General features: G+C 45.7%; 6 protein-coding genes, 2 long non-coding RNA genes, 1 other non-coding gene and 1 pseudogene across 13 annotated transcripts; 4 read left to right on the top strand and 6 right to left on the bottom strand.

The window, feature by feature from the left end:
• Nucleotides 1–53638: 53638 nt before the first annotated feature.
• Nucleotides 53639–57126, top strand: LOC103160946. Its single transcript, XR_003481393.2, has 2 exons — nucleotides 53639–53987; nucleotides 55196–57126. It is a non-coding gene; the product is annotated as an uncharacterized LOC103160946 (long non-coding RNA).
• A 2923-nt stretch (nucleotides 57127–60049) lies between these two features.
• On the bottom strand, nucleotides 60050–74496 carry Ribc2 (RIB43A domain with coiled-coils 2). Its single transcript, XM_027396173.2, has 7 exons — nucleotides 74377–74496; nucleotides 73763–73844; nucleotides 71474–71818; nucleotides 68882–69000; nucleotides 64026–64253; nucleotides 60986–61152; nucleotides 60050–60128 (listed from the first exon to the last, which is right to left on the bottom strand). The coding sequence occupies exons 1-7, from the start codon at nucleotides 74488–74490 to the stop codon at nucleotides 60050–60052; spliced, it is 1134 nt and encodes a 377-aa protein (XP_027251974.1). The 5' UTR covers nucleotides 74491–74496.
• Nucleotides 74497–74807: 311 nt separating this feature from the next.
• On the top strand, nucleotides 74808–132566 carry Smc1b (structural maintenance of chromosomes 1B). 2 transcript variants are annotated; one of them, XM_027396004.2, is made up of 25 exons: nucleotides 74808–74916; nucleotides 78767–78955; nucleotides 80332–80444; nucleotides 80529–80732; nucleotides 83085–83323; nucleotides 85384–85642; nucleotides 86476–86616; nucleotides 90424–90506; nucleotides 91327–91534; nucleotides 93084–93269; nucleotides 95497–95676; nucleotides 99166–99312; nucleotides 109485–109622; nucleotides 110049–110165; nucleotides 110927–111033; nucleotides 116295–116436; nucleotides 117325–117470; nucleotides 118639–118792; nucleotides 122032–122127; nucleotides 126450–126606; nucleotides 127308–127462; nucleotides 128645–128796; nucleotides 130326–130395; nucleotides 131466–131576; nucleotides 132296–132566. In XM_027396004.2, the coding sequence occupies exons 1-25, from the start codon at nucleotides 74808–74810 to the stop codon at nucleotides 132428–132430; spliced, it is 3738 nt and encodes a 1245-aa protein (XP_027251805.1). In that variant the 3' UTR covers nucleotides 132431–132566. The 2 variants fall into 2 exon arrangements, with proteins under 2 accessions (XP_027251805.1, XP_027251806.1); XM_027396005.2 differs by lacking the exons at nucleotides 128645–128796; nucleotides 130326–130395.
• A 2009-nt stretch (nucleotides 132567–134575) lies between these two features.
• On the bottom strand, nucleotides 134576–160889 carry Fam118a (family with sequence similarity 118 member A). 3 transcript variants are annotated; one of them, XM_027396168.2, is made up of 10 exons: nucleotides 160754–160889; nucleotides 152784–152959; nucleotides 150512–150567; nucleotides 149737–149989; nucleotides 147041–147262; nucleotides 144945–145073; nucleotides 142514–142799; nucleotides 140873–140905; nucleotides 137470–137553; nucleotides 134576–135876 (listed from the first exon to the last, which is right to left on the bottom strand). In XM_027396168.2, the coding sequence occupies exons 2-10, from the start codon at nucleotides 152901–152903 to the stop codon at nucleotides 135857–135859; spliced, it is 1203 nt and encodes a 400-aa protein (XP_027251969.1). In that variant the 5' UTR covers nucleotides 152904–152959; nucleotides 160754–160889; the 3' UTR covers nucleotides 134576–135856. The 3 variants fall into 3 exon arrangements, with proteins under 3 accessions (XP_027251969.1, XP_027251972.1, XP_027251973.1); XM_027396171.2 differs by lacking the exon at nucleotides 140873–140905; XM_027396172.2 differs by lacking the exon at nucleotides 152784–152959 and having other exon boundaries at nucleotides 160754–160888.
• Nucleotides 160890–174709: 13820 nt separating this feature from the next.
• On the bottom strand, nucleotides 174710–181225 carry LOC113833532 (uroplakin-3a). 2 transcript variants are annotated; one of them, XM_027396003.2, is made up of 6 exons: nucleotides 181174–181225; nucleotides 180236–180391; nucleotides 179019–179298; nucleotides 177957–178039; nucleotides 176261–176393; nucleotides 174710–174869 (listed from the first exon to the last, which is right to left on the bottom strand). In XM_027396003.2, exons 1-6 carry the CDS (start codon nucleotides 181223–181225, stop codon nucleotides 174710–174712), a joined length of 864 nt encoding a protein of 287 aa, XP_027251804.1. The 2 variants fall into 2 exon arrangements, with proteins under 2 accessions (XP_027251804.1, XP_035295086.1); XM_035439195.1 differs by lacking the exons at nucleotides 177957–178039; nucleotides 179019–179298.
• A 17701-nt stretch (nucleotides 181226–198926) lies between these two features.
• Nucleotides 198927–205143, bottom strand: LOC118237808. Its single transcript, XR_004768621.1, has 2 exons — nucleotides 202608–205143; nucleotides 198927–199167 (listed from the first exon to the last, which is right to left on the bottom strand). It is a non-coding gene; the product is annotated as an uncharacterized LOC118237808 (long non-coding RNA).
• A 197-nt stretch (nucleotides 205144–205340) lies between these two features.
• Nucleotides 205341–251976, top strand: Kiaa0930 (KIAA0930 ortholog). Its single transcript, XM_027396167.2, has 10 exons — nucleotides 205341–205737; nucleotides 234684–234835; nucleotides 239386–239508; nucleotides 239587–239664; nucleotides 239883–239984; nucleotides 241500–241640; nucleotides 242265–242459; nucleotides 244893–245055; nucleotides 246070–246228; nucleotides 246530–251976. Exons 1-10 carry the CDS (start codon nucleotides 205533–205535, stop codon nucleotides 246568–246570), a joined length of 1359 nt encoding a protein of 452 aa, XP_027251968.2. The 5' UTR covers nucleotides 205341–205532; the 3' UTR covers nucleotides 246571–251976.
• Mir1249 (microRNA mir-1249) lies at nucleotides 244024–244121 on the top strand. The gene has a single exon (NR_162750.1). It is a non-coding gene; the product is annotated as a microRNA mir-1249 (primary transcript).
• Nucleotides 251977–252941: 965 nt separating the features above from the next.
• On the bottom strand, nucleotides 252942–275561 carry Nup50 (nucleoporin 50). The gene is made up of 8 exons (XM_027396166.2): nucleotides 275424–275561; nucleotides 271614–271692; nucleotides 269008–269091; nucleotides 264046–264235; nucleotides 262284–262940; nucleotides 259265–259352; nucleotides 257460–257578; nucleotides 252942–256182 (listed from the first exon to the last, which is right to left on the bottom strand). The coding sequence occupies exons 2-8, from the start codon at nucleotides 271680–271682 to the stop codon at nucleotides 255980–255982; spliced, it is 1410 nt and encodes a 469-aa protein (XP_027251967.1). The 5' UTR covers nucleotides 271683–271692; nucleotides 275424–275561; the 3' UTR covers nucleotides 252942–255979.
• Nucleotides 275562–280317: 4756 nt separating this feature from the next.
• Nucleotides 280318–280983, bottom strand: LOC100759472 (annotated as a pseudogene).
• Between the last annotated feature and the right edge of the window lie 229 nt (nucleotides 280984–281212).

The raw sequence follows: 281212 nt of genomic DNA, 5'->3' as shown, positions 1-281212 counted from the left end.
CCAGCACAGGAAAATTTGGAGGACACTGCAGAGCCCCCGTTGAGGGCCCTATCCTGCCTGGGGAGCGGTGGGTGGATGGGGTGGGGGGTAGGTTGGGGGTAGGGGAAGAGGGATGGGGGTGAGGGGAGGGAGAGGGAGAAGGGACTTACATGTGAAACAAGCTTGTTCCCTAACTTGAATTAATACATAAATTTTTTTTTTTTAAAAAAGAAGAAGACTGGAGGGATGCCTGCTGTCACCTTCGAGAGGGGAGCCTCTGCAAGTCTTGGGTGTAGAATTCCCTTAGCGTGCATTGCCTTCTAAGTGGACTCATGGGTGGGAACTTTCTAATGTGTTTTGCCTGTTAGAGGACCTTGGACACTCTGAACCTTGTGCTCAGCAAGACAATCAGACATTAAAACTTCAGGCAGTCTGGAAACTTGGAATGTCCCTGGAATGTGGCTCACATGTTTTTGAGCAGAGTGTCCCAGACATGATACCTGCAGAGTAGAGTGGTCTGAAGGCTGTCAGGGTGGAGTGGGGGCTCCCCTGAAACTGCACAGGGTCAGCTCACCCTTCTTGGACTTGAGGTGTCTTGTAAGCCAGACAGCAGTGCCTGCATACCCATTAGACCGGAAAGAGCCAGGCAGGGACCACAGCCCAGCTGAATGATGACCAGAGGCGGTGAATTAGTATTCCTGCTGCAACAAACAATGCTGGGCTGAAGGCCTTTGCAAACAAGGTCCCAAGCAGTCCTGTCCCCTCAAGCTCTGAGCATCACACTGCCATCTCAAATCCAGCACATAGTGACAGAACTGAGAAGCTACAACCACTTCCTGTCCTGTTTGCCCTTCCAGGGATACATTACTTCTAAAACACAGAGCAGCTATTTGGGTAGGATGCTTGGTCTTTAAAAGTGGTGTTATCCTGATTCATCTCAGGGTGGAGGGAGAGACAAGAGGGAAGGTTCCTAGGCTGGGGCTGACCACAGCAAAGGGCAAGGCTGGTTAGAAGTTCAGCAAGAGCCAGAGAGTCTAGAATCACCCCTCTGAGTCCTGAAGATGGGCCTTACTTTCTTTGGTGGGTTCAGCACTAGCCGTCCCCTATCCATTAAAGGAAGCCTGAGTGGTAAGGAAGAGGGAAGGCTAGAGAAATGGGGAGGTATTTGGGGACACCCTGGTGTCACAGTTCAAGATGCCATCAAGGGCACCTTCTATAGAAGACTGGTCTTTAAAAGAAGTGTATGTCCCAGGCAAGACAGGCTCTGTAGGGCAGAGCCAGGCTGGTTGAAGCACATGAGACACACACACACACACACACACACACACACACACACACACACACACACACACACACACCCCTCCCCTCCAACACACTCTCATCCTAGTTAGAAAAGTAGATTGCTGCATTCACATTCATCCCTTTTTAGGTAAACCAGCTATACCCCCCTTATTAAAAACAAATAAAATCAGGGGATTGGGTTTGGTGCTCAAGACAAGGGTATGTATATAGGAGGTTCCCCAAAAGTTACATTCATGGACAAGGCCAGCAGACGATTCAGCGTAAAGGAGACTGCTGCCAAGCCTGAAGACCCAAGTTTAATCCCTGAGATTCACATGATTGAAGGAAAGACCAGACTCTTGCAAGTTGTTCTTGGACCTTCACACATGTGCCATTGCACAGGCCACCCATACGTTTTTAAAATGTAAATATATATATATTAATAAGTAGGTGCTTGCCAGGGGCTGGGGGATGGAGTGGGGAATTACAATTTAATAGGTATGTCATTTCTGTCTACGAAGATGAGAACCTCCTGGCGATAATGGTAGTGACATTGGCACAGCAGCATGAATTCTCTTTTGGGAATCTGTGGAGTACACACCTGATAGTTAAGAGGATGAGTTTAATGTGATATACATTTTTACCACAATGAAAACATTCATTTAAAAAAATTAGTGTTTAGGGGTTGGAAGGATGGCTCAGCAGTTAAGAGCCCTTACTGCTTTCACAGAGTAGGTTTGGTCCCTAGCACCCACATGACAGCTCACAACTGTCTGTAACTCCAATTCAAGACCTCCTTGGGCACTTCATTCATGAGATGCACATACATACATTCAGGCAAAACGTTCGTACACATAAATATAATTAAATCTTTAACAAATTTAGTGTTTTCACCAAGCATGGTGGTGGCACACACCTTTAGTGCCAGTATTCAGGATGTAGAGGCCAAGTGGATCTCTGAGCTCCAGGCAGGTTAGCCAGGGTTACAGAGTAAGAATGTCTCCAAAAAGGAAAAAAAAAAAAGTGTTTAGTCAGGCATAGTGGCACATTCCTATAAACCCCAGCTACTGTTTGGGAAGTTGAGGTAGCCAGATCTCAAGCTTGGACTTCATAGTGAGGTCCTGCCTGCCCAAATTAAAATAAAACAGAATAGGTTTTGTGAGCCATTCTGCCTTCTCTGTCATCAGGAAAGGAACTGGATGTTTTGCCCATGAATTTGTTTGTCTTTTTCAGCCAGTGCTGGTTTGAATACCACGAAGAGATTAATCTGGTCAACTCATTTTAGAATGTTCTTGAAGAGAAGCAGGATAGGCAATGAGATGGTTTGCATGCTGAGCAGTAAGATTCCAAATGGGAACAGTTAAACTGTGTAGTAACAAATAAAAACAACTCAAATAATTTATTTTCAAAAACCTCCCTGGAGAGCATATTCCCCCAAGCATCTCTGAGGCTGTTATGGGGGGTGGTGTTAGGTCCAAAGCAGACCCCCAAAATGGCAGTGCTGCTGACAAAGTCCTAAATAGAAGGACTCTGACTTAGTGGGTAAAGAGAAACCTAAACTCAGCATTCCTCAGAGATCCGGTAAGGTAGTTTTCTCTTTACCAGGAAAACCACTACCTCCATTATCTGGCCCAAAGGCCAACTACATCAGGCAAGGGCATCCAGTTCCTGGTCAATCTGAACAAACTGTATCAGCTCAAACTTGCTGACTGCCATATAAAATCCACTTGCTTTCCTACAAGACAGCCTGGCAACTTGATTTCCTACATAAACTTTTCTTTCTGCCCACAGATGGTCCAGTTGGGTGGTTTCACCGCACCCTCACTTCCAGCAGGACAGTGAGGAAAGGCTTGACCGCCACACTTGCTCAACTGTGGCCTCTTCCTTATGTGGGTGCAGTCCCTGCTGGCTCACCTGGAGATGGAGGATCAAGTCACCATTCACAGTGCCATTATCTGAATACTGGCATCTTGTGTCTTATTGTCCCACCACAAAATCTAGGGACTCCCCGAGGCCCACAGAGGTACCTGTTCTTCCTCTACCACATGGCTCATTCACATCATACCCAGGGCAACTTCTCAGCGTCTACCAATGTGTCAGAGAGGGACATCCCACCCAAGTCCACACTTCACAGGTACCAAGAGCGTGCCATAGCAGCTGGCCCACAGCTGGTTGGTCACAGGCTCACTGGCAATACCTTCAGAGAGGTGAACATCAAGCACCCAGACCTGCACATAGACCTTCAGTACTGAGCAGCATCCCTGCTGCATCAGAAGACCTGGAGCATACAAGAAGCTCAGCATTGGGAGGCGGGGGGGGGGGGGGGGGGGGGGCAGAAGGCACAGCTCCCCACTGTTGCCTGCAGCATTTAGAGACCTCTGCTGGGGCCAGAATGTCAAGACTGGCCAGAATTGGGGGTCAATAAGAGGTTTTGTTTTGTTTTTTAATACAAACTTTGTATGAGGATTAAGAGAAAGAGAAGTACTCAGATAGAAAGATAAGACACACCCAAGCACTTGGGTATAGGCTTCTCAAAGGTCACTTTCAGAACAGAAAACATGCCCAAGTGAGGGTGTGGACCCTGGAGGGAGAGTGGGAGCTAGCTGATTTCTGACAGTCACATATATCATCTTTGTAGGTTTTGAAGTTACTCTCTTCAAAGGCTTGCTATGAATCCTAAATGATCACCTGAGGGGCACCTGACAGGATCACGACTGTTATATAAGGTAGAAAAGTCTAGCCCATGGGGCTGTGGGAAAACAAGAAGACTACACTGTAAACAACCCTATTTTACTTAAGATTCCCAGGCTCAGCCTGCAGGGAGGAATGAAACCCTACCCAATGCCATATTGCTAGGCCTTAAGCCTGGCTCATCTCACTTTAATATAAAGTCTCTATAAATGAAAGTATTAATGGCATGTCCTGGAATTCTTGCTTCTCGGCTGACAAGAGGCTTCAGTCAAACTCCAGGCTATGGGTCTCCTCTCTTTGCCGTGTCCCCACAAATTCTGTCTTTCTATTCTGCTTCCAGGCCATCACTGCTGCTTCTGTGCAGCCAGCCTCCAGCAACACCTCCTCCAAAGTCTGTCAATTAATTTACCCACACTCCCTGAGCTTCAGTGTCCCTTCACTGAGCAGGGCCCTCCAGCCAATCCAGAACCTTCTCTCACTTCATGCTTGTTGTTTGCCTTTTTTGAGAAAAAATACCACCTACCTACTAGTTTTAACTTCTAACTCTGTCATCTGGCTGTGTGACAAGCCCACATACAACTAATAGTAAAAACCAAGAATAAACTCTCTTGCCAAATATGGCTGACTTTCAGTCAAATGGTCCAAAAGCAAACAACACTGAGTTAAGTGCCATCCATCCTCAGTGGGGCTGGAGAGATGGCTCAGTAGTTAAGAGCACTGGCTGTTCTTACAGAGGACTGGATTTTGAGTTCCAGCACCCTGATGACTTAGAATAATCTGTACCCATCCAGGAAATGGGTACCAGTTTTGGCAACATAGTGAGACGCCATCTAAAAGCAAGGTAACACTACATAGCCTCAAACAAGCTGCCGTACCTCTCTAACCTCTGTGGCCTCAGTTCCTCAACCTGTTGTGCAGGCATGGGGAGGTGAGGGAGGTAATCCTGGGGATGTGACCAAAGAACAAGACAGAATCTCAAAATCAAATAGGGCAGCTATTCTCATAGGAACTGCATATTCCTCACCACCTGGCCCAGAACCCTACAGCACTGACCCACAGAACTGCTGTAGCAGTGAGCAGAAGGGCTTGGCTCCTGAGCATCGGGCTAACTTTCTTTCAGGTGAGTTAACACTCCCAAGGGGCTGGGAGATGCTTAGTCAGTGAAGTGCTTTACATGCAAGCATGTGGACCTGAGCTTGAGCCCCAGAATTCACTTAAAAGGTGGAACATGGTGCCATGCATTTGTAATCCAGGTATTGGCGAGCGTCTTAGTGACTGTTTCTATTGCTGCCATGAAACACCATGACCATAAAGCAAGTTGGGGAGCAAAGGGTTTATTTAGCTTACACTTCAGCATTGCTTTTCACCATTGAAGGAAGTCAGAACAGTAACTCAAATAGGGCAGGATCCTGGCAGCAGGAGCTGATGCAGAGGCCATGGAGGGGTGCTGCTTACTGGCTTGCTTCCCCTAGCTTGCTCAGCCTGCCTTCTTATAGAATCCAGGACTAGCAGCCCAGGGTGGTACCACCCACCATGGGCCAGGCCCTCCCCCATTGATTACTAGTTTAGAAAATGCTTTATAGCTGGATCTCATGGGGGCATTTCCTTAACTGAGGCTCCTTCCTCTAATGACTCTAGCTTGTGTCAAGCTGACACACAAAACCAGCCAGTACAGGGAGGCAGAGGCAGGAGGACCACAGGAATTTGCTGGCCAGCCAGCTTAGCCTAACAATGGTGAGCCTCAGGTCCCAGTGAATGACCTTGTCTCAAAAGTAGGGAAGACTGGAGAGATGACCCAGTAGTGAAGAGCACTTGCTGCCCTTCCAGGGGACCTGAGTTCAGTTGCCAGCACCCAGGCTGAGCAACTCTCAACCCTGTGTAACTCCAGTTTCAGGGGATCCCACACCCTCTTTTGGCCTCTGAGGGCACCTGTATATGCATGGCATACACACACACACACACACACACACACACACACACACACACACACACACAAATAAATAATAAAAATTAAATTACATTCATTAAATTAAAAACCAAGGTGGACTGCTCCTAAGGAGCAACAACACTACAGGTTAATCTCTGACACATGGACACCTGCACACACTCAATATAAGTAAACCTCACAAAGCTGACAGGTGTCAACAACACACTACATGTGTTCCTGCACACAGATGCTCATGGCTTATATGGAAACAGCAGATCCCGCCTTTGATGTGTACCATCAAGGCTGCCTGGTCCTCCCATGACAGCACCTATACTGGGCTTGGGATTACAGGGGTCTCTACTACTCTTCAGGAAGAGGCTTCCAGAGTATCAGCCCACTAGCAATGAATGTTGCAGAGGCCTTGCCTTAGTGTGTTTCCCAGTGGCCTGGGAGTCACTGAGACTTAAACTTCAAGGTTTCTCAGAGTGTCATATGGATCCAACATAGAGAGTTTTCTCACTGGAGCAGCCTTGGGTCTCAGTTTCTCCAACTGTATGCTATATGGAAAACTTGCAGCCTCCCCACCATGTGTGGCCCGCAGGCAGCTAGAATCATAGGGAAAACAATGGCGCTTCCCAAAGAGCCATCCTATGGAAACCATTTTTCTTCTAAGACTGTCCTTCCAAAAATCAGGTCATCAAATGTCCTCTAGTTCTACAAAGTAGGATGGGGTGGGTGTGGATCCAGATAACAGTTTATTAGGTTTCTCTGAAAGAGGAGGTATGGGAAGGACCAATAGTGAGGCTAGCCTCGATTGACTCCCTGGGGTTCTGATCCAGCTCAGACCCTCAGAGATTGCTGAGGGCCCTGGTGTTCCACAAAGGCTGGAACCCTGGGCCTTGCTCCCTGGAGCCTCCATAGTTCACACCTAGAAAGAATCCTGCCCATTGGTCCATCCCCTGCCTTCTCTAAAGCTACAGCAGAAGTGGGGGAGCCTACAGCTGCCTGGGGCCAAGAATAAAAGACAATAGAACTTCGGGTGGTGGTGGTACATGCCTTTAGTCCCAGCACTCAGGAAGCAGAGGCCAGCCTAGTCTACAGAGTGAGTTCCAGGACAGCCAGAACGGTTTCACAGAGAAACCCTATGCTGAAAAAAAATTTAAAAATAACAAAATGAATAAAATAAAATAAAAATGGTGCAGGAGAGATGGCTCAACAGTTAAGAGCACTGGCTGCTCTTTTCTAGAGGACCCGGGTTCAACTTCCAGCACCCACATGTCTGTTACCTGTCTGTAACTCCAGTTCCATTGTTTCTGACACCCTTACATCAACATCATGCAGACAAAGTACCAATGAACATAAGATAAAAGTAAATTAAAAAAAAAAAAAAAGCCAGAGAATTGCAGTGAGATGCTACTTTCAGAGACCCTGACAAGAAAGCAGAATACACTTTCCCAGCAAGTGTCACAGACAGCAAAGGGTCTAAGGCAGAGAAGCAGCCAGGAGGCAGCAAAAGAGAAGGGGTATTTGCAGTGCACAGCTGGGAAGACGAATTATCTTCTCCCTGAAGCTCCCTGGAGCAGCTCCAGCCCAGGCAGCCATCTCGTGTGCCAAACCCAGCACACACTCAACCATCCTCGCCTCTGGCACCTTAGTAGCATCCGACCCAGCCCCGAGGGTCTCTTAAGCTTCCAGGACCCATCTCCCCTTGGTTTTCTTCATCTCTCTGGCCACCTGTCATGTGTCCTCAAACCTGGCCTTTAGAAGTTGCAGCCGGGTGGTCCTGGGCCAATGCATTCCCGCCAACAGCCCTTCCTTCAGGGACTCCTAACCACCCTCGACTAGCTGGGACATGCAGGCTCATAGCAGATCTGTTTCCTGCTTTGCATAGTCTCTTTGTTCTTTTAAATTCCCAGCACTTAGCACAAATGATTATACTTGAACTTAACACCTGGAGGGTGGGGGAGCAGGCTGTGTTTCAGTCTGTACTTTGTCCCCTTGCTTTGCCACAGCCACCACTTGGTGTTTGTGAATAAAGAAAAATGATCTCATGAGATCCTAGCAACTCTTTACAGACCTAAAGAGATTCAGGAAGAAAAAGGAGAGGTTGACTGGACCTCACCCCCGCTCAGCTTCTAAAGTGCCATATATAAATCCACTCACTGGAAGAGCCCAGGGGAAGCCCCGTCCTCTCACTGAAGCTGGAATTCAGAAAATGGAGAGTTAACTGGAGAAAAGTGAGGCCACTGAGCATCCTTGTTAGGACTGAAATGCGAGGCCAGGCTGCCTGGAATACTTAGTCTCTGTGTACCTCTGTGTCCCCTGTACAATGAGGACAATGACAGTCTTCTCTGTGAGGAGGCATGTGATGTGCAACAAGGGCCTATAGGTGACGTGGGGCCCAGGGCTAGTGACAAGAATCCATGCTGTCAAGAGAAAATAGTGTTGCACGGCCACTCTCAGCCAGACTATAGGCAGTACTGACTCTTAGTAATGAAATTCTCCCAAGAGAATTTTAAGCCAAAAGGAAAGGCAAGACATGTGGCCAAACTCAGTCTATCTTAACTCCAGTAGGTGACAAGACTGGAAAGGAAAAAGAGGCCCAGGAAAAATACTGGGCCATCTACCTTATAGGGCTATCAAGCTTACATCACCATCTGGATAGAAGCCACTTCAGCTAGCCTAATAGACCGGAACAGCATTAGCCAGAGTGAAGGAGACTGACTCAGAGAAATACAGGTTTGGGTGACCCACCATCTTGAGCCACTTTCAGAACTGAGGCTAGCTATCTCCTACTTCTACTGGGGTTGGATCCCCAGTAGGTCTGTATACAAATCCTGGAGACATACAGACCACTGGAGTAACATGTACCAGCTCCACCCCTGACCCAGCCTTACTTAGGACCAGCCTAGGGTGGAAAGAGGTAAGGCTTGTCCTGAGTAGGGCAGATGCCTTACCCATAAGTTGAAAATGGCTCTTTTCTTCCCACTCTATACACAGCCATAGCTGAGATCATTTCAAAGAAATTGGAGCCACATGAGGTACATCAAAGCAGCTATTGATCAAATTGTTATGAACTGACATTTCACAAAAGAAAAATCTTTCATTGGATAAAATGCACTGAGAAGTGATGAATGGGAGAGGCTAGAAAGATGACTTAGAGCTTAAAAGCACTGGCTGTTCTTGCCCAGGACAGGAGTTCAGGTCCCAGCACCCATATGGCAGCTCACAACTATCTATAACACCAGTTCCAGGGGATCTGATGCCCTCTTCTGGCCTCCTCAGGCACTGCACACACATGGTGCACATACATGCAGGCAAAGTACTCACACACATAAAATGTAAAAATAAACAAACTTAAAAGATTAAAGTGCTTTGATTAAAAGAATAAAGTGCTTTGAGAACTGTTTTCCCAAAGTGTTATCTGCAGAGCTGACTGTCTACTGTGTCCTTTGCTTAGGCTGCTGGGCCTTCAGGGAGCTGCAAGCAGGGGGCTTCCCAGGGCAGAGCTCCTGTAAGTTCCTGGGTATCTCCTTGTGGTGATTTGAAAGAGAATGGCCCCCATAGGCTCATATATTTGACTACTTAGCCCTCAGTTGGTGGAAGTTTGGAAAGGATTAGGAGGTACGACCTTATTAGAGATGTGCCACTAAGGGTGGGCTCTGAGGTTTCAAAATCCCACACCATTCCAAGTTAGCCTGTGCTCCCCCCTCCCATGCTTGTGGGTCAGATGTAAATTCTCGGCTACTGCTCTAGCACCATGCTTGCCTGCTGCATGCTCCCACCATGATGACTGTGGATTCCAGCCCTCCAAAACCATGATCCCAAATCCCCTGGTTAGTGTTTTGTCATGACATTTGTCAAGTTTTCTTTTTCCAGCGGCAGGACTTTGCTCAGGCTCTTCCTTCTTCTGGGAAATGCACACTTTCCTTCTAGTGAATGGTGAGACCTACTCTTTTCCGAAGTTGCACACTGCCTCCTCCAGAAAGTCTCCCCTGACTCTGCCAGTAGGGCTTGGCCTATTTATCTGGATCTCCTGAAAGCTATGAACCACATGAAGGGAAAGGCTGAGTTTGTCTCATCCCCTGCCACATCCGGGAAACCTCAGTGTCTGGCGCTGAGCTGTCCCTCAGCAGTTATTTAGTGAATGCCTCTGCCTGACCTTCACCACCAGGACTGGCTGTGAAGGATGCAGTCTGGGGCTTTGTTGGGCCTCCTTCAGAGGGTCTGAAGTTCAACATTAGCAGAACTTTCGAAGCATGAACAAGAATGACACAATGGCAATTCTGATGCTACTTAGTCCTGGGTTCTCTTCCTTAACCCTTAAGGCAAGTAGTAGTCTGTTATCTGGTTTTGCCAACAGGGAACCACCCAGCCATCCCACTGGATTCTTCTGTAGATAGGAAAACTGGTTTCCAAAGCAATAGGTACCCAGGTACCCTGATGAGTGAGCCGAGTAACTGGGTTCCCTGATTCCTGCCCTCCACAGTACAATTGGCAGGGGAGTGAGCATGGAGGTCTTAGTGCTGCCCCGGGGGTCCCCCCAACCCCCAGTCTCATCTTCCTGCCTCCAGTCTCCACCTCCTGACTGGGAAACTTCCAGGAGCTCAGCTCACAGCCACATGTTTCTGCCAACTGCTCTCTGCCTTTGTTCTCCCTCCCAACAGGACTTTCTTTTAATCAGTCGGAAACTGCAGGCTAGAGCCAGAGGCCAAGAAAGCCTTGGAGAAAACACAACTGTTTCTCCCAACACCTCCCCCTCCCCACACCCTCAGCCGGCCCTGGAGCAGCCAAGCCCAACAGGACAGATCACTCACAGGACAACCATGCACTGACTCGCTGACTCTGTCTGACTCTGTCCATTGGCAAGAAAGACCAGGAACTTTCTGCATATAGGTGTCCACATAGCCCATTGACGGTCAAAAGAATGGCAGTAATTAGCAACAGGGTACACTGTCTCTGTCTGTCTTCTCCAATATTCTTATTAGATAGCAGCTTTCTTGCCAACCTCGCAGCTCTCTGGGGTCTGAGATCAGGGTCACCTGACCTTACAGGGCTACAAGCTGCAGGAAGGAGCCAAGACCACACCAAACCCAACCAACCAAACTCAAGGCAGTCCCCTCTCCCCCCAACAAAACGGGTCCCAGGATGCTCTATCATGGCTGGCTTCAGGTCAAAGCTTTCCTATGAAGAATGATGCTTGCAGCACTGACAGACTCCAGGTTAGCAAGTATGAGTGCTCACACACAACCATGAGGGTGTGAGCACTGGCAGGTAAAAACACTTTCCCAGCAGTAGGCAGGAAAGAGCTGCCTCAGAGGCCTTGGGCCCCATATCCTTCCACCTGTTTCCTCATCTGCACAATTATGCCGGTATCAGAGGTCCCTGCCACTTCCAACACTGTGCCCCCACCCCCACTCCAAAACTCAAAATCCTTTCTGGTTTTCACTCTCCCTGGCAGTGACTCAAATGCCTTCTCTAGCCCACACCCACCTCACCATCTCTGGTCCAAGAGCAACCTCTTCCAAAAACCCCCATAAGCTCTGAGGGGCTGCAAAGCTCTTGGCACTAACAGTGGGCTATGAGCCTACCCACCCTGTCTCCTACACTGAGAAGTGACCCAAGATGTGCCAAGGCTGCAGCCAGTGCCCAGAACAGCCAGGGTCCAGAACCAGCCAGTCCCTTCTCCCTCCCCTCTGCCTCTCCCTAAAACTCCTGCCAGCAGTTATCTATAGCCCATGACCTTTTGACCAGGAAGGTTGCTATCAGAGAATTCAAAAGAAGATAAGCTAACCCAGGGATAAAGAATAGAGATTGTAAGGGTGGTTTAGACCTGGGCCCCTGCAGAAACAAAGACCACCAGGCTTGGCTGATGGCCCCGGAGTCAGAGAGGTTAAAGGTACAGATTTACAGCTGCACAGCTTTTCTGATGTACTGGTGAAGTGCCTGACCCCGGGCTCTGGACTCTAGTCCATTCTAAGGTTCCTGGATTGGGGAAGTGGTTCTGGGCCCCCCAATGCTAGTGGGCACTCCTGTGGCCCAGCAGGGAGGAGGTAGCCAAACCTTCCGGAAGATCCTTATTTTATTTTTTCTTTCTGCCCCCATCCCCGGTCAATTTACTGCTCCTGACCTCCTGTCTCAGTTTGTTCCGGAGCAAGATGGGTGCAGCAGCCCCCCTCCCGGGCCCCCATCCGAGGGGAGGGCTGGAGGCGGTGGGAAAAAAACCCGCTAAAACAGCTTCCAGTACAGTGTGTTTCCCACCCCACGGCCCAAGGAGCGGTCTTCGAGGTGTCTCCACCAGCAGAGAATGTGGCTGCGAGAGCCCGCTGGAGGATCTGTTTGGAAGATGAAGGAATTTAAAACAAGTCCCCCTTGTTTTAGAGGAGGGCATTAGAGCCGAGCCGGAAGTGTGGTTAGGGAGAGGAGGTCGCCGGCCTGGATTCCACGCAGCTCTGGAGACCATGCGATGATCCCCCGGGAGCAGCGCACGCGCTCCGGAGTACCGGCAGCTGCAAACTTGCAGCGAGAGCGGGGCGGGGTTGGGGACCTAGAGTGGGGCCGTGGGCCCGGGGCGCCCCTACCTCGGGCCGCCAGCAGCGAGAAGCTGCTGAGCAGCAGCAGCGGCAGCGGGACGGGGCGCGACGGCGCGGGGCGCTCCATGGGGCCGGCGGGCTCGGGCGGCGGACAAAGGCAAGGCGGGCAGCGTATCACGCTCTGGCCGGGCCTGGGCAGCCAACGCGAGGCTCCTGCGCGCCGCGTTCAATTATCCCGCCCGGAGGAGGCGCGGCGGGGGCGGGGCCCGCGGGGACCCTCCCTCCGGCACTGCGCAGCGGGGGTGCGCCGCCACCCAGACTCTCCTGCGGGGACGCACGCGGGGCACCTCCCAGTGCCCCGCCGCCCACCCAGCGCGGTGGCCCACACTCGATCCACATCCCATCCTCCCCAGGGATTCCCCTTTGCCAACCCCCGTACCCTGCAAAGGTTCGGTTCTCGCTGCACGAAACCCCCGGGACTCGGCAAGTCTGCGGTTGGCACCAGCGATCGGACTGTCTGGCCAGTACTGCCAGTTAGGCCAAACAGATCTCAACACCAGGGGTATATTCTAGGCTCCCCACAGCGCGGAAGGGCTCGTGGAAAAGTTTGACCTGACAGGTCAGGAGGGCAAGTAGTCATAGACTGGACCAGCAGAAGCCAGTTTGTGTAGAATGCATGGCAGCCTCCAGCCAGTTTAGAGGATTCACAGATAGATTTATTTTTTAATAATAAAAAAGAAGCTGGGGCGATGGCCCAGTGAGAAAGGGCACTTGCTGTGAAGAATGAGGACCTGAGTTCGAATTTCCAGCACTCAGATAAAATAAATAAAAACAATGCAAAAAAAATTTAGACTTTTAGCCGTGTGTGGGGCACTTGAGAGGCAGAGGCAGGTAGATCTCTGAGCCTAGGCTACAATCTGAGTTCCACGACAGTCAAGGCTACACAGACAAACCCTGTGTCAAAAAAAAAAAAAAAATGAACAAAAAGATTTAAAAAGAACAGAGCAAGTAAATTCAGAAGCCCTTAGGACACCATTTAGCTGATTGTACGGGTCCAGCGATTCAGTCTGAGGGATTAGTCTCTGCAGGAATAAATGTGCCTGTCTGCACACAGAGACATCAGCTAGATAGTGTTCAATGGGAGCCACCCAACATCATCCACAGTGAGTGAATAGGTGAGGGAGTAGTCACACACTAGGACATTCAACTCTGACATTGCAGAGTGAGACCAGCTACAGATGAACTTTTACTATATAGTTCTGTTTGTAGGAAGGTCAGGGGAGCAGTTAGGAGACTAGTGCTCCTGGGGTGGGCAGTGTCTGGAGGCAGCCACTGAGGAGTGGCTTCTGTAATATAGTCAGTGCATGAAAACTTACCAGGCCATTCAATTAATAAAATACACCCTTCTGTTTGATTTTGAAAAGGGAGTGTTGTGCTATGTTGCCCAGGCTAGCCTTGACCTCCTGGGCTCCAGTGACCCTCCTTCCTCAGTCTCCTAAGTAGCTAAGGTCTATATATGTGCACCACTGTATCTAGCTGACACTGTGCCTAGCTGTCTGTGGATGAAACCTCATCTCAAATGATGTCTAATGCTGGAAGTTTGGAGAGAGACCAGATAAGGGCCTGCCAACTGACCCTTGGTTTAGGTGGACTCCCACAAGTGAGTCAGAGCTCAAGTGTAGCCCAGGTGGTAGGCAGAATGCTTGCCTAGTATGCACAAAACCCTGGGTTTGATCCCCAACAGTGAACATGAAGCAGATATACTGGTACACACTATATCCCTGCAGTTAGGAGGTATAATCGGGAGAATCAGATATTCAAGGTCACCCCCCCTAACTACATTGTGAGGTAAAGGACAGAGTCGAATGTGTGATACCACCCCATAACAAGAAAGAAATGGAAAAAGGGAGGGGGGAGGGCATAGGGAATAGCCTCTTTGAAGGCTCCGAGGCTTTGGTGCCAGAGAAGATGGTGGGGTGTTTTTCTGCTGATGGTTCAGGAGGCCTGAACATGTGCAGGTACTAGAGAGGAGGGGGCCCCTGAGCTGTGAGCAGATTGGAGACTCGATGGTACTTTGTTATGAATTTGATTATTGCTGCAGAGTTTAGAAAGTGGGTGGGGGAGGCAGGAGACCCGGGGTCTGTGTTCAGCCCTTACCAGGCTCTACCAGTTCATTCTCATCTTCTCTCACTCTTTAGCTACTTGCCCCAAGTCTGTCCCCACAGCTTTTCCAGATCTTGTCACATGCCTAGTGGCTTGGAAAACCAGTCAGTTGATGTCAGGGAAACAGGTGCCAGTCTGAAGCCCCCAGGATGAGCTAGAGGTGGTGACGGAGAATGAGGGGAATGGATGGCTCTGAGACTAGAGCACCAAGACCACTTCTTGACTCTGTGACCCTGTATGAATCACTTATCCATTTGGTGCATTGTGTCCTCTGTTGTGCAATATTCCTTTACACTGTGTGAAGATATGTTGCTGTGATTGGTTTAATAAAAAGCTAAATGGTCAATAGCTAGGCAGGATTTGGGGGCAGGGCAGAGAGGACGCTGGGAAGAAGAAGGCAGAGACTCCAGGAGATGCAAAGCAAGCAAGATAGACAATCCGGAGATGAGGTAATAAAGCCACAAGGCAGGAAGTAAATTAATAGAATGGGTTAAGTTATAAGAGCTAGTTAGAAACAAGCCTAAAGTATCAGCCCAGCTTTCATAACTAATAATAAGTCTCCTTGTCATTTTTGGGGAGCCAATAGTCCAGATGAAAAATCCACCTACAGTCCCTCATCTGTTAAATGTGGTGATAGGACTTGAATCGGTTGAGAAGGATACAAAACTCTGGTGACAGGGTCCCCACAAGAATACTGTGGTTTACTTGCTGTCAGCCATGGGACAGTGGCAGCAACAAAGGCCCCTCACAGCAGACCCATACAGTGTCAGTCCCCATCTCCTCTCCACTGTCCTACTCCTGCCCAGCCCTACCCCTAGCCCCAGACTCAATATTCATATTTGCAAAATGAACTGGATCAGATTAGTGTCAGGAAAACTGCAGCTCCCAAATCCTGTGTGACTTCGGGTTCCTTATCCCATTCTAGGTAGACCCCAGTTCTCAGATGTCCATGGAAAGACCGAAGGCCTGAGCTTTTTGTAGATGGTGACAGGGGCTGTCTATCCAAAGCCTCAGGTATTCCTACACAGTTTGCACAAAATGCAAAGCATTGGCTATCTTGTGTCCATACCTCAGTGTTGGTCCATCGAAAGCAACTTTGGGGATGGCGCACACATGTGATAGCAGGGTTTTGGAGGCAAATGCAGGAAGGTTGTGCATGTGAGGCCAGCCTGGAAGACACAGTGAGGTGCTACCTCAAAAAAGAAAGAAAGAAAGAAAGAAAGAAAGAAAGAAAGAAAGAAAGAAAGGAAGGAAGGAAGGAAGGAAGGAAGAAAGGAAGAAAGGAAGGACAAAATGGAATATGAAGAAAAGAAGGAAGAGGAGGAAGGGGAATAGGAAGAGGAAGGGGAACAAAAGAAAGAAGAGGAGGAAGAAGCTGTCAGATCCACATGGAGTCACTCCTGTCAGGCCCTGATAACAAGAATCATTCAATAGGAGGGGCTTTCAACATACTTGCCCAGTAACAGGAACTATCAATCCTAGGAGACTCTGCCAAAACCTCAGCCTGGCACACAAGCCATCCCAGCCTTGACCAGAAAAAATTCTTTGAGGATGTCTCTAACAATGGCCTGTGCAGCGTTGGACTGACACCACCCTTGGGATTGATCTTTGTGGCCAAAGATTACTGTTGCAGAGAACTTTATGTAATCCCGCTCTCTTCCTCTTAAACGTTCCCTAGCCCCCAACTCCTTGAACAGGATGGCAGTCACCGCCCCATCACACTGCCACCCTCAGTACATGCTGTCACTGGAGAGTGCTTTCCATCATTTAGAACAGCATTTCAAGTTTTCTGAGTTTATGAAGGCACGCAGCACTAGCCCTTGACCTCAGCCCATTGGGGTGTGGGAGCCTCAAGAAGCAGCTTTGTCCTGCAGCTGGCTGCTCTCTCATCTCTGATAGCACTCTCTCATCTCTGGTGAGTGGCACTACTGGGATGGGACCCCATGTCCTCTGACTCCTGGTGCCAGTTCTACTTGGCATCTGGGCATCTGTTTCCTACCAAACACCAGTGCAGAAATGTGTCTCCATCTGTGTAAGATGCTTTGTTGTACCCCTAGTGAACACACTGTGTGAATATTATGGGTGCAACTAGTGGCCACTCTCTGTCATGAGATGCTCAGATTCTGCCCAGTTAGAAACTACAACAGTGTGAGACCTGTGCTCTAGGCTGGACTGTCTCTGTAGTTCCTGGCAAGGGTGCTCTGGAAGTCAAAGTGAGAAATTCACATTCAGGCAAAGGGTCCCAAAGTGGAGTCTCTCTGTCTCCTAGCCACTGTGGGCTAGCATTTCTTTATGCAGGCTATTTTTACCAGCAAAAACAAAAACAAAAACCCAGCCTAATTTCCATGTTCAGAAGGGACCAAACATTTCTCATGTGTTGTGAGCCATTTGTATTCCTCTGTGTGACTTATTTCCTTTTATTCAGTTATTGCAATGGAAGAATTATTTATAACCCCCAAAATCTAGAAAAATGCAATGTCCATCAATGGCCTACTTGTGGTATGCATAGTTGGAATGAACTAACAATTATGCCAGAAACCTAGTGAGATATAATTATTGCACCTCAACTTGACCCTGAGTTTCTTGGCAACCAAAAGAAAAAAATTAAATTGTGGTGGTTTCTGTGGTTCTTGTTTTTAGCCTAAAGAAGGACCCCATGTTACTGGGAAACACAAGTATTTATGTGAGAGTCAACAAAACTTCACAAGTTACATGCTGGGCTGTACTTCACAAAAAAGAAAAGAAATTAAAAAAAAAAAGAATTACAAAAACAAAGCTGAGCTGACCCATAGTGCCAAATACCTTTAATCCCAGTACTCAGGAGACAGAGGCAGGTAGATCTCTGTATTCAAGGCCAGCCTAGTCTACAGAGTGAGTTCTAAGACAGCCAGGACTATAGGGAGAAACAAGAAAGGAGGAGGAGGAGGAGGAGGAAGAGAAGGAGGAGGAGGAGGAGGAGGAGGAGGAGGAGGAGGAGGAGGAGAGAAGTTCCATGTAGAGAGTGAGAGCAGAGACCTCTCTGACCTTGGGTCCTAGGCAAGATGACACAATACCCATACCATCATACAATCCACTCCTAGCAGGAAGCCATTCATTATGGCCCGAGTGACAGTCCAGCTTTGTCTCATCTCCAGAGTCAGATTAACAGATGGCTTTCCTGATAACAAACAGCTCTTCATCTGTTTGAGAGATCATAGCTGGCGCTGGTAGACTGTCCTGCCCTCCCCCTCCCTGCCCAGCCTCTGGAGCACAGCTGCCTGGGATTTCTGTACTTCATATTTCCCCCTCATGGTTTTCTGAAAGCAGAGGCTAACCCTGACTTCTGTCCACCCCACCACGGCACATCTCAGCCTCACATTCCTCACACCCCTTGGCATCCCATGGCCTTTGCACAGCTCCCAGAGCACCAAATGCTTGCCCTTGCTTTCTGCCTCTGTACAGCAGAAGCAGACAGAAGCCCTTCCAGGCAGGGAGCCGTGGATGCAATTCAACCATTAGCTTCTGTCTGATGCCTAAGCCTGCTTCAAAGGCTTCATGGCCTTACATTTAAGTAGATGGCTTCTTCCTGTCCTTCATGTCTCAGCCAAGATGCACCTTTGAAAAGCATTCCTGCTGGCCACATTTGGGTCTGGATGTCCCCTGCCCTGCACTGACTCCTCCCCAACCGCAAGACTCCAATCCCCTTCATGTTCCCTTATTTCTCCCTTAGCAGGTTGACTTCTGTGCCCACTAGCCCATGGGTTCCTGGAGTCAGGGACTGTCTGCCTCTTCTGCTGTGCTCAGAAGTCTTTGTGGAGGCTTGAATAGAAAGAACTTCTCTCTCTTCCCTGGTGCTGCCACAAGCTAAAGAGAACTTGTCCTTCAATGGGAGCCCTGGGTGACACTACACCCACTGCCAAAACCAGCATTCTATTCTGCCCTTTACACAAGGCATTGAGAGACTGCAGCCACCCATGACTGCTGCCTGGCCACTGCTGCCCTGAAGGCTGGGAGTAGGCCTGGGGAAATGATATGGTCCCTCACTGCCCTTTTAGTCTTTCCTTCTTTAGGGACCTTCTCTTCTTGGGATGGTCATTGGTAGCCATGGGCCTAGGGTGAGAAATGCAGAGAGAATCGGGTGGCCTTGAGTGGGCATCAGAAAGTAATAAATGACACCCTATATGCAAAATATGAATAGTATCAGCAGATGCCCCTGCCACAAAGCCCACCCTGGCACCTGTGCCTCTTCACATAGCAGCCTCATCCAAGGCTCTCCCAAGGGCCACATTTCTTATTATGGTAAGAAGGCCTGGAGTACAAGTGGTGATGAGGGTTGGGGAGTTCTGGAGTCACTGCTCTCAGTGGGTTGCTGTACAACACAAGCACACTCCTTGCTTTCATGTGCTTCTCTACATGACAGCAAGGGACAACCCTAGGCCATTGGGCAGACTGTGGGAGGCGGGGGTGGCTGAGGAAGTGTGAAGTAATCAGAGAAGGCTTCTTGGAGGAGGTGACACACCACTGGCCCTGGCATGGGCAGAGATGAACAAGTTGGTGGTGGGGGGTGTCAGAGGAAAAGGCCCCAGAGAAAAGAGCACAGCTCAGATATCGAGTAGCAGACTATATTCAGGCTTGGTGTGAGAGTATTGCGTATAAATAGTGGGTGAAAACTTCAGCATGGGATGGTGACCAGAGTCAGGGGGCTCCACACAAAGCATGACCATGAGCCACTTGACTTAGCCTGGGACAGGCATTGGGATTTGACAATGCTATCTGAATGACTAGCTCCCTGCCTGGCCCATCTTACACATCTGTCTGAGGAGTCCATGTTTCCAGGCTCAGCATAGACCAGGCCTTTGATCCCACTTTACTTACACAGCAGCCCAGGAGGAGGGCTCCTGCTGGATCGCACAGGGCAGGAGGCAGGATTCCCACAGTGGCTGCTAGCTCCACAGACGGGGGTTCACAGGAACCCCTGGCAGGGCCGGACTTGTGTTCTCATCTCCCATAGGACTCACCCAGAATAGTACCATGTGAGCATTGAGGGTGGAGGGCTGGGATGTGCCTCCCTAAATTCACACACTGACATCCTAGTGACATCAGGTGATTGTGTAGGAGACGAGGCCATAAGAGGTGGCTGTATAACAGTAGTTCCCTTGTATTCAAACTAAGGTCTTTACAAGAAGAGGCATAGAAGGACTGGGGAGCACTCGGTTGGTAAAGCACTTGCCGTGTAAACATGAAGATCTGAGTTCAGATCCCAGAACCCATGTAAAAAGCCAGGCACAGCCTCACGTCTGCAATCCCAACTCTGAGGAGGCAGAGCCATGTGGAGTTCTGGAGCTCACTGATCAGCAAGAGCCCTAGCAGGTCCCGGACTCGCTTAGTCATAAGAGGACTAGAGAGTCAGAGTGGCAAAAGAAAGAGGCAAATTTTGTGAACTTGCAAAGTCGGGCACCAGCCTAGAACAACGGATATGCTGAGAGTCCAAAGAACAGTTCCCTAGCCCTGCTTCGTGACCCTTACTCCCTCCTTCATGCCTCCTAGGCCTTAGCTTTCCCTCTAACACTTGTATTTGTCTTTTTCTCAATACAAACCATGTGTAGGTTCATCTCCATATTTTGTTTTACATTTTGTCTATTTTAGAAACATATTAGGTAGGTAGATACTTGTCCAAACTCTCTAGGACTGCCAGTTTTCCTAAGGGTCCTGTCCACCAGATTGACATGCCCATTTGAATTGACTTTTTCTTGCTTTGTTTTGGGGTTTTGTTTTGTTTTTCAAGACAGGGTTTTTCTGTGTGGCCCTGGTTGTCCTAGAACTTACTCTATAGACCAGGCTCTCTCTTTAGAGAGATCTGCCTGCTTCTGCCTCTCAAGTGCTGAGATTAAAGGCATACACTAACACACTAGCTTGAATTGACCCTTATGGGAGGTTCATATATATCTTTTTCTGGTTTTTTGAAAGCCTTCAGCCATAGAGTTTAGTTAATGGTTCCTGGCAAGCCAGGATGTCACATGTCCTTCCATGGTCAGAAATAATATGACTTAAGCCCTATTCTCCAGATCTTTATTTTGCTGACTGTTGATAACAATGGAAGGGCCCATTCCTCTAAGTCTGCTAATATCTAACTAGCTACTTGATAGTAAAAATGTCTAAAATCTCCTTTCTAGGAAAATGTCCACTATAGAGAGCTCTGAACCTATTAATCCTGAGTCTACAGCTTGGAAACCTTTGCTCTAACTCCCCTCACTTCCTCCCCTGCTCCCTGGGCCTGGTAAATATCATTCATTCTGTTCATAAGTGTTCAGAAATTTTAAAATGACTTACAAGATACAAAGTATTTTTCTTTCCTATGGTGTTTTATTTCACTGAGTGTAATGTCCTCCAGGTTCCTCTGTGTGTGGGAACTTCATCACAAGCACTACCACTATCACCACCATCACCAATCACCACCACCATCACCACCACCATCACCACCACCATCACCACCACCATCACCACCATCATCACCACCATCACCTTGCTCACACAGGCACTAGGGATTGAACCAGGGCCCTGTGCATGCTAAGCATGTACTCAACTGTGGCTCTGAACTCACACCTCCATTCTCACTACTTTAGTCCTTAGAATTTTATAATTAATTGCCATTCTGAGTGGAATGTTTTTCCATGGTTTCTAATTTGTTGTTGCTGAAAACACATACAGCAAATCTGTATGATTTTTACATGTCTATTGTGGGCAATGACAGGAACTTTATGCACAGACATTTATCACCATGAGACTTACCATAGAAACATAATCACAAAAAGGAATATAAGAAGATATGTGACATAAGGACAGTCACATAAATACAACATACCCCACTTGAAATGAGGTAAAACTCTTCACAATTGTAAACAGGAATGCTGTTGAAATGAACTATTGTAGCACCAATAGGTCTTACTAATAAAAACTCTGAGTCAGCTGTCAGGGGGTGAAAGCTGAAGGATCAGAGATGCAGAGCCAACCACTAGAGTTCTTATCTCTACCAATGCTCAGACCAAAGGGCAAACCTGTCCTCAGACTGCATCCTCAGACTGCATCCTCAGACAGACTGCTTCACACTGACTGCTGCTCAGACTGCACTGAGCTCCTGTCTCCTCCCACCTTATACTCTCCTCTACCCAGCCATATCACTCTTGTCTCCACCTCCCTAGTGTTGGGATTAAAAGAGTGTTATTCCAAGTGCTAGGATCACCTTTGTGTGAGCTCTGTTTCTCTTTTAGACTGGATCAATTTCATGTAGCCCAGGGTGGCCTTGAACTAACAGAGATCTGTCTGCCTCTGTCTCCAGATTGCTGGGATTAAAGGTGTGTGCCATCACTGCCTGGGCTCTATTGCTAACTAGTGTGGCTAGCTCTGCACTCTGATCTCAAGGCAAGCTTTATTTGTTATAGCATAAACAAACTATTACCACAAACTATTATCTAAATAAAATAAAATTCAAAGCAGAAGTTAAGATTGTTCATACACTGCCCTTGCTAAAGTAAATATGAATATTGGAGCTCGGGAGATGACTCAGGCTGTAAAGTGCTTGCCAGGCAAACATGAGAACCCAAAGCACCCACATAAAAGCTGGGTGAAGTGTGGGCCCAGCACGGGGTGTGGGCAGAGGCAGAAGCAGGATTCCTGGAGCTTGCTAGAGGTCCAGCCAAGTGACAAGCTCCCAGGCTCATCATGAAAGGCCTGGTCTCAAAAGATAAAGTGGAGAGTGATGGAGGAAAACACCCAACATCAGTCTTGACTACAAACACACACACACACACACACACACACACACACACACACACACACACACACACACACACACACACAGAGAGAGGCAGGAATGTGGTGAGGGGGAGGTTGAGCCTGGAAGAAAACACAGCTAGGGTAGAAAGGTGGCATTAGTGGATCTTTCTTCCCTGAATATTTTTCCCCTGAACATATCCTGCTTATTAACATCAGCCGGAGGGTTTCCATTGTCTGCAGAAAGAAAAAGAAATCAAAAGCAGTTCAGAGATTCTACAGAAACTGTTTTTCACTCTCTCTCTCTCTCTCTCTCTCTCTCTCTCTCTCCCTCCCTCCCTCTCTCTCTCTCTCTCTCTCTCTCTCTCTCTCTCTCTCTCTCTCTTTCTCCCTCCCTCCCTCCCCCCTTCTTTGCTTTTAATTGCTTTTTATTTGCAATATACTTTTAACCAGAACCACATTGCAGAAAATTGGGGAAATGGAAACACAGATTTCCCACAATGCCTCCCTCTTGACATAGCAGGAGCTGCAGTGCGCTCTTTCTAGTATTTGATGTGCATGGCTTCCATAGCTCATCACAGGATACATAGTTTTGAACTTGAACTCTTCCCTCAACTCTCCTATGTTGCCATGGAGCCTCCTGGCCACTCCCACTCGGGGCATCAACCAACCACACAGGTGGAGCAGCATCCCTTTGTTCCCCTGGCTGCCCTTTCTCCTGCTGTCATAAGAAATACTGCAAGGAGCCTTATCTGTTCACAAGCCTTCCCATATTTGGAGTTATTTCTTTAGGACTGATTCCCAGAAGTCAGATGAATAGGTCAAAGGACACATACTGTTCTGATGCTCACCTTTCTCCATTGGCCCAGCCACCTGCTGTTTGATGGAAGAACACATGGTTCCAATTAAAGGCCTGGAGTTTTCTCATAGATTCCAGCTGAAGAAATGGAGGAACCCCTGAGGCGCACACAATGAAGTGAACTTGCTCAGTTGCACTGCCAGTGGGGGGCAGGGGGTTCTGTTAGACTATCCTCTGAAGGAACTCCATGACCTTTCTTTTTATATTGGCTTATGCTTCAGGAGACCCTGTGTTCATCGTGGCTCTAAACACGGACACTTGGCAGAGCAAGGGGCAGGTCCAAAGCCCTCATCACTGGACCTGGGCTTGAAGCATCTCACAGCTAACTACAAAATTAATTGGTCTTTTCATCTTTCATTGCTTCATTGCCTCAGTTCTATGGATGAGAAAAAACAGATGTTCAAAAAGGTGAAGGAACTGGGCTGGGAACATAACTAATTAAGTCACCAAGTCAGTTCTCATTCTAATCCCCCTACTCCCAGGTCCACTTCCAGATCACTTTGCACTGGATTCACTCATTAGACAAATATGAGCACACACACACACACACACACACACACACACACACACACACACACACACACACACACCAGCTCTGTGCTGGGCCCTGGAGAGCAGGAGGAGATGGTACTAGAGAGAATTGTTGGGATCTTAAGAAGTGCACCCTGCAGGAAGTGAGGGTTCCTTGGAGGACCCTGAAAAAGTTTGACATGTGATGGTCAGAAAGATGACTCAGCAGTTAAGATGCTTGCTGTGCAAGCCTGACAACCTGAACTTGATCCCTGGAACCCATGATGGGAAGGAGAATACTGTTTCCTGAAAGTTGTCCTTTGACCTCCACACATACATGCTCTGGTATGCGTGCACCCACACTCAGGCACATACATCATACACACATAGTCATGACAATAAAAATAAATCAATAAAAAGGTTGTCTTCTGGCCTCCTGGGTAGTATCCTAAAAGCCAAGGATCAGGAGTGAGTGGCTAGAGACTGTATGGGGGGCCATGGCCACTTTCTCTTGGCTGTCGTGTGTTATGGTGGTTAAGAGCAAGCTTAGCTCTTGCAGGCCTGCACTTGGATGCAGCCCACTGTCTGAATTACTGTGCAAGGCACTTGCTTTCCCCAAGCTGCAGTGACCTTTTCATTAAAAAGAACAATGGCATCATCTGCCTGCTAGTGTTGAGAGGGTTCCAGAGGACAACGTGTGTGAAGTTTTTAACTGGGCTCTTGGGACCTGATTGCTAGGAGTTGGCTATGATGATGGTGGAGGAGGAGGAGATGGATCGAGAGCTTGGAAATCTTCCCGATGATTATGAACCTTGAAAGAGAAGGATATGAAAAGATCCACAGGCAAAGGTAGATGAGCAAGGCAGAAAGATACCAACATCTTGGAGAGAGGCCTCAGCGTCTCAGCCTTCTAAAAAACAAAACAAAACAAAAATCCCTATTATTTTATTTTATATGCATGGGTATTATCCCTGCATGTATGTCTGTGTACTACATGCACCCCTGGTGACTCAGAAACAAGAAGAGGGTATAGGACCCCATGGAACTGGAGTTATGACCAGTTGTGAGTCTCCATGTGTGTGCTGGGAACTGATTCTGGATCCTATTTGAGAGCACTGCTCTTAACCCCTGAGCCATTTCTCAATCTGCCCCCACCCCTCCCACACACCTTATTTATTTGTTTATTTTTTGAGACAGGGTCTCTCATTGAGCCAGATGGTAGCTGACTTGGCTAGGTAACTGATTAGCAAGTTCCAGGGATTGATTTCCTGTCCTCACCTCCTTGGGCTGATATTATAGACACATACCACTGTGACTAGCTTGTACATGGAAATAGGACTCGGGTCTTCTTGCAGCCAGCATTTTACCAGCTGGGTTATCTCAGCCCCTCTACCATAGGTTTTAGCTGTTATGCCTCTATAAGCCCTGATGGGGAGGGGGACAGGCTCCTCACTGTCTGTTGGCACTTGATCAACTCATTGTTCTCATTAAACCTCTTACCCTCCTGCCAGCATCACACAGTGATGCCTGCCCCAGCACTCTGCATCTGGGCATGTGCCCCACCCATGGAGGGCTCCTCTAGACTTCACAGCTTGGGCTTCATCCTCACTTCCTCCAGGCTTGACTTGGCCTTGTTTTGTCTCCAACTTCCTTGGAGTCAGGCAGGGCCTGTGGGTGTGGCCATGAGAAGCACCTTAGGCGCACCCTTGCTGCCCAGTCACAGGATCCAGCTGGAGATCTGTCCTGAGGACCAAGATGCTTCTAGCTGCAGCCTTACTTACATCCTCCCTTCCTGTCTTGGTGCTTGGGGCAGTTGGACAAGAGGAAAGGGATCTTGCTATGTCCCTGCTGATTTCTCCCTGTCTGTGGGGCTAGGTCTAGGACCACAGACTGCCATGCCCAGTCCTTGGGATCCTTCTGTCTGCTCTTTTCTCTTTTCTCTTCGGCCTCTGTACACAGAGTAAACAGCTCATTCATTCTCCCATATACCAAGTGCTTCACTGAGCACTTACTATGTGCCAGGTGCTGTGCTCTGTCCAGGCAGGGTCTCACTATATATTCCTGGCTGACCTCAAACTCATTATCCTCCTGTCTCAGCCTCCTAGGTGCTGGGATAACAGGCAACAGACACTGAGTCTAGCTCCAATCATTATTCCAGACACAGAAGTGAACTTCACTAAACCTTGGTTTCCATGAAATAGCACTGTGAGGGTCACAATTTCCACTGAGGTGGCTAGAGGGATGGTTCAGTGGTTAAATATGTGCACTATCCTTGTAAGGGACCTGAGTTTGGCTCCCAGAATCCAGATCCAATGGCTCACAGTCATCTATAACTCCAGCTCTGGTACCTACTCACATGTACTTACCTACAAGCAGACATACATGAGTACACATAATTAAAAATAATAAAGCCAGGCGGTGGTGGTCCACGCCTTTAATCCCAGCACTCAGAAGGCAGAGGCAGGCAGATCTCTGAGTTCGAGGCCAGCCTTAGCTACAAAGCGAGTTCCAGGACAGACTCCAAAGCTACACAGAGAAATCCTGTCTCAAAAAACAAACAAATAAAATATTTGAGGCTAGAGGATGGCTCAGTAGTTAAGCATAGTTGCTGCCCTTGCAGAGGACCTAGGTTCAGTTCCCAGTACCCACGACAGAAAACTCTAATCCCCTGTCACTCCAGCTCATGCGTTTATGTATAAATGCAAATATTCTTCCCATTACCCTCTCCTTACATAACGCTAATGCTCCCCACCTGGCACCCCCTACTCCCTCTACCCTGCCAAACTCATTCTCACTCTTCAAAGAATCCTGCAGGACTCCTTCAGGAGCCATGTGACATGAGGGCTGGGATAGGTTGGCTTTCCTGCCATTCCCCTGTCCTGACCACAAACAAGTTTGCAGGCCTGAGAGACCCACTTGATGCAGGGAGGTGCTTCCTGGTATAGAACGGTTCTGGGGGATCTTCTTGTGTCTCTGGTTTTGCTTTTCTTGTTGATCTGAGATGAGCAGGAAAAACTCTGCCTGTGCCTTGGGTTTCAGTTTACAAGGCTGAATTCCTTTGCATGCATGTGGTTTTGTTTGTTTCAGACCACCAAATGCCTTCAGTACCTGAGGGGGCATCATGTTTCATAGCATGGCATGCACCCATGTATAAATGTGGGGAATGATCTGGGTAGCTGGCTGGGTCATGGAGGCACAAGCCCCTTGCCCCTTCACCCTCCTTTGGTTCTCCTTGGGGGCTTTTCTTATGGTTCTAGGAATACATCAGCCCATGCTGGTGTGGCCAGTATGTCATCTCTCCACAAGTGAGGCTGTCCTTGGTTCATGTCAAGATCCCCAGCTCTGGGATGGCCTCATGAAAGTTCACAGCTGTCCACTGGGCCTCCACAGCTACCATCTGCTCACACTTGTGAGCCAAGGAAGGCTCAGGTCAGCCGGGTTACAAGGTTTAACTGGTTTGTATTTTATTTGTCAATATTCTGTGTATGTATGATGTGTATGAGTGTGACTGTGAACATATATGTGCCACAGCATGCATGTGGAAGTCAGAAGGCAATCCTTCTACCATGGGAATGGAGAATCAAGCTCAGGTTATCAGATTTGCACTGGAAGTGGCCTGCAGAGTAAGTTCCAGGACAGCCAGAGCCACATAGAGAAACACTATCTCAAAAAACCAAAAAAAGATAAGAAAAGAATAAGAAAGAAAGAAAAGTGCTTTTACCTGCTGAACTGTGTCACCGGCCCATGTTCCCATACCTTATACAACAAGGCCCTAGAGAAGGCATTGTACCTTGCCCTCTTTACAGATGGGGAAACTGAGGCTCAGCAGAAACCAAGATCAATAACTTCCCATGCACCATGCAGCCAGATGAGAAGTCAAGTCTGTTGCTCTAGTTCCCCTAGGTCTAGCTCCAGAGCCCATATCACCAAAGCAGCAGAGAAGGAACAGGAGGCTGCTCCTCCACACACTCCCACCCCCACCCCTAACCTCCCACCCCCCCACCCCATGGTCAGTGTAGGCCCTCCCTCCTAAACCTAATCCTGTCACAAGTCCTGATGGGGTGGAAAGCAGAGGTCAGGGGAGCTCTGGGGATTCTTCAAAAGGGCACAGAGTCACCTGGAGTGACTCTAAACAGGTTGGGGCAGGGCAATAGCCCATTTACAGGACCCTAATGTGTGGTTTTGCAGGCATACATCAAGTAGATCCACAAAAACCAAGCTTGAGATTCCCAAATCTTTGGAAAATTCTGTGAAACACATTTCAATCTTATTAAAAGAAATTTTAAAAACACTGAGGAAAACTAACATGAAAAGGCTTTCTTTCTCCCTGTCTATCACAGGCTGTTAGTGGCTTGCATCAAGGCTCTCTGAGGCTACCGTGAAGCAGATGCTGTTGAGTGTTTGGTGTTGTCTTTTGTTTGTTTCAAGACAGGGTTTCTCTGTGTAGTACTGACTATCCTGGAACTCACACTATAGACCAGGCTGGCCTCAAAGTTAGAAATCTGCCCACCTAAGTACTGGGATTAAAGGCATGCACCACCATTGCCAGGCTTGTTTGGTGCTGTTTTTAAAGCATGGTTCTATTCTAAAAAGTAAAAATGTGAACAGGCTATGCAGAGATATCCTTTCTTTATGTTTCAAATTCAGCAAGTAGATGACCACAGGCTCATGTAACAACTTGAAGAAGCAGGTTAAATCACAAAATCTGAGCTGGTGCAGAGGAGCTGAAGAGATGGCTCAGTGGTTAAGAGCACTGACTGCTCTTCCAGAGGACCTGAGTTTGTTTCCCAGCATAGTGGCTCATAACCATCTGTAACTCCAGTTCCAGGGGGATCCAATGCCCTCTTCGGGCATCTATAGACATGTGGTAGACAGACATACCAGGCAAAACACCCATACACATAAAATTAAAAAGAAATACTAAAAAAATATGCCTGGGGAGACAGATGACTTGCTGGGTAAAATACTTGCTATGCAAGTGTGAGAATTGGGATCCCCAGTACCCCTGTAAAACCAGGGCTTGGTGGCATACACTTACAACTTTGGTGACTCATCTGTCTTTGTGCGCCCCCCCCCCCAGTGCTGGACTGTAGACATGTCCTCCCATACATGGCTTTTATTGAGTGCTGGAAATCTAAATTTAAGACCTGATGTTTGAGTCACCTCCCAGCCCTCCTCTAGTCTTCTTTTTGGGGCCAAGGATGGGGCTTCTCCCAGCTTCCTACAGGTGGAGAAGAATGCAGCGAACACTTGAGAAATCACAAGGTGAGGGCACCAGGAGTCCCAGAGGGGCCTGGGGTGACCAGCCTCTTTGCTTTGATGGCACATCTGTGGAGTTCAGCCTGTGTGCATCAAAGAGAACTGAGCAGCAAGGAGTCTTCAAGGACAGAGGAAACAAAGATCCACCAAGTTCTCAATGATAAGACCCAGTCGGGTGGTAGCAGTGCACGCCTCTAATCCCAGCACTCGGGAGGCAGAGGCAGGCGGATCTCTGAGTTTGAGGCCAGCCTGGTCTACAGAGTGAGTTCTAGGACATCAGGACTACATGTTGAGATCTTGTCTCAAAAAAACAAAACAAAATGAAAACAAAAACCAAAAAAAAAAAAAAAAACAACCCAAAACTGTGAGGGCACAACTGGGCTTTTCCCATAGTCCTCTTTATCTAGAAAGGGCAGTTTTATATTTAGCTTCTGCCTTTTGATCATAAACATGTTTAGGAGAGGAGGAAGAGCCATCCCTGGAGAGAGTAACATTGCCCAGAACCTCTTTGCTTTTGATATATAACGTCCAGGACTCCATTAAAATTATTGGACATGAAAAGAGCTAGAAAGTCTGGCACACAGTGAAGGGAAGAGGCCAGCAAGAGGTAGAGAAACTGAACGATACAGATGTGGACATTAGGGCACAAGGAAATATATGCAAAGTTACAATGAGAAATTGAAATTGCAATCTTTGAAGAAAAGGGAACAAAATAACATTCTACAACTCAAAAATTAAAAACTTCATGGATGAGTCTACTAATAGGTTGGGCACAGGAAACGGGAACTCAGAGAAAGCCAGCAGGAAATACTTAACAGGGGGAAGAGGAGGAGAAAAGGGACAGGGAAGAGGAGGAGGAGGAGGGAGAGAAGGAGGAGAGAAAACTGACAACTCTAGCCTTCTCAAGCTGGAGGTGGGATCCCTAGCAAGACAAGCCATTATCAGTGAGCTCTGGGTTTGATGAAGAGACCCTACCTCAATGAGTTAGGCAGCTGAGTGATGGAGGAAGACTCCCAGCATGCACCTGGGGCTTCCACTTGTGTTTACACACACAAGTTTCAAAGAAGACAGGGTAACTATGATGAGATCAGTCTACAGCAAAAGGATGCATGGGGACAAGAAAACTCAGAGAATGGAATACAGATAACTCCAGTTTGGGACCCTGTAGGCCTTCCAGAGAGGGTGAATATGGCTGTGGTCCGTAAAAGAAAGAGATGTTCCAGGCAGCTACCACCAGTGGTCCTCTCTGCACTCTATAGCTGAGTAGATCCTTTCTTCAGGGGAATACAGAGTGGGCACAGGCCCTGTTCAGGAACTTCTCAGCACTGGAGCCCTCTCTCTTCTTCTCAGAAGCCTCTCACTCCAGCCTAAGCAGCTGCCTTAATTTTAAGGCAATGTCTCAACCAAGTTTCTAAATTCTATTTTGTAGGAAGGAAGGGGAAAAAAATGAGGACAAGGATGTAGCTAAGTTGGCAGAGAGTTTGCCTGGCATGCACAAAGCCCTGGATTCAGTTCCTAAACACCTAGCATAGCCTAAAACCAGGCTGGGGTGACAGAAGTTTGTGATCCCAGCACTCAAGAAGAGGAGGTAAAAGGGACCAGAAGTTTAAGGCCATCTTCGGCTTCGTGCTGAGTTCAAGGCCAGTTAGTCTACTTAAATCAGTCTCAAAGAAAAAGGAGGGAGAGAAAGGAAAGAAATAAGGAAGACAGAGGGAGAGAAGGAGAGAGAGAGGAGAAAGGGAGGGAAGGAGGGAGGGAGGGAGAGAGAGAGAGAGAGAGAGAGAGAGAGAGAGAGAGAGAGAGAGATCTCCTTTGCCCTGAAGCATGGTTTCTGCTTCTAGGGACCTGCCCACATAACACATCTCTTGGAAACAAACATGTTCAAATAATCCCCTGTTGGGCCTGAGCTAGGGACTCAAAATGAAGGAATGAGCAAGACCCAGGACCTATCCTGGGGAAGCAAAATTCTTCACTTGAAATGTCTGAAAGTCGACAATTGGGTGAATTGCCTTAGAGCCAATGTTCTGGAAAACGCTGTCTCCTTCTTTCTGCCCCCCCTGCCCCACCCCCGTCATGGGATTAGTTAAAAGTCCGTGTCTCTCTCAGTTTCCAAACGCACCCTGCATCCCAGCACATGTTCACTGTTGGCACAAAAGCATGTTGGAACCGAGAGTGAACAAAATGTGTGAAACAAATTGGAAGTTTGCACCACCTTGTAGTCTCATGGCTAATCCCAAACGCCAGCTTCCAAGGTTTAAATTTGGGCAAATTGGAGTCACAATAGGAATTTAAGACAAGCATACAAAACCCGAACCCAAACTGCAAAACAGAAAAGAAAATTATCTATATATTAAAGATATCATTATCATCACCCAGCCAAGATTGAACCCTGCATTCAAAACAGAGACATTCCCCAGGGAGCGTGTGTGTTTTTTTTTATGACAAGCTTCATTTGTGCCTAATCTCCCTCTACACAGCAAAATCACTTTAATAAAACATCCCTTGACACACACGCAGATTCTAGAAAGGGACCATCTGTTGACGATTCTGAGGTCTTATGACTTCATTCTAAAATCAAAATATACTGTTCAAAGCTTCATGGAAAATGAAACAGACCATAAAGCAATGAGGTCTACTTTAGTGGAACAAGAAAGAATTGAGTCATAGTTACATAGAATTCAGAATATATTGGTTCTCATCCAGGAATGATCCCTTCCAACACTGAAGTCACCTGCAGACTCTTACCGCCTGTGTGCCCCCACACTTCACAAACAGAAGGGTGCTTGCTAGCACTCCACACTCCTTGGTTATATGTTTTGTGAAGTAGCAGGTCCCCATGAGCACACAGGGTCTCATGTAGCCCAGTCTGACTTCAAACTTCTGATCCTCTGTTTCCATCTCCCAAGTGCTAAGACTGTAGGTATATTCCACCAAGCCTGGTTTTATGCTGTACATGGGGTTTGAACCAGGAGTTTGTGTATGCCAGGCAAGCACTTTTCCCAGACTCTTGTTTTTGCTTTTTGAGACAAGATCTTACTTTACAGGCCTGGCAGGGCTAGAACTCACTGCATAGACCAGACTGATTTCAAACTCTCCCAGTGATCTATACTTGCCTCTGCCTCTGATTGCTGCCACGCCCATCTACCTTTGCTGTTTTTTATTTTGTCACTTTAGGATGGAAAGATTTCCAGGTGATATTTCCTTGCCTTGCATTCAAAAGTAGAGCATTGGAGTCAGTCTACTGGAAATGGTGAACTCTGGGTTCTGTGAGAGATCCTTTCTCACAAAAATAAGATAAAGGTGGGAGACACTGGATGGTGACCCATACCCTCATGAGCATATATATACACACATATATAGTTTTTTTAATTTCTAAAATCTGTTGGACTGGGATTGTTACCCTGGTATGACAGGACACGCCTGCAACCACAGCACTAGTAAGGTTGAGACAAGGGGTGGGTTCAAGTATAGTCTGGGCAACCAGTGAGATCCTGTCTCAAATAAACAATGGTGGGGTCTGTTGGAGAAGTGGGCCCACTTTGCCCAGTGCACAGAATGTCAGTCACTGGAAGGATTGTGAAACCACAAGAAAAATTGTTTATTCATGAGGCAGCCATCTCTGGAGATGGGAGAGCAAGTCTCAAATTCACCACCCCAAGAATTCGGTTAAGTGGTTTTTGTTTGTGGCAGTCTGGGGAAGGGAATGGAAGGTTAGGGAGTTGTCTGTGGTCTGCACACATGTAACCAGCTTCATCAATTGTCACTTGTGACACATAGAAGGGATGTTATCTATACTCTGGAAACTGGTGGTTGTGGGCATGAGGCTGGGGCTGGAACCCAGGGCCTTGTACATGCCAGGCCAGCACTCTGCCGCCGAGTGCTAAGTTCCAGTTCTAAGATGGGGGGGGGGTTAGAGATAGGTAGGTGTTTATGTGTTTGAAACAGGGCCTCATAAGTTTTCCCTGGTTGGTCTTGAGCTTGTAGGTTCAAGCAGTTCTGCTACCCACCCTTCCGAGCAGCTGGGGCCACAGGTTTGGGCCACTGCTTGCTATGCATGCCACAGCCCACTATACACTCTACCACCTGCCCCTGCTAAATGATCCATTGCTAACTGATGAGTTTCACAGTCAATTGACCTTAAAGCAAGTAGCTCCACACAGGTGTAATGGAATAGTCTACAGAGTTTAGACCAGCTTGTCTCTGTTTTGGGTTCATCATGTCCTCTATCGCCTTCTCTTTGTCCTAGCCTAGTGTGGAACCAGGATTGTCCCCAGGGATGGCACAGCAAAGGGCTGCAGCAGAAACCACAGAACTTTTGAGAAGTTTGAATATGCCTGCCACCTCAGCCACAGCTCCATTCACACTCTAGACCATTGACCGGCCTACACGCAGCCTGGAAACCAGTCAGATTTGTGGCACTTGCCTCTGCATTCCACATACAGTCAAACAATGCAGGAAACAACCAAACCCATAAAATTTAAGAAACTTAAAAAAAAAAAAAGTTCCATTGTTTGGCTACCTTCCTGATATTCTGAGATTTATTTTATCGTTTCTTTTCTCTTTCTTTCCTTTCTTCTTTCTCTCTCTCTTCCTCTCTTTCTTTCTTTCTTTCTACCTTCTTTTTATTTTTCTTTTGAAACAAGGTCTTCCTATGTAGCCTTGGCAGGCCTGGAGCAGGTTGTAGAGCAGGTTGGCCTCAAACTCACAGAGATCCACTTGCCTCTGCTTCCCTAGTGCTGGGATTACAGGGGTGTGTTAGCACAACAGGCTCCTTTCCTTTTTTCTAATATTTATTTACTTTATTTTGTGTGTGTGTGTGTGTGTGTGTGTGTGTGAGAGAGAGAGAGAGAGAGAGAGAGAGAGAGAGAATATGCAAATACATACAGGAGCCCATGGAGGCCAGAAGCATCAGATCACTTGGAGCTGGAGTTACTGCTTGTCTTGAGCTGTTAGATATGGGTGCCTGGAATGGAATCCCGGTCCTGTAAGAGCAGTGTGTACTCTTAACCGCTGAACTGTCCTTCCGACTCTCTGTCTTTTTGTCCTTAATGAGTATTTTCACTGGGGTACATGCTGACTTTTTCCTCTCAGTCTTGTGGAATGTCAAGAGCCTGCCTTTTGACCCTGCAGCCAGGATGAGGACTCTGCAGTAACTATTGCTTCCCCACAGGAAACAGCACACTGCTTTCAAGTATCCCCCTTGTTTACAGTTTGGGGCAGCTTGATGTGGGGCTGGCTTGGTGGTGTCAGTTTAGGAGTTAACTAAGCTTCTCAGAAGTCTGTGCCCTCACCCGGGGGTGGGCCTAGGCCCTATCCCAAAGGAAATGATAGACTCTGACGACACCCTATGGAAGGCCTCACCATCCAGGGGGAGCAGAAAGGATATGTGATAGGTAGAGTTTTAGTTGGGGGGGGGGTAGGGAAGGACGGGAGGGAGAAGGGAACTGGGATTGTCATGTAAAACAATCTTGTTTCTAATTCAAATAAAAAAATCGAAAGACAAAAAAAAAAAAAAAAAAAAAAGAGACGTCTGTGCCTTCCCTAATTTGGGGGGTTTTAAATTATTTCGTCTCTACCCACCTTTCTTCTAACAGAATCCCATTAACAACCCTCCCCAGGGTTCTACTGGGATTTTCTTTTAGTATTTCTTCTATTGTTCTTACTGGACAATTTCTATTTTTCTATATTTCTGTTTGTAGAAATTGTTTCTTTAATGATTATTTGTAGAATCTCTGTTTTTCATTTTTCTTTTCTTCCAGACGTAATTGCCTGCTGGAACATTTTTATCATTGCGGCCTCAAGATCTTGGCCTGATCATCTATCATGCCTGCCATTCCACAGTTCTATTTCTTGTCGTCTTTCACTCCAGTTGTGATCTTTCTGGCAGTTGATATGACCAGTGATTTTTATCCGTTGAAACCTGAACATGCTCACATTTCATCAGAGACTCTGGACCTTGTTTAAGTGTCCTGCTGCAGCTGGCTTTTCCTTGTGCATCTCTGGCAGGGGGAGGGGATACTGCTCTGTTTCCTCAGTGGAGAGAGAAGACCAACTTCCCCACTCAGCCTTCCTTGATAACCGGAGTGGTAGAGATCTGCTCCTTGTCACTGCTGAGGGGAAATGACAGTTCCAGCTCTCCACCAGCCTCCAGCAATACCCGCCTGGAGGCACGGAGCTGATGGAGGAGCATCTCTGACACGAGGGGGCATGATGAGAGTCTTGACCCCCAGTGGAAATGAGAAAGGTGCCTTGCTATCATAGTTAAGAGTAGTCTCTACTCACACCATGGCAAAGAACTTGATACCTCTGACAGAAATGAAGGTCTTGCTCTCTGACCTGCAATGCCAATTGGCAGGGTGTTTGGACACTTAGTGGGGCTTGGTGTGTGTGTGGTAGTCATCCCCCACTGTAGTGCTCAGTGGAAGCATACCACTTATTCTGTCTTGGTAGGCTGCAGTGTCCTAGCTCTGTGGGGCTGAACTTAGTCTGTGTCTGTTAGTGGTTCTCGATGGCAGTCTCCTGAGCTCCTAAGATCTGGAGGTCCCTCATTGGCCCCCACCTGTCTGTCAGTCTCTCTGTGTCCAGGGTTTTCAGTTACATTTGGTGGGTGGAATGGAGAGAGTACATTTGTCTGTCTGCCCAGAAACAGACGTTTCTCTGTGCTGTTTTCATAACTTTCTGTGAATTTTTAATTTTTTTCCAAAATACTAAGTTAAAAGGAGGGATGTAGAAATTGCTCACTGGATAAAACGTTTGCCGCACAAATCACCAAAACCCATGTGAAAACTAGGCCAATGAATTGGCCACCTGCAACCCCAGCGTGTGGGAGGGCATCCCTGGGGCCAGCTGGCTAGTTACATTAGTAAAATTGGTGAGCTTTGCGGTTCAGTGAGATACCCTGCCTCAATAAATAAGGTGAAAAACAATCAAGGAAGACAAGACATTAACTTCCAGCTTCCTCATGCAGACGCATATGTACCTGCATCTGTATAAATGTACACCCACATACAAGCGCATCCACAGACAGATAGACAGACATGTCTGTACACATGCACATGAACGAAGGTAAAAATAACTCCTAATATCGGGGTCTAATTTATTGAAATATCAAAATATAAGACAGATATTTACAGCTGGGCAGTGGTGGCTCACGCCTTTAATCCCAGCACTGAGGAGGCAAAGGCGGGCAGATCTCTGTTAGTTCAAGGCCAGCCTGGTCTATGGAGCTAGTTCCAGGACAGCCAGGGATACACAAAGAATCCCTGTCTGAAAATAAAAAAGAAAAGAAAGAAGGAAGGGAGGGAGGGAGGGAGGGAGGGAAAGAGAGAGGGAGGGAGGGATAATATTGATATTTACTCTAAGATGAGAAAGATACCCATTCTAATCAGCATATAGCAAATGCCAAGGATGGAATAGGTATAGCTCAACAGTTTGGAGGTCCTGTCACCAGGAACAAACCCATTCAAGCATCAGGATACCCATGACACCAGCAGAAGGAGAGAAGAGGGGCTGCATAGACAGGCCTGGGAGGGTCTGAGGGTCACCAAACCCTTTTCAAATGAAAAGTAGGAGTCCTCCTATGGTTGCCTTTCATGCTGGGGCCTGGTAAGTCAATGAGGCCCAACAAAGTGAACCTTAGAATTGAAGGGTCTGCAGGGAATCCTGCTTGGCCTGATCTGCTTACTGTAAGAGGCAAGGCCACAGGCACAGCTGCAGTGGGTGTGTGAGAAGCTGGGCTGGGAAAGTCCATCTGGCTGTGGACAGCCAGACCAAGGGTGGGGGCTCAGTTGGCCAGCCAGACTCCTGGCTGGAGAAGATTGGAAGCATCTGGAAGGCATCAGTCCCTTCAACCAATGGATGCTGAGAGACCAAACAAGGCTGCAGTAAGTTCGGGCTGGGTGGATGTCTCCACCTCCTTTTAACCTTCAAAGTAGAATACCCATTTGGATGTGCCATTTAATTTCATTGTCTCCCGGGGAAGATATGAGTGTCTTAAGATCAAAAGACATAGTGATTTGCCCTTCCTGCATAGTGGGCTGATTTCACCGTAGAAAACCATACCCGCCAGATGGATACAATGTTTTGCATTTTAATTTTTATTCTCTTTCCAAACCACAGTCCTGGGGTGATGAAACTCAGCTGCTGCTCTTAACTGTGTTGCATCTTGTAGAAAGCAAGAGAACTGAGAACCAGGTATGAAGAAGCCCCAGAGCTATGGCATATGTGTGTGGCATAATACTGAAAAATTGGATCCATGGAGGACACTCCTTAACACAGTGTTTCTCAACTTTAATGCTGTATCACCTCATGTTGTGGTGACCTGCCCACCATAAAATTATTTTTGTTGTTACTTCATAACTGGAATTTTGCTACTGTTATGAATCATAATGTAAATATTTTTGGAGACAGAGGTTGAGAACCACTGCCTTAAAGTAATTCCTTGCTTGAGAACTTCTAGGATTCTGCCTATTCCTGGGTCTTCTGATTCACTGGCTACAGCTTCCATATGCACTTTATTTATTTATTTATTTATTTATTTTGTATACAACATTCTGCTTCCGTGCATATCTGCACACCAGAAGAGGGCACCAGATCTCATAATGGATGGTTGTGAGCCACCATTTGGTTGCTGGGAATTCAACTCAGGACCTCTGGAAGAGCAGTCGGCACTCTTAACCTCTGAGCCATCTCTCCAGCCCGTTTTTTTTTTTTTTATTTACCATATGCACTTTCACCCATGGGTCCTAGACCCTGGTCTTCTGTCCTCTTCCCTCCCTCCCTTTTCAGTGTTGATACAGTTGTTCCTTGATTCTCTCTCTCTCTCTCTCTCTCTCTCTCTCTCTCTCTCTCTCTCTCTCTCTCTCTCTCTCTCCAGAGTTTCTCTGTAGCTGTGTACCCTGTCCTGGAACTCACTTTGTACACCAAGATGGCCTTGAACTCACAGAGATCCACTTGCCTCTGCCAACCAAGTGCTGGGATTAAAGGCGTGCAGCACCAACACCCAGCAATCCCTGTCATTCTTTACCCCTGTATTCACATCCCCAGCCAAGCTGTCCTCCAAATTCAGATACACACCCCATCATTGTGTCTTGGATGCTTGTCTGTTTCCCAGAACTCAGCCTAATTTAAACTGTGTATGTACTATAATGGCTGAAACGTGACTCCCACCCCCAAATCCATATGCTAATGTCCTACACCCCAGGATCTCAGCTCCTGACATCCTTGGAGTCAGTAGAGCACTTAGGTTGATTGAGGTCATTATGGTGTGTCCTAATCCAATATGGCACTGAACTTACAAGGAGATGGAAATATAGAAATTCACAAAGGAATAACCACACAAGTATACAGGGAGAAGACAGATGTCTGCAAATAGCCAAAGAGAGGACTCAGAAGAAACCAGCCCCCAAAACATCTTGAATTTTCTGTTTCTAGAAATGCAAGATGCCTCACCCTACACTGAATGGTCCTGGAAACTTGACTGGGCAAAAGCAATGAAGAAAGGACAGACACACAGAAACTCATACAGAAAAGCTGGGATTGAGTGGGCTATGCTTGGAGGGATGCTATGCCCTCTGATGGAGGGCACCAAGTGCCCAGAAGCTCAGCCCATTTATTTTATACATCTCAAAGGAGGAGACAGGTTTGTTTCATACAACTAAATAAGGAGGCAGGTTTAGCTGCACTATGTAGGAGGTCCTTGTAGAGGAACAGTCTCAGGCTGCAGACATCCCCAGGAGGAAGCTACGCTTGATAGTTTTTGCACACCTGTCAATCATTCATAAACATATGTACTTGGACCAGAGAAGGCAGTGACAACCCTCCCTCCCCCCAGTTTAACTGGGAAAAGGCTTTGCCATTCGCATGGGTCTGAGGCATTGGTGTTCAGAAATGGCTGTGCTCATGTCAACAACACACATTCACTAGGACTTCATCTACTCCTTACACATTCACTCAGGGCTTCCCCTACTCCCCATAGCAAGAAAACTCACTTCTGAAGTTTAATTCCCCTGGACCATGGTGGCGTGTTATTATAGCAGCCATTGAAAATTTTTACATGATCCTCACACCAAAGTCAGCTATCTTCTGTGACTGATACCAACATCTGGCCAGTTGCTAGAACAAAGCAAGAAGCTTGGGGCTTTCCTGCTTCTCCTCTGGGTTCCACCCCTCCATTGAAGCCTCCTGAACAGCTTTCCAGTGTGCTCACATCTTTCTATACCCGCAACCCCTGCTTCAGTTCAAAGACCACCCAACAGCTGCCAGCTAAGATTTCAGGACCTGTAAACCCAGCACACAATCCCCGATGACTTCAGGGGCCAGAACACAGATCCTGTCTAGACAGAGATTACTACATAACCAGGGTACTATGGCCCCACTGGCAGCGTGCACAATAATGAGAAACTTGCCATGAAATCCAGGCAGAGCCACACAAGGCAGAGTGAGGACTTGGGGACTCTGTACTTAGATTCCTCTCACCTTGGAAATACCTCATCTCAGACCAACGGAACCTGATTTGCCTCCCCTGAGAAAATGGGCACTGAGAGCTTGTGCTCATCTCATAGTCCATGTGGTTCTTAGGTGCTTCATAGCCTCAGAGTTGCCAGGTGGTGGTGGCACACACTTTTAATCCTGGTGCTCAGGAGGCAGAGGCTGAGGCAGGCAGATCTCTGAGTTCGAGGCCAGCCTGGTCTACCAGGACACAGACAGAGAAACTCTGTATTGAAAAAATAACAAAACGAAACAAAAAGTCTCATAGCCTCAAGGTTTTCAGGAGTGAGGAGTGACCCCTGAAACACATGTGTGTCATCATACTTTGTGTTCGCCAGCCTTTTATCACAGTGACAAAAGACCTGGCATAAACTTAAAAGGAGGATTGGAGAGATGGCTTAGTTTGTTAAGGAGCACTTTGCTCTTGCAGAGGGCCTGGGCTCACTTCCCAGCACCCCAGCATCCCAGGGTCCACATGGCAGCTTACAACTGCTTGTAACCCCAGCACTGAGGGATCTTACATCCTTACCTGGACTCTGAGGGCACGTCACACACATGGTGCACAGACATACAGGTAGGTCAAATAGCCATGCACATAAAAATAAAATAAGTAAATCTTCAAAAAAATTAAAAGGAGAAAAGATTTACTTTGTTCGGGGTTTCAGAGGGCTCAATGTAAGTTCAGCTGGATCCATTTCTATGGACCTGAGACAAGACAAAATACCACAGCAGCAGGAACATGTGGTGGGGGAGGATGTTTACCTTACAGCAATAAGCAATTGGAAAAACACAGAAGAAAAGGCCAGCAAAAAGATGTATGTACCTTTCAAAGACACCACCAGTCTCTCACTTTATACAATCAGGTCCCACTTTCTCCAGTCTCTGCTAGCCTGCTATAGTCTAGTTAACTATTAATCCCTTGATAGATTAGCCTATTGTTGAAGTCAGATCCATCCATTGTCTGGAAATTAAGCCTTAAGAACCAGTCCCAGGGGGCTGGAGAGATGGTTCAGCGGTTAAGACTACTGGCTGCTCTTCCAGAGGACCGGGGTTCAATTCCCAGCGCCTTCATGGCAGCTAATAACTGTCTCTAACTCCGGTTCCAGGGGATCTGACACCTTCACACCAATGCACATAAAAATAAAAGTTAAATAAATTAAAAAAAGACCCAGTCCCTTTGATGAACACTTGGTCCAAACCACAACATGTTTCTGCTCATGCACAGGATACCAGCAAAGTCAGTTCACAGACCCATGAGGAAAGAGCACACTAGAGGAAACCATGCAGAATTTTGCCATCATCAGAGCTAGAAAGACACTAAGGTTCTAAGCTGAAGGTTTGAATTACCAGTGAGAAGACTAACTGGAGTGGAATGGGTACCAAAGAAAAGCAGAGGTCTAAAAGAAGAGTGGCTAGGGTAGTGCTAAGGCACTGACTGGATCCTGTGCAAACTCACTAGTCAGTGTGGGCAAGCCTGGGAATGATTTGAAGACACATACACTTCCGTGCCACTGTTCATCACCAAAGGAAGTCAGGACAGGAACTCAAACAGGGCAGGAACCTAGAGGTGGGAGCTGATACACAGGCCATGGAGGGGTGCTGCATACTAACCTGTTTCATTTGGCTTGCTCAGCCTGTTTTCTTATAGAACCCAGAACCACCAGCCCAGTGGTGCCACCACCCAGGATGGGCTGTGCCCTCCCCATCCATCACTAATCAAGAAAATGTCATACTTAACTTTCCTATAGTTAGATCTTTTTCTTGTTTTTGGTTTTTGTTTTTCGAGACAGAGTTTCTCTGTTTATCAGCCCTGGCGGTCCTGTAACTCACTCTGTAGACCAGGATGGCCTCAAACTCACAGAGATCTGCCTGCCTCTGCCTCCAGAGTGCTGGGATTAAAGGTGAATGCCACCACCTCCTGGCTATAGTTACATCTTATGGAGGCATTTTCTTAATTGGAGTTCCTCCTCTCAAATGACTTTAGCTTGTGTTGTCAACGTAAAACTATCCAGCATATCACCTTTCCTCTCAGGTCCTACTGGGAAGTAGACAAAGGACTGTCAGAGATGCCCATGAGAGAGGCATGTGTAGTAGGCATGGGAGAATTTAGAAGTGGGAAGAAAACTGCTGGGACAGAGCCCTGAAATACCCAAACCAACTGAGGGAGGAAGAAGTGGAGTTTGCCAGGTACACTGATGGGACGGCAATGCAGGTGATGATTCGTGCAAAGCTCTTGGGTATAGTTGATTCTAGAAAAGCTAAGACTGGACTAGCAGGCAAGACCATTACTGACAGGGCTTTAAAGCCATTGTCCACGCCTTTGAGGTTAGACTTGGCAGGGGTAGGGGTGGAGTGAGGGTGGAGGTGGGGGTGAATCCATTGGGTTTGTGAGTGATGGGGTCAGGATTGTTCCTTGGAAGAATCTGGCTCCAAGGTCCTCAAATATCTTCACAAAGATCTTCACTGCTTTAAAGGCTAGGGATATAGCTCAGTTGGTGGAATGTTTGTCTACTCTGCCTGAAACACAGAATATGAATTCCAGCATTACAAAAACTGGGTGTGGAGGTGCAGACCTATAATCCCAGCACTTGGGAGGTGGAGGAGGCAGGAGGATCAGAAGCTCAAGGTCAACCTCAATTACTTAGCAGTTGTATGGTGAGGTCAGCCTGGGCTACAAGAAACCCCTTTGCAAATCAAACAAACAAAATGTTAGTTTTAGTTTAGTTTCTTTCTCTATTGGGTGGAGGTGATAATCCCACATGTCATGTGGCCTGTGTCACTGCTGAATGTCCAGTTTTCTGGGCCAGCAGGGAATGGCAGTTTCAGGAGAATATAGCCCTTACTGTTATAGCTGGTCTTCCCAGAAGGAGGTCGGAAACCACACAGCAAGGAAGCTGTTGTCTGCTCTCAGGAGCTAGGTCTAAACCCAGACAGTAGCATGGATAATGGTCAGTAAGTTGACCAGACCAGGAGTCTGAGCTAAGTGCCACACCCATCAGATATCTAATCTTTGAGGCAAGGCTAGTTTAGGGGGGCTCCTCTGTTTCACAACTGTAGTGCTAGAGCCCCGGGATCAGTAAAGGGAATGTCAACGTCACACTCTTTGGAGGAGGGCTAGAGGCGAAGAACAGACCATGAGAGTATAGTTGAGGTTGGGGAACCACTATACTAGGAAGGGGGGCTGCCATCACCCCCTTCCATGTCAGAGCCCTTCCTCAGAGCAAACTTCCAGATTCCTATGGGATTCCATGTACAAATAAAATCTGGACCCTCAGAAGTCAGTGTCCCTAATCTGCCTCTTCCAGCACTGAGTGACATATAGAAGGGATGAGGGGACACTAGCCCACTCCAGCATGTGGCTCTGGAGGGCCTTGCCCTTCTCCCCAGTTTCCTCTACTTTCCAAAAAAACATTAGATTACATTCCTAAAGCTAACCCCCAAGGTCAATTCCTGTATTTGGCTGCTTTCTCCTCCTGAGCCTGACTACCAAGATCCAGCTATTAAAGTATTGAAGTCCAGCAATCAAAAGCTCCCTTTGGTTCACCTAATTAATATTTCCAATTAAACACCTCTTCCTAACATGGGGTTTCCCATTTTACCTTTATAAACTGCTGTGCCAACCTACAGGATGTCAACATGGGGCAAGAGAGTCAGGGATAGGGAATGGAGACAAGAGACGCAGAAAGAACGACCACGATACAGGATTCTGATCAAGTGGAAAACTTTACTTTTCTCAGGCTAGCTTATATAGTCAGCAGAGCAGGATATGGGGAGCGGCAGAATGGGTTGTTTGTGCACCAGGTGTTAGTGTAAGCAGGATATTAGGAAGCCACAAAGAAGATGTTTGGCAGGGTAAAGAGTTCATGAGTAAGAGGTCCAGGAAGGGTTGCCTAGGCGACTGAGCCTGTGGGTGGAGGACTGGATCCAGTTGTTTCTTTTCTTGAGCTGAGGTTCTAAGAAGCTGCTATGTAAAGGTTAATATACAACTATGTGGCCGGCCAAGAATGGCCTAGGATCTCATGCCAAGCCCTGAGAGTTGGCTCCCAACAAACTGCCATTTACCTATGGACCATGTCTGTTTCCTCTCTACAAGACAGTCCTTTGTCCTTCCAGGATAAATACCCCTGCCCCCTTTCTCTTGTCCTCTTCCCCTTCTTCTCCATCCCCTATCTAGGGATGGAGGCCTCATCCTAGCCTATTCTAACACAGACCTCCCTTTTTTTCTCTTCTCTTCTTCTTCTTCTTTTTTTTTTTTTTGTCTTGGGTTTTTCTGTGTAGCTTTGGAGCCTGTCCTGGCACTCGCTCTGGAGACCAGGCTGGCCTCAAACTCACAGAGATCTGCCTGCCTCTGCCTCCCAAGTGCTGGGATTAAAGGTGTGCGCAACGCCTGGCTCTTTTTTCTCTTCTTAAAAATGACTCCTACAAGGTCATTTGTGCTGCTGTTTGCTGCCTGAGTCAGAAAGCAGACAATTAACTTTTCTTCCCCACTTGGTAAAGGATCTCTCCATGAAAACAGGTGTTTGGCTGTGGTTTGTGCCTAATCCAGGGTCCAGGAGGAAGCCCCCATTGTTCAGGGGTCTCCTTCAAGAGAGGCTTAGGGTCATGTTGTGTAGCAATTTCCTCTGAGATAAAATATTCTGCCTTGGAGGGAAGTTCACTAAGAGACAGGATGTTCTCAAAGGAAAATATTTTATCCTTGGGGAAGCTGGTCAAGGCACAGGATGTTAAAGGTGGAGGGAAACTGTCCTTTCTATATGGAAGTTCCTTAAGACTCAAGATGTTCTACAGGGAGGTGAAATGCTCCATCATGTACATAGGCTTCTTAAGCTCAGGAAGGAAACAACTCAAAGGCTTCAGGAAGTCTCTGAAACTGACCAGATTGACTAGGCTTCTCCAGCCTGCTGCTTACATGGGCAGTAAAAATGGCTGAGGGGAGCTCTCAGATGTCTGAGCTGCCTGGAGCAAATCAAGATGCCTGGGTGGAGCAGTGACCATCTGAGCTGTCTGGAAGAGGCTGAGACCTGCTGAACTACCTGGAAAGGACACTCTCCAACATGTTGAGCCTCCTGCAGGTTTTGTATGAGCTCCAGGTTTCCAGCTTTCATGAGCTGTCACCCATGCTGGGGAGAGCTTTTTTTGATATAGCTGCCTTTGAGTAATTTCTGGTCCTGCAAGTAACCCTTCATCCATTCTCCTGTAAGTAACCCAAATAAAACTCACTGACTCACCAAAGTGGACTTTGGTGTTATCCACACCTTGGTCTGACCTTGGTTCCCTATCTGGGGTAATGTAAATGTTTGCTTACATCTGTCCAGGAAGAGTGTCAAACCACACAAATCAGTCCCGGACAGTCAAGAAAAGCCTTGCATCCTGCTCCCTGAGGCTATGGGGATGGGGACCAGTGGCTGCACCTCCCTAGTGTGCCTTCTTGTCTCTAACCTGGTATGATGGTGACTCGTGGTTCCCACAACTCACAGGGGACAAGAGCCTGAAGTAAGCAAACTTGTATATAGCAGAGAGCAGGGCCTGGCACAGGGCAGGTACCTCATAAACACTAGCAGGGAGTCATGGGGGTGGGGACACATGCCAATATTTTCCTCTGACACCCGAATCCCATTTGAAGGTTGTAATTTGGCCAGGGGTTTGTTTTAATTAGCGAGCTGCAGGAAGAGTGAATTCGGGGGACTTGAATGCTTGATGATTTCTCCAGGTGGCAGGAAAAAATATTAAATGATAAAAACAGCCAGAGAAACATTCTCAGCAGCAGGGCCTGTGAGCATGGCCTAAATATAGCAAATGGTATTTTTGTAGATGGCAAAATGGTGCCCAAGACTTGGAAGAAAACAGCATCTCTCCCCAAGTTTCCATCCAGCTCCCTCATGAATCAAGGTGACCAGCATCAGCTGGAAACATCCAACTGCTTGCATGTCAGCCCCACAACCTGGCTCTGGGCACTGCCTGGTGCAGCAGGGCAAGAGTGAGCAGTATTCCAACCCTGCCCGACTGTAGGACCCGGCTCAGCCATATTGCCAAGGCTTCTGCAAATCTGCATTTTGAAAAGGAAGCAAGGCTCCAAGGAGGCAGAATTCAGTCAAAGAGCTTCAAAACAAGCTCAAGGGCCCAAAGTCCCACAACCCCCTAATTGAGACCAGGTTAGCAAATCCACAGCAGGGGCTCAGCCATGTGGTGTCTGACAAAAGCCTTTCCCCAGCGGCTTCTTTTCTGATTTTTTGACATAAGCCATAACAAACACCATACAGAACCAATTACCGAGCGCCCCACAAAAGAGGCTGTGCTGTGGCTGGGGTGGCTGGCAGTGGACCCCCTCTTAGGATACCTCCTCTGTGCAGGGGCCACCCCCCTGCCAGTTCTGTGACCCTGCTGGTTCCAGAGCCACACCTGTCAGCCCCGGAAAAACCACAGAGTGATTGATGGTGAATTTGGAAACGTGGGATGTGTGGTGACTTCCACTCAGAAAAGATGGGTTCATGGATATTAAGTGAATGGATAAAGGCTGCCCATGGGGCTTTTAATGTCACAATCCAAAAGGGGGGCTCACACTGGGGATGGGGTGAGGTGTTGCTGGGGATGTGATTAAGACACCTATGTGCTCTGTGGGCAAACCTCTACTGAGTACTTTGTTCAAAGCTGTGTGCCACGTGGTTCCCTTAGAACTTGTGTCCCAGTTGTTCATGGCCTTATGAGCAGAGAGTCAGAGGATGTGGAACAGGATGACGCAAGATTGTCAAGCATGCTTTCAGGAGCGAGGTGTCCGAGTTCCAGTCCTCACTACCTATTTGACTTGGTTGCAAAGGCCTTGGAGTTCTCATCTGAAGCCAGGAGCCATCTGAGAGTGGCACTCACATAGACTTCGTGTTTGTTTCTTTTTTGTTGTTGTTTTTGTTTGTTTTTTCGAGGCAGGGTCTCTCTGTGTAGCTTTAGTTGTCCTGGAACTTGCTCTGTAGACCAGGCTGGCCTTGAACTCACAGAGATCCACCTACCTCTGCCTCCAGAGTGCTGGGGTTAAAGGTGTATGCTCACCACCACCAGGTGAGGGTGGCACTCTCAAGTGGCGTTCAGCAGAACATGGGGGAGCCCAAGCAAAAGACTTGGTACAGAGAAGGGCTCACAGAATGAGTTGTGATTTCCTTTCTGCTGGAGGCCCTGTGAAGCTAAAAGAGCCCCGCACTGAACTCTCTGGGACTTGACACTTTGGGCATGTCGGGGGCAGCCTGTCAGGAAAGGATGTTTGAGGGAAAAGAGCTACTTCATTTGCCCAACATAAGTTTATTTCATGGCTGCCTTCTAAAAGCAAAGCAAACAAACACACTCAAATCTGTTATTAATCAGAAGCCCCTTAGCAGCAGGAGGCAGGCCTACCTACACCATGGAGATGCTGGCCCAGGCCCGAGGAGTTAACTCCAGGTGAATGGTGGGTCCGTGTGGGCCTCCATATAGAGTCTCTGTGGCAAAGCCCTTGTGAAAGGCAGGAGACTTAAAAGGAAGTCACAGAGCACTTGCAACCTTTAGACTTTTCTTTCAGGAGTCGGCCATTGACGTCCACTAACACATTGCGGGACTCCAGGGACTGACCTAGTCTTTGGTCTACCTTTAGCATCTCCTCTGGTACCCTCTGACACTCTCAGGACCCTCCTTTGCCAACTTTCCTTTCAATCATTCCTGACTTTGCAGCCCAGAGCCCCTCATGGCAGGGTGCTTCATTGGGGGGGGGGCGGGTTGCTGAAAGAGACTGATAGGACACCAGCAAACACAAGAAACAATTACATCCAAACCAATTTGTTTATTGGAGTTAAGTTACAGAAGCATGGATGAGGGGAGTGGGTGAGTCAAAAAGCAGTTGCATCATCAAAAAGTGTACCCCAGCACAGGTGACCCCAACACAGGTGATGATTCATGATAGCTACGCCACTGGATCACTCTTCCACCACCTCCTTTGTGTTCTAGTACATCAAGATAGAGGGCACCCGAGGGTGCTGGAGGGGATGGAGGGAAGGAGTGGTTGGAATCTTAAGCAAGCTTCGTCATCCTCCCACCACTACTTCTGTGAGGGATTATTAATAGGCCCGATCCTCTGAGGGCCCCTTGCTGGTTACCTCAGTTGTTTTGCTTTCAAGACAGCAGTGATGTGTCATACCTGGGGACAGAGGTCCACTAGATGGGACTTCATCAGGCCCTGCTCTGTATAGGACTAAGTCCCTCCCTCTGCCCACAGGCCCCACTGAGCTGGACATGGTGAAGAGCAGGAGGGATGGATGCAGCCTGTACCCCGAGTGTCAAGGGATAAGGGCAGTTTCTAAAAGGTCTTCCAGGGCATATCCTAGGTACAAGTTTATATTGATGCCATTTACAATTTTCCCTTGAAGGTGGAGTTCAAATTGAGAATACTGATGGAGTCAGACCCTAATTCAGGCTTTGGGTTTTTGTTTTTTCATATATGTATAGGTGCATTTGTGGTTCCTCAGTAATCATTAAAATTTTTTTTAATTGTATATGTTTAGTCTATAGTATATGTGAGTACCGGGTATGTGTAGGCCTCAGACCAATGTACAGCATCTCTATCCTTCTCCACACTTGTGTTTGAGCCTCACTGGTTGGCTAAGCTGGGTAAGGCCAGTCTTAGCCCTGCTGTTGTTAGGGTTATATATGCATGCCGTAGCACCTGACTTTTTATGTGGATTCTGAGAACCCAAATTCAACGATTTGTGACTGCATGGTAGTTGCTTTCTGACTAAGCTATCTTCTTACTTCATTTTTTGAGAGAGGGTTTCTCATTGGAACAGTTTACCGATCCATCCAGTCTGGTTAGCCAGTGAGCCCCAGAGCTTCTGCTTCCCCTGGCACTGGGACTACAAATGTGTATCACAGAGCTGGGCTTTTTACATGGGTGTTGGGGACTTAACTCAAGTCCTCATGCTTGCATAGCAAGCACTTAACTGACTGAACTGTCTCCCCAGCCCCACCTTCAGTTTTGGTTATGGCTAAATAGGATCTGCCCCCCCCCACTCCCCTTCAAAAAAAAAAAAAAGATCATTTTGGCCAGAGGTGGGTATGGAAAAAAAAGAGGCACTATTGGGGCCTGGCAAAGGAGACTCCTGCAAGGTTCAGTGTCTGGAGGGAGACTGGATGCCAGGACAGGGGCCAAGTATGTGGATAAGGGAGTGACATCAGAGTGAGACAGGCCATTGGCTGGTAGGGGCAGCATGAGGAGGGGTCAGGAGTGATTTCCAGGTTTCTCTTGTATGACCAAGATTGGCTTTCATCAGCATGGTATTTAGTGATAGAAAAACAAACCAGGTTGGGAGAAAATGGTAGGTTTTAGTTTTGACACTCCTGTGGGATGTCTAAGCAGAAGCTGCTACATGTAGCCAAGGAAGGAACTCAGAGGAGAGGACTGGAGATCTGACTGGAGCTGTGGGATATCTACAGCAGCCAGCAGAAGCCTCCACAAGGCTATACAGCCCCAGGCCACCCATGCCTGGAGCCCCCAGGGTTTCGACATCTCTAGGTGATTTGTAGGAAAGACATCTTCTGTGTTTGTTTCTCAGCGGGCCTTCCAGAGGGAATCTAAAAGCTCACATTCTGATCCTCAGTGTAATTTCCAGTCACTTCCACCAACAACATTTGGTTCTTATTATCAAAAGATACTCACACAGATGCTGCATTAAAACCTTGGCTTCCACGGATAAAGAAAACAAGATAATCTGAAGTATTGCAGCAGCTCTCAGACATTTACAATTCCAAGAAATGCTTGTTGGCTAACTCTCCAGAAGATCCATTTCCAGTGTTTCTGGGTGGAAGAAGGCCAGCTGCTCAAGGCTGTCATCTGAACTTTCAGCCTGGAAGGCCGATGGGAGGAGGCATGGGCATTTCCCTCAACCTCCAGCCTCACACTCAGGGGGGCCCCCAGACAGGGCTAATCAGGGCTTGTTTACTGAGAAAAGAAACAGACCCACGCCACAAGTCATCACATGAGACGTGTTCTCATTTGATGTTCCTTACCAACAGTTCCAGAGGCTTGTTATTGGGAGGGGTGACTTTTCTGAGACAGAGATGGAAAAATATTTATGCAGAACTCATGGTTTGGACTTTAATGGGGAACTTTACCCTTCCCCCGTTAAATTTGATCTCAATGATTTTGGCTTCTTCCATGTAACATTACTGGCATGACATGCTACATGCATGAGCTCTGAATATCCCAAAATATATTTTTCATGTAACTGTGATTTAATTCTCAGAATAAGTTTAGGATGACAGTGTGCTTATTAACCCCATTTTACAAATGTGGAAACCCAGTCTTGGGACATCAAAGTCATGTTTCCAAAAGCACATGGGCAGGGAGAGGACAGAAGGTATTCGAGTGTGGGATGTGACCCTACACACCCATTTTGACACTGGGCCTGAGTCCCTGAGGCCACAGTGACCTGGGCTGGGCAGTATGCACCTTTTCACATGTCCCACCCACTACCTCATTAATGATCTGTATTTAGATGATTGACTAGGGGTCAGATACTTGGACAAAGTCATAGGAAGCTGAGAAAGTCAAACCTGGCCCCAGGGCTGGCATTCTCCATTTGGAATGGACTCTGCTCCTCTCCGTGCATCCCTAACTTATATTGTTGCAGGCAAATGACACAGCCTGCCTCAGACAAATGGGCTCCATCAAATCTTCAGTTCTGGGAACCTGAACAACTCTAGACCTCAGTGAAGTTATTACGGCGTCACTAAGCAAGGCTCAGGGAATCCCGGAGAATAGCTAAAAGAGGCTGAATGTGTAGCTAAGATCATGTGGAGGGAAGGGAGCCAGATCCTGAGACCAAAGTCTTCTGCTTCCATTCTGTTCATCTCATGCACACAGTTGGCATGAAACTCAAGCAGCTTTTCTCCTACCCCAGGGCTTGCTTGCCTAGCAAATTTCAGCTGAGTCTGGGGAAGCCTCCTTTTTCCTATGTGCTTGGTGCCTCAGTGACCAGCCAGCTTCCCACACCACCCAGCCAGACCCATCACTTGGATGGCCAACTTGTAGCCCTTGAGTGGAGGTTGGACTCCTAGAAAACAGACACATGGTCCTGGGAAAGACACCAATGCTCAGACTCATGGGAATGACAGGTTTTTCCTGGGTCAGGCTCAGGAGAATGGCAAGGTCTTGCCCTCGTTCAAGTAGAGATGATGACGGTATATTCAGAAAGTAACAACCACAGTTTCCTCTTCCCCAAGACAGCTTCTGACATTTATCTGAGTTACTCGTAAAAACATCAAAACCACTCTCAGACGTTTTATGGGCTTATTTGAGTTGGATCTTGCCCGTGTATTTGTTTATTTCTGCCCCTCTGCTCTCCAGTCTATATGTCATTTCTTACCCTCGCCCTAATTTTTGGGTGTGAACCTAGGGCATTTTACATGCTAAGAGCTCTCCCACTGTGGTGATTTGAATGAGAACGGCCCCCATAGGCTCAGATATTTGAATACTTTGTCCCCAGTTGGTGGAGCTGTATGGGAAGGTTTTGGAGGTGTGGCTTTGCTGGAAGAAGTATGTCACTGGGGGTGGGCTTTGAGGTTTCAAAAGCCAAGCACTGTTTTTTGAGTTAGTGGTTTTTGCTTGCTGATTGTGATTTAAGATGTGAGCCCTCAGCATCCTAATCAAGCCTGCTGCTTGTTGTTATGCTTCCCTGCCATATTGGGCTCTTACTCCTCTGGTACCATGCGCCCAAATACACCTTTCCTTCTATGAGTTGCCTTGGTTATGGCATTTTGTCACAGCAACAGAAAAGTAACTAATACATTCACTGAGCTCCATCCCAGAGCTCTTAATTGCTACAGCCAGGGGCATAGCACTGTGCCTGCCACAGCATGAGCTTTCTATAGGCACATGTCAGATGAATGAAAAATGGTCCCTCCTTCCAGAGTGTGAGCTCTCTGGAGCAGCAGTCCCATGTATAAAACAAATTTCGGTGTGTCTCATCTGTATGGGCGAGACACCTTGACCTAAGCCAACATCTGCCTAATCTCTTCACTTGCATACCCATTCCTCCCCTGTAAACACACATTCTTTCTCAAGCCACTATAACCACAGAGCATGAAGGGACCAGCTTCCCTTTTGGCAGCCATAACGGCCGAACACTTGCTTCTATGACCTTGTCCTAGACACTAGAAAGTCAGATGCCTGCCTCGTGACAAGGAACCAATCAGAAGTTAGCTGGTGGCGCTATGCTTTACGACCCTGGGTGTGCTTTATGGACAAGCGCACAGCAATGACGCACAAAATGACACACCCTGGGAGGGCCTATGGGCCATAACAACCAGTTGACCAATCAACACAGGGCAAGCCCTCCAAGCCTGGAGGCACACCAATCGTGAGCCTGTGCGTATCCCTAGACACTCCCCTTACGCTGTCCTATAAGATCTCTTGGGAGACCCTAGGAGCCGTCTTTTGCTAGCCATCCGCCATAGCGGGTGGGTGAAAGACCCGAGCTAACATGGGGTTAGCTCGTTAAATTACAATAAAGCCTCGTGCAGTTTGCAGCAAGCTCTCGAATCCGCCTGGTGATTGGGGTGACCACGAATGTGGCCTGGGACCCTGGATACTTGAGTTTTCGGGGGTCTAACAAGCAAACTTGAATCTACAGGGAAGAATAGCACAGCCTTAGTATATGACTTTCAAGGGCTACCAACCAAGCACAGTGCTGCTAGCTGAGTGGGGCTAGCCTCTTGATGCAGCCTTTCTTTCTTTCTTTCTTTCCTTCTTTCTTTCTTCCTTCCTTCCTTCCTTCCTTCCTTCCTTCCTTCCTTCCATCCTTCCTTCCTTCCTTTCTTTCTGTAGATTTTTTTATTTGAATTAGAAACAAGATTGTTTTACATGATAATCCCAGTTCCCTCTCCCTCAATATGTAGTCCAGGCTAGCCTCGAACTCCAGATTCTCCTGCCTCTGCCTCCTTCAGCAAATCCTACCAGCCTGCGTCACCAGAACCAGCTTGATGTAGCCTTTCTAACCTAAGAGATGGCCAGCATATGCAATGATACCAGACTTGGCTAAGCATGCTCTCTGATACCTCAAGCTATCTCTCAGGTGACATGACCGGGTTTCTCCTGCCTGGTGGGTGCTGGCCACTGAATTTCCATTGCCCTACCCAGGAACAGAATTCCCCATTGTCAGCTAACTCGATCAGATAACTAGGCTACACTGTTCGAGGCCTGTTTCCCCCAGAGTGAATTATTGATGTGGGATGCCCCACTATATGCTGTGAATATATTTTATTGTCATTGGTTAATAAAGAAGCTGCTTTGGCCTATGTCAGGACAGAAAATAGCTAGATGGGAAATCCAAACAGAGATAGAGGGAGAAAGAAGGTCAGGTCATGGAGACACCAGCAGCTACTGGGGAAGCAAGATGTGAGGTAATGAGCCATAAGCCTCCTGGTAAAATATAGAATAATAGAAATGGGTTAATTTAAGTTGTAAGAACTAGTTAATAATAAGCCTGAACTAATAGACCAAACAATTTGTAATTAATATTAAGCCTCTGAGTGGGCAGGTAAGAAACCTCCAGTTACAAATTCTTCCCTGGTGGCTCCTGAATCATCATACCAATTGTTCCCTGGTGGGTCAGTTCTCCTCTCAGTTCTCAGGATGTTTAGGAGGGATAGCTGCAACAATACCAGAACCTTGGCTGTTTCAGTTCAGACTGTGAAACTCTCCCTGAGACAACTCAGGCAACACACCCATTGTTAGACCCCCGGAAAACTCAAGCCTCTGGGGTCTCAGCCCACAACCTCGGTTACCCCAATCACCAGGCAGATTCGAGAGCTTGATGCAAACTGCATGAGGCTTTATTGTTTTTTTAATGAGCTAACCCCATGTTAGCTCTGGTCTTTCACCTACCTGCCATGGCTGATGGCTAGCAAAGACAGCTGGAACCGGCTGCCGAGAGATCTTGTAGGGCAGTGTAAGGGGAGTGTCTAGGGGCTCAGGATTGGTGTGTCTCCAGGCTTGGGAGGGCTTGCCCTGTGTTGATTGGCCAACTGGTTGTTATGGCCCATAGGCCCTCCCAGGGTGGTTGCTATGCTCTGCACGTCATTGCTGTGCACTTGTCCGTAAAGCACACCCAGAGCCATAAAGCATAGCTCCACCAGCTAACTTCTGATTGGTTCCTTGCCATGAGGCAGGCATCTGACCTTAGTGACTAGGACAAGGTCAAACAAGCACATGTTCAGCTGTTATGGCTGCCGATATGGGGAGCTGGTCCCTTCACTATGTCTTGCACTGTCCAAGGCTCTGGGAGTAACTGTGAATGCAACAGCACCTGCCCTCATGGAACCTGCATCTTAGTGGCCAAGAGGACAACAAGTGATGGTTCTACAAACGAGACAAAAGGGCCATGGATGTAGGAAGAGTACCATGGGGGAAGAACCTTTCTGTATAGGGGCCAGGAAGTGTCACCCCCCCACCTAAGGTAACTGATAAGCTGAGTTGCTAGGAATGTTATAGCCATGTGTGTATCTGGAAGAAAGAAGAGGCCAAGCAGAGGGAATGGTGAGTATGGGGCATGCCCAGGGCAGGAATGTGGGGCAGGATCAGGGCATAGTAAGCAACAAAGTGGTTGGGGCAGAGGGTGAAGAGGGGAAGCAGAAAAGGAGGTGGCACAGTCATGTGGACTTTTGGCTCCTCTTGCAGTTGAAAAGATCTACCTTGCATTTTAACCCTGGCTCTGTGGTTATAGTGGCTTGAGAAAGAATGTGGTTTTACAGGGGAGGAATGGGTATGAAAGTGAAGGGATTAGGTAGATGTTGGCTTAGATCAAGGTGTCTCCCCCATACAGATGAGACACCCTGAAATTTGTTTTATACATACATATATACACTCACACATGCATAAATATACATACATAATGCATGCATACATACATAATACATATATACATGCAGATGTATTGAAGACTGGTGAACAGGCTTTGCTGATAGGGTATCTCTTCCGTGTGTGTGTGTGTGTGTGTGTGTGTGTGTGTGTGTGTGTGTATGTGAGTGTGTAAGAGAGAGGAAGTTCAATGCTAAGTCCAAATTTTCTGTCCAGAACGGTTACAAGGATGGGGTTGATCTTCCTCTGGGATGAGGAATGTGTTGAAAGACCCCGGGAGGCTCAGGCCCCCAGGATCTCGGTCCAACAACCCCAATCACTAGGTGGAGTCGAAAACTTGATGCAAACAGCACAAGGCTTTATTTTAGTTGTTTAATGAGCTAACCCCATGTTAGCTCCGGCCTTTCATCCATCCACCATGGCTGATGGCTAGGAAAGACTCTGCGAAGCCACTGGATAGAGATCTTATAGGGCAGTGTAAGGGGAGTGTCTAGGGGTAGGCACAGGCTCAGGATGTGCCTTCAGGCTTGGAGGGTTTGCCCTGTGTTGATTGGTCAACTGGTGGTTATGGCCCATAGGGCCTCCCAGGGTGATTGCTATGCTCTGTGTGCCATTGCTGTGCATTTGTCCGTAAAGCACACCCAGAGCTGTAAAGCATAGCACTACCAGCTAACTTCTTATTGACTCCTTGCCACGAGGCAGGCATCTGACCTCATAGTGACCAAGGCAAGGTCAGGCAAGCGCGTGTTAGGCTGTTAAGACTGCTGAAATGGGGAGCTGGTCCCTTCAGTGTAAGAAAGGATTGTGAAGGCTTTAATAAGATGATAACACTGGGCCAGCGTGGTGCTGGGCTCTGCAGCTGCAAGTCTACTGTTTTTTCCCCATAGGATTGAACTTGGACCCATAAAACCCTCCCCCAGAGAGGATATGGCTGGAGATGGGGCCTATGAACTGCACATCTTCATGAACTTGAGTTGAGAATGAACACTGGCCAGGTAGTGGAACCCGCTGCGCTTCTTACCAGAGAAGCAAGACAAGGACGCTGAGTGACCTTAGAAAAGAGACTTAGTGGTAACTGTCTAGCTCCTCTTCTTATCTCTAGGAAATTCAGATGCTTGTGAGACCTGCCATTCTGCCTGGACATCTTGTCAACGAAGCTACACTGTGAACCCAAGTCCCAGGGTGATTGAGAAGACAGTCTGGTGTGGAGGAGACGGCCCTAGCATTTTCTTTCTTCAATAAGCTTTGAGGTGTTCTGGTCCCCATATTGTAGCTAGTAGAGTTGAAGTTTCTCTGGCACCATTGGAAGAAGGAAGTTTAAAGTGTTTTCTAGAATAACTGTAAGAAAGACTCATATAGCCATGGGCTTTCTACTGGCCATGTCTCATTTCAGGGCCGTGATAAGATGCTCACCTCCCTCATTCATAGAAGAAAACAAAGGGGGCAGCTCCACAAAAAGAGTTGGAAAGACTGACTGCTGCCAGGTCTGACAGAAGGCATGGGCTCCACCATGGGCAGCATGTGCCTGAAGGTAATGGTTAGGAAAGAGACCTGGACATCTGGGGTGTGGCGAGCAATCAGAGATGAAGCACCACACTGTAAGTGCACACTGCACTTAGCTCCCTGCCTGGCTTCCACCTCCTGAAATTTTCCTTGTCTTCAACAATCCCCAGCCTCTCTCCATGCTTGGTCATCGGTCAGCGACAAGGATTAGGACTGCTGCTTGAGCACAGGGTGGGGCCTTATTGTCTCATTGCTCTGTCACCCAAAATGGCTGTTGTTCAGGTTGTCATAATGGCCTTCCCCACCAGCCTTCTTTATCTGCAGACACTCTGGCGCTAGTGGAAGCAAGATGGCCAGGGCTCTGTGGAGGTTGGAGCAGGCGAGCCAGAAACGCCACCTACTGGTAGATGTGGCAATGGCCGACAGAAATAGAGTTCACTTGTTAGGGGCCCTCAGCTACAGTTCTGGTAGCAGTAGGTGGAGTAACTGTTTTTTATCTGTACACTTCCTCCACTCTTAGCATATAACCTCATGTTTCTCTGTGGTCACCCTCCTGCCTTCCTAAAAGAACAGTTTTGCTAATCCTGGAACTTCTAACACGTAAAATCTCATGTTGTACACTCTTTTATATCTGGTGTGGTGTTTCTGCTTATGGTTTCTGTCTCTGACTTTTGGTGGACTTTATTAGCAACTTATTTCTGTGGTATTATGAATACAACACAGATGTGCACTTGATTACCTGTTGATAAACAGTTTGATTGACCCAATTTGGGGCTTTAACAAATAGCAACATTATGACCATTTCTGTAACAGTCATTTTGTGGACTTATATTTTCATTTCTTTTCTAGCCCCCAAGGTAAGCACATGGTTACTTTTGGACATGTTAATTAGGGAAAGTCCTTTTCCCAGTTGCAATTTGGCTGAGATGTGACTTCCTCATCTTACCTATCCTTGGTGTCTATTTCTATGGGTTTTGGTATACTCAGTGTTCTACAGCCATTGGTCCTAATTCTACCACATTCTCAGCACCCAGAGGAACTCTGTGCCCTTTATCTACCACTCAAGCCTATCCCTAGCAAAAGTCTAACTTGTTTTCTGTCTCTAAAGATCTATTCTGGACATGTCTTACATAAAAATGTAATCATACTGCGTATAGCCCTTCATGACTGGCTTCTTCCTTGGCATGTTTTCAAGGCCATCCATGCTGCATGTGTTCTGTTGGCAACTCACTTCTCTAGGGCTGAATAATTACTGTGCAGAGACATCACATTTTGTTGATAAATTCAACTGATGGACGTATAGTGTTTCTATGGACATTTCACTGTGTCTCCCTCCTTGTCTTAAAGTTTCTGTTTCTATCAAGAGATATTAAGACCATGCAACTCTTATAAAGGAAAACATTTAATTGGGGCTGGTTTGTAGGTTCAAAGGTTTAGTCCATTATTATTGTGGGGAACATGGTGGCACACAGGCAGACATGGTGCTGGAGAAGGAGTTGAGAGTTCTACATCTGGATTGGCAGGCAACAGAAAGATGGTGAGCCACTGGGCATGGCTTGAGCTTCTGAAACCCACAGTGACATACTTTCTCCAAAAGGCCACACCTACTTCAACAAGGCCACATCTCCTAATAGCGCCACTCCCTATGGGACTATGAGGGCCATTTTCATTCAAACCACCATACTCCTCAAAAGCAGGAGCATCTACCACCTCATCTGACTGTCTATTGTCTGTCAACAGAATGCTGCCCTAAGCTGACTTGTTGATCCTGGGCACCCAGTGAAGAGACTCTAGTTGGTCCAAGCATAGCAAACATGGCTCTGGTGGGCCTTTCCCTTCCCCTATTTCCTCTGCCTTCCTAAAAAGCCATTAGATTACATTCCTAAAGCTAGCCACCAAATTCTAGTCCCTTATTTGGTCACTTCCTCCCCCTGAGGTAGACTGCCAAGGTCCAGCTATCAAAGTATTGAAACATGCCCAGCTAAAATTAAACACCTTATCCTAACACAGGGTTTTCCCTTTTGCCTTTATAGACCTCCATTTGCCCATAGGTTATGTCTGTCTCTTTCCTCTCTATTCAGAGACAGTCCTTTGTTCCTCCAGGACAAATATTCCTTCCTCCCTCCTTTGTTCTTTTCCCTACCTCCCTCTTCCTCTATCTCCCATCTTTGTCTCTTATTCCCTATCTTTTGTCCCTCTGGGGCAAATAAATCTCCTTTGTGCTGAGACTTTTGTCTTGAGATATCTTGTGCCAAATACTGGCCCTTTCATCAATGTTCCCCATAGAATTATTGATACATCCAGGGGTCCCTTGGCATTTTATTCAGTGATGGGATGACTTATGATCCTATCCTCCAATAACTCAAACAGTAACCTTACTTGGAAATAGGGTAATTACAAACGCAGTTGTTAACATGAGTCATTATGCCCTTACCTTCCTGGCATCTCCATCACCAACTTTTTTGCATGTTTGTTTGTTTGTTTGTTTTTGTTTTTCAACACAGGGTTTCCTCTGTGTAGCCATGGCTGTCCTAGAACTTGCTCTGTAGACCAGGCTGGCCTCAAAATCAAGAGATCCATCTGCCTCTGCCTCCCGAGTGCTAAGATTAAAGGTGTGTGCCACCACCACTGGGCTTCCATCACAAACTTCTAACCCTCAGAACTCCAAGGAACTAGAATTGTCTACTGTTTAAGGGGCCCAGTCTGCTGTAGTGCTCTTAAGGCTCCCTCCCCAAAGCATTCACACCCACCCTTTCTTCCTGTCATGTTCTTGTCCCATAATGCACTCCTGGAGTCATACACTCCTGCTCAGGAAACAATGACTGAGTTCCAGACGAAGGTGTCTTGGGCTTGGTAGTGGGGCCACCCAAGCACACAGGTGGCCATCTGAAGAGGCTGGGCCCTGGTATCTTCTCTGATGGGGTGCTTTGGTTTCTGTGGGCAACATTTTGGGTTGTATCACAGGATTCCTCCACGTTGCTCCAGAGAAGAGAGGCCTAGTCTACCTGTGGGCTGGAGCCATTCTTAGGGGGTATGTGGGTTCCCAGACGAAACATGAGGTAGAACAACAGGTCCCAGTTTTATGACAGAGGCACAGACTGTGTGGAAAGACCCAGGCAAAGTGAAGTCTGTGGAAAAGCATGGGTGGACCCTGTGGTTGACTAAATATCCTGGGCCACTTTGTCACTACCACTGGACTCTTGGCTCAGGTGGGTGTTTGTAAAGGACAGACCTGTGCATATCTGTGGCCAAAAGTGATGGCCACTAAGCACTGCCCTACTCTACTGATGACCTCAACTCAGTTTGACCTTCCTGAAAGCCCAGCAGCTGTTAGCATCAGTGGTGGCATATTTCCTAGCGAATGCATTTATGATGGGCAAATGTGGAGGTCTCCTGGGTCTGGACATCCCCTTCAAGTGTTTGTCATTCCAGGGACCTCCAGACCAAAACAGGAGCACTCTTGCTAGCAGGAGCTCAAGTCACAGTGGGGATTTGAGCAGAGGCAAAATGGGTACTTTCTGGACCACATTCCTGAAGGGTGTGAATGCTAGGTTCTGGTGACAGGATTCAGTACAGGGTCTCCAGCTGGACCAGAGGCCTAGACTCTAGGATGGAAGCTACATGGTGGAAGGGAGGTTGAGCAAGCAGCAGAGGACACGGGGTCCTCCCCAACCAGCAGGGCCTGGAGATCAGATTGCTTTTGTTGCAGCAAGAAATACAAACTGATGCTTTAAAGAAGTCACTGTTGCCTGGGTCCATGTTATAGGAGCCAGAGGATGAAAAGGCCTCATGTTCTGGGTTCAATCCTGAGTGCTGAGATTTCCTGGTAGGGGGAATCACACGATAAGCCAGATGTGGGCCTTTAACTAAAGACTTTCCCACCAGACAGTGGTAGAGGTACTGGTCTGCCTCTGGGGTGAGAATCCAACCAAGGAGTGCTTCGTGGAACACATAGGACAACACCTATATGCTCACTGAGTTAGCAAGTGATTGCAGCAGCTAGCCTGGAGCTGGAGCAGCACACTGGCCCTCAGTGTGTCCTGTGTGCTCTGTGTCCACAGCACCCAAAGCTGCACTAGAGACCTTCAGAGAGCAGACCTTCAAGAGTGCACACTCCCCACCAGGGTAGTGTGACTTGACAGGGATGATGTTCACACCAAGGAGCAGGTTCACTTTGAAATAAGTATGACTCTTGGGGGACCGCACTACCATCAACAAGAAAAGGAGAGTCTTTTCTATTAGCGGCTTCTTGTATTAAACTGTGAGAAAAAATCTTCTGTGGGTTGACTTGTGGAGGCTATATTCATTTGTTTTTTCCTAATAACAGAAGAAAAGAGATAAGCAAATACGTGAGGTAAAGCCCCAAAAGTATTTTATCCCCACTCTACAGAGTCAACTCCAACACTAATGAGCTCAAAATAGGAGTTATCTGGGCCTAGAGAGACGTTTCAGTAGCTAAGAACACTTGTTGTTGCTCTTGCAGAGAACCCAGGTTCTGTTTCCAGCACCCACATGGGGGCACACAACAATCTACAACTTCAGTTCTAGGGGCATCTGATCCCCTCTTCTGGCCTCTATAGACACTACATACAAGTGGTACATAGGATTTATGCAGGCAAAACACCCAGACACATTATTTTTAAAAATGTATATGTATATGTATATACATCCTCTCTACTACTACTCAGTAGTGACACTGAAGTTAGAGGGACTTAGTGTCAGTGACTCATGGGGACATCCCACATGAGTATGACTGTCTTGTCAGGTCATGTCTTGAGTGCTCCTTTTAAGCCCCAGTGGAAGCCAGGACAACTGTCAGACCCAGTGGTGACTGAGTTTAGGATAGAACAGCTGAGTAAGCCAATGCCTGCCTGGTGCTTGGTTGCTAGTTTGTTGGGCATGACTGCATCCTGGAACCACTCCTGGGGTTCTGTCTGTACTCAGGTGACTCTGGCATGTGAAAGATCCTGGGAGCCCTCCTCCCCTCTGCCTGGAGAGGGTACACAGTAGGCTACTGCACCCCAAGACTCAGCCTTGAAGGCTCCTCCCCCCCCCAAAAAAAGCCTCTCTGATTCCCCAGGTGACTTAGGGTCCCTCAGGCACTTAAGGTACACATGGTGACCTGTGGGTCTGCCCACCTAACTCTGCACCTATGGAAGGTCCCTGGCACTCACTGTGAATACTGCTTCCTGGCCAGGTTGAGGTTGCTGCAGTCCAGGGCCTTGCGCAGTTCCCGATGCAAGCGTTGCTGCTGACGCTCATGCAGCAGGTTGGCACGAGCCTTCTGGATCCTGCGTCGGTCCCAGTCCATGTTGCGCTGACGCTCTTCCTCCTGAAGCCTCTGAAGGCAGGAAAAGGGGTTTACCACCTTCTCCCAAGGCCCAGGAGCCAGTGGGGTTCATCTGGGAAACATGGCCTCTTTTTATGGATGGAGAAACTGAAGCTTGAAGAAGGAGAAGGGAGGTGACCTCACACACTCTGCCCTTGTGGCCTGGCAGCTTTCTGCCCACAAATGGCACTGATGCTCTCTTATTACTGAAGGACCTGGGGACTTGGCTCCCATAGCCTTCCCAGCCACACTGATCTCTATCTAGTCCTCAGGAGGGCACCCAGCTGGCTTAGCAAGCCAGATACCACCCCAGCAAGCTGCCCAAAGTGGGGATCATCTGTGGAGCCCCTGAGCACTAAGCCTCACCCCATGACAACAGTGTCACCATGAGGGTGTGGGTGACAGCCTAGTTCTAGAAGTACTGCCTTTCAGGCCTGGATATGCACTCCAAATCCTTCTTGGTGAAGCATGGAGCCTTCCAGGGGATGCTGGATTAATGTGGAGAAGTTGCTCCCAAGAGAGATCAGCTCGGTGAGCATCCCATCAATGACCTTCCAGGAGAAGCAACTGGGTGGTGGGGGCAGGTTGGAGGAAAGATGAGCATCCACACTGCCAGGGCACGAAGTCAGCCTGCACAGGCTTAGCCACCTGCCACCTTGCCTTGCTTCTGGGAATATCAAAAGCCTCTCTAAAATTGGATTGGTCAAAGACACCAGAGCCAGCAGCATACTTGCCTCAACATGAGCTCCATTTCCCAGACCACCCAGGGCACAGAGAGCATGGCAAAGACAAAGCACCAGAAGACATGGAGCAAGGGCCTGAGCAAGAATCTTTGTTTGTTTGTTTGTTTGTTTTGTTTTTCAAGACAGGGTTTCTCTGTGTAGCTTTGCAGCCTGTCCTGGCACTCACTCTGTAGACCAGGCTGGTATCAAACTCACAGAGATCTGCCTGCCTCTGCCTCCTGAGTGCTGGAATTAAAGGTGTGGGCCACCAATGCCCAGCCCTGAGCAAGAATCTTAATGTGGTCTTTCTCGCTTTGTGTGTTCCTGCCTTCTAAATCTTCTAGATTAAAAATTGGATCAAAATACTGGGTTTAGAGCCAACCTTCATTCCACAGTCCAGCTGAACAGATGTATGACAGACTGACAGAGCCTTCTGCCATTCCTGCCCTGTTGTCTCCTCCCAGGCCAGCCTTCCCTGCAGCCAATCACAGAGTGATCCTCCCTCACCCCACCAGCACTTCTGCCTGGTGGGTTGCTGAGGGGGCAGTCCACATCCTGGACTGTGGTGCAGGGGTTCCTGCACTACCCTCCAGGAACACTTTTCCTTCCTTGACCTCCAGACATCCTTCTTGACATCCATCTACCCACCTCTTATCCAGGTACCTTTAGCAGGTTCCTGCTTTGTAAATGAAGGCCATGCCTGAGCCCCAGACCTCAGGGCTCCTCTCCTGTCTCTTCACCTATGGTCACACCCAGGACTGCTACCGTATTACTTTCTGTAGATGACAACTCCCAAACATAAGGCTCTAGCCTAGTCCTTGTTCTGAGACCTGATTATACACCCTGCTTCCTTCTCTGTTTCTCCCCTCTTACACCTCACCTGGAAATTGTAGACAGAAAATGTAAGAGTCCCCAGTAGCCATCCTTAGTAAAGAACCACTAGGCCAGGTGGTGGTGGTGAATGCCTTTAATCCCAGCACTCGGGAGGCAGAGGCAGGTGGATCTCTGTGAATTCGAGACCAGCCTGGTCTACAAGCGCTAGTTCCAGGACAGTATCCAAAGCCACAGAGAAACCCTGTCTCAAAAAACAAAAAACAAACAAACAAAAAAAGAATCACTAGTGACACATTTCCCAATGTCCTTTACAGTTGGAGCAATTTAAATGTTGTCCAATGAAACATGTCTGGAAATGTCTTGTGAAACTCCTTAAAAATGTTATCCTTACTTCTCTTTCTCCACTGTTTGCTCATGTATGCAATGGTTGGCATCTAAGCAGCCATTTTGCACAAAGTTAGAACCAGGCGCCAAGGATGGCAGAATACAGTGGCCACAGAACTTCTCTTCAAGCTTGAGATTGCTTTGAGGACTGATTACATACAGATTGGATTCTACCTTGTTTAGAATGTTTTAGCTTGTGCTTTTTGGTGTTCTTTTCTTTTGTCACATCAGGCAAACCTAATCCCACAGATGTCTGGTGGACATTACACAGTTAACATATGCAAAGTTGTGCTCATGAGCCCCCACAACCCGAGTGCCCCTCCCACCAACTTCCCATCTCTGTAGACACAAGTTCCATCCTCCAAAGGCTGTAGTCATCCTCTGCTCCACACATCATGTGTGACCATTGTATTTGGCTCTTGCCTGCCCACACCCCCATGGGGAATATCCTTCTGTATGTTGTGAATATATGTTTTTCTTATTGAATAAAACTGTTCTGGCCAGTGGACAGGCAGAATGGAGCCAGGCAGGAAGTATAGGTGGGGCTACCAGAGTAGGAGAGTGCTGGGAAGAAGAACAAGAGTAAGTCAACAGGAGACATCATGTAGGGAAGGTAAGACACTCAGGTATTCTATGATAAGCCAACACCACATGGAAATACCTATGTATTAATAGAAATGGGTTAATAATTAAGAGAGAGCTAGCTAATAAGAAGCCTGAGCTATCAGCCAAACAACTTATAATTAATATAAGCCTCTGTGTGTTCATTTGGAACTAAACAGCTGTGGGACTGGGCAGGACAGAAACTTCCATCTACACCCCCCCACACACCAGAATGAAAACTGCCGTGGTAGAGGATTTCTCAAAGTGAGTATTGACACAGGAGCTGGGTGTCAGGGCAATTCAGGGGCACAGAGGTGGCTCTGAGGCCCAGGAGGGGCTCACCAACTTTTCCTGGATTTGTTGCTTCTGAGTGTAGCGTATTTCTTCCAGTTGCTCCGGGCTCATGCCCTTCCAGCGGTAAAGGACCACTTGATGAGGCCCAAAGGAGCTGGTTGCCTGCTGTGAGCTCTCAGTCAGCAAGTCGCTATGCAGCAGGTTGGAGATCTCAGTCATGTTGTCCTCTTGCTCTTGTTGCTTCTCTTGCCTCTTCCTTTCTGCCAACTCCATAGCCTGTGCAGAGAAGGACCTTGGAATACCCTGGAGTGACTTTAGGGTCAAGACCTCATCTGGGCCCTGGCTGCAGGCTGGAGACTATCAGAGCTCTGTTGGGCAGTGGCTGGGCTTTGGGGCATTCCCCACCGGTGTGTGTACTACTATGGGTCTCTGCATCAATTTGTCACAGCAAGGAGCTTCTCCACTGGCTCATCTCCAGTATAGGGCAGTGTATATCCTAAAAACCTTTGGACATCTGTAGGCCTCTACCACAAACTGCCACAGTGGTGACTTCTAAAGGGAGAAGCATACGACTGCCTCAGCAGTCCTGACAGTTTCAGCATAGCCCCCATTACAAATGAATTCCTGTCTGGTGAACACCTTTAATCCCAGCACTTGGGAGGCAAAGGCAGGTGGATCTTTGTGAGTTGGAGACCAGCCTGGTCTACAGAGAGAGTTCCAGGACACCCAGGGCTACTCAGAAAAACCCTGTCTCTGGAGAAAAAAATAAACATAACCAAATTCTTGTTGATTCACTGCTCAAAGTCTGGAAGTGAGGGCCGTGTGATTTGTATAGTATTCCTGCCTTCTCTGGGCTGCAGATATTTCTCTGTACAATCAAGAGATGGTAATTCTTGGTTGTCAACTTGACTACATCTATAGATGCTGGGTACATGTGTGAGGGATCTATTTATTTATTTATTTATTTATTTATTTATTTATTTATTTGGATTGGATCATTTGAGGTGGGAAGCCTGTCGTGGTTTAAATAAGAATGGCTCCCAATGGATACTTATTTGAATACTTAGAGGTACTATTTGAGGATTAGAAGGATTAGGAGGTGTGGCTTTGTTAGAGGAAGTGTGCTGCTGGGGATGGATTTTAAGGTTTAAGAGTCCACAGCAGGCCTAGTGCCTCACTCCCTGTTGCCCTTGGTCAGCAGTGAAAAGTTCTCGGATACTGCTCCAGTGCCATGCATGCTGCTGTGCTCCCACCATGATGATAAATGGACTAACCCTCAGAAACTGCAAGCAAGCCCCCAATTAAACGTTTTCTTTCATAAGAATTGCCCCAATCATGGTGTCTCTTCACAGCGATAGAACACTGACTAAGACAATGACCCACCTTAAATCTGGGCCACAACTTCTGGTGGCAGCCTAATGTAAATCCTTGCTTGTTGCCTGTTTGTCCTCACTCGGACTGGCAAGCTCACTCCTCCACTGGTGCTAGAGCCTACTTCTTTGGGATTCTAGGGTATATTGAAGACCACCTGAGACATCCAGCCTCATGAACCAAATGGACAACTACTGGGTTATTGAACTTTCTGTCAGGAGATAGCCATTGTTGGAATAGTCTGACTACAGCTTATAAACTACTCTAGTAAACCCCATTTTTATATATAGAGATTCATTCTATCAGTTCTGTTCCTCTAGAAAACTCTGACTAATATAGGTGACTAGGAGACATTTCTCAGCATTGACTATTCTTCTTAGAGAAGAATGGACAGAGAACTTAGGCAGGGGCTTGCAAGAGGCCAACTGCCTTGCAATCTAGCGTAGGCTCTGTGGCAGACAAAGACCAAATTCAAATACTTGCCATTTAAAAGTATTTGTATTTCCTTGGAAAATTGCTCATCCCTTCTGAGCCTTGCTTTATCAATGACATTAACCAGCCATTATCAATGACATTAATCAGGCATTAATCAGCCTCTGTGGTAGGGTAGTCAAAGAGCCAAACATGGCAGCAGAAAATTGTTGCCAGCATTAAAAATATCATGAACTTTGGGAGCCCATTCCCTATGGAGGGATACTATTTGCAGCCCAGATACAACAAAGAGGGCTAGGCCCTCCCCCAAATGATATGACAGACTTTGTAGGTCCCTGGTGGAGGGCCTCACTATCCTTGGGGAGGAGTTGGGGGATTGGTTGGGGTGGGGGTTGATGGGGAACATGGGAGGATGGAGAGTGAAGGAATGGGGGAGATGGATATGTAAATATGAGTAGTAATTAAAGAATTTAAATAAAAAAGATCTAAAAAAAAAAAAAAAACGAAGAACACTTATAGTACTTGTAATGGGGCAGAGAGTTGCCTCATAGTTGAGAGCACTGACTGCTATTCCAGAGGACTGAGTTCAATTCCCAGCACCCACATGGCAGCTTTTAACTGTCTCTGACTTCAATTCCAGGGGACTGACACCCATGGCAAAACATCAATGCACATAAAATAATAATAATAATAAAAAAAGAACACTTGCAGCTTGCTGGTATGTCCTCTGGGTCCCTCACCAACACTGGCGTTCTGCCCTGCTTTTCCTCTCTGCACTGCTGGAAACCTGGATTCTCTCAGCCTGGACTCACCTCAGTGTCTCTGAGTTTTGATTCGTGGCCCATCACAGAACAGTTTACTGCATTGCATCTCACAGATTCAGCTGGCTGTGTGCTACTACCACACCATAAACACAGCATGTGCTATACAGAATCCACCACGGTCTCTGAGTTCAGAGAGAGGAGGTTAAGAGCAAATGGGAAGCGGGGTGTTGTTAGTATTCAGGCATCTGTACTGGCCTGTCCTTGGGGTTTTGACAGGATACGCCCTCAACTGCAGCCACTAAGAGCAATACCTGTGCACATTCACTACATTCCCTTTTAAAAGGGCCCTGCCCACCTTCCATCCTTCTCTCTCTCTTTCTCTTCCTCTCTCTGTTTTCCCCTCTCTCTCTTTCCCCTCTTTCCTCTCTCCTGCTGTTCCTGTCTCCAGAGGCTGGTCTCCCTCCTTCCCTTTCCCCCTTTTATGATCTCTTTCCCTAATTAAAAACACACACACAACAACAACAACAACAACAAACAAACAAACAACAAAAACCCTCTACTTGAACCTGTCGCATGGCATCTTTCTCTCAAGTGCTACTTTTCTTAAATTACAACAGGTGTAGTGTCACATGCCTTTAATCCCAGCACTCAGCAGAGGCGGGCAGATCTCTGTGAGTTCAAGGCCAGCCTGGTCTATAGAGTGAGTTCTAGAACAGCCAGGGCTACAAAGAGAAACCCTGTCTTGATTAAAAAACAACAAACAAAAAACCAAAACCAGTAAATATGAAATAAAATCAGCCATTTTCTTCCTGAGGCCATAGGTCTAGAGACAGGGAGACCTGGTAAATCACCAAGAATAGAACTGCATGGGAAAAACAACAATAACAATAACAAGCCAGGTGTTGGTGACACAGGCCTTTAATCCCAGCACTTGGGAGGCAGAGGCAGGCAGATCTCTGTGAGTTCGAGGCCTGCCTGGTCTCCAGAGCGAATGCCAGGATAGGCTCCAAAGCTACACAGAGAAACCCTGTCTCGAAAAACAAAAAACAAAACAAAACAATAACAAAAAAAAAAACAAAACCTAGAGGAGGAAGCAGTTTCCAAAAGAATAAGGAACTTGGGGCATCTTCAGGAGGGGCTGGAAGACAGGAAGTTTATGGGGAAGTCAGGCAGTTGAGAAGAGGAGGGTGCCATCAGTCTGCACTGACTGCCTGATTACTGAGCTTATGACATGATAAGAACTGACACCAGCCCAGGCCAAATGGTGTTCATCTGCACAGATGTTCCTGTCCTCATGTTCTGGAGGTTAAAAGTGACACCCTTGTTGATGTCTGTGACCTCTGTCACCCCAGGTGTCCATAGAAACCATGCCAGATAAAACCAGAGGGTCATGCTGAGCCAGCCCTGCCCTTTGCTGGCCCTGGGAAAGCTGGCCTTGCCTCTCACTGGAACCTACAGCAAGAGAGCTGGTCCCACCCCTCACCACAGGTGAGGGTGAACTGACCCTGAGGGCATGCATGTAGGGGAGCTGACTCTAACAGAGGCAGGTGGCCCCAGTGGCCCAGACTGACCAGCTCAGCTACCACCCAGGGTCTCAGCCAGGCCTTGGGTTGGCTCACCCTAACATCTATCCCATCTAGGACCTCTGAAGCTCATGAAGGGACTGGTCCTGTGGATCAATACCCAAAGTATCTCCATGACTCGGGGCAGCCACAGGATATCCCAGAGGAGTTCCAGTGAGGATCCAGTGAGGATGGTGTACTGGAAACCAGAAGCCTTGAACCAGACCAGTGACTCATTGCAATGAACATGTGCCAGTCAAGCTGATGGGACAAAGGGTATACTGTATGACACACTGAGGCCCCCAGTGTTACCAGGACAAATGAAGAGGAGTTGGAGAGGTGGGAAAGGAGAAACAAAGAGATTTTGTTGTTGTTGTTTTGTTTTGTCTTGGTTTGGTTTTTGTTGTTGTTCTTATTTTTGTTTGTTTGCTTGCTTGCTTTGTTTTGTTCTCTTTTGGAAGGTTGCTGCAAGGCTGAGGGGAGGATATGGGGGGACTGGGAGGTGAGCAGAATCGGAGTGCATGATTAATTCCCAAAGAATTAATAAAGAAGTTTTTTTGTTTGTTTTTTTTTTAAGTTTCACCCTTCCCAGTCCCTGCAACTTATATGAAGTTTACAGCCTAGTTGAGGGGCAGGCCAAATTAGATCTCACCTACCTCTGTTAGAGCTGGTGGTGTGAGCAGTCTCAACTTGGGACCCTTCAAAACTTAGGGAGCCCCGAGGAAGCTGCTATGTGCATGCTCTTTCCTTCAGACTGAGCTCAGGGTGCATATACCTGGTTCTTGTTGAACTCTTTCGTGGCCGCACAGAGTTCCTTTCTGGTGAAGTTTTCCAGCTTCTGCAGCTCTCTGGCTTTTTCATCAAACTTTAGTCTTGTCTGTGTGTAGAGGTCTTCTGCCAGGGGACAAGATACCATCAGCCTGAGTATGCCCACCAGAAGTACCATCTGTGGCATGGTGATTCACACTCATTTCTTACCATGGAAGAGAAGGGAGAGTGGGTTGGAGCGGGGAGAGCTACTGCCTCACAGGTTCTGGGAGAGCAGGATGATTTAGGTGTAGCTCATAGATCTTTGTGAGCAAGGGGTATACTTGTAATCTCTACAGACTGATGATGTCTGCTGTGAATTGGTGATGTCTGCAGCAGTCCTAGGGTAGATTAGTTAGACCTTGCTGACACTGGTCTATCAGATGGTTTCAGCCTTACAAAGGCAAGAAGCAGTAGGAACCAGGAAAAAAGGGCTGTAGAAAGAAACCAGACAAGACCCGTAGCAAAGAGTGCCAGGTCACAGACACTTGTGGAGCAGCAGCAGAAATTTGCCAGGCCAGTGAGGGGGACAAGGCAGGGTGAAATTGGAGGGTACCAGGAGTGAAGTAGAAAAGTTCAAAGTCAGAACAGGCTTCCAGACATGGCCTAGCACCATTATCAGCAGGCTATTGTTTAACCGCAGTGTCCCACACCCTCACCGAGGTACAGTGCTGAGATGCAATGGACATATGAAAAGTCAATGTTCAGCAGCATCTGCTTTCTCTACTTGTGCTCAGAGTGGCTCCCCATTAACTCCAGACACAAAGCGCACACTCCGGTGCTGGCGATGCATAGCCTCACACACAATAGGCAAGTGCTCTACTACTGCACTGCAAGGCAGTCCCAAAGGCCCAGACGCTTTAGCGTTGGCTTTCTGGTCTCTGTACACCTTCATCATCAGCTTACTCTTCTTCTGTTAATCTGTCATGTACCAGATAGTGATCAAGAGCCTAGACTGGGTCCCACATTTCTCAGGGCACACACAACACAAAGGTGAGAAAAGGGGGTTCAAAGCACACAACCCCCCCACCCCCCCACCCCGCTCAAATAGATATACAAAGTATGCTAGTCCATTGAGGAAAGGGAGGATGAGATGAAAAAGGAAATGCTGGGAATTCTGGATAGGGAAGTTGGAGGGTAGGGACCAAGAAACTGCTTTTCTAGGAGGACATGTTTATCCAGAGCTGAAAGACTAAATGGTCAGGGCAGGTGCAAAGGCCCTGAGGTGGGAGAGACATGAGGGAATCCAAAGTGAAAGAGCCAATGTGTTTGAAATGCCCTGAATGAGGTGGAGATATCAGCTGATGTTCTCCAGGTGGGCAGAGGCCTAACATGTACAGTCTATGCGCTGTCTCTAAACTCATTCCACATCCCACGAAGACATTAGATATCTTTGAGCTAGGATGAGGGCATGGGTGTGGCATGGTTCAACGTGACATTATTTGAGAAGTGTCATTCTGCCTGACATGTTAGGAATGGACTAGAGGTGGGAGTGAACAGTTAGAAAGCCACTAGCAGAGGTCCATTCAGGGAGAAAATCTGATGTCTTGTCTCAACAGTGGTGGCCAAAGGATGACGAGAAGTGGACAGTTCAAAGAATATGCAGGAGGTAGAAGGGGCACAGTTGAGGATAGTTGAAGATGGGGTCAGGATTGCCTCTCAGATCTCTGGTTGGACAGGCAGGGGAGGCTGAAAGAGGAGCAGATCCAACAGAGAAACCAGGGAAAAGAACTGGCCTGGAAGGCAAATCCAGGGGGCTGAAGCTGAGAACTGACATCGGAGAGGGGAGCATGAAGACCGTGGGCCAGGCCGGTCACAGCAACTTTAGTGGACAAGGAGGACAGAGGAGGGAGCTGAGAAGGAAACCATCAGAGGAACCCGAGCTGAGCAAGGGGACTGAATTAACACAGAGACTGGAGCAGCTGGGGAGGGCAGAGCAATTGCTCCCACTTAGCTCTGGTTTGCTCTTCCCAGCAGCTCTTCCCGGTTCAGTCACTAGTGACCTGCTCAGAAGACCAGAAGCTGCTGCAAGTGCCTGCCAAGGAGGGGCTGATGGCCTCTATGGAGGCAGAACATACTGCTTTTTGTTGTTGTTCCCCATAGAGAGGCCCTTTCATGTCTGAATCCTGAGGCTCTCTGAATCCAGTGAGTCCTGATGAGAACCTGCTAGCACTGGGCCTGTGACTGGGCTCCCAAAGGAGACTTGGATAACCACACACATTTTTATTCATCTTCTAAATAGGCTGTGTCAGCTTCTGCCTCCAGGTTCCTGCTCTTCACGGGTTCTGGGTTCTACCCTCAGTGATGGACTGTGACCTGGAAGCTAAATAAACCCTTTCTTCTCCAAGTTGCTTTTGGTCGTGGTGTTTCATTCCAGCAATAGAAAGCAAACCAGGGCAATAGGAGTGCTCAGAAAGCATTTCCTGTACTGTGAAGGCACACCGGGAGATGCTGACTCCTGGGGCTGAGGTGTTGACTTTTGTAATGTTGACAGAGCTTTTAAAAGCACCCATAAAAACTGAGCTAGGGGTTGAGATAAACTTGTCTTCTCTTTCATTACCTGCAAGCTTGTGGTCAGCCCGCGCTCTCTCCCACTCTCTGTACTGTTGCAGGTACCATTCTCTGTTCTGCTCCTGTTGGAACTTCTTCCTCCAGTGGAAATTTAAATCCTCTCCAATGAACTTCTGCATTCCTGATATGCTGTTCCTCGGGTCACTGTCTGACACCCGGGCTGGGAGATCTTTCTTGAGGGCCAGTGGGTCAGACAGATCAAACTCACGGCGAGTTTCTGGCTTCTGAAATCTCTGCTGGAAGTCATTGATAGCACAACAGAGTTGTTTCTTGTCCCTCCGTTCCCGGTCATGGAGTAGGCACATGATCTTGTCATTGTGCCTCATTTCTGCAGCTAGGAAAGACACAGAGTACAGATAAGCTACAATGAATACAAATGGATCTACTTTAAAACTAATTTTCCTGATCTAAGCACAATGTTCCTAAAATGCAACATAACCATTAAAGGAACAGCATCCACATATAAAAAAGCACTATAAACAGATCTTAAATATACAGGAAAACCGATTGAAAAGTGAGCACAGGCTAACACAGGCAAAGTGCTGTAAAGAAGAAACTCACGTGGGCAGCATACTTAGAAAGGAATATTAACCTTTCATGGGGCACACCCAATGAATTTCAGGCAGAATGCTTAAAATGCTGCCAGTGGCATACATTAGTGTGGTGTGAGGAGTGAGATTGAGACTGTCGCACTCACTACTGTTGAAGTATAACTTGGTACACAAACCAATCCGCCCCGCTGATTCCACTCCAGTGTCTTCTCCCATGTGCACAAGGGACATAATAAGTACATGGACACTCGTTGCAGCAGTATTTGACAAAAATCTTTAAAAATCTGGGTGTGGTGGTACACACCTTCAATCCCAGCACTTGGGAGACAGAGGCCAGCCTGGTCTACGGTCTCTGTGCTTTCATAGGCATGCCTATGTGTACACACATAACACACACACACACACACACACACACACACACACACACACACACCCGCCATACTGACACACAAAAGCAAGTGTATATTATTAAGGATACATAGATAGTACATCTATAAACACAGTGAAATGCACACTTCTATAGAAGAAAAAAGGGGAAATTATAATGGGGTGGGGGGTACTTATGTTATATACAACATAGTTCTCAGAAAGAACTCTTGAAGATTCCTGAGGCCAACATGGCAAAATGTTGACATCAAGCCTGGTGGTGGCCACATGTGTGTCTGTTAAATTGCTTTTGAAAGTATGAATTACTTTTCAAATAAACAGGATTGTAAAGTTTGGAAAATGTATAATAGTATAAAGAACAGCAACTTCATTCATAATTCAACCACTCAAATGTAACCACTGAAACAAATTTTGTCATTTTCTTTTTTTTTTTTTTTCCGAGACAGGGTTTCCCTGTGGCTTTGGAGGCTGTCCTGGAACTAGCTCTTGTAGACCAGGCTGGTCTTGAACTTACAGACATCCGCCTGTCTCTGCCTCCCGAGTGCTGGGATTAAAGGTGTTCGCCACCACCGCCCAGCAAATTTTGTCATTTTCTAATCATATAGATTAAAGCCTAAATTGACAGCACGTTTGTCTGTATAATTATATGTCCATTTTTATATATGTCCATTTTTAATATTTAAAAAATCCTATGGTATTTAAAAACTCGAATGTTCAATAATTGGTGAAATTGCTGGCTATGAAAGTAAAACTGGATTCTGTTTGACATTTTGAACTAGAACCTAGAATACATGTATACATATTACATACTATACATAAATTACGGAGTTAGCTCAGAGGTCTGAGCTCCAGGATACATGTGTCACTTGACATCAACAGCTGTCCTCCATAGAAGGTCAGCTTTGAGTTTGAAATAGAGAATGTGTACATGTGTGCTTAAGGCTTTTCCCTTTTAGAGCAAGGATTTTTAAAGAAAACAATAAAAACATTCCTTGTGTTTAAAATATATTTCCTAAGATGCACACTGAGATTCAATAACTGCTTTTTCTTGAGAGGAATTATGCTCATTAAGTTAAATGACCACAAGAAATTGTGGGATTTTAAAAGGAGAAAGACCATGCAAATGATAACTCTCTCTCTCTCTCTCTCTCTCTCTCTCTCTCTCTCTCTCTCTCTCTCTGTGTGTGTGTGTGTGTGTGTGTGTGTGTGTGTGTGTGTTCTCATTCGTGCACACGCAGGAGACTGAATCCAGGGCCCTGAGAACAACACAAAACATTTACTCTGGTTTTCACAGAAATGAAGACACGAAGCCTTAAGGTGAACATTTTAGAAGTGCTCACCAAAAGTTTCCTGCCTAGCTTTTTCAGTTGCTTCTTTTATCTTCTGTTCACGAACTTGAACATCCCAGGCTTGTGGGTCTCCCTAGGAATGGACAAGGGGAGAGAGGTTAGAGCAGGGCACAATCCCTTCATCTGGTCACGGCATCAACAAATTGCCTTCCAGCGCTTGGATGGCTTTGCTTATAGCTGGGTGTCCTGCCTATGCTGTCAGCTGCCACCATAGCTTTCTTCACTCAACACACACACCGTCCCAACAGTGTTTAGGTACCACTCTTCTGGGAAGCCCTCTATGATTTCCCCTCCAGGCTCCAGTCTGTGCTGGTGCTGATGCCACTGCATTTTCTGTGCCCGTTTTAAGGCATTGCCTTTTTCACTACATGGTGAACTCTGCAAGGTCTCCCACCTCCGGGACCCGACTCGGGCTAGCCAGGACATTTGTCACCTGGAAGAATGGAAAACTGAGCTAAGTAGGAGGAAAGGAAATGTGTCTATTCCCCAACTGGCTCCCTCTGGGACACTGCTGGCGAGGTAAGGCTTTTCAAGTCCACTCAGCTAAACTTGGTGCTTAGTTATAAACGCTCCTTCAAGCATTGGCTCCGTCCCTGGTGCCTCACCCCAATGATCCTGTTCCTGGCGTCAAAGATCTGTCCCTGCCTGCACAGCTCCATATACTGCCTCTTGGCTAGGGTGGCGTCCTGTTGCAGGTCCTTAAGCGTCGCTACATCCATGGCTCTGGAACCGGTGAGTCTTCAGCAGCTTTCAGAACAAACACGGTAAGAAAAGGCGACAGAGATAAGCAAGCTGTAGCTCCGAGAAGCAACGCTCCCAAAAGTTTAGGAGCCGGTCTGTCCCTGCAGCCACCCGCAGCAGCCTGCTTTCAGCAACCAGCTGTGGCGGCAGGGATCACATTCCCCGGGAAACGCCAACCTGTGTTGCTAAGGAACCGCTCCTTGCTCGCTCGCGCTAGTCTCGCGAGACTTGGCAAAGCTCTTCCCGCGCTTTTCCCACTGAGCTCGAGGAAGCGACTGAGGCACGGAGGGCAGCCATGGGGCGCCTTGAGCTGCTGCTCGTGGAGAATTTCAAGTCGTGGCGAGGCCGCCAGGTCATCGGTCCCTTCAAGAGGTTCACCTGCATCATCGGCCCCAACGGCTCTGGTAACCTGCGCCCCAGAGCAGTTCGGCCTGAGGGGACACAGCGGCCACTGTCTCCCACTGTAGGCCCAAGTGGCCCCAGGGGCCCCGTGTTGGCCCGAGGGAACCCAGGGACCTGTTCTCCCCTGTTGTGGGCCTGAGGGGACCCGGCCACTCCCAGTCCTCATTGTCACCTGCTGTAGGCCTGAGGGGACCCCCCCACCCCCCGTTGACCGCCATAGGCCCATGGAACCCACGGTCGGCCTGAGGGGACCCTCCATCACCTCAGGGACATCCCCCCCTTGACCACCATAGGCCCATGGAACCCACAGTCAGCCTGAGGAACCCTCCGCCCCCTCAGGGACCCCCCCCCGCGCGCGCGTTGACCGCCATAGGCCCATGGAACCCACAGTCAGCCTGAGGAACCCTCCGCCCCCTCAGGGACTCCCCCCCCCCACGTTGACCACCATAGGCCCATGGAACCCACGGTCGGCCTGAGGGGACCCAGGCCTGCTGTTGGCCCGAGGGGACTGAAACACTCCCAGTCCCCATTGTCACCAGCTGTAGGCCCGAGGGAACCGAGCTCCAGCTCCCCCTTTCAGGTGGATGCCACTGTTGACTGCTGTAGGTCCAAGGGTACAGGGGCCACAATTGGCCTGAGGGTGCCAAGGGGCTCTCCTGTCTTCCTGAGGGGGCCCAGGGCCCACTGTAAGCCTGAGGTAACTTAAGTGGCCCCACCGCTGTCGTCCTGAGGGGATCAAGGGACGCCTCCCCCATTGGTGGTCTGAGGGGACCAAGCATACTACCTCCCCACATATCCCCCACTCGTGACACAAGCTGTAGGTCTGAAGAGAACTTGGGGCCTGGCCCGACTGCAGCCTGAGGTTTCACTGCTCACGACTGACTGGAGCCAAGAGTCCCAGAGTCCTCAGCCACTACCCTTGCTGGCTGTCCTCACTAACCCATCCCAGCCCTCCTTCGGTGTAATTCTCTAACGCCTCACCCCAACAATAGCAAATAACTAAGAATAAAATGGATTTGACCTTTGTTGGAAAACAAAAAACAAACAAAATCCCAAGTGTAACCCAAGCATAGTTAATGTAAAGAAAGGGAAATTTTCCTGGCTGGTTCCGCATTTAAATCATTCACAGCAGAGGTCTCCAGTCTGAGCACTGCAGACCTTGTTTATTCGGCTTCCTTCCTTCCTTCCTTCCTTCCTTCCTTCCTTCCTTCCTTCCTTCCTTCCTTCCTTTCTTTCTTTCAGATTTTAGTATGTATACAGTCTTCTGTCTGCATGCCAGCAGAGGGCACCAGATCTCATTTAAGGTGGTTGTGAGCCACCATGTGGTTGCTGGGAATTGAACTCAGGACCTCTGAAAGAAGTTAGTGCTCTTAACCACTGAGCCGTTTCTTCAGCCCCTTATTCGTCTTTTTATTTTTTTATTATTCATTTACTTTTTATCTTATTTTATTTTTTTGTTTTTGAGACAGGGTTTCTCTGTAGCTTTGGAGGCTGCCCTGGAACTAGCTGTTGTAGATCAGGTTGGTCTCGAACTCACATAGATCTACCTGTCTCTGCCTCCTGAGTGCTGGGACTAAAGGCATGCGCCACCACCGCCCAGCTTTATTCGTCTTTTTAAACAAATGACTGTTAAGCCTCCACTGGCAGGCCAGCAGTTAATGTTTACTAATCATAATATCTGAAGTTAGCCCCTGATTCACGATCTGGCATATTTTTTTCCATTTTAGATAATCTAGTGATACAATCTTATTTTGAAAAATATTTTCATATAAAAATAGTATAGCTGGGCTGTGGTGGCGCACGCCTTTAGTCCCAGCAATCAGGAGGCAGAGGCAGGTAGATCTATCTCTGTGAGTTTGAGACCAACCTGATCTACAACAGCTAATTCCAGGACAGCCTCCAAAGCCACAGAGAAACCCTGTCTCCAAACAAACATACGAATAAATAGTATACATGTGATATAAAAACTTGAAAATTAGAATAGAAAATCAAACATTTATTTACAGTTTAGAGATGATTGCTCTGTTCCTTTGGGGCATATCCATACAGATTTTTGCCCTAGGTAAACTTAAAAAAAAAAAAAAAGAGTTCATACTGTTTCTTCTTCAGAAGATTAGCCTTTCATTAAATGTTCATCTGATGCTCAAATTCAGATTTCCCCAACTAATTCCAAAACAGTATTCAGACAGACTCCTTTCCTACAGACCTACATAATGTATCAGGATGTTATATCCTTTATCTTAATGTAGCACAGTGTTTTGTTTTTTTTAAATCCTTTCATGCTTCCCATAATCTAAAGCATAAAGTTCAGTTCCCTTAATGTAGTATGTTGTAGTTCTTAGATAACTTATCCAGCCTTTTCCATTATACTCCCAAGTATAAACTTATAAAAGCAATATTCTGCCCCCCCCAGAAATAGTACCATTTGCTTAGTCCTTTGTACCTATAATCAAGTTACTCTCTTTTCCCGGGATGATAATTTACCTTTAACACTCCCCTCTAAATTGACTTACTCCTTAAAACTTAACCTAGAATTATTCCTAAAAAGCTAGCTCAGGCTATAGAGAAATGGCTCAGTGGTTATAGGTACTAGCTGCTCTTTTTTTTGTTTGTTTTGTTTTGTTTATTTGGTTTTCCGAGACAGGGTTTCTCTGTGGCTTTGGAGCCTGTCCTGGAACTAGCTCTTGTAGACCAGGCTGGTCTCGAACTCACAGAGATCCACCTGCCTCTGCCTCCTGAGTGCTGGGACTAAAGGTGTGTGCCACCAACGCCCAGAGGTACTAGCTGCTCTTAAGAGGACCTGGATCCAGTTTCTAGCACCCATGTGGTAGCTCTCAACCATCTGTAATTCTAGCTCCAAGGAATCTTCACAGCCTCTTCTGGCTTATGCATACACTAAAACTATGTAGTATACATACATACATGCAGGCAAAACACTTATGCAATAAAACTTTTAAAAATCCAACTTGGTCTCTAGCTGTTGGTGCTTCTGTTAGGTATTTCTGTGGTATTTCACATTTTTCCTTACAAGTTATAGTATAGTTTCTTACATTTATTGGAAACAGCATGTGTTTTGGGAATCAGATATCTCACTCTTGTTTAATTTTGTGCCTCTTCATTTGTAAAATACAAATACACAGAAATTGTTGCAAAAAATAAAATAACAGATGACAGGTGTCCAGCACCAAAACTGGCTCAACAAATTGATCACATCCTCCCACTGTAAGCACCTTAGAGCAGTGAAAAAAATTACAACAAATTTAAAAAGCTAATTGACTGTTTTTTCAAGACAGGGTTTCTCTGTGGCTTTTGGAGGCTGTCCTGGAACTAGCTCTTGTAGACCAGGCTAGTCTCGAACTCACAGAGACCCGCCTGCCTCTGCCTCCCCAGTGCTGGGACTAAAGGTATGCGCCACCAACGCCCGGCGCTAATTGACTTTTGTCAATTTAATTGGTTTTCTGATTCATGTGTTTATTGCCTTTCAGTCACACCTTTCTGCTACATGGGAGAAACAGTCCACCAATCTGGAGTTTCTCAATCACACAGATTTTGAACATTGGCCATGGGATATATTTCACTTCTGTTGGTGGTTTGATTTCTTTGGGTCTCAGAAGATTTTTCAGTCATTAAGAATGAATCTTTTGGGTGGTGGTGGCTCACATATTTAATCCTAGCACTCAGGAGGCAGAGGCAGGCAGATCTCTGAGTTTGAGACTGGCCTGCTGGTCTACAAAATAAGTCCAAGGACAGCTAGGGCTACACAGAGAAACCCTATCTTGAAAACAACGAGAAAACAAAACAAAACAACAAAAAGAATCTTCACCTTCTTCTTCACCTTCTTTTCTTCTCCAGGAAAATCTAATGTAATGGATGCACTTAGTTTCGTAATGGGAGAAAAAACAACTAATTTAAGAGTAAAAAATATTCAAGAACTTATTCATGGAGCACATATTGGAAAACCTGTTTCTTCTTCTGCAAGTGTAAAAATTATATACATAGAGGACAATGGAGAAGAGAAAACATTCACAAGGATTATCCGAGGTAAGAGAGAGAGGGGGGTGCAGAGGCAGAGAGAGACAGGCAGAGGGACAGAGACAGAATTTTTGTTTAGAGTCTGATTGCCTGCACTTTCTTTGAAGTGTGAGACTTACTAATCACTAGCATAGTGAGTAACCGACTCTTTCTTAGAAGCAAATAACAGAACCTGTTTCATTTCCCATTAAGTCTCTTGCTTAACAGACTCACTTTCAATACTCTGTCAAGTAACATTTTTATATTTGAATATTTGCTTAATATGAAAGAGGGAGCCTATCTCTGAATAGAGACATAAAACTTCTTTCTCTGCTTCTTTGCACTTGTTTTCCTAGTAAATAAGTATATCTTTGGCTTATATACACCTAAAAGCAACTCAAATAAAATGTTTATTTCATATTATTTATTCATGAATTTCCTGTGTTTCTATAATAAACTGTTATGGCTCATCTGTAATCATGCAAGGACTCTATAAAGTCATGAAAGTATATATATATTTTATTTTTACTCGTTGCTGTTTTCTTTCTAATTCACTAAAATAAATATTCCCACACTCCTTCCCTTTTCTTTTTTTTTTTTTTTTTTTCTTTCCGAGACAGGGTTTCTCTGTGTAGCTTTGGAGCCTATCCTGGCACTTGCTTTGGAGACCAGGCTGGCCTTGAACTCACAGAGATCCGCCTGCCTCTGCCTCTGCCTCCCAAGTGCTGGGATTAAAGGCATGCGCCACCAATGCTCGGCTCCTTGCTCCCTTTCTTGACAGGGTCTTGATATGTAGTCCAACTGACCTTTAGCTCACAATCCTACTTAGGCTCTTTAGTGCAGACATTGCGTATGCATGTTACCATGTCTGCCTTTACTACATTTTCTAAAGTATGAAAACTGTATATTAACTTAGTTTTACATATTTTTAGATATATAATTTAAGTATTTCTGCATTTTATCACTTGGAGTAGTCATTGAACATTGGTCAATGACTACTCCAAAATCCCCTTTGGGCATTTTTTGATTGTGATGGGCTCTCAGTGAGCTGTTAACACAAGCTCAAGTGATCCTCCAAAAAGGTGATGGAACTCTGGGCCATTTCAATAAAAATTCTTTGTTCACTGTATTCAAAATTGTAATAACTTCCCCACATTCAGAAATTTTCCATCCTTCCTTACACATACCACTTCCTCACATGCTATTTATTTTATTTTAGTATTTTGTTTATATTGCTAAGATATGAACTCTTTGAGATAAAACACTTTTATCTGTTAGTACTGTGGCATGATCTTTAGTATAATATATAATATTTGTTAAGTAATTAAGAGAGTTTATGTATAGGTATATTAGGTATTGTAAAACTATTTCAATGAAAACATTCTATAACAGTTTATTTATTTTAGGGGGATGCTCAGAATTTCATTTTGGGGATAAACCTGTGAGTCGTTCTGCATATGTAGCCCAGTTGGAAAAGATAGGCATAATAGTCAAAGCACAGAACTGTCTAGTTTTTCAGGTAAGTAGTTACACTTATTTATTTGGCTTGTGTTTAAGACATGTTACCATATTTTACATGCATGTGTTTTATTGTTACTAATAGGGAACTGTCGAGTCAATTTCTATGAAAAAGCCCAAAGAGAGAACTCAATTTTTTGAAGAAATCAGTACTTCAGGAGAGTTTATAGGAGAATATGAGGCAAAGAAAAAAAAGTTACAAAAAGCTGAAGAAGATGCACAATTTAATTTTAATAGGAAAAAAAATGTAGCTGCAGAGCGGAAGCATGCAAAAATCGAGAAAGAAGAGGTAAGGTGTCCTGAAGATGTCACCAGTAATAAGTACATACTTTAAAAAATTCTGTTAAAATTATAAGTTATTAGCCAGGCATGGTAGTGCACAATTTTAATCCCAGTTCTCAGGAGGCAGAGGCAGGCAGGTCTCTTAGTTTGAGGCTAGCCTGGTCTACAGAGCTAGTTCTAGGACAGCCAGGGCTATACAGAGAAAGTTTCTCAAAAAAAAAAAAAAACACATTAAAAACAAGCAAACAGAAACCCTGTGGGTACTAAAAGATTCCATTAATAATGTGAAACCAAACCTGACATTCAGTAAACATAAAAAGGTGAGCAGTTTTAATATTTATTTTGTATGTGTATGTGCACATGTACAGGTCCATGTGTGGTGGTCAGAAGACACCTTACAGGAATCAGGTCTTCCTTTCACCATACAGTTCCTGGGGATTTAAATAAGCTGTCAGGCTTGACAGCAAGTATACTTACCTACTGTGCCATCTTGCTGCCCCAAGATAAAATTTTTCTATATGTCTGCCATATAAGACAGTACAGCAGAGGTACTCAACACTTTTGGATCTTGACTCTTGTACACTTGTAAAAGTTACTGAGGACCCCAAAGAGTTTTTCATAAGAATTTGCATATATATATATATATATGTTTCAATTTTATTATTTTTTATGTGCATGGGTGTTTTGCCTAAATGTGTATATGTGCACCATGTGCCTGGTGCCTGTAGAGTCCAGAAGAGGTCAATGAATCCGCTGGAACTGGAGTTGCAAACTGCTGTGAGCCACCATATGGGAGCTGAGAATTGAACCCCAGACTTCTAGGAGAGCAGCCAATGTTCTTAACTGCTGAGCCATCTCTTCAGCTCTGTTTATTCTGTTTTAAATTAAAACTTGGTATTTTAATTTGTTAAGCTTATTTCATGTTAACATAGCTAATATATTTTTAATGAAAATAACTACATTTCCAAAACAAATTGCAAGAATATTGCATATTCTCTGATGTCTGGCTTAATAGAACATGGCTAGATCTCACTAGCATTTCTGATTTTTTAACATGGGTGCTGCATTGTAACTTAAACTTTCTACAAACCATTTCCTTATTAACCACTTATTGTTCAGAGCCCATTTAAAATTACTATTTCTTCCTTTATATTGTGTCACTAATTTAGCTTCCTTTGTAGCATATAATTCTGTACAAAACTATCTTGTTTATTTTTGTTTGATTTTTTAGTAGTCTCTGAGTCCTCTGCCCTCTATTAGAAGAATTGGAATATAAGCTTAATAAGAACAAGGATGGTTTATCTCATTTCATTCTCAATCATATTCCCAACACATAGTGCGAGATCTGACATGTAGCTCAGTAAATATTTGAGGAAATAATGAAAGGTGGATGTATTACTTACTAGGAGTATTGCTCAGTTTCTTCATATTGTGAATGTGTATCTATGTTCTGTATTTTGTTAGTGAACAGGGGTGGGCAGTAAGTCCATAGTATTTAGAGCATACTGAAATAGCTTATAGAATAGCAGAACTTAAAACATTTTCATAAAGACAATTAGAATAGTCCCACTTCCTGATTATTATTTTTTTTGCAACATCCTTGGAAGGTATCTATTTACAACTTACAAGTGAACGTTTGTTGACTAGGACCTCACCTCATAAGGTGGTGGCCCACTCCCTTGTTTTCTTTATTGCTAGCAAAAATGTTAAAAGAATTCTTCCTTTTCATGTGTAATTTAAAATTCTAATAGTTCTATTAGTTTTATCAGTGTAAAAATTACTTCTTAGAGCAAGAATTTTACTTGGAATCACTGTAATGTGGCTAGGGACATATATATATATATATATATATATATATATATATATATATATATATATATTGGGCGTTGGTGGAGCATGCCTTTAATCCCAGCACTTGGGAGGCAGAGGCAGGTGGATCTCTGTGAATTTGAGGCCAGCCTGGTCTCCAGAGCGAGTGCCAGGATAGGCTCCAAAGCTACACAGAGAAACCCTGTCTCGAAAAACCAAAAAAAAAAAAAGTAAGAAACCTTCAAATAATTCTGCTTTTGTCAGGAATAATCTTTCTTGGATGAATGTGATGGTACACAACTATAATTTCAGCCTTAGGAGATGGATAGGAAAATCAGGAGTTCAGGGTCATCCTCAGATGTTTAGTATGTCTAAGACTAGCTGGGCTACATGTTACCTTGTCCCTGTCTCAAAAAAATGAAAGAGAGAAGGCAGGGAAGAAATAATTGTTTCTACGACAAATTTCATTAGTGATGATGTGCTAATACAGTAGTTCATGAACAGAAGCTTAAACGTATACCCTTTTATCTTCTCTTGTACTGTTTTATAGGCAGAACATTACCAAAGTCTTCTTAAAGAATTGAAAATAAACAAGATACAGCTGATGCTTTTCCAATTATATTACAATGAGGAAAAAATTAATGTACTGAACACTGAATTAGAGCATAAGGACAAGAGTTTGAGTGTTGTAAAAGACACTCTTTCTCACCATGAAAGCATAATTAAAGCCAAGAAAAAGGATCATGGCATGTTAACTAGACAACTACAGCAAACGGAAAAAGAACTGAAGTAAGTTTTTAAAATAATATTAGCAGTTAGGCTTTATAAAAAGGTTTCTTTTAATGACATTATTTTATCTGTATGTTTGTACACGTGCATGCCAGCTCTTGCTTACTGCAACATTCATGTGGAGGCCAGAGGATAACCTACAGAAGTCAGTTCTCTCCTTTTACCATGTGGGTTCTAGGAATTGAACTCAGGTTAATTTTGTCAGCAAGTATCTTTACCCACTGAGTTATCTCTCTGGTCCATAATTGGGTTCATGTAAATTAAGAAAATATAATTGACACTTTAGAAGTTAGTATGTTTGGGGAGACAATACTGAGGACTGAACCTTCATACTTGGTAGAAAAGCACTTTACTGCTGAGCTATGTTCCCAGCCTACAAATTAACTTAAAAATTTGTATTTATTTATTTTGATGTTTTGTTCTTTTTTGTTTGGGACATAGTCTCACTGTGTAGCTAGCCCTGACTGCCCTCAAACTCACAAGGATCTGCCTGCCTCTGATTCCTGAGTGCTGGGATAAAAAGTGTGCATCACCATCCCTGGTAGAAATTGACTTTATAAAATGTACATTTGAGTTTGGAATGCCTCTAGATATACAGAGAAATTATAAATATGGTACTTTTCTCCCATATTCCCATGCTGTTTCTCCTACTATTAGCATATTAGTATAATCAGAATTTATAAGTCAATATTGACACATATTAGTTACATCCATATTTCATTCATATTTTCTTAATGTCTGTCTGTGTAACATCTCTTTTGCTGACCCAGAATATCACACTACATTAGTTATTTGTTCCTGGACTCCTTTGAGCTGTGACAGTTTATCAGCATGGCAGTTTTGAAGAAATACTGTTGCAAGCTTTGTATAGGCTGGTTTTCTGAAGGTGAAGTAAACTAGCATTCTGCATATTCTAGGCATATCTTGTGCATAACATCAACATGTGATCACTATTCAATGTTGACCTTGATCACCTGACTAAGATTGTGTTTGTCAGGTTTCTCTGCAGTAAAGTTAGTCCTCTCTTTCATCACAGCTGACACAGAGGTGAGAGTTTCTCTACTTTGAGGCAAGGCCCCGTGATATATTTGTATTTCTGTACAGGAGATTCATCTCAGTTATTTGCTCAGTTTTGTTATACAGGGTTTCTATGTATATCCTTACCTGTCCTGGAACTAGTTCTGTAGACCAGGCTGACCTTGAACTCAGAGATCTGCCTGCCTCTGCTTCCCAAGTGCTGTGATTAAAGGCATACTCCACCACCACCCAGATTTTTCAATTATTTTATATGACTATGTATTAGAGATATTTTCTATCTGGAATTAAAGCCCAATACTGTATTGCTTATTTTATTGCTTCAATTATTCCTGCTATGGCCATTGGGAATTCTTTTGTTTCCCATATCCCATAGACACATCCCATCATTGTGATTTTCTTCTGTTTAGCATTTCTTTACTTTCTGGCATTGCAAAATGCTCCAGACTCATCTTGTCTGACCTAGTCCTAACAACATTCCCAGCTTTTATGAACCTGCCCCATGCCTAGGACCAATCACCTCTCCAAGGAGTTCTTTTTTTGTTTTTTTTTTTAATTAGATAATAGTATTAGGACCCCACATCTATATGCAAAGAGTGGTCACTAATACTGTTTCTAGACTTTCTCATCTGGCAGATTAGGAAGTTTTTAATATTTTGTTTATATTAAGGTTCACTCTTGGTACTATAAAGTTTAAAGCCTTAAAAAATACCCTTCTGCTTCTACTATTCAACTCTTCCCCTCTCCCTTGCCCAGCTACAGGTCTGCCTAACAATATCTGCAAGTTAATTTTTAGAATTTAATTTTTGAATGATATTTAATCAAAGTTACTTTTCTTTTGGCCAGGCTTGGTGGCTTATGCTTTTATTCCCAGCACATGGGAGACAGGAAGATTTCTGCATTCAAGACCAACTTTGTATATATAGCTAGTTCCAGTCCAGCCAGGGCTACAGATAATAAATATAAATAAACAATTGCCTTTTATATGGTAAAATAATTTTTAAAAATTGCTTTTTCCTTTTTAGATCTCTCGAAGCAATTTTAAATCAGAAGAGGCCCCAGTACATTAAAGCTAAAGAAAATACTTCTCACCATCTCAAGAAATTGGATTTATCTAAGAAACTGATAACAGACAATGAAAAACAATGTTCTAAACAAGAAGATGACATACGAGCTTTAGAGGAAGAACTGGTTGATTTAGATAGAGCTTGGAGAAGTTTTGAAAAACAGATGGAAGAAAAAATCCTACATAAAGGGAAAGACATTGAATTGGAAAATAGTCAGGTGAAAAAAAACGAAAATACTAGAAATATTTTTCTATTGTTTCAGTTTCTTTTCTAATTAGAAAAATTAAAGAATGACATCTCTGATAGTTTATTGAGATTATCTCTAGAATATAAATTGTAGGAATTAAAAATTCTTTAATATGTTCACGGAATCTAAATTTAATCTTGAAACTAAGCTATTTTGCCTTTGTGTAGTTAGATGGTATTATAACATTTACAAGTTAGTGAAAGCCCAATATTACCTGGAATTATACTGTAATAAAAGTTAGGTAATTGTTAATATTTTAAAGATAAAACAATTCTCTCTTGGGTATTATATAAACATAACAATCAGATATATGTAGCTTTGAAGAGACTTAATTGACAGAGGAAATTACTTAAGATGACTTTTAACTGTTTAGTGATGAGTTAATAGTCAATGTAATGCAGTATACAGGATTAAAATTATTAATCTAATTAATTAAAACTATATTAAACTAAAAGCATGTAACTCAGTTTTCAAACATTCTTTCAATTAAAGTATCATTATTTTTCATTGAGTCATGCTAGTCTTGTGTCACAACATACATACACCAAAGTAACTGTGACTAGGTTTCCAGATTGGCTTCTCTTAAGATTTTCTGTCAGAGACCTTATTATAGAATTTGTCTTGATTACTTTGTTGTTCTATCTAAAGAGTTTTTAATAAGGAAATTTTCATATTAAGTTCACATATTTTACCTGGAGAAGATATCTAATTATGATCTAATTTGTATAAAGATTTTGATGAGAACAGAATGTTGTGCAAATAATTTCATTTAGGTGAGTAATGTGTCAATGCTGTTTATATAGCTGGATCGTTACAAAGAGCTTAAGGAGCAAGTAAGACGGAAGGTAGCTATAATGACACAGCAACTGGAAAAACTGCAGTGGGAACAGAAGGCAGAAAAAGAAAGACTGGCATTTGAAAAGAGGAGGCATGGAGACACTCAGGTACCTTGGATTGATTATATGGTCATAGTTTAGAATTATTTGCAGTGAGATGTTACTCCCATTTAGACTACCTTTTCAATATATAAATGGATTTATATCAAACAAATTTTAGAAATTCTGAGGGGCTAAGAGCATATACCTTAGTGGTAGAACATTGATGCCCTGGACTTGACTTCCTTAGCACTGCATAATAATTGGTACACTTTTATAGTTAGAGTAGGCTGTGTCTTTGTCCCTGTGTTCAGGAAATGTTTTCTGTGTATCTATATAGTAATGAGCATGGTCTGAGAATGCACTTTAGTTCAGTAGAGTGAGGAGGAGGATGGGGGGAGTGAGTCTCATCATAGAGATGAGTGCAAAGGTCATTGAGGACATTAAATACATCCAGCTCTTTGTATTTGTGGTTCCTGAAGCTGTGAACTCAACTGAGGATCAACAATGCTGGTAAAATATGTTTACTGAACATTTTCTATGTATTTTTGTCATTCCCTAAGCAATACAATATAATACCTATTTATATAGCACTTATACAGTACCAGGCATTGTAAGTCTTCCAGAGATGATTTAAAGTATACAGGAATAGATACATGTTGATTACATATAAATACTGCCATTTTATATAAGCATTTGAGTGTATGTAAATTAGGCTAACATTCTAGAATTATTCTCCCACAGATATGATGAATGACAGTAGTCCAAGAGGAGCTATGTTGGGAACTATTAAGATAGTGTTATATTCTTCCTCAGAGTAAGACAGACTTGGCTCTCAGCCCATCCTGCCCATCTTGCTTGTTACTTACTGTGTGTAATCTTAATAAATAACTAAATTATTAGATTTATCTGGGCCTTACATTTTGCATTTGTGTGTACAGTGAGGATAGATATGTTACAGTGAAGTACAAACTCAGTGGTCACTCCATCTTAATGTTTCATGGCTCCTTTTCTAAAGACTAGGGATTGGGAATATAACTACTGTTACTGCACATTCAACGATAGTTCATTTACATTATGAAGTTCCTCTGAACCACCCTGATATCTGTGTATAGAGCATTGTAAGTGCTGCTGTAAGCCCAGTTTGTTGTTGTTTTTAAGTAATGGTTTTTCTCTTACCTGTATTCACTGACTTGGTAATCTTTAGTTACAAATTTAATTACTGCACTAAAAATTGAGCATCTAGCTCTCAGTCTTTGAAAACTCCAGCCAGCCAGGCTTTGGTGCACTCGGGAGGCAGAGGCAGGCAGATCTCTGTGAGTTTGAGGCCAGCCTGGTCTCAAGAGCGAGTGCCAGAATAGGCTCCAAACTACACAGAGAAACCCTGTCTCGAAAAACCAAAAAAAAAAAAAAAAAAAAGAAAGAAAGAAAGAAAGAAAAGAAAACTCCAGCCATGCATATCTACTGCAGGTTCTTCAGTTTGGGTGTTAAGCAAACATCTCAAAGTTAGACCCCAAACTGACCTTCTGATCTTTTCACTAAAATTTTCCCACATTCTTTCCCTTCTCCAATTAGGACATTTTAATTTTACTAGTTATTCAGGTCAAAAATATGGAGTCAACCTTTGACTCTCTTTTAGGAAACAGTTGACTTTACCTTGAAAATATAACAAGAATCAATTACTCTTTTCCATTTCTACTGCTATGTCCACTCTTGTCCATATCACTGTGTTTTTGGTTTGGATCAGTTCAGTAGCCTACCAGCTTTCATTTTTGCCACTCTCGATCCTACACAGTAGTCTTGGCATGGCAGCCGTAATGCTTAGGCTAAGTCAAATCATGAAATTGGCTCTTTAAATCCTCCATAAAACATACAAGTTTAAGATCAAAATCCTTAAGTGACCTATGTGGACCTACCTGATTTGTTGCACAGTTCTCCTTCCTGTTTTCTTTTCTTTGATCTGCTGTATTCGCCTCCCGAAACATACTAAACATGTTTCTTCATGAGAGTTTGCATCTGCCTAATCTGAACCATTTCTCTAGCCCTGGGTGTATTTTTTTTCCCTTTCTGAGTCAGCCCTGGCTGGCCTGGAACTCATCATGTAAATTAAGCTGGCTTCAAACTCACAAGAGGTTTGCCTTCCTCAGCCCCCTGAATACTGGATTAAAGGTGTGTGTACCACCACGCCCCGCTCTGAACAGAATTATTAAGTGAAGTAGAATTTCAGTGTTGGGCTTCTTAGTTTCAATGTGTGCATTCCATCAAAAAAGAAAACTATGTCTTGCCCGTATTTATTTATTTTTTTTTGAGATGGGGGAAGACTTGTACTTGGGTGTGCGCAGGTAAGTACATGAGCCTGTGTATATTGGTACATAGCCCAGAAGAACACAGCAAGTATCTTGCTCTATCATTCTCCTAATTTCCTTCAGACAAGGTCTCTCACTGAACCTGAAGGTAATCTAGCAGCCATCAAACACTAGCAATTGTCCTGTCTCTGTCCCCATAGCGCTGGGGCAACAGGTGGGTATAGCTACTCCTAACTCTATGTGGCTATTAGGGATTTGAAGTCAAGTTCTCATATTTGTTTAGCCATCTGAGTCATCTCAGCCTGTCTTGCTCATTTTTATAATTCTGGCACCTAGCACAATACATGTTTGCTTCATGGATTATAATCAATTAGATGGGAAGAAGGCTAAACGTTAAAAAATCTGACTATTCTCCCTACCCTCCAGTTTCCTTTCCCATGCATGGTTTCAGTTATGTCCCTGTCTAACTAACTGGAAAATTCAAAAAATAAATAACTCACAAGTAATCTTACATTGTTGTATTTATAATCTGTTTTATTATTGGTTATTTTAAGTGTCATCAGTGCATTTAGATAGGAGAAAACATGATATGGCTAGGATCCAGTGCTATGTGTGATTTCAGGCATCTTAGACCTTGCCTTTCTCGGGTGACACTGCTGCTTTGCATTATTTGGATTTAATGGTAAAGGACAAATAGAGCAAGACTTGCATGAAGTTCTTGCCTTATGCCTGTTAGTTGCCCTGTCAGTTCTTGCATCACGGTGATACTTATTTTCCTGAGAACAGGGACTTTATCCCACTCATATATCTCTAGTTCCTACCACATAGTAGCCCGAGTGTGAATATTTATTGAATGAATTAATTTTAAAGACTAATAACTGTATAGGTACTTGAAAATAATAACTTTGAGCTGGAGAAATGGCTTGGTGGTTAAGAGCACTTGGAATTCTTTCAGGTTTTAGTTCTTAGCACTTAACATGGTGGCTCACAATAACCCATAACTCAAGTTCCCAGGGATCTGATACCAGGCATGAATGTAGTACACATACATACATGTGGGCAAAATACTAATACACATAAAAGAAATTTTAAAAAAACAATATGCCTTGAAGTTTAAATTTATGAATAAAATCACTGGAGACCAAATATTTTGCAAAATACAGTCAGAATTGATCCCCATTCTGTGACATGTAAAAGCTTTTTATCAGATGGCTTTTTCAAAATTAAAATTTTCTTTTATATTTTCTCTTAGATTTTTATTACATTTATTTATATGTTTGTGCATGTGAATGCCCAAGCACACTGTGGTGCATATGTAGAAGTCAGAGGAAAACTTGAGAGTTGGCTTTTTCTTTTTTTTATGTCCTTATGATTGAACTCAGTTCATTACTTGGCTTAATAGCAAGCACCATTACCTGCTAAGCCATCACATTAGCCTTGAATATTTTCATATAGTCTTATTTGATACATTTCAAGCTTTTAACAGCTTACAATATAATAAATTCTAGCTATGTCATTTTATTGATTTTGAAATGTTGGAATTGATTCTAGTTTTTATTTCTTATTATAGGGAAATCTAAAACAAATAAAAGAGCAAATAGAAGAGCATAAAAAACGAATAGAGAAGTTGGAGGAATACACAAAGACATGCATGTAAGTAGAAAAACAATCTTTGCAGTTTTTTTGTATCTGAATGATCCAGTGTATTCTCTAAATAGTGAATGAATGTTACTATTGTGTGATATTCTCACTTCAATGTCTTTCATTTCTTTATAGATTGCTAAAAATTATACTTACCATGTGATAAATATATCTAAAAATTGAAAATCAAAATGTATAAAATGTTTAAAATTTTGAAAATATGAATATATAACAATGGAAATACTTAAATCTCATTTTGATATTGTCATTTCACAAATCAGTAATGAATTATGGTGGCTGGAGAGGTGGCTCAGTGGCTAAGAACACTGGCTGCTCTTCTAGAGGACCCAGGTTTGATTCAAAGTACCCACATGGCAGTTGGGCTTACAACCATCTATAATAACAGATCCAGAGGATCTGATGCCCTCTTCTGGCTTACATGGGCACTACATAAATGTTCACAGACATGCATACACATAAAATAAAAATAAACTTCAAAAAGTTTAAAAATAATGAATTGTGTCATGAAAGCTAATATATAGTATTTTAATCTACCACCAAGGAATTTTAGGTGGTTTTCCATTGATATTATTAAGCATGTGATGGTTGCTCTGGTTTATATTGGTCTATACTTACTCTTGTAGTAACCAGAAGTAAGTATTTTCAAATAAAGAATAGTCAAACACTCCTTTGCCTGTTTAGTGTTGGATGGTTTTTTGTATTTATTTTCTAACTGATAGAGCACTACTCCATTCTCATTCAGTGCCAAACAAGACTGTTTTAATCTGTTAACTTCTCAAATTTTTGGTGGTTATTCTTGTTACTGTTGTAGGGATTGCTTGAAAGATAAAAAACAGCAAGAAGAAGCCCTGATAAAAGAAATTGATGATACAAAATCAAGGATGTCTGAAGTTAATGAAGAATTGAGTCTTATTAGAAGTGAATTGCAGAATGCTGGAATTGATAACCATGAGGGAAAACGTCAGCGGAAGAGAGCTGAAGTTCTGGAACATCTTAAAAGACTTTACCCAGATTCTGTGGTAATTAGAATAAATAGTTCATTTTAAAGCCTATGCTTTCTCATTTCTAAAAATAGTCTTGTTTCTTGAGATTGAAAATATAACCATTGTAAGGTAGCAGAAGTATTTTAGAAATATATTTTATATTTGACAATTTTATATTTAAAATACAATAGTAAATAGAGCAAGAAGTAAGTAATTTCAGATTGTGTTTGTAGGCAATTATTGAAAAGAAACATTTATATGAACACAGTACCTAGCCAGTATACATTATATCCCTACACCTCAACACTAAAGTTCTTCATGATTTCTGGCAGGTATTGTTGCCATATTTTAATTTTCTGACTTTATCTAGTAGTACTAAGTAGTATTCTTTGGCCAGAATACAGTGATATCTTCTGTCACATGGGGTGTTAGCCTTACAACATTGTTTTCTATTATATCAGGGGCCTTACTTCTGCCTCAGTGTACCCTATGATTTCCTTATGGCTTGTTTTTTAGTATTTGACACTTAATCATTGCCTTCATAGTGTTACATTTTCATGGTCACCTACTTTATCTCCTTTACATTGTCTTTATTGAACATCTTTTTTTTCAGAAAACTGTGGGGGGCACTAAACTTAGGGCCTCATGTATGTGAGGCAAGCATTCTATCAACTGAGGCATATATCCCCACGTCTTTGGTGTTTCTACTTAATCTTTACTTTGAATCATGGATGATGATAATAATAGAAGAATGGGACTAGGTTGCTGAATCTTCAATTCATAGCAAAATGACAAAACTCTTTATTTAAAAAACCCACTAGTGCAGTAATCATATCTAGTGGCAAAAATGGCAATAGTACAGATTTCTTTTTAAAAGGAGGAGAAATGGCTGGAGAGATGGCTCTGCAGTTTAAGTATAGGATTGCTTGTTCCAAACTCTGTAGAAGCCAAAGTGGTTAATTGACTAAATTTTGAAAATACTTGACCTAGTATGCCTTAATTTGACAAGAAGCACAACTTATGTACTCATTTCCTTTCCCAAGTAAAGGAATTGGTTTTAAAAATTAGAAAATCTGGGGGAACCTCAAATGCTCTCTCAATGAAAGGTTCCTCCAGGGTTTCCCATTAAGTTGAGAGGCCTTTTTGAATCCTTCTTACCAAATAAAAGTGTGTTTTCCTACACAGGATAGAACTGCCTTGAAACAGGATGCTAATTAAAAACTCCAGAGAGAAAGAGAATGAGATATTCAAACTGTACTTTTACAAAGCATCAGCTGAGCCCTCCTATGTCCAGTCCTCCAAGGAGAGTGGGTAGAGCAGGAATATAGATTCAGTCACTTAATGCTCAAAGAAGGCAATTGGTTCATGCTGTGGGAAAGCAGTCAAGAGGTTGTCCATTATAGAAAATGAAAGATCTGAACAGTTGTCCAAATTAAAAATATTTAAGCATTCAATTGAATTTTAAATAATGACTATTAGACATAAATTTTTTACAATTAGTTATCTATGTTTCTTTGTTATATTAGAAAAGTTATATGTTTCTCATTCATGTATTTTTTTTCCTTCTGTTTTAAAACCTACTTAGTTTGGAAGACTTCTTGATCTGTGTCATCCTATTCATAAGAAATACCAGCTGGCTGTGACTAAGCTTTTTGGCCGGTACATGGTTGCCATTGTTGTAGCCTCAGAAAAGGTAGCAAAAGATTGTATTCAATTTCTGAAGGAGGAAAGAGCTGAACCTGAGACATTCCTTGCTCTAGATTACCTTGATGTAAGAATTTTTAATGTTTTGTATTTATTAGTTACCAAATTTAATGTCTTTAGTTTAAGTCTTTAATGTCTTTATTGGTCCAAACTGGCAGCTATGGGATGGGGGTGGTGTGGGTGGTGGTGGTGTGACTTGGCTGCCAGTTAGACAGTCATTCAAATGACTGGTGTTTCTGAACTGGCAGGTGAATAATACCAAGCAACTGCTATCTTTCTTGATTTATGTTACTTCTTCTGAATCTAGTTTTGCTACAATTCTAAATGTCTTCAGTTCCATCACTGGAGAAGTACACTGCTCTGCTTACCACCAACAATATGTCCTGTTTTGTAACAAAGTATAAGAACTGGGTTAAGACATATATGTTGGTAACTGGCAACTCAAGTGTAAGTGTCTGGTCCTGATGTGTAAAGCAGGCCAAATTTTGAAAAGGAACTTTGTTATTACTACCATTTAGAGATTCTTTTCATTGACAACTGAAGAAAATATTCTATTTAGGTCAATGGTCTAGACTCTGAACTGCAGGCAGAGTGCATCAGATTAAGAGCACAGGCCTGTACAGCATGGATCCTGGTACTACACCAAAGTAGCTCTACTAGTTTGTTCTTAAGTCTTCTGAACTTCAGTTTCTTCATCTGTGAAGTAAAAGAGTAAATTACCTTGTTGGACTGTGGCAAGAGATCTTTACCTGGAGCAATGCCTGAGAGTGGAGACGACAAATGCTAGCTGTGTTAATCAAGGTCACACTCACCTTTTGTGCTATACTTCCATAGTTTCAGTTATGTGTATGGCCATGACAAAATTTTACTCTTAATTCATTTGCCTGTTAAAATCTTTTTGTTGTTTTTTAGGGGGTAGGGGGTGGGGTGGGGAGCAAGGTCTCACTTGGCCTTGGCTGACGAACTCACTATGAAGACCAGACTGGCTTCAGACTCTTTAAGATATTTGCCTGCCTCTGAATCCTGAGTGCTGGGATTAAAGATATGTACTACCATGCCTGGTAAAAATCATTTTTATTTGTTACTCATATTTCAAGGCAAACACATATTTTACAGAAATCTGGTAGAGTCTGAAGTGTTGGCTTAGCAGTTAAGAGCACTAGCTGCTATTATAGAGGACCTGGGTTAGATTCCCAGCACACCTACATAGCAGCTAGCAACCATTTGTTAACTCCAGTCATAGGTCATCTAACGCCCTCTTCTGGCCTCTGTGGGCACTTGATGCATGTGGTGCACAGATACTTTTGCAGACAAAATTTTTTTAAAATTAAAATCTTACATAAGAAAAAATGACAATAACAAAAATTTTACATACGGCCATCAAATGGCTCAGTGGGTAAAGGGATTTGCCACCAAGCATGACAACCTGAGTTCGAGGTTCAGGCCCTCTACCCACATGGTAGAAAGAGAGAAACCAATTCTCATAGGTTGTCCTTTAATTTCCAGCATCAACTAGAGGTCACCTACACACACACACACACACACACACACACACACACACACACACACACACACACACACAACAAATAAATTAATTAATAAATGTAAAAAAATAACCTTACATAGAAATATATTAATTATAAAAGGAATATTTCTTTTTAGGACACAGTTCTTAAATTCTACTTTAGAGGGTTTCTCTATACACTCAGGCCATATGAACATATGTACACATATATGTGTGTATGTATCTACCTTTCCCATGTGCATACATAAGCACCTTTTAGTATACATAGGATTTTTGTTTTAACAGAAATAAGATCATTTTTGGTAGTTTTCAGTAATACACAACAGCTACACTTGACTCATAGACAGAAACCTGAAAAGTATATCTATGATCTGAAGACTGTCCTAGTCATTTCAGTGTAGAGGGTTTTTTTGTTTTTAGATCTGTAAGTACTGTGCTGCTTTTGGATACATATCTAAGTGGCAACTGTATTCCAGTGTGTTTTATGCTTTAAAGAACACAAAGCATTTCTTATATGTTGTTTTGTTCCAACTAGTTAGTGGCAAGTGAATCTAGAAGTTCTTTCTTCTGGCTTTTGATGAAATTTTCCTAATTTTGAAAAATATTACACAATATAATGTGGGACATAAGTTTCTCATACTCTTATTGAAAGTTCATTGTGTATAAGAGCATGTTGTTAGCCCTTGGCTATGCTGTGAAAAGAATATAACAAGCATTTGGTTTTTATTTTAGTGTAACTAATATACCACATCTCTTTTTAACCTTTCAGATCAAGCCAATCAATGAACGACTAAGGGAAATTAAGGGCTGTAAAATGATGATTGATGTTATAAAGACTCAGTTTCCTCAGTTAAAGAAAGTGATTCAGTTTGTGTGTGGTAATGGCCTTGTCTGTGAGACTGTGGAAGAAGCAAGACATATTGCATTCGGTGGACCTGAAAGACGAAAGGTGAGAGACTTGATCACACTTCCACCTAAGTGTTCTTGTCTTCTCTCGCTCTCCTCTCCTCCTTTTATCCCTCTCTCTCACATGGTTTTGTATGTTCTTTTTAATAAGGACAATCAACCTAGGACAACTTAAGATGGTTTCAGTTGCTGTTCAGATCTTCCTGCCTCTGCCTCCCAAGTGCTGGGATTACAGGCATGCATTGTGCACTATCATGCCCAGTTGTGTATGTGCTAGAGATTGAACCCAAGGCTTTGTATATTTAAGCAAGCACTCTACCAACTAAGCTACATCCTCAGCTCTTCAGTTGAGTCTTATAAAATTAACTTCTGTAGCATTCTTTATATCACAAATTGTATTTTAGAAATTTGATTTATTATGGTATCCTAAGGCAATTGAGTTTTTCACTTTGTTTGGAATACATGCCCTTGCAGATCCTGTATTTTCCCTGCATTTTTCTATGTACTACATTTGAATAACAGGAATAATTTATTTTTACTTTCTTTACATTCTTTGTTCATATATAACTTAATGGGAATGTGTTTGTTTGTTTATTATGTGTAGAGAGGGCACGAGATCCTCACTATAGATGGTTGTGAGCCACCATGTGGTTGCTGGGAATTGAACTCAGGACCTCTGGAAGAGCAGCCCATACTCTTAACCTCTGAGCTATCTCTCCAGCCCCCATAGGAATGTTTTTATATACTGAAGTGTTGTTTTTGTTGTTGTTTTCAAGACAGGGTTTCTCTGTGTAGCCCTGGCTGTCCTGGAACTCACTTTCTAGACCAGACTGACCTTGAACTCACAGAGATCAGCCTGCCTCTGTCTCCCGAATGCTGAGATTAAAGATATGCACTACCACTGACAAGCATACATAGAAGTTTAACAGAATTGAATTTATAATAGCACAGTTGAAATGTTACTGAATACTAGTCTTTCAAGGGAGTGACTTTTCTTTCAAAAATAAATATTTTAGGGGCAAAGGAGATGGCTTAGTGGGTAAAAATGCTTCCTCTGCAAGCATACAGACCTGACTTCAAATCCATAGCACCCACGTAATCCAGACATGGCTCCACATGCCCACTCTAGAATTAGAGGGCAGAAACATTTGAATTAACCCAAAATCTGGTTAATCTAAATAACAAGCCTCCAGTTCAATAATAAACATTGTCTCAGAACAGTAAGGCAGAGATAGTTTTTTCACTGAGCAGTTTGTATTTCATTGAGCAATGCTAAAGTATTGTTCAGTTAATTATATATTATTTTATAAAGTATATCAGTACTTTATAAGTGCCTAAGCCATAAAGTAAGATTGATGGTGTTATATAGTAATTACTTGTGTGACTTTAGGTAAATTCTGAAACTCTTATTTTTTCTTATTTAAAATTGAGGCGATAATATTCTTTCATAAGATTATGAAGCTTACATTAAAAACATAATGAATGCATAATGCTGCCAGAATGCCTAGCATGCAGTCCTCAGCAAGTAAAATGCCTAGTATCAAATATAGTATCAAAATATCAATACAAAACAAGGTATTCTTCTGAGATAATTTCCATTCTTTAATTGATCATTTTTTCTAGCATGATTAATGCTACATATTGTTGGTGTTTCTTAATAATATTAAGAGTAATATGATCACTGTCTTTTAAGCAACCATTATCATTGATTTTTATATGTTAAATATAAGCAAGTTTAATGCTACCTATTAAGGTATCTTATTATGTGAAAATTGTACCTTTATAAAATTATATACATTTATAAAATAGGCTTTTATTTTCTGTATATGGGTGTTTTGCCTGCATGTATGTCTGTGTACCATGTGTGTGCCCCGTACCTATGGAGACCAGACGAGGGCATGAGCTTCCTTGGAACTGGTGTTACAGAGTTATGTATGAGCTTCTATGTGAATGCTGGGACCCGAACTCAGGTCTTCTAGCAGCCAGTGCTCTACCACTGAGCCATCTCTCCAGGCCCTATAAATAGATTTTTAAAGATTGTATACATGTATACAATTTTACAGTTTTATTTTTGCTACAACATGCTTTATCTGATTGTATTGTATCTTGTTCTTTCTTATTTAATAATTTTAATCTGGTTTATTTATATCTCAACTATATTCCAGAAATGTAAAAATTTTTTTCTGTGTTTTAAGTTTGGTAAAATGATTTGGATATAAATACCACCTTTTCACAGAAAGTCTCTCATCTGCAATTTGTGCTTTTGATTTCCTATAGACTTCCTATGCTTTAGAATTTTACATGTCAAGTGACATTGCAAAATAGGCTAGTTTATTTAAAGAATAGTAGTGTGTATAAATCATATACAGTACCTACAAACAACATAATGTAAAGTCAGCAATTCTGCTAGGCATAGTGGTACATATCTGTAAGCCCAGAGGACTTGGGTAGTGGATGCAGGAGGGTCAGGATTTCAGGGTCATCCTTGGTTCTGCAGTGTGTTTCAGGCCAGTTTAGATTATTTAAGACTCTGTCTCAAAAAAAAAAAAGCAAAAAAGACAAACAAAAACCACAGCTTCTCACAGGGCTGGAGAAATGGCTCAGCAGTTTAGAGCACTTGTCTTCCAGAAGACCTGGGTTCAATTCTCAGCATCCACATAGTGACTCACAACCACCTACCACTCCTTTTATAGGTGACTTAATGTGGTCTTTTAGCCTCTACAGGCACCAGGCTTGGACATGGCACACATACATACATAGAGGCAAAACATTTATACACATAAATATTTAAAAACTAAGGAAAAAAGGATATCAATAAAAGAACAATATATACGGCTGAGGATAGAATGCTTGCCTGGTATGCTTGACTTATGCTTTAGGTTCTTTCTCCTTACAACTACCCTAACAAATGTACCCTAATGTGTAGTAGGATGCCTGAAGGCATTTGTACATGCAAGATATCTCCAGGAAAATATCTAAGAATTTACACACAAATTCTGATTATCTCTAGGGAAAGCAGCTGGAGGCTAGGGCCAGGAATGTTTTTCATTCTAATTAGGTAGAAACATTTATAAAATGTTAAAAATTGATTAATTTATTCCATTAAAGCACTCACTTAGAACATTATAAATTCTGGACAATTTTGACTTTAAATTTCTTTCTATATTCATTTTGGAGAATGCAATTGTTTTAGAGTATCCTAATGTTATTAAGGTCATTTTCATAATAAGATTATATATTATATAGTTATATAATATATATTAATACAAATCATCTGATGTTAAATATAGTTTTTGCTTCTCAGTATTATGTATGTTTGGAGCTAATATACAGCTTATTTTAAACCTCTATGGTTGCTTTTAATTTATTGCCTAGCCTTAGTAAAAATAAGTTTTAAATTTGTGGTTTGTAGTCCTTCAAAAAACAGTATTTTATTAGTAAATTTTGGAAAGTGTTTTTTACATCTACAAATCTCAGCTTCAAAAGTTATCTTAAAATACATTTCTTAAGGTAAAATGTTTTTATGATACAGGCAGTAGCACTTGATGGAACACTGTTTTTAAAATCTGGAGTGATCTCTGGAGGATCAAGTGACTTAAAACACAAGGCTCTATGCTGGGATGAGAAAGAGTTGCACAGTCTAAGAGACAAAAGAGGCCAACTAGTCCAAGAGCTAAAGGTAAATCCTCATCATAAAAGTTATAAAATATTAAGGAAAATAATTATGCAAAACAAAGTAATTTTTCTTATTAATTTCTGTGAATTGTTTGTTTGCTGTGCCTTTTTAATTTTCTTTTCTTTTCTGTTTTTTTTTTTTTGAGACAAGGGCTGACTCTGGCTATACTGGAATTCACTATACAGACCAAGCTGGCCTCACACTCAGACGCCTGCCTCTGCCTCCCAAGTGCTGGAGTTATAAAGCTCCCTGCACACATTTTTGTAATGAGGTATTGTTACCTATTTTAAGTCATTTGTCTAATAACTAAGTTAGTACTTTCTCATATATGTTGTACATTTCTTTGCATTTTTAAAAGGATTTATTAGGGCCTGGCATGGTGGCACACACTTTTAATCTGAGCACTCTGGAGGCAGAAGCAGGTGGAGCTGTGTGAGTTTTAGGCCAGCCTGATCTATAATAGTGAGTTCTAGGAGTGCCAGAGCTACATGTTGAGACTCTATCTAGAAAAAAAAAAATCCTCCAGGAACTGCATTTACAGAAGATTGTGAGACACCATGTAGGTTCTGGGAGTGGAGCCCAGGTCCTCTGCAATGGCAGCCAGTACTCTTAACCACTGAGCCATTTATTCAGCTCCAAGTGTATAATTTCTAAATAAAATGTCAGTATAGAATCTTCATCAATATAGTAAGAGAATACATATGACTGACCGATTATATGTCAAACTGACATTATCTAGAGTTGTTTTGGAAGAGGAAACCTCAATTGAGAAAATGCTCCTACCATATTGTTCTGTGATATATTTTCTTAATTGATGATTGATGTGGGAGAGCCCAGTTTATTGTGAGCAGTGCCACCCCTGAGCTGGTGGTAATAGGTTCTATACAAAAGCAGGCTTAGCAACACATGAGGAGCAAGCCAGTAAGCAGCACTTTTCTATTGCCTCTCTATCAGTTCCTGCTTTCATCAGGTTGCTGCCCTCCTTGAGTTCTTCCTGACTTCCCTCAGTGATGGACTATTAACCTGGAAGTGTAAAATGAAACAAACCCTTTACTCTTAAAGTTGTGTTTGGTCATGGTGTTTTTATTACAACAATAGAAAACCTAATTAGGACACAGTTGATAATGTAATCCAACATATGAATTAGAAAAGTCACATGCTTGTGTATAGAAAAGGGCATTTTATAGAATTCAGTGACTAGGCCTAATTAAAATACCAAGTAAAAGAGTAATTGGTTCAGGACTGAAGAAATGTGTGATGGCTGTTCTTGGTTGTCATTGTGACTACATCTGGAGTTAATTAAAACCCCAAAATGGAGGCGCACACATGTGAGGGAGTTTTGCTTAGTTTGATGTGGGAAGATCCACTCCTAATCCATATCTTTGATGTGGGAAGACCCACCTCTAATCTGGGCCACACCTTCTACTAGAAGCCTATATAAGGTTATGGGAGAAGAAAGCTTCCATCTTTTCCAGCTTGCTCTCACCTTGCTAGCAAGTGCATTCTTTCACTGACATTAAGCCTACTTCTTTGGAATTCTGGTATATACTGAACAACAGCTAAGACATCCAACCTCATGGACTGAAGACCTACTAGATTCTTATCAGCCATTGTATGATTAGCTGGACCACAGTCATTCTAATAAATCCCATGGATGGATGGGTGGGTGGGTGGGTGCATAGGTAGGTAGGTAGGTAGGTAGGTAGGTAAGTAGGTAGGTAGGTAGGTGGGTGAGTGGGTAGGTATAAGTTTCGATAACTCTAGAGAATCCTGATTAATACAGATTTTTTGTACCAGAAAGTGTTCTAGAGAAACAGAGTATAAGGCTGAATATTTTAGGTATCTGGAATAGGCTTTCCAATTTGCTAGCACTTCAAGTTGCCAAAGCCTGTCCAGTTACTCCTGGAAGCTCAGAGAGTATTGAAAACTCATAGTGTGAACTATTTTATAGCCTTAAGGAGGCAAACACATTTGATTATCCCAATTCACCAGTTGTGAGTGGCAACAGATTTGGTGTCTCTATATATAAAACTTTTGACAGTTTGTGGGAAATGGTGATATTAGTCACTTGCTCCTACCATCTCTGCACAAATTGACAAAGGAAAAGAATTAATGATAAAATTAACCAGCTTCTAGCATCTCAGAATATGGTGAAAGATAACAATGAACTTAATAATAAAATTGACCAGCTCCAGATGTGCATTAACAATCTAAAGGCTTCTAAGTGTGTCCTGGAAGAGAATCTCCAGCAGCCACCGCTCTAGTTGCAGAAAATAAAACCAAAACCTTCATTATAAGATTGACTAAATTACAGCAAAAATCCAAGTTTCAGCTTCAGAAGGTGTCGGGAGTTAAAGTAAGGGCATTAATTGATAAAGAATGGGATCCATAACTTGGAATGGGGATGTGTAGGAGGACAGTATGGAAGCTGAGAACTTTGAACCCTCAGATTCTCAAGGGATTATCTAAGTAGTAGTTTCTCCACCCTTTGCAGAAGATATGCTGCCACCGCTTGAAGTATTGCCTTTTCTGTATTTGACTGACAATACTGAGATATCCTTTGGTGCCCACCAGTAGTTGCCTCTAGATCTATAACCAGCATTAAAGCAAATCAGGCTCGTAGACAGGAGGTAGAGAGTGTAGTCCATGAAGTACAGTACACTAATAGAGAGCTTAGTGGGTTTGCTAATTCATTCAAACAGAAGTCTGAGGAATATGTGTGGGAATGGTTTTAAGGGAAAGGAATATAGTCAAAGGAACATAAACCTGGATCTGGGTGAGTTTATTGATATGGTCTTATTGAGCAGAGATTCTAGATTTAATATGGAATATTGAACAATTAAGGGGAGGGTATCCAGAGTCCCTTTGAATGTTTGGCTGAAGCATTTTTGAAAAAGATGGCCTAAAAAAAAACGAAACAACAACAACAAAAGATGGCCTACTGAAGAGGAGTTGGAGATTCCTGATATCCCTTGACTTATTGTTAATGACAGGATTTTAAGTCTCAGGGAAATTGCAATGCTAGAGTGGGTACGCTGTATAAAACCTAATCCTCTACAATAGGAAATCCCAGAACTGATGCCCTTAACTAATCCTCTAAGATGTAAAATGGTGAAAGGGGTACCAGCACATTTGAAGAGCTTTTCCATCACCCTTTACCTTGTGCCAAACCTTAGGGCTAGAGATACTGATGCTCTGTTGGATGAATTAAATGCAATGGGTTTAATTGGGCCCTGAAGTAGCAGGGGCCAGGCCGCAGCACTGAATCACCAAAGTCAAGAAGATTGTAGTTATTGTAACAGGCAACACAAAGTAATGCCCATAATGGCCTGACCCTTAATGGTCAGCATAGGAAAGGGAATGCTATGAGGCTTGATTCATATGGACCTTTGATACTGACTAATCAATTATGGTGTTTTGAGGCATGAAATATATAACAAATGTATTACATTTTTGTTTATTCTTATAAGTGTAAAAAAAACCTCAAACAAATGAAAGTCTACATTGGATGATGACAACAGGGAATCTTGGTCCATGAACTAATTTCCAGACTTGAGCCAACTTACAGACCCAGAACCCTTGGATGAAGAGATAGCCAGGTTCTTCTGAGGAAGGACCTTGGTGAAATACCTAAAAGTTTTACTGTTAGCCTTCCCCCAGACCTTTTATAAAGTTAACTACATTGAGGGGAAGGTTAGATACTGGTTTTGAACTGATGCTGATTCTGGGAAATCTGAAGAAACATTGTGGCATACAAATAAGATATAACCACAGTGGCCTTCCAGTTAAAGTAGGGGCTTCAGGTGATTAATGGAACTTTGGTTGAAGTCCAACTCACAGTAGGTTCAGTGGGTCCCCAAACTCATCCTGTGGTTATCTCCCCACTCCCAGGATGTATAATTTGGGTATATATACTTAGAAGTTGGCAAAAATATCACTCTGGTTCCCTGACCTGTGGAGTGAAGGCTATTATGGCTGAAAGGGCTAAATGGAAGCCTTTAGAGTTGCCTCTTCCAAGGAAAATAGTGAATCAAAAACATTATCACATCCCCAGGAACTGCAGAAATTAGTGTCATCATCAAGGACTTGGAAGATATAGGGCAATGGTTCCCACCACATCTCTTTTAACTCTCCTATCTGGCTATTACAGAAAACAGATGGATTGTGGAGAATGACAGTTGGCTATCACAAAATCACTCACTCTAATTTCAGCTGTTGTACCAGATGTGGTGTCCTTACTTGAGCAGATTAACACATTTCTTGGTACATGGTATGCACCTTATGGTGGTTTGAAAGAAAATGCCCCCCATAGGGAGTGGCACTATTAGAAGGTATGGCTTTGTTGGAGGTAGTGTGTCATTGTGGGGGAGGGCTTCAAGGTCTCCTATTCTCAAGCTATGCCCAGCATGGCATGCAGTTCAATTCCTGTTGCCTGTGAATCAAAATGTAGAACTCTCAGCTCCCTCTCCAGCACCATGTGTGCCTGCACACTGCTATGTTCCATCATGATGGTAATGGAATAAACCTCTGAAACTGTAAGCCACCCCAATTAATTGTTTCCCTTTATAAGAGTTGCTGTGGTCATAGTGTCTCTTCACAGCAATAGAAACTCTAAGACATAGCTGTTGATCTAGCAAGTGTCTTTTTCTTGGTACTTGTCCATAAAGACAATTTGCTTTCAGTTAACAAGGCCAGATTTTACCTCAAGGATGTATTAACTACCTAGCCCTGTGTTGTGACTTAGCTCAAACGATTCTTGACTATCTGTCTTTTTCATAGAATATCACATCAGTCATTATATTGATGACATTACACTGGTTGAACCAAGTAAGCAGGGGGTAGCAACCACTTTGGAATCAATTGTAATATGTATGTATCAGAGGATGGGAAATAAATCCAACCAAAATTCAAGGGCCTTTTACCTCAGTGAAATTATTAGGAGTCCAGTAGTTTGGGGTACACAGAGATATTCCTTCTAAGTTGAAGGATAAGTTATTGCACCTGCCTCATACCAAAGTTCAGTGGGCCTATTTGGATTTCAGAGACAGCACATTTCATTATCAAATGGAAGTTGTACATACATGACTGGGCCCAAGCAGGTCCTGAAGGCACAGACAAGTTGCATGAAGAAATTACCCAAATATCTATGGTTTCTACTCCCATTAAAATGCTGTCTGCCACCAAGCATGCATTTATAGCCTCATAAGGGTGTTCTATGATTGGCTGACTGAGGAAGAGAAGACCAGAGCATGGTTTGCTGATGGTTCTGCCCATTATGTAGGCACCACCGAGAACTGGACAGCTGTAGCATTATAGTCCCTTCCTGAGACAACCTTGAAAGACACCAGCAAAGGGAAATTTCACAGTAGGCTTGAGCAGTACACACAATCATAAATTTTGTTTGGAGGAGAAATAGCCAGATGTGTGATTGTTCACTGATCCAATGGATCATCTGGATGGTCAGGGACTTGGAAAGAATAAGATTGGAAAATCTTATTTTCCAATCTGGGGAAAGACATCTGGGGAAAAAAGTGTGTAGATATATCTGTTATGATAAATCTTTCTGCCAAAAGCCTCCTGAGCCCCACCGCCACATGTGAGCTTTACACCAGCCGCCCGCCTGAGTTAGGCCCAAATGAATACATAGAAACGTGTATTAGGTTCAAAGTTGCTTGGCCAATGACTAGGATTTCTCATCTGTTAGCATAGTCTTAATTATCATAAATCTGTATATTTTATAAGACTTATCAGATGCCTTATTGGCATCCCTCCTTGTCGGTGGCTCACATCCTGCCACTGGAGGAGGCGAACGGGAAAAAGGGACCCTTCCTGTTTCTCCTTCGCTTAAATATGAGTCTCCTTGCTATGTCACTTCCTGCCTGGATCATCACTTATCTACTACATTTCCCAGAATCCTCTTTGACTCCTAGTCCTAACTTGCTGTCTCATTGGCCAAACAGTATTTTATTTAACAATCAATAAGATAAACATACACAATACATTCCCCATCATCTCCTCTTTTCTGTCTAAATAGAAAAAAGGATACTTATCTTTTATAATAACTGAAGAAAACTATAACCATAACTATCTGTCTTCAATTCTATTAAAGACCATAGAAGGATATTATATAAATTCTAGAACTGACAGAGACATCCGCCACCTGGACAGTCACCCAAAGTTCCTCTGTAACGTTGGGGCATCCATCTTTAGCCCATAGGCCATAGTGTGTCTGGCACACTTCTCCATTTTAACAGGAACCCTTTAGTACAGTCTTGTTTTGTAAGTTTAGTAGTCATTTTCTTGTGGGTCCTGCATGTCCAGTTTATTTAGCAACAAACAGTCCAGGAAAGAGCAGTTTCTTGCTCAAATGGCTAATTTGCCATGCTGAAAGCAAACTCCATAACGAGTTTTTTTAATGCCCATCCTCCTTTATGTAGATAGATCTTTCCAAATGAGTGAAGGAAGTGAAGATTCTTGTGTCCCATGTAAATGCTTATCAGAAGGTGCTCTCAAATGATGAGTTCAGTAATCAAGTAAGTAGGGTGGCCCATTATGTGGACAGTCAGCCTCTTTCCCCAGCCATCCCTGCCATTGCCCAGTGGACCATGAACAAAGTGGCCATGGTGGCAGATATGGGAGTTGTGCATGGGCTTGACAACATGGACTTCCTCTCATCAAGGCTGATCTGGCTACAGCTGCTGATGAGTGTTAGATCTGCCAAAAGCAGAGACTAACATTGAACTCCAGATATGGCACCATTGGCAACCAGCCAACAACCTGGACCATTTACTCTGTAGAAAGGACAACATTTTGTTCTTACTGGAGTAGATATTTATTCTGGTTATGAATTTGCCTTTCCTGCACATGATGCTTCTGCCAAAACCCCCATCTGTGAATTTATAGAATACTTTCTCTACTATCATGGTGTTACAAAGAACTAATTTTACAGCCAGAAAAGTACAACAGTGCACCCATGATCATAGAATCCACTGGTTTTTACCATGTTCCCTACCATCCTGAAGTATCTATCCTGATAGAAATATGGAATAGCCTTTTGAAGACACAGTTCCAGTACCAGTTAGGTGGCAGCAGCCTGGAGGACTGGCGCAGGGTTCCCCAGAAGGCAGTATATGCTTTGAATCAATATCCAGGATATGGTACAGTTTCTCCCATAGCAAGGATCCATGGGTCCAGGAAATAAGGAATGAGGAAGGGAATAAATAGTTTACTCACTAGCACTTCTAGAGACCCATTAGGAAATTTTTTTATTTCCTGTTCTCACAACCTTAAGTTCTGCTGGCCTAGATGCTTTGGTTCCAGAGTAGGAGAGCACTTCTGCCAGGAGCTACAATAAACATTCCATTAAACTGGAAGCTCAGACTCCCTCCAATCTCCAGCCACTTTGGGCTTCTGATGCTTTTAAGCCAATAGGCTAAGAAAGGAATAACAGTGTTAAGAGGGGTGATTGATCCTGATTACCATGGGGAAATTGTATTGCTTCTCCACAATGGAGGTAAGAAAGATTATGTCTGGAGTACAGATCCTTTGGGGCATCTCTCAGTGCTGCCACATCCTGTGATTAAAGTCAGGGGAAACTGCAACAATCTTATCCAGGCAGGATGACAAAGGGCACAAGACCCATCCAGAATAAAGGTATTGGTCACTGCTTCAGGAACAGAGCCAAGATCTGTTGAAGTACTTGCTGAGGGTGAAGGAAATACAAAATGGGTAGTAGAAAAAAAATGGTTACAAATACCATCTAAGGCTGTGTGACCAGTTGCAGAAAAAAAGGATTAAAATTTAAATGAATGTTTCAGTCATATATTTTGTTAAGAATGTGTTTGTAATCACCAGGTAGTGGTGATGCACACCTTTAATCCCAACACTTAAGAGGCAGGTGGAGCTCTTGAATTTTTGAAGCTAGCTTTGTCTACAAAGAGTTCCAGGACAGCCAGAGCTGTTACGCAGAGAAACCCTGTCTCAAAGGGAAAAATGTGTTTGTACCACATGTTTGTGATTTGTGTTTTCTTTTCTCCATTTCTTAACATGCAATTAAGAGAGTATCAATGGTTATACTTAAGTTTGAGATATTAAAAGAATGTCCCTTGAGGAACATTGCCACCTATTCTAAATTTATAATATGTTTGCAGTTGTATGTGGAATAGTTATATCATGTTAGGTGTAATTATTACCTAGTTAAATATATGTTTGCAAGTGTATGTGGAATATTATATCATGCTAGGCATAATCATGACCTGGTTATTGTTTCCATTTGGAAATTAATCATGATATAGGGAGATATGGTTGTGTGTAAGGTTGACAAGGGGTGAACTTATGTTGATTGTCCACTTGACTACACCTAGAATTAAGTAAAACTCAAAAAGAGAAGGTATGCATGTGAGGGAATTTTGCTTAATTTGGAGTGGGAAGATTCACTTCTAGTCTGGATCTTTGAGGTGGAAAGACTCATCTTTAATCTGGGCCCCATCTTCTGGAAGCCTACATAAAGGTATGGAAGAAGGAATCTTCACTCTTTACCAACTTGCTCTCACTCTCACTGGCAAGTCCATTTCTTTACTGGTATTAGAGCCTACTTCAGGATCCCACCGTATACTGAAGACCAGCTGAGATATCTGGCTTCATGGACTGAACAACTACTGAATTCTTGGACCTTCCATTCATGGGTAGCCATTGTTGGATTAACTGGACCACAGCCTATAAATCATTCTGATAAATCCTCTTTGTCTATATATAAAGGGATTCATTCTACAAGTTCTGTTACTCTAGAGAACCCTGACTAATACCAGATGGCTCAAAAGTTAAAGTGATTCTGAGTTTGTTCCCAGCACCCATGTTGGGCAGCTTACAGCCACTTGTAATTAGCACCAGGGGATCTGATGACCTCTTCTGGTCTCTACAGGCATTGAATACACATGAAATAAACACACACACACACACACACACACACACACACACACACACTCATTAGTGACTGAAAGACAACAGCCATATGGCCAGGAAATAAAACATACTGATGATAGTATACAAATTGAGTGTTTTATTCTCAAAAGTCTTGAAATTTTCAATTCATAGCTCTAGTGAAGTGTAAGGAAAAGAACATTCATCCACTGCTTACAGACATTAAGCAAAAACAAATAATACCTTTGAGCAATCAGTCCCACTGTACCGAATGTCTTGCATGAAATAAAACACCAATACTTGAGATATAAATAGAGGTGTGTTGTTTAGCTTGGTTTTCACTTTTCATAACTGTCTTCTCTGTTGGAAAGTTTGTAAGTTTTTTGTGGAAGTTGTATGCTATCTTACTCCAAATGACAAATGAACTTACATAGCCAGTCTTTTTATTTTATAATATATACATTTTTCATTTTTACTTTATACATAATATATATTTATATATATAATGCTGCATATATAGTGTGTGCTTGTGTGTGTGTGTATGTGTGTGTGTGTGTGTTGTTTGTTTGAATGTATGCCTATGTACACTACATGTATGCAGTTCCCATGGACTCCCTAGGGCTGGAATCAGACAGTTGTCAGCTACAGGGTAAGGGTTGAGAATTGAGCATCAGGGTCCTCTCTAAGAGTATCCAGTACTCTTAACTACCAAGCATTCTCTCCAGCACCCCACCCCTTTTTAATGTGTATGGGTATTTTATCTGTACGTATGTCTGTGTACCACCTGACTTCCTGATGCCTGCAGAGGCTAGAAGGGGGTATTGAATTTCCTGGAACTGAATGTGAGCTCCGGAAATTATTGTAAGTCACATGTGGGTGTTGGGAATTGAACTTTTTTATCTGCAAAAACACTCGGTGCTCTTTTTTTTTTTTTTAAATATGCATTGATTTTTTTTGCCATGGGTATCTGGTCCCCTAGAACTGGAGTTATAGACAGTTGTGAGCTACCATGTGGGTACTAGGAATTGAACCTGGGTCCTCTGGAAGAACAGTCAGTATTGTTAACTGCTGAACAATTTCTCCAGCCCTTGCAGTCAGTGCTTTTAACCACTGAGACATCTCTACATTCCCTATACCTTACCTCTTTTCAGAAGAAGTTGTTGAATGGTTATGTGTAAAATCACTTTTATTATGAAAGCACTGAATAGTAAAAGTGCTTTTCCACTGTAAAAATGTTCTCACATTTCCCTGTTTAGGAGTTAATGAAGACACTCCGCAAGGAAGCAGATCTGAAACAAATACAAACTTTAGTACAAGGAACCAATACACGACTCAAATATTCACAAAATGAACTAGAGATGATTAAAAAGAAGCACCTTGCTGCATTTTACCGGGTAATGTAGACTTGTCTAAAGTTTGATAGAAATTTGTATTACAACATCGAATTTTAAGAATGTTATTTACACCAGGCATTGGCGGTGCATGCCTTTAATTCTAGCATTTGGGAGGCAAAGGCAGGTGGATCTCTGTGTTTGAGACCATTCTGTTCTATAAAGGGAGTTCTGGGATAGTTAGAGCTACACGGAGAAACTCTGTTTCAAAAAATAAAATAAAAAGTATAATATTTACATATTATTATATAATTGTGGATACTTTATCCCATGTTTTAAGATTTTGTTACAGTCCTTCATGATTTCTATAGTATTTAATCATGTTATCTAGTTGTAGCAGAGTCCATTGTAAAAGACACCTATCATGTTTTTAGCCTTACAGTATAAAAATAAAATAGTCTGTTATTAAGCAAATGTTTTTCTTATTAGGAACAATCTCAGCTACAAAGTGAATTGCTGAATATTGAGTCTCAGTGTACTATGTTGAATGAAGGAATCAACAAACAACAACAAAAAATTGAAGAATTTCAAGATAAGATAGATAAGGTGATAAATATTGCACTTGTTATTAAGTAGCATATAGAATGTTCTAAACCAGAGCTAGGGCTTCTTGGCTGTGTACAAACAACTATGGACTCAAGATTAGCTCAGGAAATCATCTTTTGGATATTGTTATTTGTTCATGCCCAGAACAGAGCATAATATCAAAATAGGATCTACCAGTACAGAAGAAAAAGGACCTCTGTAATTTCCCATGATTTTCAATTATCCACTGGCATTAATGTCACTTAACTACTGTATCAGTCTTATCACATGTGTATTTAACTGAAATACACAAGTTTTTAACATGATTTACTATTAAAAGGCTATTGTATTTGAGGCTAGATATTATTGTTGGATTGAGATTATGCTAGTTTTTTGGAATTTATTACTGATTCTATGCTCTAATCTTGAGTTGTTTTCACTGTCCAAGATGTTTCCCCTTACTCATATAAAGGATACATTTTCTAAAATGTAGAACATTGTATTTTAGCAGGGCTAAAGTAAATAGAGTCTCTACAACTTTATATTAGACAGTGCATAGTACCATTTAATAAAGCCAGCTCATAAGCTTTTCATATTGTTTTCTGAATAAGAACTTTGAAAACATATGAGGATAGTTTATGGAGCTAAGAAATAGAAAGCACTGGGCTGAATGCATTGAGTAGCTTCTGTCTAATTCAGGAAAAGCTAAGAGTGAAAAATCATAGCTCTGCTTGTGTATTTTAAATGGTTATTAAATCAGTTGTTTTAAAATAATTTAAAAGGTAGAAGATGAAATATTCCAAGACTTCTGTGAAGAAATTGGTGTGGAAAATATCCGTGAATTTGAGAACAAACATGTTAAACAGCAGCAAGAAAATGATCAAAAAAGGTATTTTTGTTTAAAAAATTGGTAAGCAGTATTGGTATACATGTATAAACAACTATTCTTTAATTTAAAGGAATTGTGCTTGAGGTAGGCTTTATTTCAGTTCAACAAGAAATAGCTAGTAATGGTGGGCTTATAGCACAGTAGTTGATCACACTTGCCTTGCATACATAAGGATCTGCCTAGGTTTGAAAGTACAACAGAGGATGGAGAATCTAGTAAAACTTCAGTTTCTTACAAAGAAATCTAACAGAAACAAAAAGGGAAGCCATACTAGTTCTTTTTATAAAGAAGTTGATTTCTAAAGTATATTTTTCTTGTTACTTCCTATGTATACTTTAGAATCAGCCTATTTTAAAATGTCCATATAGGTAGTGTTTAAACTACAGATTAACTGTAGAGTATCCCACAGAGGGACACTCTCTCAGCCTAGATACACAGGGGAGGGCCTAGGCCCTGCCTCAAATGATGTGACAGACTTTGATGATCCTCAATGGAAGCCCTTACGCTCCCTGTGGAGTGGATGGGGGATGGGATGGGAGGCTGATGGGCATGGGAGGGAGAGGGAACTGGGATTAATATGTAAAATAAGATTGTTCTAATTTAAATAAAAATTTATAAAAATATGAAGGAAACTGGTGAGGAATGGGGTTAGAATTCCCATATTGTCCTTTGTTTCATTTTAGAGATTCAAATTTAAATGTGACTGTCAGTATGTATGCTATGTGTACATGTATGAGACTTTCTGTGAAGGACAGAGGTAGTGTCAGAGCCCCTGGAGCTAGATTTAAAAGTAGTTAGAAGACGCCCAGTGTGGGTGCTGGGAACCTAACTTGACCCCTTTTTAGCCCTATTTTAAAAGGGCAGCAAGAACTCTTAACCACTAAGCCATCTCTCCAGTCCCCAGTTCCCATATTTTAAAACATAGTAGAATCTATGAGATACTAGCTCATAAGTAGAGTTCAGAAATATATCTATAACGAGGGACTTGAATTTAATGTCAGTGGACAAAAGTACTTTTTAATAAATCATGTTGTTGGGCGGTGGTGGCACTCACCTTTAATCTCAGTACTTGGAAGGCAAAGGCAGGCTGATCTACAAAGTGAGTTCCAGGACAGCCAGTACTGTTACACAGAGAAATCCTATCTCAAAAAAACAAAAAATGTTTACTAAATCATGTTGAGATAGATGTGATTAAAAAATTTAATCCCTTTTTATTGAAGCTTAATCAAAAACCTTAATGTAAAAAATAATATAAAATAGTAGAATATGTCATAAGAGAATTTTTAAAATTAGTCTCTTGGGGCTAGAAAAATCATTCAAAGTTAAGGGCACTGTACTGGCTGTTCCTGCAGAGGACCAGTGTTAAGTTTCCAGCACTAGTGTTGGAGGGCTCTAGCTGTCTGTAACTTCAGCTCTGTTATGCCCAAATCACAGAGATCCCCAAAGACCACCAGAGAGACAGATTCACCTAACTGCAAAAGCAAGGTTTATTGCTCTAGCCAACTGCAGTAGGGACCCTCGTCTAGTTTGCTGGCACAGCAGCCGTCAGAAGAGGTGCCTTCCTGCTGGAGTATTTAAAGGCAAAAACTGCAGGGTTACATTAGCAAGTGCAGAGAGGTATGGGTCAGTTATTGATTGGTTGACATTTAGAAGAAGTTAGGTGATTTTTCCAGAGTCATATTTTTGGCAGGGCAACTGGTCTGTCAACACTTTTGATTGGTTGGCTACAGAAGGGAACATTGTGCAGTTTCTTTGGTTTTGTTTGTTTCTTGCAGCTGGTCTGTTGTACATAGTAACTAGGAACTAAGCATCCTGGAGGTGGGGGTGGAGGAGTGGGGGGGGGGAAGTTGGTAGTTCCTGGTTTGGGCCCTTCAAGCTTCAGGACATTTAACACTCTCTGCTGGTCCCTGCAACCACATGCACATGGCATATACACAGAAACAAGCACACATAAGTAAAAATTTAAAAATGAGCTGGGTGATGGTGGCACATGCCTTTAATCCCAGTACTCGGAGCAGCGACAGGTTGATCTCTGTAAGTTCAAGTCAGACTGGCTATAGAACAAATTCCAGGACAGTTAAAGCTACACAGAGAAACTCTGTCTCACAAAAACAAAACAAAACAAAAAACCCAAAGAATTAAAAATAAGGGCTGAAGATAATGACTCAGTGGGTCAGAACCCAGGTTCAATTCCTAGCATCCTCATGGTGACTTATGTCTACCTTCTGGGGATCATTGGTGCCATCTTCTGCCCTGAAAAGGCACTGCATGCTTGTAGTGACACACATGCATGCAAAACACTCATATGTGTTAGGTTTTCTTTTATTTAAAAATTTTAAATATATCTTTAGCTGGGTATGATGGGTGCTGTCTAAAAAAAAATTAGTAGTGACTGGAGAGATGACTCAGTAATTAAAGCATTCGTTGCTTTTATAGACCTGGGTTCAGTTCCCAACACCTACCCATGGTTGCTCACAACAGTCTGTAACTTTAGTTCCCTGGGATATGAGGCCATCTTCTGATCTCCCACAGGCACCAAGCACTTGAGAGGCAGAGGCAGGTGGATCTCTGAGTTCAAGGCCAGCCTGGTTCTCAAAGCGAGTTCCAGGATGGCCAGGACTGTTACCCTGTAACAGACAGAGAAACCCTGTCTCAAAAAAAAAAAAAAAGTAAAAATATAGCTGGGTGGTAGTGGCTCATGCCTTTAATCCCAGCACTAGGGAGGCAGAAGCAGGTGGAACTCCTAAGTTCAAGGCCAGCTTGGTCTATAAGAGAGTTCCAGGGCAACCAAAGTTACACAGAGAAACTATGTCTCTAAAAAACAAACAAGCAAACAAAACCCAAATTAATACAATACAATAAATAGAAAAACTTACATTATATGGCAAAAAATGAAGAAAATCAGAACACAAATGATACCTTGGAGGGAATGTGCATACATATGTATTTAGAAATGATCAGTGGTTGCCTCAGGAAAACTGAGATGAAAAGGAGAAGTTTTAATTTTGTTTATCTTACATCTTTTGCATTTTGTACCACATGCATGTATCATCTAGTCAAATGTGTTGAAACATAAAAGTAATACATGCCTTTGAAAAAAATTTCCAGGCATGGTGGTACATATCTTTAATCCCAGCACTTGGGAGACAGAGACAGACAGATCTCTGAGTTCAAGGCCAGCCTGGTCTACATAGTGAGCTCCAGGACAGCCAGGGCTCCATAAGAGAGACCCTGTATCTCTACCAACCCTCCCTGCAAAAAGAGAGATAAAATACTTTTTTTAAAAAGGATTTTATTTATTTATTATGTATACAACATTCTACCTCCATATATGCCTGCATGCCTGAAGAGGGCACCAGATCTCATTTAAGGAGGGCTGTGAACCACCATGTGGTTGGTTGCTGGGAATTGAACTTAGGACCTCTGGAATTCCATACAGTGCTCTTAACCTCAGAGCTATCTCTCTAGTTCCGAGAATATGTTTTTCAAATCAAAATTAACAACATTTGGCCCACAGCCTTTCTATTAATTTCTATAATACTTTCATATCCCATTCATTCACTCAACTTGTATTTACTGTGTACTTTTCATGTGTTAGGTGCCTTTCCTAGAGGCTGAGAGTACAGCAATGGAGAAGAGTCATGACCTTTTTTCCTGTTCTAGGTCCTTTACATTTCTCCATAGATTTTAGAATCAATATTTCAATTGCTATTCTGTCTTAGAGTTTCTGTTTCTTTGAAGAGACACCATGACCACAGCAACTCTTATAAAGGAAAGCATTTAAAGGGGGCTGGATTACAGTTTCAGAGGATAGCCCATTATCATCATGGTGGGGAACATGGAAGCACACAGGCAGACATGGTGCTGGAGAAGGAGCTGAGAGTTCTACGTTCCACAGGCAATAGGTGTCTGTCATAATCAATGTTGTTTGAGCAAGGGCAACTCCAACAAAGCCACATCTCCTAACCATGCCATTCTCTATGAGGGACATTTTCTTACAAACCACCACATATTCTTAAAAAGAACTTGATTTTTATTTGGCTCATACTGAATTTAGAGATCAACCTGGGAAGAATTGATCCACAAACATGGTGTCTATTTAAATCATTTTAAATTTCACTCATTAATGGTGTTTTTAATTTAATAGTTTTCAGTATATATAAATTCAGTCTTGTGCCTGTTTCATGACATGTGTTCCTCAGCATTTCATATCTTTGTACTTTTGCAAATTGAATTGTTTTTAAATTTCAGTTTAAAATTGTATGTTGGTAGTATATTCAAATAAAAGTAGTGCCAGCAAGATGATTCTATGGGTAAAGCACTTGTCATGAAGCCTCGTGGCCCCGAGTTCAAGCCCTAGAACTCTTGGGAAGTTCAAGGGGAGAATAGCTTCCACAAAGTTGTCCATTGACCATATTTGCACTGTGGCATATATGCCTCCATACATATATCATACATACCCACACAAACACATACACAGAGACAAATCATAAATTTTAAACTTTTTAATGAAATACAATTAGTTTTCCTTAAACTTACCTTGTATCATGAAATTTGACTAAACTCCTTAGTTCTATTAGCCCTTTGACAGATTCCTTAGAGTTTCTACATAGAGAATCATATTTTCTGTAAATAAAAAGTTTTGTTTTTTCCTGAATAGTTAGTATTTTTTCTTATTTCTTTTTCTTGCCTGTTACACTAACTTCAGTTAGGTGAAACAGGAATCAATATGAATTGATAATTATTAAATTAGGTAAATTGCATGTGGTTCATTATAACATTAATTCTACTTTTATTTTTGAAATTTTCTGTAAGAAAAATTAAAAGAGGCTAGAGAAATGGCTCAGTGGCTAAGAGCACTTACTGCTCTTGGAGAGGATCCAGGTTTGGTTCCCAGCAATCACATCAGGTAGCTCACAATCACCTGTAACTCCAGATTCAAGGATCTGATGCCCTTTAGCCTCAGTGGACATCTGTACGAATGTGGTACACATAAACCCACAGATATACATAACTTTTTTTTTTGGTTTTTCGAAACAGGGTTTCTCTGTGTAGCTTTGGAGCCTATCCTGGCACTTGCTCTGGAGACCAGGCTGGCATCGAACTCACAGAGATCCGCCTGCTTCTGCCTCCCAAGTGCTGGGATTAAAGGCATGCACCATCAATGCCTGGCTATACATAACTTTTTTAATCTGGAAAAAAAGTTAAAAGAATCAACACACTTATCTTACCACTTATAATGCTTGATTTTATTATACTAGATTAGAATTTGAAAAACAAAAAACTCGGCTTAATATTCAGCTTGAATATAGTCGAAATCAGCTTAAGAAGAAACTGAATAAGATCGCCACACTAAAAATGACTATCCAGAAAGGCAGAGAAGACATTGATAACCTAAAGAAGGTAATTTATTATGGGTGGCTGAAGTGCCACTTTGTTGAAGTTATGGCTTCTTTCATTGAATAGCAACTTTTTGAGCACCTAATAGTGTCTCGTTGGGATGGGGGCAACATATTTCAAAGATACTAAAGTAAAACAAACAGAACTGATGAATTACTGGATGTTAAGCATGAAGAGAGAGAGAGTGCCAGAGATAACTCATACATGTAGATAACAGAGTTCTGGACTGTGACTACAAACTTCAGAATTACTGGTTGAGTTCTGGTTTGCTGTGTTTTCAGAAGCAGTTTCACTATGTAGCCCCACTGTTCTCAAACTCAAAATTCTGTCCCAGCATCCTGAAAGCTAGATTACAGATGTATTCTATGTATGGCAGGAGTTCCTAGTTTGTAGATCAAATTAAAAGCATATGATAAGGACTGAGATTAAGGGAGGTGGAGAGCATGGTGTAATGGAGAAACAGTTGGAATTCTAGAAAGTTCAGAAATTTTAGGAGGAAAAACAGAAAAGCAGGCAGTACAGAAGCCCAGCACAGTGGGAAGGAAGAAGTGATAAAAACTGTTAACACAGGCTAGCATTTTATAGTCTCATGAGCACTTTCACTGGACAAATGGAACACAAGTCAGGAAGTGCCAGGCTGAAGAGTAGATTCAAATAGAAAGACAGAGGCAGGAAATGATTACTACCTTCCAAAATCTATAAAATAAAAGGGTGAAAATCTGAAAGAGTTTAGCAGCACTAAAGGGGGTTTCTCTTAGGATGAATAGATGTTCTTACTGACAATGGCAAAACCTTTTTGTATTAATGTAAAATGTTTTACACACATACACACACACACACACACACACACACACACACACACACACACACACACAAATTCTCTCTGTTCAGACTGAAGAAGAATGTCTGAGAAGTGTGGATGAACTCATGATGAAGCAAGAACAAGTTAAAGAAGTGTTTGCTACTCAGAGTTCCAACATTGAGAAAATTCATATTCAAATTGAAGAGGAACGCAAGAAGTTTTTGGCTGTTGATAGGTAATTAATACATCAGTTTGAAAGTCCTAGCTAGTATTTTAAACTTATACTTCCAATTTGATATTTCTTATCTAAACTTGGTTGAATGTTTACCCATTGTTCTTGGTCCCATATAACATCTTCCAAATGTTCTAAACATGGGGAAAACGAGGACAGTTTCCAGTGAAGTTCTTTTTGGCATGAACCCATGTGTAGTCTTTTACCCTGAATCTCTTTTGATACTGGTATTTTCCTGCCCTCCAGGGATTCCCTCTAATCTATGTCTGTATTTAAAGCAGTATCTGGTACCTGACAAGTATATGTGCCATCATGATGTAGACAATCAGTGCCTTGAATCAGCCGATTTGTGTCAAAATGACATCTACTTTCCCGTGATTGACAGGACCATAAGCACTTTTCTTTGCTCAACCCTTGGCCTGTCATAATTTTCCGCACTATCTGGAGACCTTCAGTGCTTTGATATTCAGCCTCTTGTATTTCATTTAAACAGAATCATTTCTGCTTCTCTACATTCTTGAAAACCACCCATCTTCCTCTACCTCCCGCTGTATCCTGATCTCTTCCCTTTTTTTCTTTTTGTCTTTTTGTCCCTTTTCTGAACTTGTTTAAAGGTCCTTGTTGACTTAGTGTTAACCCTCATCCCTTATTTTCAGATCCCCATTCCCAGTTAAGGCATTCTGTGAATGATGGAAACCAAGGTGTCAAAGATGCAACAGCTGACTGGTATCTGTCTGCTGAGATATTTTCCTGGTTTAATATTCTAAAATATTAAATGCAGGAAATGCAGATTGAAAATTGCATATATCTAAAAATAAAGTATTTGGGGCTAGATATGGTGACATGCACCTGTAATCCTAGCAATTGGGAGTTGGAAGCAAGGGAATACAAAGTTTGAAGTCAACTGGAGATAAATAGCAAAATCTTGTTTCAAAAATATAGGAAAGCAGTGTCTTTGCTATCTGATTAAAGAAATGTCTATGAAAATGTTCTCTTAGATCAAATGTATACATTGATAGTCTTTCTCAGGAGTGATAATATGTAAATCATGCACTGGCACTTGGAGCTCTCATAGGAAAGTAGCGTTTTCATGTAAGTTTATAATGTAACATGTTATTCTTTGGTATAATTACATAATGAGTAAGGCACTTTTTCATATCTGTATTTACAGGGATGTGGGAAAATTACAGAAAGAAGTTGTAATCATTCAGGGTTCTTTGGAACAGAAGCTACTAGAGAAGCATAACTTGCTGCTGGATTGCAAAGTTCAAGACATTGAGATAAATCTTGTGCTGGGGTCATTGGAGGACATCATTGAAGTGGAGGTATCTAACCAAAAATACAATATGTGATGTCTTCAACTGCTCGTGCTATGGCTTTTTCTAGCTCCTTCTAGGAAAGGAAAAGGGAAAAATGTTTGTGGCAGAATATTTTGGGGTAGATATTAAAATATTAAGATGAATTAATATTGAATTACTATCTAAAAGGAAAAGGTTTCTGAAATGGACATAGTGGTGCAAGACTGTATAGACTTAGTACTTGAGGGATTAGAAGGCTGAGATGAGGTTCAAGAGTTCAGGAGCATCCTGGGCTATATAGTGGGAGCAATTCTCAAAAATATACATATTTACACACACACACACACACACACACACACACACACACACACACACACACACACACGAGAGAGAGAGAGAGAGAGAGAGAGAGAGAGAGAGGAGAGAGAGAGAGAGAGAGAGAGAGAGAGAGAGAGAGAGAACCCTAGGGGAAGCCAATCTCAGGATCTTGCATTTATTTATTTATTTAGTTGGTTAGTTAGTTAGTTAGTTAGTTAGTTATTTTGGTGTTTTGAGACAGGATTTCTCTGTGTAACAATTCTGGCTGTCTTGGAACTTGCTCTGTAGACCAGGCTAGCCTCAAACTAACAAAGATCCACCTGCCTCTACTTCCTGCATGTTGGGATTAAAGGTGTGCGCTGCCACTGCCCAGTAACCTTTTGCTTTTTTACGTTGAAACCTTCTGAAATGACATTGCTTAACAGAGTCTGCTGCCCTCTGGAGAAATTACTTTACCAGAACCTTATCTTCTGAGGTTAACAGTGCTTAAGTGTTAGCAGTTCTCCACTCCAGGCATCTCTCACCATCCTGTCCCAACTAAGGGAGAAAAAAAAATGTACTGAGAAGATTGTGAAATTCATAGCCCAGGCATAGAAGCCTGGTAAAGATTGGCACCTAGTCACTGGACTGTAGATACTTCTCTTCCTACACCTCACCACCACAGTACTGACTATTTACAGTAGCTACTTTTGCTCAGCACATACTTTTCCTGATAGCAGGAACCAACATCAGACTTCAACTAAGAAATGGGTGGGGCTGTTGGTATTATCAGGAAAGAAATTTAAGACAAATGGGGTTAAAAAGCTGAGAACTCTCCTAGATAGTCAGTATGTAAGCAGGAATTTAAGCAGATGGAGATTTTAAGCAGAAACAAAAGAAGCATAAGAGAAGTGAATACTTTATCTGGGCTTACTAACAGATTAAACATTCTAAAGATCTCTGAGCTTAAAGATGGCTTTATAGAAACCCACAAACATAAAAGACAGAGAAAAGGGGGCTGGAGAGATGGCTCAGAGATTAAGAGTGCTGACTGCTCTTCCAGAGGTCCTGAGTTCAATTCCCAGCAACCACATGGTGGCTCACAACCATCTGTAATGAGATCTGGTGCCCTCTTCTGGTGTGCAGATATACATGGAAGCAGAATGTTGTACACAAATAAATAAAATCTTAAAAAAAAAAGACAGAGAAAAAAAGGCAGAAAAATATTTTCCAAGTACTTTGGGAAAATTACAAAAGGTAGAAAATATGTGTACTAAGAAAGAAGAAACAGAAAACAGTTTCTTCCCAAGAGAAATACTGGAAGACCATTAGATGGAAAAATGGGGAAAAAACATAAAAGTATCACAGCAAAAAGAAGCAAACACCATGCAGTACCAGCCATGAATCCTTGATGGGAGAGGTGGAGTAGAAGCAGCCCTGGTAAAAAAAAAAAAAAAGAAAAAAGAAAAAGAAACTAGCAATCTAGCCCTAGGACAAGCCCATGAAAGATCTCAAAAGTTTAGAATCCTGTTGGGGATTATAGTGAGATAATGACTGCTCTATCATGGTCAGTTAGCAAAAAAAGTTAAGTCTGTTTTGTCACTTCCCATAGACTCCATGCCATCTTGAGAAGAAACCTATTTAAAGCTGAGCTACTTTGGGAACCTGAAAATAAGAATAGTCACAAGTAAAGGTATCTGGAGTCAACTTCCCACAGCTCCCACAGAGGGAGACATCCAAGGAGGCATTGTGGAATGGAGGACTAGATGCTAACACACCAGAAAATTCAGGTGGAAACAGAGAGTAGAGGCAAGGACTTAATGAAAAGGATTCCAACAACTCAAGAACTAACAGCAAGAATTAATACTTAGAGCATAATGGCTACCATCAAAAACAAAACAATAAATGGTGTCTAAGGCTGGTGAGGATGTAAGGAAAGGGTATCACTCTATACAAAGCTAGTAGAAATGTAAACTAGCATACCCACTGTGGAAATCTTATATAGGTTCCTCAAAAAAAGTAAAACAGCAAAAACCCACCATAGGATACAGATCTGCTGCTACTCTGTATGAGCCCTGAGGAATCAGCATACCACAGATAAACTTATTGTATTTATTACAATACTGTTCACAATAGCCAACATATGGAGCCAGTCTAGATTCAGGTCAACAAATAAATGGGTAAAGAAAATGTATATGCACACATGAAAGTTTGCTTAACTGTAAAGTATGATATATCATTTGAAGGAAAATAGAACTTGAGATTGTGACATAAAGCAAAATAAGTCAGACAAATGTCATGTCTTCTTTCATATGCAGTGGAGTCACACTCATGAGATGTAGTGCTTCTCTTCTGCAATACATTTAGTATTCAGTTTAACTTGCATTTGAGCTGTTTTAAGAAAGTATGTAAAGTGTAAACTTAATTCAAAAAGTATTTTCATTGAGTTTACGTTGCTAAGAAGTCTACTAAGGGATGAATAAGGCTTTTTCCATTTTGTAAGTTTTGGTTTTCATCATCATTACACCAACAGCCAAACAATAGTTGAATAAACAGTAATTTGCTCCTCTTAAAAAATGTTTTTATACTAGATATTGATAACTTCTAATAGAACAAAAGGAGAAAACCTAGTTCTGAGTGTTGATGGTGGATCTCAGAGACTTAGCTAGCTTATATAGCTTAGGGGAAGGCATCTGGGAGGTAGCTGAAGTGAGAATTGAGCAGATATGCAGGGTGCTCTGCACTGAGGGAGTATGTTAGCCCTGAGAGTGGCTCCCACCTGCTTTGTCAATAAGGTTGTGTGCTTGCAGCAAAGTGAGCACAGGACATTGGTGCATGATTATGTCAGGAATGACTGAGACCAGGCCTTTGTGGCTGGTTGGTTGCTATACAGGGGTTAACTTTTGATCTGAATGACTCAACAAAGCTGTAGTAGAGGTTGTTATTCAGGCAGAGTGTCTGTTTTTCAGTTAACTGAAACAGAAAGTACCCAGGCAACAGCTGATATCTATGAAAAAGAAGCATCCATCCAAGTAGACTACAGTCCTCTAAGGGAGGATTTGAAGGTAATTTAAAGATTTGTTTGTGACTAACAGTAATATTGACTATTAAAATACTACAGAGTCATTTTTATATGGTTAGGTTTAAGGTTTTGGGTGGGTATTGGTAGAGTTTGTTGTTTTGTGGGGGAAGAGACATCAAAGGAAAAAAGAAAGTCAGGATGATAATTGCAAATGCCTACAATCCCAGCATTTGAGAGGTAGAGGCAGGAGGATCAAAAAATTACTGTCAGCTACTGTGTCATGAAATCCAGTCTCCAAAAACCAAAATAGGAGCTGCAGAGGTTGTTAAGTTAGTAAAGTGTTTGCCAAGCAAACATAATAAACTAAGTTTGGCTCCCCAGTACCCATAGAAAAAGCCAGGTGCTACAATTTTAAGTCTGTAATTCCAGAACTGGGGAGTCAGAGACAGGTAGGTCCCTGAAGCTAGTCTAGCCAGTCAGTAGTGAGCTCCAGGTCCAGTGACAGATCCTGTTTCAAAACATAAGGTGGAGGGTTGCAGAGTTGGCTCAGTGGTATGAGTATTGGCTGTTCTTCCAGAGAGGACCCAGGTTTTGTTCCCTTTACCCACATTGTAGCTAACAAGCATCGGTAACTCCAGTTCCAAAGGATCCACTGTCCTCTTCTTGCCTCTATGGACACCGCATGCAGGTGATGTTCAGACACACATGCAGGCAAAAACACTTGTAAAATTTAAAAAAACTAAGGTGGAGAGAAACTAAAGAAGACAGCCAGTCAGTCTCTGGCCTCTACACATACATGTGCACACACACCAATATGTGCATACACCACAAAATATCTGTATTAACAGTGTTTTCAACAATACAGAAGTAGCAGTTCTTTAGTTCTCTGAACACCAGCTGGAAATATTAGAGTTTAGTTCCAGACTGGCACTTACTGCCTGAAGGGGCATCAGATTCCACAAGTTCAGAGTACAGACTGCCTGCCCTTTAGATGTCAGACACCCAGCGGTACCTCAGCCCTCAAATGCAGTAATTTGCTAGAATCACATGTAGAATTCATGGTAATATTTATTATATATTTACCAATTTTTAATGAAAGATATAACATGGGAAGAGCCAAGTGAAGGGGATACATAGAACAGGAATGGAGGAGGTATTGAGCTGAGCTCCCATACATTGTGCCTCCTATAGGTCTGTCAGCCTGTCTATGTGTCCACCAACCTGGATGCCCCTCTCTGAGCTTGATGGATTCAACTGATGAGTTCAGTGATTAAACAAAATCCCTAGTTTCTCTTCATTCCCAGAGAGGACATGATAAAAATTACAAGCTTCTAACCCCATTTGTACACTAGCAGTCAGTTCTCATCCTTCAAAAATCAGTTTATTATCATTACCTCATTAAAATGGAAAGGGGCAGACTGTGAATAACAGTAGAATCTCCTTTCATCTCATCCCTCAGGAAATGCCTTTTGGGGTAGTACTGTTCTAAAACTGAAGTTGTTCCTAGAAAGCCTAAGCATTATCCCCTGGTTATACTGTGATCTAAACAAGGTCACAGGTAAACCACATGGCATGTCCTCTTTTTAACCATAGTAAAGTTGATGGCCAAGTCACATGGCTGCTAGGTCATCAGCCAAGATGCAGAAAGCCACATTGTATTCCCAGGTGAGCCCATTAGGCACACAGCCTTTTTCTGATCAAGTTATTTAACATGATATGTTCTGGCAAATTAAGATTATCTATGCATCCTTTTAAAATCACACTCAATGAACTTACAAATCCTAAAATACAGAAAGTTAAAATTTGAACAAAAGCTTTAAAGATAGTAAACAAAGTGAAGGAAAAGTGGGGAGAATTCAGAGAGTTAAAAGCACCTTTCCTTTTGCCAGGTAGTGGTACACATCTTTAATACCAGCACTTGGTAGGCAAAGGCAGAGGCAGGTAGATCTCTGTGAATTGAAGACCAGCTTGGTCTACAGAGTAAGTTCCAGGGCAGCTGGAGCTACACAGTGAAGTCCTGTTTTGCAAAACTAAAAACAACACCTTGCCATTTATAACCTCTAAGGAACTAGTTTGCTTCTTAGTTTTTTTTTTTTTTTTTTTTTTTTGGTTTTTCGAGACAGGGATTCTCTGTGGCTTTAGAGGCTGTCCTGGAACTAGCTCTTGTAGACCAGGCTGGCCTCAAACTCACAGAGATCTGCCTGCCTCTGCCTCCCTAGTGCTGGGATTAAAGGTGTGTGCCACCAGTTATTCTTAAGAACAAAGTTACTTTTCCTGGGATGCTCTGGTTTGCTTTCCTTCCTGTTACAGAGTCAGGTACCCCACCTAGGACAGACTTTGGAAGATACTTTTTAAATAAACATGCTTGGGTCTAGAGTAGACAAGCCAAATTCCAACTCCAGAGGCCACCTTTTCGGTAGAGTAGAACAGCAGGAAAAAAAAATCCATACCCAAAAAGATATTCAACTTTCTTAAAGACTAAACACAGTGATCTACATATCCATAACCAGTTTGTATATGTCTGCACATGGGGCAGACAATCCAAAATGCTTACCTCTTAGCTCCAGTGAACTCCCAAATCTAACTAAGGTGCCTCTAAGTGCTTGTCTGGGCAGTTTGTTATGTTGCATATGTGTTTTGGTCTAACGCATAATGGCCTCCCACCTAAATCAAACTGCATCACGGTAAGTCAGCAAGGTGAAAGAGAAGCTAAAACAGAGAGTGAAAAGAAAAGACCCTCAAGAAAAGGCTTGGAGCTGCCAGATTGGGGCAGTGGGAGAGGACTCTGACCTCTAGATAACCTTCCTAGGTCTTTTGGCACCAATGTGTTAGATTATTTAAAAGCAGCTGTAGAGTGACAGAAGGTAGAAAAAGAGGCTTGGTCTGACGTTAGGCAGGGACATGTTTATTCACAGTGGTGGGCACTTTTGTTACCCACATATGTGGGTGGCCAAAATGCCTATAGAAGATGGGATGTGGGTCCCTTGTGAGGGTGGAAATGACTTCTGTAGTCTGCAAGGAAAGCTGGGAAGCATAGTATTTCAGCAGGAAACCCATCATACTTAATCACTTAAAATTTACTTTATTGTTATTTTTAAGTCACCCAGATAAGAAGCTTATTTAGTTTTCAAATAATCCTTTTCTCAGTAAGTTAAATACTATCTTTATTATTAACCAGCACTTGGAGTCAAGAAAGTTTTCCTGGAAGAACATAGCTACACTTTCCTCTTCCCCTCCTTATTCATTAGTTTTGGAGTTAAGCATTACACCTTCTAGGTTATTTGCATTCCTTCTCTCTGCCCTGTAGTACCTATATGCTCATCCTGTGAGGAGGCTTTTTCATCCTAGTGTATATATCAGTTATATCAGTTTGTATTTTTTACTTCTCTGTCAGTTTTTTTTTTTTGCTGTTTTTTTATGTGTATGGGTGTTTTGCCTATATGCATGCTTTTATACCACATACATGCTTGGTGCCCTCAGAGGCCAGAAGAAGGTGTCAGATCCCCTGGAACTGGGCTAAAAATCAAACTCAAGTCCTCTAAAGAACAGACAGAGCTCTTAACCACCGAGCCATCTCTCCAGCCCCTCTGTGAGCTTTTTTAAGGCAAAAACTGAATAGTTTTCATGATTGAAGATTCAATGTCTAACCCGTAATAAATGACCAGTATTATTTTTAATGAACAGAGAAACAGATGATAACTGAATTTTCACATTTTGGACATGACCATAATCTGGGAAGGTAAAGAATGTTCTCAGAGCATCATAATACAGTATTGGAGCCAAGAAAGGCACTGCTGGGTAAGGAAACTGCAGACCTGTGTGACAGCAGTACCAAGCCCAGAATGGCTTCCAAAGGGAGCAAGGAGATGCATAGGGTCCAAGTAGAGTCAGATAGCATCCTTGCCAGGTGTGGTGGCACACACCTATAACCTCAGCATTTGGGAGTCTGAAGCAGGAGGATTGCTAAAAGTTTGATGCCTGCCTGTCCAGGCTACATGGTGAATACCAGACCAGCCAGGGCTATATAGCAAGACCCTATATCAAGAAACCAAGATGGATGGATGGGATGGGATGGGGGATGGATGGATGAATGGATGATGATAGTGAGGAAGGATGGAAGAAGGTAGGTGGCAGCAAAGTGTCTCACCAGATAAAGGCACTTGCCACCAACCCTGATAACTTGAGTTTAATTCCTGGGTCATACATAATGGAAGAAGAGAATCAGTCCCAAAAGCTGGCCCCTCACTTGCACACACATGCTGTGGAGATGTGCTCTCACACACAAAGATTGGTAAGTCTTACACTTGGGCCTTACCTTTGAATGTTAAAGGCATGCCAATCAATTTTGTTCTTTGCCAATGATAGGCTCTACAATCAGATAAGGAAGTGGAAGACCACCTTACACTCCTTCGAGAGCAAGTAGCATCCCAAGAAAATACTCTACTGAAGACCTCAGCTCCAAACCTAAGAGCACAGGAGAACTTAAAGGCTGTCAGAGACAAGTTTCAAGAATCTGCAGATGGTAAAATTTGAGTTTATAGTTGTTAGCAAGAGGATATTCTTGGGTGTTTCATTTCTGTATGTGCCAACAATCTCCTTGTATTGTACCTTTCTTTTATTAACATGTATTTTTCTCTGTTGCCTTATATTAATGTGTTTTTTAATACTGAAAGCCAAAATGTCTTCCTTTATGAAGAATGTTATGCTTTACTTTAAAAATAGGTTTATTGGGGGGTTGGGAAATATAGCTCTGTTGAACAAATACTTAATGTACATGAAACCCTGGGTTCCATTTCCAAATCCTCATAAACTGGGTTTAGGGGCATGTACTAATAATACAAGAACTCTGGAGGTAGAGGCAGGAGTATCAGAAGTTCAAGATCACCCTCAGCCACATAGTGAGCTTGAGGCCAGCCTAGATACATGAGACTCTTGTCTTAACAAAAATAAGTAGGCTTATTAATCATTTTAAAACATATAATTAAGATTTTTCATACCAAAAAAGTAAGTATATTGAATACACTGTCAGGATTTGCTAATATTATTTAGACATTATCTCTGTCAGGAAAAGATGTGTTTTCAGAACTTTGTAACTGTTAAGGTATTTTGAAGGTGGATATAATCAAGACAGCCAAACTCAAAGATCAGTTCTGGAAATACTGTATAATTTAGTTTAAGAGAAGTCCCCAGTGGTCTCAAAAATAACGTTGGTTTTTTCCTTAGCTTTTGAGGCCAGCAGAAAGGAAGCCAGAGTATGTAGGCAAGAGTTTGAACAGGTGAAAAGGCGGAGATACGATGCTTTCAGCCAGTGTTTTGAGCACATCTCAATTTCGATTGATCAAATCTACAAGAAGCTCTGCAGGAACAGCAGTGCCCAGGTGTGTTTTTCAACCCCCAATCCTACGGGAGCTTAGTGTAAAAGATAGTGTTTGTTGTTTTCTGGTGAGAAATAAATGACCACTGCACAATCCTTGAATGATGTAGGTGCAAAACCACTATAGGAAGAAGACTGGTCATCTTCAAGATGTGTGTTCTGGATTCTACCACTATCCTGACAGCATGGACTAGTTAGAGACACTTTGGGCCTATTCTTCCACTTGAAACATAAGTGGGGTTGGATCACTTGATTTCTGTGTGTTTGTTTGATTTTAATGCTGAAATCCTATTGACTGCTACTAAATTGACTTTGTGGAACTAATGGTCTCTGTGGTAAAAGGTGGGATCAGGGTAGAAGAAATAGTTGTATTGATCAAAAGAGAGAAGAAGACTAAAGATGGGATCAAATCCACATAATATCCATTTGAATGAATCTGTTGGCCCACTGTTTTACCCACTCCAGTTGTATTATCAGTAGCCACAGCAAATACTTGGGAAATTAAAAATGGAAAAAGATGTAGGTCAGGATTTATGTGCCAGCTCTGCTTGGACTCACGTTATGACTGAGATGATCCTACTTCTGAATTTTAGAATTTCAACTAAACGTAACTTATTTACAGCAAAATAAGCATATTAACTCATTGAAAACAGGATTCATACACATATCTACAGTATGTGGCCCATAGTAAATGCCAGCTAGATAGAACAACAAGTAAGTTGATGGATTTTTTTTTAACTCTGGCATCTGCTGCTAAGGTTTGACTGGAATTATGATGGAAAGGCCCAGGCCTTGGATATATTGAACATTCTCTCGCCGGGCTGTGGTGGCGCACCCCTTTAATCCCAGCACTCGGGAGGCAGAGGCAGGCGGATCTCTGTGAATTCAAGGCCAGTCTGGTCTCCAGAGCAAGTGCCAGGATAGACTCCAAAGCTACACAGAGAAACCCTGTCTCAAAAAACAAAAACAACACAAAAAAATAACATTCTCTCTTTCCCTCATCCCAGATAACCCTGATGTCTATGGTTAAATATGGAATTAAATATATTTACAGGTATTAGCATTTTCCCATCAAAATTGAGGAAAATCTAACCAAGAGAATGAATTTTTTTCACTTAAATATGTTGCCACTCAACTTGAAATGTATTGCTTACTTTTCTAATATGGCTAAATAAATGTGTTTCAGGCATTTCTTAGCCCAGAGAACCCTGAAGAACCTTATTTAGATGGGATTAGCTATAATTGTGTGGCTCCGGGCAAACGGTTCATGCCTATGGACAATTTGTCAGGGGGAGAAAAGTGTGTGGCTGCTTTGGCTCTTCTGTTTGCTGTACACAGGTAAGGCCACAGCAAGTGCATCTTTCTACAGAAAACTATAATCATTTTCTTTTTGGGTTTTGTTGTTGTTGTTTTGAGACAGGATCTCTCTGTTGCTTTGGAGGCTGTCCTGGAACTCACTCTGTAGACAAGGCTGGTCTCGAACTCATAGAGATACACCTGCTTCTGCCTCCCAAGTGCTGGGATTAAAGGTGTGCACTGCCCAGCTTATAATTATTTCCTTTAATAATATTTAGCAAAGCTATTTTTCAGTCATAAATTGAAGTTTGTTTTAGATCCATAGCAAGTTAGAAGATCTACAAGTACAGTCTTTGACAAATGCTTTCAATAGCTAGCAGTATTATCTAATCCACATAGGATATCAAGATTGCCAAAAATGAGCAATAAGCAATGACCTAATTTTATCATTTCCCAGGCCATACTCAGAGCTCTACTATGTAATGAAAGCAAAATATTTCTTCCTTTAAAAAGGGAAGTGGGGGGCTTAACATCCTCATTTCCACTGCTGATAGTTGTATATCTCCTTGAAATATAAATAAAGAAACAAAAGTGGGGTAAAATAAGACAACAGCCTTCAGCATTCTCAGCAGGTGGCAGCAGTGTGCATGCTGCTGTCTTCCCATCACTGAGAAAGAACATAGGAATCTGACTTCTGTTCTCAAGAAAGGAATGGAACAAGCCCCCACAGGAGAGGTACAGAGAAAAACCATGGTGGGCTGGGAAGGACTCCAGGTGCAGGATCACAGCAGAATGAGATTTTTATTAGGTAGCATCCTATCCCTTCACTCTATTAAATATTCACACTTTCAGATACTGTTGCAGGCTGTGTGGAGATTCCTGTGAGTAAACAAAGTGTCTTCCTTAAAAATACTTTATTCACCCAGCATTGGTGGTACATGTCTTTAGTCCCAGCACTTGGGGGGCAGAGGCAGGTGGATCTCTGTAAGTTTGAGGCCAGCCTGGTCTACAGAGTGAGTTCCAGGACAGCTAGGATTGTTACACAGAGAAACCCTGTCTTGAAGAATCAACAACAACAAAAGAATAGCAAGTCTGAAGATTCTGAATCTAAAGTGGGCATAGCATGTGTAGAAGATACTTTTATGGCAGTGATAGGCACAGGGTTAGGATGCTGTTGCAACAAGCAAGGTTAAAGGTTGTGGTGGCTTGGGACAGTATGAGAGATAGAGGTTGCTAACAGGCATGGAATATGAAGATGTCAGTATTGACTCCATGGATTTAGCCTAAATAATTATAATAATTGCTGCCACTAACTGCCCTTGGAGAGAACAGGTAGAGGGGAAGGGAAATGATGGCTTAGCACTCATGTGGGATCCAGTGTGCAGACATGTGAGAAGAGAGCCCAGAGCTGTCATGGAAATGGGTGGGGAGCTGGGCATGGTGGCACTAGAAGTCTCCCAGAATTTGGAAAAGGTTTTGTAAACCCTAAGTACTGTTACTCCTTGCCTCTCTCTAAGTCTTCATAAAACAAGTAGGAAGTTGTTACTCATGTGCATGTAACTTTTTTCTAGTTTTCGGCCTGCTCCATTCTTTGTATTAGATGAAGTAGATGCAGCCCTGGACAACACTAACATTGGCAAAGTAAGTATTTTTCTGCTTTCAATTTCTCCCCTCCCCCCACTTTGGTTTTTCAAGATAGGGTTTCTCAGTGTAGCCCTGGCTGTCCTGGAACTTGCTTTCTAGACCAGGCTGGCCTCTAACTCAGAGATCCACCTGCCTCTGCCTCCTGGAGTGCTGGGATTAAAGGTGTGTGCCGCTGCTTCTGCTTTCAATTTCTAATAGAACATTTTTGTTCTAGTTTTATTCCATTGCTGTGAGAAAACTATGGCCAAGAACAACTTAGTGGAGAAAGGGCGCATGTGGATTATACTGTAAGTCACAGTCCATCATTGAGGACAGCCAGGACAACACTCAAGTATAAGCTTGAAGACACCATGGAGGAAGGCTAAGCTGTTTGATAGCTTTCTTACCATACAAAATAAAATGACAAAACTTGGGTACAGGAGAACTAAGACTCAGACTTTTGTCTAGTAAGATAGTACTTGCCAAGTCCCTAAGATTGGTCTGGGTCAGAGTATACTGGTCCTAAGTGCTCTAAATTCAGGATAACTGTACTTCTGAAGTACCATATATAGAGGATTAATGAGAGGCTAAAAAGCCACATTCACAGAAAGGACTCTGGTTTTAGAGGCTATGGCAGTAGCCATGATGCAGGAATGGAAGTCCTGAACTAGAGATATGATGCGACAGTCTGGATATAAAATGTCCCCTACATAAAGGCTATGGCACTGGAAAAGGATTTTCTCCAATTGCGCTTCATAAAGGAAGCTTTGAAAAGGTAGGGCCTTAGTGGAAGGATGTTAGGTGATTCCAGGTATGCCCTGGAAGATACTGGGACCTCCCTCAGACCCTATGCTTCTCTGGAATTACAGGTGTGTACCATCATACCCCAGTTATTTTAGTTATTTCCTTAGAATTGAGCTTCCCCAAGGAGCTAGAATTCATCTTTAACCAAGACTGATTTCCCCAATCTTTAAGCTTTGAGTTATCAACTCAAATGTGATTTTTAAAATGAAAAAGAATCATTGTTCCTAGAACCCAAAGGAGGCCTTGCCTTGCTAGTGAAATGTGTGCTTTTTATTTCCTCCCAGGTTTCAAGTTACATCAAAGAGCAGAGTCAAGAACAGTTTCAGATGATAGTCATTTCCTTGAAAGAGGAGTTCTACTCCAGAGCTGATGCACTGATAGGCATCTACCCAGAGGTAAGAGATACAGGGGCAAGGACAGGGCCCCTCTGACCCTGCCAGCCTTGGGATTCCACATCCATATAGTTCAGGAGTTGCACACACTATTGGTTTCTACAGTAGATAAATATAAACCAAATGATTTTTAAAGAGTAAGATTTATGAGTAATTACTCAGATACTTGCCTTGACAGAAAGATTGAAGACATTTTAAGTGAAACAGGAAATTAAAACTGTAGGTCATGGCTCAGCAGAGGGCTCAGCAGGTTGAGGCACTTGCTACCAAGTTTGTTGACCTGAGTTTGATCCTCCAGACCCACGTGATAGGAGAAAACCAAATCACTTCTCTCTCTCTCTCTCTCTCTCTCTCTCTCAGATTTTAAAATAATTAAAAACCTGAGCCAAGGGAGTAGAGCAACAATTCAAGACCTTCGGTTTTTAGGCAGTTCCACTTTAAGCTAGGATAATAATTAATTTACTGAGCTAGGTGTGGTAGTGTATGCCTTTAATCCCAGCACCCAGGAGCCAGAAGCAAGGAAATTTCTCTAAATTTCAGGCCAGCCTGGTATACAGAGTGAGTTCCAGGATAGCCAGGGTTACAAAGAAAACCCTTTCTCAAAAACACAAACAAACAGGATAACTAATCCCTTTTAAATGCAAATCAAGATTAACTAGTGACCTTTGAAAAATACCTCTCCTCTAAGCAGGACAGCTAAAACTGGCCTCCCTCCCTTTCAGCATGATGAATGCATGTTCAGCCACGTGTTAACTCTGGACCTCTCCAAGTATCCAGACACTGAAGACCAAGAAAGCAGCAGGAGACGCCGGAAGCCCAGAGCATCACAGTCTCCACAGTCCCCTCAGTCTCGTTAGACATGAGCATGTCCTTGAACATCTGCTAGCTATAGGAGCCGTACCCTGTTCCCATGTGTTGTGGAAGAAAATTTCTTACAGTTTTAGTAAAAATTGGTTATAGCCCACTCCAGTTAAGGAGTGCTCAGCCCCATTCCAATAGAGGTTTCTTATGGCATCATGGGATGTGTGGTTTTCTTTTACTTTTTTTTAAGCTTCTGTTTTGAAATAAATTGTTGTAAAGTTCTGAATTCTGCAGCATCTTTACTCTGGTTTGCATTTATCTTTAAGGGAAACAGCTGGTTTGGGGTTTTTATTTTTGTGGTCCTAGAGATGGAACCCAGACTTTGGTGTAAATGTTCTACCACTGAGTACCTCTCCAGCCTTGATAGTTTTCTAAAGATACCACTCATCATGCAGTTAGTAAATTGGTGAACCTGGTTTATATGAGAAATTATTTCTCATATAATGAGATGGTGAAACTGAATCATCTGCTTTAGTACAACCCTAATTTTTCTAAATCTAGTTTATCTTAAGGGTGTACAGAACTATAAGGTGTTGCCTACAGGTAGACAACAGGTAGACAGTTTTGAGCAGTGCTTGGCCCCGTTTCAAAGTGGAACAGGACTCTGAAGATCTTCATGGAAGTCTGCGTTAGTCCAGCAGCTGACCCAGGAGCTGCCTCCTGAAGCCATGGGTCACTTCTGAATAGAACTTGTTTCTTGTATACAGAACATGCTCTATGCCTAGTTAGTAGATGGAGTCACAAGATTTAGTTACACCCCACATACGCACAGACACAAACACACACAAAAAATAAAATGTAATAAGGTTATTGAACTATACACCCACCCAGAAAAGCAGAGAGAGCTTTTCTATACATTAGGTGGTTATGAAAAACATAAATGCTACAATTAATAGTCAGTTTACCCTGAAAGAGCCCTGATGTTGACTTAGGGGTAAAATGGGTATGAAGAGGGCTGTCTGAGCTCAGTCTACTGTGGAGGAGGCTTGTGGTGCACATGGGAACTGGAGAGCCCCTGAGCTTTAAGGAGCTGCAGGGTGAAGACTTCAGGGTATTTTCTCAGCTCCAGGGAACTGGATTCGATCTGTAGCATCCACTTACAACAAAATCAGCAGACTTCTTGAAGAACCAGTTTCCAGCTTTGGTGAGGATACAACAAGGTTCTCAGGTAGTTCGTATGAAGCACTTGACTGACTCTACCTCTGGGCAGTAACCATCAGACAGTGCCAGAGCCTGACAGCTAACTTTGTGTTTCTCACAGCAAACACTCCGTGCTAAGACTGTTTCCTTCTAGTACATGAGTCATATTGAAATAAAAGAACATTCAAAACACACCACAACAAAGAGACTGAACAGGGTGGTGGTGGTGGCGGTGCATGCTTTTAATCTCTGTACTTGGGAGGCAGAGGCAGGCAGATCTCAGTGAGTTCAAAGCTAGCCTGGTCTACAAAATGAGTTCCAGGTCAGCCAGGACTGCTACATAGAGAAACCCTGTCTTGAAAAACCATAAAAAAAAAAAAAGACCGAATATAGCCATATTAGTTCATTATAGCAAGAAAACTCAGATCCTTCAGTGTGACACTAAAGCTTCTGATGGGCTGATTTGTTTTTCGGTTTGTATCCTGTTTCCATAGCCAGCAGAATGTATAATTTTGCTAAACAATATACTGGATCAGCTTTAATATTTAACCTATCTATCCCTGATAGCACTCACGTTTTGTTAATGTGTTTAAAAAAGAAAAAGGCTCACTGCTGAACCTGTAACCACATTAACAGGCTGAGCAGGAGGACTGCTGTGAGCTAGCCTGGCCTATCTCAATAATAATCTCTGTTGGGGGGGGCTATGCATATATATGAGTGCAGGTGCCAAAAAAATCCACATTCGATTCTCTGGGTAGTTGTGAGCCACCTGATGTGGGTGGCGAAACCAAACTTGGTCCTCTACAAGAGCAGTATATGCTCTTCTTAACTGCTAAGCCATCTCTCCAGCCCCCCAAAAACCAATTTTCAAAAATTCACATGTTTTTAATTAGACACATTCAAAAGTAATCATTTGCTTGATTTCAGAATTCAATGGCTAAGCATTCTCATTATATATTACCATATCTTGTCATAATTAAAGAAAAGCTGAGCACACAGGGTTGACTTCAAAATTTTATTTATAACCAGTGACATAAAAGATTTAGTTTCCACACTTAAAAAGGGAGGGGGATCTTCAGCCCATTTCTGGCTTCTCCCTCATTCCCTGTCTCAACCTGTGTTTCCTATTCTTAATTATCCCTGTCTTCTTGGGAGATACAGTGCCATCCATGCAATGTCACAGGCAGGGCTTGGCAGGATATCAGAGTTTGGCATCATATCAAAGATTAGTAGCCTCAAATGAGCCATGCAGGACCTGTTTCTAAGAAATCTTCCTTTCAGATCACTCTGCATAACGTGAACCTTTGCCATAGTCTCCATCAGAGGAACTCTGGGCATGTGCAGTTCTCTGAGCATGGGTGTTTCCCAGAAGTAAACCTTGAATGTAGTTAAAATGTGGCAAGCCCTTTCAAACTATTGCCTATCCCACTCCATGTAAATCTTAATATGAACCATGGGAAGAGAGGAGAACAGAAAAGATGGGCCTTATCCTAGAGAAATAAGACTTGGAAAGCTTAGAACTTAAGACTTAAAAGTTTAAAGCTTGGTCTTGTGCTTTGCTTTTATGTTCTAACTTTTAAGTCACAGAGTAGATCTAGACAGCACTGAAGACTGTGAAAGAAGTCTTCAGACTCAGACTTAACGCTTCCCACCAGGCAGTCCACCATTGCTTTGGAAGAGAAATTACTTAAGTGTCACAATTCCAAAGAAACCCAACTGATCTAGTCATCCTTTAACAACAACCGTTTTCACTTGTGGGTTCAGCGCTTCTGCTAGCCACTCATTCTTTACTATTTAACAGTAAAACCATCGCATCTTTAAAAAACTCTACAGTAAAAGATGTTTCTGCGTAAAGGTATAAAATATAAATGTTTACGTCTTATTTTCTCTTTGGCAACTACTGTTGCTTGGACAGTCTTCACTCTCCTCCCTTTATTAGGAAAAATAACACGCTGACATAAGAAAACATGTCAAACAGGAAAAGGGAACAATGCCAGGTACATCCCACCTCCCACTTTGCAGTTTGGTCCCTGAGGTAGCAGTCCATTAGTCCTTACAGAGTATACCTGAAGTGTGTCTATGTCACCTCCCGAGCAGCTAAGCACATAGTGGAGTTCTGTCATTCAACCACGAAGGCCACGCACCCACACATGGCTCTTTTTGGGGTATGTAACAGTTCTCTATTGAGAGATCCATATGGAGTCCTCTGTACATTCCTCATCGCTTGGGCATGGCACTGTGGTTACAGAAGGCTGTTTTTCAAGTTTCAAGTTTTAAAATCTTCAAGACCCTCCAGCATCATCTGTTTAAGCAAAAGAAATACCAGAGTGTTTCAGTTCATTAAATATTATTATATCAGGATTTCTGTTTCAGCAACTACCTCACATACTGAAAATTTTGAAAACCTTCCATAACAGGAGTAGCCACTGTCTAGAAATGGCCTTGGAGAACTACAAATACCCAGGACCAAGTATCAAATATAGGTGTGTAAAGACCTATGGAAATCTCTACCCATTCATTTCAATACTGTTTTCTGGTAGAATCAATAAAGCAATTTTAGCACACATGAGGTGAAAGTCTGTTTAAAGTATGGGTAAGAAATGAAGGCTCAGGCCTGGTGGTGATGCACGCCTTTAATCCCAGCACTTGGGAGCCAGAGGCAGGCGGATGTCTGAGTTCCAGACCAACCTGGTCTACAAGAGCTAGTTCCAGAACACCCTCCAAAGCCACAGAGAAACCCTGTCTCGAAACACACACCCCAAAAAGATACAATTACCAAATGCACTAAAGTTACACAATATCTGAAAGAAGCATGCAGTCTGCTGGACATGAGCCTCCACAGCCTCTGATCTCTTGCCACCCATCCTAGTGTGAATAGTTCGCACTGCAGATATTTTAAAATTGCCTTGTTTCATTTGACTAGGTTATCTGTGTGCCGTGTGACTCAATCAATAACAGATGACTTCAGCAACTCATGTCCTTGGAACATATAGTAATATATCTTTTATTCAAAATGTCTGGGGCCCAAAAGTACTTCAAGTTTCTTAGTTTTAGGGATTTAGGAACTTTGCATGGAATTTAAGGGATTGAATATCCCTAATTGGAAATTTAAAATGCGGTTTTAAAAATGTGTTTGTGTGTGTGTGTGTGTGTGTGTGTGTGAGAGAGAGAGAGAGAGAGAGAGAGAGAGAGAAAGAGAGAGAGAGAGAGGGAGAGAGACAGAGGGAGAGAGAGAGAGAGAGAGGGAGGGAGGGAGGATACCTGCAGAGACAAAAGAGGATGACAATTCCTTTGAGCTAGAGTTATGGTGGTTGTGAGCCACATGGGTACAGGGAATTAAGCTCAGGGTCCTCTGTAAGAGCAGCAAACACTCTTAACATTAAACCATCTCTCTCCCAAATCCAAAACATCTGAGTACCAAAAAGTTTCAGTTTGGGGAGATTTCACATTAGCAATGCTCAAGCTCTGTCACAGTACTGATCAGACTCCCACTGAGGAGTTAACTTTAAATGTTCAGTATGTCATCAATATGCTAAATGTTCCAAATTTATTTGGAAAATTATTAGAGTTACATAAGGGTTTGAAAGCAAGAATCTGAAGTGGTTTCTTTGGAGATGAATGTGGGCATTCTGGCTGGTGGGGGAATACTCCCAAAATGTTGTTTGCTGACTTGGTATGAAAATGGGTGTCTTTTCCTCTTGAACACTCACTGAGCTGATGCTACATCATTTGCTTGTTTTCCTTCAACAGAAATTTGGGGGAAACAACAGTACCTCTGGTCAGTAGTGTGAAAGGCCAGGTACCACTCCTCCCCACAGACCAGGGGTGTTAGCAAAGCACTAACTACAGAGCCTATGGGTCTAAGATGGGCCTCCATAAAACAAACAATACCTACCAGTATCTGACTGTCTGACTTTTTTTGTAACTTCAATTCCATTTTCTTCCAACTTCCTCTTTGCACAGTCCTGACATGCATTACCTTTAAAAAAATTAAAAAAAAATTTACATTAAAATAGTCCAGGAGGAAAAAAACGGAAGCATGGGGGTAACAGATGGGGATGTGGGGTACTCTGGGAATTTGCTTGTTATCCTTGTATAGCCTTGAAGTTGTCCATAAGTAGAAATACAGTTTGCCTACTTTTTATGGTGTAGATATGAAGTATCCCTCAAACCTAGTGGGTTAAAGGCTTGGTCTGCAATACAGAACCCTAAAATTAGACTGTTAGGGATAGTGATTAGATCCCAAGGTCTCCTGCCTGGTCAGCGACATTGGGGTTAGCCTAGTTGGAAGAAGTCAGTAACTGGAGGCATGCCCTTGCTCTTGCATTTACTCTCCTTCCTTCTCTTGCTACACTGAGGTGAGCAGCTTTCTTCTGCCATGTCACAGGCCCAGAGACAATGGAACCAGGTAACCAAGGACTCAAGCCTGAGAGCCAAGTTGCTTTTTCTCCAGAATTTTGTCACAGAAAGGCCAGTAGGGAACTGGTGCTAACAAGTGAGGTCATGCTCTGTCTGAGCATGTGCACCAAAAGTTTTTAAAACCACTATGTAGGAGTGACTTACAAGTTTGGAGAAACATGTTAGGGAAAGCTTAGAGATGCTGAGTGTTCAGAAGTCCAGGATGCTGCTGGGAATACAAACAGTAAGGACCGCTCATAGCATCAGGTGACAATGAGGACTCTAGGGGATTAGACTAGAGGCCATTCATTTCACATTCTAGAAAACATTATTAATTAACTAAAAGTCTATGCCCTGAGACCTTGCAGGAGGCTGAATTTAAAAATAATAGACTAAATAATCCAGAGAAGAAAACTGCAAGGCTGCATAGTATTCCAGCTATGGCACGGGTATTACTAGCTGCGTTTTGCCAGTTTACAGAGTTAAAAGCAAAAAGCAGAAAAGAATTGGAGAACCTTACAGTTTAGCCAGAAAAGCAGGACATTTGAAGTTAGGATTAAGGAAGATTAGCACCATTAAAGCACCACCCACGTTTCTGTGCCAACACAACAGGAAAGATGCCTTGAAGGTCTCAGGAATCAGCAGGGCTATCTATCAGTCACAGGCTCAAGAGGGGGAAGCTCCAAGAGCTCTAGGGCTGTTTGCTCAGGGGTGCCTAGGTAGCCTTCACACATAGAAGCCATGGGCCAACTGGGCCTGGCTACTACTGCGGCTGACAATGATGCTTCCTATCTGTTTTCACAGACACATAGGATGCATGAGCTGTGCAGTCATGGAGACTTCTACCCAAATTTGATAAGGAAGTCAGAGAGGCCAAATATGAAAAGGCCAGGGTCCCTCACCACTGACAGGGTGGATGCAGGAAGCTGAGTGAAACCAAAGCTGTAATGTAAGCACCAAATAGCAGGAACATGGACTATCTGCTAGAAAAGCTGCCAGTAACAAGCAGAGCCAACCCAGGAGAGGTCATATGAGCTGTAGCTGACAAGGTCACACAACAGAGCTACCTAAACCACTGGAGGTCAGCCTTGCGCCTTGTGCCCTACTTATCAGACCTGGAGCTGTGGGATTTAATGTTTGCCCGGCTGGATTTTGGTCCTGCTTTGGTCTAATCCCTACTTATTACCCAATTCCTTCCTTTTGGCATAGGAAATGTTTGTTCTGCCAACTGTATGTTGGAAACATGTACATTTTTATATATTAAAGCTAAGAGTCACCTCACATGTCAGAATACACTTTGGCTTTGACCTTTCTTGATTTTGTTGTTTTTGAGACTGTTAATATTAGTCACTTGTCTGTTACTGTGATAAACGCCATGACTAAGGCAACTTCTAGAAGGAAGGGTTTATTTTGGGGCTAACATTTCCAAAGTGTTAGGGTCCATAAACATCATGGCAGGGAAGCATGACAATAAGCAGGCATGGTGACTGGAGCAGAAGCCTCAAAACCAACCCGCTCCCAGAGACACACTTTTTCCAGCGAGGCCATACTTTCTAGGCCTCTCAAAACAGCACCACCAACTGGAAACCAACCATTCAAATGTGAAAGACTTATAGGGGACATTCTATTCAAACTACCATATGGTCTCACTAGAGCCCAGCCTATATGCACTGAGCCTATACTGACTGGGCTATCAGATGGGCTATGGCTGGAGAACACAGGTCCCTGGGAGCTTTTCTTGTTCCTGGCTCTTTCTCTGTACTCTGCTCTGCCTTACCATGCACAGGACAGAAGAAAGGGAACTATGTAACCATGGTCTGAAAGTTCTGAAACAGAGTGCCACAGCAAGTCCTTCCTCAAGTTTTCTCAAGTATTTTGTTATGTGCTAACACACTATTATAGAATCTATTTCCAGGAGCCAGTTTCTGAATCTGATTTTATTCCCTGCCATGTACTGTATATTTTGTCAACCAAGTTACTGCTGTTTTCAAAGGAAAATTATTATTCTGGGGTTCATAGGAAAACTACAGCAAAAAATAATACCCTCTCGGCCGGGCGGTGGTGGCGCATGCCTTTAATCCCAGCACTCGGAAGGCAGAGGCAGGCGGATCTCTGTGAGTTCGAGACCAGCCTGGTCTACAAGAGCTAGTTCCAGGACAGCCTCCAAAAGCCACAGGGAAACCCTGTCTTGAAAAAACAAAAAACAAAACAAAACAAAAAAAAACAAACAAAAACCCCCTCACATGGACATGAAGAGCAGAGGACAGCTCTCACCATTCCTGAACTGAGCCAATGGACTGGAACTAGCTGCCCCTGCACTGCCACACTGTTCTGTGTGGACACACTGGCCCAGCAGGCAGCAATGGCAGGCTGAACAGAGGCTCCTGCTCACTGGCTAGAACCCTTTTTGGCCCAATTGACTCAAGGAGTAGAGACATTCCTGCCTATTTTGCCCACTGAAGATGCTGGTAGCTGCTGACGCCTTGGCTTATAAACTGGTAGTCCCAAACCCAGCAAGAACATTCACACTATAAGCAAATATTAAAAGAAAAAAATATATATAAAAGTTTAAGTAAGGGACAGGTCACCGTAGAATACTGGGCCCTTTGCTGAATGACGTAATGTAAACAGAGCATTGCTCTGACTTCCTCTAACTCTTGGTTCTAGGGCAGAAACTATAGCAGACTGCCCATGACTAGGCTAGGCTTCCTAGGGAGAGGGAAGGACTTTTGTGCCTTTAACGTGGTGGGGACTGTCGGAAGGCACTGCTCTCTGTCCTTTCTGTGCTGTTTAATAAGGCAACTTACTGACTAGAAGGAACACTTTCATGGTTGTACATATGGTGACGAGTAAACTAAGGAAGCAAAAGTCAGATGAGCAAAAGGAAAGATCTGCTTTACCCAGTAAGGTGGTGCTGTCCACTCGCTCAGCATCTGGGAAGAAAGGAAACAGTCAGCAAAGCCAAGACAGGGAGGACTCCTCCTCCTCGGGCCTGGAATGATGGCAAAGGCTATCCCGAGGCCATCCACTGCTTGGGACAGGCTTCTGTGCCAACTGTATCACACACCAGCCATGGTACCCTACCTGTGTCACTCCCTTCTTCACCTGGTGGGATGGATGCAAGAACTCACTGCATGACCACGTGAAGCTTCCGGAGCTGGCAGGCGCATGGAGTAAGACACAGCACCCATAACAGCTAAGGTCACTTTCACTGCCAGTAGGCATCCTTGCCCATCAGGAGAGAACACAAAGACAAATGTCCTTCATGACAGGCACAGATGAAAACCTCAGTGACATTTTACTCCTCTAGCAGCTCACTGAGTCCACTCAGCTGCCAGGTCCTGGAAAAGGCGCTTCAATGGGGATGGAGCAGTTCAGCTGTGGACTCTATATGCCTGCTCAGTGGCTGGGTGCTGCCATGGCTGGGGAGTCTGAAGAGGTGCTGGGCAGGACAGAAGTGGGCAGGGTGAGGGAGGTCTCTAAAGATCCACGCACACAATCGGTACCAAGACATTTTTGTCTGTGTTAGTCCAGAATCAAATCTCAGCTTCAAAGTTCTGGCACACACTGGGAAAATACCTCCCTCAGCTGATATCAATTCTCAAATCTAAGTAGCAAAAGGTACTGATATTAAAAAATAAGGGCAGCTGGGCATGGTGCCACATGCCTTTAATCCCAGCATATGGGAGGCAGAGGCAAGCAGATCTCTATGAGTTCCAAGACAGCCAGAGAAAAATAGTGAGACCCTGTCTCAAAATAAACAAAATAATAATGGCAAAAATGTAAAATTTGTAGTTGTGCATGACACCGCTCTACAACATGAATTCTCTGTTCCCAGTAAGAAACTGACGACCCCCTAATTATACACTACTCATAATTTAGCAGCTGAAGCAGCAGTGGCAGAGACTCATGGCTGCTGTACTATGTACAGCTGTCTCTCACTGGTCTCTGCTAGCCTTGTTCCACCACATGGGGAGCCTCTGGGTTTCCTGTTACTATGAAAGGCCAGTCAATACAGAACTTTCCATTCTTGCTGTCATCCATGTTTTATGACACTGAAGTCAAAGCCATTAATTCCCTCGTGTAAAAATGCCTTGAGTTGTGGTAAACTGGCAGAGCAGGGACTCCCTACAAAAGCCAAAGAGCACAAATGAGATGTATGCTGTGTCTCATATAGCACAGAGATGTGCTCTGAGGAGAAAAAAAAAAAATCAAACCACCAGGAACTTCTGTGCTTTTCAGGGTTTAGATTTAAAATGTAGTCACAGATGAAGGTATATGATAGTCACATGATTACGGTTCACCAATAAAACTGGCCTGCAACATGAATGAGTGTGTCCCCTATTTGTGAGCAGAAGTCTCAAGTTCTACTTTAGACTGTCACAGTTATACCAATCACCCCATTTTCTACTTTTAAATTTAGAGGCTTTAAAAAAACAACTAGATTATTGGTAACTGGAAAGTCTTACAGTACGAGAGGAGGAAAAACTGAAGGAAGAAGCCATGAATTACACTTGGGAAGTAATGGCAGAGCTCCACACCTGGACTTCGCTGTTTGCAGATCTGAGTGGCAAGGTCTTGCACATAGCCTGGGAAAAGGTCAAAGCAGTCCCCATAGGACACGACTTTAATTCCATGTAAAAGCATGTCTGCTTGGTGCTTGAAGAAGTGGTCTTCATTTTCCTTGAGTACTACCATGTAGTGCTCTAAGTCCACCTTGTTTGGCACCGAGTACAAGAAGAGAGCTTGGAAGATCTGGTCACGCAGGGTCTCTCCACAGCCCACAAACAGGAAGGACTTGGTGCGGTACAAGTTTTGCAGGACTTCCTGGGGGAAAGCCAATAAACAAAGGAAGACAGCTCTGTGAAGACAGCAGGAGCCCACAGTTAACACAGCTAACTCTGTGTTCCTTTACATCCTATCCTGTACCCACCAGGCTTCCCAAGAGCCACCCTGAGGCGCTCTGAAAGGCTATGAGCTCCTGACATACTCAGGTCAGCCCCATGCAGTGAGCTGTGCAACTAGAGTACAGCTAGGCGGAGAGCCACCTCTCAGCTAGGATTAGGAGGAGAACCAGCAGAGCTGGGGTACTGGCCAACCTGCCCAGCATGAATGCACCTCACAGTGAGGACAGCCTATGGTACACCTATGGCTGGCCAAGTCGACTCACCCAAGTCAACTTCTAGACTTACATACAATCTTCAATTACTAAAACATGAAACAAAAATATTAAAATGTTCTCAGTTCTGCTGGGTGTGGTAGCACACACCTTTAATCCTGGTACTGGGGAGGCAGAGGCAGATGGATCTCTGTGTGAGTTCCAGGCCAGACTGATCTACATAGCAAGAACCAGGCTAGCTGGGGCTATATAGAGAGGTCCTGTCTCAAAAAACAAAACTTCTTGGTTCAAAATTATATACATACAACACCCTGGACCTAATGAACGGATAGATGAACTGGATCCCACAGTAGGATGGGGGTAGATAAATTATGGGGTGTGAAGCCAAGAGAGCTGTGAAGGGAAATAGGCAGTGAGCCAAGCACAGATCATGAGGGTCAGTCAGAGGAGCAGTAGAGTCACTGATTCAAACATGAAGACCCACTACCAGGACAGTACTTTCTCATGCTGAGGGTCTCAGCATCATCAATTCTTAATGGCCCAGCACTCATCTGCTGACACCATCTCTGGTGACAGAGACCAGAGAAGAGCTCTGGGGAACATGTACCTGATCCTAGGAGTATTACAAGTGAACACACAGATTCAAGTCAGCGTTCTAGATAGCCTGCTAGGGTGGCACATGCCTGTAATCCCAGCGCTTGAGAGGTAGAGGCAGGAAGACTTGGAGTTCAAAGATACTGAGCAAGTTTGAAGCCAGGCAGACTACATGAGACCCCATCTCAGAATTGGGGGAAGGTGGTGGCTAGGACAGAAGAGCTGGAAACAGGACAGGGCTTTTCCACACACTTCATGTGGACATCTGAGGACATCAAGAAAGGCTTGCAGCAAGTAGAAAGACCATCTGTGGTTAAGAAGGAGCATAGAAGCTCTTCCAGGGGACCCCATTCAATTCCTAGCACTAAGGGCAGGTACCTCAACCACCTGCAACTCCAGCTCCAAGGGATCCAATGCCTCTGGCCTCTGTGGGCACCTACACACACACACACACACAACACACACACACACACACACACACACACACACACACCACACAATCTTTGTTTAAAAAAATTAAGAAGGCTGGGCATGGTAGCAAATATGTTTAATCCCAGTACTCAGGAGTCAGAGGCAGGCAGATCTTTGTGAGTTCATGTCCAACTGGCCTACATAGTGAGTTCCAAGACAACTAGGGCTCTGAAGAGAGACCCTGTATAAAATAAATAAATAAATAAACCTAAAATTTTAAAAAGTGAAGAAAGGCTGTCAGAAAATGAGGTTTTGACTGGTTATGTCTGCCATGTGTGCTGGCATGGAACTAAGGGCATGCACCTGCTTGTCAAGAGCTCAGCCAGAGCTCCATTCTTAGCCCTAATTTTAAAACTAGGTTTGGAAAGTTGAACAGACCACTATTTAAGGAAGGTAAGGACTGTAGGACAGAAGACACCTGAGTAAACACAGAGAACTGATGAACAGGGAAAAACAGAGGAAGACACAGACTACCAGTATCACACTAGACTCCTGCCAAGTTCCTGGCAAGGAAATCGCTGCAAGCTAGTGCTGGCACCTAGAGAGGTTTGTACTTTCTAAGGAAGCACACATTTCCTCCTGCAGCAAGTGTGCCCTGAGCATCTACTCAAAATGCAGGCACCATACCAGGGCACAGAGACATAGCTAAGAACAGGAAAACATGGTCCTATTCCCAGCAGCCAAGTGGGCCAGAATGCCTGCAAAACACTCAGACTACAGCCAGATGGCTGCTCGCCACCATAAATTTCCCAGGACAGGCACCCAAGGCTTAGTGAAAACAGGCATACCATTACTTCTGGATCTTGAGTGACATCTTTATAGCCCGACGGATCCAGTACCATCCCACAAGGGTCTGTGTATAAGCCATGAATATGAAGAACTCCATACTTGATGTGGCCTCTTGCCCACTGAAGGACCTATCAGAAGTCAAACCAAGACAAAGAAACAGCCTGGTGTTATTTCAGACATATACAAGAAGAAAACTATCTGAAAAGGTGAATTGTTCCACTCATAATTATACTTGAAAACAAACTTCTGCAGGCAGCTTATTCCTGCACCAGAACTCAGCAAGATCTTTAAAGACAGTGTGTGGAATGTAACCCTGCTGTTTCAGCAATGACAGGGACTGTGTGGGGGAAGGGACCGTCTTCAGTTACATGCAGTTAATCATTCTGTGTTGTTGTGCGGGTTGTTGTTGGGTTTGTTTCCATTTTTATGTCTTGTGGTGCTACAGGTAAAACCCAGACCCTCCTTCACATATGCTAGATGAAGTATTCTACCCCCGAGCTCTAAAACCAGCTGTTATTTTTACACCAGCAAATTTATATATATTATATATATATATATATATAATATATATATATATATATAAAGGCCATTTATCAAATAGCCCCTACATTCATTTCAGTTCAAGCAGGTTACATGACACACTCCATGTCTGTGTGGCTTGTCTCCAGGCTCTACAGGCAGACTCACTAGAGGCGGAGGAGCCTGCTGGCAATTCTCTTACCCACAGCTGACTATTCATTTCCTAAGGTGCTGTCATGCTTAGCCACAACCTGTGTCCCACCCCCTCCTAAGGCCACGTCGCAATATAGGATACCCTAGCAACCAGCCTGTGTTCACAGCCAACTCAAGACAGGCTGTACCAGAGAGAACATGTGTACCACAATTCAGTGGCTGACAACCCAGCTAGCAATGTGAATTCCTAATAACCCAAAACATAAGCATATCACAAAAGGCACAAACATGCCAAAATTGAAAATGGTCCATAAAGTGAAACTTTGTTCAACCTCAGCAATAAAAGGGAAATAATTAGGATTTTCACCTCCCAGACAAGGAACACTTGGTTTTTTTGTTGTTGTTGGGTTTTTTTGGTTTTTGTATTTGAGACAGGTGTCCAGACCTGCCTCAAACTCACTATGTAGCTCGGGGCAGGCTCAAATTCACAGTGATCTTCCTGCCTTGGCCTCCACAGTGCTAAGGTTCCAGGCGAGCACCACCATGCCTGCTGGCTTTGTTCTTAATAACTCCACTGCTGGCAAGGGATAGGGAATTGCTGCCACACAGAGCTGGAGCGGTACAACCGCCTTCTAGCACTGGGATTACAGGCACCACCACGCCAGGCCAAAGTCACTGTCAGCAACTTCTTGGCACTCTTCCCTTAGAACTCGTTCTCAGAAGTTCTTCCTCACTTTTTCTTAATAAATCTACATTTGCTCTTTAAAATAATAATAATTATTATTATTATTTTGAATGAGAATGGCCTTCATAGACTCATCTATTTGAATACTTGGTCCCCAGTTAGGTCTGGGAAGGATCAGGAGGTGTGGCCTTGTTAGAGGAAGTGTGCCTCAAGGGGTGAGCTGGGAGGTTTCAAAAGCCCACACCAGGCCAGTTTCTCTCTCTCTCTCACTTTCTGCCTCCAACGTGTGGGTCAGATGTGAGCTCTCAGCTACTGCTCCAGCAATACACCTGTGTACCTTCTGCCACGCTCCCTGCCATAATGGTCACAGACTCACCCTCTGAGACTATAAGCAAGCCTCAAATAAATGCTTTCTTCTACAAGGTGCCTTGGTCATGGTGTCTCGGCAATAGAACAGTGAGTAAAACAAACATCTTAATGAAGTTGGGCATCGTGGGGTATGCCGGTAATCCTAGCACTTAGGAGACAAAGACACAGGGCACAGGACAGAACATGAAAAGGAAGTACAAGTGGACAACGGCAAGCATCACAAGAGGGGAAGGGCATGACTCCCAGGCTGCTTGAGGAAATTGCTGTGTGGCATCTAACAGTAATTCAGTGTCTTGCTTCAACGCAGGCACCAGCAACATATCCACGGCAATGACTTCCCTGACTCCTGCCCACCCAGCCCATCCGTACCTTTGTCTTGTCCTTCAAGTCCAGGGACTCCATGGGCTTGCTCTGCTGCTGCCCAAAGATCTCCAGCAGGTTGTCATAGTTGGTAGTCAGCACCATGGTGCCTCTGTCCATCAGGCTGAGGATGGACTGCAGCACCACAGGGTTCTGAATGTGCTGTTCCAAGCTGTCAAAGACCTCCATGAGACAATCCTGGAAGAAGTTGGGCTTGGTGTCGCCTGTGCGCTATGGAGAGGTAGATCAATAGTTAGGAACATGAGTTGGGCAGTGGTGGCGCATGCCTTTAATCCCAGCACTCGGGAGGCAGAGACAGGCAGGCGGATCTCTGTGAGTCTGAGGCCAGCCAGGTCTACATAGAGAGAGCCTGTCTCAAAACAGCAGCAAAAAGAAGTCAGAAACACCAGAGCTTGACTATGACAGAGACATGGCAAATGAGTAGGAGTCACACTCCTACAAAAAAGAAAAAAGAAGTCAGCCTTCAAGGAGGAGGACAGCTCAAGTGCAAGGATGTAACAATGCAGCGATAAACACTACGGGAAAAGCAAGGCAGAGCAGGGGTGAGAGCGCGCAGGTCAAGGGCCCACATAGGTTTCTCTGAAAACCCAAAGTCCAGGCAGAGACTTGAGGGGACGGGGAATTCTCAGGGCTGTTGTAAGTACACAGGGGCAAGTACAAAGGCACTGAGGTATTAGCGAAAAACGGGTCCAAGGTCAGGAAGAGCTCGTGTGTGTGGCTAAGAGACGGAGGGGAAGGATTAGCAGGGGGGTCACAGAGGTGACCCACAACAAGGTTATAAGATACACAAAAGTCCCTACTTTCCCCAAGTGGAGCAGGGAAGGTCAGGAGCTAAGGGCATGACAGGGAGAAGTGGTAACAGCAGAGTGAAGGGAACCAGAGGAATGGGGCCGAGCTGGACAAACACAGGGGTCAAGAGGCCCCTGTGTTTGTCCACTCCCCAGTGTTTGTCAACACTCCCCAGAAGAGCAGTCCTACCTAACCTAGGCTTCCTAATAGCACTTAGTTTCACAGACAGCACCACCTGAAAGGCCCACAAGTCAGAGATACCAGACAAGCTTCCCTTAGGCCCCTCCTAGAAGGCTATGGGAATGACATTACTGCAGCCACTCTCCTGCAGAGCCTGCTAGCCCTCATCTTTATCCATGGCACCAGAACCCTCCTTGCAAACCTGCCAGCACAGCAGGAGAGGCCTGCTGACCCCCTCACCTGACTCTTTGGGAGGTTTAGAACAGATCACAAGGGTAAGAAGTGGCAGATGGCACTTCAGACCATCTGCTGACCAACAATGATCACCACAACAGCCTCTCCCTGCATGAGCTACACACGCTTGGTGCTGCCCAGTTACACACAGATTTAGCCTTCATCTTCCTGGATAAGGGGTCAGCATCCTTTATCTACCAAAGGCCAGACAGTAAATCTGTTAGGCCTGTGGCCACAGTTTCTACTGCAACTACTCAAGCTGGCCTCTGGGCATGAAAGCGGCCATAGACAATGTGCCAGCAGGAGGGTAGGGCCACATGCCAACACAACTTGATAAAAATGGCTAGCAGGTCAGGTTTGGCCCTGCCCCTGCCTACGATGGCGGTTCTCCCTGATTAACTGAACACCTACAACTTGGCACAGCCGCCACCTAACTGACAATGTCCCCAGCCTGGGAAGGTGAGGTATACAGCACTAGGGTGAAAACACTGCTCTAGTGACTCTGTGTTGGGAAGCCATGGAAGTGTGAGGGTGGACAGCCCCATCTCCACTGCCCACTGGAAGGAACAGGGGGGAGTCAGGCAGCTAACTTTGTACAAAGACAGGGAACTTCACGCTGAAGATGGCAGGGCCCAGGTCCCCAGTATCATAAAGCTCTTGCATGCTCCTGAGCTGCCTCTCCAGGTTTCAATGTAGGAATCAGAGTTACTATCACAATAAAACCACACAATTTGGGGGTCTCTTTTGACCCAAAACCTCTCCTACCCTTCCTGCTAACCATTTCGTGTTATCATCTTCCCTTGGGCTGGCTTCTCATTCCTTCCACCTCTTCTAAATGCTAATTGCACATCTCCCACGAACACAGACCAGTGAGAAGCAGCCTACTCCAGCTTCACACACTGTACTCAGCACCTGCACCACACACAGACACCCACGAGCTGGCTGTGCCTCTCATTATCTGTCCCCTGCATCACCAGCTTTGTTATTGCTCTGCTGTGTTACTTCTACTGGCAGACAGACACTGACATCCCACTTAAAATGTCTTATGAGGACCCACTGTTATCTGGGAAAGTAGGACTAGCCAACACGATATTCAGTGTCTCACAAATCTCACGCACAAAATGCAGCATGAAAACATTGAGAGCCAACCAGCCTCCAGGAGCCATTGCTACAGACAGTCCAGGTTTAAAAGGGATTAAAGGTGTGCATGGTGGTGTGCACCTTTAATCCCAGCACTCAGAAGGCAGGCAGGTCTCTGAGTTCAAGGCAAACCTAGTCTACAGAAGAGTTCTAGGACAGCCATGGCTACACAGAAAACCCCTGTCTTGAAAATAAAAAGGCAAAAAGGACCTGCTAGACTGAGCACCAAAACATGAGTACCTCTGCTCATGGAGGCCTAGTGTTCAATCTATTATTCACTCCGTCAACCTGGCCTAGAACATAAAGCCAGCCCCATGAAACTTCAAGTGTTTGAGACTCACAGGTGACATTTTCCGGATCAGATCATGGGCCACAACCAGCAGGTCCCGGTCCTTCATCACCTTCCTCCGGAACTCAGCAACGTCCCCAGGATGCAGAACCTCCAGCTGCTCTGCAGCCTCAATGACGGCCTCAATGCAGCTCCTCCAAGAGCAGAGTGCACGGATCCCTGGAGCCACTGCTGCACTCACGCCAGTCCCAATGACCAGGAGCAGGTCCTGGGGTTGCTTCCTAATGAGGCTCTTTAGAAACTTTCTATTTAAAAACAAGGAAAGAAGAAGCCAACAGTCAGCTTGGAAATACTACAAGCTTCCAGTCTAGAAACATCTAGAATGTTCAGGTCAAACATCTGCCCTTCCATTCACTACCAGAAGACAAAGTCCATGTTGCCCACGGTGGCACATTTACATGACAGTACCTGTGAACAAAATGTTCAGGCCCTCTCATCCTTTGAAGCTGCAAGTAGCTTGTAAATACTGTAAGGACAAAATGATCTTGCTGTGACAGAAAGAGAATTTCTGACAAAATGCAGGTTTTCTGCCACCTAAAACCCACTCCAGGGAGCAGCAGTTCATTCTGTGTCACTTTCCAGTAAGTGGAACCTGGGGCTGGCCACTCATAGTCCTGAGCCCTTCCCACCCTCCACCTCCATGTTGCTTGGTTTGAAGACAGGACTTGGAAAGCCACTTTCTGCAATGTTTCTTGAATTGGAAGAAACCACGGTGAGCAGCTCTGGGTTCCCTCCAGTACCTTTATTTCCTAACTGACTTTATTTACCTTGATTTCTGTTCACTTCTGTTTGTTGTCTTTTCCACTGACTCCATCTGTGAATCCTAAAGAGAAATACATTAGGAATGGATCCTATCCCCAGATGAAAGACTTTTTACAAGTACCCTGGAAGACAGTAAAGGATGGGGTTCAAATCAAAGGTCCTGACTCTCCATGTAATCAGAATACCTGAAAATTACTATCTATGAAAAGATAATGCCAGGTGGTGGTGGTGCATGCCTTTAATCCCAGCACTTGGGAGGTAGAGGCAGGCGGATCTCTGTAAGTTGGAGACCAGCCTGGTCTACAAAATCTAGTTCCAGGACAGGCAAAGCCACAGAAAAACCCTGTCTCAAAAAACAAAAAACAAAAAAGAAAGAAAGAAAGAAAGGAAAAGTGCACCAGGCGGTGGTAACGCACACACCTTTAATCCCAGCACTCCGGAGGTAGAGGCAGGCGGATCTCTATAAGTTCAAGGACAGCCTGGTCTACAGAGCTAGGACAGGCTCCAAAGAAACAGAGAAACCCTGTCTCAAAAAAAAAAAAAAAAAAAAAAAAAAAAAAAAAAAAAGAAAAAAGAAAAGAAGAGAAAGAAGGTAAATGCAAACAGTTCCTCTGCTGCCACTGCTAACCTCACCCAGCTTCCACTAGTCAAGGGTTCCAGTGTCTTGTGCCAGAGTGAGCAGCTCTCTTGAGCTAGTTCCACACTGTGTGTTTTCACCTTGGAAATGTCTCTTGAAGACAAAACCATCTACAATTTTCCCATTCCCTGTCACCCAACTCCTTTGAGTCTAGAACTAATGTTTACTGTAAACAAGGAAATATGCAGAGAACTTGGTATGAAGTCCAACATCCTACTATCACTGAGAATTATAGCACTTGCCCCATCTACCAACAGGCTTTTTACTGATATTTTTCATGTTCTTTGAGAGCCTAGTACATGACCTAATTTTAGTCCCCTGTGCTATTAGAAACTACTCAAAATTAAAAGTAAGCCACACATGTGGGATTACAGTATACTGACTGATACACCATCTTCAATAGCCTTTCACTAATGCAAGATGCTAGCAGCATGGTGAGCAGCTTGTGTGAAGAACTTGTAATCACTTTGACCCTGTCTATGGAGGGCAGCCCTCTGAGAAGCAGAGCCACTGTGTTACAAGTATGGGCAGAGCACACCTACAATTCCATCAGTTAGAAGGGCAGAAGCAGAAGGACCCCGAGTTAAAGGCCGACATAGACTACGTAGACACAAATGAGAAGAGGGAGCCCTGCCCCAGGGGTCAACAGTGGGAGGAATACCAGCCCTGCCACCCTCACCACAGACTGAAAACTGTCGACCACATTCTAATCTTTTTCTTCTTCAATTAGAATTAGGTCACCAAAAATAATTTTCCAGGAGAAACCACAAAGCTCAGTGGGTCTGTAACTTGCAACCTCAGACTGTAGATTGCAAAACATGTGATACAGCCATGCCCTTACCTTTGAGGGGAGCACTCACAGCTTTCAAAGCCCCCCAAGAAACTAGTCCATGGGCCAAAAAAAGTGAAGGTGGCAGAGGATGCCACCTGCCCAAGGGAAGAAGGGCCCACCTCACTGCAGTCACCACCCAAGGCCAAGTCTACTTTGTTTTTGTAATCTGTTAGAATCTAAGGCAAGTTAAAAGTATTCTATTTCATATAACCTGTCCCTGCACACAGAGCCCCATGGATCCCACCCCAGGAATCCAATGAGCCGATACATATTTATTGGTTTTGTTTCCAACCGTAAAGCACAGATTCCTGGAACTGGCCAAACTTCCATGCTCAGTTCTCTCTGGAGGGAGGGAAAGTGCTCTACAAACCAAGCTGCTGAGCCAAGTAGCTGAGCTGGGCCCCACAGTTGAAAATGGGGGGGGGGGGTCCCCCGAAGGACAGAGTACTGAGAGATGCTGCTGTACTTCCTGTTTGAAGTTACCATGCGCAGACTAACTCAAGGCCATCAAAAAATAACTGTGTCTTCAGAGTGGTTATCCTTCTTGCCTAGGAGAAAGCCCTTCATCTTGGCCAGCTCTACCCAGCACTTTACGGCTGACTTCAAACAGACAGAGGCAGCCAGCATGCCTTAGAAATGACACAGCCTCAACTGTTACCACGTAAAAAAAAACTTAAAAACTCTCTAGCTCTTTCCTACTGTTCAACTGCTTTTGCTCTCCATACATCCAAAACCATGCACTTAGACCTCGGCGAAGTAACACAAAAACAAGTGATTTCAGTTCCCCAAGAGAATGGGAGACACTCACAAGAGAGAACTCTGCTCTGGACAGGCACGCTGTAGCTGGTTCCTGCTGGCTCTGCTCTGTCTCAGCCTGAGTTGGGTGGTCTGGAGAGGTCTCTGCAGCCAGCACTCGCACCAGTATCATAAGGATTCCCACTGGACTGGGAGAGGGGCCTCTGGGCTTTCAGACTGCTTGAACCTCTAGGGATTGAAGCAACCAGCAGGGGACGCACAAAACACTTAGACTCAGCACAGGAACCATGCGGTGATAACTGCATAGCTGCCCATATTTAGGCATTTACAGTTCTTTATAAACACTACATGCTTAAAGACATTACCTCATTTCCTGTTTTTCAGCAGCCAAAAGATCAGAGCCAAGCCTCGTAATAATCCAGAGTGCTCAAAATCTCCCCTTTGTTTTTAAACCTAGGCCCAAGTGGGAGATTTGCCCAGCTTGATCTGTGCCTAGAAGTTTCTGGAGGCCCTTCTGCCTCAGATGTTCCTTTCCCTTCTCAATGGCCACTCCTTTAAGCCAATCACATTCCAGACAACAGCAACAAAACCCTTTGGAGGCCTCTTAGATGCTGCAGCTTTTGGTTTCCTAGGTGACCATGTCGTCACCAGTTTGCAGTCTCAAAGCCAAGTCATCATAGCAACCCATTTTTTTTTTTTCTTCATAAAAACCTAACAGTGTTTTCTAAATGTAAAATCAGGCCCAAAACAGACTCTTAAAAGCAGTTACTGTCCTTTTTATCTGAAACCCTCAGCAAAGTCACAGCACAATTTTTTGTGCCTAGAATCACAGCTATTTTACACAAATGAGCTCTGTAGTAGCTAGACTGCCTTGATTTTTTTTTTTTAATTCCTTGGCATAAACAGCACTAAATGTATGTTCATCAGAGGACTAGAGACATGGCTCAGTGGTTACGAGCAGATACTGCTCTTACAGAGGTCCTGACTTTAGTTCCAGTTCCTTACTCCAGGTGGTTCACAGGAATCTCCACCTCCAGCAGACCTAACGCCTCCGACCACCACGGGCACCTGCCTCGTGTGCATATATATACTCCCACACTGACACACACATAAAAATTACAAATTTTAAAAACATTTAATGTTCACCAGAGTCCAAAAGATGAGAGACTACAGAAGAGGAACTGGTCATCTTCATATAGCTGTGAAAAGGAACCCCCACCTCTAACCCACCATGGTGGATCACTGACAATTCCCATCAAGCCTCCAGATATCCACACCCCACACAGTCTTAGTCACGTGATTTCTTTAGTCACTGGCACACCAACAAACAGGATAAAAGTGAGTTTGACAAGCACTGGGGAGTGCAGCCTGTCCTCTGTAACTCAGCCCTGTAAAGCCAGTCCAGCCTCCTGGGAGAATACATGTCACACAGTTGAGGAGCACAGTCACCCTGAGCCACTCAGGTCCAAGAGCACTGTGTGAGACACTCAGTGTGGATAGTGGAGCTTTGCTGAGCCAGGCCCAGCCCAAGCTATGTAAGTGGCCCTTGTCTGAAAGGCTGGCTACCACCAGGGTTCTACACTGCCACAAAGATTAGAGAGGAGAAAGAATAAGTTGGAGTCATCATGAGAGTGGCCAAAAGGGGGTGGGGGGAGGGCATGGGCACTGATCATTACAAGTGCTGTAACAAGTAACTAAATCATGTTCAAGTCTGTGGGAGCCTCAGGAATTATGCTTGTTTTGTTTTCCATACACGTTTTCTCTGAGTAGCTTTGGAGCCTGTCCTAGAACTCACTCTGTAGACCACTACCACCACCCAGCCAGAAATTATGCTATTAAAAAACCTTGACTTCTAGCCAGTCGTGCTGGCACACGCCTTTGATCCCAGCACTCAGGGGGCAGAGACAGGCAGATCTCTGACAAGACCAGCCTGGTCTACAAAGAAAGTTCCAGGACAGCCAGGGCTATACCAAGAAACCACGTCTCAAAAAACAAACAAAAGAAAAGAAAAATTTGGCCGGGCGGTGGTGGCGCACGCCTTTAATCCCAGCACTTGGGAGTCAGAGGCAGGCGATCTCTGTGAGTTCAAGGCCAGCCTGGTCTCTAGAACGAGTGCCAGGATAGTCTCCAAAGCTACACAGAGAAACCCTGTCTCGAAAAACCAAAAAAGAAAGAAAAAAGAAAAATTTGACTTCTGCCAAGCATGATAGCATACACTTTCAATCCCAGCACTTGAGAGACAGGAAGACAGATCTCTGCAAGCTCAAAGCCAGCCAGCCAGTGCTACACCAAACAAAACTTCTACAGGCTTTAAGTACAAAGATGCAGGAGAGGTGAAGCTACAGCTCAGTAGCCAAGGCTTGCCCAGGAGGCTCAAAGCCCTGGGCCCCAGCACATCACACACAAAGTCCTGCAGGAAGATGTATAGCCAAAGGTACACAGTTCCCTCACACTGAATATTTGATAGATATTCAAAACCCACTCCCCTCTCCCAGCAGGAGGGGCAGGCATCACATTTAAACAAGTGGGCTACTGTAGTACCTGTGAGGAGAGACCTTCACAAGGCAAGAACAACAGTTCAGTGCTAGAGTTTACCTAGTATCCATCCCCAGTACCATGAGAACCAAGAGCAGACCTTTTAACTCACCTGAAGTCAGTCCAAAATGTGACAGAAGAAAAGGATCCCTTGCATTCAGACAAGATTAGTGTGGCCAGCAATGAGCTGTCTTCTGAAGGCCCTGAGAACAAGGCCATACTTCCCAATCTTTTTTCAAATAGTACTGCTCCCTGGTGTCTAACCATTAAATATATGAGCCTATAGGGGCCATTCTTATTCAAACCACCACAGACTCAAAGGCCTAGAGGTCCTCAGAGAAGGCTAGCATGGAGCATGGTGGCCATTCCTTTAATCCTAGCTCTGGGGAGGCAGAGGCAAGAGGATCACTTCAAAGTTTAAGGCTAGCCTTACCTACATAATGAGTTCCAGGTAGCCTGGGCTACACAGCAAGGTCTTATAGAGAACAGGAAGCTGGACTCTGCCAGTCATATTCCCACTATACCAAGCCTTGAGTATCTGCACAGCAGGCACTTGCGGCCATCTGCCAAGCCCTCACACACTACAGCTGATGCTGGTCTATTACCATTACCTGGTTTCTATTTCCTGACTTCCAGTCAGTCTTCTTCTCACACCACACCAAGACAGGGAGGAACCTGGTACTGTGGCAGAAATCACTGGTAATAATAAGTGTCCAGTATACCCAGTCGCACAATTGAACCAGCTGGCGTATGGGTGACAGATTTAGCTCAGGTGAGATGGATCAGCAGGACTGCATCTACCTGCTTTAAAAAGATGAAGTGTTGGCCGGGCGGTGGTGGCACATGCCTTTAATCCCAGCACTCGGGAGGCAGAGGCAGATGGATCTCTGTGAGTTAGAGGCCAGAATGGTCTACAGAGCGAGTGCCAGGACAGCCACCAAAGCTACAGAGAAACCCTGCCTTGAAAAACAAAAACAAACAAACAAAAAGATGAAGTGTACAGAACCATAAGGAACAGACTTATACTCAGAACTGAAACCACCCAGAACAGCACCAAGACATGGCAGAAAAACCCAAAGCTCAGTTCCCACCTGTCTATGGGGTTCCACCACCCATGTCACTGACTAGACCTTTGCAGACTTCAGGGGAGCACAGAATCTGAAAGGCACTTGTCAAGATGCCTAAGGCTACCAGAAGCTACCTGAGCACACCAGCAAGCTTCCAACTCTGCACCACTCTCTTAGGGCCATCCTACAACTGTCACAACAAAACCACTTCTTCAGCCACTAATCAGGGAGATTGAGGATGAACTGTTTTCTCCAACTAAGAGAACAAAGCTAGGCATGGTGACTCACACCTGTGATCAGAGCATTCAGTGAGCAGATGGATCACTGTGAGTAAAAGGCCAGTCTGGGCATACAGCATGAGATCGCCTCAACAACCCCCATCCCCTCCCCCACTCAAAGACAGTCAAGCATGGTTACTCATGTATCCCCTCCCCCAATAAAGACTGCCAAGCATGGTTGTTCATGCCTGCAATTCCAGCAACCAGAAGGCTTACACACAAGAAAGATACCAAAAGTTTAAGGCACCCTGGTCCACATGGTGAACTCCAGGTCAGCCTGGGCTACAAAGTGAGCCCCTAAAACAGAAACCACGGGGCTGGGGGTGGGGAATAGCTCAGTGGATAAAATTACTTGCTGCACATGAACTATGACCTAAGTTTGAATCCCCAGCACCCACTTAAAAACTGTGTGCATAGCTACATGGCACCTACACCTTGTTGGGGGTAGAGCCTGGAAGATCTCTGGAACTGAACTTGATGGTTCAGTGAAAGACCCTGTCTCATAAAGAATAAGGCAGAGCTGGGTATTGGTGTTGCACACCTTTAATCCTAGCACTCGGGAGGCAGAGGCAGGCGGATCTCTGAGTTTGAGACCAGCCTGGTCTACAAGAGCTGGTTCCAGGACAGCCTCCAAAGCCACAGAGAAAAAAAAACAAAACAAAAGAATAAGACAGAGAGTGACATCTGACAGCCTCCCCTGGTCTCCAAACATACTTCAGAACAATTTACAGGAGACACAAACCCTGACCTTGAACACATGCCACAAGACCAATCACTAAAATAAGTAACAACAAAAAACCCACCTATAGCTGGGCGGTGGTGGCTCACATTTTTTAATCCCAGCACTCAGGGGCAGAGGCAAGCAGATCTCTGTGAGTTCAAGGCCAGCCTGGTGATCTACATAGTGAGTTCCAAAAAAACAGGGTTATGTAGATAGACTGTCTCAAAACAATACCAAAAAAAAAAAAAAAAAAGTCCTAACCGGTATCTTGAAAGTAGTGCTCCCAAGCTGCTTAAATATTTGAGCCCAAATTAAGAAATTGGTATGTTTGTTTGTAATTCAAATATATAAAAAATAAAAAAAAGAAATTGCTACATAACAGAGAAAGCCTGTCTCAACCCATCCCCCCAAAAAGGTGGAGAGAAATGATTCCACAAAGTTGTCCACTGACCTCCGCACATGCTGTGTCACATGTACTAACACACATCACATGCACAATAAAAAAAAAAAAAATTCTAAAAAAGAAAAAGGAAGGCTGGGCGTTGGTGGTGCACTGCCTTTAATCCCAGCACTCGGGAGGCGGAGGCAGGTGGATCTCTGTGAGTTCGAGGCCAGTCTGGTCTACAGAGAGAGTGCCAGGATACGCTCCAAAGCTATACAGAGAAACCCTGTCTCAAAAAACCCAAAAAGGCAAAATCCTACCAGTACCAAAACACTTAATATAATAGTTCCTTCTATGGACAGCATTATCCAGACTTGCTGGCACACACCTGTGGCCCCCAGAATTTTAGAGATAGAGGCAGATGGATTAGAAGTTCGGTAGTCATTCTTAGCTATATACTAAGTTTAAAGCCAGCCTGGGCATGAGAGAGCTTGTCCAAAAATAATAATAATAATAATAATTATTATTGCTGCTTTTAGGGAAAAACAGGAAGCACTTTGCATGCATGGTCTCATTCCAGCCTCTAAAATGAAGAGCCAGCAGCCCTCACCTGCACGATTCACACTGAGTCCATTCTAGAGGCGACTACCACGCTGCAGTCTGACCCCCATTCTACACCAGTGTGCTGGGATGCAAACAATACATGGGATGTCTTCCCAGGAATCTGCCATCCACAGCACTCACTGCTTGAGTCTACCCGTCAGAGGTGACACATACCATAACACAGGTATTTACATTCATTTAATAAGTCAGTAATGGTAAAAGCCCCCAACTGGGCCCAAATGACCGCCCAACCCCAGAAGATGCAGAAGAGATATTCTTTAGGGCAACTTAAAATCATAGAATTTCAGAGCTGGGAGGATCTTAAGGTTTACATAATGCCAAATGCCCTCATTTTTCTGAGGTGAAAGCTAAGCCTCTAGTAATTTGGTCAAGGTCTCCCCAAGCACTGGGGACAGCAATAACTCACTCCTGGTTGGCATTCCAGACTCTCTGACTACAGCAGGCACTGCCTGTACCCCTGCAGCCCCAAGTCTCCCTGTCACATTCACTTCCACACCTGGGCCCCCAGGTTGACTGCTCTGTTTAGCCTGCTGACCCTCTGTCATTCCCCAGAAACATGGTATCAGGGAAGCTGGGAGGGATGAACAGACAGACAGAAACACACAGCCAGCCAGCATAAACAGCATTGTCACACAGCTGCCTGAAGTAACCTTAGCAGAACTGATAAGGAGAGCTAAAGGAGAAGAGGTGTGGCCACTTTTCCAAGCGGAAGGCTCCAGGCGGAAGGCTGTGGGGAAAGGAAAGGTACACAAAAAGCTCCGACCAAAAACAGATGTGCCGTGCTGCCGACAGCCTACACAACCCTCTTGAGTCTGCTCCGTGACACATGAAAAAGGAAGAGTGTGTACCTCCCAGGTAGCCAGAGGCTTCCACAGGATAACACTAGAGTAACTTACAGAGCATGCTTCACATGACCCCTAGATTTAATCCATTAAAATCCAGTCTTGTCACTGTAGGCATACTCTAAGTGACTGTCAGCCATGTGTGGCTGGTGTCTGAATACTCTACCACAGAGTGCTGTGGTGGCCACAGAAAACCTTCCTGTACCGGGCTATCTCCAGTTCCCTCTGCATCTCCCAAGTCTAGGCTTCATCTATTCTTCATGATCTCTAAATCCACTCTTTCCACGACTCTGGCTTGCAGCTTCAGCCCCTCTGGTCACACAGAGGATGGTGCTGACACATCCAAATGTGTCGCCTTCAGCACCTTTCCATTGCCTTCAAGACTCCCCAGCTGACCTATAAGAATCACCCTGGTGAGAGACACTAAAGTGACTATGCTGTGAGCAAACAGATAAAATGTCACCTAAGAAATTCTGTCTCCAGCACTAAGCACACTGGACCACATAGGGCACCCACTCCCTCTTTGACAATGTCTGACCCTTGTCTTTCACAATCATCAGGTCAAGTGTGTTCTTTTTGGTAGCAGTGCTTCAGGGCACCAGACTGTGTAGTAAAGTCCAGAACTGTTGATCAATGACAATAGCCTGAGGAAATGATAATCTTTGTTCTAGAGATTTCCAGGACTGAAAAGGATGTGTACCATTCGGCTCCAAACTTTCACCTCGGGAAAAACAGCTACTGACTTGCATTTCCTATGCAAGCCACCCCTAAAGCAAGATCCCAGAAGGATGGCCCTTCAAGCTGCCATCTTCCTAGCAACTAGGCCACTGTAATCAAGCCTTGCTCTCTTGGGCTGGTTTTGGTGGGCTGTGTATGGTAATAAAAACTACCACGCATTGAGAACACGACCTAAAAGAGCCTTGTCTGCTCAACTCCTTCACTCCCAGCGATGTCTCTCTACCATATGGGTCTCACGAGTTAAAATGCGGTCCCACAGTGAGCACAACGCACATACGGAGCCCCACGTCCCACCTCCTCTTTGGTTATACGTGGCCCTCCGCTGACCTGTCGAATGTTTGTACTTTTATTCCTGCTAACAAATCACAAACCTCAAGAACACTCTAGTAGAGGCTGCAGGGCTCTGTGAACCTCAAGTTAGAAAGCAGGAGGCAGGAGATCCCAGGAAGGAAGGACATTGGGGAGAGGTGGCTCTGAAGGCCTCCACCCAAGAAAGGTTGGGAGTTCACCGGCCGGGGAGACTCGAGGTTTTGGAGCGGAACCAGAGGGGATTCTGTTGGACTTCTGGAGCAGAAGACGGCAGGGGCTCAGGCCTTGAAGACACCGAGGTCCTCTGTGTGCTGAGTATGGGGAAAAACTGGAGGGTTTGGGGGGTTCCCGGGACTAAAAGGTGGTCCAGTCCACAGGTGGCCGCGGACCCAGGCAGTCCCAGGGGATGCCAGAGGTAGGGGTCACCAGGACATCTGAGGGAACTGGGGTCCCGGGAACTTAGGGCGGGTCCTGAGGGCTGGGGAGACACGGGGTGCTGGCACTCGGCCCCGACCCGCCGCCTCACCTGCCGCGCAGCGGAGTCGCCAGTGTCGCTCGCGCTCTTGCCGCCTCCTACCCGGGCCGCGCCCCTCAGGCTGGGTGGAGCCGCCGGGCGGTGCGCCGGATGGCGCTGCGCGCGCACCACGCGGAGCCTGCCGAGCCGAACCCGCAGCGCTCCCTCAATGCCTTCCCCCGCGCGCGCGCACTCCCCGTGCGAACGTTCCGCCCTGAAATCAACGGCCCCGCGGCAACGGGAAGCCCCGCCTGGAGTGGGCGTAGGCGTGGCGCGCCCCGCCCCCGAGGCTATGAACAGGCGGACTATGCAGCGGTGAACAGAACGAGCGAGGTCTTAAGAAACTGACAGCTCGCTGTGGAGCTCCCTTGCACTGCTTTGCAGCCTCAGTTTCCCTATCTGCACCCCTGGACCGCCCTGCAAAGACGAGAAGGTCGTCGAGCTTGATCGTAACCACCCCTCGGCAACCGCGTCCAGCCCAGCACTCGGGCGCTCTCCTTCCATCTCAAGCCACAGGCTGCGCCGACTGTGCCCCTACCTGGCCCAGGCTTGCTTTCCCGCAGTGACCGTCTCTCCCAGCTTGTGCCAGAGCTGGCATCTGGCCCTCCCGGTGTGCCCCAGGTCCCTCTTGTACACATCCAGCTTGGGCTCGGTTCCAGGGACTTCTGAGCACCTGTGCCCAGCTTCCGCACCTGTCAATCAGGGTGAACTCAGTACCGGCCCTGGACCGTGGAGGGCACACGTGGGTGGGCACTTCGCTGGAGCACTCAGCCTGAGGAACCTTCAGTGGTGGTTACACCTCTCCTTTCTCTAAATAAGGCTGAGTTGGATCAAAACCCACTTCCTCCTCCCCCCTGCCTTCCTGGGTTCTCCCTGCTCAGGCAAGTTTTCAGGACTTTCTCTCTGCCTCAATTTTTCTACCGGGGTTTGCTGTTAGCATCCCTCCGGCCCACAAGGACACTGCATTTTTGATAGACTCTGGTATTAAACAACTTTCAGCATGAAATTTGTGGAGCCAGTGGTTTCCCATGCAAGTATTGGGCACCTACCTGAGTCTTTGAATATTCCTTGAATAGTCCTCAGAACAACCCCATGAATGGCACCACATTTACTGCAATTAACTGCAGAAGAGATGGAGGCCCAGGGACATTGTATTGGCAATACCAGCCATGCATTGACTCCCACCACAGTCCAGGCTTCCAGCCCCTGGACTGGGCAATTTAAGTGTGATGCATCTTAGTTCACAAGTTCCTACCCCTGTCTATGCCAAGTCCCAAGACCTAGACTTGTGACACTGAGGGAGTTTCTGGGTCCCGGGGAGGAACTTGTTCAAGGAGATTGTGGGCTAGAAGGTGTAGATTTTGGACCCACAGTACACATACATACATACATACATACACACACACACACACACAGAGAGAGAGAGAGAGACAGAGAGAGACAGAGAGAGAGAGAGAGAGAGAGAGAGAGAGAGAGACTGAATGTCCTCCAAGGTCCAGTGTGGTAGAGCCCAAGTAATCTCAACTCTCCATCCAAACACAACCCCTTGGAGACACAGACTGAAAGTCTCAGCCCATCCAGCCAAGAAGCTTTACAAGGACAAGACCCACAGAAGGGACACCTTAGGAGCCCTAGCGTCCTTCTTTCCCCTATCCAAGAGGGGAGCTAAGCTCCTACTCCCCAGACAGGCAGTTCTAGGATCACCCTGATTTACAGGGAAAATTGCCAGAAAGCTGCTTTAAACCATCCCTGGCCACTGTGTTCATTTTGAGGAGATAATGTGGCTCTTGCCAAAGGCCATGCGCTGTTTGTGAGCATCATGTGTTGCTGGTATGCATCATTCAGGCATGTTGAACAAATATATGAATAGGTGTGTGCACAAACCGAGTCTCATAGCCTGGGTTCAACAGACCAGACCCATTTCTTTGTTATACCAAGGTGGCCTTTGGGGCATGCAGCAGGGACTACCGGGGAGATGCCAGTGTGTTTGAAATGCATGTGCTTGTGCAAGTCTGTGGGGACAGTAATGGTTTCTAAGCACATTCGATGTGCTAAACTCCCCTAAGGTACAGCTTCACTCTCACAACTCTCTGCAGTAAGGATTGGCATTCTGTTTTTACAGATTCAAAAACAGAGTCAGGACTGGTAGATGGCTCCAAGTAGGTAAAGCACTTGCCATGCAAGCATGAGGACCTGAGCCTAGTCCCCAGACCCATGATTGCACACCTACAGTGAGATGACAGGCAAAGACATGATCAAAACTCAAAGGCCAGTTAGCCTGGCTCATGAAACTGTGAACAACATAAAAAAGGACCCTGTCACAAACAAGATTGAAAGCCACGACCCACACAGAAGTGTGTCCTCTGATCTCCGCATTCATGCCATGAACATACACATGCCCGTGCTCATACATATGAATGCATACTCACACACACATGCACTCACATGAGGACTCAAAGTAACTAGTCAAGATGCTTGGGTGTGCTGCTCTCTGGTTTCTACAGAGAGAGCTTTGCACAGCTGGAAAGGAGAGAACTGTTGGATTCAGTGAGACCTGACGGGGTGAACGGGAAGGACACAAGATGCCACACATGGCAGTGCTCCCCCACCCCTGGGAGCTGCTGCTTTATTATTATAGCATTGGAAGGTCTCCATCACTTAGGCCCTGCTTCAGTGTACAGGCCAGGCAGACACAGATCCTGGGCCCTAGTACCACATTCTATATAGATATCAAGTACTATAGCAATGCACAGGTATGTGTCACCATGCATGTAAGCTGTAAACGCTAAAGGCAAAGGAACCAACAAAGTGCTTTGACCCTCTCTTCTATCCCACCCAAGTCGGTTTCCTACCCAAGTCATCCAGGTTCCCCAGACTGTAGGCAGGAAGGATTGTGTAGCCACTGTAAAATGTCTTTGCTGGTTGAAGAGAGCCTAGCATCCTGATAGTGCCTCTCTGGCCCACTTTCACTCTTATTGGCTGTGCCTGCCTCACCCCATACCTCACCTGTGTTCCATCTAGGTCCTAGATTCTAGGGCCTCCTTACTGCTAGCCTAATTACAGTGGTCTGAAAGTTTGCAGCAGGCTGCTCTGAGACCCCCTCTTCCAGGTCCCCTGCACCTCCAACAGCCGTGAAATAGTTGGGGACAGCTGAGCACTGAATAAGTACCCACATGCCCACCATCTTAGGACATAACAGGAAAACCATCCTTGCGCTCGTGGAGCTATTTAGCCAGGGAATATAACTGCCAACATGGGTTGTGGAGCCAATAAGACCCTGAAGATGTAAGGAAAAGGCTTAGACTACAAAAAACTTGAAAAATGTATGTCTGACCAAGGACCTGATCTAAAATATATAAAGAGCTCACAGTTCGATAACAAGGAGGTAAACAGTCCAATTTGTAAAAATCTGGCAGAATACATGTGTAAAAGCAAATTGAAACAAAAAGAGAAGGCTGAAGCTCACTTAGCATAGGCAAAGCCCATGAGCAACCCCAGCAATGAAAGAGTTAAAAGAAACTTAATTGGGCAAATATTTGAACATATTCTTCTCAAAAAATATATGTGGGTGGCAGATGAGCACCTGGAAAAGTGCTCAGCATTATTATTCATGAGGGAAATGCAAATCAAAACCATTCAGAGGTACAGTTACAAACTACAATGTTCAAAATTAAAAAGACTGATGGAGGCATTCCTGGGGGGTGTAGAGAAACTGGAATCTGCTCCCACTTCTGGGTGAAATGGGGAGAGCCTCAGCCACTGCACACCCACCACAGGGCTAAGGGGGAAATAGTCACCACATCAAGTGCTGGTGAGGATTTGGGGAAATAGGGAAGCTCAGTATGTTAGCTTCCTTTGCTTCTCATCAGCATAAGGAGTACCAGAGATGGGTGGTCTCTTGGGACGAGAACGTGTTTGGCTGGCCATGGTGACACACTCTTTTAACTCCAGCACTTAGGAGGCAGAGGCAGGTGTATTTCTGTGAATCAAAAAGAGAATTCCAGGGCAACCCAGTGAGACCTTATCTCAAAAAAAAAAAAAAAAGAGAGGGGTGGGATTTGAATATGTTGTAGCACAATTCTAGTTGGTATTAATAAAAACCCAGAGACTGATATTGGTGTTAAAGCTGAAGACCAGAAAAGCAAAGTAGCCAACCCCTAGTTCTCACCTCTACCAATGCTCAGACCGAAGGGGTGATCCTGTCCTCATACAGCATTTCCAGACTGCCCTGCTCCTCAGACTGCACTGAGTTCCTGTCTCCTCCCGATTTATGTTCCTCTTTAGTGCTGGGATTAAAGGCGTGTCATCCCAAGTGCTGAGGTCACCTTTGTGTGAGCTCTGTTTCTCTTTTAAACTGGATCAATTTCTTGTAGCTCAGGGTAGCCTTGAATGAACAGATCTGTCTGCCTCTCTCCAGAGTGCTGGGATTAAAGGTGTGTACCACCACTGTCTGGCCTCTGTGGCTAATTAGTGTGACTAGCTTTGCACTCTGATCTTCAAGTAAGCTTTGTGTGTTAGATCATAAGCAAAATATCACCATAGGGTGTGTGTGCTGGGAAAATGGCTCAGTGCTTAAGAGAACTGCCTGCTCTTCCGGAGTACCTGGGTTGTATTCCCAGAACTCACAATTGTCCATTTCTACGGGATCCATCACTCTTTTCTCCAAGAACACATAGTGCACACATACATGCAGGCAAAGCACCCACACACATAAAAAAATTAAAGGCTAAAAAATTAAAATAATAAAATAAGCATTCATTACCCTGAAAACCAGCAGTTGTGCTCTTGGATATATTTATCCCAGAGAAGTGAAACTTCCCATTTGTAGAGAGAAAGACCTGTATACACATATGACTTGCAGCTGGAATTAAAACAGCCCAAACCAGAAACAGCCCAAATGCCCCTTCCCTGGGTAAATGGATAAATGAACCAGATTCATTTACTCTATGATCAAAGGTTTTGCAGGCAGTGGTGGGGTGGGGTTCCAAGGAACTGTGCTGTATGGAGGGTTACACACTTTGTGATTCCACTGATGTAACTCCAACTTTTAGATATATTTAATTTATTTCATGTATATGAGTATTTTACTTGCATGTATGTATGTGTACTGTGTACATGCCTGGTGCCTGCAGAAGTCAGAGAGATCATTAGATCCCTTGGAGCTAGAGTTTCAGACAGTTGAGAGTCACCATGTGGATGCTGGGAATCCAACCAGGGTCCTCTGGAAGATCAGCCAGTGCTCTTAACCACTTAGCTTTCTCTCCAGCCCATGATTGTTGCAAGATTAATAAAAGCCCAGAGACAGAGTTTGGGGTTCAAGCTGAAGATCAGAAAAGCAAAGCAGCCAGTCACTAACTCTTACCTCTACCTCAGACTGAAAGGTGATCCGGCTAACTCCACGAATCCTCAGACTGAAGTCTTAGACTGCTGCCTCTCTTGTGACTGGAGACTAAATCTTCAAGTTTGACTTTGTGTGAGCTCTGTTTCTCTTTAGGACTGGATCAATTTCCTGTAGCTCAGTGTGGCCTTGAACTAACAAAGATCCTTCTGCCTGTCTTCTGCCACCACCGCCTGGCTAATGGCTAGCTAGCATGGCTGCTGGGGTTAAAGGTGTGTATCACCGTTGCCTGGTTCTATGGCTTTGCGGTTAGCTTTGCTTTCTGTACTCTCAGGCAAGCTTTAATAAATCATTAATAATATATCACCACACATGATTGTGAACCTTGATTGCCAACTTTAACTGGACTGAGAAATAAACTTAACTGAGAAACATCTAGAAGATTTAAAGCACACCTCTTGGTGTGGGTGTTTCCAGAAATTATTAGATTATAAAGGCTCTAATGCAATCAATGGGTTGACTCCCTTGTTGTATTCATAACAATGATTGGTTGCTGTACTGGGAGGTAGTGAAGGGAGGAGCTGGGCCTCTGTGCAGAATGTAGGTTACTGGGACATGTGGTTCCCGGACTTCTTACTTCCTTGTTCTCTGCTTCCTGTCAACTATGAGATGCACAGCCTCTTGCACATGCTCCTACGCTCCTATGATAGTCTACTTGACCACCTGCCCAGAATCAGCAGAGTCAGAGACTGTGGTCTGAAACTGTGACACAAAATATATCTTTCCAGCTTTAAGTTGTTTGTGTCTGGAGTTTGGGGACAGCAACGAAAAAGTAATAAATACAGGGGGACTTGGTGAGGAGCAGTTTGCAGTTTACCATCTTGATTGTGGTAGTAGAGTGACATATAAAACCAGGTGGGACCACACATCACACACACACGCACACCACACACACACACACAGAGAGAGAGAGAGAGAGAGAGAGAGAGAGAGAGAGAGAGAGTGCTAGGAAAGCTGGTAGGATCTGAGATAGCCCTCTGCCTTGTACCAACATGAATTCCATTTGTTTGACATAATTTTGGTGTAATTTCGTGTGTGGGGGTTCAAGTGTGACATCTTTGTATATTTCTTCTATAATTATTTCAAAGTTAATGTTATTTCTTTTTAGGGCTGGAGATATGGCTTAATGGTTAAGAGCACTTTCTGATCTTTCAGAGGGCTCGAGTTCCAGTAACTATAGTTTTAGGAGATCCAATACCCTCTTCTGATCTCCTTGGGTACACTGTCTCAAAAAAAACCAAGAAAGAAAGAAATTACTCCCGTGGATCAGTCAGTGGGCAAAAGCCCTTGCCACCAAGCCAGAGGACAACTAGAGCCACATGCTGGCAGGAGAGAAACAACTTCCACGAGCTACCCTCTGACCTCCATATGCATGCTATAATAATTGAGCCCCCTACCCACAGAGTCTAGGAGCCACATGCCACAATTCCACTCCTTCCCAGAAGTGGGGTCCACTCTGCTCCAACCGTCAGGGCTTGGAAAGAACTGGTTATAAATCTACAGAGCGTTGCTCAGCCCTCAAATCTGGACTTAGCTCTTTGTATGCTTCTGTTGACACACTGAGACCTCCTCCCTCAAGACAAACCCACACATGTGGGTTACTCTGTTTTCAAAGGTGGTGGGGAGAGGGGCCACCCTGATGGCTTAGAGGTTTTAGGAAGAACCTCAAGGAAGAAAACAACAGCAGGGCCTGCAGTGGGCCACTGGGGTTAGGGCTGGCTTTCCAATCTTTTCTCCTGAGTCCTCATTCATTCCTCATGTCTGCCCAAATTCTATCAGGGTCACCTTCACTGTATCTCCAGTCCTGACCTGAGCAGTGCCAGTCAGTTCTATCTTTGCTCTGAGTATCAGAAAGCCTTTAATTACATTTTGCTGAGCATGCTTGAATGTCAAGACAAGGTAAATGATTCCATCCGGTGGGAGGGGGTGGACAAAAGAGAGTTTGTGGGAGTCAGCAAAAGAAAGATGAAAGCTGTTATCAGCTCCTGGAACCCCTGCATTTCTGAGACTAGGTGGCTAACCCATGCCAAGTGGGACACTTGCTGTGAAGAGGCTGTCACCACAGCGTCCGGGGAGATGAGGTTGCAGGGCTTTGGAGCAGTGGGTTTCAAACCTTTGCCTGCCCCTCTCATGGGACAGTTGCAGCTTTCTGCCAAGAATGGATGGTAGGGAATCCCAGTCCAAGGGCTTGTGTTGCAGTCTGCCCGGGAGGCAGGTCACCTGAAGCAAGTGCTCTAGAGTGCCATAACATGCAAAGGTTTATTTCCTGTTGCTCTTCTGATGGATGGAGGAGGGGCTGCACATGTGACCCTGCAGTGACTTACTTTCTAGAAAAGGAAAAACATAAGTAAAGTAACACGGAAGACTCTGAGCCTGCTCAGAAGTAGCCCCTAGTGCATCGAGGGCCAGCCTGGTAACTACCTGTACACTGCTGGCACTTCCTACCTAGAATCTGCTACCTTGAATCAACCAAACATGGATCAAACAGATTCAGAGAGAGCTGGAGAGATGGCTTGGTAGATAAAGTGCTTACTGTACAAGTATGAGGACCCAAGTTCCAATCCCCAACTCACTTGCAAAAGCAAGGTGTGGCTGCCTACACCTGTAACTCCAGACTGGAGCAGAGAACAGACTAAAGAATCCCAGGGCATCCAGGGCCTACCAGCCAGTTGAGCTGAAACAGTGAGCTCCAAGGTCATCATCTGTCTCAAAAGTAAGGCAGAGGCCAGATGTAGTGCTGCACACCTGCTGAGTCAGGCAGATTTCTGTGAGTTTGAGGCCAATCTGGTCTACATAGTGAGTTTCAGGCCAACCAGGGTCACACAGTGAGATCCCATCTCAAAAAGGAAAAAGAAAAAAAAAAAAGCCAAGTATGGTGGCACACCTTTAATCTTAGCACCGGGAGACAGAGGCAGGTGGATCTCTGAGGGTGAGACCAACCTGGTCTACAGAGCAAGTTGCAAGACAGCCAAAGCTACACAAAGAAACCCTGTCTCAAAATCATTTGTTAAAAGTTTTTTTAAAAAGAAAGAAAATAGAAAAGAAGAAGACCCCCGACAAGAGTACTACTAAGGTGGAGAGGGCTGTAAGATGAGTCATCGGGTAGAGACACTTGCTTCCCACTCTGACAGCCTAAGGTCATCCCTGAGGCCCATGTGATGGAAGAAAAAAAATGGACTCCTGACAGTTTCTTTCTGATCTCCATAGAGCTGCCCATCCCCTGCCACAAAATAGTAAATGCAAAAGGACATTTTAAAATATAACGTGTAGAGTGATAGAGACACTTGACATTGGCCTGCAGTCTCCATCTGTGTGTACATAGGCAGGTGCACCAGCTCATGAATGCGTAAGCTACAAGACCTGCTGCTAAGGCAGAAAGGCTTTCTCCCTTGCTGTTGCCTGAACAACACCACACAACAACTGTTAATACAGCCTCTGTACAAGACAGGAGCTGGGCACAGTGCTTCCCACCCCCTGCTCCAGAGGATCGCTTGGGCCGCCTGGTAGACACAGTGAAACCCTGTCTGTAGGCAAATAAACATAACCTTGTATTAGGCGATAAGTGCTCAACCAACAATTTAAAGTATACAGAAGGGGCTTGGGGTGTGGCTCAGAGATAGAATGGTTGTCTAGCATGTGCAAGGTCCTGTGCCCCTCCCACCCCAGCACTGCTGGAAGAATAAATGAAACAGGATATGAAAGGGCATGTGCAATTTATGTGTACAAATGTTGTATTTGCACACTGGTGCACCTTGGTATGCACAGGCATGCAGGCACTTGTCTCCAAGTTCACTGAGGCATAACTTAAATCCTTCCACAGCAAAGGTTTAGGGCTATCTGGGAACCATGATCCTTCCACCTCACTCAGATAACTGCAAAGATGTGGGTGCCAGACTCCCCTCCCCATTACTCCTTCAGAGCTCTGCTGATACAGCCCAAGCAGCCTACACTAAGCTTCCCCAATTCCCCCAACCCACCTTGAGATGACATTACCACACCCCAGTGCTCCTGGCCCTGAGCCCACAGTACCACCCCTTTTCCTGACACCTCATGCCAGTCTATCAGCATGTTCTTCAGGCCCCCATTGGAGTTACACCCTCACCTGGCTCCCATCTGCCCAATTTCCCAATTCCATACCTCCTACTGGGTTACTGCAGAGCCTACACTTGCATCAGGGGTCTCCCCATCCCAAAACTTCTGCTGTGGTTTGAATCTAAAAATGTCCTCCGAAGGCTTATTGTCAACATGTGAGCCTGAAACAGAGACAGAACTTTGAGAAATGATTGGCTCATGAGGCTCTGACCTTGTGGATGGACTGATCCATTTATGTGTCTATAATGAGATGGGCTACTGGGACTCAATATTGGAAGTGAGATGTAGTTGAAAGGGGTAGATCTTTGGGGTGTGTCCTTTGGAATGACATCTTGTCCCTGATGCCTGTCTCTCTTCACCTTCTCTCCCTCCCTCCCTCCCTCTCTCTTTCTCTCACACCCAATCCTTTTGCACCACCATGAGGCAGCATCCTCACTTCACCTTGCCCTCTCTGTCATGACATTCTGCCTCCTCACATCAGAGCCAGGCAACCATGGACTAGTGTCAGGACCCGTATATGAAAGTTCATTCTTCTTGCCACCAGTTCAGGGAACTCAAGTCACTCCTATTGTCCTTAAGACATTAGCTTAACAGATGCAGGATGTCCTGGCCTCGATGGTGAATGGCTCCTATGTAAATAACAATAGACTTGGGCCCAGGCCCAGGGCCCATCCTGAAGGCTAGGTGATACATACAGCTATGAAGCATCTGATGGCCAAGTACTATGTACAGCTATGGAGCATCTTTAGGATTAAGGGAAGTAATTGCTATTTGCTCTTTATACATGATAAAAAAAGTCTTCTGCCATTGTCCCCACCTTTGGTTGGTTGCTTAAGATGATGTATGAATAAATATAGGCACATTCAGTATGCCCTCCTGACACTATCCTATGTCTCTGCCTTTCCTTCAGCGTCTACAGCTAGCCTTACCTCATCCACACTCCCCCACTCAGGAACAGACTTCAGCCCCACAAACACTGGTCCGACACAGGACTTTTGAGTAGCCAAACTAAAAATGTCCTCTTTTCAGGTGACTCCCTCTGGTATTTTGTCATTGCAACAGAAAGCTCAATGATACACCATCCTGCCCAGGGCAGCCAAGTGGGCTTTGTCAAGCTTATTTTCCGCCTGAAACTATTCCATGGTCTGCAATCATACTCAGAATAAAAGCCACCATCCACAGTGGAAGGCTTTGGGGCCTCTGGCACATTGACCTAATTTATCCCAACTATCTTGGCCATTAGGTCACACCTTCTGGCTGACCTTGACAAGAGTGCCAAACACTGGCGAAGTAGTGTCTCTATGTCATTCCTGAACATAACAGGTGTCCAGTGAATAGTTGTTAACCAGGGACTGCTGTCGCCAGACTCCTTCCTCCCCTTGCATTGTGCCGGGGGTGGGGTGGAATTGGGGGCACAGAAATGAATCTGAGGCCTTCTGGACCTCCAGAGACTCACTCTGGGTCCACACCCATCAGTGGACCATTGAAAGCTGTGCAGGACTTTTATAATAAGCTGCCACATACAGGGTGGCTGATGAGCGACAGAAATCTACTTCTTATGGCTTTGGAAGCTGAGATCAGGGTGCCCAACCACAAGGCCCGGGTGTTTTGAGACTCAGTCCTTAAAGTCTTTCATGGCAGGAGCTCTTGTAAGACCCCTGGAAAGCTCAGGCCTCCAGGATCTCAGCCCAGGACGGAGGCCACCCCAATCACCATGCGGAGTCGAAAGCTTGATGCAAACTGCACGAGGCTTTATTATAGTTGTTTAACGAGCTAACCCCATGTTAGCTCGGGTCCTTCATCCATCCACCATGGCGGATGGCTAGGAAAGACAGCTCGAAGCATCTGCATAGAGATCTTGTAGGGCAGCATAAGGGGAGTGTCTAGTGGTACGCACAGGCTCAGGATTGGTGTGGCTCCAGGCTTGGAGGGCTTGCCCTGTGTTGATTGGTCAACTGGTTGTTATGGCCCATAGGCCCTCCCAGGGTGGTTGCTATGCTCTGCGCATCATTGCTATGCACTTGTCCGTAAAGCACACCCAGAGCCATAAAGCATAGCACCACCAGCTAACTTCTGATTGGTTCCTTGCCACGAGGCAGGCATCTAACCTCTTAGTGACTAAGGCAAGGTCAGACAAGCACGTGTTCTGCTGTTAATGGCTGCCGAAATGGGGAGCTGGTCCCTTCACTCTCAGGCCTGGTGTTTACATGCTCCCACCCCACCTGATGCCCATCCTTTTCTCAATAGGTCTCTTGTGTAGCCCAGGTTGTCTTTAAACTCACTATCGCCCAAGACAATCTTGAACTCCTGATCTTCCTGCCACCTCCTCCTGAGGGCTGGGATTATGAGCATGTGCCACCACAACAGCTCTGGGCTCTTTTAGAAGGACATTGACCCTGATGGTGAAGACCCCACCTTCAACAGCAATCACTCCCAAAACTCCAAAGGCCCCACCCTGATGTGGGATGTCCTTCTGTATGCTACGAATATGTGTTGCTTTTATTGCTTGATGAATAAAGCTGATTTGGCCAATGGCCAGGCAGAATAGAGCTAGGTGGGAAACCCAAACATACAAATGGAGAGAGTCAGGCAGTTGCCATGTAGCCACTGGAGAAGCAAGGTGTGAGGTAACAAGCTATGAACCTCATGGTAAAATATAGAATAATAGAAATGGGTTAATTTAATTGTGAGAGCTAGTCAGTAATATGCCTGAGCCATTGGCCAAACAATTATAATTAATATTAAGCCTTAGAGTGTTTATTCAGGAACTGGCAGCTGGGAGAGAAACCTCCATTTACACCACCCTAATATCACCCATTGACACTCAAGACTTCAGCATATGAGTTGAAGATGAGGAGCACAGACATGTTCCCTGGGAAGAAGAATCTAGTCACTGGGGCTACTACTAGCTTGTGTGTGGGAGGCCTTCCTTCAGCTCTAAGTAACCATACCATAAATGCCCTTGAGCAACTCTTCCAGTGATGAGGGATGGGCTGGGACTTGTTTTGCACATCCCAAAAAGGGAAGCATCTTGGTATGTGGCTCAGAAAAGAGTAATGAGTCATTGAACCCAGACCCAGGGCAGGGACAGTTCCTTTCCATGCACGCATGAGCACAGGTAGACCTAGTGCCCTCCCAGATGCCTGTATGACCTGCAGCTTCTTAGGCTTGCTCTGTGACAGTCTGATTCACTGGCTCCTCATCATCCTACTGGTCTGGGAACCTGGAATTACATTACAATGTTCAGTTGTCATGTGCTATTTGAACTCAATATTTGAACTCTGGAAACTGGCTGTCACCCCCATCCATTTCAGATTCCAGTGTGATTGTCTAGAGAACCCTTCAAGGCCCCCTGTCCAGGGATGGGCTGCCCTCTAACTGTGACAGGAAGGATGGAACAGCTAGGACATAAACCATTCCTCAGGGGGTTACTACTGTTTATCTCGAGGGATAAAAATGCCTACCATGAGAAAGGGCGGCTGGAAGTTCAGCCTTGGAGAGAAGGGCCCATTGGGAGCTCTCCAGCTGGCTGCCTCAACTTCCCCAGTTTCTACTGGATACGGTGAGGGCCCAATTTGATGACATCCTCTCCCTTTTGCTATTTATTCTTTCACTTGGAAGCCTCACCTGAAGGCATCCTCCACTCTGCCCAGGGTTCTCCCTGGGAATCCCAAGCTGGCTGCTTAAAGGGCTTCTCTAGTCGGTTCCTTCTTGGGATTCTGAGTACTGATTTGATAGTTTTATTTTCTATCTACCTATCTATCAGTTATCTATCTATCTATCTATCTATCTATCATCTATGTACCTATCTACTATCTATTTGCCTATCTATCATCCATCATCTATCAATCTATTCATCATCTATCTGTCTGTCTATCTACTTAGGTATCATCTGTCTATTCATCATCTATAATCCATTTATCTATCTTCTATCTACCATCTATCATTCATCTACCTACCCATCATCTGCTTATTATTTCTCTCCCTCCCTCCCCCTTTCTATTTAGTCTTTTACCTGGGCATGCTATCTACTTTATAAACTCACTCACTCTAAACAGAAAGCAGAGATCATTCTCCAGAAGGTATACAGAACACAGGTCATGATGATGCCCTCAGGGAAAGCAGTTTAGGAAGTTAGGTCAGGCCAGCCTTTTAATAGCCCAGAATCCCATTTAGCAGATGGGGAGATTCTGGGTTGAGAGCTGAGTAACTCACATGCTCTCACCATCATAGTTTTGACAACCGTGTCCCCACCTCCTGAGATCCAGAGTCCAACCCCGCAGTTCAGTGTCACTCATATATCTGTCCCTTGCTTGTGCTTTCATTCCAGACATTGTCACTTAAGATTTTATTAAGCCTTTACATGAAGTTGAACCAACAAGCCTTGTTTCACCTTTGGTCCGTCAGAGCATAAACACTATCCTGCACACTGCAAGACCAGGCTGAGAGGAGCCCACCACCTGGGGCTGGGGTTTGTTTCAGTCTTGGAGCTTGCTGGTGAACACCTCAGTTCTGTCTAGGGGTGGGCCTCGGTTCACAGATGTGTAGGAAGGTTCAGAGGTCCCCAGGGTCTTGGGGACAGCCTCCTGGGTGATCTGTGAGTCATGTGTTGTTTCCCCATCAGAGCTGCCCATGTCCCTGACAGAGAGAGAGAGAGCCAAGGTTAGGGGAGCAGAGTGAGCCTGGACCCCTGCAGCTGCTCAGGGCCTTAACTTCGATAGTACATTGCCTTTGAGGTTGTAATCTCCAGTGTATTGGAGCCCTCATTGTGTATGAGGCCTTGGGTATAAGGAAGTGTCACCCTTCTTGAAATTATGAGGATAGTTTCATGTCTGCAAGATGGAGCGTGGGAGGCCATTGTTCCAGGTCCTCAAAGTGCCCTGGTTGTCACACAGAGTGGACAACCTGATCACACAGAGTGGACAAGCCCAGGTGGATGGCTTCTTGGAGGAGGGGGCAACATACCCTGATCCTAAAGGAGCATCATGGGTAGAAAAAGGCACATGGGATGAAACAGGAAGGGAGAGAAGGACATAGCCACAGGCCAGCTGCTAGCTGGATAGTGACTTTTGTTGGCTGCTGTCATTTATCATAGGTGCTTTGTTAACTGAAGTGCCAGGGGACAATTGGATCTCATTGCCCTTCTCTGAGCCCATTCTAGGCTGGCTAGCATCTGGGACGCAGTTAATTTCACCTACCCAGACAAGCTTTCCCACCCTCACTAGGACCCCTGCCAGTTTCCAGGACCCTCCAGTTCCCTCATCTTGCTGGGGCTAGGCTGAGCAGTATGCTGCATGGGGCTGGGATCAACTCCTATGCTCTAGCTGAGCCCTCCTCCAGGAGGCCAGCCTGCTGCTGCTTCAAGCCCTTGTTTGTTGTTGCTTCCAGATTCCCCAGTGAGCATACTGCAGGCTTGGGGAGAAGTGTGCTGACTCATGCCCTGCTCCACCCTCCCAGGCTACTGCAGTCAGATACCCAGGGTTCTAGGCCCAGGCTTTGACCTTGAGATATCTGCCCCACTACCAGGCCTCAGTTTCCCCACCTGAGTGGGTGAGTTAAATAACAGCTCCCCAGCACTGCTCTGAAGGCTTCACAGGGTTAATCCCAGGTAACCCTTCTCACTCTGTTGTGCATGTCATTGCCACTTTCATTTTCCAGATGGGGAAAACAAGGACCTGGATACCTTGCAGAGGTCACACAACCCCATCACAGCTAAAGCTTCTCTCTCCCTCTCCCTCCCCCGCCTCTCTCTTTGGTTGGGTATTGGGATCAAACCCAGAATCTCCTACATATTAGATAAGCGCTACACTGAACTACACTCCCAGCCCACTGCCCACAAGCTGGGATGCACCTGAGTCCTTCCTTTCCCTGGTGAATGACCTGACCTTGAAATCCCAGGGCTCTGCGTGCTTTCACTGGGGCCATGGCAGGCAGCCCCTGGCTTCCATGCCATGTCCTATTTCAGAGGACCCTGGGCTGAGTCTTTCTTGGGGAGGGTGTTGCCCTGTCTCCAAGCTAACAGTACTCACACAAAGCTGAGGATGATGGCTCCAGCGAAGCCCACAAGTAGGAAGAAGGGTAGGGAGCCCAGAATGGAAGTAATGACAATCATGCCTCCACTCCGACGGCCTGGCCATGTGTCAATGGCTGAGTAGGGGGTAGCTGCAGAAGATCACAGCCATTTATTTCCCAGAAAATGCCCCACCCTGGATCTTCTTCCAGGGACAGGAATCCCCTGCCCTGGCTGCCTATGTATCCAGGGCAGTAACTGCTCTTCCCAAGCTTTAGACTGATGGCTTCTCTGTGTGTCTCTAGTTACTTTCTCTGTTTGCATAAGGTTGGTTCTATACTAATTCAAGACTTCTGGTGACATGGGTGGCATATGTATTCTAAATAAAATAAAATTGAGCAAAGGGCACAGAGGGGATGTGGCTCTGGATTTTTCTGGCTAGTGTCACCCTTAGAAACAATGGCTAGGTCCTACAGTGAACAAGCAATTTGTGGCACTGTCTACACAGATCCCTGGAGACCTGACTCTGAGTTCACACTCCACTCTGGTAGCCCAGTTCTAGGTGGTCTCATATGCATACTGACCCCCAGAGGCCAACCCATAAGACTGGCTCCAGGGTGCTGGGTCTGCTGATGCCACTGGAGTTCCTAGAGGGATTCCACCAAACTAGCCAGACAAGGGGGTGGAGGTGCCCATTGTGTGAGGGACAGAGGCCAGGCTTAGAGCCAGGACTCAGCTCCAAGGATCTAAAGGCTGTTTCAGCAAGAGTACAATAAACAGGAATGTCACAGGAGGTGTGGCGTGGAAGGAGTATGGGCGGGGTCATCCAGCAACACAGACATGCTGCATATTTCCACACACAACACACAACAAATACACTACCCTTATACACACTACACTCATTACACACTCATAGATGTATGCCACACACCATGTTCATCATGACCACACACAAACCATAGACACACACCACACACAAGTGAATCAGTCATACTTACAGCATGTGCATTCATACACTCATCCACCCACCAAGTTACCTCACATTCCTCCATGTCCCTCACACGTGTGAACTCAGACAACCTTCTGGAGCCCTGGCCTGCCTCATGCGGCCCTAGTCCTGCTGGGGCTGGAGTATGAGGCAGGAAGTTTCTGTGCTGGGGTGCCACACAGTAATGATCATCTGGTCTATCTCTGAATAACATGGATGTTCCCTGGACATAAGTCTGTATGACCCCTTGTCCCTGCTGAGAACCCTGGTGGGACTAGAGGGGTGCAAGCATGACCTCAGTTGCTCTGAAGCTTCCTAGCCCCTGCTGCCTGCCTCAGGGGTACAAAGAGCTCTGAGTAAGGAAAGATATGGCTCTTCCTGAGTTCCTCCACGTACTCTCCAGTCTTTGGACCACCATGTGCTGTCATGAATGTTTGCTGTTGTGAGGGTCTGAAGGGTGACCCATCTCTGGATCCAGACAGGTCACCTCAACTTTAACACACCTAACCTGGACCAATCTCAAGCATGGAGGAAGGAAGGAATAGTTCATAGATGAAAATATCTCAAAACACATTGTATTAAACAGCACAATGCCCAATTAGTTGCTTGGGTGACTTCCTCAGAGACAGTCAACGCTCCTCTTAATCAATCCCTGGCCCTCTATTCCCAGGGTTCCTTAAGGAGTATCCCAGAACTGACTTGCCACCACCTCCCAGCAAACACTTACGCTGCTTGGTACGGATGGGATCTGACCATAGTGTTTGGTCCTGCACCAAGCCTGTGGACACGTTGACCAGGACATATTTGAACCTGAAAGAAGATGGTTTAAGAGCAACTTTCACCTATCCTGTGTGCCAAGTCACAATAAACAGGAGGGAGGAGAACCATGGGGGGCACAGGAGGACTTCCAGGAGACAGCTATGGGTGAGGTCAGGACAACAGAAGGTTGCTGAACTTCACCACATATCCCCTGGATCCTTCCCCAGCTTGACTGTACCTGCTTTGGGAAGCCTTTGTGATTGGAGCGATTGCTCAACATTCCTCTGGGAGTACCTTCCCCTTTAATTCTATGCACCTGAAGCACCCTTGTTGGGTGTTAATCCATAATCCTCCTAGCAGCTCTGGTCTTTGGGAGTCACAAAGAGAATTGAAAGGCAGCCTGATAGCATCCCTCACCAACCCCTGTTTTCCCTTAGATCAGGGCTGCTTTAGGTGCAATAATCCCCAAACAAGGGCTGCTAATCAGAAAGGAAGACAAAGAGAGATGGTAAGATCTATAGCCCACTTAAGTCCCAGTTTAAACAGTGGATTGGATAGACTGATAGTCTGAGATGAGAACTAATTCAGCTATAGCCTGTAGCTTAGTGCGCCTTAAAATTAAAGCCCCCTTGGGGACTGGGGTTGTAGTTCGGTGGAAGGACACATGCTCAGCATGTGCGAAGCCATAGCAATACACACACCCTTCATTCAGGCAGTTTAGGAGTTCAAGCCTAACCAGGGCTACATGAATGCCTATCTCAAAACAGAAGAGGGGGTGGAGAGGAGAAAGGCAGGGAGGGAGGGACAAAGGGAGGAAGGGAAAAAGAAAAGGAAGAGAGAATGGGTTTTGAACTGTGTTTGCAGAGCAAGGTGCCAAGCAGGGTCCTGTTGGGCCTCTGTGTACATGCTACAAATCAGGAAGCCACCCTGCCTGAGACCTGGTCCCTGTGCCAAAATTCTGAGAAATATGGCTTCCCTCATTTTGTCCCCTCCTTGGGTCTCCTGTCCTCCCACGGCCATTTACACCCACCTGTACTCAGTAGCTGCTGACAGAGGTGGGTTGCAGAGGCCCTGGAAGTTGGGGTCCCAAAAACAGGTCCCATTGTTGCCCACCCTGACTAGGTATGCATTCAGGATCTCTGAGGCCTGGGTCACATCTCCAACAGCATCCAGGCTGGGCAGGTCACCACAAGGGGTCAGGTCAAAGGCCGCAGCTTTGTAGGGGCCCGACCTTCCACCCTGGGTTTGCCGGAAGGTGGTGCTCAGTGGAGTCCCAGCGCTGTTCTGTACAGACACATTCCTGGAGCTGGCTGCAGAGGCATGCTGGGAGTCAGGACCCTGGCCATCCCAACTCAGTAGTCACCCATCAAACACCCCGAGCCCAAATCTTCCCAGGTTGGTTCTGGGCACTAGGATGATTGGCACATGCAAGCTCAGTGGTAACGGTGCAGCTGGTCCAGGAGCATGTCACTGTGAGGTGTGGGTTCATCTCTCACTCACTCTGTCTTGCAATGCCCTGGAAACCCCAGATGAACAGACCTTTGCCACTGTAGCTGGCAGCCCTGGATTCTTTCCCCTATAAAATGGGAAGGGACGGGATGATGCCAAGGTCCATACGGCTGGACCCGTATTGAATCTCATGTTTCTTCTTTACTACAAGGGTGACTTAGACAAATCACTTGACATCTCTGGCCTCTGGCTTCTGGGAAATGTCAGTAAAATACCCCAGGGTTTCCACAGACAGCGATAGAGGCAGGCAGCGATAGAGGCCTGCTCCTAGGATGGAGTGCTGGGAAACATCAGGAGGCTGTTAGTGGTTACCTGGTCCCCAAACCCAGGAGCTTGCATTAAAGGGCTGTGGGCTGGGTTGGGGAGAGCAATCATGGGGAAAACCCTGGATGACCTAGGTTCAAAGGCCAGTGAGATCAGAATGAAACTGTAGGAGCCCACATCCCTGCCTTGATCCCCTGCTCTACCCTGAATGCTGCTTGCAGACATTGGCTCTAAAGTGGGCAAGGCAGCTTGTACTAGGCAGGTGCTCAGAAATTAGTGTGTCTCCTCCCAACAGCCTGGATGCCAGGGCAAGTGTGGGTCTGGGGCCACAGCCACAGTTGTGTCAGTGTGTGCATGGGCAGTGATGAGCAATGGGGTCCTAGACCTACACAGACATGCAATGTCCCATCACCCAGCCCCCATTCCTCCTTGTGGACTTTCAAGGACTCTTTTAGAGGGAAACGGGTTCCTTACCTGAGTCGACCATGGCATAGAGGTAAACTTCATAAGCGCCGCTGAGTGGCTCTGAGCTATCAAACATGCACAGAGGTTTCTCCAAGGCCACGGTGGTGAGGGTGGGGTTGTTGGTGGCAAAGGTCACACTGGCCAGTTGGGGCTGGAGGTTCACAGCTGGTGAAGGCAATGAGGGTGGGAGCTGACCTCTGGGTGTATCCCTGGGCACAGGCATATTTGAGCCCTTGCATGTCCTGCACCGGGCTTGGTCTTCCCAATGGACCAATCCACAAACTTCTCTCAGAGATAATTGGTGCTCCTGTCCCCACCCTGCTGGTCACCCTAGCCAGACACATCCCTACCCCACCCCAGCTACCCACTATCTGTCCCTATACGGCCTCTCTATCCCAGGGCTCTTCACCCTCCACCCCGCTCTCTTCACTTGAACCCTCTACTCTAAAATGCAAACCGCCAAGACCCTTTGTGGCTCCTCACTGGCTTCTTATGTAGAACAATCTCTCAGAAAAAGCAGTAAGGTGCAGAATTTCAGAGCTCTTCCATGTCTAACTCTCAGCTTCAACCCCTGCAGGCTCCCTCTCACACCGTATCTGCCTCAGCCACAAGGATCAAAAAATCAATCCCAGGATGGGCCATCCCTCCCACTCCAGGAACTTGCCACTCCACCTCCCCCAGTCCAAGGGGTCACCACAGGACTGGGTCTGCTCTCTGCAGTCCTTGTATGGTGTTCTCTGGCAACACCCCTCAGACGGCTGAGGCCGGCCCATGGATGGGTGCTGGGATTCTCATGTTGGCTGTTTTTCTTAGTACAATCTGTGTCCTTGTTGCTGTCATCAGCGCCTATTCCTAGATCTCCTAAATAAGGTTCCTAGTGACACTCTATGTCTCTGCTCCTCTCGGGCCTCCCTGAACACTTCCCCCTGTTCTCATCCCCGGCTTACTCCAGCCACACCGCAGGCATCCAAGGGCCAGCAGGGCCCAGAGCAGGAGCATCGCCCAGAGATGAGCCTCAGCGGCACACTCCAACCTGGGAGCACACACCCTGCCTGGAGCAACCCAGAGCACCTGCCATCAGAAAGGGAACGCCCCGCCCCTCTAGGGCGGGCCAATCCGAAGCCTCTCAGTGTGATATTTGCATAGAGCACAGGACTGGGCTCCTCCCACCAGTGCTGTTCTAGAGACCATCAACCAAGGTTTCCCACCATCTCTGCGCCTTCCCCAAAGCTCCACTGTGTGCTGAAACTGGTGTCGTCTGAGACATCCTCACTTTTGGAACCTCAATTTGCATACTGTAGAGACACTAATTCCGACAAGCTTGAGCTCATACTATGCACCAGATACTGGTAAAATCATGGGAAAATAAAGTCCTGGATGATGGTTCTTTTCTGTTCCCAGACTGTGCAAGACAAGAGGCTCAGAGAGGCTGAGAAAGGGCAGAAACCTGTGGCACCAGGCCAAAGGCTGCTTCAAATGAATAGAATCGGATCTTCAACCCCTTACTGCTTCCTGAGAAGCAACAGACAATAGTGACGGTGGGCTGGAGAGCAGCTCAGCAGCAGCCTAGGCCAAGTCAGACCCTCTCCCCCAGCAGAACTGAAGGAGGAGGGGGATAAGAAACCCCACTCTTTTTGTGGCACCTCTTCAGCAATGGATCCTTCAAGATGAAGCTAAACATCTTCCCAGCCATTGCTGTCAGAACCCGTTGACAAATGCAAATGTCACTTGTCCTATGAGAAATACATGGTCCCAGAAATAGGGCTGATGCCATGGGTGAAGAGTAGAAGGGTTATGGGCTCCCAATCAGTGGTGCGAGCAACAAACAAGGTTTTCCTGTGAAGCAAGGTGTCTTGACCCACGGCAGAGAGCTCCTGCTGCTGAGAAAGGGGCACTCTTGTTATGAATCAATTATAATGGGAGAGAGGAAGCACAAATGTGTTCACAGATTCCTTGTGGAAGGATGCCAATTCGAATGTTCCAGAGAGAGAGAGAGAGAGAGAGAGAGAGAGAGAGAGAGAGAGAGAGAGAGATTTGGTCTGACAGATACTACCGTGCTTCTGCTGTTGGTGCCCAAAAGAGCTAGCAAAATCTGTCAACTTTTGATCTCTCTAAAGAAGATGATGTCCACCAGTATGCTGTCAGGAAGCCCTTAAACAAAGAGGGTAAGAGACCCAGAACCAAAGCACCAAGACTCAGTGTCTTGTCACTCCACATATCCTGTAACACAAACACCAGCGCATTACTCTGAGGAAACAACCCACTAAGGAAAACAGGGAGGAGGCTGCAGAATGTGCTAAACTTTTGGCTAAGAGAATGAAGGAAATCAAAGAAAAAACTCCAGGAACAGATTGCCAAGAGATGTGGGCTGTCCTCGCTGAGAGCATCTATTTCTGAGTCTGAGTCCAGCCAATATAAGTCTTTAAGAGGAACAGATAGATGATCAGCCCTTGAAAAGAGAAGAGATAGATGATGGGGTCCTCACCTAAATTAACCACTTCCCTCCAGTGTCAGGAGTCTGTGCACATCTCCAAATGTATCATAAATCAATTTTACATGCAAGACATATAAAATCAACAAGTATGTGTGGGGGCCATAAATTAATAAAGTGTGGAATGGAGAATACATTCATCTGTGTGGAAACTGAGTCTGGGTGAATTTGCAAGCAGCTATTTCAGGACCTTCTTGGAGAAAACTCTAAGAACAGGATTCCTGATACAGAACCCAGGACCTTACTGGTAAGTTGTTGGCAGTGGGGAGAGGAGGGAAAATTCTGTGGTATCTTAACACTGAAATTGTGCTTTCTAGGGAATGAAGAAGTTTTAGGATGAAGAAAGAACTCTACAGAGAAAAACAGGACAAAGATGGGCCCATTGGTAAAGTGCATGCTTGTAAGCTTGAGGACCTGAGTTCAAATCCCCAGGCACAGTGGCACAGCTAGAATTCCAGTGCTGAGGATGTAGACACAGAAGGAGCCCTGGGATTATCTGACCAGCTAGTCTTGTCAAGATGAGCACTGAGTTCAGTGAGAGACTGTCTCAAAAAAAGTTATATAAGGAAGAAACCTGATGCTGATCTCTGCCCTGCACTTGCAAATACACATGCAAACATATATACACATGCAAATGTTTAAAACACACACACACACACACACACACACACACACACACACACACACACACAAATAAATAGCAAAGTGTTGGGTTATTGGTTTTTTGTTTTTATTTTCATTTTTTTGCCTTTTCTGACCACTTAAAGAGCCTAATTGCTTTACTACTCCTACCCTCCAACCCTCACCTCGGCAAAGTTAAAATGCTTACATTCTAAAATCCACTTCCTGCAAAAGGTCTCCTGGCTCCTTGGAGAGGTGCTGACTCCAGGCTGGGATGGGCAAGGCAGGACAATCTGGACTTTTGAAATCCATTAAAGAATGGTGGACACATGTCAAAGGAGCCAGTCTAGGCCAGCTTGAAGAGGCACCCATCATCCAATCTGAGGAACTTTGAGCACAAAATAAACAAAGTGGTAATATTTTACATTTAGCCCATTTGATAAAATACAAGTCTATGAGTCAATACTGATTCTGTACACAGATCTAGAGATATGACCTTAATGCTGTGACATAGCCAGGCATCACCGTATAGAGGTCAGACAGACGACATGTGCTTCCCGGACTCAAAGTATCGAGGACTCAAAGGCACCTACGCAGTGCAAGTCTTGCCCCCAAAATTTAATCTGGGTCTACTTGGCAGGAAGCAAACAGACAGATCCAAACTGAGGGCCTGTCTGCCAAACAATCAGCCAAACTGTTTTGCAAATGTCAGTGTCAGGAAAGAAAAAAGACAAAGTAAAACAGAAGCTGAGAACTGAAGCCTACTGAAGGGGACTAAAGGCATGCAGCACCTACAGGCACCAAGACAGCGTCTGGGTTATTCATCTAAAAACAAGCAACCTATCCAGGCACAGTGGCATGTGCCTGTAATGCCAGCACATAGGAGGAGAAGTCAGGAGAATCTCAAGTTTGAGGCCAGCCTGAGCTGCCTGAGTCTCCAAATCCAACGGACTGCAGTTCAGTGGTAGAGCAATCTGCCTAGCATGCACAAGGCCCCTGGCTTCTGCCTCAGGTGCCACACAGATGCACACACAGAGCAACACATATTGCACACTGTTGCAATCTCTGTAATAAGGGAAATTATTAGCATATGATTCATATTAAATAAGAATAGTGCAAAGAAGTTAAATTTCTGAGCCAGTGAGATGGCTTGAGCAGTGGGTAAAGGTGTTGCTGCTGAATTAGGGTCTGACTCCCAGGATCTGTATCTGCCACGAATGCAGATATTCCTTAGTGATTGACTGATTGATTGATCGGTTTTTTTTTGTTTTTTGTTTTTTGGGTTTTTTTTTTTTTTGAGGCAGGGTTTCTTTATATAACCCTGCTGTCCTGTACCTTCCTCTGTAGACCAGGCTAGCCTCAAACTCACAGACATCCACCTGCCTCAAAGTGCTGAGACTAAAGGCATGTGCCACTGCCACCACCACCTAGAAGAATACAGATATTCAAAATTGACGTTTGTGTCCTTCACTTTGACTGTAGGACTATCAGAACAGTGGACCCCCAAGACACTGGAACTCCCCCCAGGAATTTCACTTTAGGAGGAGAGAAAGCTCAAAGCCTGGGCTGACCAGAGGGGACATTTCTCACCAGGACAGAAGTTCGTAACTTGTCAGCCTACCTTACAGAAGACAACGATGGGTCAATGGTGCTTGAGACTATAGCTTGACCCAGACTGCTTAGCTTTGTATAGCGTTGGTCTCTATGTAAACTCTATCCTCTCTTCAGGAGCCCTAAGATGAACCTAGAGCCACGGAATCTCTTTGTCCCTCTACCCACTACCATCATGTTGAATAATCTCATTTTCTGCCTTTCAATGTTAATTTGGCAGCCTTAAATGCCTTATCAATGACAGGGGCTTGACTATGACTTGTTGGGGTACAGACTGTGTCCCCAAATCTGGTAACAGTAAAAGGAGAGAACTGCCTCCCACTACACTACTGTAGCTCGACACATACCTCTTACCCCCAAATAAACAAATAAGTAAATGGGGAAAAAGTTTAAGACAGGGTCTCACTATGTAACTCTGGCTGGCCTGGAACTTGTGATGTGGACCAGGCTGGCCTCAAACTCAGAGAGATCCACCTGCTTCTGCCTCTGAAGTGCTGGAATTAAAGGTGTGCACCACCAAAGCCTAGCATGAAAAAAATCACTTTTCCTTATTCTTTTAAAGTTCAGTTTTTATAGTGATGATGAGATTATGCAAAAGGCAGCACACACTGCGGGTACAAAGGTGAAGTGTCCTGAGTCAGCCAGGATGAGAAAGATGATAAAGGAAACGTGAGGCGCCTTGTCAACAGTTGTAAATGGATATGAGTTTGCACTCTGCTGTTCTTACCACAATCCTATAGGCTTGGCATTCTCAGTGTAAAGATGAGGGGGAAGGGCTGGGCACGTAGCTCAATGCAGAGCCCTTGCCTAGCATGCATGAGACTCTGGGTTCACTTCCAGCAATGCAAAAGAGGCAGGGGTGTGCTGGGAAAGTTCCATGCTGTCCTCTCTCTGGGGATCGATTCCCCTCTGTGAATGGGTGGGGTTGGACACTCCTGGGCTCTGACCCACAGGGTAGACAGCTTATCCTGGGCATCTAGAGCAGGGGTGGGGTTTCCTGCAAGAGTTTTTATGGGCTGGCATTTCAGGCTTTATGATTGTTTGTGCACCTGGGTTTTTACCAGGGGTCCTCGGGGTTGATCTCACTGGTGCAGCCACTGGTGAGAGAGAGAGAGAGAGAGAGAGAGCAGGCCTGTAATCCCTTGACTTCTCCAGGCCCTGCTGTTTCCTATGAGAAAAACAAACGCAAATATCTTCTCATCTCCCCCTTTGCCCAAATAAGGCAGAAGCTTCATGGGGGAAGTATTTAAATAATAATCCAACAAGGTCCAAACATGCTCAGCAAAATAAATAAAGAAAAACCTCCTCAGGTTTGTAGTCAGGTCTTGGCTTTAAAGCCTGCTGGCTTTGGAGCTTGGCTGGGAGATTCTGGAGGGATGGTGTCAGCAAGTTCACTTGGGGGTGACTGGTGCTGATCTCAAAGGAGGGAGAGCTAATGAAGATTCTAGGCAAAGTGACTCCATGCCAGAGCACCACCAAAGACAGAAAGAACCAGCCTTGATACTGCCCATGCCCCTGTGGTGGCTGTGGCCCCATGTAAACATTTCAAAACCTTTTTGCAAAATAGTAACATCTTGATTTATTGTTTTTTGTTTGTTTGTTTGTTTGTTTTTAATTTGAGACCGTCTCACTATGTGGCCTTGAACTCACAGAGCTGCCCCTGCTTCTGCCTCTCCTGCTCTGGCTTTTTCTTTTTTTGAGGCTTTCCCCCAACCATGCCCTGATAAATCCCAGGTCTCAACGTAGCAGCAGGCTGGCCTCAAATTCTGTCTGTAATGGAGGATGGCCTTGAACTTCTTATGGCATGCTTACCTATCAGCTCTATACAAATCTGGCAAGAGGTAGAGACAGGAAGACCAGAAGTTCAGTCCAATTTTCCCTTTTCAAGGCGGGACTCCAAGTGGCTGAACTTCATTCCACTGGGTTACATACCAGGATGCTTTCTGAACCCTGGCCTCCAGGACCAGTATGGGGAGACCAGGAAGTTCAGTGCTGGGAAAGGTCAAGAACACCCAGCCCTGTGCAGGCCTCCTTCAAGTCCAACATCGGCAGCTTGTGGGGTAGAAATTCTTGCCCCTGAACTGCTTCTCCAAGAGCTCGAGAGGCCTGCCTCGTGGGTTTTAAAAGCTAGGGAGGGTGCCGGCAGTGTTGGGTAATGCTGGCTTCCAGTGTTAGTCTCTGACCCTGGTGACTTGGATGCTGTAGGATTCCATCACTCTAAGAAAACAGAAAGACACTGTGGGAAATGGGAGTCCTCACTTTGTAATAAGTGGCCTGGAGACTCAGGATATGGAAATCAAAATGGAAAAAAAAAATGGCTGGAGGGCCATTTGGATTAGAACTGGTATTTATATTCCTAATGCATTTCCCTTCCTGCCTGGCTTCTTCACTGGCTGAGTTCTTCAGGGAGGTACAATCTTCCCAGTGTCTAGTATTGTACCCTCCCCAGAGTCCCTACCCTATTATTCAGGACCCAAAGCCTTACCTAATGCATATTCTGGGGCTCAAAATTTGCGCTTTTTCTTATCGTGGGCTCAGTTACAGAGTCCACTGCCTGAGACTTTGAACCCTAGGATGGACACAGAGCTTCTAGACATGTGGGAGCCAGCTACAGAAGATGGGGGTCTAGTGCCCCCTGCATGTCTTAATTCTCCACTGAGTTCTAACTGTACCTCATATGGAAAGTGGGCTATAATGGTTTGTTTTTTACAACTCAAGAGAAGAAAAACCCGAAGTTCCAGGTTTCTGATGGTCACACATTTTGCCCCTATGCTGAGCATCTCCACGTGGCTCTAAGCAACCCCATCTCTCTTGGGGCTCAACCTTTGAAATACATTCGCAAACTCTCTGCTGGCTCTTACAAGGGACCCAAGTTCACTTGTCAGTCATGAGACAGTTGGCATCTAGAGTGGGCGTTGCTGTCCCAAGCAGCTCCTGTAGGGGAGACCTATCTTGCCAGTAATAGGTCTTTCACAGCCAAGAGCAAACATTACTCCAGAGTAGAGCTAGGGTCTTGTGACAGTGACCCCACGTCCTGTGAGATATGTAAGCTTATTAACACTAGTGAGTGAATAAGGTTTTAAAGGGGCTGGAGAGATGGTTCAGCAGTTATAGCACCGACTGCTATTCCAGAGGGCCCAGGGTTAAATTCTCAGCACCCACATGGCAGCTCACAACTATCTGTAACACAAGTTCCAGTGGCTCCAACTCCCTCACTCAGACATACATGTAGGTCAAACAGGAAATGCAATTAACAAATTATAAGCAGACTTTAAAAATCAGTATAAATAGCATATCAAAAAAAAAAGAAGCTCTTTGTGGATGTCAAGTTCATCTCAGGTCATGCCAGACAAGGTGCCCTGGAAGGACCCATAGGACACAGGTGCAGGCTGACCCTGGGGCGGAAGGGAGAAGAGTTTGTATTTTGAAGGTTTCACTAACAGGTCACCATTGATGCATTAGATGTGGGTTCTAAATAAGGGGATAGCTAGAGCATCCAGGTCTGTCTGGAGGAGTCAGAGGGTGGAATTGGAACATGACAACTGAGGCAGGACTGGGGAGAGTACAGAGGCAGGGAGAGAGATCCAAGACCTCCTGTTCCCCTTTGTACAGTAGAGGACCTGGAATCCAGATGGAGGTCAGACGTCAGTGGTTTTCTGTTCCTGACAGTGTCCATCTGCAGGTCAGGAGCTGATTCTCAAGCCAGGGCCAGTCCCTGGAGGCAGTGTCTCCTGAGCGATGGCCACAGGTGGATCCACTGATTGACAACCCCATTTTAAGCATTATATACCCCTATCCTACCTGCTGCCCCATCCCATGCTGGACATAGAGAGCTGAAGGATGTCAGAGTCACCAGGCCCCTGAAGAAGTCTACATGATAAACCAGAAGGACATGTGTGTGGGGATCAGCAGGGTTGGCTACTGCGCGGTAGAAAGGTCAGTCTTTCTGGGTTAGCAGGGGAAAACTGGTTTGTCAGCGATTGGAGTGAAGCCTGCAGCAGACATGGCTCTGTCGTTATCTGTGAGGTCGGAAAGCCTGAAACCTTTCCTGACCGTTCTCTTGTCCCCCTGTCTCCCACTAATCTCATCACCAGGGCGACACAGGTCCCATATCTTGGACCAACCCTAGTGGGTCAGAATCAAGAGAATTAATGCAACTGGTACACATATGAACTCACGAGACTGTGGCAGCACACACAGGACAGGTCTTATGGGTTACCGAGTGCGCTCAAAGATGAACTGTAGTCTGTGATGGTAAGACTTCTTTATTCAGGTAAACACCAGAGCAAAACGCAAGCCAGAGCGAGCTCACAGGAAGCAAGTTAGCCCGGCCAGAGAGAAGGGGCTGGGACTCCATGTGCAGCCCTTAAGAACCTTCCCTTACGTCACCCTGACTTCCCTTTATCCCACCCTCATGGGCGAGTCCCGGGTCCACCTGGCACCTGTCCGGGTTGCCATGGGGCGGGGCTAGGGTGTCTCCCTACAGACAGGTACAGGTTCAAGGCAGATGTGGTTCCAACTCTAAGAGGGGGAACTGGACACAGGGTCTCACCCCTAACCAAGAAGTTATATGCAATTGATATTGCCTAGCAAAGGAAAAATTAGTTTTCTTCAATGGAGTATCACTGAGTAAATTAAGCACACTTCAGACTAGGCCTCATGCCCAGGAGTAGTTGGCCAACATCAAATGAACCCCATGGTATTTTTGTCTTGCATTTATATATATTTGTCTTGGTATTTAATGTCTTGCATCATTTTGCTTTGTTTGGGTATTTTTGTCTTATTGATCTTTTGCTTGTATATTTTAGTTTCTGTTTTGTGGGAGTATTTTGTGTATGTTTCTTGTTTGTTTTTTTAAAAGAGAGGGCAGTATAGAATTGGGTAGTTAGGGAGGTTGGGGGTGTCTAGGAGGAGTTGGAGGAGAAAAACATGATCAGAATATTTTTGTCTGAAAAAAAACTTCAATTGAAATAATTAAACAAAGTTTGCTTTGAGACTAAAAAATAAGAGAATTGAAGGTTGTGATCACACACACACACACACACACACACACACAGAGAGAGAGTTTGAAAAAAAGAGAATGAATGCAGGTCTGGAGAACAGCTTGCAGCAGCCCCAGGAGACAATCTGACTGATGATTAACCTCATCCTGGTCTCACTGGGTTAAATGTCACAAGGAGCTCCATAGACTCTTGAGAACCTGCATCTGGTACCCAGTGACCTCCCTAGACTTTTGAGAACCTGCATCTGGTACCCAGGGACCTCCCTAGACTCTTGAGAACCTGCATCTGGTACCCAGGGACCTCCCTAGACTCTTGAGAACCTGCATCTGATACCCAGAGACCTCCTTAGACTCTTGAGAACCTACATCTGGTGCCAGGCTGCAGCTTAGTTCTGTGTGCTCTCATCCCCAACGGTTGTTTTAGAGGTTCTTAGGCACATTGGAGGGAGAAGATGGTTGGGGTGTCCCAGACTAGGCACCCCAAAACTCTGTGTGCTTTGACTATTACTCCCACCCTGTCCATATGGGGCATTTTATGGCTGTCTGCTTGTACCTCTAGATACACTGTCCCTGTAGTGGTTTGGGGTAGAAACTGAGGTCCAGAGGGAAGACACCGTCCAGCCAGCCAGTAGGACTTCAGTAGGGTGGGGCCCTTCACTACCCTGGTTCCTCCCCATCCACCTCAGCTCAGCTGCCGTGCAGCAGCTCTGACTTGGTCCTTTCTAATGCTGCCCTGAGAAGCTACTTCCTTCTGTCACTCTGCCAGCTATAGACTTAGTTCTCTATTCCATGTCCTTGTCCTCAGTCAACCATCTGTACCATTATACCCCTTAAAGTCTTCCCAGACTGGCTCACAAGGGTTCTTGTGCATGGGGGCATCTGAAAGCATAAATGGCCCTGGGCAAGTCCCCACACCACCCTGTATTATGTCCTTATTTTTAAACAACCATCATTTTTCCTTTGTGGTCTACTAGATTTATCAGATAATGTGTGGGGCATGATGGTGTATGCATGCACTATAATCCCAGCACTGCCGAGGTGCAGGCAGATCCTGCATTAAGAAGATCATCACCTATACTCATGCAAGCAACCCTAATTAAAATGAAGGGGTTGACCTGGAGAGATGGCTCAGTGTGGTTAATAGACAGTACTTGTAGAGCAACAGAGTTCGTTTCCCAGCAACCACACTGGGCGGCTCACAACTGCCTGTAACTGTAGCTATAGACAATCTGATGCCTCCAAGTGCACTTGAACTGATATGCACATATCCACACAAGTAATTTAAAACAAATAGATCCGGGCCATGGTGGCACATGTTTTTAATCCCAACACTTAGGAGGCAGAGGCAGACTTCCTGAGCTCAAAGCCAGCCTGGTTTACAGAGCAAGTTCCAGGACAGCCAGAAGTATATAGAAAGATCCCTGTCTGTGTGTGTGTGTGTGTGTGTGTGTGTGTGTGTGTGTGTGTGTGTGTGTGTGTGTTTATGTGTATATGTGTTTTGTCTGCATGCATGTATGTAGGCCACATGTATATCTGGTGCCCTTGGACTCAGTTCTCGCCCTCCACCTATGAGTCCCAGGGATTGAACTCAGGTCATAAGGCTTGGCAGCAGATGCCTTTACCTGCTGCACCTTCTCACTTACCCCAGACCAGAAACTCTTCAGAGAACCTCCTAAGAAGTGTGATCACAAAAGGACCCAGGAAAGAGAGAGCAAGGAAACTGGGGACTGGGGGGATAGATGGAATTGGAGGGCTCTCAGGGGAAACTTTATGATGGGAGTTGAGGATGTCTAGTGGTAGGGAAAGGGTTTGGTCATTGCAGGGTAAGGGTCTTGCTTGTGAAGTTCCCCAGAAGGAGACAGCAATGATGCTCACCCCACAAGCACATGGACTCAGGTCCAGCCGGGAAACCACTGGAGGCACAGATCTGGGTAAGCAAGTCATAAGCCAAGCAGGACCATAGCTAGACTGTAAGGAAAATGAGCTGCAACAGAGAAAAGAAAAATCCAAAAGGCTGAAAAATAGCTCACCCAGCCCTCAGATGTCCCCCAGAACCTGAGGGGCGGAGAAAGGACTTCCCTCACTAGAGACAGACATGCCTCAGACATGGCTCTTCCCCAGAACTCCTTGAGGAATGAGCACTGCCAAGGCCAGCTTACATCTGTGTAGATCCAGCCTCTGACCTACAGAGGGGAGAGGATCAAGTTGTGTTATTTTAAACCACTAACTGTATAATGTTTGCTACAGTAGCTAACAGGAAACTGACACAGAAAAAAAAAAAGCAAATGGCAGTTCTTAGCTCTGGGTGGCTGGTCTATAAGAACTTTTTTCCTGTATGTGTTTATCTATTTTTATTTTTAGACAGGGTCTTACTGTGTAGTCTTGACCCAGAACTCAATATATAGACCAGACTGGACATGAATTCAGAGGTCACCTGACTCTGCCTCCTGGATGTTGAAATTAAAGACATATTCCACCACACCCAGTCCCACATGGTGAGAGACGGTTTGTTCCAGGGATGAGAGGAAACCTTCCAGCCTAGCCATCACAGGTGTCCATTTGCAGGCACCTCGGAGCCTTGTTTTTGCTTACAAATGCAGGACCTGTTTCTCAAGTGAACCTTCCATCTGGGCAGGCAGGGCCTCAGTAGAAGGAAGGACCGTCTGGAAAAAGTCTAAGCAAAGCCAAAGCTTGACACCAGGGTCATTTTAGAGCAGGCCTGGAGGGCTCCTTTTCCAGAACTGCAGGACAAGTCAGCCTTGGGTAGGGGGTGTTATTTGGAGGGAAGCATAACTAGGCAAAGGTTGACAGGCACACAACTCCACCAAGAGAGATCAAAGTGCTGTAAAACGCTGCAGCCCGCAGAGGTCTCCCCTGAGGACCATTCGAGGATGGTGAGTGATGCAGCCTTATTTCTTGCCTGTGAATCATCGTCCACTGCCAAGGCTGCCTAAGCAAGGCTCCGCCACAATCCAGGAAGACTTCCTGGAGGCAGGTGGCGCAAGGAAAGTCAGTGTTCCTGGCAGGGAGACTTGCTTGCTCTAAGGCTGGGTGAGAAGAGCAAGGTGCAGGGTGCTGGAGGCTTGCTAGGAACTTCAGGGCGTGGGAGGGAATACAATGCCCAGCGTGAGTTCACCCCCTACACCGCACCCAGCGCTGGTGTCAAGCGCCCTCTGGCGGGCGTTGCGGATACGGAGCAGGCGGCTGTGTGCACTAAGGTGGTCTGTCCAAGTTCTATCAGAACCAGAAAAAGCTTTGCGATAGAAAGAAGCAGTTTATCATTGTCTTAAATTTCTTTCTTGTTGTTGTGCTAAAATGCCAGGACAAACGCAACTTAAGGAAGGGTTCATTTGGGCTCAAAGTTCAAGGTACAAGTCTGTACTTTGAGGAGTCTGTTCTCTCTTTCCACCTTCTGTGGGCTCCAGGTTGAACTCAGATGACTGGGTTTGCTTGGCAATTGCTGTTACCAGCTAAGCCATCTTCCCAAACCCTTAACATATGATTTTGACACAGTTGTCCTTATATCAACTCAACCTTAAAGTGATCTTAATTTGGGGCTGGAGAAAATGACTCATGGATAAAGTACTTCCTGTGCAGCAAGCATGAGAACTCAAGTTGGGATTCCCAGCACAAACCCCTCTGCTTGCTTCCATCACATCTGCTGGCTCTACAACCAGGACACCTCTGTGGAGCTGGGAAACTGATGCCATGAGGAACCTGGGTCAGGAAGAACTGGGTGGACCCTTTTATCAGCCTTGAGCCTCTGTTCTATTAGGAATAGCATTGCAAGCCAGCCTTTTCTCCCAAGCAAGAAAAAACTGAAGTCCTGGGAGGGATGGCTCAGTGGTTAAGAGCATATACTGTTCTTGTAGAAGACTTGAGTTTGGGTCCCAGCACCCATGCCAGGTGGCTCACAACCATTTCTAACTCCAGGGAAATCTACCGTGTGCACTCATGTGCATGTACTCCCAAATAGACAGACACAGAGACACATTGTTTAAAATAATACAAATACATCTTTTTAAAAAGTGAAGTCTCGGGGGCCCATTCAGTGGGGAGGAACACTTTCTGTTTAAGCATGACTATCCTTGGAACCCACTTAAAAAGCAGGGCACGGCCACTCAAATCTGTAATCCCAGAGCTGGAGAGACAAGAGGATTGTTGAGTTTTGCTGGCGGCCAGCCTGGCTCGGGGTTCAGTGGGAGACCCTGTCTCAAAGGAATAAGGTGAAGTAATGTAAAAGGACACCTGCCATCCCCTTCTGGTCTCTGCCCACATGCAAAGAGACATGCAAATACATCAGTTCATATGTGTGGGGGCCCAAGGACAATGTGTAGAGTCGATTCCATCCTTTTATGGAGTCCCTGGGATTGAACTCAGGTCTTGAAGCGTGGTAGCAAACACCTTTACCCACTGAGCCACCTTGCCTGCCCCTAAAATTGTTATTTATTACCCATCCAGTCTGTATTTTGTTATAGCTGCCTGAATGGAATGAGACAGCCTCAAGTTTGGCAACTAATTTACATTTTCATATTGTACACATTTTTGATGTATAATTGATATAAAATAAGCGATACAATTTTCTGAGGGTTTTTTTTTTAATTTTGGTTTTCAAGACAGGGTTTCTCTGTGTAGCCCTGGTTGTCCTAGAACTAGCTCTATAGATCAGGCTGGCCTTGAACTCTGAGATTCACCTGCTTCTGCCTCCCAAGTGCTGGGATTAAACGTGTGTGCCCCCATGACCCACACAAAATTTGTTGAGTTTTAAATAGGGATATATAACCCATGACCACCAGCAAAGTAAAATATGATCATTCAATCACTCCAAAAGTCTAGGCCCATAAGTGTGTGTGTGTGTGTGTGTGTGTGTGTGTGTGTGTGTGTGTGTATCTGTGTGTTATGTTTTGGGCTCACTGTGTAGCTCATGCTGGCCCAAACTCATTTGCTCCTCCTGTCTCAGACTCTGCGTGCTGGGATTACAGGCAGAAACCACAATGCTGTCCCTCTTTATCTCCCTCTCCTTTGCCCCACCTCATGTCTACTCTGCCAGCTTCAGGTCTGCTTCTGTTGCTATAGGTTATATTTAGGTTGCACTTTCCATTAATTACAGAAAGCTCTCCTATGGCCTGGACTGGGCTTCTTTCACACATCAAAATCATTTGCCGATACATCCATTTTGTTACATGATACTCACAGTTTGTCCCTTCTTATGCCTGAGTAGGACAGCATTGTAAGGTGACATAGTTGCAGGTAGTTGGCCCATATCAACGGATGGACACTTTTCTCCTTTAGCTGTTACTAGTGACTCTGCTGTGCACATTTCAATTGTTTTGGTGAACCTACAAGTAGAGTAGTTGGGTCATGGGGCAGACATGTGCTTAGCTTTTTAAGAAACTGAGGCGTAAGCCGGGCTTGGTGGTGTATGCCTTTAATTTTAACACTGGGGAGGCCAGGCTAGTCTACACAGTGAGTTTCAGGACATCCAGGGCTACACAGAGAGAGTCCCTGCCTTAAAAACCAAAATAACAGAAACAAAGACCCTGAGTTGTTCTCCAAGTGCTTGGGCACTTAGATGCCAGCTGCTGTGGTGAGAATCCCCGTTCTGCCCTGTGCTCCCCCACTGTAGTTGGGATCTGTGTTTTGAAGGCTTGGCTCCCAGTGCAGCAGTGTTCACAGATGGGGAGGTGACTGGATCGGAAGGGCTCTGACCACTCCCACAGATCCATTGATGGGGTCAATATTTGACAGCTGCTGTGAGATAATGGGACCTTAGGAGGCAGGACCTTGTTGAGGGGGGCAGGTCCTTGTGGGTATTCCCTTAGGGACATTCTGTCTCCAGCCCCTGCTATTTTCTCTTTGAGTCCTGGTTGCTATGAGGTGAGCAGCCTCTGCCACACACACCCACTGCCTGATGTTCTGCCTTGGACCCAAAGCAACAGAGCAGTGAGTGGTGGGCTGTGACCTCGGAAACCAGGAGCCCAAACAAACCTTTACTCCTTTAAAGCTGTTTTCTTGGGTATTTTGTCACAGTCCCCAAAATCTCACGACACACCCACCCACACTTGTCACGCTCAGTCTGACTTCTGAACACTGTGAAGTGGGTGTTAGTGATGTGTCAGGGACACAGCTCATGCCCTACTAAAGGATGCTGGATCGTCTCCTATGTTTATAACTTATCTTCTTGGGGCCCAGTTTATTCTAATCTGCTATTAAAAGACTTTTTTTCCCCATGGTGCTGAGGATAGAGCTGAGAGACTCACACAAGGCATGTGCTCTGCCGCTGAGCTGCACTCCAATTCAATGCTGGCTGGTCTTCCTAGTTTCTGCCTGTAAGAGTTCTTTCTATAGTCTAGATGCTATGTTTTCTGTTTAGTGTATGCATGCATGTGTGTATATGCGTGCGTGCATGTGCATTGGTGTGTGTGTGTGTGTGTGTGTGTGTGTGTGTGTGTGTGTGTGTACACATGAAGGCCAGAAGAGGGTGTCTGATGTCTTCCACATACACATCTCTGCCTACTCCTTTGAGGTAGCTCAGCATGTGGTTGTGTTATCCAGACTCTGAGCTTTATGATGGAAGAGCAAGAACCCTTTCTCCTGCCTCTGCCTTTTGGGCGCTTGGATGGCTGGCATGCACCACCATGCCTGGTTTATAAAGTGCTGGGGATTGAACCCTGGCGTTTGTGGTGCAGGCCTTGCCTGACTTCCCACGCAGACCTCCTCACTGGCTGCTTGGTGGACTGTGCCCACTCAGCCTCCGAACCTGCTCTGTTCTGCCCTGAGGCTGCCACCTCCTTCTCTGTGAGGAAGACCGGTGCCCAGAGGATGTCATGTTGATCAGGCTGAAAGTCAGACATGTCCTCAGGCTCTCACCACAGAGGAGTGGCCTCAAGGCTTTCTTCTACTCTGGTGGATCTAACCTGGGTTTTCTGACTATGGCACAGGCTGCTGCCGCAAGGGGGAGGCATGGAGGCAGGGCTGGAGAGGGAAGCTTGGCAGGAACAGGGATCTGGATGGCCACTCCCTTGCCTGGGATCCTCTCAGTCATCAAAGCAGTCTTGCTGCTAAAATTCCTTCCCAGGGGGACATCTATCTACCCCTCCTCCTCAGGTCCCAACAATTCCATCAAAGTTCACTAGGGGACACCAGTGAGTTTATTGGATTTTCCCACAGAGCAAAGGTGAGGCGTTGTTGGCAGTACTGTGGACACTTCCTGGCAAAAGGCTGTACATGGCAGCAGGGATGATGACTTCCCCACGGTTAAATTAATGGAGAGCCCTCCTCACTTATATCTCTAGCCTCCCCAACCCCCCCCCAAGACCCCAAAGTCCTGAGCAATTAGGGAAGAATTGGGGAATACAGATGGTTGGAGGGGGGCTGGACACTCAGGTGAGTGTCCCATGCCCCTCCTTGCCCCTCCATCTGTGAGGGGACATTGGTAATCGGCAAGCCCAGTTGTGATGATTTTTTTGTGACTAGGTGTAGCAGAACTGAAGATGGACAGTATTCAGAGTCCTGCACAAGTTCTTGGTGTTGAAGGCAGAGTTGAGAAGGGAGGTTCACATTGGTTAGCCTCCTTATGGGATCCCAGGAAAGGCAGGGCTCCCTCCCCCACGAGGCTGTCAGCCTTCCTCTTCATGGGCTCAGGGCCCTTCAGGTTTGACTGCATTTGTGGGGAAGAGGAAGAGGGCTGGGTTCAAACCTTGAGTTTAATTAGCCTCAGGTTCCTCCTTGAAACAGTGGGTGAGTCATTGACATGGGCAGAATCCAACTTGTGAAATCAGGTCCCATCTCTGCTGCCCAAGCCTGGTGTGAGCTTGGCAGATGGATCCAGTCTGGCCAGGCCTTGGAAAAGTCTAGTGCTGGCTAGAGCGCGGTGTCCCGGCTGTTCTTGAGGCATGCCAAGACCACCAGCATAACTGGAAGCTGTGGAGGGCCACCTTCTTCAATTACACAGAGCTCTGTCCACTTGCCTGCCTCACTCAGCACCTGGCCCTCTGGCCTACATATGCACTTTTTCTTAGCATAAGCATAGTTAGGAGCTGTGAAGTCCCCTGGTCTGCAGTAGCAGAGGTGGGTTGGGGGCAACTCCCCTAGGGTCACAAGCATCCAGCCCTCAAGAACCTGCCAGGGGGAGACAGGCAGCAGTGAAGGAGGACACATTGAAACCATTATTTCTCCGAATACAGAGACCACACAGACTCTAGGTGTGCAGGGGCTGCATCTCAGACATCCTCCCATGGAACCCACATAGGGCCCAATGAGCTGCCAGATCCATCCCATTTTGCAAAGGAGGGGGTGGTGTCAGCAGAACAGGGGATGACACTTCCCTGTTCCTCCCAGCAGTCAGAATCTAGAAGGAAGAGGCACTCTGATATTGTGCACTTCCTTCTCTACTCATGGGGAAACTGAGGTCTGTGGCCTGGAAAGGGGCTGGCAGTCACTGCACATGATGAGCTTGGGTAAGACTTGAACCCAAGTCCCTGCTTTTTGTTGTTGTTTTGATCTACATTTGCCTTCCTCCTCTGCCCCTGACCACGGCCTCATGGTCCTGGCCCCTCTACCTGTGACTTGCTGGCTCCTAAGAGAACTTTGAGGAGGCCAAGATCTCCTTTAGCTAAAGCCTACTTTAGCTTCTTAAACAGAAAGTGCCTTTAGCTTCCGTTCTGCCAGGTACAGCTGTGGTCCACAGCAGCCAGGGAGCCAGGTGTCCTGGAAAGGGGTCGTGGACATGCGTATGCCTCCCACACCCATTAGAACAACGTATCACTGCTGACCTGTGCCTTCAGTGGCCACCTTGACTGTCACTGACCATTAGCAGCAACCCTGACAGGTAGCAGGGATTTTCACAATCTTGGGACAATGGCTCTGGCCTCATCCAGTGTGTGTGGGGTCTCTGTAAACACCACAGCCAGCTGAGTAACAATTTACATTAGGCAAGAAGGAAATCCAGTTTAACACAATGTAGTCAGCTGGAGTTGTTTTAAATTTCTAAAGTCTGACCCTGAGCTATTTATTGCAAGCATGTTTAAGGATAGGACAATCTGGGGGGAAAGTTTCCCGGTAACAATTATCTCAATAAAGCTTAAGGTGTGGCTACATCAAGTCCTTTGCAAAGTATGTGTGACCTCTTCCACAGGATAGGTTCTACAGCTTAAGGGTCCAGCAGAGGATCTGATGTGGTGTAGGTCATCAAGAGGTCACTCAGGGTTTCTATTGCTGTGGAGAGAAAAACATTTAATTGTGGCGGCTGGTTTACAGTTCAGTCCATTATCATCATGGCAGGACATGGCATGCAGGCAGATGTGGTACTGAAGAGGTAGCTGCTATATGTTGATATGGAAGCAACAGGAAGTATACTGCATCACAAGGCCTGGCATATATGAGCCCTCAAAGCCCAACTCCACAGTGACACACATCCTCCAACAAGATCACACCCACTCCAATAAGGTCACACCATTAGTGCCACTCCCTTTGGGGGCCTTTTTCTTTCTAAACACCACAGTCACCAAGCTACAAAGTACTGTGACATCTCCACTAGGGATGGGTTCTATTGACTGAGAAGCAATGCTCAGGATAAAGGTCTAGGGAGGAGTGGTCCGGGATGATTCTGATGTGGTGGGTGCTACAGATAGTACAGATAATCAGGTTATTAACATCCATTCCCAGCCTTCTGGGTGGAAAACAGGTATACATCCCTTCCATTGAAGAGACAGTCTGCATATTTAACGTTCCTGGATTCCCTAGTGTTTATTTGTGAGCATAAGGACCTCCGAGCCCTCTACAATCCTACCTATATTCACTTACTTTCTTCACTGATTCAACATGCATTTATAGGCCTTCTGTGTGTCAGCTCCTGAGGGCAAACAGCTGTGTTCCTCCTCAAGGGTCTAGCATCACACTCAAGAATTACATTCCCTTGCCCCCTTTCCTATCCCTCAAAACAGTCCCTCTTCCTCTAGTTCACTTCTTCCTCCAAATAGTGATGAAGTGGCCTGGAAGGACACAGAGGTTCTGGGTAGGAACTGGCTCTTAGGGACCAGGGAAAACCAGACCTGGAACTGGGTCACCGATTCTCAATACTTCCTTGGAAAAATGATGCCTGAACTTGATGGGAAGGAACTTTCCAGACAGAAGAAATTACACTATAAGTTCATGGCTGGAAAGAGGGCAGCAAGTGCAGATGCCAATGTAACAGGACAGAGAGGCAGGGGGCTCCAGGGCATCTGGTCCCAGCTGCAGAACAGGAAAGGATTCAGGTTTGGCCTTCATAAAAGTCTCTCTAGCCAGGGATGGTGGTGGTACACATCTTTAACCCCAGCACTGGGGAGGCAGAGGCAGGTAGATCTCTGTGAGTTTGAGGCCAGCCTGATCCACATAGTGAGTTCCAGAACAGTCAGGGATACACAGAGACCCTCTGTCTCAACAAAATAAAAACAAAATAAGACAATACAGGGATTCTGGAGGAAAAGCATTATTTGTTAAAGGTTTTATTAATGTGTCTGTAATCCTAGAGTAAGTAAGAACATTCCGAGTTCAAGTCTATTTAGGATACTTAGCAAGATCCTATTTCAAAATAAAATCATCCAAAATGGCTGAGGATATATACCCCAGTGAGAGAGCACTTGGCAGCATGTTTAGACCCTGGGTTCAAATTCTTAGCACAAAAATAATATTATTCCAAATCTCCCCGATCTCAATTCTATAAGGTGTTGCTTTCAAAATCTGTGACTCCTTCCTTCTCACCAAGGCATCAGCATCTAATTATAATTGTAAGGTTGTCCCTTCCAGGGCAGTTTCAGTGGGAGCTATTAAAAGAAAAATAGAGTGCTAATGAGAGAATTCTAGATAACACTGAAGACAACATTCTTCGGAGGCTGGGGAGATGGTTCAGCAAAATGCTTGTCATACAAGCATGAGGACCTGAGTTCAGATCCCCAGCACACACATAAAAGGCTGAACTTGGGGGCTGGAGAGATGGCTCAGTGGTTAAGAGCACTGGTTGTTCTTCCAGAGGCCCCAGGTCCAATTCCCAGCCCCACATGGCAGCTCATAACTGTAACTTCAGTTCTAGGAGATCCAACACCTTCTTCTGGCACATGCAGTGCACAAACATACATGCAAACAAGATATACACATAGAATAATAATCCTTATTTTTTAAAGCTGGACTCAGTGGCACATGTTTTCAACTCTATCATTGAGCAGTTGTCACCAGGGCTTGCTGGCCAGCCAGCTGGTTTATCATAATTGATGAGCTCTAGGTTCACCTATCTTTTTTAAAAAATAAGATGCAGAGTAATACCTGGAATCAACCTCTGCCCCACTACATAGTCATACATACACACATGAACACACACAAGCAAGAATGCACACACATACATACAAACACCACATACACAAAATGTCTTTATTTCATGACATTAGAAATGGCAGAAGAGAGAAGGGAGAAACTTAACAGTTGGCCGTTTCACTTGCAGCAGGGTGACAAAGGGAGGAGCCTGTATCAGGTTTATCTTTTGGGCCACCAACCAATCATGACACAGAGACTTGTTACCAGTTTTGAATGATTGGCCTACCTTAGGCATGCTTCTGGTTAGCTCTTTTAACTTATATTAACCTCTTTCTCTTTATCTACCATTTGCCCTGCGGGGGCTTATTACCTTTCTTCTGTAGATCTGTCTTTCACTGCTTCTCTATGGTGGTGTCTCTCTTCCTTCTCTCTTGCTCCTTCCTTTCTTTCCGAGCCTGGATTTCTTCCCCTATTTATTCCCTCTGCCTGCTAGCCCCACCTATCCTTTCTCTGCTTACATATTGGCTGTTCAGCTTTTTATCAGACTAATCAGTTGCCTTAGGCAGGCAAGGTGAAATTGATGCAACACATCTTTACATAATTAAACACACATCCTTACATTTTTAAACAAATGAAGCATAAAAAAGTAGCACACAGTTAAAGTAATATTCTGCAGCATAAACAAATGTAACACATATTTGCTAGTTAAAGTATTCCACAACAGGGGCCCTTTCAGTGTAGACCTGGGGATGGCTGCATTTAACTTCCCAGATGAAAAAGAGGCTGGGGAGCCCTGTGTGGTAGTGTAGACCTGTGATCTCAGCACCAGGAGACGAAGGCAGGGGGATCAGGTTCAAAGCTAAAGAACAAGTTCTGAGCAAGTGGGGGAACCCTGGGCCATAAGAACATCAGGCCAGGAAGCTGCAAGTGTGCACTACCACCACCCAGCAAGCTGTTGCCTTTAGCAGATTTTCAGGGGAGGACAAAAGAACCCTTGAACATGTTCCTTGGTGGCCTGTTATAATCTGCCTACCCTGAGCATTGACTGATTGCCGTTTTTTTCTCCATTGGAGACCCAATCATAGACCAACAGAACAGTAAGGTTAGGGGCAATGGGGACTATCCAGTCTCTTACTGCACTGTACAGGCAGTAGACAGGGCTGATGGAGAGAGCTGGTAGCATGGGAATCTCATGAACCAGCATCTTCTTTAGCATGTCTCTAGGCCTCCGACCGGAGTCCACAGGCATTCGTCCTGACTAGCTCTTAGAGTAAGATTATCCCCAAACAGGTAAAGCTAAAAATGGACCCACAGACACCACCTCAGCATACTAGGCATGTAGGAACATGAAAAATCAAGCCACTGACCCATTAAAGAGTGACTCATGGTTGGTTTCCAGTTGCACTAAACTTGGCTTCACTGTTCCAGGGCCCGAGGAACTTCATGGAATGAGGTGCTGCAGTTGGGAGCCATTGGGTTCCCTTTGGTGTGTTCTGGAAGAGTAGAACTATAGAAAGGCAACAGACTGGCCAGACAAAGAAGAATTCAGGTTATTTATATCTTATGTTTTTTTCTGCTACAAAGAATTAATATTAAACACAACTAAGAAGACACATTTATTATCTTATGGTTCTATAGAGGGTTAGGAGTCCAGCAGAGCCCCATAGGACTAACAAGGCATTTATCATTATCAAGTCTTTCTGACAGTTTTTTTTTAAGTCTTATTGGCCCAGGCTGACAGTCCAGCCAATCTTTTTGCATATATATGTTCATGCATGTGGGCATACACACCACAACACACATGTGGAGGTCAGAAGAAAACTAGTCAGAGCTGCTTCTCTCCATCTATCATGTGGGTCCGGAATACTGAACTCAGACAGCCCACAACCCTCTTATCTTGAGTGCATGGATGACAGGTATGCACCATCTAGCCAGCTTGCTCCCCACTTGAAAGACATGAACTAACCACACTCATATTCAACTTGCTTTTCAACTGTTTCTTGATCTGGGTGCTGATCACTTAGACCATATTAAGAAAAGCCAGGAAAGTGTGGCACGCTTGTCCAGTGCAAGACATCTTATACCTACCACTTGGAGGAGTCCCCATGTGGACAATGAGTATTTCTGATGAGAAAACCCAAGTAACGGTCCTGTATTCAACAAATGTATTCAACAAATACATTCTGGCACCTGTCCTGGAATGGATGCCAGGGAAATTGGAATGAATTGATTTGATGTTGGTCCTTTGGAGGCAGGTGTGCGGGGTCGTGGGCAAGGGATTGCGTAGTGGCTAAAGACACAGTGCTTTGACCAAACTCTTCAGAAGGCTTCCCCGGGGGATGTGAGCCCTGAAGGTGATTATGGTGTTAGAGCAGCAAGGATTTCAGGCAAGAGCCTGGCCTGGCAGTGGGGATGTGTAGGCAGTGGTGTGACTTCCCTGGAAGAAAGAAGCAGATTGCTGCCAGGTTTTGAGAGCTCACACACACTGTCTGGTGGCCATACCCTTCCCCTCAGGCTCAACAGCCAAACCTCAGCTCTCCAGATTCACAATCAGTCACTTCAAACTTAATGCTGTGTCCTCATTAGCAGATGGGGGTCAAAGGCCATTAATTTTCTCGATGCACACCTTTTTACAGAGTCGCTCCTGTGTGTGACTCTGGGACCATGGAAGGAGTCAGAGTCAGGCCCTGTCCTGAGGGTGTCAGGGGACAGTAGCACAAATCTCTAGATAAGGATTAAACAGTGGATCAATGCTGCCCATTTCCTGCTCTGGAGTGATTTCCACACCTCATGGTGCCATACCTCCCAATGCAATCTTCCTTGGCCGACCTCTCTCCTCCATTCTCCATCATGTAGCCAGAATTTTTGGACACTGGGAATACAGCTGGCAGAAGACAAGCTTGCAGAACACACAGCATCGCCGTGGCAAAATACCATGGCTTAAACAACAGGTGTTTGCTTTCTCACCATTCTGATGCCTGCCAAGTCCAAAGTAATGATGGTGCTGGGTGCTTTGGTTCCTGGTGAGGCCTTGAACCCTTCTGCAGCTATGCAATGTGATGTTGGGAGGTGGTAAGGGTGTTGCGTAGAGAAATAGAAGAGGAGACCAGGCAAGGTGGGGTTTTGAGGAAATGTATTTGAGGATACTGGGACCCAAAGGAGAGGAGAAAACAATAGAAGACTTGGGAGAAGACACTCTGGATGGGGTGAAAAGTCGGGACAGGAGCTGACACTGGAGGTAGAGCTGGCCGAGAGCAGCGGTTCATGGCCACTTGCTGCCCTCCTGGGTAAGTACCACAGGGTGAGGTCAGAAGGCCTCTGGCGGCTGCTGATCCGGATCCTCCGCTCTTAGGTCAGGGGTGGATGTCCAGCTGTACTTTGTCCTTCATCAGAATCACATGTCAGCTGACCTCATCCACCTCTGGCCTCTACATAAGGCCTCAGCACAGGAGCTAAGAAGACAGGGAACAGTACCCCAGCCCCCTCCCCCAGTGTACAGTCAAGGGAACTGAGGCATCCCATCCTGCACCGTGGCCCCCAGGAGACCGAGCACTTTTTGAGGTGGTTACTTCTTGCGGAGTTCTGGGAAGCGAGTTCTCAGCAGAACCTAGGAGGAAGGTTCAGGAAGAAATAGGCTGGTGTAGTGGAGACAGAAAGGAAACAGGAGGGAATGCACAGGGCGGTGACAAAGCGCAAAATCAGTGCGGCGTAGAGGGGGCGGCTCAGAGGCGTGACTCTACTGGAGTGAGGTCGGGGGTGGGGTGGGGCTGGAAAAGGTGGGCTCCTGGTGGGGGAACAGGTGCAGCAGGGAAGGTCAGGAGGCCAAGGAAGGTGTGGGAATAGTGTGGGGAGGACATCACGCGACAGGTTGCAGCGAGGCCGCGGTGGGCGTTCGAAGTTGGCCGAAGCTGGCCGCAAGGAAGTGGGCGGGGCCAGGAGAGGGGGCAGGACCAGGGACAACTCACCGCCTTAGCCGGAAAGTGGGGCGGGGTTTTGAGAATAAGGGGTGCGGACCTTGCGTGCCGGAGGCGGAGAAAGGGCGGGCTTATGGGCGTGACTGTCTCAGGGGCGTGGCCTGGGCGGTGGCGGACGCGCGGGCGGCGGCGGCAGCAGAGCAGAGGCTCGCAGAGCTGGGCTGTGCTCCGAGGTCAGCGGCGGCGGCGGCGACGGCGACGGGCACAAAAGCGGATTGTGGCTTCACTGGTGCTCGCGGCGGGTGGCGGCAGGGCGCGGCGCGGCGGCGTGCCGGGGGCCCCCGCGGGCGCGGCGCGGGCGATGAGCCGGGGCCCGGCATGGCCTCCGCGCGGCCGCCGGGCCGGGCCTGTGCCTCGGCGTCCGCGCCCGCGGGGCTCCGGGCTGGGCCGTCCGCGCAACCGGCCACTTCTCGAGAGCCCGCGGACGGCGCCGAAGCGGAGGAGCGCTCGTTGCACCACATGCTGCGCGCCATAGCGGAGGAGCGCGGTCGCCTCAACCTGCGCCGCGAGGTCTGCGGCCTGGGTGAGTGACGGTGCCGGGAGCGCGCGCGACTGTCCGCGCGTGTCCACCTCCGCGCGTCCCCCTGGGCTCCCTGTCCTCAGTGCGTCCCCACGGCCCTGCGCTCTGTCTCTCGGGACCCCAAGTCTTAGTATCATTTCGGTACCACAGAACCCCGAGCTTTGTGTGTCTTTGCGTCTCTGTCTTCCTCTGACTGTCAGGATGTCTGTCCCAGCTCCTCCTTCCTCTTCGCGGTTTTGCAACTCTTCTGTCTTCTCCAGGAAGACCCAGGGGCCCCACTGCTGCTGCGGGGAATATGGGCGTGGGATTTCGGGAGACCTTTAGTCCTGCGCGCAAGGTAGTGTGCCCTGATCTCATCCCCAGCCCACATGGAGGACTGTGTCTCCTGCTTGTTGTAGCCTTTGTCTTTCTGCACCCAAAGGCCCTCTTGTCCATTAGCTCTATCAGGGACCTGTTGGGCCTCTGCCCCTGACCCCACCTACTTGGCACAGGGATCAGGGCTTGCTGCAGCCATGTGATTCTAGTCTAAGGCGTCATTCATCAGCTAGATGAGGTGGGGGAGTCTCATTGTTTGAAAGGACATGGGACTGTAGGTGTGGGTGGGGTCTTCTTGGATGCGAGGTAATGCATTATTAATGCATTTGCCCATACCCATGTAGAGGAGCCCCCGCCACTATAGTCTCCCGCTTGTCATTTTCTCTGTGAAAAGACCCCTCCCTTCTTCATGCAAAGAATGACTTCATTCCATGTTGTCAGTATCCCCTCACCCCAGCCTCCCTCCTGATGTAGGCTTAGCTTTTTATTTTCCTTTTGGGAGGTGACAGCCTTCTAGATTCTATCAGTGCTCCAAAGTGGAAGTGTACCTTGGTAAGGCCACAGAGTAACAGGGACAGGGTAAAGCCTGACACTCAAGGTCCCTTGGTAGGCCACACCCTGGAGTCTTGGTGGGGACAGGACATAGACTTCAATTCTTTTTTGAAGGAGGCCTGTTTAGCACCTGACCTTCTCAGGCCTCAGGGTCTAGCACAGCTCACATTTAGTGGAGTTCTCTTGTCAGGCAGATACAGCCACCTGGGGGTGTCTTCTGAGGTGGGAATGAATGAACACATAGATTTTAGTGGTTTCTTCAAAAAGGTGTTCAGAGAATGGTTTGTAGCCAAATTAGAGTACCCTTATTAATGGACTCAGTATATGAGCACCTACTGTGTGCCCGCCTGTCATGACCAGCTGTCACTTGGCACAGAATGTCTGAATTGGGGAGGGTCTGGGGGACCATCTGTTGCAAATTCCTCAGCCCTGTGATGTCAGCAGCTCCAGGTAGCCCCTTCATAGTCCCCTCTACACACACCTACCTTTGTTGTTCTTGACCTGAGAGTATCATCACTCCTATTACAGTATCTACTCCTAGACAGCCTGTATGGTCATTCCCTGAGAGCAGTATGCCCATTACCTAGCCTTACCTGGGAACTCACTGCGGCCAGGTGCTCTGTGCATGCCCTGTTAGTTCAACCCTGACACCATACCACTTTTGCCAAGCAGGGATATAATCTGTTACCCATGAGGAGTCTTGTTCAGGAGCACCCAATGAGGAAGTGGCACAGCTGGCTGACTGCTGGCTAGTATGACCCCAGAGCCTCCCTACATACCCAGCCAGGCCTGTTGTGCCTGTTAGCTCCACCACTTCTCCCAGCCTTCAGTCCTCCCTCACATGCCAGGCCCTCTCCATCTTCTCATTCGTAGACATAGTGCTTTGAGGTTTTGGATGTCTGTGTGTGCTGCTGCTTTGTCTACATGGGAAGAAGCTGCTCCTACTCATTTGCCCCCATGCACTTCGAGTTCTCGTTTGAATCTCAGTTCCCTGATGGTACTGGAATCCATCCTCCACACCCAGTCACACAGCCCTGTCCCCTCTGTCCTAGACGATTGGCACGACTGTGGCATTGTAATGAGCTGTATGGCTGTCCCTCCAGCAATCAAGAGCCATGAGGGCACTGCTAAGTTCTCCTGTTGGTGCCTAACATAGGAACGTATACAGAGCCTGTCCTCATAAACATGTCGGGAACAAATGAAGCATTTCCCTGCTGTGTGGATGCCCAAGGAGAATAGAGCCATTGCCTCTTAGAGGAGACTGTTTTTTCCCACATGAGAAATCTGATGTTCAGAGAGGAAGGGGCAAGCCTGGTAGGGATTTACATCCCAGTTGGGTTAGAGCCTTGCATTAGATACTTTTTGAGTTGCTGTGACAAAACACCTAATAAAACCAGCTTCGGGAAGGACTGGTTTGTTTTGGCTCAGAATCCAAGGATAGAGTTCATCATGGCAGCAGGTACTTGAAGCTGCTGGTCATATGGTATCTGCACCAGGAAGCAGAGAGAGAGAGAGAGAGAGAGAGAGAGAGAGAGAGAGAGAGAGAGAGAGAGAGAGAGAGAGAGAGAAATGCTGGCACCAAGTTCATGTTCTCCTTTTTATTCAGTCCAGTACTCCACCCCATGAGATGGGTCTGCCTATATTCAAGGTGGTTTTCCCCACATGGATTAACCCAATCCAGATAATCCCTCAAAGCCTTACCCAGAGGCTTGTTTTTTAAGTGATTCTAGATGCTGTCAATCGATGGTGGATATTATCCATCATAGGCCTGATAGTTGGCCCACACACTCAGAATGTAGGAACTCAGAACCCAGTCAAAGTACTCGACACCTGGCAAGCAGTCAATTACCCTCTCAGCCTGTGGGACAGCATTGCATTTTTGTCCTGTTTTGCTTTTGTGTTTTAGTTTTGTCCTTTGAATTCCATCTTGTCACCCTCACTTTATAGCTGTGACAACCTGTTGGGTCTATTAATAAATTTATTGGTGTTGAGAATTGAACTGAGAGCCTCATGCGTCGTGCTAAACACATGCTTTATCACTGAGTAACCCACCCAGCCCATTATAAATGAATTTAGGTGTTTAAGTAAAGCTTGTTACTCAGAGCTATGCTGTGTCCTCTCAGGCTGTTTTTTGTTTTTGTTTTTTTTTTTTTCTATGTTTTTGTTTTTTCTTCCTGAGGTGGTTCTGAGGTGTCCAGGGAGCCTCTGGGACAGCTATTGTCCTGTCTGAGTCGGTGTCTATTTATAAGATGGGACGAAGTTGCTGGCCCTAGCTGCATAAGGATAGTCACTTGGCTCTCAGGATGAAAGGCACCTTGTAGTTACAAATCTGATTTTTTAAAAAAACAAAAACAAAAAAACTCTCTGTTGTGATGGCCTCAGTCAAACATTTTTTGAGCATTTGCGGTGCGCCAGGGATTGAAGCTGGTTCTTGCTTTATTGCAGGGCACCATCTCTCAGGGAAGAGAGAATACAGCTGTGTAGGTGATTGCCAGGTTAAGTAAAAAGTTTGCTGGAAGCAGCCAAGATTGTGGCTGCCCATGCGAGATTTTGGTGTTCCCATTGGAAACTACTTATGGCTCTGTAGCTCCCAGAGATCTCTGGTCTCCCTGACTGGTTGGGGCCCACTCATGTGATAACAGCCATCTAAAGGCTCACTGTTTCTCATAGGGGTGGGGCTTCTCCTGGGTCCTGGATGGCAACACAGGCAGGGTAAGCAGTTTGCTTCACCAACCAGTGTGAGTTCTGGGGGGTTGGGGCCCACATCTTGCTGCTTGCCTTTGTCTCTGTCTTGGCTGAGTATTTTTGAAGCCCTCAGGCCTGGGTATTGGGCTTCATTGCCTGATAGACGGTGTAGGGGTCCTCCCCTGTCCGTAGTGCTGAGTGCTTTGTGTTCATTCTTTCTGTTTATCCCTGAAGTGTGTGCCTAAGCGGCAGGTCTCTTGGCACTGCCTGGAACACAGGTTTGGAGGGGTGGTATTGTGCCCTCAACCACAAGTGGCAGGGTGTACCTGAGTTTAGACTCTGCACAGAGTAGAGGCCTACCCAGATCTGTCTTCAGTATGCCAGTATGTCCTTGTGTTTGCCAGGTTGGTACATATGCTTGCTTGGCCGAGATGGACCAAGGAAAGGATCACAGATACAAGAGCTAGAGTCGCTGGACTACTCATGGGAAGAGTTTGTGAATGCTATTGGCCTTTGGGGCAGACCTGAGTCTGGGAGGGGCTGGATAGAGGAGTAGATGCTGGGCAATTTGGAGGGGGCTGTGAGTTGAGGCTGGAGCAGTGGTTTGGGTTGAGTGTCTGAGAATTTGGTACTTCTCAGGATTGGCCCAGGGAGCTTTGTAGGGGTGGCCTTGGGCCTGGGCAGGTGTTAGGCCAGATGCTCCTGCACCTGTAGCATTTGCCCTACCTTGGCTCCTGTGGAGGGAGGCTCTGCCACCTACCCATTTCACAAGGTGAGGAAGCTGCACTTCAGAGGGGACTGGCTCTCCTGAAGTCACAGAGCTGGGAGGCCTGGCCAACTCCAGCTGAAGGCCAGTGAGAGACAACCTGGTGAAGGTTCAAGAAAGATAAGGAGGAACTGCTGCCTTCTGTGAGCCATGTTCTCACATTTGACAGGCCCCTGGGATCACCTTTTGAAGTAGGATGGGTCCCATGCACCCTCAGCTGACCTGGCATATAGCCAGGTTTAAGTGGTGGCTGGGATTCTGTGGGAGGTATGGCTGGAGGGAGGGGGACTGTAACCAAGCACCATCTCTATGTGCTGACTGTAAGAAGGGAGACAGGCTCTGCGGGGACGTGTGAATTATAGGAAAGCAGCATGGCAGGCATGGGCTCAGCATAAGCTCTTATGGAGCCAGCACAGGCTGAGCTGATGTCTGGGGTAAGGATGTCTGTTGGGATGTCTCCCTATAGGATTTTTTTAGGATCTGGAAATAGAGTTGTTAAGAAAGGGAAAGTGGTCCCAAGAATGGGAGTGGGCTATAATGGGGCTGAGGGCAAAGCCTCTAAAGAGACAGCTGCTTGTTCTGAGGTTCAGGCTGGTTTGCAGTCACTGGGCAAATTTCTCTTGGGATGGCAGCAACCCTTCTACCCGATGGCTGTTAGCTGGTTGTGGGCCAGCATGGTGGGAGGAAGTGTGTCTATGCAGAGTGGTAGCAACGCTGTTTTCAGTTCCTGGGCCTATTTTAAGGCCTGTGATTCTGGCTTCTGCTAGTCCTAAGACTGGAGCAACTTTGAGGCACTGGTGAAATGGAAACCTGTGTCATTGGGGGCACCCAACGGCTCTGGGCCTTGGATAAAGAGACCGTGGTCACAGCTGCAAGATCATCTCTAGCCAGCCTTCTCGGCATCACTGGGTCCAGGTGACAATACTGCACTGTCCTGGTCTGTGGCTTGGCTGAGTCATTTCCCACCCTCTGGTTTTCAGTCTTCTGACATGGACCCTCCTTCACCAAGCTGGGAAGGCTCCTGAGTATCAGCTTAGCCAGGAGTTCACTGAAGAGAAGCTAGCTTATTAAAAAGCACCCTCCAAGTCACCAGTCTAGCCAATTAAAAAGGGCTAATTTGCTGGGTGTGCTGTTGCATGCCTTTAATCCTAGTGCTCAGGAGGCAGAGGCATGTCTCTGTGAATTCCAGACCAGTCAGAGCTACACAGTGATATCCTGTCTAGCAAATGAATGAATGAATAGATAAAATAGTTTTAAAAAAGATAAAGCAAATTTGCCTGATGCAATGGTATGCAACTGTAATCCCAGAACCCTGGAGGCAGGAGGATCACTTTGACTTTGAGGCTAGTCCAAAGTTTTGAGCTAGCCTGGGCTACTTATGAGACCCAGTCTCAAAATGTTTAAACACCAAATATTTTAAATTTAAAAACTCAACAATAGTTGAGTGGCTGTGCCATAATTTATCTAATTGGTTTTATTTTGTTAGTAACTTAGCTTCACAAATAGGTTTCTGTATTGACCTAGCAGCCTGGGAGCCCCCCCCCCTCAGGGTTTCTCTGTGTAGCTTTGGAGTCTGTCCTGGAACTCGATCTGTAAACCAGGGTGGCCTCGAACTCACAGAGATCTGCCTGCCTCTGCCTCCCAAGGGAAGACCATTCTTAGAGTCTGACCTCCAAGTGCCAGGTTATGGCCATCACTAGAGGATGATTCTCACCAAACTCACAAAGTAGAAAGGAAGGTGAGCTGCAGTCGGGAGTAGTGTTGGGTGAACCTGGGAAGAATCCTGACCTGAGAGATCATGTGTGCAAGGAGCTGAGGAAAAAGTGCACTGAGAGAGTGTGTATGCAAGGGGCTGAGGAAAAAGTGCACTGAGAGAGTTTGTGAGTGCAAGGAACTGAGGAAAGAGTCCACTGAAAGAGTGTGTGCAAGGGGCTGAGGAAAGAGAGCACTTAGCGAATGTGATGTAATGAGCTGAGGAAGGAGCAGCACCAGATGAGACTCCCAGCCAGGCACCCTGTTGGTCTGTTAGTTTTCAATCTGTCTGTTCACCTGAGAGATCTTTGCCTGGGATCTCTGGATTGTCCTGCTTCTGGAGGCTCAGAGCCCTTTGTCCGCCCCCCCCCCCCCGCAAGAATGGTGATCACAGTCCAGACAGGCTCCCATGACACCTGCATGTCCACTTGGCCTCCTCCTACACTGCATGCCCACCAACACCCAGCAGCACCTGTCCCTCCCTTCTACTTCTTGGTTACACTCCTTACACATCACCTAGGGCTGCTAAGTGGGCAGTCTTGTAAGCCATGTCTCATTCCATCCTCATAACTCCCTGAGAACGGATTCCACATTTTATAGAAAAACTAACAACCAAAAATGGGGCCCAGAAACTGGGCAGTAGTAGCACACACCTTTAATCCCAGCACTTGGGAGGCAGAGGTAGGCAGAGCTCTGTGGGTTCGAGGCCAGCCTGGTCTACAGAGTGAGTTCCAGGACAGCCAAGGCTATTTTAAAAAGGTGGGGCAGAGCATTGAATGGTGTTCTTACCATCTTGGGTTTGGGTGCACTCAGCTTTCTAGAGGGCGGAGTTCTTAATCCTGCACCCAAACCCTGTCAGAGGGATGGAGCTTGGCATGTTCTGGCAAATGGGCTGCAACCCTGGAAGCTTCCTGCAGAACATCTGCCAGGTCCCTGGTGAGGTAGGTACATGGAGCTTGGGTCCCAAGGGTAGGCTGCTGGGCTGTTTCATGATGGCTTTGAAGGCTCCTCAGCCATGTTCTGACCAGATATATCTTCCTGAACATTCCAGATGTCCCCACCTCTGGATCCATACCTTTGGCTTCTTCCCTGGAGTACCCTTCCTCCACCTGTGCTGGGCACATGGTGTGGGCTCATGCACTAGAAAGTATTTGTCCTGGGCTGGGGCACTGGGCAATTGCTGCTCTTAATCCAGTGTTGGTCCTCACTGGCTTCATTTGAACCTCAGCCTCCACGTCCCTCTGCCTCCCTGCCTCAGTCTACCCATTTGTTACCACACTGTCTACTGTGTCAGCTCACCTTTGGACATGGCCACTACTGGGAATGGTGTGTGCATCTGGCACTACTGGTGGAACCCAAGGCACTAATTAATGTGTGTTAGTTAAATGTCTCATCACTGAGCTGTATTCCAGCCTGCCTAGAAACTTTCAACCCAATATGCCCACTCTCCCCACCCCCCAAGACATGAATTTACTTCATGGGCCCTGGCATCTCCGCTGTTAGCATGTTTCCTGTGTGACCAGGGAGGGCAGCACTCATGATTGGTCCAGCTACCAGTCCTTCCCATTTCATAGATGGGATCACTTGCCACAGAGGCTTAGAAGCCAAAGAGTGCCTATGATGCCTCCCTTGTCACAGTTGTTCTCCCCCTTCCTGAATGGTCTTTGCTCACTCCTCTCCATGGCCATCACCATTCTGAGGGACAGTCAATCTATAGTCCCTGTTTTGGGTCTTCTGTTCCACCTGGGTTGGGTGGGTTAGGGAGTATCCCAGTGGGGCTCATGAGGGATGATCTCCAGGACATGCTCCAGGTAGCAAAATGCTCTGGAGATCTGGAATGCAGCAAGAAGATCTCAGGGTGCTGCCAGCCTAGCTTTGTCACCAGCAAGCCCTAATCACTCTGTCCTGGGGCCCTGCTGGTGTGAGGAGACTAAGGCCCATTGGTGGCAGGTGGCGTTTCCTTACTTTTCACATGGGCAAATAAGGCCCCCAGAACATAGACATGGGAGGAGCCCAAGGACTTTACAAGGCCCACTAGGCTGCAGAGTGGAGCAGTGATCTGTCAGCTGGATGGTGTCCATCAACTGTCCATGGGCTATACAGACATTGGGGTTTGGAGGTTTGTTTAAACTCATAGGTTTGGAGTTGTCTAACCAGTGAAGGACCCTTCCTGCTGTCCAGGCTTAGAGCAGAGCCCTGTCAGCTTACTCTGGGGCTCTTCTTCCCCTTTAATCCTCTTTCGGTATGGATTTGTGTATGTGTGATTGTGCATATGTGATGTGTGTGCATGGGTGCCTGTGAAGGCCAGAGGTCAGCTGGAGGTGGCTTCCTCAGTTTCTCTCCACTTTAATATTTTGAGACAGGTTTTCTTACCAAACCTGGAGCTCACCTGTTTGGCTGGATTGGCTAGCCAGCAAGCTCCAGGGATCTTCCTGTCTCTGCCTCCCTGGTGCTGGGATCACAGGCGATGTCACCACGCCCAGCTTTTATAAGTGTGTTTGGGGTGAAACTCAGATCTTTACGTTTGGCTTGCGAGCACTTTCCTGACTGAGCCACCTCCCCAGCTCGAAAGCCTCCTCCTGGCAAGGGGTGAGAAAAACTCCCCGCCGGCTTATTTATCTGAGAAAGGATTGTGGTATATATGTAGGATGGGCTGCCCTTGATCTCATGGCAGTCCTTCCACCTCATCCTGCCCAGGACTAGGATTACAGGTGTGAGCTACTACACATGGCCTTGAGGCTTTCAAATACTATTTACTGCTGCTGCCAAATGACTCAATGACTCGTGTCTGCTTGAAGGGTGGCGGGAGATGAAGGGAGAGTGGGGTCTTTGCTGGGTGGCAGCACTGTTCCTGTCTACTGGAAACCCTTGTGTTTGGGTGGAATTTGAATGCAGACAATGCTTTCCACACTTGGAGTGAAAGGAGACCCAAAGCTATGTTCTCTTTAACAGCTGGGATTACCCATAGACTCAGAGAAAAGCCCAACCTGTATGAAGGGCTCTCACCTCCACATTCACCTGTCCTCACTGCAGGGACACTGTTCCTGCAGTCGGTGGCACAGAAGTTCAGTGATGGGCAGGCTATGATTGAGGTAGCTTTGGGCTGGGCTTGTGTCTTCTAGATCTCTCTAAAGCATTGCTTCATAGGTACCTTTGCAACAACAGCCATAAGAGACCTTTGTGCCTGTGAGAGTCTCACCTGCTTTCGGTTCCTGCCCATCTGACCCTCATCATTTTGTTCATTTGTTTTTTTAGACAGGCTATTAATGTAGCCCAGGCTCATCTCAAACTCACTATATAGCTGAGGATGACTTTGAACTTGTGACCTTCTACACTGAGTCCTGTGTGTTGCCATGATGGAAACCAAGGTTTTGCGAATGCTAAGCAAACATTCTACCTATGGAGCCATACCCCTGCCCTCCAGTGCACATCTGTATGTGTGGCTGTTGTTGTCTATTGTGCAGCTCAGTTTTCTGAACCCAGCATGCAGAGCTGAACTGTGATTCACCCTGCGCCCAAGAACATGGAGCTTGCTGGAGAGGGAGAGACCTGAGCAGGAGGGCAGAGCATCATCTTTCGCACCAGTGACTTCTTTCCACTGCCCTGTGTCCTGTTCTTGCCATTGTGGGACCTGCCCTGACACACCTGGACATCCAGGCCTCACTACTGATAGGCAATGAATAATCTTCTCCATCTAAGGAATATTGCATCAAAGGAGATTAACACAAGAAAAGCATACAGGCTTATTAAGTGTGCGTGTCATGTGACTTGGAGTCTCCCTCGAGGTGAAGGGCTAAAGCTGTCTGTTTCATGCTGAGTCTGATGAAGTGGTTAGTTGTGCAGTGTGGTGGCTTACACCTACAATCTCCCCAGTTGAACTGAGAGGCTGAGGCAGAAGGATTGCTGCAAGTGTGATGGGGACCAGTGTGGGCTACAGAATGAAACCCAGTCTCAAACAAACAAGCAGAGCATGTAATAGTCTTAGAGAAAGGCAGCTGGATAAAATTGAGTTGATGTCAGTAAAGTGGCCTCTTGGTCTTGGGAAGTACTGGAGTATAGAGTGTGGGAAGCTAACTGAAGGGAGATTCCATCTACATAGCCATAGAGAATTATGTCATTCATGCTGGATGAGACTTTCCAGTAGTGCGGTTACTTTGGGGTCACTTACACTTTGTAAGTAAGCTCAGTAAACTCACTGGTTCCCCAAGCTGGACTTTGGTGGGATTGTCTTTGGATTTGTTTTGGGATCTATAAGGAAGAGGTAGAAGTGTGTTTCCTCTTTCCTGACAGAGTTGTCACAACACCCTCTGTGTGTCCCATGCCACAAGCCCAGAGATGGCCTACCTTGCCCCAAGTTCACTCAGCATTGCCATCTGAGCCATCACCTGCCTCCATCTGCCTGGCCCAGAGCAGACACTTGTGACTTCTGCTGGTCACACTTTAATGGCTTCTTGATGTCTATAGAGCAGAAGTCGTAGGACTCTTAGTGTTCTCTGCTCCTCTTAGTGATGGCAGGAGGTTCCCAGGACTCCTCCACTCTGCTCTCCTCTGCCTGGAATTGTCCTCCTGTCTGTTGGACAGCCTCAGGTATCAGCTCAAGGCCCTCTGGAGCTTTTTCCTGGTACTGTAGGAACTGGCCTCCATTCCCTCCTGCTCCTGAGGGCAAGATTCCTGCCACCAGGCTCCTCCCCACACCTACCTGTGCCCCTTCCAGTGCCATGTCATCTCTGCTGTGTCCCTTCCTGTGCCAGCTCAGCGGACAGTGCCAAGTCACCCCCACAGGAGCTCAGAGTGAGGGGTGTGGGACTGTATCAGGTGTTGAGTTGGTGGAAGAGGCCTCTTGAGCGGAGAAGGTGTCAGGTCTTGAGGAGCCCGCCTTTGACAGGGGGCTTCCTCCTGAGCCCTTCCCACAGTGGGAAAAGAGGTTTCTTTGATTCAAGTTGGGATGGGCTATGGTAAATTTTACACAGTTTCAGGGAATGGAGGGGCAACTACACCAGCCTCAGGGCATCTCACAGATGGTCTGTGGGAACGGGGCATAGTTCCTTCCCCTCAACTCTTGGTTTCCTGTAAGTGAATGAGGAACAACTGCCCACTGAAGTCCTGGGACATCTGTTTGAAGTCTCTCTCTCTCTCTCTCTCTCTCTCTCTCTCTCTCTCTCTCTCTCTCTCTCCCCAGGGTTTCTCTGTGTTGCCCTGGCTGGCTTGGAACTCAGAGACACCCCACCCGAACCCCTGCCCCTGCCTCTGCCTCCTCAGTGCTGGAATAAAAGGCATGTGCCCCCACTGCTGAACTCACATGTTATGCTCTTTTGTTTTTTTTTTTTTTTTTTTTTTTTTTTTTTTTTTTTTTTTTTCGAGACAGGGTTTCTCTGTGTAGATTTGGAGCCTGTCCTGGAACCAGCTCTTGTAGATCAGGCTGGTCTGAAACTCACAGAGATCCTCCTGCCTCTACTTCCCAAGTGCTGGGATGGGACTAAAGGCGTGTGCCACCACTGCCCGGGCCTCTGTGAGAGCTGGAACTCCACATTTGGAGCCTCAGACAGAGCCGTAGTTGGGCTGCTGGTGCTGCTGACTCGGGAGATCCAGATTCTGCCAGCCTGGAAGGTGGGGCTGGGATTCCAGAGTACTCCTGCCCCCTCACCCCAGTTCTCCTGGGAGTCCTCTCCCGGCAAGGAACCTGGTGGGATGAATCAGCCTCAGCTGGTGCAGCAGCTGTTCTCAGCTGAGGTCACCCTCTTCCCGGGGCTGTGTCACCCAGGAGAGTTCTCTGAGTCACACAGAGCTCTTACCCACCTTACTGCTCCCTTTCTTGTTGGCACATGGCACAGTGAGACTTACGGGGACTGAGGCAGTTGCTCAGGCTCTCCCAGTGGCAGTAGGCAGGAACCTAAATTTCCTGGATTTGGGCTGTGGCCTGTCCATTCTCATATCTGTATCAAAAGATGCCCTTTGGTGCCCTGTTCTTTTCTGGGCAACCCTGTCCTGGATTCACCCAGCCCCTGGTTTTCAGAAGGTGGGTAGTCACAGAAGTGAGAGCAGAGTAGGGAACTGAAAGAGAATTAATTGGTGATGGAGTGGACCATTCCAGGAGGAGGAAGATGCTCCGTGTGAAGTGAGGGATGAGGACCCTGCAAGAAGGATCACCTGGCAGTGTGTTTGGGTTTGTTTTGCTTCCAAAGGGAGTGCCTAGATTGCTGTGATGTTAGGGGAAGACCGAGGGCTGGTTAGCACTAGGGGTCTGCCCAGGTCTGGAGGTGCGCTCATTATCTGAGTACATGGCAAAAGCTTAGTGCACTTGGGCCTGCAGAGCCTGCAGCCAGCTGGTACCAGCCCCAGTGTAGACAGGATGCAGCTATATCCTGCATCCTGTCTGGGGCTAAGGTGCCCAGATCTTGCCTGGAGCCTGGCACAAAGAGTAGGGTGAAGAAATAAATGAGTAGTGAGGCCCAAGTTCTAGCCTGGGTGCTGACCTCTGAATTGGTCAGGGAGTGGCTGGAGAGGGTAGGCTCTGGGGTGTCTGAGGTTCTGTGACTCACCTCCTTCCCTGTAGCATATGAGTGGAAGCCAGAGGAGGGGAATAGTGACTGGTCAGTGGAAAAATAACCGCCAGCCTAGGGAGATGGAGATGCTGACTGGAGTTTATCTCAGGAGGCTCCCAGCTCCCAGTGGGTCAGGGCACCCTGTTAGTGTTACAGAGCTAGTTTTCCATGTGGAGATGAAGGCCACCATAGTGGTGAACCCAGAGGTGGGGCTTTGCCTCTGGAGAACTCTCAGTTGATGAGATGTGCCAAGGAACAGCACAGCGGTCTGGAGACAGGCTGTAGGTGGTGATGTGGCAGGTGCTGTGCCGGTCACGTGGGTGATTCTGTGGCATTGCTGCTGCAGAGGGAGCATAAGGGATAGCTTTGTGGGAACTGGAATCCTGCAGGCCACCCCAGAGAAAGCTCACAGAGGGAGGCTGCAGAGTGCCAGCATCTACTGTGACCTTGCTAGGCAACCTGGATGTCAGTACCTGGTTTCCCGACTGTGAAGTGGGTCCTGAGGATTTTTGTTGTGTTTTTGCCCATGATGGTTTGTGTGTGTGTGTGTGTGTGTTTGTGTGTGTATGTATGTATGTATGTGTGTGTAAATTTGCCTTAATGTCTCGAGTATATGCCATATGTTCATGTGTTTGACTTCGAATTTGCTGGGTGCCTACAGTGATCTCTGTCTAGCAAGGTGTAAGGATCCTCACAGGTAAGAGGTGAGAAATCACTGTGGCAAAGCTGGAAAGAGCTGAAGGTGTGGCCTTGCAGGTAGATGAGAGTGTGGGCAGTGGTTTGATCCGGCCACAAAGCGGTAGTGGCATGCCTGACTGGTGACTCAAGCTTTGTGCCTCAGTTTCCTCCCATCATGTGAATGAAGATCAGATCAGAGTGGGCACTAAAAAGAGATCCAGCCCCAGGGTACAGAGAGCACTTGGTGTGTCTAGAAAGGTGCAGCCCGTCAGAGGCATTCTAGAGTGGGGCTGAGTGTGTAGACAGACCGAAGGAACTGAGCACAGAGCTTCTGCCTACTGCTGAGGGAGATGTGGCCTCTGCGGAGGTATTTGGTCAGGGAACTGGGTCAAGGTTGGCTACTGCATTGGGAGAATGCAGGGCAGATTTGTGGGTGCTGTCTGGAGAGTGTAGCCATGTGGTGAGGGAGCCTGAACTTCCTGAAGAAGATACCAGACAAGATCAGCCTGATTTGACTGTCCACATCCCCTTGGGATTGCTCACATGGGACCTGAATGACCAGTTCTTCATCCAGGGCCCCATCAGGGCAGCCTGACCTCCTAGGACAGCCTCTTTGTGCTTTGTGTCCCAGGGAATGAGGGCCCTCAGCACCCAGGCACAAGATGACAAAAGGCCTATTGAGGCCACAGAAGCTTATTCATCCTGCCCCGAGGACCAAGAGCCAAAGAGTCTTTGGACTCTTGTCAAAGAAAGTTGACCTTCTGGCCTCTGCTGTTGGGAGGTATCTCTCTCTTGATGCAAGAAATTTTCTAGTAGTTAAGTTGTATTAAATTCTGGCATTTGCAAACTGCAGTTGCTGAAAATGTGTGTGTGTGTGTGTGTGTGTGTGTGTGTGTGTGTGTGTGTGTGTGTGTGTGTTGGAAGCCTAGGGTGATACTGGGTATCATCCACAGTGTGTGTGTGTGTGTGTGTGTGTGTGTGTTGTGTGTGTGTGTGTTGGAAGCCTAGGGTTGATACTGGGTATCATACAGTGTGTGTGTGTGTGTGTGTGTGTGTGTGTGTGTGTGTGTGTGTGTTGGAAGCCTAGGGTTGATACTGGGTATCATCCACAGTGTGTGTGTGTGTGTGTGTGTGTGTGTGTGTGTGTGTGTGTTGGAAGCCTAGGGTTGATACTGGGTATCATCCACAGTGTGTGTGTGTGTGTGTGTGTGTGTGTGTGTGTGTGTGTGTTGGAAGCCTAGGGTTGATACTGGGTATCATCCACAGTGTGTGTGTGTGTGTGTGTGTGTGTGTGTGTGTGTGTTGGAAGCCTAGGGTTGATACTGGGTATCATCCACAGTGTGTGTGTGTGTGTGTGTGTGTGTGTGTGTGTGTGTGTGTGTGTTGGAAGCCTAGGTTGATACTGGGTATCATACAGTGTGTGTGTGTGTGTGTGTGTGTGTGTGTGTGTGTGTGTGTGTGTTGGAAGCCTAGGGTTGATACTGGGTATCATCCACAGTGTGTGTGTGTGTGTGTGTGTGTGTGTTGGAAGCCTAGGGTTGATACTGGGTATCATCCACAGTGTGTGTGTGTGTGTGTGTGTGTGTGTGTGTGTGTGTGTGTTGGAAGCCTAGGGTTGATACTGGGTATCATCCACAGTTACCTTCCACTTCTTTTTTGACACGGCTCTCTCACTGAATCTCAGGCTTGTTGATCAGTTGGCTAGTGGCTGGCAAAGCCCCGGGCCCTCGGGGGGGGGGGGGAGGGGAGGGATGGGATGGTGGTGGTGGTGGTGGTGGTGGTGGTGGTGGTGGTGGTGGTGGTGGTATAAGCCTGTCTCACATCCCTGTGCTGGAATCCTGTGTGCACCTGCCACCCTGGCTTTTTATGTGGGTCCTGGGGAGTGAGTCATCAGGCTTTTGTGGTAAGCACTTCATTGAGTCATCTGCAGAATCTCTGTTTTGGTTCCTTTTGTTTGTTTTTTGATTTAGGGGATCTTAATGTATAGTCAAAGCTGGCCTTCAATTCTCGATCCTCCTGCCTCAGTCTCCTGAGTGTTGGAATCATACATGGGCATCATGTCCAGCTATTTTTTGGTTATTTTTTCAGTAGATCAACTTAGGATATAAAATTCAAAATATATAAGAATTTTTTTGTCTTGTTTTTTGAGACAGGGTTTCTCTGTGTAGCCTTGGCTGTCCTGAAACTCATTCTATAGACCAGACTGGCCTCAAACTCAGAGATCCACCTGCCTCTGCCTCCTAAGTGGTGGGATTAAAGGTGTGCACAACCACTGCCTGGTGTATAAAACAATTCTTAATGAAAAACCCAGCTGGGGACTTAGTACTCACAAAGCCCCAACACCCCTCTCTGCCAAAAATCATAGTTTTTTTTTTTTTTTTTGTTTTGTTTTGTTTTGTTTTGTTTTTTAAGGGCCATTGAGATGGCTTAGTGGATAAGAGTGTTTGCTACCAAGCCTTACAACCTGAGTTCCATCCCCAGAACACACATGGTGGAAGGAGAGAACTGGCTCTTAAAATTGTCCCCTGACCATCACACATGTGCTATGGCACACCCACCTCAAATTTTAAAAAAAGACAAACCAAGCCTTTTGTATTAACTGTTTTTCTTGTTGCTGTGATAAAATGCCAGAAAAACAAAAGCAACTTAAGGGTTTGAGTTTATAGTTTCATAGGGGCTATAATTCATCATGGCAGAAAGACCTGTGACAGGGGTGCCAGGTAGCTGGGGGTGAGATGAGTTCTGACTCTCAGCTAGCTTTCTCCTTTCCCTACTTTTATTCAGTCCAGCCCCTAGTCTACTTGCTCCACCACTCCACCCACCTCTGCCTTTTAAGTACAGGCCAACCTCGCCTAGGATATTTTACACAGGGATGAATTCAGGTCCTCATGCTAGTACAGAAACTCTTTAGCTACCAAGTCAGTCCCCAGGCTCCCATTGAGTATATGCCAATACCACCTTGATTTCATTAATCACCTTATTCATTTCATTCATTCATTTTATAAGCATTCATTGTTTCTATATACAGACACTGTTGTAGGAGCTGACTGTATAGCAATGAACAAAGTGATTAAAGACAGGCAAGACAGGGCTTTGGGGAACTGAAGTTCTGGCAGGATGACTTTGTTACAGCATGTCTCGGGCTCAGAATAATTATCATTTTTGAGACAACAGCTTTTTGGTTGGTTGGTTGGTTTTTGTTTTTTTTCAAGACAGGTTTTCTCTGTGTAGCTTTGGAGCCTGCCCTAGAACTCATTCTATAGACCAGGTTTGCCTTGAACTCACAGATATCTGCCTGCCTCCTCCTCCCTGAGTGCTGGGATTAAAGGTGTGTGGCACCATGGCCCAGCAACAGCCCAACAGCTGTGTTTTGTAAGTAAGTAAATAAATAAAAAGGTAAAATATCCATTCTATTTGATAGTGATAATGTGTAGGGTAGAGAATGCTGGCAAGATGGGGCTTGCAGGTTGTGTGTGTGTTGTGTTATGTGTGTGTGTCTGTGTGTTATGTGTGTGGTGTGTATATGGTGTGTGTGTCTCTGTGTGTGTTGTGTGTATATGTGTGTGTGTTGAGTTTCTCTGTGTGGTGTGGTGTGTGTGTATCTATGTGTGTGGTGTGTATGTGTGGTGTGTATTGTGAGTGTGTGTGTGTCTCTGTGTGTGAGTGTGTGTGTGAATGTATGGTGAGTGTGTGTGTGTCTGTGTGAGTGTGTGTGTGTGTGTGAGAGAGAGTGTGTGTATGGTGTGTGTCTGTGTGTGTGGTGTGTGTGTATGGTGTGTGTGTGTGTGTGTGTGTGTGTGTGTGTGTGTGTGTGTGTGTGTGTAGGCCAGAAGACAACTTCAGTCATCATCCTCAGCAACATTGTTCATCTCCTTTGACACAGGGTCCCTCGTTAGCTTGGAGCTCTGCAGTTAGACTGGCTTTGCTGGCTCACTTCCAACAACCAGGTGCCCAGGGAATGGTCCTGCTCACAGTGGGCTGGGCCCTCCGCATAATTAGCTTTCAGACAATCCCCATAGACATGCCCACAGGCCTGTCTGACATGAGAAATCCTGGAGACTCTTTTCTTGGTGACTCTAGACTGTCCACCTGTTGATAGTTAAGGCTAACTAGGATACACACCAGAGAAGCCCAGACAAGGGTCATATATTGGCTGACTGTGGGAGGGCAGCAGCCTCTCTGAAGCTTCCCTCTGCACTGTTGCTGCATTTTCTTTTGTGTGATGGGGCCTCCGCTAGCTGCAGTTTTATGTCTACAGCGATGAAGGGCAGTGGATGGTTTGGGCTGCTGTGATGTGAGGGTTGAGTTTTTTAAAAAGTATTTTACTGGCTAGAGAGATGACTCAGCCATTAAAGGCTGCGCTCAAAACTATATATATATATATATATATATATATATATATATATATAGTGTTTTACATTTATGTGTTGTGTGTATATGTGTGTCATATGTGTGTCATATCACATGTGTGGAGATCAAAGGACAACTTGTGGGAGTCAGTTCTCTCTTTCTACCTTGTAAGTTTTCATAATGGACTCAGGTCCTAGGGCTTAGTGGCAAGTACCTTCACTCACTGAACCACTTAAATGACCCTGCTTCTTATTTTAAGACAGTTTTTCACTCTACAGCTCTTGAACTTACCATGTTGTCCAGGCTAGCTTCAAACTTGTAGTCATTCTCTTCCCTCAGCCTTCCAAGTGCTGGGATTGTGGATATATAACACCATGCTTGTCTGGAATTTAGTTTTATAGTTTGTTGTGGGATCTAGTTGGAATCCCATGTGACTCTTGTGAATATTTCTAGCTGCACTGACTTTTTGAAAATGTGTGTGTGTACATACATGCATATTTGTGTGTGCTTGTGTGTACTTGTGTTTATATATATGCATATTATATGCACAGGTAGGTGTGTGTGTGTGTGTGTGTGTGTGTGTGTGTGTGTGTGTGTACACGTTCCTGTGGAAGTGTGTATGTGTGTATACTTGGGTGTTTATTCATGTGAGGACCAGAGACTGATATTAAGGATATTCCTCAATTTTCTTTACCTTACTCGCTTTAGAAGATTTGTTTTTATTTTAATTATGTGTATGTGTGTCTTGTGTGGGTCTGTGCCTGTGAGTGAAGATGCTGGAGGCCAGAAGAGAACCTCTCCTGGCTCTCCTGGCTCCAACTGGCAGTCTTATGGGTGCTGGGAACTGAACCTGAGTCATCCGGGGACAGCAAGCGCTCTTAACTGTTGAGCCTTCCCTCCAAACACAAGAATCCCACTTTCTTTTTTATAAAAAGTAATTATTTGTTTTATATACATTGGTGTTTTGCTGGCATGCATGTCTGTGTGAGAGTGTCAGATCTTGGAGTTACAGACAGTTAGCTGCCATGTGGGTACTGGGAATTGAACCCGGGTTCTCTGGAAGAGTGATCAGTGCTCTTAACCACTGAGCTATCTCTCTAGCCCATGACCCTGCTTTTTAAAATCAGGAATGGGAGTTGAACATGGTTGGTCTCCCAGAATTGAACTTGATTGGTCTCCTAGCAGCTGTGATCATATCTTAGTTCTCTCTTGAACTATAAATAGATGTGAATACATTGGTAAGCCTAATATTAGATTATTCTTGCACTGCTAATTAAATCTTGTTTAGCAAGTAACATGTTCTTAGTGGATTTCTGCCACACCAAATCCAGTAGATTCTGTGTGACAAGTTCCACAGACTGAGGCGATAACTTCAAAAGAAGGAGGTCTCCTGGAAACTGTTGTGGAACTCTCAGCTGGAGAAAAATACTGGGCTGTGATTCTGGTGGCAATTTCTGTTTGTTCTTCTATTCCTTTTTTTTTTCACATTAATGGAATGTTCCTAAAAGCCTATGCTGACATTTTAAACAAAAGAAATAGATAAGAAACCATCCTCTGAGATGGGGTCACTAGCCATGACCTCATCTCAGGAAAAACCAGAGCTTTCCAAATCATTCACGTCATTCAAATAAGTACAAATAGTAAAAACTTTCCCAACAATAAAATTTCATATGGCTGTATATGTGTCATCAAAAGTGGGCTTAAGTGTCTGGTAACAAAAGCTTTTAATAAGAAAGAGTTAAAACAGCTCATTACTTCAAAAACTCACAAGAAGTAGGTAATAGATGTTAAACAATAATTGACCATAAAATATATTAATTTGATTTAAGAAATACGTGGTTAGTCTTGGATAATATTATGTTAATCTAGGACAGTCCTATGTTTTGACTAATCAAGGACAATTTTGTGTTTTGATTAACCCTGGATGATTCTATGTTTTGGATTTCCACGTCACTGTGCCAAGTAACAATAATGTCATATGTTTGGGTTTGTTTAACAAAAACATCCCCTGAGAAAATATCTCTGTAAAAAAACCTTGTTTGAGAACTGCAAAATACACTCAGATTCAAACTGCCTCTGTGTTTGTTTTTGTTTGTCACCGCCGAATCCTTACCCACCTATTCTTCAAGGACCCTCATCTCAGGGACTCCCATACCTGGTTGGGTTAGTCTGTGGCAGATTTCTGTATCTTGTCTAGTACTGCAGTTAAGATTTGTTGTTGCTGTTTTGAGTCAGGGTTTTATGTAGCGTCGGCTGGTCCTGAATTCATGTAGCCAAGGATGACCTTGAACTTCCAAACCTCCTGCCCACTTGCTGGGATTATGGTTACTAGCTGCCACACTTGGTCTGCATGTATGATTTTCATATTGGTCCCTATGTGGTTTTATCGAGTGTGTGTGCCTGGATATGTTGTTTTGGAGTCAGTTGTATACTTCATAAAAAGAACGTGCAAATTTTGTGGGCTCTAGAATTACCTATGAACGGATAGCATTGCTCTCCTGGAGGTGTGACATGTCGCTAAAACAGCAACATAGCAATCCTTGACCTAGTGGGTGTACTAGGTGCCTGTTCAATACCTTGATCGTCTCATGCTGTCTTCTCCATGACAATTGCAGGAACAGCCGTTCTTAATCTTGTTGATGGGGAAACTGAGAGGTTGGGTCACTTAACCCAAACAGGCAGCAGGCAACAGGCAACAGTATGGACCAAGTCAATTTTACCTGGTTCCACAGAGGCTTTTCCAACTCCACACTGAGATGAACTGTGCAGGACAAGCCTCATAAGATAGCACGTTCCCATCTTTTTCAGTAAGTGTTTGGTAGTGTTGGAAGATAGTTGGAGTCTGTAGAACAGTCCCTTTGCAGGAAAGTGGACCCACAGATCCTGGCATATGAAGCATCCTACCCACATGTTTCTGCATGTATTTTTGGAGCTCAGTAGCTGCTGTGGTCACTCACACAGCAGCAGGGAGGGCAGAGCTGTTCATGGGGGCTCAGAGGGTGAGGAGAAGCCAGCTGGGATTCCGTAGGTTCATGGTTTATCAGCTGGAAGCTGCTCATGTGTCCATGTGGGATGTTGGGAAAAGCACGTTATTTTGAGAGGTTGGCTTTGAGTCTCAGCTCTCCAGTCTGCCATCCAGCCACCATTTCTAAGGCCTTATGTTGCAAAAAAAAAAAAAAAAGAAAGAAAGAAAGAAAAAGAAAGAAGAAAGAAAAAAACAGGCTTGGGGCTGGGAGTGTGGCTCAGTTGGTAGAATGTTTATGTAGTGTGCATGAAGCCCTAAGTTTGATCCTCAGTACTGCATAAACCTGGTGTGGTGGTATATATGCCTATCATGCCCTCACTTTTGAGGTTGAGGGAGTTCAAGGCCATCCCCATTCTTGATTCATAGCAATGTGAAGGCCAACCTGGCCCACAAAAGACACTGTCTCAGTAAAAATGAAAAGAGCTGGGCATGGTGACACCTGCCTTTAATCCTATCACTTGGAAGGCAGAAACAGGCAGATCTCTGTGAGCTCAAGACTGGCCTGGTCTACAGAGTGAGTTCCAAGACAGCCAGGGCTTTGTAGAGAGACCCTGTCTCACCTACCTACCCTCAGTCTATGTCTGTGTCTGTGTCTTGTCTGTGTCTGTGTCTATGCCTGACTTCACACTGTGATGAGGTTATCCTCCTAAGGCTGACAAGTGTCTGAAAGGTAATAGGCAACCGTGCTTTAGAAACTGCCCAGCATTAGGCATACACTGTCATCATTACTTTTCTCAGCCTAGTACTATGGAGCCGTTGCGTAGCGAGGGTAGAGGACCTGCTGCTACAGAGGCAGAGAACACAAGGGTTCAGGGAGGCACAGGCCTGGCACTCACCCCACTGTGTGCCCTTGCCACCTGTTGAGGAACCATCAACAGGAGAATCACAGTTGCTGGGCAGGAAAGGCAACTGGTCCACCACTCTATTTGGAGCTAGCTATTATGTTATAATATTTTTATGCCTTCCCAGTGAGAAATCATTCCACGCACTCAGAGATTTATTTTTATTTAAATTAGAAGCAAGCTTGCTTCACATGTTAATCCAGTTCCCTCCCCTCCTCCCCCACCCCCCCTCCACTACCCAGGAAGGGCGAGGCTCTCCATGAGGGATACCCAAAGTCTGTAGTAACATCCAGGGCAGATCCTAGGCCCTCCCCCATGAGTCCAGGCTGAGAGAGCATCCCTCCACATGGACTGAGCTCCTAAAGTCCATTGATACACCAAGGATAAATACTGGCCTACTACCAGAAGTCCCATATATTGCTGAGGCCTCCTCACTGACACCCATGTTCATGGGGGTCTGGATCAGTCCCATGCTGGCCTCCCAGCCATTAGTCTGGTTGGGGTCCATGAGGTCCCCCTTGTTCAGGTCAGCTGTTTCTGTGGGTTTCACCAGCTCAGTCTTGACCCCTTTGCTCTTCACTCCTCCCTCTTTGCAACTGGGTTCTAGGAGTCCAGTTCAGTGTTTAGCTGTGGGTGTGTGCCTCTGCTTACATCAGCCACTGGAAGAAGGCTCTAGGGTGGCATATAAGGTAGTCATCAATCTCGTTATCAGGGAAGGACATTTAAGGAAGCCTCTCCACTATTACTTAGATTGCCAGTTGGTGTCATCCTTGTTAGATCTCTAGAATTCTCCCTAGTACCAGATCTCTCCTCAAATCTATAGTGGCTCCCTCTGTTATGATATCTCTCATCCTGCTCTCCTCTATTCTTCCCCCAACTCAACCTTCCTGCTCCCCCATTTCCTCCTCTCCCACCCCTCTCTCCCAGCTCCCTCTCCCCTCCCCCCAAGTTCCCAATCGGCTCTGGAGATCCTGTACCCTTCCTCTTCTCCAGGATACCATGTAAGTCTCTCTTAGGGTACTCCCTGTTTCCCATCCTCTCTGGCAGTGTGGATTATAGGCTGGCAATCCCCTGATCCATATCTAAAATCCATATATGAGTGAGTACATACCATGTTTGTCTTTTTGTGACTGGGTTACCTCACCCAGGATGGTTTCTTCTAGTGCCATCTATTTGCCTGTGAATTTCAAGATTCCATTGTTTTTTTTTTTTCCCCCACTGAGTAGTACTCCATTGTGTAAATGTACCACATTTTCTCTATCCATTCTTCAGTTGAGGGACATCTAAGTTGCTTCCAGGTTCTGGCTATTACAAATAATGCTGCTATGAACATAGTTGAACAGATGTCCTTGTTGTAGGAATGTGCATCTTTTGGGTATATGCCTAGGCGTGGAATTGCTGGATCTTGTGATAGACTGATTCCCATTTTCCTGAGGAATCACCATACTGATTTCCAAAGTGGCTGTACAAGTTGGCACGCCCACCAGCAGTGGAGGAGTGTTCCTCTTTCTCCACATCCTCTCCAGCATGAACTGTCATTGGTGTTTTTGATTTTAGCCATTCTGACCTGAGTAAGATGGTATCTCAGAGACGTTTTGATTTGCATTTCCCTGATCGCTAATGATGTTGAGAGATTTAATAAAGGGAAAACTCTTTAATAATAGCATGTGACCCATCCTGGCTAATGCACAAAAGGGAACTGGTTGTGAATGGAAACTCCTGTTTATGTAGATTCATGGCCCCAAGTTACACTTTGAGCAGTGCTCCACAGAGACGAGCTCCAAGTTTTGGTTGTTGGGACAAACAGGGAGATTCACAATGTAGAAATACTTACATAATTATCCCGAGACAGACCAAGGCTGGGCCAGGTCCCAGGGTCATCCTGCCCGACTGGCAGAATTATGTTCTTCCCTGTAAGAGGCACAGGGCTAATTATCGTTGTCAGCCAGGTTGCAGAGGCACACTCCTTAGCTAAATTTTACTTTTGTGTAACTTAATATTTCCTAAGCAAGTTTACTTTCCATACTTGAGAGCCTCCATTTCCTCCTCCAACTAGAATCAGTTTTTACCTAATCATTAATGGGTTCCATGTGGGAGTCTGTTGCTTACTGTCCCCACATCACTGCTCTCTTGATGAATGGTAGGCATTGCAAAGTGGTGAAAACTGTCACCTGACAAACAAGTCTCCATCTGGGACTGAACAAGGCGACAGACACTCAGCTTTTGTGTTTTAGTCCTCAGAGAGTAAACAGCAGAGCTGTCTGACGGAATGCTGGTCTCCACAGCATCACAGACAGATCTCATAATCCCCTTGAAGGTCGAAGAGGTTGGACTCATGGGGCTCTGTTCTGTTTGGGCATGAATGCATCTGATATTAGCTACATTAAATAAAATGGCTTAAACAGAAGTTATCATAAGGCAAGGTTGTAAATCGATTGCTTGATGACAGTGTGGCCAGAGTTGCTCACTAGTATCCTGCCCCTCTAGTTCCCCTGGAGCAGTGGGTCAGTTTCACTGATTTCCACCCAACAAGGACAACTGACTCACTGTTGCTGCCCCTCAGGACTCCAGCATGAGAGGGAGGAACCCGGTGGCTGAGAGCTGTCCGTGGTGCTGCCTGAGTGAGTGGCTCAGCTTCAGGCTGCCTCTGCTACCCTAGGGCTTGGGTTCACTGAACTCACACTTGGTAAACGTGCAGTCCCTGGCAGCCCAGTGGCTGGAGGACAGAAACAGATAGGGCTCTGGAGACTAGAAAGGTCTGTGCTATATTGGCAGCTCACAGGCTTATGACGCAGGGGATTTCTTGCTGGGCAGGCCTAGGGAAAAGAAGGAAGAAGGTTTTACCTATGGGAGAAACAGCAGGCCAGCAAGAGTTCATTTGCCTCTTGTGTGTTTACTCACACAGTTACTGTACCACAGGACCAAAGGATGCTGGGAGGCTATGATCATTGACTTCATCCAGGCTGGCCAGAGAGGCATGCTGAGCAGCTGCATCTAAGTTCCTCACTTGCTCCATGTAGATGGAGTATCATAGCCTATGAGGAACTTTGCTCTGACTCCTCTACCCCAGACCTCACCATGATTCTGGGAAGGTGGGAAGTTACCAGAGCAGTCCAGTTGGGGACCAATTGGGACCAGGATCCATGTTGTAGGATTTCAAAGCCTGGATTGCTCTGTGTCCCCAGGAGTTAGAAATTCTATGCTGGATCTGCCCTGCCCAGCTTCTGGGCATGGAACACATCTCTGTCTCTTTCCCTCCCTGTAAAGAGGGCTCTCTCCCTCCCCCTGCATGATGTTTAGGCCTGTGACACCAAGCCATAGATTTAGGACAAAAGATAATTTGTGGAGAAGGAAGACAGATGGGGAGACTGGCCAGCCGCCTGTGAACGGCAGCTGCTCCCACTGTTCTGTCTCCGTTCCTCCTGTTTTCCTTTGGTTTGTGGCACAGTCAGTGTGACTACAACTAAGTTTTGCCTTTTTACCCAGGACTTCCAAACCCATATTCCTGTGTCTGTATGTGGTCTTCACAGACTGAGGGTGTGGATTAGGAATAGAACACTTGTTAGAACAAGTGAGGCCGTTGGTTTGGTTCCCAGAACTTCAAGTAAAACAATCAAATAGTCAGCAGACATTTGGTTTAGTACACATTAACAGGTTTTCTGTAACATGATAATAGGTTTCTCTGCTGATGCAGTAAGCCAGATCAAGCCGAACCGAAACAGCAAAAGAACAGGTTTATTTGAGCAACTCACAGGTGAGTTCTCCAGCCCCAACATCAAGTCAGAAGTCACAAGCCCAAACTAAAGCAGGGAGCTTATATGTACCCTGTAGGCAAGAGGGTGATGACATGTCCACCACAAGATGGGTTTGTGCCAAGTATGGTCAAAACTGACAGCTTTAGGCGGGGTCTTGGGCTACTGGCAACTTCAGGGGAGGAGCTGCCACAGTCACCAAGAATGCAGAACTGGGCTTCTTGGTGCCTTTTTGTTGTTGGAGATTCAATGAGAGGGTGGAGTTTGGAGAGAGAAATGGGGCTTTCCGGATCAAACAGGAGTGAGCTGGAGGTTCCAGCCAAACACACATACCATGATTTGCCTAATTATTGGTAGATGCTAATAATTGCAGACTCCTCCCCACCTTCTGAAAGTTGTTAGATTGTTCTCATTAGTAACACAGAACACAGTGTTTTTATTTTTGTTACTCTTGTTTTACTTTGTTATATCTTACATGCATGGGTGTTCTGCCTGCAAGTATGTAAGTGTACCCATATGTGTGTAGTGCCCAAGGAGGCTGGATCCCCGGAACAGAGTTACAGAGGTGGTTGTGAGCTGCCATGTGGGTGCTGGAAACTGAATCCAGGTCCTCTGCAAGAGCAGATAGTGTTCTTAACTGCTGAGATGTCTCTCCATTCTCATTACTTATTTTTTAAGACAACCACCCCTTTGCTGTTTGTTTGTTTGTGTTTGAGGTGAGGTCTCTTACAGACCAGATGACCTTGTTACAGGTGAGCACCGTCATAGCCAGCTTCATCTGCTTTTTAGGCCTTTAATTTTTTTTTCTTTTTTTTCTGAAACACCACATGAGTTTAAGCACACAGGAGTTAGTCTTGTGAGCCTGACTTGTGGATGTGATAATTCTGATTCCTCTGTGGTGCTATGGGGAGTTGTAAGCCATTGGCCAGGTCAGCTGTTTCTGTGTCTCCTTTCCTGGTTTCCACTGGGGCTCTTAGGGAACCCTGTGAACATTGTGTGTGCTAGCCTTTCTGTGGATGCACGCCTTATTCTCTAGTTGGACGTAGGAGGACTGAGTTGTGACAGCTTTATAAGAATCTGATGTTTTTAAGAAGGCAAATTTGTTCCTTTCAAAATACCACTCAGGGTACTGGAGAGAGGGTTCAGTGGTTAAGAGCACTGACTACTCTTGCAGAGGTCCCAAACTCCCGGAACCCAACATGGTGGCTCACAGATGGCCATAGCTCTTGTCCCAGGGCATCTGATGTCCTCTCTGGCTTCTCTAGATACCAGGCACACATGTGGTACTCAGACATACATTCAGGTAAAACATCCATTCACATAGAATAAAATAAAAATGCCACTTAGGCAGGCATGCTGGCTGACATGTCTAATCCCAGCTCTTGAGAAGCTGAGATAGGAGGATTCCCGACTAAACAGACAAGTAGGGCAGTGAGGTGGCCGGAGCTTGGCCTCACCCCTCCCCAGAGCCCACATGGTGAGAGAAGAGAACAGACTCCCACAAATTATCCTCCAATTTCCACACATACACCACAACATGGTGTACATGTGCCCACATACATGACACAAAATAAATGACACAAAATAAATGTTAAGAAAAAGACGAGTAATGGTGAAAAGTAGAAAAAGGACATTTATTCAATGTGACCACATTGGGAAGAGAAACAGAAAAAGAGACCCAGAGATCCCTGAATTGTGAGGGTTAGGTTTAAAGATTTGTTTTATTGTTTTCAATTGTGTGTGTGTGTGTGTGTGTGTGTGTGTGTGTGTGTACATGAGTGCAGGTACCCACAGAGGTCAGAAGAGGGTATTGGGATTCCTGGAGCTGGAGTTACAGGTTAGCTTATTCCTGGGTTCTGGGAACCAAACCCGGGTCCTCTGAAAGACATCACTCCAGCTCCAGAGTTGGTGTATGTGGACTATGGGGACCTCCTGGCCCTTCCCTGAATTGGGCTTTCCTACCTTCTGTTCCTTATGCCCTGGAACTGCCAGCACCTGTGATTGGCTCCTTTGCAGGAAATAGTTGAGCACAGGTTTTTTCCAAGGCCTGAGTGTGGCCATCAGGCAAATCAGTCTCCAGCTCTGGGACCTTGGGCACATCCTTAAGCCTCTTCTGTGAAATGAGTTGGGGACAATTGAGTGACAGTGAAGGTTTACTGTTAGCAGTCTACAGAACCTAACTAAGGTGTAGCTAAGGTCATTATCATATTTTGTAAATACTGTTAATTGCCTGGATGCACTAGAAGCCACTACCAGGTAAACTTTTGTGGCCCTGGGGATGGAACCCCTGAATTGATGAGCCCATTCCCATCAAGTGCTTAGGCATAGAGTTGCACCCTGGTCTCACAGCAGACTGTATGAAAGAGCAAAGGAGCCCGTTCAAGTAAGGGCAACACTTTCCTCTGTGGCTGACACTTGTGAGCTGCTTGACTGTGACGTCAATTGGATTGAGTCACAGGCCCCTGCTTGTCAGGCCAGAGATGCTTCTGCCTCATCTCCTGGTGTGTGCATAGTTGGACATTGCCTGGTGCAAAAGGGAGGCAGGAATTTCTGACGCTGGTGAATGGTCCACTCTGTGCCTGTGAGCCTGTCCCTGCTTCCCAGAGGCTGGCAAGTTTTGCTGACTCTGACTCCTCCCACTGCCCCTGTGTTGGGCACACACTGCTGTCAGAGGGAGGAGGGGAAAGACTGGTTCTATGATGTGGCTGGCACCTTCTACTTGCTGTCGGTTCTTGGTCTGGCCAGTGATTGCCTCTGAGGATGGAGGGTGTTGTACCATGTAGACCTTCCCAGAAGCAAGGTACTAGGGCTAGGTCTCCACAGTTCAGGAGAAATGGGGAAAGAAAGAAACTCAGGAGTTTAACGTTGTTGAGTAGCACAGGGTGACAATTTGTTGATCCATCTAGAGCGAGGAAGCCCACATTCACTGACCTGCTCCGTGCCAGGCACTGGCTGTTCCAGCTAGGAGCTGTTCATCCTCATGTAGTCGAAAGGAGCCCGTGGCTCAGCAGCTTAGTCACCTGTCCTCTGTCACATAAAAAAGTGATAGAGCTGAAGAGGAAACCCAGATTTTTTTTTTTTTACCAGAACTTGGGGGATGGGTTTCTTTTATCTTGTACAGGAAATGATTTCACATTTCATATATCATGCAAAAATACATTTATTATGCAAAAAATCTGAAGGAATCCAATGGGACTCAATCTGGCACCCTCTCTGGGCCTCCCTGCTTGCAGCTGAGATGCGCTGGCTGTCCCTTTAAGTCGGGTTCTCCTTGGGACTTCTGCAGCCTGTGGGGGAGGGCTAGGGATGTCTGTGGTGAAGATTTCCCTAGCAAAGGCTTTCTCCTTGCAGCCTAGCCAGCCTGCCAGTGACGTCCTCACAGCTTCTAGATTTTCCTTTTCCTCAAAGCCACTGATTCATTCACTGACTGGAGTCAGCTCTGCAGAGGGGCCTGGCAGCCTAGACTGTCAGGCTGCCGCTGGGTGGAGTCCTAGACCTCCTCGGGGAGGCATCCCCAGCCTCTCTGATACCCATGGGTGGGGCTGGAGGGGACACTTAGGGAGAAGGGGCAGAGCATCCCAGCCTTGTCAGATCTCTAACCAGAAATGCAGGTGGGGAGGACCAGGCTTTGCCACGGTCAGAGCCAGGGCCAGGAGGGCCCCTTCTCACTCCTCTGGCCTCCTCCTGTAGGATGCTTCAAGGATGACCGGATTGTCTTCTGGACCTGGATGTTTTCCACCTACTTCATGGAGAAACTGGCCCCCAGGCAGGATGACATGCTTTTCTACGTGCGCAGGAAGCGAGCCTACCCAGGCAATGACAGCAGTGTCGATGGGAGGAAGGTGGGTGACCCCCCAAGCCCCACCCCCAACTGTGCCCTGAACATCCTGTAGGGTCTACTTCTCTTTCTACGTATTCATGTGTAGCTGAAGGGATACTGAGTACCCAGCATGTTTGAGGGACCCAGGAGATGGTTACCAGTGGCTTACTTGTGGGTTTGTTGAATTGTTTTTGCCATAACACTAAAATGCAGTTAATTTTATCTTTGAGGAAACTGAGGCTCAGGGTCCAGCTGGCCAGCCTCTTACAGTGAGTGAGTGAAAGGAAGTACAGGGCTTTGAGTCCCAAGTCTAGGGCACGTCCCAGAGTGGGTAGGGCGGCAGCTGGATGGTAGTGATGGTGATGATGGATGGTAGTGATGGTGATGATGTCCTCCTTCTCTGACTCGGCCCTCACTGTAAACTAGGGGGATCACTCAGGGCGGTCCTAGGTCTCCTGAACTCCCAGCAACTGGGCAAATTGATGAGGAAACGGCTTAGAGAGAAGTGACTCACCCAGGGCATTTCATCTTCTAAGTGAGGCAGTGTGCATGAGTTCTTGAGATACATTTTGCATGCTTCCTTCTCTTTTCAGAATTCTTAGTGGTTTATAGAATGTTTAAGCCATCCACATGTTAGGCATGGGAATGATCTGTTTGCCTTTAAGGATAAATAGTGCTCAGGCTTTGGCCTGGTCTGGGACTAATAGCCTATCTGCTTCCATGCTCCTTGTGACTTGGGCACTGTGGTTTCTTAGTTACAGCTCACACACTTGAGTGTGGGGAGCTCTTTCCTGTCACATGCCTGAACATCTACAGGACTCGTTTGCTGTGAGTGAACACACCTGGGAGCTTGCTGCAAAGGAGGCCTTTGGTGGCTTTCTTGCCAGGCTGGTGTGGAAGGGACCTGCAGAAGCCCATGAACCACTGACCAAAGAGTTAGACAAGCCAGGGGAGTGAAGAGTCTGGAGACGTGGGTATTGCTGCAGACTGGACTAGGGCCCAGGAATGGCAGGTAGGTGGAGCAGGAGATGCTCTGTGGAAGAATTAAAGCTGAGATCCAATTTGTGGGTTCATCTGGCACTTGTGGGTAATGGTACCAATGAGGTAGGAACTTTCTCAGTAGGGGGCCAGCCCTGGGCTCCTTAGTCCTGCCCAATACTGCCATTAGAGTCCAGCTTTCTCCCCTTGATCAGTGTTACAGCTGTGGCCTGGAACCAGACATCTCTGGGACTTGGAACAGATAGTCCCATTGGATACATGTGAGGCTGGGATGTTTGGGGTTGATGTGACCACAGAGATGCCCTTGGCAGGAAGGGACAGGTGCTAGGGAGCCCCTGCGTGCTGGTGACCCAGCACCAGTGCACCCTGGATGTAGGCGCTGCTTTCACCCAAGGTTTACTTTGGGATGAAGACCCTTGGAGAAGCAGGACTGTGAACCTCACCTCTGGCTCCCGCCACTCCAGCCTGTTGTCTCTGAGGACAGGCACACGTGAGGCACTGGCTTTCTTTTGGGTGGATCCTACATGGTGGTTCTGGGAAAGGTCACTGGGACGCAAGGCCAGTACACTCAACAATGTGTACTGTTGATGGGCCAGATTGAGAGGAAAGAGGGATGGTTAGTTGATGGCATTTGGGTGGAAGAGAAGTAAGGTAAGAGTTCTTGGGAGAAGCAGCCCTGGGCAAAAGATGACGAAGTCTACAGCAGGAGGGTCCCTAGGGTTGTGCTGAGACACTCTTGAAGATTTAGAGGTATTGAGGTCAGTGGAGGTAGCCTGACTTTAACAGGAATGCTGAGCAAAAGTGAGCCACATGGAAACGGCACTGATAACACAGAAATGACTCAGGCTGCCACTCTTTGGGAAGTCCTAAGTGAACTGACATCTGTATACAGGATTGTAGGGAAGCTGTTGTTGACTGAAGACGTATCTTTCTTTTTTCTTTTCGAGACAGGGTTTCTCTGTGGCTTTGGAGGCTGTCCTGGAACTAGCTCTTGTAGACCAGGCTGGTCTTAAACTCATAGAGATGCACCTGCCTCTGCCTCCCAAGTGCTGGGATTAAAGGTGTGCGCCACCACCGCCCGGTGACTGAAGATAAATCTTAGGGCAGGTATAGTACCTGATTGGTAGGTGAGGGGTGCCAAGCACATTTGACCCATGCTGCAATGTAACTTAGTGTATGACAGTGTGTGACACAGATATGTGCAGGGAGAAAGGAAAGTCACCAAATGTCAGTGGAGTGAGACCAAGAATAGCCATAGTCTTGCTGCTCAGATGGGTGTTGGGAAGTATGCTCCCCCCCCATACATTCTCTTTGTGCTTGGTTGGCCTCCTGCACCTCTGCATGGTGGAACTGCAGAGGGATGACTGGTGGTGTCTGGTATAGGGTTTGGAGATCAAGGTCAGGCAAGGCTCAAGTTCACCCAGATTAGACATCTTTTCCAGACTGACAGCCTGCAGTGTGTTCCGTAAGGGGCAGGGTGTGGGTACACTGGGGAACCCCAGCCTACCAAGCAACAGAAATCAGGGCTGCAGATATGTGGACACTAGCGCCTGCGCACTGGGATTATTCTGCGGCAAGCACTACAATGCCCTCCCACCCTTTCCCATCCTGCTGGTACTGGTTGTCATGGCAACCAACGAGGCTCCCTGCCTGCCTGAGGAGGGTGGGTGGGCAGAGACAGAGCTGCCGTGTGGGTAGGTGCTGGAGTTCTCACATCCTGCTGCAGGATTACTTTGGGGATCGGAACCTGGTTTCCTAATGTGCCCTGGATGTTCTGCAGTCTTGTTACGCCACCCCTGAACAAAACACTCCCCGTTCTCAGCAACCCATTTTGTCTTTGGCATTGATGACCATTGGCATCTGTTTGTGTCCTTGTCTATGCCAGTGGCTTCCTATTGACACTCTCAGCAGTCCTGGGGTAGAGACTATCCCAAACCTACTTGAGAACCAGAGGTCAGGAGCATTGAGGGTGTTTCTCTGGTCCCACAGCATCCAATCTTGCATTTTCTCTTTTGGTAGCTTTTCGTGTGTGTGTGTGTGTGTGTGTGTGTGTGTGTGTGTGTGTGTGTGTGTGTGAGAGAGAGAGAGAGATAGAGAGAGAGAGAGAGAGAGAGGAGAGAGAGAGAAAGGAGAGAGAGAGAAGGAGGGAGGGAGGGAGGGTGGAAAAGGGGGGAGAGAGAGTCAGGATCTCACTATGTAGCTTTGTCTGGCCTAGAACTCTATGTGGACCAGGCAGGTCTCAAACTCAGAGTTTGCCTGCCTCCTGAGTCCTAGGATTAAAGGCGGGTGCCACTACATCCAGCTGGTCGTTTTTCTTGATTGTAATGTACATGCAAGGGTGTCCAGGTTGATGGTCTTGTGTGTGTGTGTGTGTGTGTGTGTGTGTGTGTGTGTGTGTGTGTGTGTACTGGGGTCACCAGCCTTCAAGATCCAGAGACCCAGCATGACTAGTATGTGCAAGGAGCCTTAGCCACCAGCAGCTGCCTCCTGCCCTGGGCTCAGCTGGACTTCTGCAGCTTAGGTGGTCCATCCCCTAAGTGCTGCAGTGTGTCTGTCCTCTGGCTACTTCTCAGTTGTTTACTTGGGAGCATGCATGTTGACCCAGGTAGCTGTGATTTGTCAGTCTGGTTGCTGGGTGTTGTTGCTGGGGTTCCCACCACCCCCTGCCCTTCTGTGGGTGGGTGTCTGAGCTGTTCCCTGTGCGTTTTAGTGACACATGGAGCTACCCCTTCCACTAGCCTGGTGACCTGCCACAGGAGTGCCATTGTGCTATAGGTGTTCCCCACACTGGTTCCCCAGCCTTTGTTGAGCCAACAGCAGTTAAGCACCTACCAGTGTGGGTTCACCTGCAGGAGAGCAAACAAGATGAATGCTTAGCATGGAGCAACTAAGCAGGGCAATGGAGTGAGACCAAGGCAGGCGGTTGGTGGCTCCCAGCTTGGAGTCTGGGGGATTCCCACAGCCACACAGACCATGGGAGGTAGTAATTCCACTCCTGTGGCACATCCTGTTGCATTGAGGAACCTCTGTGTGGATCCCAGATCTGCCCCAGAGGTCCTGTAGGTGGCATCAGCAGGAGGTGACTGTTGCCTTCTTGGAGATGATCATGTAGGAGCCCTCCTGGGCCTAGTTAGGACCCTGGGCTCAGGACCCCTACCAGGACAGGTTGCTTTCAAATCTGCTTTTGATTCCTTATGCCTCTCCTGCCTGGAGTAGGAGTAGATGGGGCTCTGCTCTCTCTTTGTTGAGTATGTGGTATGTGATCTGTAGCCTGTTTGATCCTCATCAGTTACAGTGGGATTAATGATTCCTTTCTTGCAGATAAGAAGGTAATAATTTGTATCTGCTACCCACTGCGAGCCCAGTAGATGTTACTGCCATTGGGAACTTAGGAAATATGATGTCTTAATTATCACAACTTGGAGAGGGAAATGCTTTTTCTATTGTACAAATTGGAAAACTGGGGCTGCAAAGGAAGTAGAGCTGGGCACTGGGGGTGGGGGTCTTTTTATGTTACCACCTGCCTGGTACAGCAGTCAGGGAGCAGAAGTCTCACTCTGACCTGTGCCACAGGCTGAGGCTGAGCCTGAGGTGGAGGTGGAAGTGTATCGGAGAGACTCTAAGAAGCTTCCAGGCCTGGGAGACCCTGACATTGACTGGGAAGAGAGCGTCTGCCTGAACCTCATCCTACAGAAGGTATGGGGTGGGTGGTGATGGCTACTTGTGGGTCTGTGGGAAGGTGACCCCCCCCATGCACACTTCGTTCTCTTCTAGCTGGACTATATGGTGACCTGTGCTGTGTGCACACGTGCCGATGGAGGTGACATCCACATTCATCGGAAGAAATCTCAGGTGAGCCCCTATCTCCCACTAGCTGTTCAGGCTCTCTAGATAACTGTTGCCTGTTCTAGAAAGGCATCTCCCCCTCCACTTTCCCTCCCCGAAGTGAGGGACTGACTCCAGGGTCGTATGCATGCACCCATGACTCTGAGCAGCATGGCCTCTTGGCCTTTATCTGAGGTCTCTTTTCCATCCAGGCCAGCATCTCAGCCCTTGTGCTTCCTTTTTAGCAAGTGTTTGCATCCCCCAGCAAACACCCCATGGACAGCAAAGGAGAAGAATCCAAGATGAGCTACCCCAACATCTTCTTCATGATTGACAGCTTCGAGGAGGTGAGGGCTCACCGTTGCCACAGTCCCCTTCCTTTCCTCTTGGATGATGGGAGTGTCAGGCTGAGGACCTGCAAAGCTTCCCAGGAGACATGGGCACCAGGAGCAGGGAAAGGTCCTGATGACAGCCAGTGGGGCTCCCCTCTTCACAGTGATTGGCTAGCCAAGTGCATATGCCCTGCTCTAGGCTTGGCTTATTCATCTATAAAGTGAGTGTCATGACCTTGGGACCTACTAAGGTATCAGGGTTGAGGACCAGAGGACTTCTGAGTCGGAGTGTGGATCATAGATGCTTAGAGTAAGTGCTGCCTGACCAGAAGGAGTTACCATTTGCTGTGAATGAGTGCCTCCCCCCTGCCCAGGGTGCTATGGCTAAGCCTTTGTTTCAAGATTGGTAAAATGTGCTCCAGATACATTAACTCACCAATACCAGGAGGAGTGGAGAACCCACCCACCCCATACCTTCTGTAGGATGAGGTTCAGGCAGACGCTCTCTTCCCAGTCAATGTCAGGGTCTCCCAGGCCTGGAAGCTTCTTAGAGTCTCTCCGATACACTTCCACCTCCACCTCAGGCTGCCATTCCACTTCCTGTTCTGCTCATCTGCCAAGGCTAATGTTAGAGAGAGAGAGAGAGAGAGAGAGAGAGAGAGAGAGAGAGAGAGAGTGTGTGTGTGTGTGTGTACATGTCTGTGCATGTATGTATGTACTTCTGCTTGCCCAGAGACAGCCATGGTTCTTGGAAGTCCCATGAATGTGGGCATAGCTTTCAGGCCCCTGTGGGCTCTGATGGTATCTGAAAATGCCTGAGGCTCAAGAAGTTGATGTGGTCCCCCTGGGCTCACACTTGGACATGTGTTTGCCCTGAGTCTCTCCTCGAAGCTTGCATCTGGATGTCAGATATTAGGAACAGCAGCTCAGAAATGTGGCAGGGTGTGGTCACACAGCCCATGTCCAGGTGTTGTTATCCCAAGAAGGCAGTCACAATTAGTCACACTAGCTGGGACAGCCAAGCTCAGGGTACAGTGGGCTGGACCGGGCTGTGATGAAGGGGTCTCCAAGTGTCCCTGTAGTCCTTGTAACTTTAACTCAGCATTAGAAAGTCAGATGAGGGTCTGGCTTATGGCTCAGCTTGGAGTGTGATGTGTTCCCACTGTGGCAGAGGTTAGAGGTGGGATGGTGGACAGTGGGTGGCTGAGGACAAGTAGTTTGGCCTCTTCTCAGCATCCTCATCTGTAAAATGGCATTTCCTTTTTCTCTGTTCTCTTTCTTCCTGCCTCCCCCTCAGTCCCCTTCCTCCTCTTTTCTTCCCCCCATTTCTCTGTCTTGAGACACATTGCCCCTGTCAACCCCAGGCCAAGCTCAAAACCTTGATCCTCCTGCCTCAGCCTCTCTAGTGCTAAGATTACCGGTTGCCTCGTACTTGGTGATTTCAGCAGCCCTCCCGGCAACCAGGTCAGGGTATGGTGTGGGTGGTGGCACCAGTATTTGACATCTCCATCTCTTCCTCCCCGCCCTCAGGTGTTCAGTGACATGACTGTAGGGGAAGGAGAGATGGTCTGTGTTGAGCTGGTGGCCAGTGACAAAACCAACACGTTCCAGGGTGTCATCTTTCAGGGCTCCATCCGTTACGAGGCTCTCAAGAAGGTGTATGACAACCGCGTGAGTGCAAGACTGCCTAGGGGTGTGCATCCTGGCCCTTTGTCCCCACCCCCACCCCCCACCCCCGCATTGCTGAGACCACTCCACATCAGGGCACCTGCTACACTTCTAGCCTCTCCTGGGGCCCACAATCTCCCTTACAGTCTTACATCCGAGTCCACCTGTGTCCATCTGAGGTGCAGATAGGGACTACTTCCTCCCTCTCATGTCCCTGTGAGGTGCACTGGCTCTCCCTTACTGTTGGTAAGGGTTACTTACCCCAGTACTGGGGACACTCCCAAGACTAACCCCTGACTAATACAGCAAGGAAAGGAGTTCAGATGAACAGGCTAGTTTCCTGCAGCTGGTGCTATCTGGCCTGAGGTGGAATTAAACCTGGGGTTAAGACCCTGGCCAGTATTACGGATGTTCAGGACAGTGAGAACAGCCTTGGCCAGGGATCTGGAACACACACCATACTAGACTGGCTTCCCTGTGGCCCAGACTCCCTCAAGATGGCCTCAGAGGTGGTAATACTGACTGCGGTGTTCAGAGAGAGAGAGACAGAGAAGAGAGAAAAGAGAGAGGGCCTGCTGTGGAGCCAATCCCATGCTGCTGACAGAGGCCGTGTCCCACCTACCACAGGTGAGTGTGGCGGCTCGAATGGCCCAGAAGATGTCATTTGGCTTCTACAAGTACAACAACATGGAGTTTGTGCGCATGAAGGGGCCTCAAGGCAAGGGCCATGCTGAGATGGCAGTCAGCCGTGTGTCTACTGGTGACACGTCCCCCTGTGGGACTGAAGAAGACTCCAGCCCAGCTTCGCCCATGCATGAGAGGGTAAGCGCTGCACGGCCCGGGGAGGGACCTCCTGTTGTCCTTTGTATTCACTTCCCATGGCTCCCCGGATGTCACCAGCTGACCTCCATGGCTGATGAGGAAGCTGAGGCTCTTAGATGCCAGGTTCCTTGCTTGAGGTCACCCAGGAGGTTCATACCCAGGCTAACTCTGATTCCCTGAACTGCTCTGCCCCAAGGCTGAGTCCCTGGGATGGGGAACAGAAGAAGCGGAATAGGAGTTGGGCCTGGTGCCTGGGCATGCTCAGCAGCTGTGGCCACATAAGCCCTTCTGCAGTGAGCCAATGGGATGAGGGATAGCTGAGCCCAGGTTGTCTGTCCCACAAGGACAGCCAGGGAGCACAAGGCTCACTCTGGGCCTGGTCATTTGTTTAGGGTATTCTGTCTGTTAGCAGTATCCCTGAGCAGGGGGGAAGTGTTCTGTGTGGGCTGCTGCCCCCGCCACAGCTCTGAGGACTCAGCACAGGGCTCTCTCAGCCCTTAGTGAAGAGCTGATGTCAGTGGCCATGCAGAGACTATACCCCAGGCTCAGGTTTGAGAAAGGCTCTGCCCGTGGAGTCAGTGTTTTGATGTCACTCAGACCCTTGTCCAAGAGACCCTCGAGCTGCATTCTGGGTTCCGCTGCTCAAGCGATCTTGGATGGGTCCCTTCCTTCCCTAAGCTGTTTCTCATTGAGAAGTGAGATGTGAGCCTGCTTCCCCAGGTGTGGGGTTTCTCATGGCAGGCACCACTCACGGCTCATGGCTTGCATGGGGCTTGGCCCTGTGAAGTGACCCACGTGGCAGCCATGGTGGTCACTGTCTGCAGCTGAGGAGAGGTGATTTTCAAGAATGGACAGTGCCTGACCAGCTGCTGCTCGTGTTAGTTCCTGGGTGCCTCCTTTTCTTTCTTTTGGAATCTTCTATAATCCGTGTGTTTTGTAAGCCAAACAAAACCAAGAAATCCTGGGATTCTGTAAAGTGTTGAGCACCTCAGACATGGGCCCTCTCAGTTTTTGAATGGAGGTAGCTTGGATTCTGAGCTCCCAGGTAACAGGCTGATTCTGCCCAGTTCTGTGTTGCACTTGGACGCTGAAAGGTGTATGTGTGCTCGGAGGTGTGCAGATGTGGCCCCCAGCTGGGTAACACTGGGTGCTGTTTGCTGAGTGCCCACAGATGAGTCAATAGACCCACCCAAGCCTCGGTTGTCCCACCCATCAAATGGGCTTGGCCATGAGGGATGAAATGGCCCTTAGCAATGCCCTTCATAGGGAGGTGTGGAGCCCTGGGGAGGAGTCGTGAGGTCACATAGGGTTCAGCGCCACTGCCCATGTACACACTGTTGCTTGTCTTCTTGTCCTGAGGGGTCACTTGTAACCAGTGTACAAGAAATGCAGACTGTGTATTGTGGTTTCTGGTATTTGTTTTTTTTTATCTTTTAAAACCTTCCCTGACTTGAGGGAGGACCGTCTGGAGCCCAGCAGCCGCCGGGACTTTGGTGGATGTCGGAGCTATGACGGGGAGGCCGATGGGGCCCCGAAGTCTCTGTCCCAGCTCATCTTGCTGCTCCGATTCTTGTTTGCATGGGGAGGAGGGAGGGGATGGGCCAAGTTCCCTGTGCCTGGAACGCCCTTCCCCCCCTTCTTCACCTGGCGAACTCCTACTCGTCCTTCAAGACCCAGCTCACGCGGCACCTCCTCCAGGAAGCCTACTCTGATTTCACAGGCTGTCTGTCCCTTCTTCCACTGTCCCTTCCATGTCCTGTGCTTCCCCTCCTCTGTCTCAGCAACCAGCATGCAGTCTGTGGTTGTCACTTGAGTCTGTCACCCCCAGCAGACTGTGAGCTCCTTGAGGGCAGGGGATCTATGTCTTATGCCTGTCTGTGCCAACCTCACCCCCAAGTGAGTGTGGAGAATGTTGGTGGCTGGGACTGAATGTGCTTGGAAGGGAGGAAAGGAGACGTCGGGCAGAGAGCTGCTCAGCCTGAGCACTTGTGAAAGGGGCTGGGCGCAAGAGGGAAGGGCCCCAAGGGGTGACCTAGGGTGTAGTCCTAGTGGCTTTAGGCAGGTCATGGTGGCCATTTGTGTGCCTTATCTCCTCTTATGTGAAAAGGGCATCACTAGCTGATGTGTTGGGACATGGTTGCTGTGACACGGCAGTGCTTAAACCACACCCAGCAGCCTGTCACCTGGCATCTGAACAGCCCCTCTTTTGTGTTGAGACGTGGAAGAGAGGTCCCTCTGGCAGTTTTGGTGGCATCCTTAGGCAGGACTAGCTGCTGTGTGTGTGGCAAGCTCCCAGATTGCCCTCAGGCTAGGTTCAGGGTCAGCAACTATAACTACAGCCCCTGCTGGGGCTGGCTTTGATCTGAGTGGCTTTGGGGCCTCATAGCAGGGTCTGCTGATGCTACACATGTGACTTGGACTCTTTGTTGCCAGGTGACCTCCTTTAGCACCCCGCCCACCCCGGAGCGAAACAACCGGCCCTCCTTCTTCTCCCCATCCCTCAAGAGGAAGGTGCCTCGGAACCGCATTGCAGAGATGAAGAAGTCACACTCGGCCAATGACAGTGAAGAGTTCTTCCGAGAGGACGACAGTGGAGGTGACGGACCTCACCCTTTATCCTGTAGATGAATGGTCACTGCTCTGACTTGTGTTCACTCCTCTTTTCGGTCATTTGTCCATGTGACCACTTGTCCTTGCATGCACTCACCTATGTAGTCATCCATGTTGTCACTCCCTCACCCAGTGTCAATTACAGAGCTGTGTCAGGTGGAGTGCTGACCCCGGGGCAGAGAGTGTGAGGGGCTGCCAGTTTCCATAAGCCATAGATGGGGGGGGGGGGTTCTGCCTCCGTGAGCCCTGTTTTCAGTGTCCATCTCCCCACCCCATTCAGAGGATCTGGAGCTTTCTGCTGACCTGGGTGCTCCTTAAGGACTCTTCCTCCTCTGCTTCTTGGGCCAGCTTTCCTTATTCTAGAACCTTCTGTCCTGGGTGAACCTCAGGGTTTCTCTGTTACCTCTGTTCCCTGGTCTCCCGTGAGTCAGAGATCCTTCCCTGTGGCTCCAGCAATGACCTTCTGGTGTCTGCCCAGATGTCCCTAGAACCCTTGGTCCCACCCACTCATCTGTTCTTCGTACACAAGCCCCTCCCCGGTGGTTAGTCTCTGCCAGTGAGCTGTGCAGGACTCCTCAGTCTTGGACCAGGAACCTTGGGGCTTGGTGGGTAAACTGCATGCTCCATCAGTTCTGTGGAAAGTGGGGTTCAGAAAACAGGAGTGACCCTCAGACCTGGGTTGGGAGTTTCTGAGGGAAGGTCCAACATACCTCAGCATCTCTCACGAGCTGGTACCATCCCAGTTCCGTGTTATGTCAAGTGGCTGGAAGAAGGCAGTCTTTACAGTAGTGAACCCTGGATGCTTTCCAGGCCAGGCCCATCGAGAGGTGGGCCCTGGCAGACAGGGCAGTGTGAGGGCCTGGAAGCAGGGCTTTGGGGGTGTGGACATTGGTAGGGAGCATTTGTGAGTGTGGCATCTGCCTAGAGGGGCAGATGTCTTGTTGCCCCTCCCCCACGCTCCCTGGCCCACAGGATGCTGACCTGCCCTTCTTCCCTGCAGCCGACCTGCACAATGCCACCAACCTGCGGTCTCGCTCCCTGTCTGGCACAGGACGGTCCCTGGTTGGGTCCTGGCTGAAGCTGAACAGAGCTGACGGAAACTTCCTTCTCTATGCACACTTGACCTATGTCACCTTGCCACTGCATCGGATCTTAACAGGTACATGAAGTCAGAGACCTTCAGGGCCTCTCTGTGAAGGCTTTAATGGGCTATAGTTTCCATAAGCCAGTGGCTTCCCACCATGTTTCCCTCATGTCCTCACCGGCCCCTTTGAGTGGTTGCAGGTGGGAGTCTCATTCCTCTTGGCCTCTGCATCTACACTTTTCCATTGCTGGTGTGGGAGGGCAGAGTGATGATGTCTGTAGCCTGTGAGGCCTGATCAGAAATGGTGGATATGTATGGCAGCTGTGGCTCCCTCCCAAGAGTGTCCTTACCTGCTTGCTCCCTCCTGTCACCCTAGACATCCTGGAAGTTCGACAGAAACCCATCTTGATGACCTAGTGTGTGGAGCCTGCACAGAGCCCCGGCCCTGCCTGGCCCTGGAATGCTGCCAAGTGCCTACCTGTCACCGCCACGGGGGTCTTCTGTGACAAGCCAGTGCCGGAGCTACAGCCAGGCAGGGCCACTCGACTCCTGGGGCCAGGGCCGACTCCATGAACACCAGCCCAAACTGAAGTGCCTCGTCCTCTTCCCTTGCTGGCTCTGCTCCCACCCTGTCCCGCACTCGGCCCCCTCAGCCCATCTCTGGAGAGCCTTCTGCTCCCAAAGAGGGCCAAAGCCACCAAGAGGTCATAGAGAGTGTGAGGGGCTGCCAGCTTCCAGAATGTTCTTAGACCTCCTGACCTCCACTCCCATCCCCCTGCTGGGGCTCTGTGCCAGGCTACTGTCCACACATCCTATACAAAGCCAGTTGAAGATTTTGTAATGCAGTACTGACGAACTTCAGCTCATGAGTCAGTCCTGACTTGTTCTCCCATAGTTACTACTTGTTGCAGTGGGTTCCAGCTGCGAGTCAGGGGATATGAACTGTTTGTCGGCTGGGAATACCTCGCCCCATGCCCAGCTCAGAATGGGTGTCAGACTCCAGCTGGGCAGACAGGCCCTGATCCCCCAGAATGGCCTTTGCTTCCATCCAAAGAACACCGCCAACACACACCTCCAACCCGAGATGTCCTGTGTCAGTCTCGGCTGGAGGGACGCAGAATTCAGTTGTGAAGGAATTGGGAGGGAATGTCTGATGGGGGCCGGGGTTGAAATCCCAGGAAGGTTTTAGGCAGAACCACCCTGAGGCCAGAGCTCAGAGTGAGGCTGGTGCTGTCCCCTCTGCCCCCATGCTTTGGTTAGCATGCTGGTCTTGTCCTCAGCCTGGCTTCCTAGGCAGAGAGCAGACTAGGCTGCTTGTGAGCCCACATTGTCCTTGGTGGGTGCAGGTGACCAGGGGTCACCAGCCCAAGGCTCACTCTGGCAGTGTGCTCTAGCTGAGACCTCCTCTACCCAACTGGAATAAACTGGAAGCTGGGCCTCCTGTTGCTGCTGGGTTTAGTGTCCCAGATTCTGTGTATGCAGAGCTCGGCTCCTCTGGGCGCAGGAGCATGGCTCCATTCCTTGGTCTCTGGGAGTGGGGACTACTTTGGGGCTTTCTCTAGATTTTGTATGTTGTTATTAAAAGCGAGCTATTGCATTTCATTCTGCCTCAGTTTGCCCACCTGTAAAATGGGGCTGATACCACCTACCTCACTGAAGTCTCCAGGGTTAACACGCATGGCTGGGTCAGGGCTTGACCACCTGCCATTCTGCATAGCTCAGTCTGGGTCTTAGGAGTGGGTGTTAGGCGGCCAGGAAGCTCGCCTCTCCTGCCTGCTCTGAAATAACTCCTTCCAAAGGGACGAACAGTGGATAAGTTTAGACACTGAAGTTCTGGAGCCTGGGTCTATGTTCTAATCTAACCATTGAAGCAGACTCAAATCTTGCCCCAGAACTCCAGAGTACCTCGGGCCTATTGCTATGGCCCTGCAGACCAGGATAGCCATTCCTCCTGCAGGGAAGGGTGTGAATGCTGGCCCTGCAGTCCAGGATAGCCATTCCTCCTGCAGGGGTGTGAATGTTGCCCCCATGTTTGTTTCTAGGGAGGGCACAGCATCCTGTCACTTCAGGACCCTAGCCATTCTGGGGTCTGAACACTCTGGACTTGATATCTTGTGGGGAATACAGCCAGTGTGTCTTCTGCGGAAGACTGAGGCAGTCCTAGACCCAAAGCAATTCCATGGCTTCTCTTTTCTGGGGGTTCCATCCCCCAGAGCTCAGCCATGCTCTCCTGGGCAAGGCTGGCTTCTCTAAGCCTGGGTTACAAGTGCTTCCCAGGCTGTAGAAGGTACAGAGTCTATGTCATGCATCTTGGCTCTATGTGGCACATGGAAATAACTGATATCCGCAGGCCCGTTTCCAATGCTTAGGTACCTTCAATCCTTTTGTAGAGGAGGAAAGCACTCCAGAGAGGCTGAGTGAACTCAGAAATGAACCATGAGGAACAGTAGAAGGAGGCAAGCTTGTTCTGAGCCCCAGTCTACAGTCTGAACCACACGCTGTCTGACCAGACATTTGGTCAACCTTCCACTTTCTCCCAAGGGCACTTTTGAGTTCCAAACATGTTCAAAAGCTCTTGAGAACCTGACTAGAATTCTGATATTTACTTTTTCAAATAGCTGACATTGGAGGGACACACATGGTGGCACATGTCTGCAAATCTCAGTACTGAGGCTGAGGCAGGACAGAGTTCCTGGCCAGCCCAGATTACATAGCAAGACCCTGTCTCAAAGTCTGAGAGTGACAAGTGACAGAGCAGCACCCAGAATCTTGGGGTTGACAGTTTGGCTTCTGAGGCTATCTTTAATTTTTCTGGGAACACGCCTGTCCTCATACAACACAGTGACACATACAACTCGAACTGGAGTGCAGTTGTTTTAAAAGAAACCTTGGTGTCAGTCTTTAGGGCATCAGGAAGAAAGCACTATTTGCTTTGTGCTCTTTCAAGGAGGCATCCCTGTTTCTTCAGGTGGTGTCTGCTTTACCTCCCGGGGCTGCCTACATAAAGGCAACCCAGGCTCACTCCCACTCCAAAAGATTTTTAAAACACAGGCAAAAAAGAAATAAGCTGGGTGTGGTGATGCACGCCTTTAATCCCAGCACTTGGGAGGCAGAAGCAGGTGGATCTCTGTGAGTTCGAGGCCAAGCTGGTCTAGAGTGCGCTCAGGACAGCTGGAGCTACATAGTGAGACCCTATCTCAAACAAAACAAAAAAATGTCTTTATTAAAAAACATCCCAGCCCCTGTGTAGTTGGTCTAGTCTTAATTTAAACTATAAAAATGGATTTTTTTTTGACTGTCTTTAGTGGTTTTAAGTTTTTGGTCAAAACTCTGTATTGCGTTTTGATGATTTAGGTCCTGTCTATTTTTCAGTCAGCTGTCCTTTGCAGCTTTAAAATTCAAGAATCTTGATAGCACATGGCTTCTCTGGTCAGACTCTCTCTCACCTCTGCATCATTACACAGGACTGACAGTTTGGCTTGGACATAGCCACCCTAAAAAGTAAATATAACACCCAAAAGGACTATGGGCTCTAAGAGACACGGGATGCTTCACAGCAGTTGCTGGCCCTGGCGTGTGTACATCATCTGGGTGGACCTGCAGACCAAGTGTAAAGATCTTGCAAGAAGTAGCCTTTTGGGGCATCAGCAATGGCCCTTCCAGGGATTAGACAGAGTACCTCCCTGCCCTTCTAGGCGAGGTGTGGTAGTACCCAAAAGGCCTTCATTGATGAGATACTGACATGAGCCTTCAGGCCTCCACTGGCCACTGCTTGCAACATCACACCAAGCTAAGTGACTTGACAGCTCGTGGCTGGGGAGGTATCTGAGTTCTGTACTGGGTAAATCCTCTGTGGAGGAAGCCATGACCTGCTGACAGTTTGTGTTTATCCAAGGCAATTTCAGACCATGAGCTGTCAGTGGTTTTTTGTTTTGTGTGTTGTTTTTGTGACAGGGTCTATGTAGCCCAGGCTGGCTCCAAACTTTGTATATCGGAAAATGACCCCGAGCTGACTAATGAACCTTCTGCCTCCACCTCCATGTGCTGGGATTATGGGCTTACACCACTGTGCCTGGTTGCTTTGTGCCACTGGGCAAGCACTCTTATCAGCCCCTCGGTCCTTTCTTACCTTCTTTTGACTTCAGCCCCTTACTTTGTAGGACAGGAAACATAGATGCAAATAGCAATCTTTCCTCTTCCAAAATTATTGTATGAGTAATTACACCTACAGAAAATGTTGAGTGGTTTTTGTTTTTTGTTACTTTAAAACTTGATATTTCTACAAAAACATTTCAACAAAGACATGAGTACATTGAACATGTTTGTGTGAGCGGCTTTCCCATGGAACACCCTCATCCAACAGAAAGCCTTTGTGGTGGCTTGTTGACTTTGCTTTATGATTTCATGGTTCTTTGAAATGCTGCTTTACATTTTAGAGACATTTCTGAGTTTTCTTAGAGGTGCTCCCGACCTGTACGGGTTTTTGTTTTGTTTTGTTTTGTTTGTTTTTCGAAACAGGGTTTCTCTGTGTAGCTTTGGAGCCTATCCTGGCACTCACTCTGGAGACCAGGCTGGCCTTGAACTCAGGCCTGAGTGCTGGGATTAAAGGCATGCACCACCAACGCCCGGCTGTACCTGTTTCTTTTAATAATACACATTTCAGGTTAATACAGACGCTACAGCAGGTCAAGGGAATGGCCCTGACTTTGCTGTAAGCTTTGCCACAAGATAGTGTTCTGAAATGGTTCCCACGGGGTTGATCATTCACTGGCTGTCTGCTGGTCTGTGAAGACCCTATGAGGGGGACAGTGACCATCCTGGCCAGAGGTGTAGGTGTTTCCAAAGCTGATCACATGATGCCTTTGGGCTGTTCTGTGTTCCCATGAAAATCCACTCTGGCAGTGTGTGGACTGAAATCTCCCAAGCTTTTCTGAGAGAATCCCTTAAAAGCCCTTACAGTAGTGGGAAGATGGCTGGAACAGAAGTTGGAAACCAAAGTGGGAGTTTAGGGAAGATCCCAGAAGGCATCTTACTGTCCCTGTCGCCTACTCATCTCTGTGACTGTGGGCTGCTGAGCAGGCACCTGTAATCATCACAGGTTGAAATCATCACAGGTTGAAAGTATCACAGCCATCTTTCATGCAAAATGACTATGTCACAAGGAATTGGGCCTAATAGACTATATACATTGGAGTTAGGAACTGCAGTGGAGAGGCAGAGGACAGGGGTCTAAGAGGACACAGTAAGGAGTCAGCTACTACCCTAGAAACACCAGATCACTTTTCTGAACTGGTACTTCCAACCACAAGGTGGTGGGAAGGAGGTGTTGGCTTAGAAGTTAACAGGTATCACGCCTCCTTGCTATCCACATTGACCCCAGGATAGTCTGGAGTCTGTCCTGGATGCTGTCCCAGATGCTGTGGGAAGGCAGTTCTGCTGTTTAGGTCTTTTGTCCTGACCCATACCTTTTAGGAGCAGCTGTCAGCCCAAGCTTGGAAGAAAATGTTCCCTGAAAAGGAAAATCTTCCAGAATGAATGGAGAAGAAAGCATTATATAAAATAATGCAGTCCTTGTAGCTCATTGTATATACCCATGTCACCTGGAGACATCGGACTCTGTGCTTGTTAAAAGTGACAGGAAGTGGGAATCTTGAGGAAGGGAAAGCTTGCTTGGGGGATGGGTGGTAAAAGAAAGGGTCCTGCTCTTAGTGTCACTCACTTGCCTCCTACAGCCTCATGTAAGCCAATGGGCTATCACTTTTCTCTATGTGGATGGCTCTTTCACTTTGGAATCTGACTTTAATAAAGCAATTAGGTTGCTCAGTTTGAAATAACCATTTTTTTCTGGTGAACTTTGATTATATTGTGAATCACAATTTTACTGAAAAGACTTAAGCCAAGTCCAGAAACAAGTGAAGTCAAGTGATTCAATGGGCACACTAGTCCCTCAGCAAGCCATGTCACCCCAGCTTGTCATAAAACCCAGCGGGCCTGGGGCTTTTCAAAGGGAAAGTAAACCCAATACATCCCTCAGGTTCACTGACAATGAAGTTAGACAAGGTCATGTATAGAAGTTAGCACAATTCCTGAGAATGCTGGTGGTCACTGCCATTTCCTCCTAGGATGTGCTAACAGTTACTTCTTTCATGGCTGTACCTGGAATTCCAAGGAGGGAGCTTGCCAGCCAGTGGTGGTCAAGCACAGCTGTGCACCAGGTCATCTGTTCATATCCAATGGCTGGTAATAGTTGTGTGATTGTACAAAACCCACTAACCAAATCAAATCAAGACTGGGCCTTAATCTGATGTTCTGATTCAGTGGGATTAGGACGGGGACCCCAAAAGCTGTTCTAGAAAGTCTATGGGAACCACTGGCACTGGAAGCCCACACCACATTAGCCAGTCTCCCCAATGGTTCAGGTACAATCTTGCTCTTCAGGAAGCACCTGTCACTTACGGATCTCAGTTCAGAACCCTGGGGACAGCCTTCTGTTACTTTTTTGTTTTTTTCAACCAAGAAACTCCCAATACCTTAGATAATATTGTGTTCCTTAGGAAACTTCAGAATCTGAACACAGCTTCCAACACATCACTGAATGGACTAAAAGCCAGTGTTACTTCTGCAGAAGAAAGCTAGCAGCCGCCAGTCTGAGGCTGGTGACTGCCCAGCACAAGCTGTGCACCCCACTGTAATTCAATGCAGGCCCCTGGTGCTGACCACTACTGCCATGTGCTGCTTTTTCCATTCACCTGCCAAGAATATCACAGAAACAAAACTGTGTCAAACGCTGGTTTTAAACTTTCCATTTATTCACATTTCATGGATTGTTACACTTCCTTACAGGCTCATTCAAAAGCTCACACACACTGAGATTATACTGTCTGACAATTCAAGTATTTTAGCTTTAGGAAACAATTTCCTGATTAATGTAAAGAGCAAATTATTCCATGTGTTAAGAAGTCTTACATCCCCTTTACAACTCTGTCTACGTTAAGGACAGTCCTCAGTCTTGTGATTGCTTTTGGAGAGCACGTGGTGGCCCTGTGCAGAGCGTGGGGCTAGAGCTAGAAGATGCCCTGAAGAGGCAGACAGGTCATTTCCTTACAATCCCACTTCTAGAATGAGACTTGGTGTTAGTGGATAGTCTGCAGCCTCATTTTCAGAAATAGTAATAACAATGAACAAACTGGCAAGAACAGACTCCTTAACCTTCAAGAAAAGGTAGAGGAGGCTGTCAGGGAAAACCCTGACAACAAGGTTTTCCCTCTACGCCACAGCAGGTATTATTTTTTGGCACGCAGCATGTAAAAAATAGGATTTAGAACTGAAACTGTGAAAGAGAAATAAGCCCATCAGCAGTTGGACCTGTCACTAACAGCCACAGCGTGTGTGGTGTGGCTCTCCAAGGAAGACAGTGCAGGGCTGAAACTGTTGACTGGGAATGTGCGAAATCATGAGATACAGTGTGAGAAGGCCCAGGCTCAGCATCTACCTAGACACACCCTGACAACAAAGAACACACACTTCCTCAGACAAATAAAAGAAAGACATACTTTTCAAACCAAAGATAAAAACCTCAGTTCACATTAAACACACAATAGGCAAATTTCTAACATGTTAAAATGTAAATGAAGTTTAAGCCATGGGTTGGAACCAGCTACTAACACAGTTAAGGGAGAACAGAGCCCTCCAGGGGCCTCCCTGTGACAGACTTTCTAGTGATTCACACTCAGGTTAAGTGCAGAGTGCTGAGCTAGCTCCTAAAGCATAAAGACAAGACACACTGAGTTCGGTCACATCCCTCTCCCCTCCCTGTAATTTTCGTTGTGATAGTCTTAGCAGCAAACTTTGCTGGGAATGTTAGGAAAAGGAAAGCTACACCCACTACTTTACAATTAAAATGGGCTGGGACGTTTAGAAGGCAATCCAGTCACGACCTTTTTTGCTTTTACTCTTTTGGTAAATGTTCAAGGCATGGGCAGATGCTCACAGAGCCCCACCACCATAAATAGACAAGTTCCTGAAAGTACCCAAGAGTCTGACTAGTCAGCCTCATGGGCATGCGGCTACACGGTACTGTTCTGAAATGTGATCCCCTCATTTCATCTTTGGAAAGCTGGGCAAACCCAATATGAACAGGTCAGGGCCAGCAGTAACAGAAGCAGCAAGCAACTCACTTGCTAGAAACTAATTCTCAATGTTAAATGGCAAATAAATGCACAGCACCTCCTCAGGTCCACACCCAACAAAGCACAAGCACGCCACTCATGGATATATGCCAAAATGCTGAGCACAGAGCCCTATAACAAAGTGGTAACATTACCATCCCACCTCAACAAAAGTTAACCAGCTTGGGCTCAGGAGGCAGAGGCAGGTAGATCTGAGTTCTCAACCAGCCATGGCTACATAAGTAAAAGTGAACTAGGTTTCACTCCTACCCCCAACATTGCAGTTTTGAGGAAGAACTGTGCCATCATGTTTTGTGATTATGTATGGACTGAGCATACAAGTGTGCACCCCTGGGCACTGACCCTGAGCCTTCAGACAAGATCTGGTCCTAGTGTTGAATGGTTTGATGAGGACTAAGAGTGAAGCTTTAGTCATTCAATCTTTTTTTTTGGGGGGGGGGGTTACTATAGCTCAGGCTGCTTAGCTCTCACTGTCTTCCTGCCTCAGCCTCTCCAGCACTGGCATTGCAGGTGGGAACCATGACCAGCTAGGCATCAGATCTTGCATTTAATTGATGTCTGGTCTTCAGAAAATGAAGTGTTAGTAACCTCACCACTCTGACGTGACATGAATGGCCCATGCAGAACCATGGCTCTCTTCCAAACAGACACACTCAATATCTCATCCTTAAAAAAATAAAAATAAAAATGAGTTTTTCAGATGCCAAGTAACATGCTGCTGTCTGAAGCTACAGACCAAACTGTCGGCTTCCCACTCCCACACTCTTGCTTCTCATGAATGCATGGTTCCTGAGGACTCCATTCAGGCTGTGCCCGTAGGGCTCACCAGGGCAGCAACGGCCATGAGCACACATCCCTTTTCAGCACGGCTTCACTTTTATCTTAAAATAAAGGCTTGTTTGTGGTATAGAAATGATATAAAAAAGCTACCAAATTTGTGCTTCTAAAGTCCATTCTTCCTGACAGCCCCTTCCACATTAACTGAGAGGGTAAAATAAGAGCACCTCCTGGATAAAAATGACAAACCCAGTCTACATCGCCAGCTCCCCCACGAACCACTCATGTCCTTTTCATGAAAAGGCAGTTTTTGGATCAGTCAAGCAGCCCCAGGTCAAAGGCCAGCACCTGCCAAAAGGCTGACGCCCAACAGAGACACCCAACACAAACAATTCAGTGCAGTCACAGTGTGGTGGCATGGTGTTTGGCAGGAGTGCTAGTCATGGGTCAGACAAGCCCACAGGAGGGGAGCAAATGGGTGTCTTCTGGGGTGCCGTGGGACACTGCCATGGGGTCTCCCGAGGCAGGCAGGAAGGCGGAGCCCACACTGCCTGAAGGAGCCTTGGAGAGCTAACTGGTACCCTGATTGCAGTCCATTAAGAATCACTTAGGTTAGTTTACTCAATGAATCAACATTAAAAAATCTTCCCAAATTTTGACTTCAATGTATTTGTTTAGTCCTCAGGAAGGAGAAGAGCTGATACACCCAGAGGTTTTATTGGCCTTAATCTTCCTCATAGAAGTTCCCATTACCTAAAAGTTCTCAGAATGTCACAATAAGAAGAGGAAAGAATGTGACTAAGTTTAGGGTGCAGAGGGGAAGCAGCAATGTGGCAACATTCCTTGGTCAGCCTCAGTGCTCAGGCATCCTTTTTCTGCAGTAAAATCTTGTGTAACTCATCTGCATCCTCACCCGTCTTCACCCGAATCAGCATGGTGGCCGGGACTGTGGGCTGCTTTTCATCCAGTGGGGGATTGGGGACACAGACGATGAGGACATTGTTTTTCCCTGTTCGGGTGCACGGCATATTGGGTGGAATCAGAACATTCAGCAGTATGTTGCCTTTGAGTAAACAAAGGAAAATTAATTATCAAAACAACACATAAAAATATATAAAATAAATATCAAAACTGTAGAATTCTTTAAGAGGCTAAAGAGTCAACATTAAAGCAACTCTCAGTGTGTTAAAGGTTATAGCCACAAAGGCTTTCTTTATGCTGGAGAGGAGCCAGGGGTTGGCAGGCACTAAGGGAGATGTACACACCCCGAAGTCTCCAAGGCGGAGCCTTGTTCAGATTGTTACTGGCTAACCCTGACCTTTACCATTTCTTGGGACTTAAGGGGTCAGCAAAGGACAGTTTTTCTCACCAGACTTCCCCCTAGGCAAGAGTGACATTAGAGTGACACTGTCAAAGTCAAGTCATAGGAAAGAGAACCCTAGAAGTCTTGCAGTGATGCCTGGCAGTCTTCCACTACTGACCACACATCACAGGCCCACTGCTGTCAGAGCTATTCTTTTAATGGACTATTGCAAGGGTTGGCTGGAGTGGGGCAGAGGGGACAGCAGCGTGGTATTCTTGTTCTATAAACAAATGTTCTCTAGGGCTGGAGATGGCCCCATTGCTAAGCATGTAACACAAGGACCTGAATTCAAATCTTCAGAACCCATGTAAAAAATTAGGGACAGCAGTACATTCCTGTAACCCCACCTTAAAGAAGGGGTGGGGTGGGATGTAGGAGTGAGGGCTGTGGCACAAACAAGTGGATCCCTGACTTGCTGGCTGGCCAGCCAGCCAAGCTGATCAATAGCTTCAGGTTTAGTGAGATCCTATTCCAAAAATAAGGTAGAGATCAGCTAAAGAATGAGACCTAATAACCTTGGGCCTCCATGTACCAACTCCCCTCCCACAAAGACCCCCTTAAACTCTGCTCACCAAACCATCCCACATGCACGCTGCTCTTCTGCCACATTCCAACATACGGAAAGAAACCCTTTGCGGTACTTTTTTGTGCAGCTTTGGAGCCTATCCTGGCATTCCCTCTGGAGACCAGGCTGGCCTCGAACTCACAGAGATCCGCCTACCTCTGCCTCCTGAATGCTGGGATCAAAGGCGTGCACCACCAACGCCCGGCTCCACTATAGCTTTTAACAATACACCTACACTGTGTACACAATGTTCTTGATACTCAAATCACATCCATATTAGTAACCAGAATATAAATTTGACCTCATGATCACTATAAGACAAAACAAACCCCTATTATTGAGCTTCAAAATCCAAAGAACTGCAGGGTCAAGACAAAGCTCTCTGTATGAACCGTGATGGCTCTGTACCCACCTAGGTTGGTGTCTGCCCGCACCAAGAGCTGAGTCTTCTGATTGGCTGTGGGTTTTAAATGTAGGGTCCCCACACCCTTCTCTTTAAATTCATTGTCTTTCTTGTAAAATAGTTTACACCTGTGGGAAAAACAACAGACACGATCAGACACTCAACAAGAATGTTTGCTGACCATCTTCTGTGAATCAACTGCAGTGGGTGGGTAAGAGGATAATAAATCTTTACCAGATTGATGGTATCTACCTGGGTTCAAAAACCAGAGTAGGATAATCTAGTTAGATATTCTAGAATCTAACCCCACCCCCCATGCCTTTCTTTGTAGTGCTGGACATGGAATCCAGGATTGTGGGCACTGAGGCAAACTTTGCTAGTGAGGAACAATCACAGTCCCTTACAAACCCTTTAACACCTGAGACCATCTTTCCTCTCAGGTGACCCACTTCTTGCTGCCCTCTCAGGTGCCCTGGTCCTGAGTAGCAAAACAGACTGGCCCTTTAAGGACAGGCACAGACCAAGCAGTCTTGCATCTCCCTCACCCAGCTTTTCCCCTAATAATTTTTTTCAAATTCTCTTTAGGCCTTACATTTTTGATCCCCTAAGATATTGAGATAAATCTGGAATAAGGTGTGACTCTGGATAAAGTAGGGCACTGTTTTCCAAGCCTATATGTTAACAGAAGCCCCTAAAATACAGCTAGCACTCCAGGGGTGGGGGCAGGTGGGTCTTGAATTCAAAGTCAGCCAGAGCTGCACAATTAAACCCCAACTCAAAACAAACACAAACAACAAAAACCACAAAATTAAGCTGGACTGTAGTGGTGAACACCTTTAATCCCAGCACTAGGAGGAAGATGCAGGTGGATCTCTATGAGTTCAAGGCCAGCTTGGTCTACAGAGGGAGTCCCAGAGCTACACAGAGAAACCCTGTCTCGAAAAACAAAAAAAAACAAGCTTGCTCATTTGACTTGCTCCAATGAAGAAGCCCACACAACAAAACAAAACTGGAAAGTCAGGATCTTCCCTATGTGTCACTTGTATTATTAAAATTAAAATTGTTACTGCCCAAAAAGTTCTTGAAATAAAACAAGAACTCCATGGCCCATGGCATCTGCAACATAGGAAAGACTCTAATGTCTGTTATAAAAACATTACCGGAAGCTTCGTTTTCAGGATAAATGCTTCCCAGTAAATATCTCAGTACAATTAATTCCTAACAGAATTTAAATTTCCCTTCCAGCCTTGTTCACAGAGAGGCAGCTCAGACCAGCAGAGGAGAGGCAGGTTCATACATCCTTAACAGGAAGGAACAGCTGTGCCTAACTTTTTGGCTGTGGTTGCCCAGCCACAGAAAGGCCCACCCCATCCTAGGGACCACAGCCACCTCCATGTTTACAGCAGAAGGTGATTTTTTTTTTTTTTTTTTTTTTTTGTGAGAGAAGGAGAAAAAAGGAGAGCGAGAAGAAGGTCATGAAGTATGTTTCTAAAGCACTTCACGGGGAGAGAAGCAGCTCGCTTTACAGAGGAGCTAGGATGTGCCCAGCACATCTTTAGAATTGGCTTGTTTTAAAAATAAACAGGCCAAGCTGGGTGATGGTGGCACATGCCTTTAATGCCAGCACTGGGGAGGCAGAGGCCAGCCTGGTCTACAAAGTAAGTTTCACAACAGCCAGGACTACACAGAAACTCTTGTCTAGAAAAAAAACAAAAATAACCAAATAGGCCAATCATCCTTCCATGTTGCAGCTCAGTTGACTGGAGCCAGATCTGTGGGACACTTTCCCCTGCAACTCCCACAGGCCCACTCACTTTTTGGAGTAGAAAGCATCCTCCTCCTTCACTTCAGTAACTACCACCTTGGGTGGCTCATCATTCTCTTCTTCTTCATCGCCGCCACCTGTCACAGAAACAGCTAAGTTAGCAGAAGCCTGCTCCTCACCACCCTGAACATCACCCAGGAATACCCCACAGAAGCTGGTAAATATGACTGTGGACACCTTGCTGTTTTAGGGGAAGAGGTGCCAGCTGGATTTTATTTTGTGAAATTTTAAAATTATCTAGTGTGTATGTACATGTGTGTGTGTGCACATATGTGTACCGTGTGGAGGTCAGAGGGCAACTTGTGGAATTTGGCTCTTTCTTTCTACCATATGGCTTCCTGGAATCAAACTCAGGTCGTTAGGCCTAGAGGGAAGCACCTTTACCTGCTAAGTCATTTGCCAAACTTAAATATTTAACAGTAACATATTTCTCTATTATAAAGTAACATTCCATTTGTAGAAAGCTCTAGAATGAAAACCATTCTTGCTTATCACATTCATCAAAACACACTTAAATACAAAATTATACATATTCAGGGTGCCCAGTGGAGAATCAAAACCTAAAAAGGACACCCAACACCATCCCTGCCAATGCTCTTATGTCCAGAGCCACACTGTGCCCAGGGATAACCAGCATCAACAACGGCCAAAAGCACAAAAATGATTGTTTTTCAGGCCATGCTTTTCAGAGGAATTGCTCCAAAGCTTTGACTGAACTGCCACTACAGGGACTTGGCTCACTGGAAGGGGCAGGAAGGGCACATTCCTTCAACAGAGCCTCAGTTTCAAGGGGTACCCAAGACAATTCTGACAAACAGGAAGGAACCTCTCAAAGAAAAAGGCAGCTGTGTAAAACCTACCAGACTAAAGCAACACTAAGGACTTGGATCAAAAGACTGAACTAAGGTCCAGTATGAGAGAGAACTAGGGCCAGTAGGCTCTCCTGGCAAGCTTCAAAATGATTTCTTAGCTGAGGCTCCCAGGACTGGGGAAGGTGTTCCTGGAAGGCCAGACATTTGCTGTTTCAACAAATTCCAAGTCTTTCTGATAGTTAAGATGTAGTAACCACGAGATGGCAACAAAGGGCATGATATGCCTGCCTATGTTGGGAGACACTCTCCTCTTATTTAGAGGCAGAGGAGAAATAAAAGGGGGCCCCTTGGGGCTGGACAGATGGCTCAGAGGTTAAGAGCACTGGGTGTTCTTCCACAGGTCCTGAGTTCAATTTCCAGCAACCACAGGGTGGTGGCTCACAACTATCTATAATGAGATATAGTGCCCTCTTCTGGCATGTTGGCATACACACTGGTAGAACACTGTATGCATAATGATAAATCTCTTTCAAGGGTGGAGGGAAGGGGTGCTTATTGGACCATCTACCCGGAGTTCAGACAAGGAACAGTGGTGCTTGACCCAGGTAGGACAGCACAGTGTTTCAGTGGCAAACAGGCACACATACCCTGGAGAACATTAACATGCATGAGGACTGTGTTAGGGCCTACTCCAAGAGCAGAGGAAGCCAAGGGCTGGGACTGAAGGCCTAGATTTGACTTTACCCAAAGCTTAAGAACCACAGCAGAACTGTCACCCAGACAATGCAGCCTTCTGGAAGGAAGGCCACATCCATACCTGAGGGGAATGCTAGCTCTGTTCTCTGCTGCCAGGGAAAGTCTTAATTATAGCCTAAGCTATTATGTCATCCTCACCATTTTCTTTACTATCTGTTTCCTTGTATTGAGTTCCTTATATCTTTGTATTTATTATTTACATGTATGTGAGTCTGTGCACATGAGCGTGTAGGGGCCTGGAGAGGTCAGAAGAGCTCTGGAGCTAGAAACCAAACTTGGGTTCTATGGAAGAGCAAGGAGAGCTCTTAACAGCCCCACATTTTTATATCTTGGACATCAAGGCAATCAGCTGCTGAGCTTCCAGATGTCCCCTGTACGCCACAGGCATTTTCATGGCTGACTGTCCTCTTGGATGTCCAGAGGTTTTTAGGCATCATATAATTGTTTCCCTCATTTTACTTCTGCTGCAGCCTCAGGCAATTCAAAGTTGTTTTTCTTGGGTTTCCCCCCTCCTATAGACACGTTGTAGTGGATGGCAATTATTTATACCCAGAAATATTTAGCTATTGAAAACACTTAACTATTTGTGTCAAAAATTAGAAACTTGCTGGCTGTGGTGGTGGCACACAACTTCATTACCAGCACTTGGATGACAGAAGATGGAAGATCTCTTGGGCAGCCTAGTCTACATAGCAAGCTCAAGGACAGCCAGGGCTACATAGAGAAAAACAACAAAATAAGACATCTATTCCCTCGGCATCACTAGCCACAATGCAAGTATGCAACTACCCAGGCACAGGTAGTGGCTGCCACACTGCACAGTGCATCCCATCATTTTAGAAAGTTTTACTAGTTGGAACTAACTGGTCCTGAAGTGATATGCAGAATACACATGAGCACTGTGGGTACTAGTGTCTCAGAAGAAATCCTTCAACTGTGCCCATTGCTAAGACCTGACACACTGGGTATACAATAGTAGGGCCTTTCTTTCAGGATGGAGTGAGCCTCCTTTGTAGCAGGTGCTGGAGCATCTCATTTACAAACAAATCCCTATATACAATCAAATTCAAAAGGTACTCATGCTCAGGAAAATTATAAAAACAGTTTTTAATTTGCTTCTTCTATGTTCAACACCATGTGCCCTGTGCCTTTTCAGTTAGCATATTAGAACTTCAGCCTCTACTGCATACATCTCTAACACACCTTCACTGCCTGCCTGGTGACCCACCTCATACAGACAGAAGCTATGCTGCTGGTACACACCATGCCATCCCTCCCACAGAACCTCACCTCCACCTCATTCAGCACTTTTAACACCTATAAAACAGACCTTGCTCTATTTTAAGCATAAAGACTAAGCAACTGTGACACACACAGGAAGTGGAGCCCCTGCGATGGATGCTCTCATTAGACCTGCACAAATGTGAAACAGGTATTTACCTCTGCATTCACTGCTGCTGCCTCCTGCTTGACTTTCTGGTGCTTTAGCAGAAAACAGTGAAGAGGCTGCTTTACTTTGGGCAGCATCTTTACCGAATAAACTAGAGTTTCCAGGGGAGAATGAAAACCCAGTCAGGGAGCCAGAGCTTAATGAGCCCAAAACTGAGCTCTCAATTTTCTTGCCGAAATTAAACGAGGCACTTGTTGCTCCTTGTGTTGTGTCTGATTTCTTTTCTGCTGTAAACTCCTTTTCAGATGTGTCCTCTGCTTTGTTGCCATGAAACGAAAATGGTGACTCTTGCTGTAGTTTTGTTGAACTAAAAAGGGAGGGAGGCTGCATTCCAATTGATGCCCTGTCAGTCTGGCTCTCAGAACTGCTGCTGCCTCCATTCTCAAGCTGCTTCTCAATCGTCGCCAAGTATCTCTCATAGTCTTTAAAAATGGGCGTCAGGTCACAAAGTGGGTTTGTATTCACATGCTTCACTATCCAATCCCGGACAGAGCAGTTCAAGCCAGCCAACTGCTTGTGATAGGCACTCCCAGAGCAAACTGTACTGGACACAGGGCCAGAGGAGGACAGCTGATTGCTGCTATTACATTTGGGACTTGAAATCTTTTTATCCACCAAGGTAGTAGGGCCATTCACAGCAAAAGAACCTGAAAGTTAAAGTTCAAACACTTTAGAAGTGGTTTGATTACACCACCTAGGGGTTGGCTTGTTTTTACTGTTTTAACAGTCTTGCTATGTAGTCCAAGGCAAGCTGGAACTCACCATTCTGCTTCAGCTTCTTGAGCTGGGACAGCAGGTATGTGTGCCACCAGGCCCATCTACAACTAGGTTTTTGTACCACTACCCTCATGCTTGGCTTTCCCTGCTACTATTCACCAAGCTTGTGTTCATAAGCCAATGCTGAGGAATTGAGTACCTGGTGTATTCAGTCCATTCTGGTAGTAAGGACTAAAGAGGGAATGAGTGGTGCATGGCTACAGTCTGCTATGTGAAGTTAGAAGCAGGAGAATCAGGATTTCAAAGTCAGCCTCACTACACAGCTAAAGCCCAGCCTGGGCTCTTGCAGCTGAGCTATGTTAAGACCCATCTCAAAACAACAAACACTAAACAGCATACACTTTCAGAGCAGTCAGGATCATTTTTAGGGTTCAGCCCATGATCCTGTTCTCTATGTAAATCCCAGAAGTTGCTGACTAACTTATCCAAAACAGGATTGGGTATTCAGAATTTCCTGTTCAAACCTAGATTGGGCAACTGTGACCAAAGACAGTGTCACCCCAGTTTCCGATGGCCATCATGGTGGGAGGTACACAGAAGGGCTTTGATGTGCATGAACCAGGAAGGCAAACCCTAAGTCTACAAAAGTGCTTCCTGCTTGCCAATCAATTCAGGGACTCAGAGGGTAGGAACTTGACCCTGAAGTTACATAGCAAATAACTGGCAGAGCTGAGAACAGAATCGCTGTGTGCTGGTGCAGAGGTGTATTCTGGTGGCCCATTTGCTCCATGCATCCCAGGACACAGCACTCAAAATATGTCACCAGCTGGGTCTGGTAGCACACACCACAGTATCCTAGTATCCCAGTACAGAATCCCAATATTTGGAAGGTTGGAAGAGGAGGATGGAGTTCAAGGTCAGCCTGGACCACACAGAATGACCCTGTCAAAAAGAAAAAATAAACAAAAAACAACCTGGAAAGAGTTCTCTTTCAGCATCTATTTCAGAGGGGAATGTAGTGGGAGGGCTACTCACCAAAAGTTGCCTTGGGCTCCACTGCTGTCAGCTTTGTGCTGGAGAAGGATGTGGTACTGGCTGCGCTGTTTCCATTTGTCAGTCCTTCTAATGGCTTCCCTCCAGAGCCACCACCAAATCCAGAAAACCCTCCTCCTCCAGAAGGTGCAACCAAACCTTTAAAACCTTTAAAGGCTCCTCCACTATCAGACTGAAATATAAAGAAAGCATGCTTTAGGCAGGTAGACCTCCCATCACCAAGTAAGTGACAACGGCATCTTAGAAACAGCATAGGGTTCACTGCACCTAAGAGAAGCTACTGGCACAGCCCAGACAGAAGAGAGGGAAAGATGGTGCCTCTAAGTACAGCCATGTCACAGTTGTGTTCCTGAAACAGCCAGGAGAGAAGGTTGCAATTGCTAGATCTGTATTTAAAGGCACTGTATATATTCAAAGGCTACAAATTCATGTACCTGCCACTGAGCTCCAAAACAACTGAAAATATTCCCAATACAATTAAACCTCATGCAATGTACCTTTTCAAAGAACATCTTCTTTAGAAACACAAAATTAGATTAATTAAAAATATTTCACTGTTTACCTAATTTCTCAAGAACATTGGGGTTTCCAAGCTGTTCTAAGCCTACAGAAATCTGAGACCACACTGTAGATTCTAGCCTTTCTATTGGTTAGGCAATCCAGTGCAACACCTTGCTTTTCCTTGCTGTTTCCTGTCTTTAGAAAGCTCTTCCCTTGGTCAGCAGAGATACTGTGAAACTTATATTCCTTATAAAACTCTAGACACACACACACAATCTTATAGCCCCCTCACAAAAGAAAAACAGCAAAAGCATCATCCCCCAAAAGATGGATGTTATGTACAATCAAACATTTTCCAGGCAGGGGTGACACACAACATTAATCCCAGTACTCAGGATGCATGGGCAGGTGGATCTCTAAGTTCAAGGCCAGAGAAAGCCAGGACTATGCAGGCAAACTGTCTTAAAAAAAAAAAAAAAAAAAAAAAAAAAAAAAAAAAAAAAAAGAAAAGAAAAGAAAAGAAAAGAAAAAAAGAAAAAGAAAAAACTGTAACATACACCATATAACTTACAGACAAGCAGTGAAACTGTACAGGGCCTTTTGATTCTACACTGGATTTAAAAGTCACATAACATTTATTGATACTTTAGAAACGGCCAACAGTAAATTATTTCTAGCTAAATTTTAAGAGTAAATTTGACACATCCATTCCCCCCCCCCAATTAGAATCATTTAAGTGGTCTCCTCAACTCTCCCATATTCTCAGCAAAAGAGCCACCAAACAGGACAGTTTCATAGCCATCAGCCAGCCAATACTGAAGTAAGGCCATCCTTTTACTGAAGACTCATTCCTGCCCACTGTTCTTGGCAGCATGGTTCCCGGTAACTCAAGGCTACACAGGAAACATTCCTCTAAGAAAAACTTGGACGTGACCTTTACGCTAGTCAGTGCACTCTAAATACATACAGGAATATCACATGGAACCTTCTAAGAACCTGTTGCCTTACAAGTTTGTCTATGCTGTGAGTTACAAAGTACATTTAACCTGAGCATACCAACTTCTGTAATGTGAATTATTTTATTATTATGTGTATTATTCTATTACTTTTGACCTAAGCCAGGCAGTGGTGGTGCTCGCCTTTGATCCCAGCACTCAGGAGGCACGCAGACCTCTTGAGTTTTAGGCCAGCTGGATATATACAGTGAGTTCCAAGACAGCCAAGGATACCAAGAAACCCTGTCTTGAAACAAACAAACAAACAAAACCAAAAACTTCTGACAGTCGAACTGGAGAGATGGCTCAGTGGGTACCATGTTTGCTATAGAAGCACAATATAAACTCAGATCCAAGTTAAAAGTTGGGCATGGCAAAACGACTCTCCTACAAAATGGGAAAAGATCTTCACAACCCCATATCTGACAGAGGGCTGATCTCCAAAATATACAAAGAACTCAAGAAACTAGACATCAAACTACCACATAATCCAAAAATGGGGTACAGATCTAAACAGAGAATTCTCAACAGAACAGTGTCAAATAGTCAAAAGACACTAAGGAAATGTTCAACATCCTTAGTTACCTGGGAAATGCCAATCAAACCCACTCTGAGATTCCATCTTAACACCTGTCAGAATGGCTAAGATCAAAACACCAATGACAGCTTATGCTGGAGAGGATGTGGAGAAAGGGGAACACTCCTTCATTGCTGGTGGGAGTGCAAACTTGTACAGCTTCTGTAGAAATCAGTATGGCAATTTCTCAGAAAATTAGGAACCAACCTACCTCAAGACCCTGCATTACCACTTTTGGGCATATACCCAAAGGAGACACATTCACACCACAAGGGCATTTGCCCAACTATGTTCACAGCAGCATTATTTGTAATAGTCAGATCTTGGAAAGAGCCTAGATGCCTCTCAACTGAAGAATGGATAAAGAAAATGTGTGGGCTGGAGAGATAGCTCAGAGATTAAGAGCACTGATTGCTCTTCCAGAGGTCCTGAGTTCAATTCCCAGCACCCACATGGAGGCTCACAACCATCTATAATGAGATCTGGTGCCCTCTTCTGGCCTGCAGGCATGTATGCAGATAAAACACTATATATATAATAAATAATCTTAAAAAAAAGAAAATGTGGTATATTTACACAATGGAGTAATGCTCAGTACTAAGAAACAATGACATCCTAAAATCTGCAGGCAAACTAGAAAAAAAAAAAAAAAAACCAAGTGAGGTAATCAGACCCAGAAAGACAAATGTAGTATGTACTCACTCATAAATGGATACCAGATATAAAGAAAAAGATACCCAGCCTACAATCCACAACCCCAGAGAAGCTAGAACCCTCTTCCAGAAACAGATGGAAGCAGATGCAGAAATACACAACTAACCAATGGGCCAAGCTCCTGGAGTACAAGCAAAGTGAGGGAGGAGCGATAATATGAACAGTGGAGTCAAGACCATGATGGGGAAACCCACAGAATCAGCTGACCCAAGCTAGTGAGATATCACTGACTCTGGTCTGATAAATGGGGAACCTGCATAAGACGAACTAGACTCCCTTAATATAGGTGACAATGGTGTGGCTGGGGCAATATATGAGGCCATTGGCAGTGGGTCCAAGGTCTAACTCTAATGCACAAACTGACTTAGTGGAGCCCATTCTATATGGAAAGATACCTTGCTCAGCCTAGACACAGGGTGTGGTGGGTGGGGAGGTGCTTTGGTCCTGCCTCAAGGAGATAATGGGACATACTTAGTAGACTTCCTAGAGGCCTTACCCTCTCCAAAGAGCAGATGGGATATGGAGTGGGGGTAGTGGGGGGAGAGGAGGAAGGGGGAACTGGGATTGACTGTAAAAAATTAATATAGGCAATGAGTGCCTATATTCCCACCAACAGGCAGGGCCAAAAGACGCACAGTGACTTCACTGGCCAGCCAGCTTAGCTAATAGGTTCAGTAAGTGACTGTCTCAATCCATTAAGACAGAGGCTGGGAGATGGCTTAGCAGGTAGAGCATGTACCACACAAACACTGGGGACTGGAGTTAAGTTCCCACACCCATTAAATGTTGACTAGGTGGCCTGGCCATAATCCCAGTAAGTAGGAGGCAGACCCAGGGAATCTACATAGCACATTAGCTGGCTAGACTAGGCAAATCTGGGTTCAAGTGAGACTCTGCCTCAATATGTAATAGGGAGAGTCATGGAGCCCAGTGGCTACTTCTGGTGTCTACATGTGTACTGCACACACACCTGCACTATTACCGGGACCTGCTGCCATGGTGATGATGATTATGATGATGAAAGGTGGTAATAAGAGGACACCTGAGCCGGGCGTTGGTGGTGCACGCCTTTAATCCCAGCACTCGAGAGGCAGAGGCAGGTAGATCTCTGTGAGTTGGAGACCAGCCTGGTCTACAAGAGCTAGTTCCAGGATAGGCTCCAAAGCCACAGAGAAACCCTGTCTCGGAAAAAAAAAAACCAAAAAAAAAAAAAAAAGAGGACACCTGATGTTGACTTTTGGCCTCCACATGCATACACATGTAATTTATTCTGAAGTAGCCACAAAGGTTGATCTCCAAACAGCTTCTTCCTTGGGGCCATAGATTATAAGCCACTAAAGTCATGCTCCCAGGTCTAGAACCTATTTGAGGGGTGAGGATTTACAAGGGGGAAGAGTGCTGTAGTGATCACTGAACACTAGACACATGACTTTTGTTCCAGAGTCATTACTCAGTTACTTTTCTGAGCACAGGAATAAACCATGGAACATATATACTACCATATTATGGAACATACATATCAGCACATGAAATGCTTCTAGTGTAAGTGAGAGGACTCTCCTTTCCAACCCTCAGATTCCACCTTATACCACTTTTATACTGATACTAATTTTTCCTCTTCATGCTATCACTCAAATTTGTCATTACCTATCTTATTGTCTCAATTAGGAACAGCACAGATCTCATTATGTTTTCCAGCTTCTAAGATCTACACCAAGAAGCACTTTAAAAGGCATTGTGGGGCCGGGCGTTGGTGGCCCACGCCTTTAATCCCAGCACTCGGGAGGCAGAGGCAGGCGGATCTCTGTAAGTTCGAGGCCAGCCTGGTCTCCAGAGCGAGTGCCAGGATAGGCTCCAAAGCTACACAGAGAAACCCTGTCTCAAAAAACCAAAAAAAAAAAAAAAAAAAAAAAAGAAAAAAAAGAAAAGAAATGGTTCAGCAGGTAAAGGTGCCTGCCTTGTCACCAAACCTGATGGCCTGAACTTGATTCCCAGGGACCAGATGCTGGAGAGAACTGACTTATACAATTGTCCTGACCTCTATGTGTGCCATAGCATGCACACAAGCACCCTCCCCTGCCTCCAAACCATACACCGGGAGAGCATTAGAGTGAATGCAGTCAGTAAGACACCAAAGCTGCAGGAAGCAGCACTCACTTCAAATCCAACGTTCCTACGCTTTGCCTTCTTTATGGCTCTATTCTTCAAGACTTCCTCACTGGCCACTGAGAATGTTCCCACCTGCAAGAATGGACAAATCAGACAGCAGAAAGGTAAGGCCAAAAGAAGATTAAAGAAAAACATACATGCCAGAACAGACACATTTGGTATTTGATGAGCTTAAAAGAGTTGACTGTTAACACTTTAAGAAATAGCTCACATTTATTATCTACAGATTTCTGTAGATTCCAATTCCTGTCAGGCATCACGAACCTTCCAGAATCTACAAATCCAGGCTTCAAGGAATATGTGATTTCTGCAAAGATGAACAGCAATGAATCTTTGGTGCACTAATCATGGCTGGTTTCCTCAAACATCTTAGACATATGGTCTAAGACAAAAGCACTAATAATGTTACAGTAAAATTTATTGTCAACAAGACCAAACACCGGGCATTGGTGGTGCACGCCTGTAGTCCCAGCACTCGGGAGGCAGGGGCAGGCAGATCTCTGTGAGTTCGAAACCAGCCTGGTCCACAAGAGCTAGTTCCAGGACAGCCTCCAAAGCCACAGAGAAACCATGTCTCGAAAAACCAAAAAACAAAACAAAAACAAGACCAAAGAGCTAATTTCCAAAAGCTCATGACTGGTAGATAGAAAAGCCCATTCTGAACCAGGAGCCTCAACCTTACTACCACAATTTTCAAAAACATTAACTTGAAAGCCAGGCGGTAGTGGTACACCCCTTTAATCCCAGCACCGAGGACGCAAGAGGCAGGTGCATCTCTGTGATCCAGGCCAGCCTGGTCTACAGAGTGAGTTCCAGGACAGCCAGAGCTGTTACACAGAGAAACCCTGTCTGGAAAAACAAAGTTGATATAGATAGCATTAACATTTTTCTTTTGTAGAATAGGACCCTGCACAGGTGAAGCTTGAGCTCTAGCCCGGAGCTACAGCCTTCATCACTATTCTGGACAACAGTCCTGGTCCTGCACACCTTGTCCACTGTCTAACAGTGGACTAGGAGTATCAACTTGCTCAAGAGATCTAGAAATGGAAATATTTCCCCACAGGAGACAACTTAATTTTGCTGGCAAAGAAACTACAACACTGGCTGGGCGGCGGTGGCACACGCCTTTAATCCCAACACCTGGGAGGCAGAGGCAGGTGGATCTCTATGAGTTGGAGACCAGCCTGGTCTAACAGATACCTAGTCACAAATGACCCCAGTCATCAAGTAATCTTCCAGTGTGATGAATGTGCTGAAGGGCTTTGGTTATATTTCATCTATTCTCTTACCTATAAAGCTAGAACTAAATATTTCCTGTGTAAAGTTCTCATCCAGCCAGGTGTACCAGCTCCAACTGATAGCCGATATATATAAAAGACAGCTCAAGGTCAGCCTGAATTACAAATTGATACCATCTCAAAAACAAAACTACTCTTATCTTTCAGGTATTTCGGATCATGCTAATCCAGAACAAGGACCCTCATACCTAGAACAAGGACCATTTGGCTACACTTGTCCAATTAAATGTAACTGATTTCCATAATCACTTCAGTAGAACCTGTCTGAGTTCTTTCACTCTTGGACACTTTAGTGTCAAAGCAAACAATTATATGGCAGTCTAGATCTTGTCCCACTCCAGGACTATGCTTAAGATCAAGGCGGGAGGGGGGGGAGGGGGGGGAGATCCATGACCAAAGACACAAAAGACCAAATCAGTTAAATGCCCTGTAAAAACATTAACACACCAGTGGTTTGGTTTCCCTAAACATATCAGCATGCATATCAGTACCAAATAGAAAGACAGCAGCCTATGAATAAAGCTGCAAAACACTTTTTATTCCCTGATACCTTCTTCCCTTACCACTATGTGCTACAGACCTGGAGTTAGCTTTGCTACAGATTTCCTTAGTGAACTGGACTAGGAGTATCAACTTGCTCAAGAGATCTAGAAATGGAAATATTTCCCCACAGGAGACAACTTAATTTTGCTGGCAAAGAAACTACAACACTGGCCGGGCGGCGGTGGCACACGCCTTTAATCCCAACACCTGGGAGGCAGAGGCAGGTGGATCTCTATGAGTTGGAGACCAGCCTGGTCTACAATAGCTAGTTCCAGGGCAGCTCCAAAGCCACAGAGAAACCCTGTCTCGAAAAACCAAAAAAAAAAAAGAAACAACACTGATGTAAAGTCTATTCCAATCAGTGCAAATGCTAAGGTGCAGGTCTAAGAGCAAACAGCAGGGCCTGGGAAGCACTGGAGTTATGGGGACTGTGGAGAACTGCAGCCTGCTAATTCCATGACTAGCTCCCTCAACTTGCCTTCTAGTGATGACCAAAACACTCAAACCACAGTAGAGGAAGCTGTAAATGTGTTAAGTCTGCAGGAAGGTGTGTCAACACACTCATCAGGAGCACTCACTAGTAGAAAAGCTATTCACATATGACGAACAATCTTCTACAGTAAATGTACATAGCTCACAAGGAAGCATCTGCTCTCCTACTCTAAGGTTTAAAGTCTACTGTATTCTTCAGGAGGAACACAACATGAGTTTTAATGCAGACAGCAAGAAACCACAAAGAGAACTGCTCTGTACCTCTTCAGCTTCATCTTCTTGATCCCAATTCCTATCTGTTAATTCCTTCTCAGCAATTCTTTTGGCCATTTTTGTGAACCTAGAATACAGAAAATAGAAATAAAATGTTTGCTTTTCTGCACCAAGATAGCTCTTACAAATAAATTTTCTGTTGCAGTCTTCATTTATTTTGTAATAAAATCACAAAATAGAGAAATTTAAGAAAAAGCAGTTAGCGGGTTTAAATAAGTGAGATATACTTAGAAGACTTTGCTCAAAGGGAAGGAAATACAGTAGGAAATTAAGGAAAACACGGAGTTCAGCAAAGTTAATATTACTTTTTTAATTAATTTTTTTTTTTACATGTAACTTAAGAAATCTAGTCCAGCATAGGATCTGGTAAGCATGCTCCTGATGCCAGTGAAAACTGCTTCAGTGAGGCTTTACAATGGGCTGGGGGACTCCAGTGGCACATATTCAATTACTATTTAAAAAGGCAGGCACAGATACCTGAGGAACACTGGCACTCTTTCTAAATAAGAAGCCATTCAGAAATATTAAATATCTATTTATCTTTCAAAATCTACAATATTTACATAGTATATTGTACATACAGTAAAGCCCTTAAGTCAATACAAATATCCTTGACATAAACAAAACATTTTCAATATTTAAAATTTAAAGATGACTCATAAGTTGTTTATTTTATTTTATTTTTTTGGTTTTTCGAGACGGTTTCTCTGTGGCTTTGGAGGCTGTCCTGGAACTAGCTTGTGTAGACCAGGCTGGTCTCGAACTCACAGAGATCTGCCTGCCTCTGCCTACCAAGTGCTGAGATTAAAGGCACCACCGCCCGGCCATAAGTTTATTCTTGGGTAAGGATTTTAATAATTTAAAAAGTATTGGAAATACTTTTGCAACATGAGTTCTTTCCTTAAGGCTACAATTGATAGAAATGTCTAATTGACATTTAACTGCCCTGAGTTACATGTTTTGTAAAGTTAATACATTACTTACAAATTCAAAATCTTTATTGCTATGGATGCTTCAAAAGTACCTCCCAGGGCTGGAGATGGCAGATAAGGGAGTGCACTACTATTGCAGAGGACAAGTGTTTGATTCAAGTACCCACCAGAAGCTCACAAGCTGAGCAAGCACACACCCACCCAAACAATAAATCCATAATAATGATGCTAATAATAATAGTACAGTGCCAGGGATGGTGGCACACATCTTTATCCCCAGGATTACAGGTAGATAGGTGGATCTCTGTGAGTTCTAGGTCAGGCTGGTCTACAAAGCTAGTTACAGGACAGCCAGGGCTACACAGAGAAACCTTGTCTCAAATAAATAAATATTTAAAGAAGATGAAAGCTTTGCTTTTTTAGAAATAGCAACAACAGGGGCTGAAGAGACAGCTCAGCAGTAAAGAGCCCATACTACTCTTGCAGAGGACCTAAGTTCTGTTCCTGGCACCCATGTCCAGCAGGTTACATGCCTGAAACTCCAGCCACAGGGGATCCAGTGCCCTCTTCTAGACACGGACACACACACACACACACACACACACACACACACACACACACACACACACACACACACACACACACACACACACACCAGCCACATGAGATCTGACTGATGGCTTTGTTCTAAGCTTTGTTTGGATTCTTCAGACCCTCAGCAGCAAAACCAGCAGCAGAGCACTGTCTGAGATGACAGTATCTCTCAGGACTCTTTCCTGATACTTTCTACATTCACTTGTTCTCAGCACAGCAACCCAGCAGTGGGCATCCTACAACAGGCACTAGATACCATCTTACCCATCATCTAATGCTCTGCAGCAGATTAGCAATTACAGAGTAAGTTTCAAATCACAGAATCCCAAAGCCCTCCACAAGCTGATGTGAAGGAGGGGCTCCAGCTTTTACTATATCCCAATCTTTTACATTTCTCTTTCAGGTACTTTTCTCCTGATTACAGAATGAATGATTTTAAAACTGAAGATTCTAAAATATACAATATGAACGCTAATAACACCAGCAACGGGGAATCCTCTCTTTTAACTCCTCCCCACAAACGTTGCAAAGTTGACCTTACTAGAAATAACATTCTTTGGGGCTAGAGAGATGGCTCAGCTGTTAAGAACACTAGCTGCTCTTCCAGAGGACCTGGGTTCAATTCCCAGTACCCACATGGCAGTTTGTAACTGTCTATATCTATAGTTCCAGGGATCTGACACCATCATACCTATGCACATAAAATAAAGTTAAATAAATTATTTTTTTAAAAAAAATAGCATTCTTCATAGAACTCTTCATGGGTAAGGTCTCTGGATCTATGCGTTAATTTTTCTAATCATTACCTAACATCAACACTAGAGGGCAGAAGAGGCATGCAGTGGACCGGTTATAGTCACTTATGAGGACAAAAGGGATGGTAGGACACTCAAATAAAATACAAAGTAAAACTTTGACATCTAACTCATACTTGAAACGAAAGAGTAACTGCCATAATAAAACACATGAATGAAGCTGATGCCATTTCAATTTTATTCAGTCAGAAAAACCACAAGGGAAGAATTTTAGTTTGGTTTACTGATGACTCCAAATGTCCCAAACCTACTTGACTCATAGATAACTATTGCTGAATCAGTGATCTGAGGCATTACATATTTGAGAAAAATACTACAAGATGCTAATACTAGCATCCAGGACAAGTTGAGAGATGCCAGGCAAGTGAGTTTGGCGAATGCTTCCTCATCTGTGGGAATGGAAAGAGTGCGATAACTAAGTTTAAGATAAAAAGCATAGCTAAGAATGGTCCCTAGAACAGAGGAAATGCTCTGTAAATATTAAATAAACAAATTTGGTTCAAAATAAATACAATTTTTACTCCCAAACTCAAAAGTCGTAGTGTTGGAAAACTAACTCGAACGATAAGCTCAAACACGTTTCACCAACCGGGGTGATGACAATGGAGAGGCTGAGGCAGAATGACAAGACAGATACAGCAAAACATCACCTTTAAAAACAAAGTTACCAAATACCTACTTATTCCATATTTCCTCTTTTGGAAAGACATCTTTGTGAAGTACTTGGAACAAGGCCTGGAGCTAAAGACTTCTTTGCCAGCTATTATTAAGCTGTTATTATTAAGGCTTTTTTTTTCCTTGTGTAGTGTTGGGGATAGAACTGTATGTGTATGTGCTACGCCCAGTCCTCTACCAACGTGTTACGGGGGGGGGGGTTAGTTAATCCCCTCAACAAATGAAGTTACCCGGAAGAGTTTGCCAAATGTCTGCGTTTGCGGGTAAAATGGCACCAAGTTATGAAATGTTTTCTAAATATAAAGTGCTGTAGTGGTTAGGAGAAACGCATTATTCGTGAACGATCGCTTCCTGCAGTGAGTGTGGGCACCGGGTACAGTCCTGCTCTCTTAAGAGATGAACTTCACACGGAAAACCGCTTCGGCTAGCCTCGATAGCGAGAAGCAGATCGAGGTCACTGAAACGCCCCGGAAAGCCCAAACCACAAAACCGGCTCCAGACGAACCCGGGAGACCAACGGCCAGGGGACACGGTGAGTGCAAGCAGGGCCAGCCAGGGGGACGACGTAGGAGGCATGAAGGCCAGAGGTGGGCCAAGGGAGCCCTGCCGTCACCGCCGCCTACCTCCGCCCGGGCCGAGGCCCGAGCCCCGCCGAGCCTTCCTCCTCCGGCCAGCCGCGGTTCGCAGGGCAGGCCAGACCCGGCTTCACAAACAGCCGGCCGCGTCGCCAAAGGCCGCCGCCGCCCCGCCCTCCCGGCCCTCCCGGCTCTCCAGGCCCTCACCTCCCGGGCGGCCGCCGAAGATCGCGCTAGGTCCCGGGCGCCACTGCGAACAGGTCCGAGGCTGCGGTCGCGGCCGCTGGGAGCTTCCGGTGCGCTGAGCGCCTCCAAGGACTTCGTGATTGGCAGGCCTCGGGAGCTGTGCGTCTTTGAGTCCGACACCGAGGGGAAAACACATCCGCTCAGCCTGAAGCCGCTACTAAGCGCTGAAGAGAGCGCCCGGAGCCGCCATCTTGTAACTCGAAATACCCCCTCAGAACCAATTCAAGGAAAAAAAAAGGAGAAAAAAACGCCCGCGTCCAACTACTACGCAAGCGCGTCGGAGCCCCAGCCGCCAGCGCAGCGTCCGAAGGGCCGCCGGGTGTCACGTGGCTCACGGGCACGCCCCCTTGGAAACGGTCGCTGGGAGGAGCGTGAGTTTCGCGCATGGGCGTAGAGACCGCGGGCTGTGGAGGTTGAGCCGGCGCCACTGGCAGCGCGGGTTAAGCACGTTGGTCACGTGTCAGCCGCCGCTCGGGTTTGAGACGGTTCGCGCGCTAATTGCTGCTGAGGCGCGGGCGGGACGAATGTCTGGCCCGCGGGAGACTCTGGTGGAGGCCTCTGATGGTGTGCTGGGCGGCTGAGGAGGCAGGCAGTGGATCTGAGGGAATGTGAGGCTTGTGCCGCGTGCTTCTCTCGTGGGTGGCTCTGCGGGGGTCTCAGCCTGCGGGGCTTGAACGCTGAAAGTTGTGGCTTGGGGCTGGAGAGTCCCGAGGCACAGACTCTCAAAGGTCGCCTGTTCCCCATTGTTGTTACGTGATAGACATCCTCGATTTCCTCGTGGGGAGCTGCTGAGGTGAAGTCGACTTCCCCAAAGCTGCAGGACCAGTAGGGACCCACGGGAGATAAAGTCCCCGGAGGGATTCTTCAGCTGCAGGACGAACACCTGGATTAGGACTCCTGTTTCTGTGCTTTTAGCTGGCTACCGCACTCCCAAGCAGTGGAGTTCAGTTATACAAAGGGAGTCCGGATGGTCGAATTCTTTTACAGTTTAAATGACAGAAGACACTATGGTCATTAGACCCATCATTAACATCTAGAAACTATTTTCAGAAAAATAAGCATTTCTAGAGCAATAGTTCCTAACTAAAAAGGGTATTGCTAATGCAAATACTCCTCCAGAGATAATTTAAGTGTCTGAAACCAGCCAGGTCATGTTGACTTCCAACTAAAGTCACAGTTACTGGAAGGCTTAGGCAAGAGGAACAACCCAGGCCAGTCTGAGAAACAAAAACCCTCCCTCAGTAATACATACCAGAGCTGGACATGGTGGTACAGGTTTATAATCCTAGCACTTGAAGACTAAGAGGTAGGCAGATCTCTGCGTTCCAGGCTAGCTTGATCTACATAGTTCCAGGTCAGCCAGAGCTACACAGTAAGACCCTGTCTCAAAAACACAGCAACAAAATTAACCCAAAAGGGGTGGCGTGTAGCTCAGAAGCAAAGCACTTGCCTAGCACCTGTGAGGCCCTAGGTTCAAGCCCCAGTACTACCAAACAAAACCATAAGTAAATTGGAGGTGGTAGCCCCCCACACACACCGTAATTCTAACTACTAAGTATTGATGAGCAAAAGCCCATCTAAAAGCCAAATTCTTTGGAGTTAGATGTCAGTGTGAATGAACCCTGCCTGCATTCTTCAGGGTTATAGGCAGTCTTAAGTAGTTTTAGAAAACACTGAAATCCAACTGTTGATAATCTGGAAACTGGGACAAGACTGTAAGTTTAAACCCATGTTGAACTATCAAGTAAGATCCTTCAACAGATAAACTTGTAAGCAAAATACTATGTGAATACTGTACCACTTCATAAAAGAGCCTTAAGCGGGCTAGAGAGATAGCTCAGTGTTTGAAAGCACTTGTTCTTTCAGGGGCCCTAGGTTCAGTTCTTGCTTAACTAAAGTACATCAACCCAGAATATGGTTTTTGTGCTTAAAAGCTTGCCCTGAGTAAGGCTTAGGGCTACTTGGGATTCTGAACACCTGGTGTAGTCAAGGGTTAGCTAATAAACACTTTCTATTGGCTTAAACCCATGTCTGAGCAGTCTTCTCTGGTGGACACCCTACAGCACTGGAATTTTAAAACCTTTATACCCCATAATAAATCTAAAATTTAAAAAAAAGATAACACATCTTAAGATTGTACATCTGGCCGGGCATTGGTGGCACACGCCTTTACCCACTTCCAGCAGGCAGAGATCTCCAGAGTGAGAAAGAAGAGACCAAAAAAAAAAAAAAAAAAAAAAAAAAAAAAAAAAGGATTGTACATCTGCAGGTGTGGGCACAGAGTAATTGTTAGGTAACAGTTAAGGAGATTCAAGAACATAGTGTAGCCATCTGCTTGATGGTGGTAAAGGCATGATGAATGGCATCACAATGGTGGGAATGTGTGTAAGGGAGAGATCAAGGCCAGACAAGAAGCCAGAGTGGGTCTATCTGGGAACTAATTCACAGGAGTCATGAGAACAAAGGCAGCCTCCAATGATCTGTTTTTATTGAACAAAACAAAACTACTGAAGAGCATAAGGCCTAAATTCCCCTGTACATGACAGCATGTATCGTACTCCCAGTATTCAGGAGGCTAAAGCAGGATGACCTGAGTACCAGGCTAGTGTAGGTTACATAGTGAGACCCTGCCTCAAAAATAAACCTCTTAAACTGGGCATAGTGGTGCACGCCTTCAACCCCAGCACTTGGAAAGCAGAGGCAGGCAGATTTCTGTGAGGTCTATAGAGCTAGTTCCAGGACAGCCATGGCTGTTACAGAGAGAAATCCTGTCTACAAACAAACCCAAAAACCTTTGGGGATGGGAATCAAAACATCACCCTGTAATTCCAATCCCAGGGGAGTCAATGCCTCTGACTTCCTGAAGTGAATGTGCACATACCCAGAAGCCATATACACAGAAATAATAAAAATGTTTAACAAAAATATCTACCACTGCAGCACCACACTGAGGACCACCTTTAGCACATGAGCCTTTGGAGGGACAAACTGCATCCAAACCACCACAAACGATACATCCAAAAAGCTTGAGTTTTGAGATGGGGTTTAGCTGGATTATGTAAGGACTGCAAAAATTAAACAACAAAACCCCAACTCTTCCAATCAACAAATAAGCCAACGAACAAGTCACACAGTTTTGAAAAGAAATACAAATGGTAGACATAAGTATTTTTAATGGTGTTCAACATCTTTAGGTATCAATATAATGTCTATTACAGCTACTTAGTCCTTCTCACACAGATCAGAATAACATCAAGAAGACAAATGGCAACAGATGCAAGAATGTGGGGAAAGAAGAAAACTTCCTGAAGCGGGGTATAAATTGGGATAATCACTATGGAAATCAGCATGGAGGCTTCTTAAAAAAAAAAACAAAAACTAAAAACAGCTTGGGTATGGTGGCATGCACCTTTAATCCCAGCACTTGGAAGGTAGAGACAGGTGGATCTCTATGAATTCAAACCGTCCTGGCCTCCATAGCAAGTTCTGGGACAGCCAGGGCTATAAAGAGAGTCCCTGTCTTGAAAAACCAAACAAAAATCTAAAAATGGACCTACCATGTAACCCAGCTCTACCATTTCCCAATGTGGTACATATCCAAAGGGTTAAGACATACCATAGAGATGCACACACAACAATGTTACTGATGCACTATTCATAATAGCTAGGATATGGAATCAGCCTATATCCCCATGCATAGATGAATGAAAGAAATTGGTACATGTTTACAGTATAATTTTATCCAGGCCTTAATATATATAAGATCATGGCATTTGCAGGAATTAGATAGAACTGGTAATTATTATATTAAGTAAAGAACACAGAATAAGACAAACACCACATTCTCTCTCATGTGGATCCCAGATTTTAATTTTTATATGTGTTGGGGGGCACATGTTATGAAATTACAAAAGGAACTCTGAGGGGGAAAGAGGTCTTTACATAAGCAGATGGTGGCTTAGAAAGATATCCAAGAATAGTATTCTTCAATTCAATCCTCAGCATCACAAAATATTATCCAAAGTCATAGTTTTTTACTTATTTGACTTGTGAATTCTATTGTTTCTTAATTTTAATATGATCAACCATTTTAGTCTTATTTTTTGCTATTGATTTTCTGTTTTTTTAAGCTGAGTTCAAGAAATATATGTTTATTATATAAAGGTTTTGGCTTTGTTGAGTTTCAGTGTGTAAACTTTTTTGTAAATATTTATTATGTCCTTGGGGAAAATATATTCTTTCACTTTGCAGATTTGCAAATTCCTCTTATAATTTGGTTTTTGGTTAATATTGGTTTGTGCTTGGAGATTATGTTATTTAGGCTTAACATGTGTTTAGAACATCTGTACTTTTATGAGAACATGTTCCTTGAGAGCCTCTTACTCCAATATTAGTCTTTTTCATTTTCTCTAAGAATGAAATAGGACTAGGATCTTTCTCTTGTCAACACCTATTTGGTGAACTATTCTTTTAATCTCTGCCTTTCTTGATACTTCAGTGTCAGTCAGGTATTAGTTTTCTTCTTGATTCTGTTATCAAATACCCAACAAAAACATCTTTTTTTTGTTTTGTTTTTGAGTCAGGGTTTCTCTATGTAGCCTTAGAACCTGACCTGGAACTCACTCTGTAGACCAAGCTTGCCTTGAACTCACAGAAATCAACCTGCATCTGCCTCCTAAGTGCTGGAATTAAAGGCATGCACGACCACCACCTGGCCTACTACAAAAGCATCTTTAGAGTTAGTTACTTTTTTTGTTGGGAGATCATCACCACTGGCAACTTTTTTTTTTTTTTTTTTTTTTTTGTAAGCAGACTGGATATGAGATTTATTACTGAACATGATTTGGTAGGGTGTAGGAGAGCACTGTGGAAGCTCTCAGGAGTGCAGGGCTTGCCACTTGTCCAGGGGACCACGATTAGGGATATATTTGACCCCACAGCCATCAGGAAGGAGCCGTTTCTCAGCAACCATGTCTTCAAATTCATCTACATTAAACTTGGTGAAGCCCCATTTCTTTGAGATGTGGATCTTCTGGCGGCCAGGGAACTTGAACTTTGCTCTACGAAGAGCCTCAATCACATGTTCCTTATTCTTCAGCTTGGTGCGGATGGACATGATGACCTGGCCAATGTGAACCCTAGCCACTGTGCCCTGGGGCTTCCCAAAGGCACCACGCATACCTGTCTGGAGCCTGTCGGCTCCAGCACAGGACAACATCTTACTGATTCGGATGACATGGAAAGGGTGGAGCCTCAATCGAATATGAAAGCCATCCTTGCCACAACTCTTTACCATGTATCTGTTGGCACAAATACGGGCTGCCTCTAGAGCTTCGGAAGAGAGCTGCTCATATTCATCTGACACCATGTGCCCACAACGTGGGAATTCATCAACTTTTGCCTTCTTCCGTCCCAAATCAAAGATGCGAATTTTAGCATCAGGGACACCTCGGCAGAAGCGAGACTTTGGGTACGGCTTGTTCTTACAATATCAGTAAGACCGGGCAGGGCAGCGACCCATGACAATAGGATCGTCGGTGGCGCACCGGAGGAAAAGAGCCACTGGCAACTCTTATAAAGGAAAACATTTAATTGGGGTTAGTTTACAGTTTGGAGGTCTAGTCCATTACTGTCATGGCAGGGGACATAGCAGCATACAGGCAGACATGGTACTGGAGAAGGAGTTGCTTTATGTTGATATGCAGGCAACAGGAAGTAGACTGACTTACATTGAGTAAAGCTTGAGCAAA

This window comes from Cricetulus griseus, chromosome 2, assembly GCF_003668045.3.
Source record: "Cricetulus griseus strain 17A/GY chromosome 2, alternate assembly CriGri-PICRH-1.0, whole genome shotgun sequence".
NCBI lineage: Eukaryota > Metazoa > Chordata > Mammalia > Rodentia > Cricetidae > Cricetulus > Cricetulus griseus.
The sequence above is the reverse complement of the archived record's forward strand: the minus strand, read 5'-3'. Positions and strand labels throughout refer to the sequence as shown.

Coding starts and splice junctions, on each gene's coding strand:
- Nup50 (XM_027396166.2), bottom strand. CDS start 271,682: ATGGCCAAAAGAATTGCTGAGAAGGAATTAACAGATAGGAATTGGGAT. Junction 262,941..264,045: donor GGAGCCCAAGGCAACTTTTG/GTGAGTAGCCCT, acceptor TTTAACTTTCAG/GTTCTTTTGCTGTGAATGGC. Junction 257,579..259,264: donor GATGCTTTCTACTCCAAAAA/GTGAGTGGGCCT, acceptor TTTTTCCCACAG/GTGTAAACTATTTTACAAGA.
- Kiaa0930 (XM_027396167.2), top strand. CDS start 205,533: ATGGCCTCCGCGCGGCCGCCGGGCCGGGCCTGTGCCTCGGCGTCCGCG. Junction 234,836..239,385: donor GCAGTGTCGATGGGAGGAAG/GTGGGTGACCCC, acceptor CCTGTGCCACAG/GCTGAGGCTGAGCCTGAGGT. Junction 246,229..246,529: donor ACTGCATCGGATCTTAACAG/GTACATGAAGTC, acceptor CTGTCACCCTAG/ACATCCTGGAAGTTCGACAG.
- Smc1b (XM_027396004.2), top strand. CDS start 74,808: ATGGGGCGCCTTGAGCTGCTGCTCGTGGAGAATTTCAAGTCGTGGCGA. Junction 83,324..85,383: donor CAAACGGAAAAAGAACTGAA/GTAAGTTTTTAA, acceptor TTTCCTTTTTAG/ATCTCTCGAAGCAATTTTAA. Junction 116,437..117,324: donor ACATTGATAACCTAAAGAAG/GTAATTTATTAT, acceptor CTCTCTGTTCAG/ACTGAAGAAGAATGTCTGAG.
- Ribc2 (XM_027396173.2), bottom strand. CDS start 74,490: ATGGATGTAGCGACGCTTAAGGACCTGCAACAGGACGCCACCCTAGCC. Junction 71,819..73,762: donor AGCTAGGCAGGAAACTTTTG/GTGAGCACTTCT, acceptor TGTCTTTCCTAG/CTGCAGAAATGAGGCACAAT. Junction 64,254..68,881: donor AAGAGTTCAACAAGAACCAG/GTATATGCACCC, acceptor TTCTCTGCACAG/GCTATGGAGTTGGCAGAAAG.
- LOC113833532 (XM_027396003.2), bottom strand. CDS start 181,225: ATGCTCCTGCTCTGGGCCCTGCTGGCCCTTGGATGCCTGCGGTGTGGC. Junction 176,394..177,956: donor TCCCATCCGTACCAAGCAGC/GTAAGTGTTTGC, acceptor GATCTTCTGCAG/CTACCCCCTACTCAGCCATT. Junction 174,870..176,260: donor GCCATCATCCTCAGCTTTGT/GTGAGTACTGTT, acceptor TCTCTCTGTCAG/GGACATGGGCAGCTCTGATG.
- Fam118a (XM_027396168.2), bottom strand. CDS start 152,903: ATGATACTGGTGCGAGTGCTGGCTGCAGAGACCTCTCCAGACCACCCA. Junction 149,990..150,511: donor AGAAGTGAACAGAAATCAAG/GTAAATAAAGTC, acceptor GTTTTTAAATAG/AAAGTTTCTAAAGAGCCTCA. Junction 147,263..149,736: donor TGATCCGGAAAATGTCACCT/GTGAGTCTCAAA, acceptor ACCTCTCCATAG/CGCACAGGCGACACCAAGCC.